Here is a 288,358-nt window from a genome sequence, read left to right on the forward strand (position 1 = left end):
AACATAGCACACACACACAAACGTGCTACACACTCACTCCCTTTTTTCCCTGTGTGACTTTGAGAGGTGGGTAAATTTGCTGAGTATCTTTGTCAGAGAGTAGTGCAGCTAACTTCAATCACTGCCATTAGCTTAGCGCACTGTGCTAAAATCACATAATGGCTCTTGAGAAGGCACTGAAAGGCAGGACTCTTCATTAAGACTCCCATTGGCACACTTTTTTCTTGAGCGGATGGTCAGGGGGCCAAAACATGATTACAAATAATTTGTAGACTGCAAACTGACCGCAAGAAGCCCAAACAGATATAATATTTGACTAAAACATAATTATTTGAAACCTTGGTTAAATTTGTATACGTTCATGTATACTGTATCTCTCTATTATGCCTGGGAATACTATTATGCATGGGAATACTTTGGAACAAGCTGCCAGTTGGGGAACCCTGGTATAAGATGTGTGTGTATAGAGTAAGGTATAAGATGTGTGTGTGTGTTTCATCAGTACCTCGGTTGGCAGGATATGAGGTAACTGCAGGCTGAACCCTGGTATAAGATGTGTGTGTACGGTGCATTGGGAAAGTATTCAAACCCCTTTACTTTTTCAGCATTTTGCTACGTTACAGCCTTATTTTAAAATGGATTAAATTGTTTTTTCCCTCTCATCAATCTACACACAATAACCCATAATTAATAAGCAAAAACAAGTTTTTAGAAAGATAAAACTGAAAATATCACATTTAAATAAGTATTCAGACCCTTCACTCAGAAATTTGTTGAAGCACCTTTGGCAGCGATTACAGCCTTGAGTCTTCTTGGGTATGATGCTACAAGCTTGGCACAACTGTATTTTGGGAGTTTCTCCCATTCTTCTCTGCAGATCCTCTCAAGCTCTGTCAGGTTGGATGGGGAGCATCGCTACACAGCTATTTTCAGATATCTCTAGAGATGTTCGATCGGGTTCAAGTCCGGGCTCTGGCTGAGCCACTCAAGGACATTCAGAGACTTGTCCCGAAGCCACTCCTGCGTTGTCTTGGCTGTGTGCTTGGGTTTGTTGTCCAGTTGGAAGGTGAACCTTCACCCCAGTCTGAGGGCCTGAGCGATCTGGAGCAGGTTTTCATCAAGGATCTCTCTGTGCTTTGCTCTGTTAATCTTTCCCTCGATCTTGACTAGTCTCCCAGTCCCTGCCGCTGAAAAACATTCCTATAGCATGATGACGCCACCACCATGCTTCACCGTAAGGATGGTGCCAGGTTTCCTCCAGACGTGACGCTTGGTATTCAGGCCAAAGAGTTTAATCTTGGTTTCATCAGACCAGAGAATCTTGTTTCTTATGGTCTTAGAGTCCTTTAGGTGCCTTTTGGCAAACTCCAAGCGGGCTGTAATGTGCCTTTTACTGAGGAGTGGCTTATGTCTGGCCACTCTACCATAAAGGCCTGATTGGTGGAGTGCTGCAGAGATGGTTGTCCTTCTGGAAGGTCCCATCTCCATAGAGGAACTCTGGAGCTCTGTCAGAGTGATTGGTCACCTCCCTGACCAAGGCCCTCCTCCACTGATTGCTCAGTTTGGCCGGGCGGCCAGCTCTAGGAAGAGTCTTGGTGGTTCCAAACTTCTTCCATTCAAGAATGATGGAGGCCACTGTGTTCTTGCGGACCTTCAATGCTGCAGGAATATTTTGGTACCCATCCCCAGATCTGTGCCTAGACACAATCCTGTCTTGGAGCTCTACGGACAATCTCTTCGACCTCATGGTTTGGTTTCTGTTTTTTATTTGTAATACATTAGCAAAAATAAAAATTAAACTGTTTTCGCTTTGTCATTATGGGGTATCGTGTGTAGATTGATGAGGACAATTTTTTATTGAATCCATTTTAGAATAAGGCTGTAACATAAGAAAATGTGGAAAAAGTCAAGGGGTCTGAATACTTTCCGAATGCACTGTATCTATATAAGGGACTATGCATACTACGCATGTGTGCCAATGTGTTTAGGTGATAAACTAAAGCTGTCTATTGTTATTCTATATGTATGTGAACGTGTCAGTTTTTCTCTATATGCATGTCTATGTCTCAAATGGCACCCTATTCCCTGCATAGTGCACTAGTTTTGATTGGTCCTGGTCAAAAGTACTGCACTATATAGGGAATATGGTGCCGTGTTACCACAGTGTTACTACAGTTTATGTTGGCATGGTTGGCACGGTTTCCTAAGGATTACAGAGGAAGCTAGCATTATACAGGCTTTTTACAAACGTTCAACTCTACATTACCGGTCAAAAGTTTTAGAACACCCACTCATTCAAGGGTTTTTCTTTATTTGTACTATTTTCTACATTGTAGAATAATAGTGAAGACGTCAAAACTATGAAATAACACATATCGAAGCAAAGCGACCCTTTGCCTTGATGACAGCTTTGCACACTCTTGGCATTCTCTCAACCAGCTTCAACTGGAATGCTTTTCCAACAGTCTTCAAGGAGTTCCCACATATGCTGAGCACTAGTTGGCTGCTTTTCCTTCAGTCTGCGGTCCGACTCATCCCAAACCATCTCAATTTGGTTGAGGTTGGGGGATTGTGGAGGCCAGGTCATCTGATGCAGCACTCCACCACTCTCCTTGGTAAAATAGCCCTTACACAGCCTAGAGGTGTGTTGGGTCATTGTCCTGTTGAAAAACAAATGATAGTCCCACTAAGCCCAAACCAGATGGGATGGCGTATCGCTGCAGAATGCTGTGGTAGCCATGCTGGTTAAGTGTGCCTTGAATTCTAAATAAAAGTCACAGACCATGTCACCAGCAAAGCACCCCCACACCATAACACCTCCTCCTCCATGCTTTACGGTGGGAAATATACATGCGGAGATCATCCGTTCACCCACACTGTATCTCACAAAGACATGGCGGTTGGAACCAAAAATCTCAAATTTGTCCATTGCTCGTGTTTCTTGGCCCAAGCAAGTCTCTTCTTATTATTGGTGTCCTTTTTTAGTGGTTTCTTTGCAGCAATTCGACCATGAAGGCCTGATTCACACAGTCTCCTCTGAACAGTTGATGTTGAGATGTGTCTGTTACTTGAACTCTGTGAAGCACTTATTTGGGCTGCAATTTCTGAGGCTGATAACTCTAATGAACTTATCCTCTGCAGCAGAGATAACTCTGGGTCTTCCATTCTTGTAGCGGTCCTCATTAGAGCCTGTTTCATCGTAGTCGCGATTCATGGTTTTTGCGACTGCACTTGAAGAAATGTTCCGTATTGACTGACCTTCATGTCTTAAAGTAATGATGGACTGTCATTTCTCTTTGCTTATTTGAGCTGTTCTAGCCATAATATGGACTTGGTCTTTTACCAAATAGGGCTATCTTCTGTATACACCCCATCCCTTGTCACAACACAACTGATTGGCTCAAAAGCATTAAGAAGGAAAGAAATTCCACAAATTAACTTTTAAGAAGGCACACCTATTAATTGAAATGCATTCCAGGTGACTACCTCATGAAGCTGGTTGAGAGAATGCCAAGAGTGAGAATTCCCGTTTCCCTCCCTCTACACCCCTCTCTCCATCTATAATTGAAAGTCGTGGAGGTAGCCTTCGGCCTCTGTGTTTTGGCCTCTGTGTTTCTCTCTCTCTCACACACACACAGGGCTGAGAGGAGGCGATGCACTCGTTCCTTCAGATCTGTACAGATTAAGGGCTCTATTCAATCCACATTGTGGAAATGCAGTTGCTTTAGAGCGTGATTGACATTTAAAGGCAATGTTCCTGCTTTAGCGGGGACTGCATTCACGGTAAACGTTGCATATGTCGGCTCAATTGGAAATTACCTTTACATTTCTATTGCGGAATCTGTAACACTACAGCTTTACAGATTGAATAGAGCCCTTAGTGCTATACTAATCTTTAACACACAGTCCCCTCTCCTTCCCCCTCCTCCCCTCTCCTTCCCCCTCCTTCTCTCTCCTTCCCCCTCCTTCCCTCATCTTCCTTCTACCCTCTCCTTTCCCCTCCTTCCCTCATCTTCCTTCTCCTTCCCTCTCCTTTCCCCTCCTTCCCTCATCTTCCTTCTCCTTCCCTCTCCTTCCCCCTCCGTCCCTCTCCTTCCCTCTCCTTCCCTCTTCTTCCTTCTCTTTCCCTCTCCTATGGAGGGTTCTGAGATTAACTGTTCATGTCAAATGTCAGAACTAGTTCACTGCTATGCTCCCCCCTTTCACAGCACAAGTAAGAGACTAGATAAACCCATTTGACTTCCCCGAAGTGATCCTGAACCGAATACACATTTACATGTAACTAATCAAAGGATGTTTCTGTGTGAGAGAAGATTATTCTCTCTGGGGAGAGTGTGTGCAAGTGTGTGTAGAGCACTTTGTGTGTTTGTGTGTGGTGATGATGAACTTCAGGGTGTCCCCCCCCCACTGTGTGTCTAAATAGGATTTCCTCTGGAGAGGTCTCTGTGGTCTCAGACTACTAATCTCTCACACAGACACTGTCTGTCTGGACTCCAAATCCCACAATCCCCTCTGCTTGAACCCCCTCCTAGTCTGATGAGATGTGATATTCGGGGACTAAAGAGAGTGTTTTAGTGCTAATCTGTGTGCTCATATAAAACATGTGTTTGGGATTTTGTCCTTGACAGATTAAAAGAGGAAGTGGACTTCATAAGCGGAGCCATGGACAGCAGCACGATGATGTTACATCATCTGACCAACGTTGGGACGTTATCTCTCTATCCCAGTGAACAACTGAAAGCACAGTACTCTAGTACTACATGTGGTTGATGATTGAGGACCGGACTGACAGTGACATGTTCTCAGTCGAGATGTTTTCTCTAATAACTAGAGACTTCCTGGACACCTCAGTGTGACTTGATAGAATGATGGAAGGATGAGGGATTGAGGGATGCAATGATGGAATTACGGTGTTCATATTAGGTCAGCCAAAAATAACAACCAAACCACACCATCCCTCTATCCCTCCATCCTTACATAATGAGGTGGAGGATTAGAGAGAGAGGGGTTGGGGAGGGAAGAGATGGAGGAGAGGTGGAATGTAGGAACAGAGGGAGGGGAGAGAAGTGTGACATGATCAATTTGGGCACCTATGCATAAATGATCAGATATATTTTTAAGCGTTTTGGAAAATAACATATACTTAGTTTTTTACCTGCATTAAGTACCAATTTCAGTTCAACAAAGGGTTTCTGCAAAGCAATATAGGCAGATTGTAGCTCCGAAAGAGCCTTGTCAACAGAAGGGGCAACGGAATGCACAACAGTATCGTCCCCACACAAATGGAGTTTACAATTACTTACAGACAAACCAATATTGTTTATATAGATAGTAAAAAGTACAGGGCCCAACATTGACCCTTGTGGGACACCTTTAGTAATATCAAGGAACCCTGACTAAACACCATCAGAAGATACACATTGTGTCCTGTCTGTCAGATAGTTTTCAAACCAATTGCATGCCGCCTGATCCAGGCCAATTTCAGATAACCTACGAATTAATAATGACTGGTCAACATTATCAAAAGCCTTCGACAGGTCAATGAAAAGGGCAACACAATGCTACCTTTTGTCCAGTTTTGTCCAGTTTACTATATCATTTATAACCAATGAAGCAGCAGATATATGCTATGACCTGGCCTGAAACCCAATTGATAAGCACTTAGAATACATCTTCTAGTTAGGAAAGATCTAAGCTGAGTGTTGATTAAAGATCCTAAGATTTTCGCTAGGCAAAACAGTTTTTGAGATCGGGCAATAATTATTCATGTCAGAGGGGTCACCTCGTTTGTGGAGAGGGAGCACATGGGCAGCATTCCAAACCCTAGGGATAGCAACTGAGATAGTACAATCAGAGGAGCAGAAATCTGCACCAAGAAAGGATAAAGCATATCAGCCCAGTGGATTGTTTTTACATCAATCTTAAGCAATGTGTCTAGCACATCACAAGTAGAAAGTTGAAAAGAAAGATTCACTAGAAGTTGACGGATCTTCCATCATGCCAACTAGAGGCTGGGAGAGGGAAAAGCAGTCGACTGACTGACCAGGGTCAACCACTATTTATTTTAAATAAAAAGCCTGCCAAGATAAAATGCTGATTAAAAGCATCACTTACAGTGGGGGAAAAAAGTATTTAGTCAGCCACCAATTGTGCAAGTTCTCCCACTTAAAAAGATGAGAGAGGCCTGTAATTTTCATCATAGGTACACGTCAACTATGACAGACAAAATGAGATTTTTTTCTCCAGAAAATCACATTGTAGGATTTTTTATGAATTTATTTGCAAATTATGGTGGAAAATAAGTATTTGGTCAATAACAAAAGTTTCTCAAAACTTTGTTATATATCCTTTGTTGGCAATGACACAGGTCAAACGTTTTCTGTAAGTCTTCACAAGGTTTTCACACACTGTTGCTGGTATTTTGGCCCATTCCTCCATGCAGATCTCCTCTAGAGCAGTGATGTTTTGGGGCTGTCGCTGGGCAACACGGACTTTCAACTCCCCTCCAAAGATTTTCTATGGGGTTGAGATCTGGAGACTGGCTAGGCCACTCCAGGACCTTGAAATGCTTCTTACGAAGCCACTCCTTCGTTGCCCGGGTGGTGTGTTTGGGATCATTGTCATGCTGAAAGACCCAGCCACGTTTCATCTTCAATGCCCTTGCTGATGGAAGGAGGTTTTCACTCAAAATCTCACGATACATGGCCCCATTCATTCTTTCCTTTACACGGATCAGTCGTCCTGGTCCCTTTGCAGAAAAACAGCCCCAAAGCATGATGTTTTCACCCCCATGCTTCACAGTAGGTATGGTGTTCTTTGGATGCAACTCAGCATTCTTTGTCCTCCAAACACGACGAGTTGAGTTTTTACCAAAAAGTTCTATTTTGGTTTCATCTGACCATATGACATTCTCCCAATCCTCTTCTGGATCATCCAAATGCACTCTAGCAAACTTCAGATGGGCCTGAACATGTACTGGCTTAAGCAGGGGGACACGTCTGGCACTGCAGGATTTGAGTCCCTGGCGGCGTAGTGTGTTACGTGGTCCTCTGTAGCTCAGCTGGAAGAGCACGGCGCTTGTAACGCCAAGGTAGTGGGTTCGATCCCCGGGACCACCCATACACAAAAATGTATGCACGCATGACTGTAAGTCGCTTTGGATAAAAGCGTCTAATAAATGGCATATTATTATTATTATTATTATTACTGATGGTAGGGTTTGTTACTTTGGTCCCAGCTCTCTGCAGGTCATTCACTAGGTCCCCCCGTGTGGTTCTGGGATTTTTGCTCACCATTCTTGTGATCATTTTGACCCCACGGGGTGAGATCTTGCGTGGAGCCCCAGATCGAGGGAGATTATCAGTGGTCTTGTATGTCTTCCATTTCCTAATAATTGCTCCCACAGTTGATTTCTTCAAACCAAGCTGCTTACCTATTGCAGATTCAGTCTTCCCAGCCTGGTGCAGGTCTACAATTTTGTTTCTGGTGTCCTTTGACAGCTCTTTGGTCTTGGCCATAGTGGAGTTTGGAGTGTGACTGTTTGAGGTTGTGGACAGGTGTCTTTTATACTGATAGCAAGTTCAAACAGGTTCCATTAATACAGGTAACGAGTGGAGGACAGAGGAGCCTCTTAAAGAAGAAGTTACAGGTCTGTGAGAGCCAGAAATCTTGCTTGTTTGTAGGTGACCAAATACTTATTTTCCACCATAATTTGCAAACAAATTCATTAAAAATCCTACAATGTGATTTTCTGGATTTTTTTCCCTCAATTTGTCTGTCATAGTTGACGTGTACCTATGATGAAAATTACAGGCCTCTCTCATCTTTTTAAGTGGGAGAACTTGCACAATTGGTGGCTGACTAAATACTTTTTTTCCCCACTGTATCTCATTTTTCTCTGTAATTATGCTAGAGTCTGACACAACTTAACTTGCTTAGGCAGGGAAAGAGATTAATTACCATACATCAGTGCATTAACTGTTTCCCAAAATGTTGACGGATCACCAGCAGAGTCTGAGATAGAACTTAGAACGTAGCTTGATTTGGCCTTCTTACTGAGGAAGTGCATCTATTTCTCAATTGGCTGAAAAGCTGCCAATCAGAGTCCGTTTTTCTAGCCTTGGCCCAGGCCTGATTTCTCATCATAATGAGATCTGAAAGTTCTATAGAGAATGAAGGATTTGTTATATTTTTTACTCTAAGACGTTTAAAGGGGGCGTGTTTGTCTGCCAGAGAGATAAAAATAGATGACAAATGTTCTACAGCCAATTCAGGGTCAGGTATACAGCTAATAAAGGAAAGCTCAGTAATACATTTCATGAAGAAACCCAGGAAAAAAAAAAAAAAAATAGATACAGTATATCTTCATAATTATACGAGGATCAGTGTCTTTCTGTTTGGTATCTCTAATACACGCAATAGGACAGTGATCGCTGAGATCATTTGCCAAGACACCACTAGACAAATACTTGTGGGGGCTATTAGTCATAATTAAGTCAATCAGTGAGGAGTTAGCAGGGTTTTCCACATTGAGCTGTGTAGGCTTTGAAATCAGTTGAGTCAGATTAAAATCAAGACAAATATTCTTAAATTGTTCTGAGGCGGAGGTAAGCCAATCTATATTGAACAAAAATATAAACACATGTAAAGTGTTGGTTCCATGTTTCATGAGCTGAAATAAAAGATCCCAGAAATGTTCCATACGCACAAAAAGGTTATTTCTCTCCAATTTTGTGCACAAATTTGATTACATCCCTGTTAGTGAGCATTTCTTCTTTGCCAAGATAATCCATCCACCTGACAGGTGTGGCATATCAAGAAGCTGATTAAACAGCATGATCATTACACAGGTGCACCTTGTGCTGGGGACAATAAAAGACCACTCTAATATATGCGGTTTTGTCACACAACACAATGACACAGATGTCTCAAGTTTTGAGGGAACGTGCAATTGGCATGCTGACTGCAGGAATGTCCACCAGAGCTGTTGACAGTGAATTGAATTTTAATTTATCCAACATCGTTTTAGAGAATTTGGCAGTAGGTCCAACCGGCCTCACAACCACAGACCACGTGTAACCCCGCAAGCCCAGGACCTTCACATCCGGCTTTTTTACCTGCGGGATCGTTTGAGACCAGCCACCCGGACAGCTGATGAAACTGAGATGTATTTCTGTCTGTAATAAAGTCCTTTTGTGGGGAAAAACTCATTCTGATTGGCTGGGACTGGCTCCCCAGTGGGTGGGCCTGGCTCACAAGTGGGTGGGCCTATGCCCTCCTAGGCCCACCCATGGCTGCTCCCCTGCCCAGTCGTTAAAACCATAGATTAGGGCCTAATTAATTATTATTTCAATTGATTGATTTCCTTATATGAACTGTAACTCAGTAAAATCAATGAAATTGTTGCGTTGATATTTTTGTCTAGTATAGGTTAAAATCCCCTAAAACGACCAGTTCAGATGACAGAAAAGGTATTAAATACTCCAACAGTAAATAGTACCAACAGGCAGCAGGGGGTCGGTAAATCCCAGCAGCAAATAATTGCGTATTTTGACATCTAAAATGTCTCGGGGATAGTGATATTTAGAGAACATGATGCCACAAGAGTTAATTTCAAATACAGTGCATTTGGAAAGTATTCAGAACACTATACTTTTTCCACATTTTGTTACATTACAGCCTTTTTCTAAAATGGATTAAATCGTTTTTTTTCCCCTCATCAATCTACACACAATACCCCATAATGACAAAGCAAAAAACATTTATATTTTTTTTGCTAACGCTGAAAAACATCCCCACAGCATGATGCTGCCACCACCATGCTTCACCGTAGGGATGGTGGCAGGTTTCCTCCAGATGTGACGCTTGGCATTCAGGCCAAATAGTTCAATCTTGGTTTCATCAGACCAGAGAATCTTGTTTCTCATGGTCAGAGTCCTTTAGGTGCCTTTTGGCAAACTCCAAGCGGGCTGTCATGTGCCTTTTACTGAGGAGTGGCTTCCGTCTTGCCACTCTACCAAGGCCTGATTGGTGGAGTGTTGCAGAGATGGTTGTCCTTCTGGAAGGTTCTCCCATCTCCACAGAGGAACTCTGGAGCTCTGTCAGAGTGACCATCGGGTTCTTGGTCACCATCGGGTTCTCCCCCGATTGCTCAGTTTGGCCAGGCAGCCAACTCTAGGAAGAGTCTTTGTAGTTCCAAACTTCTATTTAAGAGTGATGGAGGCCACTGTGTTCTTGGGGACCGTCAATGCTGCAGAAATGTTTTGGTATCCTTCCCCAGATCTGTGCCTCAACACAATCCTGTCTCGGCGCTGTATGGACAATTCCTTTGACCTCATGGCTTGTTTTTTTCTCTGACATGCACTGTCAACTGTGGGACCTTATACAGACAAGTGTGTGCCTTTCCAAATCATGTCCAGTCAATTGAATTTACCACAGGGGGACTCCAATCAAGTTTTAGAAACATCTCAAGGATGATCAATGGCAATAGGATGCACCTAAGCTCATTTTCGAGTCTCATAGCAAAGGGTCTGAATTGTCATGACTCTCCTGGGTGAGGATCAAAGCCCTCAGATCAGCTTGGCAAATTGCTGACAACAAACCTCTCACCCACAGACGAGAAGAAGGGGGTCTGGGCCGGTTTTGACACCTCGTAAATCTAAGAGGACAATCTCTCTGGCCCTCTAGTATGGTGATCGGAATGTGCTTTGTCCCCCAGAAGACTTTTGCCGCCAAAACTATAACGTCCAAAAAGTAAACACTGGAACAATATTTCTAACATCCACATGTTTGGAATGGTCAGTGGGGATCTAAAGACTAATCATGTCATATTGTTTATTATTTTGTGATGTCATTAAAAATGTTATAACGAAAATACAGTAATTTGGAAAGTATACACACACTATCTGTCAAGTTTACATCCAATATGTTGTGTATATAATATGAAGAATTATGAGAGTATTTTTGTTAAGATAGGAATGTGATTTTAGTTTTCTAACGAGATCATACATTTTCATATAAGCTATGCACAGTGACTAGCCACACCCCGGGTGAGCTCAGAGACCGTGTCAGCAAGTAGGAACGCCCCTTTTACCAGAGGGCATAAAGGTTTGACAGACAAATTCACATCAGACCAGAAAGCGTGGAGCTGTGGCTACATGGCTTGAAATGTGTTACGAACCCCGTGGCTTTAAAAGTCTAGGGTGGATGGTAAAGAGACCCGTAACATAACTCATGCAAATTAGAATTGTTACGAACCCCGTGGCTCTAAACGTCTTGGGTGGATGGACATGAGACCCGTAACATAAATTATGCAAATTAGGAGTGTGGCATGGAGCAGTGAGAACAAATGTGACACAACAACCATGAACTACCGTCAAACACAAATGGTTTATTTCAGAACACACGGTAAGGGTTTGGGAAAAAGGGCTGAGCAGGACCCAAGAAATGAAACAATAGTGTAAAACCCCCTAAACTGATCTAGCCTGCCTGAAGAACCGCTAGGCTACTGCTAGTCATACAAAAGTACAGTGGGTGGTCCGCTCAGGTCTAACTAGTGTTTTTAGACAGATTTCTTCCTACGGGTAATGTACGCCCAAGGGCAACTAGCTTAAACTCCCCTTTTCCCAGAAACACACAAAGCTACCAAACAGGGTAATCAGCAATTAAGTAGTACACAATACACAGGACACCACAGTATCCGCACTCACATAACAAAACAGTAGTCTACCAGAATTACCAATCATAATAAACAGCAACTTAGTGAGTAACCAAAAACAGGACACCACCGTGTCCATACTCACAAACGGAAATATTCTCTCTCTGTCTCAACAAACACAAGACTGGTTTTTATACAATGGGATGTGTGATTGAACAAACGAGTAACAGGTGGTGCAATGCACAGGAATGTTCACTGATTGGTCCAATCAGCAGACACCTCAACAACCACCAATCAGGAACATACAGGACACCTGTGATTAGGGCAGAAGGAGAGAAACACACAAAAACACAGGATACCTGTATCCGTAACACTCCCACCCTTAAAAGAGCAAACCACAATGGTTTGCGACACACGATACTATCACAACACCCAAATTCACAAATCATCCTATCGGGTTAACAAAAAAAAACCTAGATCATTACACACGAGACAAAGCATCTGCCAACACATTATCCAACCCCTTTTTGTGGCGGATCTCCAAATTATAATTTTGCACGACAAGTGCCCAACGCATAAGGCGTTGGTTCTGGTTGTACATCCGGTGGAGAAAAACTAAGGGGTTATGATCAGTATACACTATCACTGGTAATGCACTGGAACCAACATAAACTTCAAAGTACTGCAGAGCTAACAACAAAGCTAGAGCTTCTTGTTCAATGGTGGAATAGTTTGTCTGACATTTGTTAAATTTCCGTGAAAAATAACAGACAGGATGGTCCACTCCACTCTGGTCTTGCTGCAGTAGAACAGCACCAGCACCTCTGGCACTTGCATCTACCTCCAGTTTAAACGGCCGTTCAAAATCTGGCGCAGCAAGAACAGGAGTACTACACAAGAGTGCTTTAGCAGTGTTGAAAGCAGTACGACAATCTTCAGACCATACAAATTTTCTCGCCGGACTGAGCAAATCCGTTAATGGAGCAACTACAGCAGAGAAATTTTTACAGAAACTACGGTAGTAGCCAACCATCCCTAAAAAACGGCGTAGCTCTCTTCTGGTGGTAGGTGCGGGAAATGCGTTTATAGCCGAGACCTTGGCATCTACAGGGCGCACCTGACCATGGCCGACCTGTTTACCAAGATAAGTAACAGTGGCCTTTCCAAACTCGCACTTTGCTAAGTTCAGGGTTAGAGAAGCGGTTGCTAGACGTTCACACACTACCCTTAGAGTGTTAACATGATCAGACCACTCAGTTGAATAAATTACCAGATCATCAAGGTAAGCACTACAATTAGGAACTCCAGCCAATACTGTGTTAACCAGGCGTTGGAAAGTGGCTGGTGCGTTCCGCATCCCAAATGCCATAACAGCATATTGTAGGAAGTGATCTGGGGTCACAAAGGCAGAGATGTCGGAGGCACGTGGGGTTAACGGCACCTGCCAGTAACCTTTAGAAGATCTAGTTTGGTTACATAAGTAGCAGCACCAACAGTATCAATACAGTCATCCAGTCTGGGTAACGGGAACGAGTCGGGCACTGTGACAGCATTGACCTTCCGATAGTCCGTACATAATCTGGATGTCCCATCAGGTTTAGGAACCAGAATGCACGGAGAACTCCAAGGACTTGAACTTGGCATAGCCAGGTTATTCTCCAGCAAATGACCGACCTCACCCCTCATTATCTTTCTCTTAGAGACGTTGACACGATAAGGATGTTGCTTGATAGGTGCAGCGTTTCCAACATTAATGTCATGTTCTAACACATTTGTACATGTAGGAACATCATTAAAAAGACACGGAAAGCTGTGTAATAGTCTCACAATATCATCTGACTGTCTGTCCGTTAAATGAATCAGGCTTGACGGGAGAGACAGCAGCATCTCTGAATTGGGCAATCTAGCACACTGCTGCTGAGTATTGCGCAACTCCAAACCATCTCCGTCCACATCATCAACATGACCTCCCACTACAGCCGTAGCAGCAATAGAGACAGCCGACTCGGCCAGTTTCTCTGGACTGTCTACCTGAGTGACGGGTCTGGTGTGGTATGTCTTCAACATGTTAACGTGGCACACACGAGATTGGCGTTTTCTATCAGGAGTCTGTATCACGTAGTCAGTTTCAGTTAGTTTCTTTTCAATGACATAAGGACCAGAGAAACGTGCTGACAATGACGCTCCTGGCACAGGCAACAATACAAGAACTCGGTCACCTGGCTGCAGTGAACGAGAAACAGCCTGTGTGTCATAGTGTCGTTTCATCCGTTTCTGTGAGGAAGACAGCGCTTCCTTTGCTAGAGCACAGGCAGCATGTAGGCACTCACGAAAGCGACTAACGTAGTCCAACACATTTTCTTTCACACACAACTCTTGTGACAAAAACTGATCCTTAAGGACTTTCATAGGTCCTCTCATGGTGTGTCCAAACACCAGTTCAGCTGGGCTGAACCCTAGGGATTCCTGTACTGTCTCACGGACAGCAAACAACACTAGAGGAACTCCCTCATCCCACTCTTTCTCAGATTCCAAGCAATATTTACGGAGCATAGACTTCAGGGTCTGATGCCATCGTTCAAGCGCACCCTGAGACTCTGGGTGATACGCGCTTGACACACGGTGTGTAACTGACAAGGACTTTAACACTTGTTTGAAAAGTTTAGAAAGGAAATTCGTACCCTGATCAGTTTGTATCACCTTAGGTAACCCAAAAGTTGAGAAGAATTTGATCAACGCTTTACTCACCACCGGAGCAGTAATCCTTCGCAGAGGAATGGCCTCTGGGTACCTGGTGGCCACACACATAATTGTCAACATAAACTGGTTACCAGATTTTGTTTTTGGTAATGGTCCAACACAATCAACCATCACATGTTCGAATGGTTCACCTATGGCCGGTATGGGACAAAGAGGCGCGGGGAAATAACCTGGTTCGGTTTCCCAACTACTTGACAGGTGTGGCAAGTCCGACAGAACTGAGCCACATCTTGTTTTAAGCCAGGCCAAAAGAAATGTCGCAAAACACGATCATAAGTCTTGGTGACGCCCAGATGTCCGGACCACTGGTGATCATGAGCGAGGATAAAACATTTTGTCGAAAGGCTGTAGGAATCACTATTTGGTAAACAGCATTCCAATCTTCGCCAGCGTCAACATGGGATGTCCATTTACGCATGAGGAGATTACCATCAATGAAGTATGCCATGTTTTTCTTCTTTAGCTCCTCCTCTGAGACAACACTAGAAAAACATTTAGCCAGGCTAATGTCAACCTGTTGGTTAGCGATCAGCTGCTCACGAGTAACTGGTAACTGTATGGCCTCAGCAACAAGTTCCACATCCTTCTTCCTTTCTCTGGGCTGTTGGTCAGACTGCACCAGCTTACCAGAGGTAGCACCCGAACTATCCTCTGGGTCACACTCTCTGAATAGAATCGTGTTCGACAAATCTATCACTTCACCCACTTGTCGTGCTTGAGCACGTGTGACAGCACAAGCGGGGAACACATCTGGATAACCCTGTGCCAGCTCCTCGGAGAGAGACTGGTCACTTTTATCCAATACCTCCAATATGGGTATTACCTTTCCTCCGGCAATATCGTTGCCCATTATAAATGTCACACCTTTTACTGGCAACATAGGGACGTACGCCCACTCTGAACAATCCACTGACTAACTCAGAGTGTACGTTCACAAAGTGCAATGGCACTGGGACAAATCCCATTTCAATTCCTTGTACTAACACATTGGAACCACAATATGTATTATTAGACAAGGGCAACACATCAGATAGTATGAACGACTGCGCCGCACCAGTATCTCTGAGGATTCTAACTGGACGCTGAGACGCTTCGTCATCTGATATAGAAACAAACCCCTCAAAAATGAACGGTTCATAACTGTGATCTGGGACAGGGACTTTCAAACCACATTCACTATGAGGCTTCTGTCTTGATTCCGGCCTTACAACCGCATCGAATCAGCCCAACACCCGTTGGCGGCCTGGCGTGCTGAGGCATCCCCGGTTTGCGTTTTAGCAGAAAGCAATCATTAACCATATGTCCCACCTTATGACAATAGAAACAGTGACGCACATCTTTTGGGCGTGCTGGATGTACTGCTGGTCGACTAGGATTAAAAGTTAGCAACTCCGCAACCCTGCCCTCCGGCCGAGCCGAAAACACGCTCTTATGCGTCAATACAAACTCGTCTGCCAATACAGACGCTTCCGACAGTGAGGATACTTTCTGTTCGTTCAGATAAACTACAATGCGTTCGGGCAAGCAATTTTTAAACTCTTCTAACAAGATTAACTCCCGTAGAGAGTTAAAATCAGTTACCTTACTAGCACTGTGCCATTTGTCAAACAGATTTCCTTTGTCTCTAGCAAACTCCACATAAGTCTGAGTAGGATACTTTTTATGAGACCTAAATCTCTGTCGATATGCCTCAGGAACAAGCTCATAGGCACGAAGAACAGTAGCTTTGACCACTTCATAATTCAAACTGTCTTCAAGAGGTAGCGCTGCCAGAACCTCTTGGGCTTTACCTGTTAGTTTACACTGAAGTAATAGGCACCATACCTCTTCGGGCCATTTCAATGCTACCGCTATACGTTCAAACACACTGAAATAGGAATCAACCTCTGACTCCCTAAACACAGGTACCAAGGTGATCTGCCTACTAATATCAAACGTAGCAGATGACACAGCTGGTGAGGATGGCTCACTAGCAGGCATAGTATTAGCAGAGACTAACCTCGCTGTTTCTGCCTCTAGTTCCATTTTACGCACCTCCAGTTCCATCTTACGCATCTCCAGTTCCATCTTACGCGTCTCCTGTTCTGCCTCTAGCTTACGCGTCTCCTGTTCTGCCTCTAGCTTACGCGTCTCCTGTTCTGCCTCTAGCTTACGCGTCTCCTGTTCTGCCTCTAGCTCCATTTTACGCATCTCCAGCTTGTCTTGCCTGATTTGTGCCCGCTCTTCCGCCTCCATTTGGAGCCGTGTCGAGCGGACATCCATCCTGGCATCACTGTCAGTCAGTGGGGAGAGTGGGTCATAACGGGGCAATGTGGCTGGAGCCTTAGTCTCGTCCTCAGACACTGATGGGCTTACAGGCGTAGCAACCACATCCCCTACAGGAGCAGCAGACTCAGGCGGCGGTAACTCAAGCACTCGCTCGTTTAACAATATCGCTAGCACTACTTCCCTAACTTCTGCTTTCACTAAACCCCTCGGTATGGGTACAGAAAAGTGGTCAGCCAAAGCCTGTAGATCCACTCTACGGCAATTATCAAAAACCTCCCACGTAGGGTTTTCCAAAATTGCCTCCAACTCAAAAGTAGCCATCCTACTAGCAACACGAGCCGTCGACTACTGAACACACAACAAAAAAAAAAGGTAGTACAGCTGCCAAGCTCAACACTGAACCAGACACTTACTAATTTGCATGAGTAGCACGGGATGGATCCCGGACGAGCCCCCACTTTATGTTACGAACCCCGTGGCTCTAAACGTCTAGGGTGGATGGACATGAGACCCGTAACATAAATTATGCAAATTAGGAGTGTGGCATGGAGCAGTGAGAACAAATGTGACACAACAACCATGAACTACCGTCAAACACAAATTGTTTATTTCAGAACACACGGTAAGGGTTTGGGAAAAAGGGCTGAGCAGGACCCAAGAAATGAAACAATAGTGTAAAACCCCCTAAACTGATCTAGCCTGCCTGAAGAACCGCTAGGCTACTGCTAGTCATACAAAAGTACAGTGGGTGGTCCGCTCCAGGTCTAACTAGTGTTTTTAGACAGATTTCTTCCTACGGGTAATGTACGCCCAAGGGCAACTAGCTTAAACTCCCCTTTTCCCAGAAACACACAAAGCTACCAAACAGGGTAATCAGCAATTAAGTAGTACACAATACACAGGACACCACAGTATCCGCACTCACATAACAAAACAGTAGTCTACCAGAATTACCAATCATAATAAACAGCAACTTAGTGAGTAACCAAAAACAGGACACCACCGTGTCCATACTCACAAACGGAAATATTCTCTCTCTGTCTCAACAAACACAAGACTGGTTTTTATACAATGGGATGTGTGATTGAACAAACGAGTAACAGGTGGTGCAATGCACAGGAATGTTCACTGATTGGTCCAATCAGCAGACACCTCAACGACCACCAATCAGGAACATACAGGACACCTGTGATTAGGGCAGAAGGAGAGAAACACACAAAAACACAGGATACCTGTATCCGTAACAAGAATAATGAAAAGGAACGGTGAGAACAAAATACACTGACAACCAATCCTACCGTCAAACACAAAACGTTTATTTTAAAACACACGGTAAACGCTTTGGGGAAAGGGGCTGAGCTGGACCAAAATAATGAAATAATAAATTCAAAAACCCCTAAACTGATCCTGCCTGCCTCAAGAATCGCTTAGCTTGCTACTAACTATACAAAAATGCAGTGGGTGGTCCGCTCATGTCTAACTAGTGTTTTTAGACAACGTTTTTCTACGGGTAAGGGCGACTTGCTAAAAATCCCCTTTTCCCAGGCACAAACAAACATGGGTAAAATAGGGACTAAACAGCAAACGAGTGACTAGACCATAGCAAACAAGACACCACAGTAATACATACTCACATGGAACAGGACAAAGTGAGATGTATGGGCTATGACTATGTGGTGTATGAAGGAACAAAGGTAGTCTGTCTATCAAAAAGGTATGTGACAAGAAGTTTGTGTAACCTAATGTGTGAGAAAGCAAAAAAAAGTATTGGTGAGAAACACAACTGACTGGGTTTTTAAACCAGGGGATGTGTGATGTGATTGGGTAATGAAAACCAGAAACAGGTGGTGCAATCAGGAGGAGTGTCCACTGATTGGTCCACCTCAGCAATCAGCAGATTAACTGATGGCTGACAGGTGGGACACACCAACGACCACCAATTAGGAACATAAGGGACACCTGTGATTAGGGCAGAAGGAGAGGAAAAACACAAATACACATACAGGATACCTGTATCCGTCACAAAATGGTTAGACCAGAAAGCGTGGAGACGGTAGTCCACACGTTTGAAATGGTTAGAACTTTGAATCTCAACACGAGGAGAAGAAAATAAACTCACTAGACCAGAACATTGCCAGTCTGGAGCTGTGCGTGAAAAGTGATCTAGAACTTTGACCAACCACACGAGGTGGGAAGAAGAAAATCCCATCTCAGACAATCATTAGAATGCATCTGAGTGTCTGTTCTATATGAACACTCCACTCCGAGCCAGGACAACTAAGAGTGGCGCAGTGGTCTAAGGCACTGCATCGCAGTGCTAGCTGTGCCACTAAAGATCCTGGTTCGAATCCAGGCTCTGTTGTAGCCGGCCGCGACCGGGAGACCCATGGGGCGGCGCACAATTGGTCCAGGGTAGGGGAGGGAATGGCCGGCAGGGATGTAGCTCAGTTGGTAGAGCATGGCGTTTGCAACGCCAGGGTTGTGGGTTCGATTCTCACGGGGGGCCAGTATGAAAAATAATGTATGCACTCACTAACTGTAAGTCGCTCTGGATAAGAGCGTCTGCTAAATGACTAAAATGTAAAATGTTAATTCCAGAGATGGTAACTCTATAAACAACTTCTTACGTGGTGCCCCAAATCCTAATGAGTTAATTGTTACATTATTAATTTAATCGAGTAACAATTAAACATAGTTGATTCGATAAATAACAGTCATCATTAATGAAAGCCAAGTCACGACAGAATACTTATTTAAATAAGGTATTTATTTTTGCACAAAAAAATATTTAATCCATTTTAGAATAAGGCTGTAATGTAACAAAATGTGGAAAAAGGGAAGGGGTCTGAATACTTTCCGAATGCACTGTGTGTGTTTGTTATATATATATATATATATATATATATATATATATATAGACATACAGTGGGGAAAACAAGTATTTGATTCACTGCCGATTTTGCAGGTTTTCCTACTTACAAAGCATATAGAGGTCTGTAATTTTTTATCATAGGTACACTTCAACTGTGAGAGACGGAATCTAAAACAAAAATCCAGAAAATCACATTGTATGATTTTTAAGTAATTAATTTGCATTTTATTGCATGACATAAGTATTTGATACATCAGAAAAGCAGAACTTAATATTTGGTACAGAAACCTTTGTTTGCAATTACAGAGATCATATGTTTCCTGTAGGTCTTGACCAGGTTTGCAGACACTGCATCAGGGATTTTGGCCCACTCCTCCATACAGACCTTCTCCAGATCCTTCAGGTTTCGGGGCTGTCGCTGGGCAATACGGACTTTCAGCTCCCTCCAAAGATTTTCTATTGGGTTCAGGTCTGGAGACTGGCAAGGCCACTCCAGGACCTTGAGATGCTTCTTACGGAGCCACTCCTTAGTTGCCCTGGCTGTGTGTTTCGGTCGTTGTCATGCTGGAAGACCCAGCCACGACCCATCTTCAATGCTCTTACTGAGGGAAGGAGGTTGTTGGCCAAGATCTCGCGATACATGGCCCCATCCATCCTCCCCTCAATACGGTGCAGTCGTCCTGTCCCCTTTGCAGAAAAGCATCCCCAAAGAATGATGTTTCCACCTCCATGCTTCACGGTTGGGATGGTGTTCTTGGGGTTGTACTCATCCTTCTTCTTCCTCCAAACACGGCGAGTGGAGTTTAGACCAAAAAGCTCTATTTTTGTCTCATCAGACCACACGATCTTCTCCCATTCCTCTTCTGGATCATCCAGATGGTCATTGGCAAACTTCAGATGGGCCTGGACATGCGCTGGCTTGAGCAGTGGAACCTTGTGTGCGCTGCAGGATTTTAATCCATGACGGCGTAGTGTGTTACTAATGGTTTTCTTTGAGACTGTGGTCCCAGCTTTCTTCAGGTCATTGACCAGGTCCTGCCATGTAGTTCTGGGCTGATCCCTCACCTTCCTCATGATCATTGATGCCCCACGAGGTGAGATCTTGCATGGAGCCCCAGACCGAGGATGATTGACCGTCATCTTGAACTTCTTCCATTTTCTAATAATTGCGCCAACAGTTGTTGCCTTCTCACCAAGCTGCTTGCCTATTGTCCTGTTGCCCATCCCAGCCTTGTGCAGGTCTACAATTTTATCCCTGATGTCCTTACACAGCTCTCTGGTCTTGGCCATTGTGGAGAGGTTGGAGTCTGTTTGATTGAGTGTGTGGACAGGTGTCTTTTATACAGGTAACGAGTTCAAACAGGTGCAGTTAATACAGGTAATGAGTGGAGAACAGGAGGGCTTCTTAAAGAAAAACTAACAGGTCTGTGAGAGCCGGAGACATTGGCTCGAAGGGGCGAAACACCCTTTCCTCGTCTGGACAGACCACCGTAACCTGGAGTATATTCGGGCAGCGAGGAGGCTGAATCCTCGCCAGGCCAGGTGGTGCCCTCTTCTTCACCCGGTTTGATTTCCCACTCTCATACATTCTGGGTACGAAGAACGTGAAGGCAGACTTACTGTCTCGGCTGTATGACACAGAGGAGAGGCCCAGAGACAACACCCCCATACTCCCGGCCTCATGCATTGTGGCGCCGGTAGTATGGGCGATGGACGCAGATATAGCGCAGGCATTATGCACAGATCCATCTCCACCGCAGTGTCCAGCTGGGCTGCAGTACGTGCCTGCGCTTATCCGTGATCGTCTGATCTACTGGGCACACACGTCACCCTCCTCTGGTCATCCAGGTATCGGTCGTACAATGCGCTGCCTGACCGAGAAGTACTGGTGGCCTACCTTGGCTAAGGACGTGAGGGTATATGTTTCCTCATCCTCAGTGTTCGCCCAGAGTAAGGCACCTAGACACCTCCCAGCGGATAAGCTACAACCTTTACCAGTTCCACAACGACCATGGTCTAACCTGAGTATTGATTTTCTCACTGATCTTCCCCCCTCCCAAGGTAACACTACGATCCTGGTCGTTGTAGACCGCTTTTCAAAGTCCTGCCGCCTCCTTCCTCTGCCCGGTCTCCCCACAGCCCTACAAACTGCGGAGGCTCTGTTTACTCACGTCTTCCGGCACTACGGGGTACCAGAAGATATAGTGTCTGACCGAGGTCCCCAGTTCACATCTAGAGTCTGGAAGGCGTTCATGGAACATCTGGGGGTCTCGGTCAGCCTGACCTCTGGTTTTCACCCCGAGAGCAATGGGCAGGTGGAAAGGGTGAATCAAGATGTGGGTAGGTTCCTGCAGACCTCCTGTCAGGACCGGCCGGGGGAGTGGTCGGTGTTGCTGCCATGGGCAGAATATGCTCAGAACTCTCTCCGCCAATGACTGGTTTCGGCGCGCGGAGGAGACTTGGGCCGCTGCCCACGTTCGCCTCCAGCACGCCGTGCGTCGTCAGAAGGCCAACGCTGACCGCCACCGCAGGGAGGCCCCGGTGTTCTCGACCCGGAATCTGCCCCTCCGTCTGCCCTGCCGGAAGCTGAGCCCGCGGTTTGTGGGGCCGTTTAAAGTCCTGAGGAGAATAAATGAGGTGACATACAGGTTGTTACTCCCCCCTGATTACCGTATTAACCCCTCGTTTCATGTCTCTCATCAGGCCAGTGGTAGCTGGTCCGCTCCAGGAGTGGGAGGGTTACGGTCCGGAGGAACGTTGCTGGGTCCCAAGGCGGGACATCCTCGATCCCTCCCTGTTGAGGGATTTCCATCATCGCCATCCGACTCGCCCTGCTCCTCGTCCTCCTGGCCGTCCCCGAGGCCGGGGTCGACACAATGCTGGAGCCGCATTGTGGGGGGGGACTGTCACGACTTCCGCCGAGGCTTCGGCGTTCGTCGTCACCGGAGTACTAGCTACTGCCGATCCAATTCTTATCACTCCACTTGTCATGTCTTGTCAATCACACACACCTGGTGCTCATTCCCCTAATTAGTATGTGTATAAGTGTTCCCTCTGTTCCCCTTGTCTTTGTGAGTGATTGTTTTTGTTGTGAGAGCGTGTAGCTCGGTTGAGCTACATTTCACTGTGTTATTGCCAAGGTGGCTGTTTTCCCTTGTACAGTTTTGTTTGACGCTTGGGGCGTTTGATTTATGTAAACGGATTAAACTCTGGACATCGGTATTTTACCTCCTGCGCCTGACTGCTTCTTTCACACCTCGTCACAATATAATGTATGTATATATGTGTATATGTATATATATGTGTGTGTGTGTGTGTGTGTGTGTGTGTGTGTGTGTGTATATATATATATATATATACACATACATATACATATATGTGTGTATGTGTGTATATATATATTTACACTTACAAAAAAATATATGGAGGATTGGAAATGATGCAGACAATTACATTGATGGAAGCTACAATTTATCTGCAATATTAATACTGATCTACCCCCTAAAAAATAAAATACAAAATAAATAAATACAGAAATGTTTTGGTACCCTTCCCCAGATCTGTGCCTCGACACAATCCTGTGTCCGAGCTCTACGGACAATTCCTTCGACCTCATGGCTTGGTTTTTGCTCTGACATGCACTGTCAACTGTGGGACCTTATATAGACAAGTGTGTGTCTTTCCAAATCATGTCTAATCAACTGAATTTACCACAGGTGGACTCCAATCAAGTTGTAGAAACATCTCTAGGATGATCAATGGAAACAGGAAGCACCTGAGCTCAATTTCGAGTCTCATAGCAAAGGGTCTGAATACTTATGTAAATAAGGTTTTTCAGTTTTTTATTTTTAATACATTTGCAAACATTTCTAAAAACCTGTTTTGGCTTTGTCATTATGGGGTATTTTTGTGTAGATTGATGAGGAAATAAATCAATTAAATCAATTTTAGAATAAGGCTGTAACATAACAAAATGTGTAAAAAGGGAAGGGGTCTGAATACTTTCCAAATGAACTGTATATAGCCACCACTCGCCCTTTTTTCAGTCTGTCACATCTGAAGATGTTGTAATCAATCAAGTCAATGTCCTTATCCGGGATTGAACCATTTAGCCAAGTCTCTGTGAGAACCAGAATATCAGGGCTCATGTCATGCACCCAGATATCAAGAAGGTCCATCTTTGACATCAAGCTTAGCACTTTATATGTAACAGCCCAAGCCCTCTACCCGATTTGAAAACAGCGGGGATATCTATATTTATGGTATTTGAAATAATAGCACTGGACGAGCTGACCACAGAGCTGACCACAGTATTTAGCATTTTATTAGGATCACCATTAGCTACAGCCAAAGCTGCAGCTACTCTTCCTGGAGTCCACACAAAACATAAAACGTGACATAATACAGAACATTAATAGACAATTACAGCTGAAGGACAGAGCTACATAAAATGGCTTAATAAATAGCATTAATAGACAGGTACATAACTACATACATTTCAAGTAAGAATACACTTTCAAAATCATAATAACGGCAACACTGCAGTCATCCATTTTGTTTTAGTTGTTTACTGTTACAATTGCAGATCCTAATCTCTCAGAACCAGTTGTTCTGTAAACACTAGTGAGAATCTCACAGCATTGGGAACCACCCGTGTCCTTGGTTCTCCCGTTTGACGTCAATACTATTCATAATAATAATAATAATGTGATTCATAGATGCTACTGAATGCTAGTGCAATGAAAACGGATGAAAATGGAAATGCAACAGTTCCCCAGCTAAGGCTTCAATCACAGTTTTCACCCTAGCGACTGTGCCATTCAGCTCATAAATGAGCTACAGATGGAGTTTCCTCCCCGCTAAGGCTTCAATTTAATCCTTCAATTGAAATTTCCCATTTGGGCTAACAGTAACAGAGCTAACAGTGGATTGTGGGGGTTTGCAGTTGATAAACATTTTCAAATGTTGGATATCCCCACTCTGGCTGGATTCCAATAGGAATTACACATCCCTTGCAAGCCAGCATAATGTGACTTGCAGGCCTGAATTTCAGGCCACCTGCACTAGGGTAAAACTAGGCCTTAATAAATAAGGTCTTATGAAATATTTATTGTTTTTTCTTAAATAATACAATTTACAACATATTTGCTTAGGATCTTACTTGGTGAAGGCCAGAGGACTGAAAATGAATGCAACAACCATGTCACTAACAAATACAGTCATGGGTAGTAACTCTTTACGATTCACTCAAAAAGACAAGGCACACTGGGAAATATGCAAATAAGGCTTTACACTGAGCAACGCGTTAATTCAAAATTGAAAAGTGTGGACCCATATAGACACTGGAGAGGAGATCATCTGATGTGTAATATCTGGTCAGAACGACCTGGTTGTGTCACGTTCAGGGATTTGACAGTAATGAAACCAACACACACAAAAACACATGGACTCATTATCTCCTGATATTCTCATCTCTCCCTCCTCTCTTTTTCTCTCACCCTTCTTCTCTCGCTCTCTCTACCATTCTCTTCCACTTCTCTATCTCTCCCTCTCCCCCTCTCTCTCACAAACACTTTTTCTCCTTTGTAGTGTTATCTTTCCTTGGCCTCCCTCCTTCCTATTTTCTCTTCCTACTGGCACTCTGTAGCAAGTCTTGGCTTGTCTGGACTGAGTGATGTCTTCATCACAGATCTCCTGTGTCTGTGGCTCTTTCCAGTTTCAAGTGTCTCCCTCCCCTCATTGTGGAGCTGTGAGAAACTGTGTCCTTTTGATCCGCTGGAGTTCTGTGGTGTGAGGAGAGCTAAGCTAGCTCCAGAGCCAAAAGGAGGGTGAGAGGGATAATAAGAGGGTGGGAGGGAGAGAGAGGGAGAAGAAGAGGGTAGGAGAGAGAGAGAGGGAGAAGAAGAGGGTAGGAGAGAGAGAGAGGGAGAAGAAGAGGGTGGGAGAGAGAGAGGGAGAAGAAGAGGGTGGGATAGAGAGAGAGGGATAATAAGAGGGTGGGAGGGAGAGAGAGGTAGAATAAGAGGGTGGGAGGGAGAGAGAGGGAGAAGAAGAGGGTAGGAGAGAGAGAGAGGGAGAAGAAGAGGGTGGGAGAGAGAGAGAGGGAGAAGAAGAGGGTGGGAGAGAGAGAGGGAGAAGATGAGGGTGGGATAGAGAGAGAGGGATAATAAGAGGGTGGGAGGGAGAGAGAGGTAGAATAAGAGGGTGGGAGGGAGAGAGAGGGAGAAGAAGAGGGTGGGAGAGAGAGAGAGAGAATAAGAGGGTAAGAGGATGGGAGAGAGAGCGAGAGAGGGGTGCAGTAGGGAGATGCAGGAAAGTGGTAATTACCTTGTTTAACAGCAGAGAACTGGAATACGTGTGTGTGCGTGCGCATGTTTGTGTAAGCTCCCAGGAGAGGGAGAATCTTATAAAGAGAGAGAACCCAGCAGGTGAGAATGAGTCCATTCCCATTGAACAACTCTGGGGAATCCAACCCAGGGCTTAAATCCATATAATATAGGCACTGTTAAACTGCTATTGCTATACTGAACAAAAATATAAACGCAACATGCAACAATTTCAAAGATTTTATTGAGTTACAGTTCATAGAAGGAAATCAGTCAATTGAAATGAATTCATTAAAACCTAATCTATGGATTTCATATGACTGGGCAGGGGTGCAGCAATGGATTAGCCTTGCAGGGCATGGGCCAACCCACTAGGCAGCCACACCTGTCAGGTGGATGGATTATCTTGGCAAAGGAGAAATGCTCACTAACAGGGATGTAAACAAATGTGTGCACAAAATTTGAGCAAAATAATTTTGTGCATATGGAAAAATTCTGGGATTGTTTATTTCAGCTCATGAAACATGGGACCAACACTTTACATGTTGCGTTTATATTTTTGTACAGTGTATGTAACAAAACACAGAAGAGCTGCATTTTGATTGGAGACATACCATCAGAGAGAGTTTCCTTTCAATACCATGTGACCAAGGTGAAAAAGTTACAGTTTGATCCCCCTAATGATTTGAATAGATGTTGTGGAAGAGGAGAGTTGACACCATGTGTGCCTTCTTCTCCCCCAGGCAAATTGCCTCAAAATGCTTGTTTTGGACGATGAAAGACCGAAATGACCATAAATACTTAAAAAGTTGAAAAGGGCACAAATATTCAATCAATGACATTTATTTTATAAAGCCCTTTTTACATCAGCAGTTGTACGATTTTCACCTGAAAATGCATACTGTGTGAACGCGTAGTGAAGTAAATACCAAAGGTATGTGGACACCTGCTCGTTGAACATCTCATTCCAAAATCATGGGCATTAATATGGAGTTGGTCCCCCTTTTGCTGCTATAACAGCCTCCACTCTTCTGGGAAGGCTTTCCACTAGATGTTGGAACATTGCTGCGGGGACTTGTTTCCATTCAGCCACAAGAGCATTAGTGAGGTCGGGCACTGATGTTGGGCGATTAGGCTCGCAGTTGGCGTTCCAATTCATCCCAAAGGTGTTCGATGGGGTTGAGGTCAGGGCTCTGTGCAGGCCAGTCAAGTTCTTCCACACCAATCTCGACAAACCATTTCTGTATGGAACTTGCTTTGTGCACGGGGGCATTGTCATGCTGAAACAGGAAAGGGCCTTCACCAAACTGTTACCACAAAGTTGAAAGCACAGAATCGTCTAGAACGTCATTGTATGCTTAGTATTAAGAGTTCCCTTCACTGGAACTAAGGGTCCTAGCCCGAACCATGAAAAACATCCCCAGAACATTATTCTTCCTCCACCAAACTTTACAGTTGGCACTGTCCATTCGGGCCGGTAGCGTTCTCCTGGCATCCGTCAAACCCAGATTTGTCCGTCGGACTGCCAGATGGTTTAGCGTGATTCATCACTCCAGAGAACGCGATTCCACTGCTCGAGAGTCCAATGGCGGCGAGCTTTACACCACTCCAGCCAACGTTTGGAATTATGCATGGTGATCTTAGGCTTGTGTGCGGCTGCTCGGCCAATTTAAACCCATTTCATGAAGCTCCCGATCAACAATTATTGTGCTGACGTTGCTTCCAGAGACAGTTTGGAACTCGTTAGTGAGTGTTGCAACCGAGGACAGACAATTTTTACGCGCTTCAGCACTTGACGGTCCCATTCTGTGAGCTTGTGTGGCCTACCACTTCGAGGCTGAGCCGTTGTTGCTCCTAGACGTTTCCACTTCACAATAACAGCACTTACAGTTGACCAGGGCAGCTCTAGCAGGGCAGAAATTTGACGAACTGACTTGTTGGAAAGTTGGCATCCTATGATGGTGCCAGTAAGGCCATTCTACTGCCAATGTTTGTCTATGGAGATTGCATGACTGTGTGCTCGAATTTATACACCTGTCAGCAACATGTGTGTCTGAAATAGCCAAATCCACTAATTTGAAGGGGTTTTCACATACTTTTGGCCATGTAGTGTATATTGTTTAATAATCTACATTGATAATACTTAAACAATGTGCAATCAAGTATGTTGGGATTAGCTGACTAAGATCAAGAAATGGTAATGAGAAGCGAATAATAAAGCAAGTATTTAATTAACATAGTAGCGTTAACAAGTTCCATAATACAAGGAGAAATCATAAGTTCCAAAGCATTACTGACATTAAACAGGCATTATTCTAGGCATAAAGATCTTTGAGTTACAAGACTAAGCATGAACAAAACATGTCTACTCAGTCCGAAGGCCGAGCAGCCTAAAGAAGAGCGTTTTCATTCAAACCGTTTCCGTAGGGCAAGAGATCGAACAAAATACCTTTCGTTACATTTATACCATTTGAAGGTATACCTTTTCAAACCAAAACCATTTACCATTGACCAATCAGACCCAACAAATTACAGTAACATGATCAACCTGACCCAATCTCCACAGGATGTCACAGCATCCAAAGGCTTGTGTGTGTGGGGGGGATGAGGCCAATGCAGATAAGGCAGAATAAAACCTTTTGCATACAGTAGTTTAGAGTTCACCCTGTACAGATACAAGTTACCACAGAGATCATACATCAATATAGATGGCATCAAAGTTCTCCTCAGAGGACAAGTTTCAGACGAATACCAAACATGGCTGCAATAGCATTAATCTAACAGACCTTTCAATAGAGGCATGTCCTCTTAACAGGGAAGGGCTGACTGGCCCTTGAGCATCGTCTTGGTCCATTTGCCACGCGGCCCCGGGTAATTTGGGGCAGGGCCTACATACGTCTCTTTATGACGTTTTATAAGTGACGTTGTATTGCTGACGCTGTCCTGTCTGACTCAGTGTCTGTCTGACTGTCTGTCTCTATGTCCTTGTCATATTGAGCAGTGTAGAGAGAGACTACAGCCACTGACATCCACTCTCTGTTTGTCTCTTTACGCCAACATCACAGAGAGGGCGTGTGTGTGTGTGCGTGTGTGTGTGTGTGTGTGTGTGTGTGTGTGTGTGTGTGTGTGTGGTGGGGGGCGATAGAGAGAGAATAGGAAAGGGGGAGGGAGAGGAAGGGAGAGAGACGAGGAGTGAAGGAGGGATTTTGAATCACAGAGAAGGGAGGAAAAAGGAGAGCAAAGGGGAGGGCTTAGGGAAATAGGGAGAGAGAGAGTGCGAGGGCGAGAGAGAGGGAGCGATAGAGAGCGAGGGTGAGAGAGGGAGCGAGAGGGAGAGAAGGAGCAAGAGCGTGTAAAGCATGTTGCTGTTGCTGGCTCTGTAATGCACTGTGAGCAAAGGAGGAGAAAGAAAGAGAGAGAGGGAGAGAGAGAGAGGGAGTCACACACACACACACTGTCTCTCCACGCACGCACACACACACACACACACACACAGAAACGGAGAACTGTCTTCCTCGGGAGATTGAGACAAATGCACACATTCTCTCTCTCACTCACACACACACACACACACATGCTCTCTCTCTCGCACACTCACACAGAGGGAGTGGTGAAGGCAGGCATGAAGACAGGCTCCGGTGCGTTTTGAAGCAGGAGAGTAAGAGCGAGGACTAGCCAGCACAGAGGACAGACGAATCTTAAGCTTGAACGGACCACTGTCAACTACCTACCAGCCCCCAGCCGATGAGCGACAGCTACAGCCACAGCACCGTAAGAGACTAGTTACCTGTCACCTCCATCCCTCCATCCCTCTTTCCCCCTCTCCTCATTGGTGTCTGTGTGAAGGGCACTCGACTGTAGTGGTTCTGTAGTTAGCGCGCCTTGCAGAGTTGGAGATCTGAGGGGAGGATAGGCAGCAGGCGCACTGCATGTGTTCCCCCTCTCTCTCTGCTCTCCTTCTTCATCTCTCTCTCGTTCTCGCGCCTTCGTTCATGAATGTCACCTCTGTGTGTGGGAACTGCTGGGATTTACAAATGTTTCTTTCTCTCTCCCTCTTCCTCTCTCTGTCTCTGTCGCTCTCAGGGGGTAGGTGATAAAAGGGGTTATGCCAGGAGAGCTTGAAAGGAAGGGAAGATCCAGCTCTCCGTCCATCCCTCCGTCCGTCCGTCCGTCCGCCTCTCCTCCTCCTCATCCCTCTTTTTTCGGAGCCGATATCTCAGGTCGGACTGTCCCATGTTGAATTCTTTCCTTTTCACTCGTCATTCTCTTTTTTTCATGGAGGGATGTTAAAGATCAGGTGAAGAAAGGAGGAGCTACATTGTGAACGTCTGTCCGGTCGTGTCATTTATTCATTTTTTTGTTGTTATTTCAACGATCCCTCGTTTCTCCTCCTGACTGAATTGAAGAGTGTGTGTGAGACGCAGGACTGGAGCCTATGAGGACTTTGAGACTGATCTGTTTTGACATGATTCGGTCGTCAGGCAAATTCTCTCCTATCCTGACGGAGCTGTGTCAAAGTTAGCTGAAGCTTCAGGGAGAGGAGGGGGCCGTGGGGAGGGCCTGTGGCCCACGACAGAGCACCCACACTGGGACGCACACAGAGAGGGACACTGGCATAGTGGTTCTTCTCACCCACTGTTTTCTGTGTACAGGAAAATGACATGAGTTTTCTATTGTCCTGTTGCCACAGTGACGGAGGGACAGTGACATACCAGGGCAACACCTGAACAACAACAACGTGAACAACAGCAAGGACAGGCAACAGCCATATCTAAAGGACAACAACAGTTAAACCACCAGTGACAGCAACAACGCACTGCATCTAACCAAACCTCAACCAGCCAACACCTGATAACTTTGGGTGGGCCTTTGACAAGGACTCCACCCTCCATCTCTCCATCCCCCTTTCTCCACCTCTCTCTCTGCCGTGGTGTTCTTCTCCCTCCATCCTCCAGTGAAAAATCCCCTAGTGACCCCCACTCTTCTATTATATTTCTCCAGATATTGTTGACATTATATTGACATTTATATGTCAATCTAGGCAAGTTTGCTCAAAGGATTCTGGGTAATCACCCCGGGCGGTGCTCCATCGCCCTGGGTGAAAGGGCAGGGGGGCGGCCCACGGTTCCCCCCGACCACAACCGGGTGAAGAGCGGGTGCGGGCAGCAAGATGGCGGCTCTCGCCAGCTCGTTGATCCGCCAGCGGCGGGAGGTGAAGGACCCCCAGGCCAACCGGCAGGTGGCCAACAAGAGGAAGCCGTGCCCCAAGGCCAACAAGTCCCTGTGCCAGAAACAGATATTATTACTCATATCAAAAGTCCGACTATGTGGCAATCGAGGGCGAAAGTTAGAAAAAAGACCGGGTGAGTCAACACTTAAATATACTTGTCCATCTATCTTTCCCTTTTTCTTTCAAGTTTTTTTTTCTTTCCTTCTTATCTTTCTTTCTTGTCTTTCTTTCATTCCCGCTGAGATTCAGGTTTGTATCTTTTTTATTTTTTATTTTATTTATTTTTTATCCTTTACCTCCCCTGTTACTGAACACACATGCAGAGGATGAGTTGAGTCTGTGCTCCCGGTAGGAAGGTGTTCTGTTCAGCCAGTCTGTAGAGAATCAAAAAATCTCCAGACGTATATGTACTCACTTTCTGACATTACAATAAAATTACATTTTGTTTCTCTAACACAATTGAACCATCTAAACACCTCCTTTCCCCTGTTACAATCCACCTCAATGGTCAAACAAGTGTCCTAGTATACATGATAGAGAATGAACCAGAAAACGGACCGCTTCTCCGTCTGTAATGGCTCTGATTATTGTGTTACATGTCAACAAGGCGGACCGACCAGCAGACAGGTCCTGGTCATTTGCGGCAGTCGAATGAACTTGACATGTGGCGTAGTGATTTAGCGCTGTATAAAAATGTCACTACCCTCATTTACGATTCTGAGGGCTGTTCACTGAGGGGCCCCCAAGGTAACTGGCTTGGGACTATTTCTACAGTAGGTGTTGTGTAAAATAAAGCGTGTGTGTGCATGTGAATGTGTGTGTGTGTGTGTGAGTGTGTTTGTGTAATAAACCCATAGACACATTTAGCCTGTCAGAGTAAATCTATCACAATACATTTCTGGTTACCGGAATTAAACTAGACGTGAGGAGGCATATTCCCAGACTGCTTTGGGGTCTTCGTCGTTTTATCTGGTGGTGTTTTATGACCTCCTATTTAAATGGACCAAAATGAGGTTTAATGGTGGCAACAGTAATTCTATGAGGTAGTGTGAGACACTTGGTTCGGTATGACATCTGAGAAGACAAACAGTTCTTAAAGGGATATTCTGGCAATTAGGATGAACTCGTGGACACCATTTTTATGTCTATGCCAATGTTAACTAGAAAATGGCTTAACTTTCTACTATAAACGGCTTAATTGCCTAATCTGAATATTATTCTCAACATTGTGATGCTTGGAAATAAAGAGCACATCCTGATTTTGTGATATTCACACACATCTCTGTGACAGATGTACACATCTCTATGCTCTTGACATTTGGAACTGGTCGTTTGAAGTAGTTAGTGTGCTGGGTGTCAATGAATTGGATTGACTTAGGACTGTGACGTCACCTTTAGCATATATTAGCCTTTTCTCTCTCAGTATAAAGTCTTCTATTTAATATTATATTTCAAAGTATGATTTCAGGCATATTGCTTTAAGAAATTGAAGGCTCAATTACTGTTTGATGCTGTTTGAGGTTTCTTGCTATTGTGGTTGGAATGTTGTGTGAATGTTCTATAAATATTGTGTGAACGTTCTATAAATGTTATGTGAACTTTCTATAAATCAGTGGTTCTCAACTGGTTTTGCCTCAGGACCCACATTAAACCAATCTGGAAAATAATTTGTAATGCTATATTGATAGTAATTGTAGCAATTATATGACAAAGGAAATAATTCAATGTTGCCCATATTCTTGATGAAGAATGTTAATAAGCTCACTGGTTTGAGACCACAAAATCAACCAAATGTCCTAAATAGCGCTGCTAATAGCTCTAAATAAAAAAATACTGTGATTGAAGAAAAGAATATCAGAGGTGAAATTATTTAATCACTCTCCCTGGTTTTAGTCGTTTAGTCATTTCAGTTCAGACCAGTTGAGAATCGCTGCTATAAATGTTGTGTGAACGTTCTATAAATGTTGTGTGAACATTCTATAAATGCTGTGTGAACATTCTATGAATGCTATGTGAACGTTCTATGAATGTCGACCCACTATATTTCATCAGGATAATCACCATGGAAACCTTGCCCCTGAACACAGCATCTGCCGTTGCAGCGACCGCACTGTAATTACAGGTGTAAAATATGGCGGGACACACGCACGCACACACAATCACACCGACCGAGGCCACGGTGAAAACAGATATAAGGCCAGGTCCTAATGGCCTGCCATTGTTTGAGACCCATTCCTTTTCTCTAAAATCTCATTGTTTTATTATGGCAATACAAGCCCCTTTGCTTTCTATGGGTTCTCCACAATGGTGGCATTCACTAGAAGATATAGCTGGCCCCTGTCATTGTGGGAATATTGCAGAGAGAGAGAGAGAGAGAAGAGAGTATGTGTTTTGTTTGTGTTGGTGAGGGTAGTGGTGCGGGTGATATGTGTCAATATGTTTTAGTGTGTTTGTGTGTCACTGTGAGTGCTCCAAGTGTTCATGCGTGTGTGGCAATGCAATCCCTTACAGAAAAACCACATGAGATGTCCATTAGAGAATGAGGATAGTGGTGAATATGTTAGAGGGGGAATAATTAGCTACACACACGTCCTAGCCATTGACATGTGAAAAAAAAAACGTGTTTTTGGAACACTTCACACTTGATCTGAGGATCTGATGTGTGTCCCTAACTGACCCTCCCCTCCTCCCCCCACCCGGCGGGTACTAACCCACACTAATGACAGCCCACCCTCCACCGTCCACTACAGCCCAGTCAGCTGTTAAGAAGGTCAGCCTGCCCCACTGCAACCAACACTACAGGGAGGAGGAATCACCACATGGGAATCAGTGAAGGTGCGTGAGTGCGTGTGTGCGTGTGTGTGTGTGTGTGTGTGTGTGTGAGAAGGAATGGGATGATGTATAGGACATATAAATGCTGTTAACCAAACAGAATACAGTAACACCTATACCACACATCAGTTTAGAGGCACGCTCGTCTATTGTGTGTGTGTGTCTGCATGCGTGTATGTCTGCATGAGGATGTGTCTGTGTGTCTGTGTTTGCATAGAGACAAACGATGTGGTGACAACACACACACTCTGGCTGGCTGCTGGTGTGTATAAAGGAAGTGTTTGTGTGTGTGTGTGTGTGTGTGTAGAGGCAGCATGTGAGCGGTTCATTGTTGCAGTGTGATTCATCAGGCCCCGTCAGCACTGCTCATTAACACACTGATTTATCAATAACACACACACACACAGATTTGATCAACAACACCGTGCTCAGTTTAGAGAGCAGCCATTCAGCCCTGCACACACACAGTGGTATTGGCCTGTCCGGAGGTTACCCCAACATCCCCCCCACACCCCCTCCCCCAGAGTTCAAACCCTTATCTTCTCAAGGACATCTGCTTTCTTACCCTCTCTTTCGTTCTCTCTCTCTTTCTATCCCTCCCTCTCCCCCCTCTCTCCCTCCATCCCTCCCCCCACCCCTCGTCCCTCCCCCTCTAAGTGTATCTTCTCTCCCTGGCTAAAGTAACCATGGCAGTGTTGTCAGTGAGCCAGGGAGTTAGTCAGGGACAATGGGGAGCTGGGGCATTGTGTATATGCTACAGTACATAGAACCAGGAACCAGTCTATTGTGAAGCTGATATGTGCATCTAGAATGTACAGTAACTCTAATTATTACAGGGGAGTGGCTGCTATTGGGGATGAGATGACAGGCATTCACTGTTGTGCGAGGATTGTGTATGCATGATGCTTGATGCAAGTAACTACATTTACATTACATTTTAGTCATTTAGCAGACGCTCTTATCCAGAGCGACTTACAGGAGCAATTAGGGTTAAGTGCCTTGCTCAAGGGCACATTAACGTCATTTAGCAGACGCTAGTGGGATAACCAGTGGGATAACCACTTTACAATTGGGGGGTAGAAGGATTCCTTTATCCTATCCCAGGTATTCCTTAAAGAGGTGGGGTTTCAAATGTCTCCGGAAGGTGGTGAGTGACTCCGCTGTCCTGGCGTCGTGAGGGAGCTTGTTCCACCATTGGGGTGCCAGGGCAGCGAACAGTTTTGACTGGGCTGAGCGGGAACTATGCTTCCGCAGAGGAAGGGGAGCCAGCAGGCCAGAGGTGGATGAGCGCAATGCCCTCGTTTGGGTGTAGGGACTGATCAGAGCCTGAAGGTACAGAGGTGCCGTTCCCCTCACTGCTCCATAGGCAAGCACCATGGTCTTGTAGCGGATGCGAGCTTCAACTGGAAGCCAGTGGAGTGTGCGGAGGAGGGGGGTGACGTGAGAGAACTTGGGAAGGTTGAACACCAGACGGGCTGCGGCATTCTGGATGAGTTGTAGGGGTTTAATGGCACAGGCAGGGAGGCCAGCCAACAGCGAGTTGCAGTAGTCCAGACGGGAGATGACAAGTGCCTGGATTAGGACCTGTGCCGCTTCCTGTGTAAGGCAGGGTCGTACTCTCCGAATGTTGTAGAGCATGAACCTGCAGGAGCGGGTCACCGCCTTGATGTTGGCGGAGAACGACAGGGTGTTGTCCAGGGTCACGCCTAGGCTCTTCGCACTCTGGGAGGAGGACACAGCGGAGTTGTCAACCGTGATGGCGAGATCATGGAACGGGCAGTCCTTCCCCGGGAGGAAGAGCAGCTCCGTCTTGCCAGGGTTCAGCTTGAGGTGGTGATCCGTCATCCATACTGATATGTCTGCCAGACATGCAGAGATGCGATTCGCCACCTGGTTATCAGAAGGGGGAAAGGAGAAGATTAGTTGTGTATCGTCAGCGTAGCAATGATAGGAGAGACCATGTGAGGATATGACAGAGCCAAGTGACTTGGTGTATAGGGAGAAAAGGAGAGGGCCTAGAACTGAGCCTTGGGGGACACCAGTGGTGAGAGCACGTGGTGCGGAGACAGCTTCTCGCCACGCCACTTGGCAGGAGCGACCGGTCAGGTAGGACGCAATCCAGGAGTGAGCCGCGCCGGAGATGCCCAGCTCGGAGAGGGTGGAGAGGAGGATCCGATGGTTCACAGTGTCAAAGGCAGCAGACAGGTCTAGAAGGACAAGAGCAGAGGAGAGAGAGTTAGCTTTAGCAGTGCGGAGAGCCTCCGTGACACAGAGAAGAGCAGTCTCAGTTGAATGACCAGTCCTGAAACCTGATTGGTTTGGATCAAGAAGGTCATTCTGAGAGAGATAGCAAGAGAGTTGGCTAAAGACGGCACGCTCAATAGTTTTGGAAAGAAAAGAAAGAAGGGATACTGGTCTGTAGTTGTTGACATCAGTGGGGTCGAGTGTTGGTTTTTTGAGAAGGGGAGCAACTCTCGCTCTCTTGAAGACGGAAGGGACATGGCCAGCGGTCAAGGATGAGTTGATCAGCGAGGTGAGGTAGGGGAGAAGGTCACCGGAGATGGTCTGGAGAAGGGGAGGAGGGGATGGGGTCAAGCGGGCAGGTTGTTGGGCGGCCTGCAGTCACATGTCGCAGGATTTTATCTGGAGAGAGAGGGGAGAAAGAAGTCAAAGCATAGGGTAGGGCAGTGTGAGCAGGACCAGCAGTGTCATTAGACGTAACAAACGAGGATCGGATGTCGTCAACCTTCTTTTCAAAGTGGTTGACGAAGTCATCCACAGAGAGAGAGGAGGGGGGGGGATTCAGGAGGGAGGAAAATGTGGCAAAAGAGCTTCCTAGGGTTAGAGGCAGATGCTTGGAATTTAGAGTGGTAGAAGGTGGCCTTAGCAGCAGAAACAGATGAAGAAAATGTAGAGAGGAGGGAGTGAAAAGATGCCAGGTCGGCAGGGGAGTTTAGTTTTCTTCCATTTCCGCTCCGCTGCCCGGAGCTCTGTTCTGTGAGCTCGCAGTGAGTCATCAAGCCACGGAGCTGGAGGGGAGGACCGAGCCGGCCGGGAGGATAGGGGGACACAGAGAGTCAAAGGATGCAGAAAGGGAGGAGAGGAGGGTTGAGGAGGCAGAATCAGGAGATTGGAGGGAGAAGGATTGAGCAGAGGGAAGAGATGATAGGATGGAAGAGGAGAGAGTAGTGGGAGAGAGAGAGCGAAGGTTGCGGCGGCGCATTACCATCTGTGTAGGGGCAGAGTGAGTAGTGTGGGAGGAGAGCGAGAGAGAAAAGGAAACAAAGTAGTGGTCGGAGACATGGAGGGGAGTTGCAGTGAGATTAGTAGAGGAGCAGCATCTAGTGAAGATGAGGTCAAGCGTATTGCCTGCCTTGTGAGTAGGGGGGACGGTGAGAGGGTGAGGTCAAAAGAGGAGAGGAGTGGAAAGAAGGAGGCAGAGAGAAATGAGTCAAATGTGGACATAGGGAGGTTGAAATCCCCCAAAACTGTGAGGGGTGAGCCATCCTCAGGAAAGGAACTTATCAAGGCGTCAAGCTCATTGATGAACTCTCCAAGGGAACCTGGAGGGCGATAGATGACAAGGATATTAAGCTTAAATGGGCTAGTGACTGTGACAGCATGGAATTCAAATGAGGAGATAGACAGATGGGTTAGGGGAAAAATTGAGAATGTCCACTTGGGAGAGATGAGGATTCCTGTACCACCACCCCTCTGACCAGATGCTCTCGGGGTATGCGAGAACACATGGTCAGACGAGGAGAGAGCAGTAGGAGTAGCAGTGTTTTCAGTGGTGATCCATGTTTCCGTCAGCGCCAGGAAGTCGAGGGACTGGAGGTTGGCATAGGCTGGGATGAAGTCAGCTTTGTTGGCAGCAGAACGGCAGTTCCAGAGGCTGCCTGCGACCTGGAACTCCAGGTGAGGGGTGCGTGCAGGGACCACCAGGTTAGAGAGGCAGCAGCCGCGCGGTGTGGTGCGTTTGTGTAGCCTGTGCAGAGAGGAGAGAACAGGGATAGGCAGAGGCATAGTTGACAGGCTGTAGCAAATGGCTACAAAAATGCAGAGGAGATCGGAATGAAATGAGCTAAGCATCTGGGAGAGGAGAGAGCAGGGCCTCCCTCACCAAAAACTTCTACCTCAGAAACTAAAATTGTTTCACTGAACCACCCGAACAAAAACTCTCCCAACTTCCACCTTTAGAAATCAGAATTGTTGTGAACCACAGCGGTTCAATGTTTAAAGGAATAGACTCAACCCACTTTATTCAGCTAGCTAACTATGACACCATAGCTAACTAGCATGCTAGCATCCAATAACACACAGTTTAACACACAGTTTAGCACCAACACTTGGTCACAACAAACCACCAATAGTGTGTTAACTAGCTAACTAGCATGCTAGCATCCAGTAACACACAGTTTAGCACAAACACTTGGTCACAACAAACCACCAATAGTGTGATAACACACTAAACAGATCATTCGTGTCTGTGTCAAGTTCCTTTCATGACGCAGCAATGATTAAACGTTGGCTAGCTAGGACAAGTATATTGTATTTAGCTACTACAGTACAGTTAGCTGGACGTGTTGGGTAGCTAGCAATGGCCACTGTGTTGACTTTGTTTGAAGAACGGCTAGCTAGCCAGCTTCGTGCTACACCCGGCACACAATGGCTACTGTGTTGACTCTGACTGTTCGAAAAAACGGCTAGTTAGCTCGCTTCGTGCTACAGCCGGCACGGCCGAAGACACTGCCAAGACACACCAATAGTATGATAACACACTAAACAGATCATTCGTGTCTGTGTCAAGTTCCTTTCATGACGCAGCAATGATTCAACGTTGGCTAGCTAGGACAAGTATATTGTATTTAGCTACTACAGTACAGTTAGCTGGTCGTGTTGGGTAGCTAGCTATGGCCACTGTGTTGACTTTGTTTGAAGAACGGCTAGCTAGCTAGCTTCGTGCTACACCCGGCACACAATGGCTACTGTGTTGACTCTGACTCTGTTCGAAAAACGGCTAGTTAGCTCGCCCGTGCTACAGCCGGCACGGCCGAAGACACTGCCAACCTGCAGTAACTACCCACAACAACCCACGATACCTAGCTATGACGCCGTAGCTAACTAGCAAGCTAGCATCCATTAACACACAATTTAGCACCAATACTTGGTTACAACAAACTGCCAAGAGTGTGTTAGCACACTAAACCTGCAGTAACTACATACAGTAGACAGTATTTTACACACACACACACACACACACACACACACACACACACACAGCAAGTTTGTCAATAAGGATATGGGTTCATCAATAAGGATATTGCTTTCCGATTAATGTTGTAGCGTATGAAATACACAAATAAAACTCCTGCAATAAACCATAGAAAATTAAACTATTTGATCCCCTGCTGATTTTGTACGTTTGCCCACTGACAAAGACATGATCAGTCTATAATTTTAATGGTAGGTTTATTTGAACAGTGAGAGACAGAATAACAACAAAAAAATCCAGAAAAACGCATGTCAAAAATGTTATAAATTGATTTGCATTTTAATGAGGGAAATAAGTATTTGACCCCTCTGCAAAACACATTACATTTACATTTTAGTCATTTAGCAGACGCTCTTATCCAGAGCGACTTACAGTTAGTGCATACATTTTTTTTATTTTTTTTATACTGTCCCCCCGTGGGAATCGAACCCACAACCCTGGCGTTGCAAACGCCATGCTCTACCAACTGAGCTACATCCCTGCCGGCCATTCCCTCCCCTACCCTGGACGACGCTGGGCCAATTGTGCGCCGCCCCATGGGTCTCCCGGTCGCGGCCGGCTACGACAGAGCCTGGATTACTTAGTACTTGGTGGCAAAACCCTTGTTGGCAATCACAGAGGTCAGACTTTTCTTGTAGTTGGCCACCAGGTTTGCACACATCTCAGGAGGGATTTTGTTCCACTCCTCTTTGCAGATCTTCTCCAAGTCATTAAGGTTTCGAGGCTGATGTTTGGCAACTCAAACCTTCAGCTCCCTCCACAGATTTTCTATGGGATTAAGGTCTGGAGACTGGCTAGGCCACTCCAGGACCTTAATGTGCTTCTTCTTGAGCCACTCCTTTGTTGCCTTGTCCGTGTGTTTTGGGTCATTGTCATGCTGGAATACCCATCCACGACCCATTTTCAATGCCCTGGCTGAGGGAAGGAGGTTCTCACCCAAGATTTGACGGTACATGGCCCCGTCCATCGTCCCTTTGATGCGGTGAAGTTGTCCTTTCCCCTTAGCAGAAAAAACACCCCAAAGCATAATGTTTCCACCTCCATGTTTGACGGTGGGGATGGTGTTCTTGGGGTCATAGACAGCATTCCTCCTCCTCCAAACACGGCGAGTTGAGTTGATGCCAAAGAGCTCGATTTTGGTCTCATCTGACCACAACACTTTCACCCAGTTCTCCTCTGAATCATTCAGATGTTCATTGGCAAACTTCAGACGGCCCTGTATATGTGCTTTCTTGAGCAGGGGGACCTTGCGGGTGCTGCAGGATTTCAGTCCTTCACGGCGTAGTGTGTTACCAATTGTTTTCTTGGTGACTATGGTCCCAGCTGCCTTGAGATCATTGACAAGATCCTCCCGTGTAGTTCTGGGCTGATTCCTCACCGTTCTCATGATCATTGCAACTCCACGAGGTGAGATCTTGCATGGAGCCCCAGGCCGAGGGAGATTGACAGTTATTTTGTGTTTCTTCCATTTGCGAATAATCGCACCAACTGTTGTCACCTTCTCACCAAGCTGCTTGGCGATGGTCTTGTAGCCCATTCCAGCCTTGTGTAGGGTCTACAATCTTGTCCCTGACATCCTTGGAGAGCTCTTTGGTCTTGGCCATGGTGGAGAGTTTGGAATCTGATTGATTGATTGCTTCTGTGGACAGGTGTCTTTTATACAGGTAACAAGCTGAGATTAGGAGCATTCCCTTTAAGAGTGTGCTCCTAATCTCAGCTCGTTACCTGTATAAAAGACACCTGGGAGCCAGAAATCTTTCTGATTGAGAGGGGGTCAAATACTTATTTCCCTCATTAAAATGCAAATCAATTTATAACATTTTTGACAATGTGTTTTTCTGGATTTTTTGGTTGTTATTCTGTCTCTCACTGTTCAAATAAACTTACCATTAAAATTATAGACTGATCATTTCTTTGTCAGTGGGCAAACGTACAAAATCAGCAGGGGATCAAATACTTTTTTCCCTCACTGTACATACCACTGAACATTTTGAATTATTTCATTACATTATTGTTTCCAAATATGGTCGCAGATCTATAAAAGGCTATGAGCTGTGAGCTTATGACAGCAATTTGTATTCCGCCATTCACACCACCGCCATTCATAAGAATTAAGTCTGATTCTACCATTCTAAGATGGCCGTAAATTTCCACTCTTCAGTTCCATTGTTTTCACTACTCACCTCCTGTTTAATGCCAATGGGACAGATGTTGTGTGTGAAATGGTGCCCTCAATAATGATCAATGAGTCTAAATGCTCAAGGTCCTACCTGACTGATTTATGGTTTAATGTGGAAAGTCTATTTGTTGTCTGTGGTTTTGGGATGGACGTCAATCACCGTCCACGGGCATCTAGTGCCTGGTGAAAGCATTATTGGCATGGATTGGTGCGAGTGCCATGGTACCAAAGTGGGACAGAGAGAGAGGGGCAGTCGATTTGGGATCGGAACAACTGTGCTTCAGATGACCTTCAAAGTAAGAACATAGAGGGACAATACACACTTACAGACACACAGACACGCACACACAATCTGTGACAGGTGTGCCACTGGTATCAGTATGTCGAACACCTCAGGGGTCATCAATGCATAATTAACCTGTAACAACATCTGTAACTGTACTGGTGACACACACACACACACATAGTGGCCAATTAGTGCCCGGTGAGAGCATCGGCATGGATACAGTGCCATGGTACCAAAGTGGGACAGAGATTGAAGCAGTTGATTTTGGATCAGAACAACTGCGCTTCAGATGACCTTCAAAGTAGGAGAAAACACAGGGTCAACACACCCATTCAAAAACTGCACTACAACAAGAGGGCTCGCAATTTGAACAAATCACCACACTTTTACAGCATAGAATGGCGCAATCAAGCAACACGTCAACAAACGTATTTGTGACAAATTGGCCAAAATCATCACAAATTGTGACCCGCAGCTATCACAAAGAAAATCACACACACAAAATAAATATCTGTAGGGACTGACTGATCCTGTCTTGTCATGTATGTAGTGGGTAGCCTTCTCTCAGTGTGAATATGTGACTTAACCCTCCCGTTGTCCTAGGGTCAAAATGACCCGCCACTGTGTTGAACCAACTTTATTTAATTTTTATATATACTTTCTTTAAAGTCTCACTGCCTCCTTCTCACAAATGATCCCAAAAATATAAAAATTAAATAAAGTTGGTTCAACACAGTGGCGGGTCATTTTGACCCTAGGACAATGGGAGGGTTAAGCACATGCAGGTAACAGATTTTGTGTTTCTGCTGAGGCAGCATCTTCCTCTCTCCCCCCTGCTTGACTCAATGTCAAAACTTAGCAAGTGGCGAGAAGACTTGAATGAAGCATTGTCCCTTTAATCAATGGCCACACAGTATTAACATGCATGGAGACAGGAAAGCATACATTAGCATTTTCTATGCAATCAATTTTCCTGATGGTGTGCACACACAGATGTACATACAGTGCATTCGGAAAGTATTCAGACCCCTTGACTTTTTCCACATTGTTACGTTACAGCCTTATTCTAAAATGGGTAAAAAATTAAAATAAATCCTCATCAATCTACACACAATACCCCATAATGAAAAGGCAAAAACTGGTTTTTAGAAATTTTTGCAACTCTATTTAAAATAAAAACTGAAATATTACATTTACATAAGTATTCAGACCCTTTACTCAGTACTTTGTTGAAGCAACTTTGGCAGTGATTACAGCCTCTAGTCTTCTTGGGTACAAGCTTGGCACACCTGTATTTGGGGAGTTTCTCCCATTCTTCTCTCAAGCTCTGTCAGGTTGGATGGGGAGCGTCGCTGCACAGCTATTTTCAGGTCTCTCCAGAGATGTTCAATCGGGTTCAAGTCCGGGCTCTGGCTGGGCCACTCAAGGACATTCAGAGACTTGTCCCGAAGCCACTCCTGCGTTGTCTTGGCTGTGTGCTTAGGGTCGTTGTCCTGTTGGAAGGTGAACCGTCGCCCCAGTCTGAGGTCCTGAGCGCTCTGGAGCAGGTTTTCATCAAGGATCTCCATACATTGCTCTGTTCATCTTTCCCTCAATCCTGACTAGTCTCCCAGTCACTGCCACTGAAAAACATCCCCACAGCATGATGCTGCCACCACCATGCTTCACCGTAGGGATGGTGCCAGGTTTCCTCCAGACGTAACGGTTGGCATTCAGGCCAAAGCATTCAATCTTGGTTGCAACAGACCAGAGAAGCTTGTTTCTCATGGTCTGAGAGTCCTTTAGGTGCCTTTTGGCAAACTCCAAGCAGGCTGTCGTGTGCCTTTTACTGAGGAGTGGCTTCCGTCTGGCCACTAAAGGTCTGATAGGTGGTGCTGCAGAGATGGTTGTCCTTCTGGAAGGTTCTCCAATCGCCACAGAGGAACTAGACCTCTGTCAGAGTGACCATCGGGTTTTTGATCACCTCTCTGACCAAGGCCCTTCTCATCCGATTGCTCAGTTTGGCCAGGCGGCCAACTCTAGGAAGAGTCTTGGTGGTTCCAAACTTCTTCCATTTAAGAATGATGAAGGCCACTGTGTTTCTTGGTACCCTTCCCCAGATCTGTGCCTCGACACAATCCTGTCTGAGGAGTGAATTATATAGACAGGTGTGTGCCTTTCCAAATCATGTCCAATCAATTGAATTTACCACAGGTGGACTACAATCAAGTAGAAACATCTCAAGGATGATCAATGGAAACAGGATGCACCTGAGCTCAATTTCGAGGGTATGGGTATGTATACTTATCGCTTTGTCATTATGGGGTATTGTGTGTAGATTGATGAGTAAATATTTTCCTTGAATCCATTTTAGAATAAGGCTGTAACGTAGCAAAATGTGGAAAAAGTCAAGTGGTCTGAATACTTTCGGAATGCACTGTAGATAACATGGAGATGTCAATTAGAGAATGAGGTTAGTGGTGAATATGTTAGAGGGGGAATAATTAGCTACACACACCTCCTAGTCATTCTCTCTCTCTCTCACACATACATGATACATGCAGAGAAAAACACAAATGCGCATGCAGAGTGTGATATCTCTGTCGGCCCTGTCAACAGTGTCCCTGACCGCTGTCACACCGGCCTCACACACCCTCATTAAATAACCCTTCTCTCTATCCCCCTCTTTCCTATCCTCCGTCTCCTCCCCCTCTCCTCTCCCAACAGCCAGTGTATGTGTGTGGTGTGTGTCAGAGCTGGGTGCGTGTTAATTTGCTTTGATCATGGCGGGATTATGGGGCGACAACAGGTGTGAAAGACAAAATAGTTAATGGCATGCCCCTGGCAACACTCTCTCTCTCTACCCCCCACCCCACTCTCCCCCTTCCCCTACCCCTTCCCACACACGCACACATATACACACGCTACACTAAAACATGTATACTAATGGCCACTTAAAGCAATCTTTTGACATGAGTACATGAAACACAGTTAAAGTAACTGCCCAGTGAAATCTCACTTTCAAAAGTTCATATTCTGTTAACTCATACCCAAATAATGTTGTTGACTCATCCTATACTCGTATTTGTGGCCAAAGCATAAAATGGAGAACAAACACTTCAAAAACCCCACCTCAAACTGTATCTCAAACAGACCGTTAAAAAATGCTTGCTATTTCCTCATAGAACATGATGTCATCTCCCTGAGGAGGATAATCTGGGCAATCAGCAGTCTACTTGCATTAATAATTTTAATGACCGGTATACGCCCACACCATTCTTTTGTTGGGGTACACCCAGACCATTCCAACACAGAAAAGCTGCTTTTTAACATACTTAATTTTATTTTAATTGGAAGGAAAACTATATATAGGTAATACTTCATAGAATCCGGAAACACTGGGCAGTTACTTTAAATATTCAACACCTTCCATGTAGTAAGTACATGAACTGCATTAAAACATTCACGATCTACTGCCATGCAGCCAGCCACCACACCACTCATTATCAAAATGACATCCGGAAGAGCAGTACTGTGTGTGTGGTGTCTGTGTGCATGTGTATGCATACGTGCCTGAGCTTTCGCATCTGTCTGTGTGACTGTTCTTGTCTGTGTGCGTGTGTCTGCTCATGCATGCGTGGTTCCGTGTGTGTGTGCCCGTCTGTGTGCGTCTGTGTGTGTGTCAACCATCCCATAAGAGGTAGCTAGAGTAGAGCGTAGAGTGCTAGTATTTAGAATAACAAGGAGTACATTATGGCAGTAAAGAGGCTCCCTGGTGATGTCCTGCTAAGGCACGGTAGTGTTGTGATGGTGATGGTAGGGCTGATGATGCAACAGGACATCCTGCATTACAGGAGCAATTTCATTTGACATTTTAGTCATTTAGCAGACGCTCTTATCCAGAGCGACTTACAGGAGCAATTAGGGTTAAGTGCCTTGCTTAAGGGCACATCGACAGATTTTTCACCTAGTCGGCTCGGGGATTAGAACCAGCGACCTTTCGGTTACTGGCACAACGCTCTTACCCACTAAGCTACCTGCCGCCCCAATGAGTGTAGATGTGTGTGTGTGTGTGTGTGTGTGTGTGTGTGTGTGTGTGTGTGTGTGTGTGTGTGTGTGTGTGTGTGTGTGTGTGTGTGTGTGTGTGTGTGTGTGTGTGTGTGTGTGTGTGTGTGTGTGTGTGTGTGTGTGTGTGTGTGTGTGTGTGTGTGTGTGTGTGTGTGTGTGTACACTGCATGACCAAATGTATGTGGACATCTGCTCGTCAAACATCTCATTCCAAAATCATGGGCATTAACATGGAGTTGGTCCCCCATTTGCTGCTATAACAGCCTCCACTCTTCAGGGAAGGCTTTCCACTAGATGTTGGAACATTGCTGTGGTGACTTGCTTCCATTCAGCCACGAGCATTAGTGAGGTCGGTCACTGATGTTGGGCGATTAGGCCTGGCTCGCAGTCGGTGTTCCAATTCATCCCAAAGGTGTTAGATGGGGTTGAGTTCAGGGCTCTGTGCAGGGCAGTCAAGTTCTTCCACACAGATCTCGACAAACCATTTCTGTATGGACTTCGCTTTGTGCAAGGGGTCATTGTCATACTGAAACAGGAAAGGGCCTTCCCCAAACTGTTGCCACAAAGTTGGAAGCACAGAATCGTCTAGAATGTCATTGTATACTGTAGCATTAAGATTTCCCTTCACTGGAACTAAGGAGCCTGAACCATGAAAAACAGGCCCAGACCATTATTCCTCCTCCACCAAACTTTACAGTTGGCACTATGCATTGGGGCAGGTAGCGTTCTCCTGGCATCCGCCAAACCCATATTCGTCTGTTGGACTGTCAGATGGTGAAGCGTGATTCATCACTCCAGAGAACGCGTTTACACCACTCCAGCAAACACTTGGCATTGCGCATGGGGATCGTAGGCTTGTGTGCGGCTGCTGGGCCATGGAAACCCTTCCATGAAGCTCCCGGCGAACAGTTATTGTGATGACGTTGCTTCCAGAGGCAGTTTGGAACTCGGTAGTGCGTGTTGCAACCGAGGACAGACGATTTTTACGCACTACGCACTTCAGCACTTGGCGGTCCCGTTCTGTGAGCTTGTGTGGCCTACCACTTCGTGGCTGAGCCGTTGTTGCTCCTAGACGTTTCCACTTCACAATAACAGCACTTACAGTTGACCGGGGCAACTCTAGCAGGGCAGAAATTTGACGAACTGACTTGTTGGAAAGGTGGCATCCTATGACGGTGCCATGTTGAAAGTCACTGAGCTCTTCAGTAAAGCCATTATACTGCCAATGTTTGTCTATGGAGATTGCATGGCTGTCTGTTCGATTTTATACACCTGTCAGCAACGGGTGTGACTGAAATAGCCAAATCCACTATTTTGAAGGGGTGTCCACATACTTTTGCATATATAGTGTGTGTGTGTGTGTGAAGGTGACCTTTGTGGATGTCTGCGTGTGTGAATGTGTGTGATTTTTGTGTGGGTTAGCCACCTTTGAGAGATGAGAGAACAAGTGTGTGGACTTGTGTGTGTGTGTGTGTCTTAAAGTGTATTGGAAACACTTTAGGAAGTAAAGCTATAAGCACAGATATGTATTTTTGTAGGAACTAACTCCGCCATGGTTCGTTTAACAAAGCCTATGGGAAAATGAATGGAGTTTTTGTAGGGTTTTTGGACAAACAACGAAAATAAGGTCTGTGGTTACACAGGCTTAGGACATCTTATATGTTTTGTTCTATGAGATAATCTTCATCAGCTACCGTCACTTTTTGTCAATTTTGAAGCATTTATGTAATAAAAACACAATACACAAAGGCTTCATAATTCATAAAGGTCATGTCAACTGACTGATATTATCTCATAGAGCAAAATGTATAAGATCTCATAAGTCTGTATTAACCTCAGACCTTCTGTGTTTATTCCAAAACCCTTTTCTTTCCCCATTTATTTTGCCCATAGGAATGGCTGAATGAACCAGAGGTAAATCATTTCAGTTTTTTGAGTTTTGGCAGGGGACTGAAAATTAATGAATGCTGCCACCGGCCTCGCCTCCACTGGACCTGAAAGGTTTCTCACAACTTTGACAGCTTTGTCATTTAAGATCAGGACAACAATATTAAGGTAAAAAACGGTATACAAATAGTGTATCCTCCTCATGTTTCAGAAGATGCATGACACAACCTTCATCTCTCCTGAGCCTGTTGGGAGTTGCAGCGATGAGACAAGATTGTAACTACCAATTGGTAGAAGAAAAAAAAAAAATATATATATATATATATATATATATATATATATATATATACAGTTGAAGTCAGAAGTTTGCATACACTTAGGTTGGAGTCATTAAAACTCGTTTTTCAACCACTCCACAAATTTCTTGTTAACAAACTATAGTTTTGGCAAGTCGGTTAGGACATCTACTTTGTGCATGACACAAGTAATTTTTCCAACAATTGTTTACAGACAGATTATTTATCTTATAATTCACTGTATCACAATTCCAGTGAGTTTACATACACTAAGTTGACTGTGCCTTTAAACAGCTTGGAAAATTCCAGAAAATGATGTCATGGCTTTAGAAGCTTCTGATAGGCTAATTGACATCATTTGAGTCAATTGGAGGTGTACCTGTGGATGTATGTCAAGGCCTACCTTCAAACTCAGTGCCTCTTTGCTTGACATCATGGGAAAATCAAAAGAAATCAGCCAAGACCTCCACAAGTCTGGTTCATCCTTGGGAGCAATTTCCAAATGCCTAAAGGTACCACGTTCATCTGTACAAACAATAGTACGCAAGTATAAACACCATGGGACACGCAGCCGTCATACCGCTCAGGAAGGAGACGCGTTCTGTCTCCTAGAGATGAACATACTTTGGTGCGAAAAGTGCAAATAAATCCCAGAACAACAGCAAAGGACCTTGTGAAGATGCTGGAGGAAACAGGTACAAAATTATCTATATCCACAGTAAAACAAGTCCTATATCGACATAACCTGAAAGGCCACTCAGCAAGGAAGAAGCCACTGTTCCAAAACCGCCATGAATAGCCAGACTACGGTTTGCAACTACACATGGGGACAAAGATCGTAGTTTTTGGAGAAATGTCCTCTGGTCTGATGAAACAAAAATAGAACTGTTTGGCCATAATGACCATCGTTATGTTTGGAGGAAAAAGGAGAAGGCTTGCAAGCCGAAGAACACCATCCCAACCGTGAAGCACGGGTGTGGCAGCATCATGCTGTGGGGGTGCTTTACTGCAGGAGGGACTGGTGCACTTCCCAAAATAGATGGCATCATGAGGAAGGAAAATTGTGAATATATTGAAGCAACAGAGAGGCTGGAGGAGAGAGGCTGGACTTGGTAGCAGAGGAGCGAGAGTCTGGCGAGAGCCATGGAGGCCTGGCCCACGGGGAGGAGAGACGCCCAGAAATTTTTTAGGGGGGGGGCTCACGCCGTGGACGACGGGGCAGCAGGAGGCCGGGATAGAGTGGTTCAGCGGGTTGGCAAAGGAGGCCGCCAGGTTACGGGAGTCACTGGTCACCAGGGGGAAGGAGAATGTAGAGGCACGGCGAGAGGTACTGGGGTGTGTTGCCAGTCCGGTCCGGCCCGTTCCTGATCCCCGCGTAGGGCCAGTGGTGTGTGTCCCCAGTACGGTCCGGCTTGTTCCTGTCCCTCGCACCGAGCCTGTGGTGCGTGTCGCCAGCCCGGTCCGGCATGTTCCTGCCCCTCGTACCAAGCCTGTGGTGCGCGTCGTCAGCCCGGTCCGGCCTGTTCCTGCTCCCCGCACCAAGCCTGTGGTGCGCGTCGTCAGCCCGGTCCGGCCTGTTCCTGCTCCCGCACCAAGCCAGTGGTGCGCTCGTCCAGCCCGGTCCGGCCTGTTCCTGCTCCCCGCACCAAGCCAGTGGTGCGCTTCGTCAACCGGTTCAGCCCGTCCCTGCTCCCGCACCAAGCCAATGGTGCGCGTCGTCAGCCCGGTCCGGCCTGTTCCTGCTCCCCGCACCAAGCCAGTGGTGCGCTTCGTCAGCCCGGTTCGGCCCGTCCCTGCTCCCCGCACCAAGCCAATGGTGCGCGTCGTCAGCCCGGTCCGGCCCGTCCCTGCTCCCGCGCACCAAGCCTGTGGTGCTGCGTCGTCAGTCCGGCACAGCCCGTGCCTGTTCCACCGGTGCCTGGTCCGGCACCGGTCAGCTGCTCCACTCCGGAGCTAGAGCAATTAGCTCCACCAGTGTTCAGTCCAGCTCCGGCCAGCAGGGCCAGACCGGACCAGGGGCGCTTTGGGGGGTTTGTTGGAGGGTGGGGGTCAAGCCCGGAGCCGGAACCGCCTCCGAGGAGGAATGCCCACCCGGCCCTCCCCTGTTCGGTTTATGTTTGGCGCGGTCGCAGTCCGTGCCTTTGGGGGGGGGGTACTGTCACGCCCTGTCTCTGGGACTCTGTTATGTTGAGCCAGGGTGTGTGATTTCTATGTGTTTTGTGTGCTAGGGTGTTTATCTAGTTTATTTGGTTCTATGTTGGCCGGTGTGGTTCTCAATCAGAGGCAACGTGAATCAGCTGTTGCTTGTTGTCTCTGATTGGGAACCATACTTAGGTAGCCTGTTTTGCCACAGTGTTTGTGGGATCTTGTTCCGGAAGGTTTGTGTATTTAACCTAGGACTTCACGTATCGTTTATTGTTTTGTTCGTGTGGTGTACTTAATAAATAGAATGTACGCATATCACGCTGCGCCTTGGTCCGTTGTGTATGACGAGTGTGACACTTGGTCGCAAATGGGTCTTCCAAATGGACAATGACCCCAAGCATACTTCCAAAGTTGTGGCAAAATGGCTTAAGGACAACAAAGTCAAGGTATTGGTGTGGCCATCACAAAGCCCTGACCTCAATCCTATAGAAAATGTGTGGGCAGAACTGAAAAGGCGTGTGCGAGCAAGGAGGCCTACAAACCTGACTCAGTTACACCAGCTCTGTCAGGAGGAATGGGCCAAAATTCACCCAACTTATTGTGGGAAGCTTGTGGAAGGCTACCCGAAATGTTTGACCCAAGTTAAACAATTTAAAGGCAATGCTACCAAATACTAATTGAGTGTATGTAAACTTCTGACCCACTGGGAATGTGATGAAAGAAATAAAAGCTGAAATAAATAATTCTCTCTACTATTATTCTGACATTTCACATTCTTAAAATAAAGTGGTGATCCTAACTGACCTAAGACAGGGAATTTTTACCAGGATTAAATGTCAGAAATTATGAAAGACTGAGTTTAAATGTATTTGGCTAAGGTGTATGTAAACTTCCGACTTCAACTGTGTATGTATATATATATATTTAATAAAAAAACTAATAGTTTTTATGTTGGTAATTATAATATTTACATTTTACTATTTTTTCCGATTGATAATATTAGTCTGTGAAATGAACTTTTGATAACAAGCTGAATAGCTGGCTAGCCTACTTGATTTAGCTCTTCTCTTGTCTTGTCTCTTTGACACCTAATGAGATATCTAGCTATGTTTTCATTGATAGATGTACAAAATACAATGCTCATATTGACAATTTAAAGAGCATTTGTCATTGGTATTAGCTAAGAGCTAAAATGAACTGGCTAGCGTCTGATTCGATTCGTAGCTAGCTAGCTAGTATCTAGCCAGCCATAAGAGAGAGCTGCTGCAGGATTGCTATTTTACAAGTTAAATGTATGACACCCATATAATTATCAGCTAGCTAAATAACTAGCTACATAGCTAGATATCTCATTAGGCGTCTTTATCTGTGATATGATTCCTAAAAGTAGTAAGCCTGCTGACTGTTGATTGCAATAATGAATGTAGCCAAAGCCTGAAGCTAGCTAATAGCTAAGACTTTTGAAAGCTCAGGCTGGTGATCCGCTCGGTAACTACGTCATCCTGGTCTAGCTGGTACTCTAATTGTCAGTGATGTATTATTGTTGTGTACTATTAGGCCTATATACAATGCATTCGGAAAGTATTCAGACACCTTGACCTTTTCCACATATTGTTACATTACAGCCTTATTCCAAAATTGATTAAATCATTGTTTTACTCATCAATCTACACACAATACCCCATAATGACAAAGCAAAAACAGGGTTTTATAAATTTGAGCACATTTATAAAATAAAAAACAGAAATATCACATTTATGTAAGTATTCAGACCCTTTACTCAGTACTTTGTTGAAGCACCTTTGGCAGCGATTACAGCTTCAAGTCTTCTTGGGTATAACGCTACGAGCTTGGCACACCTGTATTTGGGGAGTTTCTACCATTCTACTCTGCAGATCCTCTCAAGCTCTGTCAGGTTCGGTGGGGAGCGTCACTGCATAGCTATTTTCAGGTCTCTCCAGAGATGTTCAATCGGGTTCAAGTCCAGGCTCTGGCTGGGCCACTCAAGGACATTCAGGGACTTGTCCCGAAGCCACTCTTGCATTGTCTTGGCTGTGTGCTTAGGGTCGTTGTTCTGTTGGAAGCTGAACCTTCGCCTCGTACACACGCTCTGGAGCAGGTTTTCATCAAGGAGCTCTCTGTACTTTGCTCTGTTCATCTTTCCCTCAATCCTGACTTGTCTCCCAGTCCCTGCTGCTGAAAAACATCCCCACAGCATGATGCTGCCACCACCATGCTTCACCGTAGGGATGCTGCCAGGTTTCCTTGGCATTCAGGCCAAAGAGTTCAATCTTGGTTTCATCAGACCAGTGAATCTTGTTTCTCATGGTCTGAGAGTCCTTTAGGTGACTTTTGGCAAACTCCAAGCAGGCTGTCATGTGCCTTTTACTCAGGAGTGGCTTCCATCTGGCCACTCTACCATAAAGGCCTGATTGGTGGAGTGCTGCAGAGATTGTTGTCCTTCTGGAAGGTTCTCCCATCTCCACAGAGGAACTAGACCTCTGTCAGAGTGACCATCGGGTTCTTGGTCACCTCCCTGACCAAGGCCCTTCCCCTCCGATTGCTCAGTTTGGCTGGGCGGCCAGCTCTAGGAAGAGTTTTGTTGGTTCCAAACTTCTTCCATTTAAGAATGATGGAGGCCACTATGTTCTTGGGAACCTTCAATGCTGGAGACATTTTTTGGTACCCTTCACCAGACCAGTGCCTCGATACAATCCTGTCTCGGAGCTACAATTCCTTCGACCTCATGGCTTGATTTTTGCTCTGACATGCACTGTCAACTGTGGGACCCTATATAGACAGGTGTGTTCCTTTTCCAAATCATGAGTTTACCACAGGTGGATTCCAATTAAGTTGTAGAAACATCTCAAGGATGATCAATGGAAATAGGATGCAACTGAGCTCAATTTCGAGTCTCATAGCAAAGGGTCTGAATACTTATGTAAATAAGGTATTTCTGTTTTTTATGTTTTTATAAATTTGCAAAACTTTCTAAAAACCTGTTTTGCTTTGTCATTATGGGGTATTGTGTGTAGATTGATGAGGGGAAAAACAATTTAACCAATTTTAGAATACGGCTGTAACGTAACAAAATGTGGAAAAAGTCAAGGGGTCTGAATGCTTTCCGAATGCACTTTTTGCCTTATTCTTATCATATTTTGTAATTCAAATTTTCGATGTAACTTGAACTTTGTTTTCAGGTTTGAGTGAGATGATGTATTCCCCTCAATAAAGTACTTTCAATAAAGTTATTGATTTATTAATATTATATTACTTGTGTATGTCTTTCCTTATCATATTTAAGACTAAATGCCATTTGTAATATGTTTTGGTGCAGATATGTGTTTAATATACAGTCCAGATAAGAAAGTGTCCGATAATGGAACATTCCATAGAATTCTAGAAAATACCACCATTCAATAAAGTGTCTGTAACTCATTCACAGTAAAAGTTATTACTATTCTGATTTCAGATTTTCAATCTTTACAAAATAATGAAAAAAGAAAAAAAAAGTTGTGTAAATGGCAGTTGTTTGGGGAAATAATGTAGATTTTCGTGTAAGATACACATTTTCACAGGAGTTTTTTCTTGACTGATTACCATTTAATTGATGTGGTGCTATTGTATGTTATTTCATTTGAATGGGCTGTTTCTCAGCTTTCAAAATACAGTATGTATTGTGTATTCATATATGGTTTGACACCAGCAAATTTGGCTTATTAATGCACACAGAGTTCATGGTCTTTCAGACAGGTTTGGGGTTCAGCCATTTTTGGGAAATCCTGCCAGTGATGCAACAATGCCAATATGGCGAGTAACAGTTACAGTTAGCTGCTGTTCTAAAGCCTAGTGTTTCCATTCCCCTTTGAAGTCTGTATGCGTCTGTTTGTGTTTGTGTCTGGGGTACCTTGCTAATTACAGCACCATGTCTACCTGTGTGCTGGTCCTGTGCTACAGGAGCACAGGTGCATGACGTGTCCTTCACTTTAATGTGCCATCAATCTCTCACACTGGAGACATGCCAGAGAACACACACACGCACACACACACATGGTACACACTTCAAGGATGTATACTTGCAGGATACACCTAAAGGTACATAGACATTCACACACTTGCACTGTAAAGGGGTTGGTGTGAATTGAACAGTAACTTAAAGGCAGCTCAGTGTCAAGTAAAATAATGTATTACATATTGCAGTAAACCTACTGTAATATAAATACAGTATCAAAGCAAGTACTGTGCAATGACACAATACCGTAAAATTGACTGCTACCGTAATTGGAACAAATGAATGGATGCATGGATGAGGGGAGTGGTTTGTATTTCACAGTATTTTACTGTAATTACAAGGGATTGATGCAAGGAGGTTGGCTGCTTGGTAAAGTGTTTACACTTAATGAATATTTGGTGTTTTATATCACTTACACTTCTAGAGGCCTTAACAAAGGCTTCCAAACTGGCAGTGACTACAGGGCAAAACAGACCAAAAGGACATGGCAAAATGCTCAACTATTTATTGTTTAAGACTGCATAACCACATAGGAGTTAAATTGTTACAGCATACTCACATGTGCAACAAATATAGCCTCTTACAAGACACGCCTCAAAATATGTTATTGAGTCAGAAACCATGCACCCACTGGTGGTCAAAAGGTTTTTGGCGCTTCAAAGATACAGTACGGCACTGTATTCTGTGGGGTGGAATTACAGTACAACAGCAATTCTTTCCCCGCCCACAACATTTTCCCACAATGCACCATCATTTACAGCATGCTGCAGTAAAATGTTTCAGAGTATTTTACAGTTGATAATACCCCAAATTACCATATAAATTACAGTTTTCCGTTACAGTGTAGCTAAGTATTGGGTGGGGGATGAGAGGAAAGCTTATTGGAAGAGAAGAGCCAGGGTTTACCTTTGAGTTGATGTAAAATATGAATAATCAACTTGGCTTTACCTCAGCAGAAACAGGAGAGATGGAGAGAATGAGAGGAGGAAGAGGAGAAGGGAAAGATGACAGTGAATCATCAGTTAATGTATGAATAAATTCTGTAGCCACACAGAGAAAAATAGGACAATTATTTTTTAGCTTTGGTTAATGTTGGATTTATACATTAGGCCTATACAATGCTGATTTTAAATTTAGCATTTTCTCTGGCACTCATTTTTAACCCATAAAATTATTTAATGTATTTCATATTTAAAAAAGTATGTTTTGACATCAATCAGACAAAGTCCTCTCTAAATCCTGTTCATAAACATAATAACAAACCTCAGGAAAAGTATCAAAGAAAATGCCATCCAACAACATGGAGTTAAATCTTCCACACCACTCCAGTAAAAAAAAAAACTGAATTAATCCTTTAACAACAAGTAGCAATGAAAAGGAGACACTGCAGCGACCAGCTCTAATCCAATAGAAATGGAAGCGTTTCAGCTTACTGGTCATTCACTCTCCAAATCAAATCACAAAATGGAGGCTTCTCTGCCAAGTGCTGTTCACAGCTCCTGTAAGGAACAAGGATTGTGTGGCAATGCTCCATCTGGGGAGAGGGGAGAACAGAGGGAGTACGGCCCCGCTCCAGTCCAAATCACAGCAGAGCAGAGACTATGTACTCCAGTCCAAACCAGATTAAAGCCATACTATGGAAGGGTTCTATCTAAGCCAAGCGAGGCTAAACAGACCCCTATTGAAGTCAGAAAGGGGTAGAAATAGCCTGGTTCAAAATGGATGGACTGGAGTGTAGTGAAGTGAGCCAAAACTGAGATTCAACAGAAGGGATATGATCTGAACATACAGCTGGTCCTATTACACGTGGGCAATGCCTACTCACAAACATCATGGTGACACATAAAAGCTTGCACAATCACAGTCATATTCTGTTGGACATTGACACTGACTAAGCCAGGGCCATGGGCCTGTAAGAGAGCTCAGTAGATGAGAGAGAATGAGTGTGTGTCTTAGGAGGTAAAGTTGTGCTTTAAATGGGAGGGCTGTGTGTGTCCATAATGAAGGGCCTATCAACACCCCTCTCTGTCTCTACCTCTCTATCCCTCATTCAGCTGAGAGGGAATCAGTAGATGGTCTGATTAAAGCAGACAAGGACAGATTGAGCCTGACATCTACTGAGAGGTAACCACAGAGACAGAAAGGGAGGGAGAGAGGGTGGGAGGGAGGGAATGGGGACAGGGAGAGAGAGGGGTGTGGGTTTGTTTTGGAGAAAGGGGCAGTAGATGGAGGGAGAGAATGAGGGATGGGAGAGAGATCAAGAGAGGGGGTAGATAAGAGAGAGAGGGAGGTGTTGGGAGAAGGGATGATGTGGGTTGGGGCGAGGGGTGGTAGAGGAAGAGAGGAAGAGGAGGATGGGAAAAAAGAAAGAAAGTGGGGGGCATGAGAACTCTCCTCTCCTGTAGTTATACCTTCTGTAAAACACATGTATTAGTTGTGTCTACCAGAGTTGATAAATAGTATAGATGGCTCATTTTGAGTCTGAGAGACTGTCTCCAGTTGAGAGTCTGGGTCTGTGTTTGGTCTTTGCCAGTGTGTTATTGTCATCCTTTCCCCCTGCTTCCTTCAGCTTTAACTTCCAACGTCACTTTCACCTGCGCTGTTACTTTCAATGTCTCTATTTAAAGCTCTATTTGGGGAAAGTAGTTGGGGGGGACGCATACTGCATCAGGATGGGAGAGCGCACACACACACACATGCACACACACACACAAACGTTCATATCTGTGAGAGATACTGTAGGAGCCTGGGAGCCTTTGGTACAGCCCCCATCCATTTAGCAGGAAGCTGCTGTGCGTTTGCTAATTTATTTTCATCCCCATGTCAGGCCCTGTTTTATATGAGGGGAGTGTGAGAGAGAAAAAGGTCTGCCTGGGGACCCAGCCTGCAGTTTGATTACAGGAGGAGGAGAGGATGGAGGGATGGGAGAAGAAGAATGGAGGATAATGTGGCCCACAGCACCGGAAACACCTATCTGGGTTTTTGAGTTAGGCCCCTTGTGATGTGTGAAGTGTGTGAAGTGTGTGTGTGTGTGTGTCCATTTATGTAGTTGAAGTGGGACTAGACTGTACTCTCCTCAGTTCTGCGGGCAGCTCCAGTGCTTCAGACAGAGATAAGCAGGCATAATTAAGAGGCCATTAATAAATCTGTTAATGAGCACTCCATTAAAGAGCGGAAAAGGCCTGGCACATCAAACCCAGTCTACTGTACTATAGGTCTGGGGGAAGTGTGTGTACCGTGTGTGTGTGTGTGTGTGTGTATGCGTGTGACTGAAGACAGTATCTTCTCTACATCTTAGACTTGTTTATGTAGAGATGACCCTTTGTGAGATTCTGTTCAAGACAGTATGAAAGCATCAGCACACACATGCTACACTATAGAGAATACAACATGCTACAGTTATGGAACAGGTATATATCATTATTATAATTAATGTAGAATTAGATGTTTGCTTCTCATCTCTGTAATAGGTATGTTACTCTATACTCTTCAGTGTTAGTGAAGGGGGCCTGGTCAAAAGTAGTGCACTATATAGGGAATACGGTACCATTTGGGATGCCACCCTGCATCCCACTGCTGGCTGGCCCCTGAAGCTAAGTAGGGTTGGTCCTGGTTGGTCCCTGAATGGGAGACCAAATGCTGCTGGAAGTGGTGTTGGAGGGCCAGTAGGAAGCACTCTTTCCTCTGGTCCCAAAAATTATCCCAGTGGCCCAGGGCAGTGATTGGGGACAATGCCCTGTGTAGGGTGCCATCTTTCAGATGGGATGTGAAACGTGTGTCCTGACTCTCTGTGGTCACTAAAGATCCCATGGCACTTATCATAAGAGTAGGGGTGTTAATCCCGGTGTCCTGGCTAAATTCTCAATCTGGCCCTCATACCATCATGGCCACCTAATCATCCCCAGCTTCCAATTGGCTCATTCATCCCCCCTCCTCTCCCCTATAACTATTCCCCAGGTCGTTGCTGTAAATGAGAATGTGTTCTCAGTCAACTTATCTGGTAAATAAAAGTGAAAAGACTATCTTCTTTCTTGTTTAGTGTAGCTGGAGCAGAACACCCCCCACCACCCTCAAAGTAAGCTTTACAGTTACATGTGTATCCTGAGTATCCCCCCACCCCCGCAAAGTTTTACAGGAAGAAATGAGACATTACTATAGCAGAGTAAGAGCTCTTTGCGTATCTGCAGTATGTACTGTAGTTCCGGTACGAAGGGTGGTGTTGTGTTTGTGGTGACGCTGGGAAGCTTTCATGCCGTCTTATGTCACATGGCGGGTGTTATAAATGTTATATGGCAATCAAGAGGATGGGGAGGGATGATCTGAGAGAGGGGCTGAGTGGGACGTGAGTGGGGTGGGGTGGGGGACTTTGTGTGTGAGAGAGAGGGTGTGTGTCAGAGAGAGAGGGGGAGAGTTTGTGTATGTATCGGGCTAGTGTGTGTGTGCAACTGGGCTTCCTTGCTTGCGTGCGTCTGTCACATGCATTAGTTTGCAGAGTGAGTGAAGCGTGTATGGGGACCGACAGCACAGTAAGTTGTGTGATGTAAGTTCCTTATGGCCCAGACATATGGCTGGTGATGAAAATACCTTCTGAGAGTGACCGTGGCCTCCTGAAAACTTTGTTGTTGTAGTATTAAGTGAATGTTATTGTAGTAGGAACAGGCTGTGGCCTCGGCAACATATGGGCTGTTTGTGTTTATTGTTTTTGTTGACAGGATTTCATGATAATGGATGATAAATCATGATAATGGATGATAAATCATGATAATGGATGATAAATCATGATAATGGATGGTATTTTCATGATTTAAAATGTGGTTCTTCTTTTCCTTTCCTCTACCTCCCTGTCTTTCTCACTCGCTCTCTCTCGCTATGTCTCTCTCTCTCTCTCAATCACTCTTTTTACCTCCCCGTCTCTCTCTCTCTCTCTCTCAATCGCTCTCTTTACCGCTCTCTATCTCTTTACCTCTCTCTCTCTCGCAAAGTAAATTAAGCTTTTACTCAGTTAAAACCGTCCAACTCCTCTCTCCTTATCCAATAGAGTACGGGGATAAAGAGAGAAGAGAGACAGAGAGAGTGCAGGGATAGAGCGAGAGAAGAGAGACAGAGAGAGTGCGGGGATAGAGAGAGAGAAGAGAGACAGAGAAAGTGTGGGGATAGAAATAGAGAAGAGAGACAGAGAGAGTGTGGGGATAGAGAGAGAGAGAAGAGAGACAGAGAGAGTGCGGGGATAGAGGGAGTGAAGAGAGACAGAGAGAGTGCGGGGATAGAGGGAGTGAAGAGAGACAGAGAGAGTGCGGGGAAAGAGAGAGAGAAGAGCGACAGAGAGAGTGCGGGGATAGAGAGAGAGAAGAGCGACAGAGAGAGTGCGGGGATAGAGAGAGAGAAGAGAGACAGAGAGAGTGCGGGGATAGAGGGAGTGAAGAGAGACAGAGAGAGTGCGGGGAAAGAGAGAGAGAAGAGCGACAGAGAGAGTGCGGGGATAGAGAGAGAAGAGAGACAGAGAGTGCAGGGATAGAGAGAGAAGAGAGACAGAGAGTGTGGGGATAGAGAGAGAGAGAAGAGAGATAGAGAGAGAGAAGAGAGACAGAGAGAGTGTGGGGATAGAGAAGAGAGAAGAGAGACCGAGAGAGTGCGGGGATAGAGAGAGAGAAGAGAGACAGAGAGAGTGAGGGGATAGTGAGAGAGAGACAGAGAGAGTGTGGGGATAGAGAGAGAGAAGAGAGACAGAGAGAGTTCGGGGATAGAGAGAGAGAGACAGAGAGAGTGTGAGGAGAGAGAAGAGAGACAGAGAGAGTTTGGGGATAGAGAGAGAGAAGAGAGACAGAGAGAGTGTGGGGATAGAGAGAGAAGAGAGACAGAGAGAGTGTTGGGGATAGAGGTAGTGAAGAGAGACAGAGAGAGTGTGGGGATAGAGAGAGAGAGTTTTTTTTTTTTTTAGTTTTTATAAAAACCTTTATTTTATAGTCAAGTTTAAGTGTAAACATAAATAATGGCACACTGCCTTTTCAGAAATGAAAACAAATGTAATTCCTAAATAAAATAAATAAAATAAAAATACAAAAGAACATATACATTCAACTCATTTCATCAACAAAAAATAGTTTCCCCTCCTCCACAAAACAAACCGCTCTTTCGTAAGCCCACTTCTCCTCAAACAATGGGAGATCTTTTACAGCTGAGAAGAACTCAAAATCCACTTTTATTCTTGCTTTCACTAATCCTTTAAAAACACATCTTACATCCTGCCCATATCCCGTTTCTGTCTTATGTTTCCTACTCAGAAAAATGGACATCTTAGCTTGTCCCAAAATAAAATTTAACAGTTGACATTTTCTTTTCTGATGCTTACTATATTGAAACCCCAAAATAAAAACAGTGTTATTGAAAATCTCCCCTACAGCTGTAAACAAAGACTCCAGCATTTCCAAGAGAGGTTTTATCCTCTCACACTCCATAAAACAGTGAAATCTTTTAAATCTTATATTACAAAAAGGGCATCCATCTCCAACATCTGAGTTAATAACAGATACAAAAGCATTAACTGCAATGATGCCATGCAAAACCCTCCATTGCATATCCCCAGTACCCTTTTGTAACGGTGGCTTGTACAGTGCTCTCCATGCTGGCTTTACCTTGTCATCAATGCCCAATTTTACCCTCCATGGAGTGTCTTTTCTATTTTTCAATGTATCTTTATTCAAAACCTTGACACACCCCCTATATAAGTCTTTCCCATTCACCTCATCCAAACCCACCTCTTCCAACCCTCTCAAATCCAGTAATAACGCCTTTCTTTCTGACTCTGGGATATTGGGTGTAATGCCTAGTCTTGGAAATGAGACGTTTTCATCTTGTACCTTCTTCTTGTGACTATTCAGCATACCCCACTCTTCTGCTGACAGAGCCTTCCTGCAGCTTCCCAGCAGTTGTCCGACAATCCTTTCCGACCTCACCCCCAAATGTTCAGCCACCCGTCTTCCATCCATTAAGGCCATCCCAGCCATGGCCATTAACTGTTTTAAGGTGATGATTTTGCCCTTCACCAGAATCTTGGAGAAATATGGAACAGCTGCAGTTGTACAATCCAGTCTTGCCCCATACACCAGAGGTTCCTCCAACAGCCAATGCGCTGACTCCGCTGACGTTCGTCTGGACACCTTCATAATGCTCCACACCCTAAGAAGGCCTCTGTAAAACGGAGGTACTCCCTCCCTAGAAATCTGGCTACTATCAACCAAAAATAAAGCTTTCTTTAAACCTAATCCCCCAACCTGCTGTAATACAAGACCTGCCACCCCTCTCCAAACCACATTTTCCGGTCCATAAAGCAACCTTTGAATAAACTGAAACCGGAAAGCAGCAGCTTGTACAAGACCTTGTCCCCCCTCCTCTTTTGACAAATACAAAACACTTTGTGGAACCCAGGGATATTTATCCCAAAAACAATCCACAATAATTGCCTGTATCTTAGCCAGAAGGCCAGATGGTGGCTCTAAAACTGACAACTGATGCCACAGTGCAGAGGCAATCACATTGTTAACTATAATAGTGTGCCCCCTATATGACATACGCGATAACAACCAACGCCATCTCCTCATCCTCCCTTCCACCATTTCAACCACCCCAATCCAATTTTTTTCCATTGTCCCTCATCTCCTAGGTACACTCCAAGATACTTAAAACCTCACTTACACCATTCCAGCCCCCCTGGCAAAGCCATGATCCCTCCAGACCATTCTCCAATCTGTAAAGCACAACTTTTTTCCCAATTTACCTTTGCAGAGGATATTCCCCTAAAACGATCAACCATTAGACTCAAACTATCCACTTCCGCTTGATTTTTCACTAAAACAACTACATCATCAGCATAGGCTGAGAGACGAATAGGAGGAATATCCTCTGAAAGGTACACCCCTTCAATGCGACTTCTAATGCTATTTAGTAGTGGCTCTATAGCCATGGCATACAACATTCCCGACAAAGAACATCCCTGCCTAATACCTCTACACACTTTAAAAGGAGCACTCAAACCACCGTTAACTTTCAATACACTTTCAATGTCACCATATATCACCTTTATCATGGCAATAAAACCAGAGCTGAACCCAAACGCCTCAAAAGTGTGCCATAAGTATTGATGTTCAACTCGGTCAAATGCCTTTTCCTGATCAATTGAAATTTGAACCAGCATCCAACCCAATAGCCCTAGAGACGTCCAAAAAATCACGAATCAGAGAAATGTTATCCCCTATCTGCCTGCCGGGAACACAGTAGGACTGGTCCGTATGATTTGCCACATCACCTCCCTCAGCCTGTTGGACAAAGCCTTTCACAGGATCTTATAATCAGTGCACAATAGAGCCACCGGCCTCCAGTTCTTCACCTCCCTAGGGTCACCCTTTTTGGGCAGTAGGGTGAGGACAGCCCTTCTGCAGCTTATTGGTAGTAACCCTCCGGTTAAACTATCATTAACTACTGCTAGCCAATCCTCTCCCAACATAGCCCAAAAAGACTTTAAAAAGTCAACGGGAAGCCCATCAATGCCTGGTGCCCTTCCATTTTCCATGCCTTTTAATGCAGTGTATAGCTCCTGCAAAGACAATGGTTGCTCTAGCTCAACCTGAGCTTCTGCAGCCACCTGTAGGGAGCCCATCAAGGAACTGCTGTGTCACTGTTTTATCCTCTTTGTACTCACACTTGTAGAGCTCAGCATAGAACTCTACTGCCCTCTTTCTAATTTCACTAGGGCTAGTGAGCTCCTGTCCAACAGCTGATTTGAGACAATTAATAATTTTCCTTTGTCCATTCTTTTTCTCTAAACCAAAGAAAAATTTGGATGAGGCATCCATTTCAGAGATTCCCTGAAACTTACTTCTCACCAATGCCCCCTGTGCTCTGATACCTAGCAGGTCTGCCAATGCAGCTTTTTTCCTCTTGAGGGCCTGAGTATGGCCTCGATCTCCTGTGGTCTCAACCAACGTCATGAGTTCCACTATTTCAGTCTCTAGGGCTTTCATTGATCTGGTCTCTAGGGCTTTCATTGATCTGGTGATATCCTTGGTGACATTCCTCGTGTATTGATTACATAATTGTTGAATCTGGATTTTCCCTATATCCCACCACTGTTGAAGGGATACAAAACTGGCCTTTTGAGACCTCCACCATTTCCTGAAGTGAGCATCACTCAATAAAGTTATATTAAAATGCCAATATGCGCTTTTGGGTTTTACATCGTTAATGAACACCACCTCTGTTATTAAACAATGATCAGAAAATCCCACTGGGGTTATCACACTTGATTTACAGACCTGAGATTGATGCTCAAAACAATAAAACCTATCTAACCTGGCCATAGAGATGGTGTTCTCTCTCACATGCGCCCAGGTGTACTGTCTCGTGCCTCCATGTTGACTCCGCCAAATATCACACAGTTCATGTGTTACAATGAGGCGTTTTAAAAAAGTCCTTGAGGCTATATGAGGTTCTTTATGATTTCTATCTAAATCACTGACTGTGCAGTTAAAATCCCCAGCAATAAATACATAATCTTCATTATTACATTTCTCAATGGTATTTGATAATGTCTCAAAAAAACATACCCTCTCAACTGCCACCACTGGGGCATATACATTTATCAGACACATAGTGATGTTTTCATACCTTGCTCTAACTTTTAATAACCTCCCCTCAACTACCTCTTCAACCTCATATGACAAAGGCAAAAACCCTTTTGAGAACAAGATGGCCACACCCCCCACTTTTGAGTTTTTATGACTACACACCACTGTCCCCCCCACTCCTGTTGCCACATAACTTCATTTTCCAAATTACTATGCGTTTCTTGTAGAAAATGTATGTCACTTCCCTTTCCCCTAATTAACTCATACACTATGGCTCTTTTTTTAACGCCTCTTGCCCCATTTACGTTTAAAGAAGAAATCTTAAAACTGCTCATGGATGAAAAAAAAAATACAGAGGAAGACACAGAAACCACATCTCTTTACAGAGTTAAGGCTGCGACATAACTCTTTCATTTTCTTTAGAATTTACATCACGTATTACTCTCGTGACCACTTTCTTGATTCTAGCAATTTCAGAGCTTGTCAAACCTCCCCCTGTTGTTTTTGACATCAGAAACTTTGCTGATTCAATAAACAATTCACTTTCAGGGAAAAAATCTGTTACATTATAATCCTGCATATATTTCTTCCCTTTTGTCAACTTCAGAAACTGACGTACTTTCTCAATCCCATACCTCCCTTCCACCCCATTTATCTCACTATTTTGTTGTGACGCATCAGATGACTCACTCTCGCTATCCTCCCCAGAAGAAAACTCCACCATCTCTACAACCTGTTTATCTTTAACTGATTTATCAATCTCTACCTTCCTCTTGGAATTAGATCCTTCACCACCCCTTACATTCTTCCTCTTACTCCTCGGTACTTTGAAAACAGCTGCTTCCTTTTCCATTATTTCAATCTCCTCTTGACCTCCAATTTCATTTTCCAGCACCACCTCAGCAATGGCAGTCGCAATCTCACCGACTTTTTCCCCTCCTTCTTTGTTCTGATCTACCACCATTGCCCCCGTATCCACACTGCCTTCCTCTCCTACTTTTCCTACCACATCTGCCCACCTCCTCCCTTCCCCAGCACCCGCACCCTTAGCATGTTCATCCCTTCGCGGTGGTGCATTAGCTGCACCAGCACTAGAGCTGCTACCAGAATCTGCGCGCTCATTCTCGGGACAATTACGCACCAAATGCCCCCTCTCTTCCACAGCCAAAGCATTTCATTGATTCAGTAGAAGCGTAGAAGACATAATCAAATCCATCAATCTTAAAACTGAATGCTAAATTCAGTTCATCAATGTCCTTTTTTAAAACCATATGCACTTGTCTCCTATGAGACACGACATGTTTCAGCAACGGAGATTTGCATCCAAAAAGAACCTTCTTTATTGTAGATACAATTTGACCATGACGAGATAACTCTCGCTCCAACACTTCATCTCTAAAAAATGGTGGCACGTTAGAAAGTATAACTTTCTTCGCCGGATTCATAAGCGGAAATACCGGCGTCTGCGTCTCCCTCAACACAACACCACTCTCAACTATCAAATTCACCTTTTCAATGGAATCTAAAAATATCACTACAGCGCTATTCATCCTTGAGGCTGATTTGATGCTATCATACCCAATGATAGCACCCACTGCCAAGCTACATTCTTCCACTGAACACCCGGCTGCAGCAGGAATCTTTACTCCATGTCGCCGACTAAGTTTTTCAAACTCCAAACTTCCGCGAGTGGCCATTGCAACCAGCCTCACCCGCTGGTTGTGCCCTCGCGAAAAACAACCTCAACAATCCCACCACCCCTATACATGCTTAGTGATAGTTAGACAAGATAACCTTAAAACAACTAAACTAATCAATATAAATATATACACACCAAAACCCAATAGAGTGAAAAAAATTCCAGTCGCTCTCACAATCACTCCTGCTTCACGACTCACTCCCAGCATGCACTCCAACAGAGAGAGAGAGAGAGAGAGAGACAGAGAGAGTGTGGGGATAGAGAGAGAGAGACAGAGAGTGCGAGGATAGAGAGAGAGAGACAGAGAGAGTGCGGGAATAGAGAGAGAGAAGAGAGACAGAGAGAGTTTGGGGATAGAGAGAGAGAAGAGAGTCAGAGAGAGTGTGGAGATAGAGAGAGTGAAGAGAGACAGAGAGAGTGTGGAGAGAGAGAGTGAAGAGAGACAGAGAGAGTGCGGGGATAGAGAGAGAGAAGAGAGACAGAGAGAGTGTGGGGATAGAGAGAGAAGAGAGACAGAGAGAGTGTGGGGATAGAGAGAGAGAAGAGAGACAGAGAGAGTATGGAGATAGAGGGAGTGAAGAGAGACAGAGAGAGTGTGGGGATAGAGAGAGAGAAGAGAGACAGAGAGAGTGTGGAGATAGAGGGAGTGAAGAGAGACAGAGAGAGTGTGGGGATAGAGAGAGAGAGACAGAGAGAGTGTGGGGATAGAGAGAGAGAAGAGAGACAGAGAGAGTGCGGGATAGAGAGAGAGAAGAGAGACAGAGAGAGTGCAGGGATAGAGAAAGAAGAGAGAGAGTGAGTGTGGGGATAGAGAGAGAGAGACAGAGAAAGTGTGGGGATAGAGAGAGTGAAGAGAGACAGAGAGAGTGTGGGGATAGAGAGAGAGAGACAGAGAGAGTGTGGGGATAGAGAGAGAGAAGAGAGACAGAGAGAGTGTGGGGATAGAGAGAGAGAAGAGAGACAGAGAGAGTGAGGGGATAGAGAGAGAGAGACAGAGAGAGTGTGGGGATAGAGAGAGAGAAGAGAGACAGAGAGAGTTCGGGGATAGAGAGAGAGAGAGACAGAGAGAGTGTGAGGAGAGAGAAGAGAGACAGAGAGAGTTTGGGGATAGAGAGAGAGAAGAGAGACAGAGAGAGTGTGGGGATAGAGGTAGTGAAGAGAGACAGAGAGAGTGTGGGGATAGAGAGAGACAGAGAGAGTGTGGGGATAGAAGAGAGAGAAGAGAGACAGAGAGAGTGCGGGATAGAGAGAGAGAAGAGAGATAGAGAGAGTGGGGGATAGAGAGAGAAGAGAGACAGAGAGAGTGTGGGATAGAGAGAGAGAGAAGAGAGACAGAGAGAGTGTGGGGATAGAGAGAAAGAAGAGAGACAGAGAGAGTGTGGGGATAGAGAGAGACAGAGAGAGTGTGGGGATAGAGACAGAGAAGAGAGACAGAGAGAGTGCGGGGATAGAGAGAGAGAAGAGAGAGAGAGAGTGTGGGGATAGAGAGAGAGAGAAGAGAGACAGAGAGAGTGTGGGGATAGAGAGAGAGAGAGAGAGAGAGAGAGAGAGAGAGAGAGAGTGTGGGGATAGAGGGAGTGAAGAGAGACAGAGAGAGTGTGGGGATAGAGAGAGAGAGAGACAGAGAGAGTGTGGGATAGAGAGGGAGAGACAGAGAGAGTGTGAGGATAGAGAGATAGAGACAGAGATAGTGTGGGGATAGATAGAGAGAGAGAAGAGAGACAGAGAGTGCGGGGATAAAGAGAGAGAGACAGAGAGAGTGCGGGGATAGAGAGAGAGAAGAGAGACAGAGAAACTGTGGGGATCGAGAGAGAAGAGAGACAGAGAGAGTGTGGGGATAGAGAGAGAGAGACAGAGAGAGTGTGTGGAGAGAGAGAGAGACAGATAGAGTGTGGGGATAGAGAGAGAGAAGAGAGACAGAGAGAGTGTGGGGATAGAGAGAGAGAGAGAGACAGAGAGAGTGTGAGGATAGAGAGAGAGAGACAGAGAGAGTGCGGGGATAGAGAGAGTGAAGAGAGACAGAGAGATTGCGGGGAGAGAGAAGAGAGACAGAGAGAGTGTGGGGATAGAGAAGAGAGACAGAGAGAGTGCGGGGATAGAGAGAGTGAAGAGAGACAGAGAGTGTGGGGATACAGAGAGAGAAGAGAGACAGAGAGAGTGAAGAGAGACAGAGAGAGAGAAGAGAGACAGAGAGAGTGTGGAGATAGAGAGAGTGAAAAGAGACAGAGAGAGTGCGGGGATAGAGAGAGAGGAGGGAAACATAGAGAGTGTGGGAATAAAGAGAGAGAAGAGAGACAGAGAGAGTGCGTGGATAGAGTAGAGAGAGGCAGACAGAGTGCGTGGATAGAGAAGAGAGAGACAGAGAGAGTGCGAGGATAGAGAGAGAGAGACAGAGAGAGTGCGGGAATAGAGAGAGAGAAGAGAGTCAGAGAGAGTGTGGAGATAGAGAGAGTGAAGAGAGACAGAGAGAGTGCGGGGATCGAGAGAGAGAAGAGAGACAGAGAGAGTGTGGGGATAGAGAGAGATGAGAGACAGAGAGAGTGTGGGGATAGAGAGAGAGAGAGAGAGAGAGAGAGAGAGTGTGGGGATAGAGAGAGAGAAGAGAGACAGAGAGAGTGAGGGGATAGAGAGAGAGACAGAGAGAGTGTGGGGATAGAGAGAGAGAAGAGAGACAGAGAGAGTTCGGGGATAGAGAGAGAGAGAGACAGAGAGAGTGTGAGGAGAGAGAAGAGAGACAGAGAGAGTTTGGGGATAGAGAGAGAGAAGAGAGACAGAGAGAGTGTGGGGATAGAGGTAGTGAAGAGAGACAGAGAGAGTGTGGGGATAGAGAGAGACAGAGAGAGTGTGGGGATAGAGAGAGAGAAGAGAGACAGAGAGAGTGCGGGGATAGAGAGAGAGAAGAGAGATAGAGAGAGTGCGGAGATAGAGAGAGAGAAGAGAGACAGAGAGAGTGTGGGGATAGAGAGAAAGAAGAGAGACAGAGAGAGTGTGGGGATAGAGAGAGACAGAGAGAGTGTGGGGATAGAGACAGAGAAGAGAGACAGAGAGAGTGCGGGGATAGAGAGAGAGAAGAGAGAGAGAGAGTGTGGGGATAGAGAGAGAGAGAAGAGAGACAGAGAGAGTGTGGGGATAGAGAGAGAGAGAGAGAGAGAGAGAGATGTGGGGATAGAGGGAGTGAAGAGAGACAGAGAGAGTGTGGGTATAGAGAGAGAGAGACAGAGAGAGTGTGGGGATAGAGAGGGAGAGACAGAGAGAGTGTGAGGATAGAGAGATAGAGACAGAGATAGTGTGGGGATAGATAGAGAGAGAGAAGAGAGACAGAGAGTGCGGGGATAAAGAGAGAGAGACAGAGAGAGTGCGGGGATAGAGAGAGAGAAGAGAGACAGAGAAACTGTGGGGATCGAGAGAGAAGAGAGACAGAGAGAGTGTGGGATAGAGAGAGAGAGACAGAGAGAGTGTGGGAGAGAGAGAGACAGATAGAGTGTGGGGATAGAGAGAGAGAAGAGAGACAGAGAGTGGGGATAGAGAGAGAGAGAGAGAGACAGAGAGAGTGTGAGGATAGAGAGAGAGAGACAGAGAGAGTGCGGGGATAGAGAGAGTGAAGAGAGACAGAGAGATTGCGGGGAGAGAGAAGAGAGACAGAGAGAGTGTGGGGATAGAGAAGAGAGACAGAGAGAGTGCAGGGATAGAGAGAGTGAAGAGAGACAGAGAGTGTGGGGATACAGAGAGAGAAGAGAGACAGAGAGAGTGAAGAGAGACAGAGAGAGAGAAGAGAGACAGAGAGAGTGTGGAGATAGAGAGAGTGAAAAGAGACAAAGAGAGTGCGGGGATATAGAGAGAGGAGGGAAACATAGAGAGTGTGGGAATAAAGAGAGAGAAGAGAGACAGAGAGAGTGCGTGGATAGAGTAGAGAGAGGCAGACAGAGTGCGTGGATAGAGAAGAGAAAGACAGAGAGAGTGCGAGGATAGAGAGAGAGACAGAGAGAGTGCGGGAATAGAGAGAGAGAAGAGAGTCAGAGAGAGTGTGGAGATAGAGAGAGTGAAGAGAGACAGAGAGAGTGCGGGGATCGAGAGAGAGAAGAGAGACAGAGAGAGTGTGGGGATAGAGAGAGATGAGAGACAGAGAGAGTGTGGGGATAGAGAGAGAGAGAGAGAGAGAGAGAGAGAGAGAGAGTGGGGATAGAGGGAGTGAAGAGAAACAGAGAGAGTGTGGGTATAGAGAGAGAGAGACAGAGAGAGTGTGGGGATAGAGAGAGAGAGACAGAGAGAGTGTGGGGATAGAGAGAGAGAGACAGAGATAGTGTGGGGATAGAGAGAGAGAAGAGAGACAGAGAGTGCGGGGATAGAGAGAGAGAGACAGAGAGAGTGCGGGGATAGAGAGAGAGAAGAGAGACAGAGAGACTGTGGGGATCGAGAGAGAAGAGAGACAGAGAGTGTGGGGATAGAGAGAGAGAAGAGAGAGAGAGTTTGGAGATATAGGGAGTGAAGAGAGACAGAGAGAGTGTGGGTATAGAGAGAGAGAGACAGAGATAGTGTGGGGATAGAGAGAGAGAAGAGAGACAGAGAGTGCGGGGATAGAGAGAGAGAGACAGAGAGAGTGTGGGGATAGAGAGAGATGAGAGACAGAGAGAGTGTGGGGATAGAGAGAGAGAGAGAGAGAGAGAGAGTGTGGGGATAGAGAGAGAGAAGAGAGACAGAGAGAGTGAGGGGATAGAGAGAGAGAGACAGAGAGAGTGTGGGGATAGATAGAGAGAAGAGAGACAGAGAGAGTTCGGGGATAGAGAGAGAGAGAGACAGAGAGAGTGTGAGGAGAGAGAAGAGAGACAGAGAGTGTGGGGATAGAGAGAGAGAAGAGAGAGAGAGTTTGGAGATATAGGGAGTGAAGAGAGACAGAGAGAGTGTGGGTATAGAGAGGGAGAGACAGAGAGAGTGTGGGGATAGAGAGAGAGAGACAGAGAGAGTGTGGGGATAGAGAGAGAGAGACAGAGAGTGTGGGGATAGAGAGAGAGAAGAGAGAGAGAGTTTGGAGATATAGGGAGTGAAGAGAGACAGAGAGAGTGTGGGTATAGAGAGAGAGAGACAGAGAGAGTGTGGGGATAGAGAGAGTGAAGAGAGAGAGAGAGTGTGGGGATAGAGAGAGAGAGAAGAGAGACAGAGAGAGTGTGGGGATAGAGAGAGAGAGAGAGAGTGTGGGGATAGAGGGAGTGAAGAGAGACAGAGAGAGTGTGGGTATAGAGAGAGAGAGACAGAGAGAGTGTGGGGATAGAGAGAGATAGACAGAGATAGTGTGGGGATAGAGAGAGAGAAGAGAGACACAGAGTGCGGGGAGAGAGAGAGAGAGACAGAGAGAGTGACAGAGAGAGAGAAGAGAGACAGAGAGACTGTGGGGATCGAGAGAGAAGAGAGACAGAGCGTGTGGGGATAGAGAGAGAGAAGAGAGAGAGAGTTTGGAGATAGAGGGAGTGAAGAGAGACAGAGAGAGTGTGGGTATAGAGAGAGAGAGACAGAGAGAGTGTGGGGATAGAGAGAGAGAAGAGAGACAGAGAGAGCGGGGAAAGAGAGAGAGAAGAGAGACAGAGAGAGTGTGGGGATAGTGAGAGTGAAGAGAGACAGAGAGAGTGTGGGGATAGAGAGAGAGGAGAGAAACAGAGAGAGTGTGGGAATAAAGAGAGAGAAGAGAGACAGAGAGAGTGCGTGGATAGAGTAGAGAGAGACAGAGAGAGTGCGAGGATAGAGAGAGAGAGACAGAGAGAGTGCGGGAATAGAGAGAGAGAAGAGAGACAGAGAGAGTGTGGAGATAGAGAGAGTGAAGAGAGACAGAGAGATTGCGGGGATAGAGAGAGAGAAGAGAGACAGAGAGAGTGTGGGGATAGAGAGTGAAGAGAGACAGAGAGAGTGCGGGAATAGAGAGAGAGAGACAGAGAGAGTGTGGGGATAGAGAGAGAGAAGAGAGACAGAGAGAGGGCGGGGATAGAGAGAGTGAGAGAGAGAGAGAGTGGGGATAGAGAGAGAGAGAAGAGAGACAGAGAGAGTGTGGGGATAGAGAGAGAGAGAGAGAGTGTGGGGATAGAGGGAGTGAAGAGAGACAGAGAGAGTGTGGGTATAGAGAGAGAGAGACGAGAGAGTGTGGGGATAGAGAGAGAGAGACAGAGATAGTGTGGGGATGAGAGAGAGAAGAGAGACAGAGAGTGCGGGGATAGAGAGAGAGAGACAGAGAGAGTGCGGGATAGAGAGAGAGAGAGAGAGACATAGAGAGTGTGGGGACTAGAGAGAAGAGAGACATAGAGAGTGTGGGGATAGAGGGAGAGAAGAGAGACAGAGAGTGTGGGAGCATAGAGAGAGAGACAGAGAGAGTGATGAGAGAGAGAAGAGAGACAGAGAGATGCGGGGAGAGAGAGAGAGAAGAGAGACAGAGAGAGAGTGAGGGATAGTGAGAGAGAAGAGAGACAGAGAGAGTGTAGGGGATAGAGAGAGAGAAGAGAGACAGAGAGAGTGTGGGGATAGAGAGAGAGAGAGACAGAGAGAGTGAGAATAGAGAGAGAGAGAGACAGAGAGAGTGTGGGGATAGAGAGAGAAAAAGAGACAGAGAGAGTGCGGGATAGAGAGAGAGAAGAGAAACAGTAGAGAGTGTGGGAGATAGAGAGAGAGAAGAGAGAGAGAGAGAGAGTGTAGGGATAGAGGGAAAGAGAGAGACAGAGAGTGTAGGGTATAGGGAGTGAAGAGAGACAGAGAGAGTGTGAGATAGAGAGAGAGACAGAGATAGTGTGGGATAGAGAGAGAGAAGAGAGACAGAGATGTGGATAGAGAGAGAGAGACAGAGAGAGTGCGGGGATAGAGAGAGAGAAGAGAGACATAGAGACTGTGGGGATCGAGAGAGAAGAGAGACATAGAGAGTGTGGGGATAGAGGGAGTGAAGAGAGACAGAGAGAGTGAGGTATAGAGAGAGAGAGACAGAGAGTGTGGGGATAGAGAGAGAGAAGAGAGACAAGAGAGTAGGGAAGAAGAGAGACAGAGAGAGTGGGGATAGTGAGAGAAGAGAGACAGAGAGAGTGTGGGGATAGAGAGAGAGACAGAGAGAGTGGGGATAGAGAGGAGAGAGACAGAGAGAGTAGACAGAGAGAGAGGGGATGGAGACATAGAGACAGGGAAGTGTAGAGATAAGAGAAGAGAGAGACGAGAGAGTGGATAGAGTAGAGAGAGAAGACAGAGGCGGAGAGAGAGAAGAGAGACAGAGAGAGTAGGATAGAGAGAGAGAGAGAGACAGAGAGAGTGTGGGGATAGAGAGAAGAGAGACAGAGAGAGTGTGGGGATAGAGAGAGAGAGAGAGAGAGAGAGAGAGGGAGTAGAGGGAGTGAAGAGAAACAGAGAGAGTGTGGGGTATAGAGAGAGAGAGACAGAGAGAGTGTGGGATAAATAGAGAGAGAGAGACAGAGAGAGTGTGGGTAGAGAGAGAGAGACAGAGATAGTGTGGGATAGAGAGAGAGAAGAGAGACAGAGAGTGCGGGAATAGAGAGAGAGAGACAGAGAGAGGTGCTGAGAGAGAGAAAGAGAGACAGAGAGACTGTGATGAGAGAGAAGAAGAGAGACAGAGAGTGTAGAGAGAGAGAGAGAGAGAGAGTTTGGGGATAGAGGGAGTGAAGAGAGACAGAGAGAGTGTGGGTATAGAGAGAGAGAGACAGAGAGTGGGGATAGAGAGAGAGAGAGACAGAGAGTGTTCGGGAAAGAGAGAGAGAAGAGAGACAGAGAGAGTTGGGGATAGTGAGAGTGAAGAGAGACAGAGAGAGTGTGGGGATAGAGAGAGAGAGAACATAGAGAGTGTGGGAATAGAGAGAGAAGAGAGACAGAGAGAGTGCTGGATAGAGAGAGAGAGAGACAGAGAGAGAGAGTGAGATAGAGAGAGACAGAGAGAGTAGAGAGAGAGAAGAGAGACAGAGAGAGATACGAGAGATAGAGAAGAGAGAGACAGAGAAGAGTGCGAGAGAGAGAGAGAAGAGAGACAGAGAGAGTGTGAGATAGAGAGAGTGAAGAGAGACAGAGAGAGTCATGGATAGAGAGAGAGAAGACAGACAGAGTATAGAGGGATAGAGAGATGTAGAGACAGAGAGAGGTTTTGGGGATAGAGAGACAGAGAGAGAGTGGGGATAGAGAGAGAGAAGAGAGACAGAGAGAGTACGGGGATAAAGAGAGAAGAGAGACAGAGAGAGTGGACAGAGAGAGAGAGACAGAGAAGCAGTGAGATAGAGAGAGAGAGACAGAGAGGGTGCGGGGATAGAGAGGAAGAGAGACAGAGAGAGTGTGGGGACAGAGAGAGAAAGAGAGACAGAGAGTGTAGGGGATAGAGAGAGAGAGAGAGAGAGAGGAGATGAGGGAAGAGAGAGACAGAGAGAGAGAGAGAGAGAGTAGAGAGACAGAGAGAGGTAGGGGATAGAGTGAGATGAGAGACAGAGAGAGTGTGGGGATATAGAGAGAGACAGAGAGAGTGTAGGAGAGAGGACAGAGAGAGAGAAAGAGAGAGAGTGGGGGATAGGAGAGAGAAGAGAGACAGAGAGAAACAGAGAAGTAGAGAGAGAGATAGTGAGAGAGAGACAGAGAGAGTGTGGGGATAGAGAGAGAGAAGAGAGACAGAGAGAGTGCGGGGATAGAGAGAGAGAAGAGAGATAGAGAGTGTGTGGGGATAGAGAGAGAGAAGAGAGACCGAGAGAGTGCGGGGATAGAGATAATGAAGAGAGACAGAGAGAGTACGGGGATAGAGAGAGTGAAGAGAGACAGAGAGAGTGCAGGGATAGAGAGAGAGAAGAGAGACAGAGAGAGTACAGGGATAGAGAGAGTGAAGGGAGACAGAGAAATTGTGGGGATAGAGAGAGTGAAGAGAGACAGAGAGAGTGCGGGGATAGAGAGAGTGAAGAGAGACAGAGAGTGTGGGGATAGAGAGAGAGAGAAGAGAGACAGAGAGAGTGTGGGTATAGAGAGAGAGAGAGAGAGTGTGTGGGGATAGAGAAGAGAGAGACAGAGAGAGTAGGGGGATAGTGAAGAGAGAGACAGAGAGAGTGCAGGGATAGAGAGAGTGAAGAGAGAGAGAGAGAGTGTGGGGATAGAGAGAGAGAGAAGAGAGACAGAGAGAGTGTGGGGATAGAGAGAGAGAGAGAGAGAGAGAGGGATAGAGAGAGAGACGGAGAGAGTGTGGGGATAGAGAGAGAGAAGAGACACAGAGAGAGTGTGGGGAGAGAGAGAGTGTGGGGATAGAGAGAGAGAAGAGAGACAGAGAGAGTGCGGGGATAGAGAAGAGAGAAGAGAGACAGAGAGATTGTGGGGATAGAGAGAGAGAAGAGAGACAGAGAGAGTGTGGGGATAGAGAGAGAGAAGAGAGACAGAGAGAGTGCGGGGATAGAGAGAGAGAAGAGAGACAGAGAGAGTGCATGGATAGAGAAGAGAGAGACAGAGAGAGTGCAAGGATAGAGAGAGAGAGACAGAGAGAGTGTGGGAATAGAGAGAGAGAAGAGAGACAGAGAGAGTTTGGGGATAGAGAGAGAAAGAGAGACAGAGAGTGTGGGAGATGGAGAGGGAGTGAAAGAGACAGAGAGAGTGTGGGTATGAGAGAGAGAGACAGAGAGAGTGTGGGGATAGAGAGAGAGAGAGACAGAGAGAGTGGATGAGAGAGAAGAGAGACAGAGAGAGTGCGGGGAAAGAAAGAGAGAGAAGAGAGACAGAGAGAGTGTGGGGATAGTGAGAGTGAAGAGAGACAGAGAGAGTGTGGGGATAGAGAGAGAGAGACAGAGAGAGTGCGGGCATAGAGAGAGAGAAGAGAGACAGAGAGAGTGTGGAGATAGAGAGAGTGAAAAGAGACAGAGAGAGTGCGGGGATAGAGAGAGAGGAGAGAAACAGAGAGAGTGTGGGAATAAAGAGAGAGAAGAGAGACAGAGAGAGTGCGTGGATAGAGAAGAGAGAGACAGAGAGAGTGTGAGGATAGAGAGAGAGAGAGACAGAGAGAGTGCAGGAATAGAGAGAGAAGAGAGACAGAGAGTTTGGGGATAGAGAGAGAGAAGACAGAGAGAGTGAAAAATAGAGAGAGAGAGAGACAGAGAGAGTGTGGGATAGAGAGATAGAGAGAGAGGCAGAGAGTGTAGGGATAGAGAGTGAAGAGAGACAGAGAGAGTGCGGGCTAGAGAGAGAGAGACAGAGAGAGTGCGGGGATAGAGAGAGAGAAGAGAGAGACAGAGAGAGTGTAGGGGATAGAGAGAGAGAGAGAGACAGAGAGAGTCACGGGGATAGAGAGAGAGAAGAGACAGAGGTGTGGGGATAGAGAGAGAGAAGAGAGACAGAGAGTGTGGGGATAGAGAGTGAAGAGACAGAGAGAGTGCGGAAGAGAGAGAGAGACAGAGAGATGTAGGGATAGAGAGAGTGAGAGAGAGACAGAGAGAGTGTGGGGATAGAGAGAGAAGAGAGACAGAGAGTGTGGGGATAGAGAGAGAGAAGAGAGACCAAGAGAGTGTGGGGATAGAGAAGAGAGAGACAGAGAGAGTGCGGGGATAGAGAGAGTGAAGAGACAGAGAGAGTGTGGGATAGAGAGAGAGAGAGAGACAGAGAGAGTGGGGATAGAGAGAGAGAGAAGAGAGACAGAGAGATTGTGGGGATAGAGAGAGTGAAAGAGACAGAGAGATGGGATAGAGAGAGAGAGACAGAGAGATTGTGGGGATAGAGAGAGTGAAGAGAGACAGAGAGAGTGCGGGGATAGAGAAGAGAGAGACAGAGAGAGTGTGGGGATAGAGAGAGAAGAGACAGAGAGTTTGGGGATAGAGAGAGAGAAGAGAGTCAGAGAGAGTGTGAGATAGGTGAGAGAGTGAAGAGAGACAGAGAGAGTACGAGGATAGAGAAGAGAGAAGAGAGACAGAGAGAGTGTGATAGAGAGAGATGAGAGACAGAGAGAGTTTAGGGGATAGAGAGACGGAGAGAGATGTGGGGATAGAGAGAGAGAAGAGAGACAGAGAGAGTCAGGGATAGAGAGAAAGAAAGAGATAGAGAGTGTGTGGGGATAGAGAGAGAGAAGAGAGACCGAGAGAGGGGATAGAGATAATGAAGAGAGACAGAGAGAGTGTTGGGATAGAGAGAGAGAAGAGAGACAGAGAGAGTACTGGGATAGAGAGAGTGAAGAGAGACAGAGAGAGTGCAGAGGGATAGAGAGAGAGAAGAGACAGAGAGAGTACAGGGATAGAGAGTGGAAGGAGAGCAGAGAAATTGTAGGGATAGAGAGAGAAGAGAGACAGAGAGGAGTCACGAGAGAGAGAGTGAAGAGAGACAGAGAGGTGGGGATAGAGAGAGAGAGAAGAGAGACAGAGAGAGTGTGAGATAGAGAGAGAGAGAGAGTGTGGGATAGAGAAGAGAGAGACAGAGAGAGTAGGGGATAGGAGAAGAGAGAGACAGAGAGAGTGCAGGATAGAGAGAGAAATGAGAGAAGAGAGAGTGTGGGGATAGAAGAGAGAGAGAAGAGAGACAGAGAGAGTGTGGGGATAGAGAGAGACGAGAGAGAGGGTGACAGAGAGAGATGTAGGATAGAGAAGAGAGAGAAGAGACACAGAGAGAGTGTGGAGAGAGAGAGTGTGGGGATAGAGAGAGAGAGACAGAGAGAGTGCGGGATAGAGAAGAGAGAGACAGAGAGTGTAGGGGATGAGAGAGAAGAGAGACAGAGAGAGTGTGGGATAGAGAGAGAGAAGAGAGACAGAGAGACTGTGGGGAGTAGAGATAGTGAAGAGAGACAGAGAGAGCGTAGAGAGAGAGAGAGAGACAGAGAGATCTGTGGGATAGAGAGAGTGAAGATAGACAGAGAGTGAAGGGGATAGAGAGAGAGAGAGACAGAGAGTTGTGGGGATATGAGAGATGACAAAGAGAGGCAGAGAGAGAGAGACAGAGAGAGTTTTGTGGATGAGAGAGAGAAGAGAGACTAGAGAGATGGAAGAGAGAAGAGAGACAGAGAGAGTTTGGGGATAGAGAGAGAGACAGAGAGAGTGCGGGGATAGAGAGAGAGAAGAGAGACAGAGAGAGTGTGGGGATAGAGTAGAGAGAGACAGAGAGAGTGCGAGGATAGAGAGAGAGAGACAGAGAGAGTGCGGGAATAGAGAGAGAGAAGAGAGACAGAGAGAGTGCGGGGATAGAGAGAGAGAAGAGAGACAGAGAGAGTGTGGAGATAGAGAGAGTGAAGAGAGACAGAGAGATTGCGGGGATAGAGAGAGAGAAGAGAGTCAGAGAGAGTGTGGAGATAGAGAGAGTGAAGAGAGACAGAGAGTTACGGGGATAGAGAAGGAAGAGAGACAGAGAATGTGGGGATAGAGAGAGATAGAGACAGAGATGGAGACAGGAGAGAGTCGATAGAGTGTGACAGAGAGATAGAAAGAGAGACAGAGAAGTGGGGGAAAGAGAGAGTGTGGGGATAGAGAGAGAAGAAGATAGAGATAGTACAAAGAGAGAAGAGAGAGAGTGTTGGGATAGAGAGAGACAGAGAGAGAGTGTGGGGATAGAGAGAGAGAAGAGAGACAGAGAGAGTGCGGGGATGAGAGAGAAGAAAAGAGATAGAGAGTGTGTGGGGGATAGAGAGAGAGAAGAGAGAAGAGTGCGGGGATAGAGATAATGAAGAGAGACAGAGAAGAGTACCGGGGATGAGAGAGTGAAAAGAGAGACAGAGAGAGTGCAGGGATGAGAGAGAAGAGAGACAGAAGAGTACAGGGATAGAGAGTGAAGGGAGACAGAGAAATTGTGGGGATAGAGAGAGTGAAGAGAGACAGAGAGAGTGCAGGGATAGAGAGAGTGAAGAGAGACAGAGAGAGTGTGGGGATAGAGAGAGAGAGAAGAGAGACAGAGAGAGTGTGGGTATAGAGAGAGAAGAGGAGAGAGAGTGTGGGGATAGAGAAGAGAGAGACAGAGAGAGTAGGGGGATAGTGAAGAGAGAGACAGAGAGAGTGCAGGGATAGAGAGAGTGAAGAGAGAGAGAGAGAGTGTGGGGATAGAGAGAGAGAGAAGAGAGACAGAGAGAGTGTGGGGATAGAGAGAGAGAGAGAGAGAGTGTGTGGGGATAGAGAGAGAGACGGAGAGAGTTGGGGATAGAGAGAGAGAAGACACAGAGAGAGTGTGGAGAGAGAGAGAAGTGTGGGATAGAGAGAGAGAGAGAGACAGAGAGTGGGATAGAGAAGAGAGAAGAGAGACAGAGAGATTGTGGGGATAGAGAGAGAGAAGAGAGACAGAGAGAGTGTGGGGATAGAGAGAGAGAAGAGAGACAGAGAGAGTGCGGGGATAGAGAGAGAGAAGAGAGACAGAGAGAGTGCATGGATAGAGAAGAGAGAGACAGAGAGAGTGCAAGGATAGAGAGAGAGAGACAGAGAGAGTGTGGGAATAGAGAGAGAGAAGAGAGACAGAGAGAGTTTGGGGATAGAGAGAGAGAAGAGAGTCAGAGAGAGTGTGGAGATAGAGGGAGTGAAGAGAGACAGAGAGAGTGTGGGTATAGAGAGAGAGAGACAGAGAGAGTGTGGGGATAGAGAGAGAGAAGAGAGACAGAGAGAGTGCGGGGATAGAGAGAGAGAAGAGAGACAGAGAGATGTGGGGATAGAGAGAGTGGAAGAGAGACAGAGAGAGTGTAGGGTATAGAGAGACAGAAGAGGGACAGAGACAGAAGAGTGTGAGATAGAGAGAGAGAAGAGAGACAGAGAGAGTGCGGGGATAGAGAGAGAGAAGAGAGACAGAGAGAGTGCGGGGAAAGAAAGAGAGAGAAGAGAGACAGAGAGAGTGGGTAGGGAGAGTGAAGAGAGACAGAGAGTGGGATAGAGAGAGAGAGACAGAGAGAGTCGCGGGCATAGAGAGAGAGAAGAGACGAGAGAGTGTGGAGATAGAGAGGTGAAAAGAGACAGAGAGAGTGTGGGATAGAGAGAGAGGAGAGAACAGAGAGAGTGTGGGAATAAAGAGAGAGAAGAGAGACAGAGATGTGGGGATAGAGAAGAAGAGACAGAGAGAGGATAGGAGAGAGAGAGAGACAGAGAGAGAATGTAGGAGAGAGAAGAGAGACAGAGAGAGTTTGGGGATAGAGAGAGAAGAGAGTCAGAGAGAGGTGAAAATAGAGAGTGAAGAGAGACAGAGAGATGCAGATAGAGATAGAAGAGAGACAGAGAGAGTGTGGGATAGAGATGAAGAGAGACAGAGAGAGTGCGGGGCCAATAGAGAGAGACAGAGGAGATGATAGAGAGAGAGAAGAGAGACAGAGAGTGTGGGGATAGAGAGGAGAGAAGAGAGACAGAGAGAGTGGTAGAGAGGAGAGAAGAGAGACAGAGAGAGTGTGGGGATAGAGAGAGAGAAGAGAGACAGAGAGATTGTGGGGGATAGAGAGGAAGAGAGACAGAAAGAGAGGTGATAGAGGAGAGAGAGACAGAGAGATTGTGGGGATAGAGAGAGTGAAGAGAGACAGAGAGAGTGTGGGGATAGAGAGAGAGAAGAGAGACAGAGAGAGTGTGGGGATAGAGAGAGAGAAGAGAGACCAAGAGAGTGTGGGGATAGAGAAGAGAGAGACAGAGAGAGTGCGGGGATAGAGAGAGAGAGAAGAGAGACAGAGAGAGTGTGGGATAGAGAGAGAGAAGAGAGACAGAGAGAGTGTGGGGATAGAGAGAGAGAAGAGAGACAGAGAGATTGTGGGGATAGAGAGAGTGAAGAGAGACAGAGAGAGTGCGGGGATAGAGAGAGAGAGACAGAGAGATTGTGGGGATAGAGAGAGTGAAGAGAGACAGAGAGAGTGCGGGGATAGAGAAGAGAGAGACAGAGAGAGTGTGGGGATAGAGAGAGAGAAGAGAGACAGAGAGAGTTTGGGGATAGAGAGAGAGAAGAGAGTCAGAGAGAGAGTGTGGAGATAGAAAGTGAAGAGAGACAGAGAGGTGGGGATAGAGGAGAGAAGAGAGACAGAGAGAGTGTGGGGATAGAGAGAGATGAGAGACAGAGAGAGTTTGGGGATAAGAGAGAGACGGAGAGAGTGTGGGGATAGAGAGAGAGAAGAGAGACAGAGAGAGTGCGGGGATAGAGAGAGAAGAGAGATAGAGAGTGTGTGGGATAGAGAGAGAGAAGAGAGACCGAGAGAGTGCGGGGATAGAGATAATGAAGAGAGACAGAGAGAGTGTTGGGATAGAGAGAGAGAAGAGAGACAGAGAGAGTGTGGAGATAGAGAGAGTGAAAAGAGACAGAGAGAGTGCGGGGATAGAGAGAGAGGAGAGAAACAGAGAGAGTGTGGGAATAAAGAGAGAGAAGAGAGACAGAGAGAGTGCGTGGATAGAGAAGAGAGAGACAGAGAGAGTGCGAGGATAGAGAGAGAGAGAGACAGAGAGAGTGCAGGAATAGAGAGAGAGAAGAGAGACAGAGAGAGTTTGGGGATAGAGAGAGAGAAGAGAGTCAGAGAGAGTGTGAAAATAGAGAGAGTGAAGAGAGACAGAGAGAGTGCGGGGATAGAGAGATAGAAGAGAGACAGAGAGAGTGTGGGGATAGAGAGTGAAGAGAGACAGAGAGAGTGCGGGGCTAGAGAGAGAGAGACAGAGAGAGTGTGGGGATAGAGAGAGAGAAGAGAGACAGAGAGAGTGTGGGGATAGAGAGAGAGAAGAGAGACAGAGAGAGTGCGGGGATAGAGAGAGAGAAGAGAGACAGAGAGAGTGTGGGGATAGAGAGAGAGAAGAGAGACAGAGAGATTGTGGGGATAGAGAGAGTGAAGAGAGACAGAAAGAGTGCGGGGATAGAGAGAGAGAGAGACAGAGAGATTGTGGGGATAGAGAGAGTGAAGAGAGACAGAGAGAGTGTGGGGATAGAGAGAGAGAAGAGAGACAGAGAGAGTGTGGGGATAGAGAGAGAGAAGAGAGACCAAGAGAGTGTGGGGATAGAGAAGAGAGAGACAGAGAGAGTGCGGGGATAGAGAGAGAGAAGAGAGACAGAGAGAGTGTGGGGATAGAGAGAGAGAAGAGAGACAGAGAGAGTGTGGGGATAGAGAGAGAGAAGAGAGACAGAGAGATTGTGGGGATAGAGAGAGTGAAGAGAGACAGAGAGAGTGCGGGATAGAGAGAGACAGAGAGATTGTGGGGATAGAGAGAGTGAAGAGAGACAGAGAGAGTGCGGGGATAGAGAAGAGAGAGACAGAGAGAGTGTGGGGATAGAGAGAGAGAAGAGAGACAGAGAGAGTTTGGGGATAGAGAGAGAGAAGAGAGTCAGAGAGAGTGTGGAGATAGAGAGAGTGAAGAGAGACAGAGAGAGTGCGGGGATAGAGAGAGAGAAGAGAGACAGAGAGAGTGTGGGGATAGAGAGAGATGAGAGACAGAGAGAGTTTGGGGATAAAGAGAGAGACGGAGAGAGTGTGGGGATAGAGAGAGAGAAGAGAGACAGAGAGAGTGCGGGGATAGAGAGAGAGAAGAGAGATAGAGAGTGTGTGGGGATAGAGAGAGAGAAGAGAGACCGAGAGAGTGCGGGGATAGAGATAATGAAGAGAGACAGAGAGAGTGTTGGGATAGAGAGAGAGAAGAGAGACAGAGAGAGTACGGGGATAGAGAGAGTGAAGAGAGACAGAGAGAGTGCAGGGATAGAGAGAGAGAAGAGAGACAGAGAGAGTACAGGGATAGAGAGTGTGAAGAGAGACAGAGAAATTGTGGGGATAGAGAGAGTGAAGAGAGACAGAGAGAGTGCGGGGATAGAGAGAGTGAAGAGAGACAGAGAGTGTGGGGATAGAGAGAGAGAGAAGAGAGACAGAGAGAGTGTGGGGATAGAGAGAGAGAGAAGAGAGACAGAGAGAGTGTGGGGATAGAGAGAGAGAGAGAGAGTGTGGGGATAGAGAAGAGAGAGACAGAGAGAGTAGGGGGATAGAGAAGAGAGAGACAGAGAGAGTGCAGGGATAGAGAGAGTGAAGAGAGAGAGAGTGTGGGGATAGAGAGAGAAGAGAGACAGAGAGAGTGTGGGGATAGAGAGAGAGAGAGAGATATGTGGGGACAGAAGACGAGAGATGTGGGGTAGAGAGAGAGAGAGAGAGAGAGAGATTGTGGGGATAGGAGAGAGTGAAGAGAGACAGAGAGGAGTGGGTAGAGAGAGAGAGAGAGAGAGAGATGTGGGATAGAGAGAGTGAAGAGAGACAGAGAGTGTGGATAGAGAGAGAGAAGAGAGACAGAGAGAGTGTGGGGAGAGAGAGAGAAGAGAGACCGAGAGAGTGGGGATAGAGAAGAGAGAGCAGAGAGTAGGGATAGAGATAGAGAAGAGAGACAGAGAGAAGTGTGGGGATAGAGAGAGAGAAGAGAGACAGAGAGAGTGTGGGGATAGAGAGAGAGAAGAGAGACAGAGAGAGTGCGGGGATAGAGAGAATGAAGAGAGACAGAGAGAGTGTGTGGATAGAGAGAGAGAAGAGAGACAGAGAGATTGCGGGGAAAGAGAGAGAGAAGAGAGACAGAGAGAGTGTGGGGATAGAGAGAGTGAAAAGAGACAGAGAGAGTGTGGGGATAGAGAAGAGAGAGACAGAGAGTGCGGGGATAGAGAGAGAGAAGAGAGACAGAGAGATTGCGGGGAAAGAGAGAGAGAAGAGAGACAGAGAGAGTGTGGGGATATAGAGAGAGAAGAGAGACAGAGAGAGTGTGGGGATAGAGAGAGAGAAGAGAGACATAGAGAGTGTGGGGATAGAGAAGAGAGAGACAGAGAGAGTGCGGGATAGAGAAGAGAGAGACAGAGAGAGTGTGGGGATAGAGGAGAGAGACAGAGAGAGTGCGGGGATAGAGAGAGAGAAGAGAGACAGAGAGAGTGTGGGGTTAGAGAGAGAGAAGAGAGACAGAGAGATTGTGGGGATGAGAGAGTGAAGAGAGACAGAGAGAGTGCGGGGATAGAGAGAGAGAGAGACAGAGAGATTGTGGGGATAGAGAGAGTGAAGAGAGACAGAGAGAGTGTGGGGATAGAGAGAGAGAAGAGAGACAGAGAGAGTGTGGAGATAGAGGGAGTGAAGAGAGACAGAGAGAGTGTGGGGATAGAGAGAGAGAAGAGAGACAGAGAGAGTGCGGGGATAGAGAGAATGAAGAGAGACAGAGAGAGTGTGGGGATAGAGAGAGAGAGAAGAGAGACAGAGAGATTGCGGGGAAAGAGAGAGAGAAGAGAGACAGAGAGAGTGTGGGGATAGAGAGAGTGAAGAGAGACAGAGAGAGTGTGGGGATAGAGAAGAGAGAGACAGAGAGAGTGTGGGGATAGAGAAGAGAGAGACAGAGAGAGTGTGGGGATATAGAGAGAGAAGAGAGACAGAGAGAGTGTGGGGATAGAGAGAGCGAAGAGAGACATAGAGAGTGTGGGGATAGAGAAGAGAGAGACAGAGAGAGTGCGGGGATAGAGAAGAGAGAGACAGAGAGAGTGTGGGGATAGAGAGAGAGAGAAGTGAGATAGAGAGAGTGTGGTGATAAAGAGAGAGACAGAGAGAGTGCGGGGATAGTGTAGAGAGAGACAGAGAGAGTGTGGGGATAGAGAGAGAGAAAAGAGACAGAGAGAGTGTGGGGATAGAGAAGAGAGAGACAGAGGGAGTGCGGGGATAGTGTAGAGAGAGACAGAGAGAGTGTGGGGATAGAGAGAGAGAAGAGAGACAGAGAGAGTGTGGGGATAGAGAAGAGAGAGACAGAGAGAGTGTGGGGATAGAGAAGAGAGCGACAGAGAGAGTGCGGGGATAGAGAGAGAGAAGAGAGACAGAGCGAGTATGGGGATAGAGAGAGAGAAGAGAGACAGAGAGAGTGTGGGGATAGAGAGAGACAGAGAGTGGGGATAGAGAGAGAAAGAGAGACAGAGAGAGTGCGGGATAGAGAGAGAAAGAGACCGAGAGAGTGCGGGGATAGAGAGAATGAAGAGAGACAGAGAGAGAAGAGAGACAGAGAGAGTACGGGGATAGAGAGAGTGAAGCGAGACAGAGAGAGTGTGGGGATAGAGAGAGAGAAGAGAGACAGAGAGAGTGCGGGGATAGAGAGAGTGAAGAGAGACAGAGAGAGTATGGGGATAGAGAAAGAGAAGAGAGACAGAGAAATGTGGAGGATAGAGAGAGTGAAGAGAGACAGAGAGAGTTCGGGATAGAGAGAGAGAGACAGAGAGAGTGTGGGGATAGAGAGAGAGAAGAGAGACAGAGATAGTGTGGGGATAGAGAGAGAGAAGAGAGAGAGAGAGTGTGGGGATAGAGAGAAGAGAGACAGAGAAATTGTGCGGATAGAGAGAGAAGAGAGACAGAGAGTACGGGGAGAGAGAGTGAGAGAGACAGAGAGAGTGTGGGGACAGAGAGAGAGAAGAGAGACAGAGAGAGAGGGGAGAGAGTGAAGAGAGACAAGAGAGAGTATGGGGATAGAGAGAGAGAAGAGAGACAAGAGAAATTGTGCGGATAGAGAGTTGAAGAGAGACAGAGAGTGTGGGGATAGAAGAGAGAGACGAGAGATTAGGGGATAGAGAAGAGAGTGACAGAGAGGGATAGAGAGAGAGAAGAGAGACAGAGGGAGTACGGGGATAGAGAGAGTGAAGAGAGACAGAGAGAGTGCGGGGATAAAGAGAGTGAAGAGAGACAGAGAGAGTGTGGGGATAGAGAGAGAGAGAAGAGAGACAGAGATAGTGTGGGGATAGAGAGAGAGAGAAAAGAGACAGAGAAATTTTCCGGATAGAGAGTGGAAGAGAGACAGAGAGAGTCGGGGATAGAGAAGAGAGAGAGAGAGAGTAGGGGGATAGAGAAGAGAGTGACAGAGAGAGTGCGGGGATAGAGAGAGAGAAGAGAGACAGAGAGAGTGCAGGGATAGAGAGAGAGAAGAGAGACAGAGAGAGTACGGGGATAGAGACATTGAAGAGAGACAGAGAGAGAGTGTAGGGGATAGAGAGAGAGAAGAGAGACAGAGAGAGTACGGGGATAGAGAGAGTGAAGAGAGACAGAGAGAGTGCGGGGATAAAGAGAGTGAAGAGAGACAGAGAGAGTGTGGGGATAGAGAGAGAGAAGAGAGACCGAGAGAGTGCGGGGATAGAGAGAATGAAGAGAGACAGAGAGAGAAGAGAGACAGAGAGAGTACGGGGATAGAGAGAGTGAAGCGAGACAGAGAGAGTGTGGGGATAGAGAGAGAGAAGAGAGACAGAGAGAGTGCGGGGATAGAGAGAGTGAAGAGAGACAGAGAGAGTATGGGGATAGAGAAAGAGAAGAGAGACAGAGAAATTGTGCGGATAGAGAGAGTGAAGAGAGACAGAGAGAGTTCGGGGATAGAGAAGAGAGAGACAGAGAGAGTGTGGGGATAGAGAGAGAGAGAAGAGAGACAGAGATAGTGTGGGGATAGAGAGAGAGAAGAGAGAGAGAGAGTGTGGGGATAGAGAGAGAGAAGAGAGACAGAGAAATTGTGCGGATAGAGAGAGAGAAGAGAGACAGAGAGAGTACGGGGATAGAGAGAGTGAAGAGAGACAGAGAGAGTGTGGGGACAGAGAGAGAGAAGAGAGACAGAGAGAGTGTGGGGATAGAGAGAGAGAAGAGAGACAGAGAAATTTTCCGGATAGAGAGAGTGAAGAGAGACAGAGAGAGTGCGGGGATAGAGAAGAGAGAGACAGAGAGAGTAGGGGGATAGAGAAGAGAGTGACAGAGAGAGTGCGGGGATAGAGAGAGAGAAGAGAGACAGAGGGAGTACGGGGATAGAGAGAGTGAAGAGAGACAGAGAGAGTGCGGGGATAAAGAGAGTGAAGAGAGACAGAGAGAGTGTGGGGATAGAGAGAGAGAGAAGAGAGACAGAGATAGTGTGGGGATAGAGAGAGAGAAGAGAGACAGAGAAATTTTCCGGATAGAGAGAGTGAAGAGAGACAGAGAGAGTGCGGGGATAGAGAAGAGAGAGACAGAGAGAGTAGGGGGATAGAGAAGAGAGTGACAGGAGAGAGTGCGGGGATAGAGAGAGAGAAGAGAGACAGAGAGAGTGCAGGGATAGAGAGAGAGAAGAGAGACAGAGAGAGTCGGGATAGAGACATTGAAGAGAGACGAGAGAGTGTAGGGATAGAGAGAGAAGAGAGACAGAGAGAGTACGGGGATAGAGAGTGAAGAGAGACAGAGAGAGTGCGGGGATAAAGAGAGTGAAGAGAGACAGAGAGAGTGTGGGGAGAGAGAGAGAAGAGAGACCGAGAGAGGGTGGGGATAGAGAGAGGAAGAGAGAGAGAGTGTGGGGATAGAAGAGAGAGAGAAGAGAGACAGAGAGAGTGTGGGGATAGAGAGAGAGAGACAGAGAGTGCAGGGATGTGGAGAGAGAGAGAGAGAGTGAGGGGATGAGAGAGAGAGGAGAGAGAGTGCAGAGATAGAGAGGAGAGAGAGAGAGAGTGCGGGGATAAAGAGAGTGAAGAGAGACAGAGAGTGTGGGGTAGAGAGAAGAGAGACCGAGAGAGTGCGGGATAGAGAGAAGAAGAGAGACAGAGAGAGAAGAGAGACAGAGAGAGTACGGGGATAGAGAGAGTGAAGAGAGACAGAGAGAGTGTGGGGACAGAGAGAGAGAAGAGAGACAGAGAGAGTGCGGGGATAGAGAGAGTGAAGAGAGACAGAGAGAGTATGGGGATAGAGAGAGAGAAGAGAGACAGAGAAATTGTGCGGATAGAGAGAGTGAAGAGAGACAGAGAGAGTGCGGGGATAGAGAAGAGAGAGAGCAGAGAGTGTGGGGATAGAGAGAGAGAGAAGAGAGACAGAGATAGTGTGGGGATAGAGAGAGAGAAGAGAGAGAGAGAGTGTGGGGATAGAGAGAGAGAAGAGAGACAGAGAAATTGTGCGGATAGAGAGAGAGAAGAGAGACAGAGAGAGGGATAGAGAGAGTGAAGAGAGACAGAGAGAGGTGGGGACAGAGAGAGAAAGAAGAGACAGAGAGAGTGCGGGGATAGAGAGAGTGAAGAGAGACAGAGAGAGTATAGGGATAGAGAGAGAGAGAGACAGAGAAATTGTGCGGATAGAGAAGTGAAAGAGAGACAGAGAGAGTGCGGGGATAGAGAAGAGAGAGACAGAGAGATTAGGGGATAGAAGAGAGTGACAGAGAGAGTGCAGGGGAGAGAGAGAGAAGAGAGACAGAGGGAGTCACGGGGATAGAGAGAGTGAAGAGAGACAGAGAGTCGCGAGGGATAAGAGAGAGTGAAGAGAGACAGAGAGAGTGTGGGGATAGAGAGAGAGAAGAGAGACAGAGATAGTGTGGGGATAGAGAGAGAGAAGAGAGACAGAGAAATTTTCCGGATAGAGAGAGTGAAGAGAGACAGAGAGAGTGCGGGGATAGAGAAGAGAGAGACAGAGAGAGTAGGGGGATAGAGAAGAGAGTGACAGAGAGAGTGCGGGGATAGAGAGAGAGAAGAGAGACAGAGAGAGTGCAGGGATAGAGAGAGAGAAGAGAGACAGAGAGAGTACGGGGATAGAGACATTGAAGAGAGACAGAGAGAGTGTAGGGATAGAGAGAGAGAAGAGAGACAGAGAGAGTACGGGGATAGAGAGAGTGAAGAGAGACAGAGAGAGTGCGGGGATAAAGAGAGTGAAGAGAGACAGAGAGAGTGTGGGGATAGAGAGAGAGAAGAGAGACCGAGAGAGGGTGGGGATAGAGAGAGTGAAGAGAGAGAGAGAGTGTGGGGATAGAGAGAGAGAGAAGAGAGACAGAGAGAGTGTGGGGATAGAGAGAGAGAGACAGAGAGAGTGCAGGGATGTGGAGAGAGAGAGAGAGTGAGGGGATAGAGAGAGAGAGGAGAGAGAGAGTGCGGGGATAGAGAGAGAGGAGAGAGAGAGAGAGTGCGGGGATAAAGAGAGTGAAGAGAGACAGAGAGAGTGTGGGGATAGAGAGAGAGAAGACAGACAGAGATAGTGTGGGGATAGAGAGAGAGAAGAGAGACCGAGAGAGGGTGGGGATAGAGAGAGTGAAGAGAGAGAGAGAGTGTGGGGATAGAGAGGAGAGAGAGAGAGTGTGGGGATAGAGAGAGAGAAGAGAGACAGAGAGAGTGTGGAGATAGAGAGAGAGAAGAGAGACAGAGAGTGTGGGGATAGAGAGAGAGAAGAGAGACAGAGAGAGTGTGGAGATAGAGAGAGACAGAGAGAGTGTGGGGATAGAGAGAGAGAAGAGAGACAGAGAGAGTGTGGAGATAGAGAGAGAGAAGAGAGACAGAGAGAGTGTGGGGATAGAGAGAGTGAAGAGAGACAGAGAGAGTTTGGGGATAGAGAGAGAAGAGAGACAGAGAGAGAATAATAAGAAGTCGATCACCTTATTGAAAATCCCCCCCATCCCCCTCTCTTCTCCTCTCCTCTCCTCTAAAACCCATCTTTTAAACTAAACTCTAGGGACCGGAGGGTGGAAGTAATTACTAATGTTTCCCCTCGTATTGCATGATGGTAATGATTAGACTGATGATGAACCATTGGGGTTGCCAGATGCTTGGAAAAACTCTTTAACTGACCACTTTTTTTTATCCGGTGGCCTTTCTCCAGGAAAGAGCCAAATAGACTTGATGAGACTGCACAAGCCTGTGTGAGTGGAGGGTTGTGTGATACAGTATTCAACCTGACAGCCCCTGACTCAGACTTTGCTGCAGGGAAACTAAAGACATGATGATAATGAGTGAGTCACTAGCTAGGTTTCCATTCAATTGGTGACTAAAACCAATATGTGCATTTTCCCTCCAGAGATGTGTTTCTATCAAATTGACTAGTTGCGTGATGACGTAGTGCACATAAAAAAACCTTTGCAGTTAAATTCCAATGTACCGAATAAGAAATACAAGTTAAATGCGTTTCCATCGCATTTTCAACTCTACTGGTGGTTTTGTCCCCCCAAAAAATGATATTGCGAATGTGCCCACTCTGGTCTTGGCACGTGCACTCTAGCCAACAGCGATTAAGTGCGGGTAAGCTTGCCTACATGATGAGATTGTATTTGTCAAACGGCAGCCAAGCATCAATCAATCATCATAATTGAATAAATTTGACAGACACAAAAAGATCCCAGCTTCTCTAGCGTATTTTGTTTTGTCGACATTTGGAAAGTTTACCGACAAATTTGCTGTTTCCATCAGGCCTGTCGTGACATTTTTTATCTGACATAAAAAGGTTGGATGGAGGTTTGGGTAGGTTACTGTCACGTCTCCTCCCGTTGCTCCCCTCCGGTGCTCTGATTCACCGGTCTACTGAGCCACCGGTCTGAGCGCACCACCTCGGCAAACACAGGAATAGAAACCCAATGCACCCTAATCACCTCCAGCGCACCTGCACCTCATCATCTCATCACCACCACTATATAGCCCTGGACTGTTAGTTCATTGTTGTGTGTAATTGTTAGCGTCGTGTTGTTTAATTGCGCTTTGTTATTCTCTTTATCATTGTTAAGTAAATCTTTACCTTGTTAATTCCTGCGTCTGCGTCCTGCCTCTTCGTATACCCAGTACTCGTCACAGTTACTTTCTAAATGTAATCTGTTAGTTACTAGTTACCTGTCCAAAATTGTGATCAGTCAGCGACGTAACTTTTGGATTACCCAAACTCAGTAACGTAATCCGATTACTTTCAGTTACTTTTGGATTCGTTTTCCCTTAAGAGGCATTAGAAGAAGAAAAAAAGGATCCATCAAACGCATTTGGTGTGTCACGATAGTCGTCTCTGATTGGTGGTCATCATTTGGTGTGTCACGATAGTGGTCTCTGATTGGTGGTCATCATTTGGTGTGTCATCATAGTGGTCTCTGACTTGTTGTCAGACTCGCTCAGGTGGAACAAACTTAAATGTACGCCTTTTTTCAATGCTGAATTGAATGTCATTGAGAAAACAGAAACATGTCATAATGTATTATTTTTCGCAAACATCCTTTCTGAATTTAAAAGCAATCTCAGAAGTAATCATCTAGTTTTTCAAAAGTATCTGTAATCTGATTACAATATGTTTACTGGTAACATAAATGATTAGTTTTTTTGTAACATTACATTTAATCAGTTACTTTCTGTCTACATATAAATCAGTTACTCCCCAACCCTGAGAGAGAGAGAATAAAAGGGGATGAACAGATGGAGCAGGAAGCACCTGCTGCAACTGTAAACCATGGGGGTAGCCTTGCTGGTTGGTGGAGAGAGAGAAAGAGACCACACCACTGCTCTCCCTGTCTCCCTTTGTGGTAGACTCACTACAGACCACACTAGGACATGGCAGTCTGTCTGTCTGTAGTTGTTTTTGTCTGGGTGCTACTGTTGATTAGAGCAGTTTGAGATGATTATGCAGGAGGTGGAAACAGCAGTGGTACAAATGAATGGGGGAAATGATTAAGACTAACATTTCACCGTGTGGCATTTCAGGTGATTGCAGAGCAAGGGGGAATGGTTGGTGTGTGGGTGCATGCACTGACTGTGTGTGCTTGTGTAGTGGGGGCACGAATAAATTTAGGACAGAATCAGAGAGAGAGAGAGAGCAACTCCCAGCAAATCAGATTAATTAAAGAGTATTGATGCATGAGATTAGATTGGGAGCCTATGGTGTAAAGGATATGATTACACGAGAGAGAGATACTGTGAGAGAAAAGTAGAAAGAGAGAGATACTGAGAGAGAGAGAGATAAATACTGAGAGAGAAAGGGAGAGAAAGACAAGAAAAACAGAAGAGTTCCCACCAACTCTCTCAGATGCTGGTCGCCCACGGAGACTAAACAGCGTGCCTTCGCTAGGTTGCCAAGGCACCTAAGGTGTTTCCTGTTGTTGCGGCGACGCCGGCTGACGTGGGTGACGGTGACATTTACGGCCGTGTGCGCCGCGGCCTGTCACACACACACTGTCCTCCAGTCCCTAATTAGGAATGTCACCCAGAAGAAGGTGACGAGACAGGGCCTGCCAGAGAGAGAGCGAGCTTAATCACACACACAATATGTCAGAACACCCATAGCATTTCTTTGTCAACACACAGTGTCACATGTCACCGAATATGACAGTGAGAATACTAAATATGTCAGGTCTTTCATTTGTTTGTATCTGTATGGGGAACAGCTGTGAAACAGGGTGTGTGTGTGTGTGTGTGAGAGATCATTAAGTTACTTGCCCCGTGGGAATTGACAGGGACGTATATAGAGATAGATTATGGAAAAAGGGAATGTGAGACAGTGTTTTTGAGAAAGCCGATTAGCATTGTGGTCCATGTCCCACTGCAGAGAGAGAGAGAGAGAGAGAGAGAGAGAGAGAGAGAGAGAGAGAGAGAGAGAGAGAGAGAGAGAGAGAGAGAGAGAGAGAGAGAGACTTCACCCTCATACAGGATAATTGACACTTTTCTCTCTTCCCTCTGTTCTCAGTGTCTGTGCTGCCTCATTGAACTGTGGTAATAAAACAACTAGGTACTGTCAGGCAAAAACCTGCTTCCTCTGCTCTCCTTCTTTTTCTCCTTCTGTCAGGCCTCCTGTAGCTCAGTTGGTAGAGCATGGCGGTTGCAACGCCAGGGTTGTGGGTTCGATTCCCACGGGGGGCAAGTATGAAAAATGTATGCACTCACTAACTGTAAGTCGCTCTGGTTAAGAGCGTCTGCTAAATGACTATCCTCTGTTGATGTTCTCTTCTCTCATCCTGTGCATTGCTGCTGACGTGGTAAAATACTCTGCTCCATACAAATGTTTAAGGAGACAGCACATAGACTGTACACCTCACACACTGGTGCTCGACGGGCGGACGGTACAGCGGTCATTAACTAATGGACTGTGGGAGAGCGTGCCCACCGCTGCCCACCACACAGGGTTCAGGGGGCACTGACGCAAGAGAACACCAGTCCCTCGCAGGGTCACTCCACCCCATCCATCTCTGTCACACTGCCGTGCCAACAACACACACACTCGCTGATAAACACATACACACACTCAATATCACACACTCATTGATAAACACACACACACAAACACACACGCACTGATAAACACTCACTTGCTGATAAACACACAGATGAATGGAGCTGTCTTCAAAAACTGCTGAGAGAGATGTGTGTGTGTGTAAGCGCTTGCACGTGCATGTGTAAGGCATTGGCAGCCACACACTGTCTCTCCTCGGCTAAGTGTACTCCTGAGTGGCGCAGTGGTCTAAGGCACTGCATCGCAGTGCTAACTGTGCCACTAGAGATCCTGGTTCGAATCCAGGCTCTGTCGCAGCCGGCCGCGACCGGGAGACTCATGGGCGGCGCACAATTGGCCCAGTGTCGTCCAGGGTAGGGGAGGGAATGGCCTGCAGGGATGTAGCTCAGTTGATAGAGCATGGCGTTTGCAACGCCAGGGTTGTGGGTTCGATTCCCACGGGGGGCCAGTATATAAAAAAAATGTATTCACTAACTGTAAGTCGCTCTGGATAAGAGCGTCGACTAAAATGTAAATGTAAGTGAGTCAGACACAGAACAGTAGCACTGCAGTGGGAGTACAGAGTTTCAATTCACAATAGGAATTTGCAGGTGATATGAATAGCTGCCTGTTGACTGTGAAAATATACAGAGTTGTATGGAATAGTGAGTCACAATGTAGAATGATGCCAAGCAGTAACTGTCATCCTAAGAGCGATGGGACAGAGATTTCAGAGGCAGATTATTGGCTTGTATCTGCCTCTAATGGCACTTCAGGGAATATACAGAATTGATCTGTCCATAGGTCACACCACTTTAACATTACCACATTGGATCATTTTCCTGTTAAAAAGCAGAAAATATGTTGGGTATTAAACCATTTAAACAGCTGAAAGAGAAGTAGGGTTCCTCGTTTGATTCGCAGCCATCCACCAACTTCGCTGCCCTTTAACGATGCAAGTTGTAACACCAGAGCTCAAGCTAGATTGATTTTCTGGCTCCACACCTTTTTCTTTCTTCTCACCCCCTCCCTTCCTCCCTCTTTCTTCTCTACCCCTCCCTTCCTCCCTCTTTCTTCTCTCCCCCTCCCTTCCTCCCTCTTTTCTCTCTCCCCCTCCTTCCACCACTCTCTTTTCCCACGTTCTCTCTCCTTCCCTCTCCACTCCCTCTCATTCTCTCTCTCTCTCCCTCCCTCCCTCCGCACCTCTCTCTTTTCTTTATCTTGTCCCCTCCTCCCTGTCCTATCAGGTGCTGGGTGGAGGCCAGACACCAGAGCATTGTGGGTCTGATCGTTAACGTCATTAACATCACTAACTGCTCGGCATGGGAAACCTCCGCAATGGCTCTCTCCTTCATGTTTCTCCCCCCCCCCTCTCTCTCTCCCTTCTCTCTCTATCTCTCTGTCTGTCAGCTTGCCTGTCACTCTATCCGTCTGTCTGTCCATTTGTCACTGTCTGTCAGTCTGTCTTTCTCACTCTTCCTCTTTCGAACACGACAGCCCCCAAGGGAAACTTCCCTCTTCTCTCTTCTAAAGCATTGTCATCCCTCCCTTCTACTTCCTCTCTCCCTCCCTCCACTCTCCTTTCTTCCTCTCTCCCTCCCTCCCCTCTCTTTTCTTCCTCTCTCCCTCCCTCCCCTCCCTTCCCTCCCTTCTACTTCCTCTCTCCCTCCCTCCCCTCTCCTTTCTTCCTCTCTCCCACCCTCCCCTCCCTTCTACTTCCTCTTCCCCTCCCTCCCCTCTCCTTTCTTCCTCTCTCCCTCCCTCCCCTCCCTTCTACTTCCTCTCTCCCTCCCTCCCACCTTCTACTTCCTCTCACTCCCTCCCCTCTCTTTTCTTCCTCTCTCCCTCCCTCCCCTCTCTTTCCTCTCTCTCTCCCTCCCCCCTCCCTTCTACTTCCTCTCTCCCTCCCTCCACTCTCTTTTCTTCCTCTCTCCCTCCTTCCCCCCTTCTACTTCCTCTCTCCCTCCCTCCCTCCCTTCTACTTCCTCTCTCCCTCCCTCCCCCTTCTACTTCATCTCTCCCTCCCTCCCTCTCTTTTCTTCCTCTCTCCCTCCCTCCCCTCCCTTCTACTCCCTCTCTCCCTCCCTCCCCCTCTTTTCTTCCTCTCCCTCCCTCCCTCCCTTCTCTTCCTCTCTCCCTCCCTCCCCTCTTTCTTCCTCTCTCCCTCCCTCCCCTCCCTTCTACTTCCTCTCTCCCTCCCTCCCCTCTTTTCTTCCTCTCTCCCTCCCTCCCTCTCTTTTCTTCCTCTCTCCCCCTCTCTCTCTCCCTTCCCTCTCTATCTCTCTGTCTGTCTGTCAGCTTGCCTGTCACTCTATCCGCCTGTCTGTCCATTTGTCACTGTCTGTCAGTCTGTCTTTCTCACTCTTCCTCTTTCGAACACGACAGCCCCCAAGGGAAACTTCCCTCTTCTCTCTTCTAAAGCATTGTCATCCCTCCCTTCTACTTCCTCTCTCCCTCCCTCCCCTCTCTTCTACTTCCTCTCTCCCTCCCTCCCCTCTCTTTTCTTCCTCTCTCCCTCCCCTCTCTGTTCTTCCTCTCTAACTCCCTCCCCTCTCTTTTCTTCCTCTCTCCCTCCCTCCCCTCCCTTCTACTTCCTCTCTCCCTCCCTCCCCTCTCTTTTCTTCCTCTCTCCCTCCCTCCCCTCTCTTTTCTTCCTCTCTCCCTCCCTCCCCCCTTCTACTTCCTCTCTCCTTCCCTCCCCTCTCTTTTCTTCCTCTCTCCCTCCCTCCCCTCCCTTCTACTTCCTCTCTCCCTCCCCCTCTCTTTCTCTTTCCTCTCTCCCTCCCTCCCCTCCCTTCTACTTCCTCTCTCCCCATCCTTCTCCTCTCTCTCTCTCTTCTTCCTCTCTCCCTCCCTCCCCCTCCCTTCTACTTCCTCTCTCCCTCCCTCCCTCCCTTTCTTCCTCTCTCCCTCCCTCCCCTCCTCTACTTCCTCTCTCCCTCCCTCTCTTTTCTTCCTCTCTCCTCCCTCCCTTCTACTTCCCTCTCTCCCTTCCCCCTCCCTTCTACTTCCTCTCTCCCTCCCCTCCCTTCTACTTCCTCTCTCCCTCCCTCCCCTCTATTTTCTTCCTCTCTCCCTCCTTCCCCTCCCTTCTACTTCCTCTCTCCCTCCTCTCTCTTTTCTTCCTCTCTCCCTCCCCTCCCTTCTACTTCCTCTCTCCCTCCCTCCCCTCCCTTCTGCTTCCTCTCTCCCTCCCTCCCCTCTCTTTTCTTCCTCTCTCTCTCCCTCCCCCGTTCTAATTCCCCTCTCCCTCCCTCCCCTCCCTTCTACTTCCTCTCTCCCTCCCCCCAGTCTCTTTTCTTCCTCTCTCCCCTCTCTTTTCTTCCTCTCTCCCTCCCTCCCCCCTTCTACTTCCTCTTTCCCTCCCTCCCCTCTCTTTTCTCCCTCTCTCTCTCCCTCCCTCCCCTCTCTTTTCTTCCTCTCTCTCTCCCCCCTCTCTTTTCTTCCTCTCTCCCTCCCCTCTCCTTTCTTCCTCTCTCCCTCCCTCCCCTCTCTTTTCTTCCTCTCTCCCTCCCTCCCCTCCCTTCTACTTCCTTTCTCCCTCCCTCCCCTCTCTTTTCTTCCTCCCCCTCCCCCTTCTACTTCCTCTCTCCCTCCCTCCCCTCTCTTTTCTTCCTCTCTCCCTCCCTCCCCTCTCTTTTCTTCCTCTCTCCCTCCCTCCCCCTTCTACTTCCTCTCTCCCTCCCTCTCCCTCCCTCCCTCCCTTCTACTTCCTCTCTCCGTCCCTCCCTCTCTTTTCTTTCTCTCTCCCTCCCTCCCCTCCCTACTACTTCCTCTCTCCCTCCCCTCTCTTTTCTTCCTCTCTCTCCCTCCCTCCCCTCTCTTTTCTTCCTCTCTCCTCCCCTCTCTTTTCTTCCTCTCTCCCTCCCTCCCTCCCTTCTACTTCCTCTCTCCCTCCCTCCCCTCTCCTTTCTTCCTCTCTCCCTCCCTCCCCTCCCTTCTACTTCCTCTCTCCCTCCCTCCCCTCTATTTTCTTCCTCTCTCCCTCCCCTCTCTTTTCTTCCTCTCTCCCTCCCTTCCCTCCCTTCTACTTCCTCTCTCCCTCCCTCCCCTCTCCTTTCTTTCTCCCTCCCTCCCCTCCCTTCTACTTCCTCTTTCCTCCCTCCCCTCTCCTTTCTTCCTCTCTCCCTCCCTCCCCTCCCTTCTACTTCCTCTCTCCCTCCCTCCCCTTTCTTCCTCTCTCCCTCCCCTATCTTTTCTTCCTCTCTCCCCCCTCCCTTCTACTTCCTCTCTCCCTCCCTCCCCTCCCTTCTACTTCCTCTTTCCCTCCCTCCCCTCTCTTCCTCTCTCCATCCCTCCCCTCCCTTCTACTTCCTCTCTCCCTCCCTCCCCTCTCTTTTCTTCCTCTCTCACTACCTCCCCTCTCTTTTCTTCCTCTCTCTCTCCCTCCCTCCCTCTCTTTCCTCTCTCTCTCCCTCCCCTCTCTTTTCTTCCTCTCTCCCTCCCCCTCTCTTTTCTTCCTCTCTCCCTCCCTCCCCCCTTCTACTTCCTCTCTCCTTCCCTCCCCTCTCTTTTCTGCCTCTCTCCCTCCCTCCCCTCCCTTCTACTTCCTCTCTCCCTCCCCTCTCTTTTCTTCCTCTCTCCCTCCCTCCTCCCTTCTACTTCCTCTCTCCCTCCCCCCTCCCTTCTACTTCCTCTCTCCCTCCCTCCCTTCTACTTCCTCTCTCCCTCCCTCCCCCTCTATTTTCTTCCTCTCTCCCTCCTTTCCCCCCCTTCTACTTCCTCTCTCCCTCCTCTCTCTTTTCTTCCTCTCTCCCTCCCCTCCCTTCTACTTCCTCTCTCCCTCCCTCCCCTCCCTTCTGCTTCCTCTCTCCCTCCCTCCCCTCTCTTTTCTTTCTCTCTCCCTCCCTCCCCTCCCTTCTACTTCCTCTCTCCCTCCCTCCCCTCTCTTTTCTTCCTCTCTCCCTCCCTTATCAATCTTCCCCTTCATCCTCCCTCTTATCTCTTCCTCTTTAGTCTGTGTGTGTGCATCTGTGCGGGCGTATTTGTATGAGTGAATATATGTGTGTCCGTGTGTGTTCTGCGCATAAGTGTCCTGTGTGTGTGTGTGTGTGTGTGTGTGTGTGTGTGTTCGACTGCATTTCAGGAAGTAGATGGAGATAAATGTGATGTATGGCTTTGTGTCTTAGCCTCTCTGCCTTCATTGTATGTATCTCTGGATATAGAGACAGACATTATGGAATTAGACAGATAGCTGACTAATGTCCACTTCATCTTCTACTCACATACTTTTCCATCGTTTTCTGTCCATTTTTGCCCATTTCTCAGGCTGCCATAGGCCAAGGCTGCGTCCAAAATGTCCCCTATCTATGTCCTATGGCACCCTATTTCCTAGTGCACTATAAGTGATTATGGTGCCATTTAGGGCATATCCCAAGAGACGTATACTGTGTTCATTGGCTAGCTGTCATCTCTCTTCAGCCAATGCAATGTCAGTAGAGAAATACTGTCCCAGTTGGTGAGCCATTGTAACTTACTTAGTGGTCTAAGTGACAGCAAGAGTTGGAGCTGTTGTACGTAGTGACAGGGCTCCATTTCATTGGACCTGGTTGCTTTTTCCTCTTCTTATTACTAACCATTCATAACACATTAATATATGTCTAATAAGCTACAGACCATTAATTTATCAACACCAAATAAATCAGTTTCATTCATTAGCATTATCGATTTCCTTAAAAGCAGGCGTTGGGCGGGCTCCGGAGTCGGAGCTGCGGTGAGAAAATAGTTTGTTTTAAAGAGTGTCACCACGCCCATCTCTATATGAATGATGAGGAAGTCTTTCACAGCCAGATATGATTGATGGTCCCGCTAAATATGTCCATTAGTGAGTGGGCTCTCCCTGCCTCCCTCCCCATTACTCTTACTCACACAGGGCCACCAAGAGCAGACATGGTCATTTGATGCAATTTAAATGCAGACCTATCGTGAATATGTGAAAATGTGATGGAAGATACACATGGAGCTTTTTATGCCTCCCGTGTGTGTGTGTGTGTGTGTGTGTGTGTGTATTTCTCTTGAACGCTCTAACTGCTCTGTAGATGTTTGTTATTTGGCGTGATAGGAACAGCGAAGGGAGATGTTGCAGCTTAACAGACATCCGCTTCTGGTACAGTAAAGATACCGACTACATCCCAAATGGCACCCTATTCCCTACGTAGTGCATTACCTTTGACCAGGGCTCATAGGGCTCTGGTCAAAAGTAGTGCAACATATAGGGCATAGTGTGCCATTTGGGACACAACGAAAGTTGTGTGGAGGTAAGAAGAGGTAACTTGTTATTACTAGTATTATTATTATTATTATATTAGTGGTATTATTATTATAATATTAGTGGTATTATTATATTAGTATTATTTTAATTTTATTAGTGTTATTAATTAGGTACCTTCTGTCTGGGTGTTTGCCATGGATGCAATAAATGTTGCAGTGTGAAATATTAACGCTACACTCTTAGAAAAAAACCTGCTATCTAGAACCTTAAAGGGTCCTTCGGTTGTCCCCATAGGATAACCTTTTTGGTTCCGGGTAAAACCCTTTTGGGTTCCATGTAGAACCAAAAAGGGAAAGCCGAAGAACCCTTTTTTTCTAAGAGTGTAGTAATATCCTCTGTGGGTGGGTGTGTTAATAGCCGTAGGTTGGAGCAAAGACAATATTAGCTGCAGTAGGTGGAAACACGATGACTGGATTAACTAGAGAGGAGAATGAATCCGGAATCTAAGCCAAACTATTGCAATTTGAGTTATTTGAGCTATTTGACCAGAGTGTCTCAGCAGACAGACAGGCTTATTTTCTTAAGAACTGTCTCACCTCAGCGCTTCATTGACGTTTGGCGTGACGCGTGCTCCTCTTTTGTTGTTAGTGTGAATCTCTCCTAATGAAATAACCGTGTCATTCCACGCTACCCCGCCACCACCACGCTATTCCCACAATCCCTCCCTCCTTCTCTCTACCTCTTACTCTCTCTCTCCCTTTTGCATCTCTATCTCTCACTTCCTTCTCTTCTCTCTCTCTTGATCTTTTGTCTCTTGCTACATTACGTGACCAAAGGTATGTGGACACCTGCTCGTCGAACATCTCATTCCAAAATCATGGGCATTAATATGGAGTTGGTCCCCCCCTTTGCTGCAATAACATCCTCCACTCTTTTGGGAAGGCTTTCCACTAGATGTTGGAACATTGCTGCTGGGACTTGCTTCCATTCAGCCACAAGAGCATTAGTGAGGTCGGGCACAGATGTTGGGCGATTAGGCCTGGCTCGCAGTCGGCATTCCAATTCATCCCAAAGATATTTTGATGGGGTTGAGGAAGGGCTCTGTGCAGGCCAGTCAAGTTCTTCCACACCAATCTCGACAAGCCATTTTTGTATGGATCTCGCTTTGTGCCTGGGGGCATTGTCATACTGAAACAGGAAAGGGCCTTCCCCAAACTGTTGCCACAAAGTTGGAAGCACAGAATGGTCTAGAATGTCATTGTATGCTGTAGCGTTAAGATTTCCCTTCACTGGAACTTAGGGGCCTAGCCGAACCATGAAAAACAGCCCCAGACCATTATTCCTCCCGCACCAAACTTTACAGTTGGCACTATGCATTGGGGCAGGTAATGTTCTCCTGGCATCCGCCAAACCCAGATTTGTCCTTCAGACTGCCAGATGGTGAAGCATGATTCATCACTCCAGAGAACGCGTTTCCACTGCTCCAGAGTCCAATGGCGGCGAACTTTACACCACTCCAGGTGACGCTTGGCATTGCGCATTGTGATCTTAGGCTTGTGTCCAGCTGCTCGGCCACGGAAACCCCTTTCATGAAGCTCCCAACGAACAGTTATTGTGCTGACGTTGCTTCCAGAGGCAGTTTGGAACTCGGTAGTGAGTGTTACAACTGAGGACACACGATTCTTACGCACTTCAGCACTCGGTGGTCCCGTTCTGTGAGCTTGTGTGGCCTATCACTTGTTGATCCTAGACGTTTCCACTTCACAATAACAGCACTTACAGCAGGGCAGAAATTTGACGAACTGACTTGTTGGAAAGGTGGCATCCTATGACGGTGCCACGTTGAATGTCACTGAGCTCTTTAGTAAGGCCATTCTACTGCCAATGTTTGTCTATGGAGATTGCATGGCTGTGTGCTCGATTTTATACACCTGTCAGCAACGGGTGTGGCTGAAATAACCGAATCCACTAATATGAAGTGGTGTTCACATACATCTCTCTCTTTCCTCTCACTTTTTTTTTTTTTTAAATCTCCCTCTATCTTGCTCTTTCCCTCTTTCTTTTTTCACTCTCTCTTTCAGCAGAAAAAAGTAATGACTTGGTATCCCCTGCTGATTGTTTGATGTATATGGCATTATTGAGTATGATCTAAACCACATAACTCACTAAGCCTCCACTGACTGACTGGGGAGGAAGAGAGGGAGAGAGGGAGAGAGGGAGAGAGAGATTATTATCTACTTCACTTGCTTTGGCAATGTTAACATATGTTTCCCATGCCAATAAAGCCCTTACATTTAATTGAGAGAGGGAGAGAGAGAGAAGAGAGAGAGAGAGAGAGAGAGAGAGAAAGACTGCTAGAGAAGAGACTAGAAGGAAGAGATGGAGAGTAGAGAGAAAGAGTTAGAGGGAGAAACATTGCAAGTGAGGTCCCGTGTGGCTCAGTTGATAGAGCATGGTGCTTGCAATGCCAGGGTTGTGGGTTCGATTCCTACGGGGGACCAGTACGAAAAAGTACACACATGTATGCACTCACTACTGTAAGTCGCTATGGGTAACAGTGTCTGCTAAATGACTGACTAAAATGTAAATGTAAAAAATGCCCCACGTAGAGTGAGGTCCCACTGTGGGCATCTGTCTGTGTGTGATGACAGATGTGTGTGTGTGATGGCTCCAGTCTTTGGCATGTCTGCCTCACCCCTCTGCCCCCTGCCAACCCCATTCCTTAAGATGTGTCCCTCACTGCCATTCTCTGGGATGAGGCCTGCCAGCACTCATATGTCCATCTCAGACCTCTCAGTTCCTACACACAGTCCTCAGACATGAAAATAAACCAATGGGAATGGGTCAAGATGTCATTAGGTGGGAGTCACTGGGGAATATTGGGACTTAAATAGGTGAGTTTAATTAATATATTTGGTACAGTCTCTCACAAGGAGTTGTTTTAGAAAAGATTAGGGGCTAAACATAACCCTGACTCTCTGTCCCCTCCACTCCTCTCATTCTCTCACTCCTCCTCCCCTATTTTGTGTGATTGTGGGTGGCTTCTCATCCGCTCACGACTCTAGTGTCCGCTTGGCTTGTCTTGTTCCCCCTTGCTTCACATCCAGAATATTAAAAAGTCCTGTCCAGCCCTGAGGGCCCTAACCCTGGATCGATGGCTCTCTCTATCAGGCTCCGGTGATGGCTGGGGCTTGGGATGGGCTGGGTGGGACTGTCTGTGTGTGCATGTGAGATGGTGTGTGTGCTGGTGGTGGAATTATAGAGTGTTAGTGCCACTGCAGTGTTTAGCATACGGAACCAGGGAGGGTCAGTCTGACAGCTCGTCCAGCCCAGGCAGGAGGCACTCAGGAGGGGGAAGCTCTCCTCGGCTCGCCCATGCCCTCTCCAGAACCCCCAGACGTCCTGATGAACACAGCCCAGTCTAATTGACATGATCCCCCGGCTCCACAGCAGATACTGCTGCGGATACTGCTGCTTTTAACCTTGACTGGAGGGCGAGTGTGTGTGTGTTTTTGTGTCTGTGTATGCGTGTGTGATGTTACTATAAAAAAAAATGTGAAGTGTGAAGAATACTCCAGTCCAGAATGGAGATTACAGATTACAACCAAATTGTTGAACTCTAACCCTGTATGTCTGATATTTGACCACCCCCATTATCTATTTGTCGTTACTGGGAACCAAAAAGGGTTGTCCTATGGGGACAGCCGAAGAACCCTTTTTCCTAAGAGTGTATCCTCATGGATATTTGATGTTGCTCCTTATATCTTGATTGTGGCGCTTAACTATTCTGACATTCCCTGTCATACAGTATTTCCCTGCTCTTTGTAGGTCTAAAGTAAAGGATTATCTCTGTTGTGTATAATATTGAGTTGCACCCCCCACAGAGATGCTGGCCCAAGTTGACTCCAATGGTTCCCACTGTTGTTTCAAGTTGTATGGACGTCCTTTGGGTGGTGATCCATTCTTGATACACACGGGAAACTGTTGAGCGTGAAAAACCCAGCTGCGCCTGGCACCTACTACCATGCCCCGTTCAAAGGCACTTAAATATTTTGTCTTGCCAATTCACGCTCTGAATGGCACACATACACAATCCATGTCTCAAAATTCCTTCTTTAACCTGTCTCTTCCCCTTCATCTATATTGATTGAAGTGGATTTAACAAGTGACATCAATAAGGGGTCATAGCTTTCACCTGGATTCACCTGTCAGCTTTTCTTAATGTTTTGTACACTCAGTGTATATCTCAGTGTTAGCTAGCTGGGATGCTACATAAGATGCAACACACTTCTTGTCATACAGTATTTCCCTGCTCTTTGGAGGTCTAAATTGTAATACTCTGTTGTGTGGAGGCAGAAAACAGAAAACAACAACTGCTGTCCTATAGCATTAGCTAGCACGCTAGCTCTCAACAGGTTACATAATTCTCTCTAAATAGCACATCTGTCCCGTAGCATTAGCTAGCACGCTAGCTGTCAACAGGAAGCTACACAAGATGTTACATATTGTTTCCCTGCTCATATTAGGTCTTAAGTGAAGGATTATCTCTGTTGTGGGCAGGGCCGTACCCAGGGTTTGAGTTTTAGTGAGGTCTGGAATAACTTTTTGAAAGTTTACTGGATTTCTATACAATTAAAACACTTAAAAATGCTATTTGGAGAACAGCAAAAACAAGCAACAATGACCCTAGCCATTATCACATTGGCTGCTGTAGGTTCATTCAGTCATTCTACAAACACAAAACCTATTAGATATACAGTAAAATTGTAATGTTATACCCCTGAAAGGGGGGAAATATGAGAAATGATTCACACTGACATGTAGCATCAGCGACAGTTCAGTCAGTCAGTTGTAATGATGAATTGCATAAAATCCTCAACTCTACATAGATGCAGTGCATTCGGAAATCTGAAATATCACATTTACATAAGTATTCAGACCCTTTACTGAGTACTTTGTTGAAGCAACTTTGGCAGCAATTACAGCCTCAAGTCTTCTTGGGTATGACGCTACAAGCATGGCACACCTGTATTTGGGGAGTTTCTCCCATTCTTCTCTGCAGATCCTCTCAAGCTCTGTCAGGTTGGTTGGGGAGCGTAGCTATTTTCAGGTTTCTCCAGAGATGTTCGATCGGGTTCAAGTCCGAGCTCTGGCTAGGCCACTCAAGGACATTCAGAGACTTGTCCCGAAGGCACTCCTGCGTGGTCTTGGCTGTGTGCTTAGGTTCATTGTCCTGTTGGAAGGTGAACCTTCGCCCCAGTCTGAGGTGCTGAGCGCTCTGGAGCAGGTTTTCATCAATGATCTCTCTGTACTTTGCTCCGTTCATCTTTCGCTCGATCCAGACTATTCTCCCAGTCCCTGCTGCTGAAAAACATACCCACAGCATGATGCTGCCACCACTATGCTTCAACATAGGGATGGTATTGGCCAGGTGATGAGCGGTGCCTGGTTTCCTCCAGACGTGATGCTTGGCATTCAGGCCAAAGAGTTAAATCTTGGTTTCATCAGACCAGATAATCTTGTTTCTCATTGTCTGAGAGTCCTTTAGGTGCCTTTTGGCAAACTCCAAGTGGGCTGTCATGTGGTTCCAAACTACTTGGTGGTTCCAAACTACTTCCATTTAAGAATGATGGAGGCCAATGTGTTCTTGGGGATCTGGTACCCTTCCCCAGATCTGTGCCTCGACACAATCCTGTCTCGGAGCTCTACGGACAATTCCTTTGACCTCATGGCATGGTTTTTGCTCTGACATGCACTGTCAACTGTGGGACCATTTATAGACAGGTGTGTCCCTTTCCAATCAATTGAATTTACCACAGGTGGACTCCAATCAAGTTGTAGAAACATGTCAAGGATGATCAATGGAACAGGATGCACCTGAGCTCAATTTTGAGTCTCATAGCAAAGGGTCTGAATACTTATGTATGTAAATACATTTGCAAAAAATATATAAAACCTGTTTTCGCTTTGTCATTATGGGGTATTGTGTGTAGATTGCTAAGGATTTTTTATTTATTTAATCCATTTTAGAATAAGGCTGTAACGTAACAAAATGTGGAAAAAGTGAAGGGGTCTGAATACTTTCCGAATGCACTGTATCTCTTTTCTCAAATTACATAGCGTTCACGTTTGTATTCCTAGGCATTACTAATCAAGCTCCACACAAACAGACATCAGTGGAACACAGATGATCCTATTACCACGTTCAAATGAATTATTCGAATATAACTTACGATTCTGTATTAATATCAGTGATGTAGTGGTAAAAAAGGTGGGTAATGGATAAGACGAACAACCACCGATATAAACGAAATATATTTTGCATTTTGATGCAGGCCTAGGCCTACGAGGAAGATTGACCATCTTGAGATGTTCATATTGAAACATATTTCTTTTTTTGTTCCTAACTTGTTTGATAAGGTTAGTGCAGATTTTCTCAGGGGACCCCACACAGTTTTTTTTTGTTTGGGGGATGTCTGTAGACACGCAGGAGTCGTGGGATGGTTTAAAAATTGGCTTTTGTCTGGCATCTCGAAAACAACCTGTCAGCAGTGTCTCTAGTTTTTCATGCTTCTCTAGTGAGCCGACTCTGAGCTGGTGGTTCGTTTCACGTCTCAGGCCCTCGGCCTGTGCTGCCACGAGAGGGCGGAGTTAGCCGTTTGAGAGAGTGGTGAATGTGCTGCTAAAAAGGCAAATCCGGGAGGCAAATCCAGGGGACGCACGCGAATAGAACAAACAAACCACAGTTCATGATTCTAGAAGCAGGCGCGATTAGAACTCAGATCAAGAATATAAGCGTTCTGAGCTTTGATCAACGCTGGGAGCAATATTTAGACGTTGACCCATAGTTGATTTTCTTTACTGTGTACAAAATATATATTTTTTATATTTCAAATTTTTTTCTAATTAGAAAATATTACAGAGGTCCGGACCTCAGTGTCCTCATATGTAGTCACGGCCATGGTTGTGGGGAAGGGTAAAGAACTGCTGTTGTCCCGTAGCGTTAGCTAGCACGCTAGCTGTCAACCAGAAGCTACTACACACAACAAGAGCCTGCAAATGTAGCAGATAAACTCTGTTCACCTGGAGATAAAAATCCCAGCTAGCTCTACAAACAACTTTTCTGCCTCAGAACATACTCTGTAAACAACAAAACAGAGTGCCACAGTAGATGGAAGACGGGGTCCAGTGTCATAAAATGTTTAGTACCTCAGCAAAGTTGTTCTTGTTTGTGTTTTTGTCTTTCGCTCTCCTCCTATCTCTCTCTCACTCCTCTGCCTTATCGCAAACAGAGCAGCACGGTCTCACATGCTATTAATTTTTAATGAAGTGTTTCCCGTGCTAGGCAGTAGGCAGACACACACCCTACCTCCCTCACCGTAGACAGTGTCCCTTTTTAAGCAGGCACCAAGGTCCCATCAATAGAGAAGGCCACTGTGGACACAGACGCTGCCTTTCAGTGTAAATAGCAGGGCTCTCATGCATTAGGAACACATGCGTTCTCACCCTCAGTAACTGTTTGCTCACCAGTAAAAAGGGAGGACCATACACTGTGATAGACATGCAGTCTGTTCCAAAATGTGTCCATGATTTAAAAAAAAAACACCTTTAGGTCTTCAAAGACCTGATGTTATAATATATTTGGGAGAAAATACATTGCAGTGAGTAGATTCTTCCTTTACTGCTGAACATCAACCTTGATATCCACCACCTGCTCAAAGCCATGGCACACACACACAGACACACAGACGTTTGTTCCCAGATGCTGAGTTTGAGTGCAAACACCACTGCCTATATGAGGACACAAATGAACCCTGTCCTGTCCCCCCGCAGATCCCCAACTGAAAGGCATCGTCACCAGACTCTACAACCGGCATGGCTTCTACCTCCAGATGCTTCCGGATGGCACCATGGACGGCACAAAGGACGAAAGCAGCTCCTTCTGTAAGTATGTCTGTCTGTCTGGCTCACACCTGTCTGTATGTACAGTGCCTTGCAAATGTATTCATCCCCCTTGGCGTTTTTCCTTTTTTGTTGCGTTACAACCTGTAATTTAAATGGATTTCTATTTGGATTTCATGTAATGGACATACACAAAATAGTGGAATGAAAAAATTAACTTGTTTCAAAAAATTCTACAAAATAAATAACGGAAAAGTGGTGCGTGCATATGTATTCACGCCCTTTGCTATGAAGCCCCTAAATAAGATCCGGTGCAACCAATTACCTTCAGAAGTCACATGATTAGTTAAATAAAGTCCACCTGTGTGAAATCTAAGTGTCACATGATCTGTCACATGATCTCAGTATACAGTGAGGGAAAAAAGTATTTGATCCCCTGCTGATTTTGTACATTTGCCCACTGACAAAGAATTGATCAGTCTATAATTTTAATGGTAGGTTTATTTTAACAGTGAGAGACGGAATAACAACAAAAAAATCCAGAAAAACGCATGTCAAAAATGTTATAAATTGATTTGTATTTTAATGAGGGAAATAAGTATTTGACCCCCTCTCAATAAGAAAGATTTCTGGCTCCCAGGTGTCTTTTATACAGGTAACGAGCTGAGATTAGGAGTGCTCCTAATCTCAGCTTGTTACCTGTATAAAAACACCTGTCCACATAAGCAATCAATCAATCAGATTCCAAACTCTCCACCATGGCCAAGACCAAAGAGCTCTCCAAGGATGTCAGGGACAAGATTGTAGACCTACACAAGGCTGGAATGGGCTACAAGACCATCGCCAAGCAGCTTGGTGAGAAGGTGACAACAGTTGGTGCGATTATTCGCAAATAGAAGAAACACAAAATAACTGTCAATCTCCCTCTGCCTGGGGCTCCATGCAAGATCTCACCTCGTGGAGTTGCAATGATCATGAGAACGGTGAGGAATCAGCCCAGAACTACACGGGAGGATCTTGTCAATGTTCTCAAGGCAGCTGGGACCATAGTCACCAAGAAAATTGGTAACACACTACGCCGTGAAGGACTGAAATCCTGCAGCGCCCGCAAGGTCCCCCTGCTCAAGAAGGCACATATACAGACCCGTCTGAAGTTTGCCAATGAACATCTGAATGATTCAGAGGAGAACTGGGTGAAAGTGTTGTGGTCAGATGAGACCAAAATCGAGCTCTTTGGCATCAACTCAACTCGCCGTGTTTGGAGGAGGAGGAATGCTGCCTATGACCCCAAGAACACCATCCCCACCGTCAAACATGGAGGTGGAAACATTATGCTTTGGGGGTGTTTTTCTGCTAAGGGGACAGGACAACTTCACTGCATCAAAGGGACGATGGACGGGGCCATGTACCGTCAAATCTTGGATGAAAACCTCCTTCCCTCAGCCAGGGCATTGAAAATGGGTCGTGGATGGGTATTCCAGCATGACAACGACCCAAAACACACGGCCAAGGCAACAAAGGAGTGGCTCAAGAAGAAGCACATTAATGTCCTGGAGTGGCCTAGCCAGTCTCCAGACCTTAATCCCATAGAAAATCTGTGGAGGGAGCTGAAGGATTGAGTTGCCAAACGTCAGCCTCGAAACCTTAATGACTAAAACCATCTCAGGAGGGAACAAAATCCCTCCCGAGATGTGTGCAAACCTGGTGGCCAACTACAAGAAACGTCTAACCTCTGTGATTGCCAACAAGGGTTTTGCCACCAAGTACTAAGTCATGTTTTGCAGAGGGGTCAAATACTTATTTCAATCATTCAAATGCAAATCAATTTATAACATTTTTGACATGCATTTTTCTGGATTTTTTTGTTGTTATTCTGTCTCTCACTGTTCAAATAAACCTACCATTAAAATTATAGACTGATCATGTCTTTGTCAGTGGGCAAACGTACAAAATCAGCAGGGGATCAAATACTTTTTTTCCCCTCACTGTATATGCACCTGTTCTGAAAGGCCCCAGAGTCTGCAACACCACTAAGCAAGGGGCACCACCAAGCAAGCGGCACCATGAAGACCAAGGAGCTCTCCAAACAGTTCAGGGAAAAAGTTGTGGAGAAGTACAGATCAGGGTTGGGTTATAAAAAAATATCAGAAACTTTGAACATCCCACGGAGCACCATTAAATCCATTATTAAAAAATGGAAAGAATATGGCACCACAACAAACCTGCCAAGAGAGGGCCGTTCACCAAAACTCACGGACCAGGCAAGGAGGGCATTAATCAGACAGGCAACAAAGACACCAAAGATTACCCTGAAGGAGCTGCAAAGCTCCACTGTGGAGATTGGAGTATCTGTCCATAGGACCACTTTAAGCCGTACACTCCACAGAGCTGGGCTTTACAGAAGAGTGGCCAGAAAAAAGCCATTGCTTAAAGAAAAAAATAAGCAAACATGTTTGGTGTTCGCCAAAAGTCATGTGGGAGACTCCCCAAACATATGGAAGAAGGTACTCTGGTCAGATGAGACAAAAATTGAGCTTTTTGGCCATCAAGGAAAACGCTACGTCTGGCGCAAACCCAACCCCTCTCATCACCCTGAGAACACCATCTTTTTCATCGCCAGGGACTGGGAAACTGGTCAGAAATGAAGGAATGATGGATGGTGTTAAATACAGGGAAAACCTGTTTCAGTCTTCCATAGATTTGAGACTGGGACGGAGGTTGACCTTCCAGCAGGACAATGACCCTAAGCATACTGCTAAAGCAACACTTGAGTGGTTTAAGGGGAAACATTTAAATGTCTTGGAATGGCCTAGTCAAAGCCCAGACCTCAATCCAATTGAGAATCTGTCGTATGACTTAAAGATTGCTGTACACCAGCAGAACCTATCCAACTTGAAGGAGCTGGAGCAGTTTTGCCTTGAAGAATGGGCAAAAATCCCAGTGGCTAGATGTGCCAAGCTTATAGAGACATACCCCAAGAGACTTGCAGATGTAATTGCTGCAAAAGGTGGCTCTACAAAGTATTGACTTTGGGGGGGTGAATAGTTATGCACGCTCAAGTTTTCAGTTTTTTGGTTTGTTTCATAATAAAACATAATTTGCATCTTCAAAGTGGTAGGCATTTTGTGTAAATCAAATGATATAAACCCCCCAAAAATCAATTTTAATTCCAGGTTGTAAGGCAACAAAATAGGAAAAATGCCAAGGGGGTGAATACTTTCGCAAGCCACTCTATGTCTGTCTCTATAACCCTGCTGTCCTTCTGTAAGTCTCACACCTGTCTGTCTGTCTGTATAACCCTACTGTCCTTCTGTAAGTCTCACACCTGTCTGTCTGTTTGTTTGTCTGTGTTCGCTGTCCCTACAACCTTTCAGTAAGTCTCACACCTGTCTTTCTGTGTCTGACTGTCTGCTGTCCCCCTGTCTGCCCATCTGGTGTGTCATAAAAAAATACACTTTCTCCCTGTTAGCCACATGGCTCTGGTTCCTCACAGATCTTCTCCAAGAGCACGGTAGTCAGACCCAGAGAATAGTCTTCCTGCTGGGTCAATTATCCAGGTGTAGGTTGAACACGCTGATCTTGGGTCGGTTTAGCATTTTCCTCACTAATGGTTAAGGTTAGGATTGGGGGAGGGGAAGCAGATCCTAGATTTGTAAGTAGGGGAAACTTCACTCCCCGGGTAGCATTTTAGTCAGCCCCAGCTCAGTAGTTTTCCTGCTGTGTTAATTACCCACCTCTCCTCCCCAAGTCAGGGCTTTCACCTGGAGGATCACTGACCAGAACATACAGTACCTCCTTCCTCTAGGGCCCTAAATGGGCCCACTGGGCTCTCCTGTACCAGATCATTATAATGTGACATTTGATTATGTTAGGACTTTTATTTTGAAGGAGGATAGGGTTTTCAACCTGGGTGATCACTGAGCATAACATACTCTGGGACCACTGGGCTCTCATACAACAGATCAATAGAACATTATGGGATATCCCCTATGTGTTGATGCCGCACGATACACTACTTTACAGTGAAATACCTTATCGTAAAATACTTTACAGAAAAATGCCTTATCTTAAAATACCTTGCAGTGAAACACCTCACTAAAAAAGGTGTAATGATAGCAGAATTTGTAATGAGGAAAGTCATGGTTACTGTAGATCCCAAGGCACTGTGATTATCTAGTGTTATGCAGCACATGCTGTTCGTTTCTCAAAGGGGGGATGTAATGTTGGGGGCCATTACGTAATGCCATGTAACTCTCCAGAGTTTGTACTGAAATATGGAAATATAAAACTCTATAGGCACAGTGGGAATTTTTCGACAGTACGTCTTTTTAGACAGGTATAGTTATTGCATAAAAGTTTGTGAATGTAAAATATATTGTACAACTCCCTTTAGCCAGTGTGGATGCTTTTTAGGTAGGTACAGTATACACAGTAAATCACTGCATACCATAACAGGTCCCGGTTGGGGTATTAAGTTTATTCAGAGACTAGAGGACAACTGTGAAGTGTTTGTGAGTTACGGTATATTTGATAACAACTATAATTCTATCAATCCTTACATCAGGCCTACTGTTACTGTGAGGAGAGAGAGAGAGAGAGAGAGAGAGAGAGAGAGAGAGAGAGAGAGAGAGAGAGAGAGAGAGAGAGAGAGAGAGAGAGAGAGAGAGAGAGAGAGAGAGAGAGAGAGAGAGAGAGAGAGAGAGAGAGAGAGAGAGAGAGAGATCGTTCACTTTTCATTCAAGGCAGATTATTTATTCATTCCCACAGCACGGTAGAATTGTTGAGTGATTGACATCACAATGGCATAATCATCTACCCCACTGCACAGAATACCAAATATGCTAAATTAGTGTTTTGTGTGTGTGTGCATCTGTTTGTGTATGTGTTTGAGCATGTATGTTCGAGGTCTGGAATAGCTCCTTTGTATTTACTGTAGCCCAGAACAGAATTACAGGCCTTCTCCCTATGGAGGGAGCAGAGATTCCACTCATACACAACACAACTATGGTTCTGAGTGGCTGAGGGACCTGCCTAGCTTTCTCTGTCTCGCTACAGTGTACCCTCCTCACCCTCTCTCCCCTTCTCTTTCTCTCTCCATCTGCCTCTCTCTCTCCCATCAGTCCCAGGGTGGGACCCCAACTTGTTCCCTGACCTCTACTAAAAAAGTGTGTGTGGGCACGTGTGTTTACATGCATGCGTGTGTGTGTGTGTGCCTGCGTGCATGTCCATGTGTTTTGTTTGTGTGTGTGTTTGCATGCGTGTGTGTGTGTGTGTGTGTGTAATTATGCACCTCACTGCGGAGTATGCTGAAGCCAGTCAGTAAAGGGCCAAATCAGCAGCAAATTGAGATAAATAATTAAGGAGGACAAGCTGCCTCCCAAATGGCACCATATTCCCATTACTGTACACTACTTTTGACCAGGTTCCATAAGACATAGTGCAGTATGTAGGGAACAGGGTGCCATTATGGACACACCCACCAGAGTCTGGAGTGTTCTGATGGACCAGGCCTACCCAGGCTTCCCCTGCCCTCCCCTCCAGTCTCTACTAACAGGACACACACGTTTCTTTCACACACATACGCATGCATGCACGTACGCACACACACACTAGACATAACACATTCATTCAATATACACACTCCCACAAACAAATACACAGACAGATCTAGACGTAACATATGTTCAACGAACACACACATACACACACACACAGAAACATTTGACCGTTGGAAGTTGTCAAAGGACACTGGGATGGGATGCATCCCTCCCTCCCTCCCTCACTCTGACAATTAAGTAGAGAGGCTGTTGTTGGCGGAGGCCCCTGGGTGTTTGGCCCCTGGCCAGGCGTATTACACACTGAGGCTGCACCGCCCTGCCAGTTAATTGCTAATTTTACTAACGCCGTCCTGTCAGATCGATCAATGCGGCCCCCGGCATTCAGTCCCCGCCCTGGGAACTTCCACCCCCAGCCCCCTGACACAAGGCCCCAGTCCTGGGCACATAGACCCAGCCCCCAGCCCTGGGCACAAAGCCCCAGCCCTCAGCACATAGACCCAGCCCACAGCCCTAGGCATATAGACCCAGCCCCCAGCCCTGGGCACATAGACCCAGCCCCCAGCCCTGGGCACATAGACCCAGCCCCCGGCCTCAGCCATGGGAACTTTCCCCCAAAGCCCCCTTACGGGTCGGGCCACAGGGACCAGCACACACCCAGGAGGGAAAGGGGGGATGGGGGTATACATCCACCCCCATCACCTATGTCTTGATTCAACCCCTCTGCTCTCATCTGGGGGAGAACGCTTATTTTCTTTCTCTATGACTGTAGAGGTCTGGGGGAAAGGAGGGAACCGAGCAGAGGAACAGAGAGAACAGGGAGAGAGGGGAGGGATGAGAGATGAGAGAAATAGGAGAGAAAGAGAGGCGAGAGAGGAGGGACTGAGCTGCCAAAGAAGCAGCTGGCGAGCCACTGATGGCCGTTCAATCACTGTCTCCTCCCTCTGGTGGGAGGTACGAGGCTGGCTGCCCCCCCCCCCCTCCCCCTCCCCCTCTCTCCCCTCTCTCTTTCAGATGGTTATGTAATAGGGGTAATGAGGGAAAAGGGAGGGAGAGATGGATGGAGGGAGGGAGAGTTTGGACTCCTCTTCTCTGTCCAGCTGGACTGACCAGTGGGTTGTCACGGTGACATGAATGTGTGTGTAAGAGAGCCAGACCTCCCACCTGATGGACATGGATGAGGGGTGGAGACTGGGGGAGAGGGGAGAAGAGGGAGACAGGGGGAGAGGAGAAAAGAGCAGGAGAGGGGGGAGAGGGGAGAAGAGCAGGAGAGGGGGGAGACAGGGGGAGAGGGGAGAAGGTGGGGGAGATGGGATAGAGGGGGGGAGACAGGTGGAGTGGGGAGGAGGGGTGAGAGGTTGCGAGATAAGTTTACAAGAGGGTGGCTGAGAGAGAAAAACAGATCCAGAGAGTTGCAGAGGAAGACAAGAAAGTGAGATATTGGGTTTGAAAGGGTGGTGTCAATGGATTTTGCCTGCTTTGGAGATCTCCATCCATCCGGAGGAGCAGGGGGAATGGAAATCTCATCAGAAAGCCATAAGGTCCTGTCAGCTTGATTCCCTGAAATGTTATCCCCTCTAATTCCTGCTGCGAAAAACATGTATTAATCTCTCTCAGTTTAGGGATTGGTCCAGGCTGACATCCTCTTTTCAGTTTCAGCAGAGAGACAAGAGAGAGAGAGAGAGAGAGAGAGAGAGAGAGAGAGAGAGAGAGAGAGAGAGAGAGAGAGGAGTAAAAAAATGAGATATTAGCTTCGCAGGAGGGAGAATGAAAGACAAGGAGAAGAGGGGATTGAATGAGAGAACTAGAGAGAGGGAAACAACAGCACTAAAGGAATAGTCAGGTTAAATACATACAGAGTGACAGACAGACAGACAGACAGACAGACAGACAGACAGACAGACAGACAGACAGACAGACAGAGGCAGGTACAGTGGGGAGAACAAATATTTGATACACTGCCGATTTTGCAGGTTTTCCTACTTACAAAGCATGTAGAGGTCTGTAATTTTTATCATAGGTACACTTCAACTGTGAGAGACGGAATCTAAAACCAAAATCCAGAAAATCACATTGTATGATTTTTAAGTAATTAATTTGCATTTTATTGCATGACATAAGTATTTGATCACCTACCAACCAGTAAGAATTCTGGCTCTCACAGACCTGTTAGTTTTTCTTTAAGAAGCCCTCCTGTTCTCCACTCATTACCTGTATTAACTGCACCTGTTTGAACTCGTTACCTGTATAAAAGACACCTGTCCACACACTCAATCAAACAGACTCCAACCTCTCCACAATGGCCAAGACCAGAGAGCTGTGTAAGGACATCAGGGATAAAATTGTAGACCTGCACAAGGCTGGGATGGGCTACAGTACAATAGGCAAGCAGCTTGGTGAGAAGGCAACAATTTTTGGCGCAATTATTAGAAAATGGAAGAAGTTCAAGATGACGGTCAATCACCCTCGGTCTGGGGCTCCATGCAAGATCTCACCTCGTGGGGCATCAATGATCATGAGGAAGGTGAGGGATCAGCCCAGAACGACACGGCAGGACCTGGTCAATGACCTGAAGAGAGCTGGGACCACAGTCTCAAAGAAAACCATTAGTAACACACTACGCCGTCATGGATTAAAATCCTGCAGCGCACGCAAGGTCCCCCTGCTCAAGCCAGCGCATGTCCAGGCCCGTCTGAAGTTTGCCAATGACCATCTGGATGATCCAGAGGAGGAATGGGAGAAGGTCATGTGGTCTGATGAGATAAAAACTGAGCTTTTTGGTCTAAACTCCACTCGCTGTGTTTGGAGAAAGAGGAAGGATGAGTACAACCCCAAGAACACCATCCCAACCGTGAAGCATGGAGGTGGAAACATCATTCTTTGGGGATGCTTTTCTGCAAAGGGGACAGGACAACTGCACCGTATTGAGGGGAGGATGGATGGGGCCATGTATTGCGAGATCTTGGCCAACAACCTCCTTCCCTCAGTAAGAGCATTGAAGATGGGTCGTGGCTGGGTCTTCCAGCATGACAACGACCCGAAACACACAGCCAGGGCAACTAAGGAGTGGCTCCGTAAGAAGCATCTCAAGGTCCTGGAGTGGCCTAGCCAGTCTCAGACCTGAACCCAATAGAAAATCTTTGGAGGGGAGCTGAAAGTCCGTATTGCCCAGCGACAGCCCCGAAACCTGAAGGATCTGGGAAGTTCTGTATGGAGGAGTGGGCCAAAATCCCTGCTGCAGTGTGTGCAAACCTGGTCAAGACCTACAGGAAACGTATGATCTCTGTAATTGCAAACAAAGGTTTCTGTACCAAATATTAAGTTCTGCTTTTCTGATGTATCAAATACTTATGTCATGCAATAAAATGTAAATTAATTACTTAAAAATCATACAATGTGATTTTCTGGATTTTTGTTTTAGATTCCGTCTCTCACAGTTGAAGTGTACCTATGATAAAAATTACAGACCTCTACATGCTTTGTAAGTAGGAAAACCTGCAAAATCGGCAGTGTATCAAATACTTGTTCTCCACACTGTATATAGAGTTTAAAGGTAGTGTGAGTTGGTGGGGAGCGAGAGGGAGAGTAGATGGATGGACATAGAGAGAAATTGAGAAGATAATACAAATATATTTGTTATTATATGTTCTAAAAAGAGAGGTATGGGTAGATGGCTTGTGGTCTCAATAGTATTTGACCTCTCGTGACCCCTATCCTCTTCCTGTTGATCTGATCTGATGGTGGAGTGAGCCATCCAGCTAACTCTAATCCCTTACAGTAGTATTGCCATGGCGATGAGAGATGAGTGACAACCAGATAGGGTTGAACATCAGAAGAGTATGACACTGTACTTCAATAACATGTTTATCACCCAAGCCCTTAACAGTGATTTACAGGCTATGTCCGAATACCCATACTAGCCCTTAACAGTGATTTACAGGCTATGTCCGAATACCCATACTAGCCCTTAACAGTGATTTACTGGCTATGTCCGAATACCCATACTAGCCCTTAACAGTGATTTACTGGCTATGTCCGAATACCCATACTAGCGGCCTACATACTTAAACTGCATACTTTCTAGTACATACCGTTTAGTAAAAATGATGCAGTATGCCACAGCTGCAACGCAGTAGCGGCTCCTGACTGGCCGAGTTCAGGTGGAATTTTCCAAATTCAACAGACACGCATCGCATTAACCAGCTTGATAATAGCTCATTTCCAATTCGATTAATTTCTCTAAACTCTGAATAGACAGATAATTTGGTCCATTTCAACATATTTACTAGTGAAACCAAAGTGCTGTAACATATATAAATTAAATAACATAGCCTAGTACACACCAAAACTTTTCAAATGTTCAAATCAAAAGGCTATTGCACAAAAAAAACTGACAGTCGGGTGCATCGCAAATTCAGAACCGCTGGACAGCAACATAATAATCTAAAGCACTGATCATTGGGAACGAGATCAGAATGACTGCTAAGGCTTGATCCATACATTTAATAATTAAATAGGTAGCCTACAAAACTTTGCTCAAATCAAAAGGCCTGATTAACCATCAATAATGCAGCCACATCCCGAATACCCGGTGCCGACACATTCAGAAATCAAAAGATGGTTTAGTATTTAGTTTAAAAGCTCTGTCGAAGGAACACTTTTCAATGAAAAAACTGAAATCCACTTTAAAAAATAAATAAGAAACTTCAGTTTTCAAAGATGTAGCCTACCATGCAATACTCGTGTTCATTTTAAGGAGAACAAAAACTACTTAGCCTACATTTGAACACCACCACAGAAGCTTCGCTATTCGGCATCTTCCCAATTAAGTAACCTAATTTTGTTGTTTGGCTACTTGAAGAGAACTAGGCACTATCACTCGCAGCCCACCTCTTCCAATGCACTGTGGAAAAGTGTGAATTGAATTCTACTAGATGAAGAGCCGAAATAACTATAACATCCTGGCATTTAAACCATACTTGATTTAAGAACATTCACATACTATAACTCATTTTATTTTCACATACTGAGAATGCGTCATGCGTGATAGCGTTGTTTTCCGCTATTCGTTGATTTCTGTAGTACATCCCCATATCTAGCTAATCAGCTGTTGTCAAATGAGTATGACATCCAGGCATTTAAAGTATACTCGATTTTCGAAACGTCACATACTATTAAAATCCGTTTTTTCGCATACTCAAATGGCCTACTATTTAGGACGCAAGTATGGGTATTAGGATACGGCCACTACGTCTGCTTCCCAAATGGCAGCCTATTCCCTACATAGTGCACTACTTTTGACCAGCAGGGCCCATAGGGAATAGGGAGCCATTTGGGACTCAGTTTATATGTAAAACATGGAGAAACTCACTGCTATAGAAATGGGAGAACGTCTCACTCGTATCATAGGAACTCAAAAGTAATACATTTTACGTTACTCAAGTAATCCGTAAATCCTTACATTCATTGATTCCTGAGTGCTCGGGCCAAACATAATACACTACATGAGGTAAAAGGGTGTCATTTTAGATGCGGATGCCCATGTCTCTCTCACCCGTCCTGCCAAACAGGAAGTTGAGAACGAGCAATACTTCCTCTATTTCATCTACTTGTAGTCCCTCTACTTCCTGTCCATGTGTTGAACTCTCTCCATGACATAGGCAGCTAATCCTCCTGTTCTCAGGCTCAATACAGCACAACATATTCAGTAAGACCACTGACGGCCTCTCCTCTCCTCCATGCCTTCCATCCATCGCCCCTTCCTCCCTCTCTTCCATGCCTTCCATCCATCTCCCCTTCCTCCCTCTCCTCCATGCCTTCCATCCATCTGCCCTTCCTCCCTCTCCTCCATGCCTTCCATCCATCGCCACTTCCTCCCTCTCCTCCATGCCTTCCATCCATCGCCCCTTCCTCCCTCTCCTCCATGCCTTCCATCCATCGCCCCTTCCTCCCTCTCCTCCATGCCTTCCATCCATCGCCACTTCCTCCGTCACCTCCATGCCTTCCATCCATCGCCCCTTCCTCCCTCTCCTCCATGCCTTCCATCCATCGCCCCTTCCTCCCTCTCCTCCATGCCTTCCATCCATCGCCCCTTCCTCCCTCTCCTCCATGCCTTCCATCCATCGCCCCTTCTTCCCTCTCCTCCATGCCTTCCATCCATCACCCCTTCCTCCCTCTCCTCCATGCCTTCCATCCATCGCCCCTTCCTCCCTCTCCTCCATGCCTTCCATCCATCGCCCCTTCCTCCCTCTCCTCCATGCCTTCCATCCATCACCCCTTCCTCCCTCTCCTCCATGCCTTCCATCCATCACCCCTTCCTCCCTCTCCTCCATGCCTTCCATCCATCTCCCCTTCCTCCGTCACCTCCATGTCTTCCATGCTGGGGTTGATTCGGCAAAGCCCCCTCTCCCCATCTCTCTCCCCCTCCGTCTCTATCTCTCTCTCTTTCTCTCCCTCCCTCCCTCCGTCTCTTACTCTAACAACTTTAATTAATCTAGCAGTCTCCCCAGCGCCACACCGAGCGTCTTGAGAAAGAAAGAGGGGAGAGGGGAAAAAAGAGAAGAGAAGAGGAAGGGGAAGAGAGATGGCAGGCTGACCTATTATCTGCTGTAATCCATATGATTAGAAAGAGAGACACCTTTCATGGAGAGAGAAAGGAGGACTAACTCTCACTCTCATAGAGGGATAGGGGGATGGACTGACGCACCTCTCTGCCTGATGCCTGGAAGAGCGGAACAGAACATAATTAGGAGAAAGTAAGGAGAGGGTAAGGAGCGAGGGAGGCAGGGAGTAATAGGAAAGTGGGAGATAGATACAGTATCTTCAGAAAGTATTCACACCCCTAGACTTTTTCCACATTTTGTTGTTACAGCCTGCATTTAAAATGGGTTACATTTAGATTTTTTTTGTCACTGGCCTACACACAATACCTCAGTATGTGAAATTTGGCAGTCCAACGGACTAATCTGGGTTTGGCGGATGCCAGGAGAACGCTACCTGCCCCAATGCATCGTGCCAACTGTAAGGTTTGTTGGAGGAGGAATAGGTCTGGGGCTAGGCCCCTTAGTTCCAGTGAAGGGAAGTCTTAACGCTACAACATACAATAACATTCTAGACGATTCTGTGCTTCCAACTTTGTGGCAAAAGTTTGGGGAAGGCCCTTTCCTGTTTCAGCATGACAATGCCCCCAGGCACAAAGCGAGGTCCATACAGAAATGGTTTGTCGAGAACGGTGTGGAAAAACTTGACTGGCCTGCACAGAGCCCTGACCTCAACCCCATCGAACACCTTTGGGATGAATTGGAACGCAGACTGCGAGCCAGGACTAATCGGCCAACATCAGTGCCCGACCTCACTAATGCTCGTGGCTGAATGGAAGCAAGTCCCCGCAGCAATGTTCCAACATCTAGTGGAAAGCCTTCCCAGAAGAGTGGAGGCTGTTATAGCAGCAAAGGGGAACCAACTCCATATTAATGCCCATGATTTTGGAATGATATGTTCGGCAAGCAGGTGTCCACATACTTTTGGTCATGTAGTGTATCTTGTTTTATTTTTCATAACTTTTTTTAAACCGATTTTAACACTTTGACATTAGAGTATTTTGTCTAGATCGTTGACAAATAAATGACAATTAAATCTATTCTAATCCCACTTTGTAACACAACAAAATGTGGAGGGGTCTGAATACTTAGAGAGAGAGAGAGAGAGAGAGAGAGAGAGAGAGAGAGAGAGAGAGAGAGAGAGAGAGAGAGAGAGAGAGAGAGAGAGAGAGAGAGAGAGAGAGAGAGAGAGAGAGAGAGAGAGAGAGCAAATGGTTAAAGAGAGGAGATTGGAGAAAAGCGAGGGAAGGGGAGAGCGAAAGAAAGATACAGGTGAGAGAATGGTCAAAATGAGAGAGAAAGGAAGAGAGAGCGAGCGAGAGAAAGGATTGTGTGTGCTGTCTGTCGCAGTGGCCAGGGTTACAGAGGGTCATAGACTCCATGGAGAGGAGGGGGTACTATATATTCTATGTGTGAGTGAGTGAGAGAGAGAAAGAGGGACTGTGTGTGCTCTTCTATTTGTCACCTTCTCTGTGGTCTTCAGTGACACCATGTTCATTTGCGAAACGGCCTGGTTGAGATTCAGGGATCGATAGAACAAATAAAAGCAGGGCCTAGAGAGAGAGGGAGAGGGAGAGGGAGGGGGAGTGAGAGCAGCCTGCACACTTTCACCACCCATTCCATTATCACTCTCTTTCTTTCAGCGAGAAAACTCTATTAGACGAAAGCAGTTGGTGGCTGATACTTGTGCTTGCCGTTGTTTTTCCATTTCTAAACTGACTATTGAACGGCCTATTTAAAGCTGCTATTCCTGGCTGGTTGTTGTTTTTTCATTTCTAAACTGACTAATTGAACGGCCTATTCAAAGCTACTATTCCTGGCTGTTTTTTGGGGACCTTTTAGGACCTTCGAGGGCAGTCATTGAGGTCTTTGGCTGTCATGGCAGCGGTCGCCGCAATGCTTTCAAGCGTCAGTTTAAAATCTGCATGGCTCCCGCAGTGTTGTGTAGCCGAGGGGCATTTTGTCAATATCACTCAAGTTAACATGTTACTTAGTGTATCCCCCCCCCCCACATTAAAAACCCAAGGTTCAAAATAGAGGAGATGCACTGAACTGCACTAAAAATAATGAAAATATGGTGTTTACAGTGTTGTTAAAGATTAATTATGCACATTTTTAAGAGGTGTCCTCAGTAATGTATTCCAGAGGCATAAAGCCTTCTGTTCTCTCTCCCCCTCTCATTCTCCTCTCTCTCGTTCCCTCTGTCTCCTCTCTCTTTCCCTCTCCGTCTCCTCTCTCTCTCTCCCCTCTTTCTATCTCCTTCTCTCTCTCTCTCCTTCTCGCTCTCTCTCCTATTTCTCCCTCTCTCCTTCCTCAAACAGAAGAAAATATGTTTTATTGTCACATACACCGGATAGGTGCAATGAAATGTGTTGTTTTACAGGGTCAACCATAGTAGTAGGGCGACCCTGGAGCCAATTGTGGTTTAGTGCCTTGCTCAAGGGTACATCAACAGATTTTTCACCTGAATAAGCGACCTTTTGGTTACTGGCCCAAAGGTCTAACCACTAGGCTACCTGTTAATCGGGGGGGATTTAGTTATTTGTGCCAGAAGGGCACGCTGAAGGCTGCGGCTCTAAAAGCTAGACTCTGCCTCTCTTCCTCTCTGCCCCTCTGACGGATGGAGGGAGGAATGAAACGAGAGGAGGCTATAATTGTATTTTTCAAACACTGAGTTCACTGAGAATGTTTTAGAAAGAAACAACAGGGGCAGATTGCTCTAACACCTCTCTCCCTCTCCACCCCTCCCTCCCTCCCTCCCTCTATTTCTTGTCCTTGTGTCTGTTTTGCAGTGCAGTTCAACTTGATTCCTGTGGGCCTGAGGATAGTAGCCATCCAGAGCACTAAGACAGGTCTCTACATTGGGATGAACAGCGATGGATACCTCTACACTTCGGTACGGCAACCAATTATTAATAACGTTATAACACTATAGATACCACTTATACTATAGTTATAACATCTCTACACTTCGGTACGGCAACCTCTTATGAAGTTATAGCAGAATATACCTCAATAACAGTCTACACATTATCACCTGTACTGTTGTTATAGCAGTGTGTACAACCGTCTCAGTATACCTACACAACACTTATTTCCCATTGCTTACTGTACTATACTATCATGTTAGTGATTCATTCCCAATCTGGCCCTCATACCATCATGGCCACCTAATCATCCCCAGCTTCCAATTGGCTCATTCATCCCCCCTCCTCTCCCCTGTAACTATTCCCAGGTTGTTGATGTAAATGAGAACGTGTTCTCAGTCAACTTACCTGGTAAAATAAAAAAAATTGTCAGACACAGAGATGATGCAGTACTTGATCAGAGAAAAATAGTTCATTTAATGTTATTATCTCTATTATCTGAACAGTCATTGATAGTTTTCAGTGTCACTACAAATCTGACAATCTAATGCACAGTACTGTATACGTCCTAAATGGCACCCTATTCCCTCTAAATGGCACCCTATTCCCTCTAAATGTCACCCTATTCCCTCTAAATGGCACCCTATTCCCTCTAAATGGCAACCTATTCCCTCTAAATGGCACCCTATTCCCTATCTAATGCACTACTTTTGACCAGGGCCTATAAGGCACTATATAGGGAATATGGTGCCATTTGGGCTGATCAACTGGGTACTGGTACACAGCTCTTTAAGAGGGGTATTTCACCGGTCAGCAGCTGGGGACCACGTGAACGGAACCTTGGGAGAGGTGAGTGCAGACAGGGGGGAGCCAGGGTGCTGTAACCGTGGATAAAGCAGCGATTGGTAAGGCCAAATGGCATGACCAGATATTCGTAGTGACCGCTGGCTGTGTTGAAGGCAGTCTTCCACTCGTCCTCTTCCCTTATCCGCACCAGGTGGTAGGCGTTCCGCAGGTCCAGCTTGGAGAAAATGGTGGCCCCCTGGAGCGTCTCGAAGGCCGACGCGATGAGTGGTAGCGGGTAGCAGTTCTTCACCGTGATGTCGTTGAGGCCCCGGTAGTCGATGCACGGGCTTTGAAGGTTTTGTCCCTCTTCTCCACAAAGAAGAAACCTGCGCCGGCGGGGGAGGCAGAAGGACGGATACACCCTGCAGCTAGTGGGTCCTTGATGTAGGTCACCATAGCCTTGGTCTCTGGACCCGACAGAGAGTACAGTCGTCCCCGGGGTGGTGTGGTGCCTGGGAGAAGGTCGATCCCGCAGTCATAGGGTCGGTGCGGAGGAAGTGAAGTGGCCCGGGCCTTACTGAAAACCTCCCGGAGGTCCTGGTACTCCGCGGGAATGGCGGAGAGGTACGGAGCAACTTCCGAGCCTCCAGGAAGCCTCTTCCACGCCCATTGCGCTGACTTCAGGCAATGGGTGTGGCAGAACGGGCTCCAGCCCATGATGGCACCAGCAGTCTAGTTAATGAGGGGATTGTGTTGCTGGTGCCAAGAGAATCCCAATACCACGGGAACCTGAGGAGACTTGATTAGCATGAATTAGATAGCCTCGCTGTGGTTCCCTGACACTCGTAGGTTGATGGGGGTGGTATTGTGGGTGACCCGGCCTATAGAGCGCCCGTCCATCGCTATAACGTCCATGGAAATGGAGAGGGGCTGAGTGGGGATGCCACTCAGAAGCCAGGGTACCGTCCATAAAGCTCTCATCGGCCCCAGAGTCGATGAGTTCCCAGAGAGATTTCGATTGGTTCCCCCACAGTAGGATGGCATGGAAAGGGGTGCGAGTAAGGGGATAGGAAAAGTTATTCGTATGGCCCACCAGAGTACTCGCCCCCTACTGGTGAGCCTGGTCTTTTAGTGGACAGGTGGACACAAAATGACCAGTAGTCCCGCAATACAGGCAACTCTTCGTGTGAAGCCTGTGTAGACGGTCGTCTGGGGACAGCCTAGCTCTGCCTATTTGCGTCGGCTCGGGAAGAGGTGAATTGGCAGACTTTGGAGACTCTCGGGGGAACTCGGGTAGCCTTGGGTTCTCTCAGCAACGGAGACGTTGGGGACTTCCGGGATGCCTCAGAGGCGAGGTGGAATCCTTGGGTGGGCGAGTGGAATTGGACCTCCTCTACTTCCTACGTTCCCGTAGCCGCCCATCGATCCAGATGGTCAATGCGATGAGCGAGTGGAGATCCGTCGGGAGTTCCCGGGCTGCTAGCTCGTCCTTAACTTCCTCCGCTAATCCATGCAGGAACGTGTCGAACAGCGATTCCGGGTTCCAGGCACTCTCAGCTGCCAACGTGCAGAGAGCCACCGCATAGTCTGCCACACTGCGGGAGTCTTGCCAAAGCTGGAGTAACTTCCGGGCAGCCTCTCTCACGGACAATAGATCATTGAAAACCTTCACCTCCGCCACAAACTCCACCAGACTGAAGCATACGGCTGACTGTTGTTCCCACACTGCCGTAGCCCAGGCGAGAGCCCTCCCAGACATCAGCGTTATGAGGTACGCTATCTTTGAGCAGTCCGAGGGGAAGGAGGAGGGCTGCAAGTCGATGATGAGAGAACACTGAGCGAGAAATGCCCGACAGGTTCCCGACTCTCCAGCGAAGCGTTCCGGGGGAGGTAAGCGGGGTTCTCGGGAAACCGGGGTGGCCACGCTGCTAACAGTCAGGTTACTGTGGGGCTGGGAGGTTACCGTCGTGGTAGGCTGCCTGACAGACAACCCACGGAATTGCTCCAGCAATGTGTTCAACGCTCGGTCATGGCGTTCGGCCAAGGTCTGGAACCCTTCCATAAGACCACGAAGCAACTCCTTGTGCCTTCCAATTGTGGCTTCTTGGGAGGAGATGGCGTTGCGGAGCTGGTCCGAGTCTGCTGGGTCCGTGATGCCCAGTTCGTACTATCACGGCTCAGGAAAAGACCCAGATGCAGACAGTTCCAAAGTTAAAAGTTTATTACAAAAACAGGGGGGCAGGCAAACGACAGGTCAAGGGCAAAAGGTACAGAATGGCAGGCAGGCTCAGGGTCAGGGCAGGCAGAATGGTCAAATCCTGGAAAACTAGAAAACAGAAACTAGAGAAAAACAGGAGCAAGGGGAAAACTGCTGGTAGGCTTGACGAAACAAAACGAACTGGCAACAGACAAACAGAGAACACAGGTATAAATACACTGGGGATAATGGGGAAGATGGGCAACACCTGGAGGGGGGTGGAGACAAGCACAAAGACCGGTGAAACAGATCAGGGTGTGACACTGGGAGAGTGGAGAGGTAAGGTAGAAAGAGAGATGCTCCTATCTAGTATGTAAAGAAGTAAATAAAGTGTGTGAGTTTCTATTTGAAGTAGATCTGTACGTTCACTTCAAAGTCGACATACTGCCTACATACTGCAGGAGCTGGGGTATAGAGAGGATTGGCGTGGAGTTTTTAAACACCTTGCCTTTTTCCGGTGGATCAATCTACACACACACTTTGATACACACGAAGATGCACACCCCCCCCACACACACACACACAAACACAGATACGAACAAACATACCCACGCACGCACGCACGCACACACACTCACACACAACTGTAGAGGATATACTACCCAGGCATTCTCCAGACAGAAGAAAGGTGACCTATTTTCACAGGGGAAAGAAGCACAGAAGAGAGAGAGAGAAAATCCCTTTGAAGAGAGGGAGCTGTTTTTCCCAGTCTTTTTTCCCAGTGTGAAGGAAGGCTCACTTCAAGTTACCTGAACACTAGCTGCTGCTGTGGCAGTTTCTCACACAAAACCCACACACGTTCACATCAGTGGAGACTGGTGACTTAAAAAATGGAGGCGGATGGGAGACCCACGGTATAGGCGCGGAACGCACAGAGACGACAAATTGTTTCCAACATCGTCAAAGACTAATTATTTTAACCTAAAGCATTTAATAAAGACATTTATAGTACAATATTATGGGGAATGGGAATGAGAGGGCTACTTATACAGTGTTGGGAAGGGATCACAGCAGGGTATGAGGCATGAGTTGAGGTGTTCAGAGGCTTGACTTCAGTGCAGGACAGGATTTGACTGGGAAGACAAAAACCAATAACAACACACTACACAGTTTGACAAAAGAGCTAAGAATGAGTTAGTTCAAGCATGGAGTAAAATCATTGATGTGTAATAATGTGATTGTGTTTGTGTATGTGTATGTTATTGACTCTACATACAGTAATAAGAGAAAATTGATAGGGGTACTCACAGTGCTTGGAGAGGAAACATTCAATGTGCCAGTGGATGAGGGGGCACATGAGACGTGGCTTCAGTTCATGTCAGGAGAGAGTTGACAATGGTAGTGGAGTGGAGTGGTCATCACCTCTTAATCAGGGAACAGGAGGGGACTTAGCTGTAAATACAAATAGCAGATACATTCCATTACAGCTGCGCCATCGTAGGTTTGAACAACAAGTTTCTCCATGAAGTTAAAGTCAGACATCTCAAAATTCACAAAGTTAAAACACAGACTGCGCATCTCGCCCACTTGACACATCAAAGAAACATGCCTGAATAAAGCCCTGATCATCCACATACCTGACGATAACTGACAACTGCAAGCAGACTGGTGGCACCATAGGTCCCAGAGTGGTGGAGCAATTTTCACCCCCTGGGGCCCAGAGTTTTTCCTTATCTGTTAACCTAACCAGGAAAACTCTGGACCCTATAAGGTATGACAGTGATTAATCAGTTGTAAAAAGGTTTTATAAGGGCTATGATGGGACCAGTTTTTCAAGGTCACATGTTTTTTTTTAAACTCCTGAAAACAACTCCTGGCCCTGGGGGGGTTGAAAACCCTGTCAAACTGCAGCAACCTTATACTTGTTCATTACATTTGGGCTCCCGAGTGGCGCAGCGGTCTAAGGCACTGCAGCTCTGTGCTTGAGGCGTCACTACAGACTCCCTGGTTCGATTCCAGGCTGTATCACAACCGGCCGTGATTGGGAGTCCCATAGGGCGGCGCACAATTGGCCCAGCGTCGTCCGGGTTTGGCCGGTGTAGGCTGTCATTGTAAATAAGAATTTGTTCTTAACTGACTTGCCTAGTAAAAAAAACAAAAAACATGACATTTTAGTCATTTAGCAGACGCTCTTATCCTGAGCGACTTACAGTTAGTGCATACATTTTCATACTGGCCCCCCTGGCCCCCTGTGGGAATCGAACCCACAACCCTGGCGTTGTAAGCGCCATGCTCTACCAACTGAGCTACACAGGGCCTATATATATATATATGCATGTTTGCATCATGCAGGCCTATGCAACAGTAGGCTTTATAAAAAACATTTGTCATCACTATTATGTTGATTGATTAATTCCATTTAATAATTTGGGATTGAAAACGTATAGGCAGCCTAGCCAGCCCAATTTTGAAAATAAACAAAATTTGATCACAATCATATTTTATCCCGACACACAAATGGACTGTAAATACATAACGTTACCAATTAGTTTAACCTGACCAAATGGACAGGGCACATAGGCTGTATGTGTCACGATCGTCAACATATGAAGCGGACCAAGGCGCAGCGTGATAAGCGTACATTCTTTATTTGTGTACACACACGAACCAAAACAATATACCAAACGATACGTGAAGTCCTAGGTTATACACAAAACCCTACAGAACAAGATCCCACAATAAACTAGTGAAAACAGGCTGCCTAAGTATGGTCCCCAATCAGAGACAACGAGCTACAGCTGCCTCTGTTTGGGAACCACCCTGGCCAACATAGATCTAAACGATCTAGAACGAAAACATAGAAAATGTAACAGAAATTCCACACCCTGGCTCAACATTTAAGAGTTCCCCGAGCCAGGGCGTGACAGTATGCAGCTGCTCTTATTAGTAGCCTACAATTGATCAGACTGAAAAATCGTCTCGTTTTCATCCCATGCAGCATGTCAGATCTCTAATGTTTAGGTGTGGCCTAGGCTGCTGCAACATTAATGTAATGATTTTTTGCTTGTGTCTGTCCTGAGTGATTATGTGTTATCATTTTTGCTAAATAAATACCGGAGGAAAGTGGAAATCCTACTTGAGCGCGCGCGAAAAAAATGCGCTGCGTCAACCTCTCTCTATAATCTAACTTTTAAAGGATGATGAGATGGAAGCTATCAAATAATTCTGAATTGATTTCGACATCCCAGAAAAGACAGTCGAAAGTTCCATATGTTCAGCAAGTAAAGCATCATAACGTGCAATTACCGCTGCAAGCTCCTTGTAGTTGCCCTTGTCAGCGGAACTTTCTCTCTCGTCATGTCCTCTAAAAGCCAATTCTTGCATGACCCAAAACGCAGTGGTTTCTTCTTACTTTCTCGTTGTGTTGCGCAGTTTGAATACGCAGACCATCGTCATGATCGATGAAGCTTTTTCCCAGAAGCTTGAATCTGATGTTTTTCAGGTCACTGTACCCCCCTTTCGCCCAAGGCTCAGACTTTCCAAAAAGCAGGCAAGGCCAGCAGTACAGGCGGCTTGATGAAAGGCTCCCTGATGAAAGGCTCCCTGTTAACCAGCTATACTTTTGATACCAATTGGTATTGAACGTCCTCACCTTTTCATCCTTCTTCATGAAACTGATCTCAGGCAGAGGTCGACCCTCGGTTTTAATTCGCACCTTTTCCGCATACCCCAGAGAATGAAAGGGGTTCTTCAACAAAATGTCAACAACATTTTTGGTAGCCTTTGCAGCGAAAACTACACACTCGAGCTGGTAGACAATAGAACTACTGCTACTAAAGTTAGCAAGACAAATTGAAATAAATTGTGTCACGATCGTTTATGAACGAGAAGGACCAAGGCGCAGCGTGATAAGCATACATGTTTATTTAAACGAATAAACACACGACAAAACAACAAATGAAACGTGAAGTCCAAGGTAGCATACAAAACATACCTCACACGGAACAAGATCCCACAACTAACAGGTGCCAAAAGGCTGCCTAAGTATGGTCCCCAATCAGAGACAACAAGCTACAGCTGCCTCTGATTGGGAACCACCCCGGCCAACATAGATCTACACATTCTAGATCAACCATAGACAATCAACATAGCACAACACGACACAGAAAATACACACCCTGACTCAACAAATACAAGTCCTCAGAGTCAGGGCGTGACAGTACCCCCCCCCAAAGGTGCGGACTCCGACCGCGCCACATAAACATAACAGGGTAGGGGCCGGGCGTGACCACCACTTACTCTCCACCTCCCTGTTGCGCCCCTGGTCTGGTCTGGACCTCGGCGCGCTGCTTCCCCTCTCCTTCCTCCCAGGACGTACCAAGCCCTGTCTGGACCCTGGTGTGGGAGACTCCGAACCTGGAGAGGAGCTGACGTCTGGGTCTGGACTGGAACCGCTGACTGGAGCTGGACCTGACGACGGTGGATCGAACTGCTCTGGCTCCGGAATGGAACCGCTGACCGGAGCTGGATCAGGCACCGGTGGAGCGGACTGCTCTGGCTCCGGAGTGGAGCGGCTGACCGGAGCTGGACTGGACCCCGGTGGAGCGGATTGCTCTGGCTCCGGAGGGGATCCACTGACCGGAGTTGGACCGGACCCCGGTGGAGCGGATTGCTCTGGCTCCGGAGTGGAGCCGCTGACCGGAGCAGGACTGGACCCCGGTGGAGCGGATTGCTCTGGCTCCGGAGTGGAGCAGCTGACCGGTGCCGGACCAGGCACCTGTGGAACAGGCACGGGCCGTGCCGGACTGGACACACGCACCACTGACTTGGTGCGGGGAGCAGGAACGGGCTGGACCGGGCTGACGACGCGCACCACTGGCTTGGTGCGAGGGGCAGGAACAGGCCGGACCGGGCTGGCGACGCGCACCACTGGCTTGGTGCGAGGGGCAGGAACAGGCCGGACCGGGCTGGCGACGCGCACCACTGACTTGGTGCGAGGGGCAGGAACAGGCCGGACCGGGCTGGCGACGCGCACCACTGGCTTGGTGCGAGGGACAGGAACAGGCCGGAACGGGCTGGCGACGCGCACCACTGGCTTGGTGCGAGGAGCAGGAACAGGCCGGGCCGGGCTGGCGACGCGCACCACTGGCTTGGTGCGAAGGGCAGGAACAGGCCGGACCGGGCTGGCGACGCGCACCACCGGTTTGGTGCGAGGGGCAGGAACAGGCCGGACCGGGCTGGCAACACGCACCACTGGCTTGGTGCGGGGAGCAGGAACAGGCCGGACCGGGCTGGCGACGCGCACCACCGGTTTGGTGCGAGGGACAGGAACAGGCCGGACCGGGCTGGCGACGCGCACCACTGGCTTAGTGCGGGGAGCAGGAACGGGTCGGACCGTACTGGGAACACGCACCACTGGCTTAGTGCGGGGTTCAGGAACGGGCCGGACCGGACTGGCGACACGCACCACTTCCTTGGTGCGAGGACCAGGAACAGGCCGGGCCGGGCTGGCGACGCGCACCACTGGCTTGGTGCGCGGGGCAGGAACGGGCCGGACCGTACTGGGAACACACACCACTGGCTTAGTGCGGGGAGCAGGAACGGGTCGGGCCGTACTGGGAACACGCACCACTGGCTTAGTGCGGGGTTCAGGAACGGGCCGGACCAGACTGGCGACACGCACCACTTGCTTGGTGCGAGGAGCAGGAACAGGCCGGGCCGGGCTGGCGACGCGCACCACTGGCTTGGTGCGAGGGGCAGGAACGGGCCGGACCGTACTGGGAACACACACCACTGGCTTAGTGCGGGGAGCAGGAACGGGGCGGGCCGTACTGGGAACACGCACCACTGGCTTAGTGCGGGGAGCAGGAACGGGCCGGACCGTACTGGGAACACACACCACTGGCCTTGTGCGGGAAACAGGAATGGGTCGGGCCGTACTGGGAACACGCACCACTGGCTTAGTGCGGGGATCAGGAACGGGCCGGACCGGACTGGCGACACGCACCACTTGCTTGGTGCGAGGAGCGGGACTGGGTTCCCTTATAAACCCCCGCTCCTTCTGCTGCCTACCAGCTCCTCTCGCCGTGCCTCTACACTCTCCTTCTCCCTTATAGCCTCCTGTAGCTCCTCCCTCTGACCAAATAACTCCTGCTCCCTCTGGACCAATAGCCCCCGTAACCTGGTGGCCTCCTCTCCTAACCTGCAGAATCGCCCTGTCGCTGCCTCCTGCTGCCTCGTCGTCCACACCGTGTGCCCCCCCCAAAAAAATGTATTGGGGTTGCCTCTCGGGTCTCCGTCGTCGGCACTGTTGGCGCCGTTTCTCCTCTCCTACCTGGGCATCCTCATTCATCGCCCTCCGGTAGCGGATGGCCTCCTCCTTCGTAATTCTCCCCCAACCGAGGAGGACATCTACTAACGTAACCTCCTGTTTAGTTCCCGGCGTTTGCTCCTGAACACGCTGCTTGGTCCTATTTTGGTGGGATCTTCTGTCACGATCGTTTATGAAAGAGAAGGACCAAGGTGCAGCGTGATAAGCATACATGTTTATTTAAACGAATAAACACACGACAAAACAACAAACGAAACGTGAAGTCCAAGGTAGCATACAAAACATACCTCACACGGAACAAGATCCCACAACTAACAGGTGCCAAAAGGCTGCCTAAGTATGGTCCCCAATCAGAGACAACGAGCTACAGCTGCCTCTGATTGGGAACCACCCCGGCCAACATAGATCTACACATTCTAGATCAACCATAGACAATCAACATAGCACAACACGACACAGAAAATACACACCCTGACTCAACAAATACAAGTCCTCAGAGTCAGGGCGTGACAAATTGCACTAACTGGACACAAAATAAAGTTCTAAAACCAAGAAAACTATTTATAATCTACCTCCTCCGTCTCCTATAATTTGAATAAACTAATTTGAATTGAATAAGATAAAGAAAAATCTCCACTATCACGTTTCAATCTCTATCCAATAATGTCACCAACTCACCAAGCTTCTCAACACATAGAACCCCCCATAATGCTCTGCGGCACAACCCCAATACAACACACTAGGTTAATTCTCTGATCCTAATCCTATGATTGGATGGACAACATGTCAGTTCATACTGCAAAAGCTTTGATTGGATGGAGGTCGTCCTCCGGAAGTGGTCATAATTACCATGTACGTCTATGGAATGGTGTGAGGCCTAAGAGCCTCCAAGATTTTGTATTGAAGTCAATGTACCCAGAGGACAGAAGCTAGTTGCTCTCTGGCTACACCATGGTGCTACCTCAGAGAGTGCTGTTGATGTTATTATAGACCTTCATTGCAAAACAGTGTGTTTTAATCAATTATTTGGTGACATATGAATATATTTAGTATAGTTTTATCTAAAAAGGATAACTTTTTTAGTGTTTCACAATTTTTTTTAAATATGAAATTTATCTGAGGAGGATAGTCCTCCCCTTCCTCCTCTGAGGAGCCTCCACTGATTCACATACACTACACACACACACACAACCACACACGCGCACACAACCACACACACACACACACGCACACACCTCCGATTGACTCAGAGGACTGAAAGCATCAGAACAAGGGGAGTTGGTAGGGACTATAGTGCTTTAACACACACACAAAAAAAACTATCCCAATGCCCCAGGGCAGTGATTGGGGACATTGTCCTGAGTAGGGTGCTGTCTTTCGGATGGGTTGTTCATTGTGTGTCCTGATTCTCTGTTGTCGCTAAAGATCCAATGGCACTTATTGTAACAGTTGGGTGTCCTGGCTAAATTCCCAATCTGGCCCTCATACCATATAAAACTGTCACCATGTTGTCATGGTAACGATATGATATCACGCGGTGACACTTTAGAACTTTAACTCTTCTTCATAAGGCCAATATACACTGAGTGTACAAAACAATAGGAACACCTGCTCTTTCCATGACATAGACTGACCAGGTGAAAGCTATGATCCCTTATTGATGTCACCTGTTAAATCCACTTCAATCAGTGTATATGAAGGGGAGGAGACAGGATACAGAAGGATTTTCGAGCCTTGAGACAATTGAGACATGGATTGTGTATGTGTGCCATTCAGAGGGTGTATCTGCTGGGTTTTTCACGCTACTCAGTTTCCCGTGTGTATCAAGAAAGGTCCAACACCCAAAGGACATCCAGTAAACTTGACACAACTGTGGGAAGCATTGGTGTCAACATCGGCCAGCATCCCTGTGGAAAACTTTTGACACCAAGTTGTAGAGTCCATGCCCCGATGAATTGAGGCTGTTCTGAGGGCAAAAAGGGGTGCAACTTAATATTAGGAAGGTGTTCCTAATGTTTTGTACACTCAGTATAAATACTATTGTAAGCTTAAAGCTGGAATCCTTAATGGTGAAACTGCCACGTCCGTTTGCGATATTACAACAACAAAGAAGATACTGCAAACAATGAACACAGTTTTTTCCCTCAGACATCATTGCACGTGCGATAGAACAGCAGCATATGTAATACAGTAATTTTATTTCCTGATGCGCGACGCTCCCCCAGCGCTCCTTCTGCTTCATCAACAAGACAAAAACAACAACAGCCGTGGGGCGAACAGTGGAGCTGTTTCCCCTTACTGAAGATTCCATCTTTAAACATCATAAATACCATAAACTATTAGAACAAGCATTTCACTAACCAACTAACACTATGTTGCAAGGCCCCGTGCAGCAATATTAGCCTCAAAAAGACTGTTTGCCTACAAATTTTAGCATTGTAATGGAAAGCTCCACTAGCCTGTTGAGGAGAAGTAGTGTACAGTGCCGTATCTTAATTTGATCATCCTGTTGTTGCAGGAGTTTGCAAACTTGTAGGTTTAAAAAGGCTTCTAAAGTTTTTAATTTCCACTTCAACATTTCAGACTTGATTTGCCTTAATGAAAAATGTATCAACCCTTACAAAAAATGTAAATTATAATCCACATAATAATTCACATTTCCTGTTGCTGCAGGATTATTTCCTGTTGCTGTGTGAAACTGGGTCAAATTAAGATATGGCATCTGTAACATGTCTTACATCAGAAAGGTGTACAGTCGTGGTCAAAAGTTTTGAGAATGACACAAATACTAATTTTCACAAAGTCTGCTGCCTCAGTTTTGAAGATGGCAATTTGCATATACTCCAGAATGTCATGAAGAGTGATCAGATGAATTGCAATTAATTGCAAAGTCCCTCTTTGCCATGAAAATGAACTTAATCCCCCAAAAACATTTCCACTGTATTTCAGCCCTGCCACAAAAGGACCAGCTGACATCATGTCAGTGATTCTCTCGTTAACACAGGTGAGAGTGTTGACGAGGACCGGGCTGGAAGCTTTAAAAGGAGGGTGGTGCTTGAAATCATAGTTCTTCCTCTGTTAACCATGGTTACCTGCAAGGAAACACGTGCCGTCATCATTGCTTTGCACAAAAAGGGCTTCACAGGCAAGGATATTGCTGCTAGTAAGATTGCACCTAAATCAACCATTTTTCGGATCATCAAGAACTTAAAGGAGAGAGGTTCAATTGTTGTGAAGAAAGCGTCAGGGCGACCAAGAAAGTCCAGCAAGCGCCAGGACCGTCTCCTAAAGTTGATTCAGCGCGGGATCGGGGTACCACCAGTGCAGAGCTTGCTCAGGAATGGCAGCAGGCAGGTGTGAGTGCATCTGCACACACAGTGAGGCGAAGACTTTTGGAGGGTGGCCTGGTGTCAAGAAGGGCAGCAAAGAAGCCACTTCTCTCCAGGAAAAACATCAGGGACAGACTGATATTCTGCAAAAGGTACAGGGATTGGACTGCTGAGGACTGGGGTAAAGTCATTTTCTCTGATGAATCCCCTTTCCGATTGTTTGGGGCATCCGGAAAACACCTTGTCTGGAGAAGACAAGGTGAGTGCTACCATCAGTCCTGTGTTATGCCAACAGTAAAGCATCCTGAGACCATTCATGTGTGGGGTTGCTTCTCAGCCAAGGGAGTGGGCTCACTCACAATTTTGCCTAAGAACACAGCCATGAATAAAGAATGGTACCAACACATCCTCCGAGAGCAACTTCTCCCAACCATCCAAGAACAGTTTGGTGATGACCAATGCCTTTTCCAGCATGATGGAGCACCTTGCCATAAGGCAAAAGTGATAACTAAGTGGCTCGGGGAACAAAACATCGACATTTTGGGTCCATGGCCAGGAAACTCCCCAGACCTTAATCAATCAATCAATCAATTTTATTTTATATAGCCCTTCTTACATCAGCTAATATCTCGAAGTGCTGTACAGAAACCCAGCCTAAAACCCCAAACAGCTAGTAATGCAGGTGTAGAGGCACGGTGGCTAGGAAAAACTCCCTAGAAAGGCAAAACCTAGGAAGAAACCTGAGAGGAACCAGGCTATGAGGGGTGGCCAGTCCTCTTCTGGCTGTGCCGGGTGGAGATTATAACAGAACCATGCCAAGATGTTCAAAAATGTTCATAAGTGACAAGCATGGTCAAATAATAATCAGGAATAAATCTCAGTTGGCTTTTCATAGCCGATCATTTAGAGTTGAAAACAGCAGGTCTGGGACAGGTAGGGGTTTCGTAGCCGCAGGCAGAACAGTTGAAACTGGAATAGCAGCAAGGCCAGGCGGACTGGGGACAGCAAGGTGTCATCATGCCCGGTAGTCCTGACGTATGGTCCTAGGGCTCAGGTTCTCAGAGAGAAAGAGAGAACGAGAGAATTAGAGAGAGCATACTTAAATTCACACAGGACACTGGATAAGACAGGAGAAGTACTCCAGGTATAACCAACTAACCCCAGCCCCCGACACATAAACTACTGCAGCATAAATACTGGAGGCTGAGACAGGAGCGGTCCGGAGACACTGTGGCCCCATCCGAAGAAACCCCGGACAGGGCCAAACAGGAAGGATATAACCCCACCCACTCCGCCAAAGCACAGCCCCCGCACCACTAGAGGGATATCCCCAACCACCAACTTACAATCCTGAGACAAGGCCGAGTATAGCCCACAGAGGTCTCCACCACAGCACAAACCAAGGGGGGCGCCAACGAGACAGGAAGATCACGTCAGTAACTCAACCCACTCAAGTGACGCACCCCCCAGGGACGGCATGAAAGAGCACCAGCAAGCCAGTGACTCAGCCCCTGCAACAGGGTTAGAGGCAGAGAACCCCAGTGGAGAGGGGAACCGGCCCGGCAGAGACAGCAAGGGCTGTTCGTTGCTCCAGCCTTTCCGTTCACCTTCACACTCCTGGGCCAGACTACACTCAATCATATGACCTACTGAAGAGATAAGTCTTCAGTAAAGACTTAAAGGTTGAGACCGAGTCTGCGTCTCTCACATGGGTAGGCAGACTGTTCCATAAAAATGGAGATCTATAGGAGAAAGCCCTGCCTCCCGCTGTTTGCTTAGAAATTCTAGGGACAATTAGGAGGCCTGCGTCTTGTGACCGTAGCGTGCGTATTGGTATGTACGGCAGGACCAACTCGGAAAGATAGGTAGGAGCAAGCCCATGTAACGCTTTATAGGTTAACAGTAAAACCTTGAAATCAGCCCTTGCCTTAACAGGAAGCCAGTGTAGGGAAGCTAGCACTGGAGTAATATGATCAAATTTCTTGGTTCTAGTCAGGATTCTAGCAGCCGTATTTAGCACTAACTGAAGTTTATTTAGTGCTTTATCCGGGTAGCCGGAAAATAGAGCATTGCAGTAGTCTAATCTAGAAGTAACAAATGCATGGATTAATTTTTCTGCATCATTTTTGGACAGAAAATTTCTGATTTTTGCAATGTTACGTAGATGGAAAAAAGCTGTCCTTGAAACAGTCTTGATATGTTCGTCAAAAGAGAGATCAGGGTCAAGAGTAACGCCTAGGTCCTTTTATTTGAGACGACTTTACAACCATCAAGATGAATTGTCAGATTTAACAGAAGATCTCTTTGTTTCTTGGGACCTAGAACAAGCATCTCTGTTTTGTCCGAGTTTAAAAGTAAAAAGTTTTCAGCCATCCACTTCCTTATGTCTGAAACACAGGCTTCTAGCGAGGGCAATTTTTGGGGGCTTCACCATGCTTCATTGAAATGTACAGCTGTGTGTCATCCGCATAGCAGTGAAAGTTAACATTATGTTTTCGAATAACATCCCCAAGAGGTAAAATATATAGTGAAAACAATAGTGGTCCTAAAACGGAACCTTGAGGAACACCCGAAATGTACAGTTGATTTGTCGGAGGACAGACCATTCACAGAGACAAACTGATATCTTTCCGACAGGTAGGATCTAAACCAGGCCAGAACTTGTCCGTGTAGACCAATTTGGGTTTCCAGTCTCTCCAAAAGAATGTGGTGATCGATGGTGTCAAAGGCAGCACTAAGGTCTAGTAGCACGAGGACAGATGCAGAGCCTCGGTCTGACGCCATTAAAAGGTCATTTACCACCTTCACAAGTGCAGTCTCAGTGCTATGATGGGGTCTAAACCAGACTGAAGCATTTCGTATACATTGTTTGTCTTCAGAAAGGCAGTGAGTTGCTGCGCAACAGCTTTTTCTAAAATTTTTGAGAGGAATGGAAGATTCGATATAGGCCGATAGTTTTTATATTTTTCGGGTCAAGGTTTGGCTTTTTCAAGAGAGGCTTTATCACTGCCACTTTTAGTGAGTTTGGTACACATCCGGTGGATAGAGAGCTGTTTATTATGTTCAACATAGGAGGGCCAAGCACAGGAAGCAGCTCCTTCAGCAGTTTAGTAGGAATAGGATCCAGTATGCAGCTTGAAGGTTTAGAGGCCATGATTATTTTCATCATTGTGTCAAGAGATATAGTACTAAAACACTTAAGTGTCTCTCCCGATCCCAGGCCCTCGCAAATCTGTGCAGATCCAGGACAGCTAAGCCCTGGAGGAATACGCAGATTCAAAGAGGAGTCCGTAATTTGCTTTCTAATGGTCATGATCTTTTCCTCAAAGAAGTTCATGAATTTATCACTGCTGAAGTGAAAACCATCCTCTCTTGGGGAATGCTGCTTTTTAGTTAGCTTTGCAACAGTATCAAAAAGAAATTTTGGATTGTTCTTATTTTCCTCGATTAATTTGGAAAAGTAGGATGATCGAGCAGCAGTGAGGGCTCTTCTGTACTGCACGGTACTGTCTTTCCAAGCTAGTCGGAAGACTTCCAGTTTGTGTGTGGCGCCATTTCCGTTCCAATTTCCTGGAAGCTTGCTTCAAAGCTCGGGTATTTTCTGTATACCAGGGAGCTAGTTTCTTATGACAAATGTTTTTCGTTTTTAGGGGTGCAACTGCATCTAGGGTATTGCGCAAGGTTAAATTGAGTTCCTCAGTTAAGTGGTTAACTGATTTTTGTCCTCTGACGTCCTTGGGTAGGCAGAAGGAGTCTGGAAGGGCATCAATGAATTTTTGTGTTGTCTGAGAATTTATAGCACGACTTTTGATGCTCCTTGGTTGGGGTCTGAGCAGATTATTTGTTGCGATTGCAAACGTAATAAAATGGTGGTCCGATAGTCCAGGATTTTGTGGAAAAACATTAAGATCTACAACATTTATTCCATGGGACAAAACTAGGTCCAGAGTATGACTGTGGCAGTGAGTAGGTCCAGAGACATGTTGGACAAAACCCACTGAGTCGATAATGGCTCCGAAAGACTTTTGGAGTGGGTCTGTGGACTTCTCCATGTGAATATTAAAATCACCAAAAATTAGAATATGATCTGCTATGACTACAAGGTCTGATAGGAATTCAGGAAACTCAGAGAGGAACGCTGTATATGGCCCAGGAGGCCTGTAAACAGTAGCTATAAAAAGTGATTGAGTAGGCTGCATAGATTTCATGACTAGAAGCTCGAAAGATGAAAACGTCATTTTTTTTTTTGTAAATTGAAATTTGCTATCGTAAATGTTAGCAACACCTCCGCCTTTGCGGGATGCACGGGGAATATGGTCACTAGTGTAACCAGGAGGTGAGGCCTCATTTAACACAGCAAATTCATCAGGCTTAAGCCATGTTTCAGTCAGGCCAATCACATCAAGATTATGATCAGTGATTAGTTCATTGACTATGACTGCCTTTGAAGTGAGGGATCTAACATTAAGTAACCCTATTTTGAGATGTGAGGTATCACGATCTCTTTCAATAATGGCAGGAATGGAGGAGGTCTTTATCCTAATAAGATTGCTAGGGTGAACACCACCATGTTTAGTTTTGCCCAACCTAGGTCGAGGCACAGACACAGTCTCAATGGGTATGGCTGAGCTGACTACACTGACTATGCTATTGGCAGACTCCACTAAGCTGGCAGGTTGGCTAACAGCCTGCTGCCTGGCCTGCACCCTATTTCACTGTGGGGCTAGAGGAGTTAGAGCCCTATCTATGTTGGTAGATAAGAGGAGAGCACCCCTCCAGTTAGGATGGAGTCCGTCACTCCTCAGCAGGTCAGGCTTGATCCTGTTTGTGGGTGAGTCCCAGAAAGAGGGCCAATTATCCACAAATGTTATCTTTTGGGAGGGGCAGAAAACAGTTTTCAACCAGCGATTGAGTGCTGAGACTCTGCTGTAGAGCTCGTCACTTCCCCTAACTGGGAGGGGGCCAGAGACAATTACTCGATGCCGACACATCTTTCTAGCTGATTTACACGCTGAAGCTATGTTGCACTTGGTGACCTCTGACTGTTTCATCCTAACATCGTTGGTGCCGACGTGGATAACAATATCTCTATACTCTCTACACTCGCCAGTTTTAGCTTTAGCCAGCACCATCTTTAGATTAGCCTTAACGTCGGTAGCCCTGCCCCCTGGTAAACAGTGTATGATCGCTGGGTGATTCGTTTTAAGTCTAATACTGCGGGTAATGGAGTCGCCAATGACTAGGGTTTTCAATTTGTCAGAGCTAATGGTGGGAGCCTTCGGAGTCTCAGACCCCGTAACGGGAGGAGTAGAGACTAGAGAAGACTCAGACTCAGACTCCGACTCGCTACATAATGGGGAAAACCGGTTGAAGGTTTCTGTCGGCTGAATGAGCGACACCGGTTGAGCATTCCAACAGTATTTCCCTCCAGAAGCCATGAGAAAGTTGTCCGGCTGCGGGGGACTGTGCGGGGGATTTATACTAACATTACTATCTGTACTTACTGGTGGCACAGACGCTGTTTCTTCCTTTCCTACACTGATATTACCCTTGCCTAACGATTGCGTCTGAAGCTGGGCTTGTAGCACAGCTATTCTCGCCGTAAGGCGAGAATTCTCCTGTATATTATGAGTACAGCGAGTACAGCGACTGCAATTAGAAGACATCATGTTAATGTTACTACTTAGCTTCGGCTGTTGAAGATGTTGATGAACCATGTCCAGGTAAAGCGTCCGGAGTGAAAAAGTTGAATAAGGGAAAAAAAGTTGCGATGGAAAAAAGGAAAATAACGTAAAGTTGGCAGCTAAAACGCACAGGAAAATGACTCTTCTGTCTCGGGATAAACGTCCGGGGTGAAAAAGTTTAACGAAAAAAGATGAGTGAGGACAAAACTAAAAAGTTGGTAAATTTGTTGAACACAGAGATTGATTAAACGTTTATTAAAAGTAAAACGTGAATAGTTTGTTAGGTAGCCAAGTAGCAACAAACAGCAGAGCAGCACGGAGACAATGCGGAAGCGAGACGGAAGTCACGTGGCGAGTCAACAGCTGATGAGCTTGATGCTGATCCCATTGAGAACTTGTGGTCGATCTTCAAGAGGCGGGTGGACAAACAAAATCCCACAAATTCGGACAAACTCCAAGCATTGATTATGCAAGAATGGGCTGCCATCAGTCAGGATGTGGCCCAGAAGGTAATTGACAGCATGCCAGGGCGGATTGCAGAGGTCTTGAAAAAGAAGGGTCAACACTGCAAATATTGACTCATTGCCTAAACTTAATGTAATTGTCAATAAAAGCCTTTGACACTTATGGAATGCTTGTAATTATACTTCAGTATACCATAGTAACATCTGACAAAAATATCTCATAACACTGAAGCAGCGAACTTTGTGAAGACCAATACTTGTCATTCTCAAAAGGTTTGACCACGACTGTACAGGTTCAAAGTGAGTTAGGAGGCTTTGCTACCCCTAACTTTGGCAAGGAATATAGAAGGTAGTAGGCTGCAAACTATTGAGTACAGAGCATGCATACCTAGCACATAACATCAATCATTTACTGATCAACACTACGCACTGGGGTTGCATGTGTGGTTTTAAACAATCTATGTACAGTCGTGGGGTTTATTTAAGATACTCACTAACACACACACCTGATCCAGTAGTCTCTCAGCATTAATCATTCATGTGTCCTTTTGGGCCCCAACACACTGTCATTGTGTTCTCCTCCGAGGCCACACACACACACACACACACACACACACAAACACACCTCTCCTCCACTCTTGTCTCATTTAGCTAAAGAACACACTCTCTCTGCAGGAGGGCAAGTCAGGATCTGTGGATGTAAACAAGGATATAATTGAAAGAAGAGAGCTTTCTGAGTGTAGAGTCTCTCTCAGCAGATCAGGGAGATGTTAAATCATCCCACTTCAGACCTACTGCTGGTATTTTAGGATTACTCAACTAGCACGAGAGAGAGAGAGAGAGAGAGAGAGAGAGAGAGAGAGAGAGAGAGAGAGAGAGAGAGAGAGAGAGAGAGAGAGAGAGAGAGAGATGGAGAGAGAGAAGACACAGAGAGAGAGAGAAGACACAGAGAGAGAGAGAGAGAGAGATGGAGAGAGAGAAGACACAGAGAGACAGAGAGAGAGAGAGAGAGAGAGAGAGAGAGAGAGCACAGAGAGAGAGAGAGAGATGAGAGAGAGAAGACACAGAGAGAGAGAGAGAGAGAGAGAGAGAGAGAGAGAGAGAGAGAGAGAGAGAGAAGACACAGAGAGAGAGAGAGAGATGGAGAGAGAGAGAGAGAAGACACAGAGAGAGAGAGAGAGAGAGAGAGAGAGAGAGAGAGAGAGAGAGAGAGAGAGAGAGAGAGAGAGAGACAGAGACTAAAGCAGTGTCTTGCAAAAGTTAGAGTATAAGAATACACTGTGGATCACTTTCCTGCAAAGAACTAAAGCACCTCCACAAGGCCACAGACAAACCACATCACAGAATGTGTGATGTAAGAACGATGTCACAAAATCAACAGAGACTTGACATGGAAACAATTGAAAGATTGAATCCTTGACTTTTTAGCATTAAAGTTTGTGTGTGTGTAACGGTATTGCTTCCGTCCCTCTCCTCGCCCCAACCTGGGCTTGAATCAGGGACCCTCTGCACACATCGACAACAGTCAACCTCGAAGCATCGTTACCTATCGCTCCACAAAAGCTGTGGCCTTTGCAGAGCAAAGGAAAAAAGTGTGTGTGTGTGTGTGCCTGGGGGCATGGTATAGTACAGGACTGGTTCCCTGGGGGCATGGTATAGTACAGGACTGGTTCCCTGGGGGCATGGTATAGTACAGGACTGGTTCCCTGGGGGCATGGTATAGCACAGGACTGGTTCCCTGGGGGCATGGTATAGCACAGGACTGGTTCCCTGGGGCCATGGTATAGTACAGGACTGGTTCCCTTGGGGCATGGTATAGTACAGGACTGGTTCCCTGGGGGCGTGGTATAGTACAGGACTGGTTCCCTAGGGCCATGGTATAGTACAGGACTGGTTCCCTTGGGGCATGGTATAGTACAGGACTGGTTCCCTGGGGGCGTGGTATAGCACATGACTGGTTCCCTAGGGCCATGGTATAGTACAGGACTGGTTCCCTTGGGGCATGGTATAGTACAGGACTGGTTCCCTGGGGGCATGGTATAGTACAGGACTGGTTCCCTGGGGGCATGGTATAGCACAGTACTGGTTCCCTGGGGGCATGGTATAGTACAGGACTGGTTCCCTTGGGGAATGGTATAGTACAGGACTGGTTCCCTGGGGGCATGGTATAGTACAGGACTGGTTCCCTGGGGGCATGGTATAGCACAGGACTGGTTCCCTGGGGGCATGGTATAGCACAGGACTGGTTCCCTGGGGGCATGGTATAGCACAGGACTGGTTCCCTGGGGCCATGGTATAGTACAGGACTGGTTCCCTTGGGGCATGGTATAGTACAGGACTGGTTCCCTAGGGCCATGGTATAGTACAGGACTGGTTCCCTTGGGGCATGGTATAGTACAGGACTGGTTCCCTGTGGGCATGGTATAGCACAGGACTGGTTCCCTGGGGGCATGGTATAGTACAGGACTGGTTCCCTAGGGCCATGGTATAGTACAGGACTGGTTCCCTGGGGGCATGGTATAGTACAGGACTGGTTCCCTGGGGCCATGGTATAGCACAGGACTGGTTCCCTGGGGGCAGGTTGTGAGTGGCAGTGCCAGCCAGATCTTACAGCAGTAACAAACAGCAGTAACAAACAGCAGTAACAAACAGCAGTAACAAACAGCAGTAACAAACAGCCACATCATCGTCACTGTGTGTCTGGGACAGGAGCAGAGTAGGAGGGATGGCCTGACAGTGGACCAGGACGTGCGCACGCACTGCCTGTAGGGAGACACCGCCCCGAGGCACACAAAGTAAAGTCTGTGTCTGTGTGTGTCTGTCTGTGTCTGTGTCTGTGTGTGTGTGTGTGTGTGTGTGTGTGTGTGTGTGTGTGTGTGTGTGTGTGTGTGTGTGTGTGTATGTAGAAGAATGGCCTGACAGGGCCAGATACACTCAGTACTGCCTGTAGGGAGAAGAAAGCACTCTCCAGCTCCCTCCTCTATCTCTCACTCCCTCCATCTGTCCTTATCACATCTCTCTCCCTTTTCTTGCTTATCATTCCTTTTCACTCTGTCCAGCCATCTATACTGAACAAAAATATAAATGCAACATGCAACAATTCATTTAATTGATTTTACTGTGTTACAGTTCATATGAGGAAATCAGTCAATTGAAATAAATTCATTAGGCCCTAATCTATGGATTGCACATGACTGGGAATGCAGACATGCAGATACAGTGGGGAAAAAAAGTATTTAGTCAGCCACCAATTGTGCAAGTTCTCCCACTTAAAAAGATGAGAGAGGGCTGTAATTTTCATCATAGGTACACGTCAACTATGACAGACAAATTGAGAAAAAAAATCCTGAAAATCACATTGTAGGATTTTTTATGAATTTATTTGCAAATTATGGTGTAAAATAAGTATTTGGTCACCTACAAACAAGCAAGATTTCTGGCTCTCACAGACCTGTAACTTCTTCTTTAAGAGGCTCCTCTGTCCTCCACTCGTTACCTCTATTAATGTCACCTGTTTGAACTTGTTATCAGTATAAAAGACACCTGTCCACAACCTCAAACAGTCACACTCCAAACCCCACTATGGCCAAGACCAAAGAGCTGTCAAAGGACACCAGAAACAAAATTGTAGACCTGCACCAGGCTGTGAAGACTGAATCTGCAATAGGTAAGTAGCTTGGTTTGAAGAAATCAACTGTGAGAGCAATTATTAGGAAATGGAAGACATACAAGACCACTGATAATCTCCCTCGATCTGGGGCTCCACGCAAGATCTCACCCCGTGGGGTCAAAATGATCACAAGAACGGTGAGCAAAAATCCCAGAACCACATGGGGGGGGGCCTAGTGAATGAGCTGCAGAGAGCTGGGACCAAAGTAACAAAGCCTACCATCAGTAACACACTACGCCGCCAGGGACTCAAATTCTGCAGTGCCAGACGTGTCCCCCTGCTTAAGCCAGTACATGTCCAGGCCCGTCTGGAGTTTGCTAGAGTGCATTTGGATGATCCAGAAGAGGATTGGGAGAATGTCATATGGTCAGATGAAACCAAAATAGAACTTTTTGGTAAAAACTCAACTCGTCGTGTTTGGAGGACAAAGAATGCTGAGTTGCATCCAAAGAACACCATACCTACTGTGAAGCATGGGGTGGAAACATCATGCTTTGGGGCTGTTTTTCTGCAACGGGACCAGGACCGACTGATCCGTGTAAAGGAAAGAATGAATGGGGCCATGTATCGTGAGATTTTGAGTGAAAACCTCCTTCCATCAGCAAGGGCATTGAAGATGAAACGTGGCTGGGTCTTTCAGCATGACAATGATCCCAAACACACCGCCGGGCAACGAAGGAGTGGCTTCGTAAGAAGCATTTCAAGGTCCTGGAGTGGCCTAGCCAGTCTCCAGATCTCAACCCCATAGAAAATCTTTGGAGGGAGTTGAAAGTCCGTGTTGCCCATCGACAGCCCCCAAAACATCACTGCTCTAGAGGACATCTGCATGGAGGAATGGGCCAAAATACCAGCAACAGTGTGTGAAAACCTTGTGAAGACTTACAGAAAACGTTTGACCTGTGTCATTGCCAACAAAGGGTATATAACAAAGTATTGAGAAACTTTTGTTATTGACCAAATACTTATTTTCCACCATAATTTGCAAATAAATTCATAAAAAATCCTACAATGTGATTTTCTGGAGAAAAAAAATCTCATTTTGTCTGTCATAGTTGATGTGTACCTATGATGAAAATTACAGGCCTCTCTCATCTTTTTAAGTGGGAGAACTTGCACAATTGGTGGCTGACTAAATACTTTTTTCCCCCACTGTATGCATCTATTGGTCACAGATACCTTGAAATAAATGGGCCTCACAATGGGCCTCAGCATCTCGTTATGGTATTTTTGTGCATTCAAATTGCCATCGATAAAATGCAATTGTGTTCGTTGTCCGTAGCTTATGCCTGCCCATACCATAACCCCACTGCCACCATGGGGCACTCTGTTCACAATGTTGACATCAGCAAACCACTCGCCCACACGACGCCATACACATGGTCTGTGGTTGTGAGGCCGGTTGGACGTACTGCCAAATTTTCTAAAACGACATTGGAGGCGGCTTATGGTAGAGAAATGAACATTCCATTCCCTGGCAACAGCTCTGGTGGACATTCCTGCAGTCAACATGCCAATTGCACGCTCCCTCAAAACTTGAGACATCTGTAGCCTTGTGTTGTGTGACAAAACTGCACATTTTCGAGTGGCCTTTTATTGGCCCCAGCACAAGGTGCACCTGTGTAATGATCATGCTGTTTAATCAGCTTCTTGATATGCCACACCTGTCAGGTGGATGGATTATCTTGGCAAAGGAAAAAATGTTCACTAAAAGGGACGTAAACAAATTTGTGCACTAAATTTGAGAGAAATTGGGCTCTTTTATTTCAGCTCATGAAACGTGGGACAAACGTTTAGTGTATATCCGTCGTGCTATTCGCCTTTCTCTCAGACTCGTGATTTCTCTCTTTCTCTTCTTTATTTCTTCCTCCCATCTCTAGTTTTGTCCTGATATGTACCTATCTTTGTATATCCTCATTTATTGTCCTTGACCTCCCTTCTTACCCCTCCCCTTTTCCCTCTCTCTGTCCTCTACCTCTGCACTCCCTCTCTCTCTTCCTCTCTTTCAACTTCTCTCATCCAACTCTCCACCCTGCACTCTCCACATCTCTCTCCTCCCCCACCCTCTTTCACTCCATCCCTCCTCTCTGCCCCTTCATTTCCCCTCTGTTCCTACTATTCCCCACCCTCTCTCTATATCCCTCCCTCCTCTCTGCCCCCTCCCTCCCTCCCTCCCTCCCTCCCTCCCTCCCTCCCTCCCTCCCTCCCTCCCTCCTCTCTCTTCCTTTCCACTAGAGGAGGGGCCATGCGGTGCAGCCCTTGCCTTGCCTCAGCTCCTGGGGGAGCAGTAGGGACTAGAGAGAGGTTAATGTTGGAGGGAAACTCCTTGTCATTGGTCTATTGTCTGAGATGCGGCTTGCCTGGGCCCAGCTACAGCTACCTGTGGGGCGACGGGTGGAAATTGCCTCTGATAAAAATAGCGCTCAGCCTGGGTCTGGCCCACTTTATTAGCTGTGTATTCTGGAAAACCCTTCTGGGTAGAGCGAGGGAGGGATGGAGGGAGGGATGGATGGATGGGAGGAGGGAGGGTGGGTGGGAGATGAAGTTGCACACACACACGGACTAACAGGGGTCCTCACACACACACACACACACACACACACACACATACACACACACTGGACAAACTGACAGAGGGAGGTAGACATAAGTAGGACAGTAGGCTCTGATCAGGCAGCAGAACTGACAGGCTTTCTTTCTCTAACAGGCTGGGGGAAAGAAAGTTGGCCGGAAAGTTTACACGGAGGGATGACAATGTGGGATTATTCAATGAAGATGAACTAACACTTTAATAATGTCGTAAAACTGAGTGTGAGAAAGAGAGAGAGACTACACATTTTTTATACAAACTGCAGGCATATTTGTGTGCTTAAAGGGGCCATCAGAAGGTGAAACAATAACAAAGCGTTTCAGGGGAAAAGAGCGATGGGCCTGGAGAAGTGTAACCACTCTCAAATTCATAGACAGAGCTATGGATGCAAGGACTGACCATCCATGATATCAATGGTATAGTTTTAACCATGTTTTGAGGCTATACAGTGTTTCTTTACATTTACTTTGTTTATAAACATTGGAGTAAAACAAGCTCATATTTTGGGTTCTGATGGGGTAGGACAGTTATATTCTTCAACTCCAAAAATGGATGTAGCAACTGCTACCTCTCTCTCTCTCTCTCTGTCTCTCTCTCTCTCTCTCTCTCTGTCTCTCTCTCTCTCTGTCTATCTCTCTCTCTGTCTCTCTCTCTCTCTGTCTCTCTCTCTGTCTCTCTCTCTTTCTCTCTCTCTCTCTCTCTGTTTCTCTCTCTCTGTCTCTCTCTCTCTCTCTCTCTGCCTCTCTCTTTCTCTCTGTCTCTCTCTCTCTCTGTCTCTCTCTCTCTCTGTCTCTCTCTCTCTGTCTCTCTCTCTCTCTCTCTCTCTCTCTCTCTCTGTCTCTCTCTCTCTGTCTCTCTCTCTCTGTCTCTCTCTCTGTCTCTCTCTCTCTATCTATCTCTCTCTCTCTCTCTCTCTCTCTCTCTCTCTCTCTCTCTCTCTCTCTGTCTCTCTCTCTCTCTCTCTGTCTCTCTCTCTCTCTCTGTCTCTCTCTCTGTCTCTCTCTCTCTGTCTCTCTCTCTCTGTCTCTCTCTCTGTCTCTCTCTCTGTCTCTCTCTCTGTCTCTCTCTCTCTCTCTCTGTCTCTCTCTCTCTCTCTGTCTCTCGTCCCTCCTCTCTTATCCTCTCCCCCACTACTTCCCCTCTCTATCAGTTTACTTCTCCCTCTCTCTGTTTTCCTTCTCCCCTGCTATCCTCCTTGAGTAGCACATTCCATCTCTTTAGGGCCTTATTGAGATGCAGCAAGGCACTGCCCGCAAGATAGGGATCACCTCCCTCTGACACGTGACTCACACAGCCACGGACGGGAGGGAGAGAATGAGGGAGGAGTGGGGGTGGAGAGGGAGGAGTGGAGGAGAGGGAACAAGGGGAAGAAGGAAGAAGAGGAGGAAACATAGGGACACAAGAGGAAGGAGAAGGGAGGAGGATTCCACCTCCACCTAAATATAGTAGCTATAGTGAACACAATAAAATGCCTGCAATCTGACAGAGTTATGGGCCCAATGAGTGGGTCAAGCACTGAATGGGCCCTGTTCTGTATTCTGATCACCACTAACAATCCATTAACACACACAATACAGAGTAATGTACAGTAGCACACACACACACACAGAAATGTACAGTGCACACACTTACGTTTGCACACACACACACACACACACACACACTATTTTCCAATATTTATTATCTCATCCTGTGTCATTTAATGGCTGTCATCCAAAACACGCTAATTGGGATAGATTATATTTTGGGGTTTCTCAGCTCCCAATTCTAGCAATTTGTAATAGTTAGATGTTCCCATCACTTCCCTGTGTGCATGGGTGTGTGTGTATGTGTGTGTGTGTATGCATGTATGTGTGTGTGTGTGTATGTAACGATCCCGGCAGTCTGAGTCGGGTCCTGTCTGTGGACTAGTTTTTCTGCTCGTGATCTCCAGTTTCCCGAGGGTTCTGGAACGCTCCGGGGAGCTCTCTTGATTTCCGCACCTGCATCCCATCAGCAATCTGCACACCTGGTCCTGATCATCACCCTTCTTAGGCTCTGGCCTAACATCCATTCCCTGCCGGATCGTTAGCCATGAACAGTAGGTTTACCAGAGTATCAGTCTTAGAGCTTCTAGCGTTAGTTTTGTTGTTTTGCACCTTGTTGGTTTGTTGTTTACTTACCTCCGTTTTGTTCCATCTGCAGTCACTCGTCCGGAACCTTCATCCAACCTCTGCCTGGTGGTCGGCGGCTGCCGAGCCATGATTGGATCAACCACTGCACCCCCAACAACTAATCAACGCCCGCCCGCTCTGTTCCCTGGATTATTCAGCATCACTCTTGAATTTGTAAATAAACACTCACCTTCGTTTCAACTTACCTTGTCCTGGTCTGCTTCTGGGTTCTGGCTTTGTAACTCGTGACAGAACGATCCGCCAGTAATGAACCCAGCGGACCTGGACTCTGTTCGCCATGCCATTACCCATCAGGAGAAGATGTTGGGCCATCATAGCACGGAGCTACAGGAGATCGCGTTGGCAGTTCGGAACCTTTCTACCGGTCTGACGGAGGTCCAGAACCAGCGCAAGTTTCCGGTGGAGGATCCACTACCGGTTTCACCCATCTCGCCTGCCGCGTCTGGAGCGGTGTCCTTCCGTGAGCCCAAGGTTCCGACGCCGGATAAATATGAGGGGGAGCTGGGAAGATGCCGTTCTTTCCTTATGCAGTGTGGGTTAGTGTTCGATCTACAGCCCTACTCTTATGCCACAGACAAGGCTAGGATAGCCTTTGTGATTGAGTTGCTGCGTGGTCGAGCGCTGGAGTGGGCTTCAGCCGTTTGGGAACGACAAGACCCCTGCATGGCTTCATACCAGGGGTTCACGGCCGAGCTGAGGAAGCTTTTCGACCATTCCGTCCGAGGGAGGGACGCAGCTAGGCGCCTGTTTTCGCTTCACCAAGGAACTCGCAGCGTGGCCGACTTCGTGATCGAGTTCAAGACGTTGGCTGTGGAGAGTGGGTGGAATGAGGAGTCTCTGCAAGCGGCCTTTTACCAGGGTCTGTCGGAGCAGCTCAAGGATGAGTTGATCTCCTATCCGGAGCCTAGTGACCTGGACAGCTTGGTAGCCTTGTCTATTCGGGTGGATAATCGAGTCCGAGAGCGAAGGAGGGAGAAGCAATGGGGTCCGTCCAATCGATCAGCTTCTCAGGTTCCAGTCGGGTCGGGGTTGGACCAGAATACGTCGATCATCGTCCACCACACAGGATTAGTGGAGAGGTCCTGTCTCCCGATTCGGAACCAATGCAAGTAGGGCGGCACGGGTTAACCAAGGAGGAACGCCAACTCAGACGTAGGACTAACTGTTGCCTCTACTGTGGTGGTTCGGGACATTACCTCGCCACCTGTTCCCGGCGGTCGTCCAAACTGCGCGGCTCGCTAAAGTTGGGAGGACTTTTAGCGAGCCAGTTTCGATCCTCTCAATACCTCTGTCAGACCCCGTTTCCCGGCTACCCTTGTGAACAGGAATCAGAGCTTAGCGATTAACGCTTTTCTCGATTCAGGTGCCGATGGAAGCTTTCTTGATGCCGAGTTGGTGGAACAGCTGGGGCTTTCCAAGGAGCAATTGCCGGAAGCCATTGAAGCGACCACTCTGAACGGCAGTAGTCTGGCACGTATCACGATGAGGACTGAACCGGTTAAGATGCTGTTGTCGGGGAATCATTCGGAGATGATTTCATTCTTCATTCTGCCGTCTTCCCATGTTCCTCTGGTCCTTGGATACCCCTGGCTGAAGGAACACAATCCCACGTTCGATTGGGTGACGGGCAAGGTAACGAGTTGGAGCCTTGATTGTCATGCTAACTGTCTCAAGACTGCCTGTCCCCATTCGGTTCCCAGTCAGGTGATTGAGGCTGAACCCCCAGATTTGTCCCTGGTTCCCGAGACATATCACGATTTGGGGAAGTGTTCAGTAAGCAGAAGGCTCTGTCACTCCCTCCCCACCGACCATATGATTGTGCCATCAACCTGTTCCCTGGAGCTGTCTACCCCAAGGGAAGGTTATACAGTATCTCCCGCCCTGAACGTGAGGCTTTGGAGACCTACATCAAGGAGTCCCTAGCTGCTGGTCTCGTTCGCCCTCGTCATCACCCCTGGGGGCAGGATTCTTCTTTGTGGGTAAGAAGGATGGCTCTCTTCGACCGTGTATTGATTATCGGGGGTTGAATGACATCACGGTCAAGAACAAGTATCCCCTGCCCTTGATGAGTTCTGCCTTCGACTCCTTACAGGGTGCTACGGTGTTCACCAAGCTAGACCTACGCAATGCGTATCACATGGTCCGGATCAGAGAGGGAGACGAGTGGTTGACGGGTTTCAATACACCGATGGGTCACTTCGAGTATCAGGTGATGCCGTTTGGACTGACCAATGCTCCAGCGGTATTCCAGAGTATGGTGAACGACGTCCTGAGAGATATGATCGGTCTCTTTGTGTTTGTTTATCTGGATGACATTCTGATCTTCTCGAAGGAACCTTCCGACCACGTCCAGCATGTCCGGCAGGTTCTGCAGCGATTGTTGGAGAATCGCCTGTTCGTGAAGGCCGAGAAGTGCGAGTTTCACGCCCACACGACATCCTTTCTCGGGTACATCATCTCCAGGGGAGAGATTAGGATGGACCAGGAGAAGGTTAGAGCGGTTCTGGAATGGGCCCAGCCCGGTACGAGATTGCAGCTCCAGAGATTTTTGGGGTTTGCGAATTTCTACCGCAGATTCATCCGGGATTACAGCCGTGTGGCCGCTCCGTTAACTGCCTTGACTTCCAGTATCAGGAGCTTCAAGTGGAATCCGGAGGCGGATCGAGCGTTTCTGGATTTGAAGAGGCGATTCACCAACGCACCGATTCTCTCTCAACCGGACACGGCCCGTCAGTTCGTCGTTGAAGTGGACGCGTCTGATGTGGGAGTTGGCGCCATCCTGTCGCAGCGATGCTCCACGGACAGTAAACTCCATCCCTGCGCCTACTACTCTCGTCGCCTTTCGCCTGCGGAGAGGAATTACGATGTGGGTAACCGGGAGCTTCTCGCGGTGAAACTTGCCTTGGAGGAGTGGCGCCACTGGTTGGAGGGGGCGGAGCAACCGTTTATTGTCTGGACTGACCACAAGAATCTTGCTTACGTGCAATCGGCTAGACGTCTCAACTCCCGTCAGGCCAGGTGGTCGTTGTTTTTCGGACGATTCAATTTTTTCCCTGACGTTCCGACCTGGATCTAAGAACGGCAAGGCGGACGCCTTGTCTCGGATGTTCTCCAAGACGGAGGAGAGTGGGTCCAAGACCGAGACAATTCTCCCCCGGAACTGCGTCGTGGGAGCTGTTAGGTGGAAGATTGAGGAGGAGGTGATGGCGGCCCTTCGGACGCAGCCCGGTCCCGGTAACGGTCCACCCGGTCGGTTGTTTGTGCCTGAGTCGGTTCGTCCCCGCGGTCCTCGGATGGTCCCACGCCAGCAAGATGGCTTGTCACCCTGGCGTGGCTCGGACGATGGCGTTTCTTCGCAGAGCGTTTTTGGTGGCCTGCCATGGCCGAGGATGCTCGGGGTTATGTTGCTGCCTGTCCAGTGTGTGCGCAGAATAAGAGTACCAATCGGCCCAGCTCTGGACTACTTCACCCCCCTTCCTATTCCCCGGCGACCATGGTCGCATCTGGCCCTGGACTTTGTCACTGGGTTGCCCGCTTCTGAGGGGAACACGGTCGTTCTGACTATCGTGGACAGATTCAGCAAGTTCGCCCACTTTGTGCCAATTGCCAAGCTTCCCTCTGCCTCGGAGACGTCCGAGATCCTGGTTAGGAGGTTTTCAGGGTCCACGGTTTGCCCAGTGATATCGTTTCCGACCGTGGCCCTCAGTTTACCTCTGCTGTCTGGAAGTCCTTCTGTTTGGCCATTGGAGCTACAGTCAGTCTCACATCTGGTTTTCACCCCCAATCTAATGGTCAGGCGGAGAGAGCCAACCAGAAGATGGAATCCACGCTACGCTGCCTGGCCTCTTCCAACCCCACCTCCTGGGTCTCTCAGTTGCCTTGGGTTGAGTATGCCCACAATACTCTCCCTACATCTGCCACTGGGATGTCTCCCTTCCAGTGCCTGTATGGCTACCAACCTCCCTTGTTCCCTTCTCAGGAGAAGGAGCTCTCAGTGCCTTCTGTTCAGGCCCATATTCATCGTTGCCACCGGACCTGGCATCGGGCCAGAAAGGCACTCCTTAGAGTTTCGGACCGGTATCAGCTCCAGGCGAATCGTCGCCGGATCCCCGCTCCCACCTATACCATCGGAGATAGGGTCTGGTTGGCCACACGGGATCTTCCTTTACGGACTGAGTCTAGGAAGTTGTTACCGAAGTTCATTGGTCCGTTTGTGGTGGAGAAGGTGATCAATCCGGTGGCAGTTCGACTCAAACTCCCGAGGACGCTCAGAGTCCATCCCACCTTTCATGTCTCCTGCCTCAAGCCTGTTTTCCTCAGTCCTCTGTTGCCTCCTCCGCCTCCTCCTCCTCCTCCTCGGATGATCGGAGGTGGTCCTGCCTACACGGTGCGACGCATCATGGATTCCAGACGGCGGGGCCGGGGTTTCCAGTATCTCGTGGACTGGGAGGGGTATGGTCCTGAGGAGAGGAGTTGGATTCCGCGGCGACAGATCCTAGATGCTGACCTCATCCGTGACTTCTACCGCCTCCATCCTGGCGCTCCGGGAGTCCGCCCGGTGGCGTTCGTCGGAGGGGGGGTACTGTAACGATCCCGGCAGTCTGAGTCGGGTCCTGTCTGTGGACTAGTTTTTCTGCTCGTGATCTCCAGTTTCCCGAGGGTTCTGGAACGCTCCGGGGAGCTCTCTTGATTTCCGCACCTGCATCCCATCAGCAATCTGCACACCTGGTCCTGATCATCACCCTTCTTAGGCTCTGGCCTAACATCCATTCCCTGCCGGATCGTTAGCCATGAACAGTAGGTTTACCAGAGTATCAGTCTTAGAGCTTCTAGCGTTAGTTTTGTTGTTTTGCACCTTGTTGGTTTGTTGTTTACTTACCTCCGTTTTGTTCCATCTGCAGTCACTCGTCCGGAACCTTCATCCAACCTCTGCCTGGTGGTCGGCGGCTGCCGAGCCATGATTGGATCAACCACTGCACCCCCAACAACTAATCAACGCCGCCCGCTCTGTTCCCTGGATTATTCAGCATCACTCTTGAATTTGTAAATAAACACTCACCTTCGTTTCAACTTACCTTGTCCTGGTCTGCTTCTGGGTTCTGGCTTTGTAACTCGTGACAGTGTATTTATGTATATGTGTGTGTGTGTGTGTATGTGTGTGTGTTGTTGAAATGATGCCAAAGTGAGAGTGCTCCCATAGATAGCTAATTTATTAGGATGTTGTATTGATATTAATGGTCTGTTGTAGTGGCGAGTGGCGCAGTGGTCTAAGACACTGCATCGCAGTGCTAGTTGTGCCACTAGAGATCCTGGTTCGAATCCAGGCTCTGTCGTAGCCGGCCGCAACCGGGAGACCCATGGGGCGGCGCACAATTGGCCCAGGGTAGGGGAGGGAATGGCCGGCAGGGATGTAGCTCAGTTGGTAGAGCATGGCGTTTGCAACGCCAGGGTTGTGGGTTCGATTCCCACGGGGGGCCAGTATTAAATAATTGTTTTATAATGTATGCACTCACTAACTGTAAGTCGCTCTGGATAAGAGCGTCTGCTAAATGTCTAAAATGTAAATGTAAAATGTAAATGTTGTAGGGGGTGTGGATACAGTGACACACACACAGTGTATACAGGACAGTACAGTATATAGGTCTTTACAGCAAACTGTTGTAAGTGGACACCCACACACACACACACACACAGTATATATAAAGTACATTGTTGTGTGTGTTTGTCCACCTTCCCCAGGTACCAGGGTGATTCCTCACACTGGTCATGTCTGGTTTGGGAGGGGGGTTGAAGGGGGTGAGGGGTAGGGGTTGGTTCCCTCTGGCCCCCCTCACCCCTGGCCCTCCTTGGCCCTCAGCCCCTGGCCCTGACGGATGAGCTAATTAGTCAATATCACTAGAACCTGCAAGGATCCACACTGACCTCAGAGGACCACCCTGCACTGTGCAACACACACGCAGGCACACACGCGCACGCACACACTCACAAGCAAACACACACTCACACTGATCACCCCTCCATCCCTCTCTTCTGACCTTCCACACCTTTCATCGAATCAGAAAACGCTTGTCTCTTTTGTTGTTGAGTCAGCACTCTCTCCTCTCACTCTCTCTCCCCCCTTCCCTTTATCCAACCTCTTCTCAGTGTTTTTCTCATTCTGTTTATCCTCTCCTACTCCCCTCTTCTCCCCCTCCCTTCCCTGAAACTGACCGAGCAGTAAAGGCATGCAGACACACATGGCCCTCAGGTATGGGGGGAGATAGAGAGGTAGGAGAGATAGGGGTCGATAGCGAGAGAGAGAGAGAGAGAGAGAGAGAGAGAGAGAGAGAGAGAGAGAGAGAGAGAGAGAGAGAGAGAGAGAGGGAGAGCAAGAGAGAGCAAGGGAGCGAGGGAGAAAAAGAGAGGTAGAGGGAGAAAAATAATGAGAGGTAGAGAGATGGGGGTAGAGAGAGAGCGAGAACGAGGGAAAGAGAGTGTGAGAGAGAGAACGAGCGAGGGGGTAGGTTAGTTCTAGTTCCCTCTGGAAAATCCCCAAACGCGGGTCTGGCAGACAAGGTGAGATGCAGAGGACACCCCCTCCCCCTCCTCCTCTCCAGCTGTTCTGAACATGGTGTGTGTGTGTGTGTGTGTGTGCTTGTGCATGTGCGTGTGTTTCTGTGTGTGTCTGTGTGTGAATGCATATGTTTGTGTGGCAGTGGGGTCAGTGACTGTGAAGGCTCCAGCAGCTCAGGGGTCCTGGTAATGATCCAAGGCGTCCATCTAGCTGCCAGTTTATTGGCTTAGGACCCCTCCATGCACCTGGGCTATGGCATTACTACTGTACTATAACCTCCCACCGTGTGTGTGTGTGTGTGTGTGTGTGTGTGTGTGTGTGTGTGTGTGTAAGACACCCTACTACAACCATGCAATACAGACAGTTATGTCCTGATTTCCGTCCATTATAAAGACATGGACTGATGAAGGATGTTATGACTTCTAGGATATCTTGTTACACACACACACACACACACACACACACACACACACACACACACACACACACGTCCTGTCCTATCGACGGTGTGAAATACAACTGTCCTCGGGGAGACATTCGATAAGTGTCAGGATGGTTAAACCCAGGATTAACTTCTAGTTGGCCGATACGGAGCTTGTAATGTAAGTGCTTCTATCTTCTCCATGCTTGGGTGCATGCATGCGTGGCGTGGCCTTCCAAATGCCTATTGACTTTTCATTGATGTCCTACATGAAATCATTTCTCCAGTTGACTGCATTGAGAGCTCAATGGTTAATGCCAACCCAGCAAGTACTGGCAGGGGAGAAGGGGGGAGAGGGGGAGTGGCGCAGTGGTCAAAGGCACTGCATCGCAGTGCTAACTGTGCCACTAGAGATCCTGGTTCGAATCCAGGCTCTGTCGCAGCCGGCCGCAACCGGGAGACTCATGGGCGGCGCACAATTGGCCCAGCGTCGTCCAAGGTAGGGGAGGGAATGGCCGGCAGGGATGTAGCTCAGTTGATAGAGCATGGCGTTTGCAACGCCAGGGTTGTGGGTTCGATTCCCACGGGGGGCCAGTATAAAAATATATATATGTATTCACTAACTGTAAGTCGCTCTGGATAACAGCGTCTGCTAAATGACGTAAATGTAGAGGAGGGGGGTTTCTGGTAGTCAATGTATGGAAATCAACTTGCTTCCTCAGACCTGTGCATGTTCAGACTTGAGCAATAGGATGTAAATTGGCTCCATCCCTTTAAGCTTACAATAGTATTTATATTGGCCTTATGAAGAAGCGTTAAAGTTCTACAGTGTCACTGCATGATATCATATCGTTGCCATGACACCCTGGTGAAGGTGGTGACAGTACCTTGGTAAACCTTTTCAACTCTGCTGTTCCCCTCTCTCTCTCCCTCTAGTGTCGTTGAGTATTATGTAAGATGTATTAAACCACCTACCACATCTCCTTGCTCTCTCTCTCTCTCTCTCTCTCTCTCCCCATCCCTCTCTCTCTCTTTTTCTCTCTCCTCCCTCTCTTCCCAATTTCCCTCTCTATCCATATCTTTCTACATCTCTCTCTCCATCTCTCGCTGTCTATCTCTCTGCGTGGGAGTGAGTGATGAGTGAGGGAACTGGTCCATCCGTTACTAATGTCAGTGAGGATTGGATGGCTCACCTCCCTCCCGCCCTACCTCCATCCCGCTGCCTGGCGAAGGAGAGGAAGGATCTGTCATATCTGGCTGTCACAACAAGACTGGGCCCACACGCAGACATGGAGACACACACCTACAGTATACCTTCGTCCCTCTGTCTGTCTGTCTCGCTCTGTGTCTCTGCCCTGTCCATGAGTCTCTGTACCTCTCCCTCTCCTCCATGGCACCTTTACATCTCACTCCTTCTTTCCCTCGGTTTCTTTCCCTCTCTCCCCCTATCCCCATCTCCTCTGTTCCTGATTAACTTACGTAATGTGGAGTGAGAGGATGTGCTCATGACAAATCTGACTAAATCCCTCAACATGCAACAGGAGAGATTCAGTCAGCGAAACATTTGTAACGTGGGTCTGAACTTAAATGGGTTTTAGCCTGTTTTAAGAGGGCCCATGCGGTGGTAGGTCTGAGGTTTGGTTTGGGTAAGTTGTGAGAGAGATGTCTTTGTGTTACTATTGTGTGTATTTGAGCAGCCCCTGCTGGAGAGAAGCGGATTTGCATTAGTGCTTATTGTACAGGGCCCATATTCATTAAAGGTCCAATGCCAGCAAGCTCTCACAATCTCACGTCAGCATCAAACGTCAAATTTCAAAGTTGTTCCAAATGTCAAATTTCAAAGTGTTTGGTTACTTCTCTGTATCGTTTCAAGGTTAAGTTTAGCCATTAACTCCAACATCTTAAGGTTAGGCATTTACTCCAAATGGTTAAGATAAGGGTTAAGGTTTGGGATAGGCTTAAAACCAAAATCAAAAACATCTTTCTATCGCTGGATCCGAACATGCAACCTTTGGAACCAGAGGCAGATGCTTACAAACAACCCACCATCCCCATCACCCTAGCAAAACCAAAGCCTACTTGAAGGTAACAGTGCTCACTGTTGCCCCTAGTGGCCGGTTTCGACGTCATCTCCTGACGTCCTCAGGCATGGATGGACCTTGAATACTGACTTGTATCATGGGTGACCTGCCTGCCAATGCAGACGTAAAAAAATACAAAATATGTTTCTCAATATCAAATCATTTCTGGGTAACAATTAACCCCCTAGAGTCAGTGTCCGCGCCCCTGCATAGATCAAATTGGCATAATAAAAAAATCCACATAAAAATCTGTTGAAGTTCTTTTTTTGTATGGGCTGCGTCTCAATCCACCACTTCCGCCAATGGCAGCCTTCTGCATCTGTGGTGGAAGGTGGCTGAGCTACAGCGGTGTTTGTCAGACCATGAGAGATCCCAAAAATCGGTCTTCTCACAAAAACAATCTGCCAACTTCTGTCCGTAGCGTCCGAAAAGTTTAGGCTACACACTAATATGACCCCTCTATGGAAAGGTGAGACTATTTTGCGGTTTTTCTCTAGGACGCCCACAAGCCTCACAAGACTCATCTGAAGGTAGCCAGGTAACGGTTAAAAAAAGGAATGGAAGTATATATGGAAGTATATCTCTCAGATATACAGTAGGACATACACTTTAAAACAAACTTCCTTCTGATTTACTTGTTCTGTTTTTCCATGTATGACTCTGTTATCCCCCCCGGCTTAGATTAGCAATTTCTTAACGAATCATTTTGCTAGGACTATCTGGGAGTGGTCTGAGTGAGGGGCCTAATTGGAGTAACCTGAAAACCTACTGTTATTGGCAGAGATGTGGGCAAACTCTCTTTGTTATTGGTCTATTAACTAATACTGCCTGGTGATGTCGCCAGGCGATCTGGAATCACCCCGCGCCCCCCTGCCGATCCCTTACACCTCCCTAGGAGGCGCGCCCCACAGTTTGGGAACCACTGCTCTGACTGACCTCCCGATAAAGACAGCACCCATTAATATGTCCGTATGAAATCAATCTGAACCTGGAATAAACACCATAGCAAAAACCCGTAGACAGAGTGGAGGACAGAGGACCAAAACAAAGAGAAGTATTAGAGGGGGCTACCAAGGAGAATAGCTTACAGCAGAGGAAAGAAAGAAAGAGAGAACGAGAGGGATGAGAAGGATGTCTATGATAAATTGGTGTGTAGTTGTGTCCTGTGGTTGGTGTGTTGGTGTGTTGGGTGGCTCAGCCTCCTGTTTAAATGACCGTTCTGTTTAAGTGACCGTTATCGCATTAAGAAACATTGCTGATGTCCTGCAGAGTTGATATAATCAGTTCAGGAGGAGTCATTGTTTGTGTGTGTGTGCGTGTGTGTATGCATGTAAGCGTGCCTGTCTGCGTGAGTGCGTGCGTGGTTGTGTGTGTGTTCGTGCGTGCGTACGTGCTCATGCCTGCCTGTGTTAATATGTCTGTGTGTGTTTGGGCCGGGCGCGGCTCATGATAAATGTCTCCCCCCTCCTAGTCCTAGCCTAAGGGATACGGCTTTGGTTTCATTCATTTCAACACAATCATTCCTTTTAGGAGTGAAGGGTACTTTATAAGATTCTTTCTTTCCTTCATTCCCTTTATTTTAGGTCTTCGGGTACCGAAGGGTGCCGGACACTTTTTAACATTCTCTGTTTTAGTCCCCCCCCCCCTCCCTCCCTCCCTCCTTTCTGTATTAATTCATTCCCCACCGACAGCTCAGAGGGCAGTGTGGTTCTTATTGTCCCCCACAATGAAATCAGGGAGGGGACTGTGGATCTCTCTCCATCTGTTAGTACGTTCATTCGTAGGTTAGCCACATGCGATCTCAGACAGCACTGGCCCGATTTTCACGAAACTTGGGTGAATGATGTGTCTTGCTGTAGAGATCCGGCATTTACTAAATTACACTGATTGGCGCTATAACAGGAGATTGAAAATGCAAAATTGTAAAGGTCCCGCCCCGCACCCAGTTTGACCTAGTCATGAAATCCGGTTCATAGGTCACTCTCCTCACAAGGAAAAAAATAGCATCAGGGACCCATAAGGTCCACCATGATGGATCTTCCGCCATTTTGAATTTTGTGAAAAACACGCTATTCTTCTGGCACCGAATGACCGATCTGCATGAAACTTGATATGTGGCATCTATGGACAAAGGTCTCTCAACGCAATATTTTCTAGACCAATAAACATTCACATGGGCGTGGTCTGGTACATACAGTGCATTCGGAAAGTATTCAGACCCCTTGACTGTTTCCACATTTTGTTACGTTACAGCCTTATTCTAAAATGTATTAAATAAAAAAAGTAAAAATATTTTTTTGCACGTTTATATGTATTATTTTACAGAAATACCTTATTTACATAAGTATTCAGACCCTTTGCTATGAGACTCGAAATTGAGCTCAGGTGCATCCTGTTTCCATTGAGCATCCTTGAGATGTTTCTACAACTTGATTGGAGTCCACCTGTGGTAAATTCAATTGATTGGACACGATTTGGTAAGGCACACACCTGTCTATATAAGGTCCCACAGTTGACAGTGCATGTCAGAGCAAAAACCAAGCCATGAGGTCGAAGGAATTGTCTGCAGAGCTCCGAGACATGATTGTGTCGAGGCACAGATCTGGGGAAGGGTACCAAAACATTTCTGAACCACTGAAGGTCCCCAAGAACACAGTGGCCTCCATCATTCTTAAATGGAAGAAGTTTGGAACCACCAAGACTTTTCCTAGAGCTGGCCGCCTGGCCAAACTGAGCAATCGGGGGAGAAGAGCCTTGGTCAGGGAGGTGACTAAGAACCTGATGGTCACGCTGAGCTCCAGAGTTCCTCTGTGGAGATGGCAGCACTCCACCAATCAGGCCTTTATGGTAGAGTGGCCAGATGGAAGCCACTCCTCAGTAAAAGGCACATGACAGCCCACTTGGAGTTTGCCAAAAGGCACCTAAAGACTCTCACACCATGAGAAACAAGATTCTCTGGTCTGATGAAACCAAGATGGAACTCTTTGGCCTGAATGCCAAGCGTCACATCTGGAGGAAACCTGGCACCATCCCTAAGTTGAAGCATGGTGGTGGCAGCATCATGCTGTGGGGATGTTTTTCAGCGGCAGGGACTGGGAGACTAGTCAGGATCAAGGGAAAGATGAACGGAGCAAAGTACAGAGAGATCCTTGATGAAAACCTTCTCCAGAGCGCTCAGGACCTCAGACTGGGGCGAAGGTTCACCTTCCAACATGAAAACGACCCTAAGCACACAGCCAAGACAACGCAGGAGTGGCTTCGGGACAAGTCTCTGAATGTCCTTGAGTGGCCCAGCCAGAGCCCAGACCTGAACCCGATCGATCATCTCTGGAGAGACCTGAAAATAGCTGTGCAGCAACGCTCCCCATCCAACCTGACAAAGCTTGAGAGGATCTTCAGAGAAGACATGGAAGAAACTCCCCAAATACAGGTGTGCCAAGCTTGTAGCGTCATACCCAAGAAGACTTGAGGCTGTAATCGCTGCCAAAGGTGCTTCAACAAAGTACTGAGTAAAGGGTCTGAATGCTTATGTAAATCTGATATCAGTTTTTTATTTTTAACAAATTTGCAAACATTTCTAAAAACCTGTTTTTGCTTTGTCATTATGGGGTATTGTGATAAAGATAAAAACAATTTAACGTAACAAAATGTGGAAAAAGTCAAGGGGTCTGAATACTTTCCGAATGCACTGTAAATGCATATGAATCAGTCAAGGATATTTGTATTGTAACAACATTTGGTACACATATTGCAAACACTGTCAAGACTCAACATATGCAAGAACACTCAAATCAACCACACGGTGTTGCTATAACGGGCACATGTTTAAATCTCTTGATCTGTTTGACTCAGAGTGATGAATTTTGGCACACATGATCAGGGATATGTCTAGTTGACACACACGATATCTGACACCACTGGCCAAATGTTGATGAAACTTGGGTGAATGATGCGTCTTGCCATAGAGATCCGTCATTTACAAAATAACACTGATTGGCCCAAGGGGGGTGCTGCATCATTCGTGGGGGACAACATATTTACTGTTGCCTTGTTTATTGATGACCCTGGTGGGGAAAGGGACTGACTGGCTGTGTTTAGGAGCTGCAACAGACTCCTGCTTATTTAATGAGGAGAGGTGGCATGGGCCCTGCCATGTCTGGGGCCATCAGGGGCCTCACAGTGTTTGTGTTGGGTCCTCCCAGGGGCCACACATCAGCTCTTTCTCAATTCATCTGTCCTCGATTCCTTGCATCCTCTCTCCTCGCCTCCGCCTCAACTGTATTGGAGGAGAGGGTCTAAGGTCCTTCCTTTCTGACCTTCTCCTCCAATGAGATTTGAGAAGGAGGCGAGGAGCTAGGATGTGATGAATCGAGGAAAGGTGCCACTACATTGTGTAAAGAAGGATTTTTAAGCCTTGAGACAATTGAGAAATGGATTATGTATGTGTGCCATTCAGAGGGTGAATGGGCAAGACAAGATATTGAAGTGCCTTTGACCGGGGTATGGCAGTAGGTGCCAGGCACACTGGTTTGAGTGTGTCAAGAACTGCAACGCTGCTGGGTTTTTCACGCTCAACAATTTCCCGTGTGTATGAAGAATGTTCCACCACCCAAAGGACATTCAGCAAACTTGACACAACTGTGGGAAGCATTGGAGTCAACATGGCCCAGCATCTTTGTGGAATGCTTTGAACACCTTTCAGTGTCCATGCCCCGAAAAAAATGAGGCTGTTTTGAGGGCAAAAGATGGTGCAACTCAATAGTAGGAAGGTATTCCTAATGTTTTGTACACTCAATGTATTTCTGAGAGTGTATGGGGACCTGATGTGCTTTGTCCCTCGTGGCTTCACACTGTTAGCTCAGGGAGATATCTCTATGAAGGTTTGTGTGTGTGTGTGTGTGTGTGTGCGGGTGGCATTAACTCCCTCAAAAAATCCACCACATTTTAAGGATGATTGCATGGGCTGGATATTATAGTGCAAATAGAATGTAATGAACTAATGATAGTAGATTAGATCACATCTTCTAAAGACAAAGACCTCTGAATCCCACTCTTTGCTATTAACAGTAAGTTAATGAGTGAATGCGTTAATTGGATGTGATTTATCATTTTGGGTAATTCAGAGTGTATGTCATATAATTTTTCACACAGGGCGCCTTTCCTTCACTGGGAGGGCCGTTTGGGAAATGTTCTTCTCCAGGCTGAGCGAGAAGAGAGAGAGAGCGAGAGAGAGAACTATAGATGGGACAGTTGAACTGGGGACGGGGTGAAGGACTTCTGTTGATTGCTGGTTGTTACTGGAAACAGAATGTCATCCAAGAGTTAAAATGTGTTTTTTTTTTCTCCCTTGTGTGTTTGCGTGTGTGAGAGCGAGCGTGTGCTTGTTATGACACAAGAGAGAGAGAAGACAGATAGCCTCCGTGTGTGTGGTTGTGGTTATGTGTTCATTTTCCGCGCGGCAGAAACAGATGCTCTCCTAACCCTGTCACAATTAAATGTGGCCTCCATTTCCCAGCTGAGCCTTTGGAATTGGAAAATAAATATATAAATAAATATATAAATAATGGAGTAAATAAAAAATTGTCAGCACTTCCAATCTGTTATTCTTCTCCACTGACCCGGAGTGTGTGTGTTTGTGTATATGTACACTCTTAGAAAAAAGGTGCTATCTGCTATGACGCAGATATAATAATGAAGATTTTGTATCTGTGGTTCCTGTCGTTTTCTGTCTAAGCGCTGCAGAGATTCCTTCTGTGTGACCAAAATTGTCGGTTTTAGGAACAAACTAAATTAATCGACAATAAACTGAGAACGGGATACATCTCTCTGAATATAAATATATCTTAACACATTTCTATATTGTATGAAGGGTGAAAATGTGCTATCGAGCAGAGCCAGTTGTTACAGTCTCAAGAGTCTGCTGTTAGTGACGGTGTCTGTGTAGGAGACTCAGTTGAGCGGATCTCTGTGTGTGTGTGTGTGTTGCTATTCTTCCCCAGGACCACGATCTGCTCAACATCCTTTAGGAGTCTGGAATGCTGGCTGTAAATTCATTTGTTCTGATCCCGACTGGAATTCTTACCCTCCCATAAGCTTTACATTAGCATGGGTGTATTTCTTGGTTATTTCTTCTTAATCATTTGATCGATATTGGCATTTGTCGCACATCAGTATGAAAAATGTATGCACTCACTAACTGTAAGTCGCTCTGGATAAGAGTGTCTGCTAAATGACTAAAATGTAAAATGTAATCATGTTCAAATCAATTTGAGATACATTTGGACATGATGTAGTCCCCTGTAGCTCAGTTGGTAGAGCATGGTGCTTGCAATGCCAGGGTTGTGGGTTCGTTTCCCATGGGGGGCCAGTATGAAAATGTATGCACTCACTAACTGTAAGTCGCTCTGGATAAGAGCGTCTGCTAGAAGAACCCTTTTGGTTCCAGGTAGAACCCTTTACACAGAGGGTTCTACATGAAACCCAAAAGAGTTCTACCTGGAACCAAAAAGGATTCTATCTGGAACCAAAAAGGGTTCTCCTATGGGGACAGCCGAAAAACCCTTTTGGGTTTTTTTTAAGTGTGTGTGTGTGTATGCACACATGTGCTTGAATTTGCTATGTGTTCACCTATGCTTATCTGTGTGTGTCTGTGTCCTCTAATCTACAGGAACACTTCACCCCAGAGTGCAAGTTCAAAGAGAGTGTGTTTGAGAACTACTACGTGACGTACTCGTCCATCCTGTACCGGCAGACCCAGTCGGGCAGGGCCTGGTACATCGGCATCAACCGGGATGGACAGGTCATGAAGGGCAACAGGGTCAAGAAGACTAAGGGGGCCGCCCACTTCCTACCCAAACTCATCGAAGGTACAGTACAGTACAATACAATACAGTAGGAAGTTAATTATGCTCATTATTTGTATCTGTCATTTTGTCACGTTTGCTTTATATGACGTACTCCGGTCTCATTAAAAAAAATGTATTTGTTCAGTTCAATATTATTCTGTCTCTCTCTTTCTTTTTCTCACACCCCTTCCCCTCCCCCCTCCCCCTACAGTGGCTATGTACAGGGAGCCCTCGCTACATGAAGTGGTGGTGGTCGCGGAGTTGAGTTCGCCCAGGAAAATGGCCAAGGCCTCCGATTCACCTGTGCTGCAGAACGGCAAGAAAGACCCGCCCTCGAAAACCAAAACCTCCTAGCGCACAGAGGACACAGGGCCGGACATACAGGCACTGGGCACTGGCATGGGCACCTAAAGGAACTACAGGGATGATATATAGAAGCAATGGAGTTACATGATGGTAGCATTAGAAGAACTCAATCTCCCATAATGCAATAGTGAAGGGGTGGGGAAAGAAAGGCCAATGGAACCCTTCTTTAAAGACAAAGTCCCGGCCCCCCCACCCCACCCACCCACCCACTGCAGCCCCCTCCCCTTCTCTTACCCAACACCGTCCCTGTATGAGTCTGGGATTTCAGAGCAATACAACATGAGGAATGAGGCTGGGTGCGTCACAACTATGTACACATCCACTACCAGAAATGACCGGAAAGAAGACCGACACCTATCATCAGCATCGCTGTTTCTATCTACTTCACAACGAACAAAGTCTTCCTGTTTTTATTACAAAGGGTTGTCACAGTCAAATGTTTCCCCTCTGCCCCACCGAGCAGCAGGGGGGGCCTATTGTTCTATATTCCCAAAGGTTCCATCCATACTAATGTAAGGTTGATCCAGGATGCGTCTGCACCCTATTTCCAATATAGTGCACTACTTTGTTCCTCTCTAGGGCTGTTAACAGCAGCTTTCACTGATCAAAATCTCCCCACCTCTTGAAAGAGAGAGAGAAACCTCCCTGCTGCACTGAACTACACACACAATTGTATTCACACACACACACACACAGGCTGGGCAGCAGAGGGAGAGTGTTGATTGTGTGCGGGTCAGGGCTTGAGGAATGATGATGATATAATCAGTGAGATGGTGTAGATGGTCTCTGGGAGTCTGTTTGTCCATGTAGGATATTATTACACTGACTGCTTTACCCTCTCTGTGCCCAGCCATGCATTACACCATCCTATAACTACACTACAATAGATCATTTCTCTAGCTCATGCCCTAAGCCAGGGAGATACAGTATACAGGCCTACTGTGGGGTCTGGTTGAGTATTTGATATTGCAGGACAGTTGTGGTTCTTTTCGGAGAGCTACAACCTCCTAGCCTGGGTGCCAGTCTGTTTCCACTGTCAAAATCCTTATGGGATTGTCATGGCAAGCAGACTAGCACCCAGGCTAACGACCTCCTAGTTCCATGTTGATTTCTTCTTGTTAATCTCTACTTTATATGTAATAAGCAACTAGTATGCACTGAACCTCTCCAACACTGGGTCAAGTGTGTTAGTTATTATGCAAAGGAAACAAGCCTTCTTTAATGCACATCTCACCATCATGTCTCATAGGGTGTGTCCAAAATGGCACCCTATCCCCTATATAGTGCACTCCTTTTTACCAGAGCCCTGGTCAAAAGTAGTGCACTACAGGGGATAGGGTGTCTTGTCAGATGCCACCATAGACTATTATCAGCCTGTAATTTGTGCTGTCAATGTCACATCCCATACTGCACAAGAATGATGTTGCTAGGGTAAAGACCAGAAACTAAAGTCACAGATATAATAATAAGATGACTGTGGTTTAGTAATAAGGATGTGACTGTATAGCTATAAGAAGCTACCTGTGCTTCCTCCTCCATTAAAAGAAAAGAAGAAGATTGTTCATGGCTAATCTTTCTGCCAATCTATAATTCTATGATGAGTGTTTTTTTTAGTTTATGTTGATGTGTTTACTGGAGGGATATGAGCTCTGTATGCATCCCATCCCAAATGGCACCCTATTCCCTACATAGTCCACTACTTTTGCCCAGAGCCCTATGGGGACTGGTCAAAAGTAGTGCATTATGTAGGGAATAGGGTGTAATTTGGGAGATGGGCAGAGTGGTAGATAGAGTAGGGGGTCCCTATTTTAGAGTGAGCATGCTTGTTTTGTTGAGCCAGATGAGAGAAAGGATGGAAGGAGGGTTCAGAGAGAATTATGATGGCTTCTCCCAGTGGCAGACCCGGTAATCCCAAATAAGGTGTTGACACCAGGCATCTCACACAAACACACACACTCCGCATGCGGACACACACAACCCTCCAGGACCCATGTTGTACAGTCCACCTTCATAAGCAGCAGAAGATAGAGGCCTCCAGGGTGTCTGTCTGTCTGCCTACTACTGCGATTAACACTTCCTCACTGGTTCAGATGAATCACTTAAATTAAGCAATTAAATAGCTTCAGTTTGATGTATTCGGCCAGCCCCCCCGGGTGCTGAGCCTACAGGCCCACGTTAACACACACACACACGCGCACACACATACAAACACACATTGACACACCACGCCTGACCCACTGATTCCACAAGCTAATTCCAAACATGTCCAATTATAGAAAGGTTCTGAGAACATTAGTCTCTGGGAAGAACTAAATGGTGTGAGGGGGAGGAAGAGGAGGATATGGGGGGAGAGGGGAGGAAAGGAGAGGCGAGGGGGAGATGGGTTTGGAGGGAAGGAGAGGGGGAGGGGGAGGGGAGGAGAGAAGGGGAGGGGAGCAGAGTAGAGAGAATAAGAGAATACATTAAGCGAGGGCTTCTGCTGGTGAATCAAACCAGTCAATGTTGAATAAGGTCAGTGAACCCATAAATGGGATATTTGGGAAATGGCCATGAATCCTATGATTTTACTGTTTTCTTTAAGGGCTGGGAAAATCTATGTTGCAATATATTATTATATGTCCCCCCAATGTCTTTCCCTTACATTGTTTTCAATCACAACTCTCCAAACGCAACTTGATACGCGTTAGTTACTATTAGCTATGAGATAAGAGTGTACTGTAAGTAAGTTAAGAGCTAATGCTGAGTAAATTACCTGACTAGCAGCAGATAAGTATGAAGATAATGTTGTTGTGATAGTACAACACTGATACCCACTAGTCCCTTAGCAATGCAATAGAGTACTGTCCTCTTCAGCTGGTTGAGGTCATAGTACATTAGGTAATGAATGTGAGTGTGTATGTGTGTGTTGTCGTCTGTGTGTGTTTATGTGTGTGTTGTCATCTGTGTGTGTACGTCATTGTTAATACACATCACATCTGATTGGTGTGTGTTCATAAGGGTATGTTTGTGTTACTGTAGGGATAGGCGAAACTTTAAACCAAATTCAATCCCATTTGTTCTAACCCCTCAAAAAACGTTTGTATGTGTGTATACATGCATGTACAGTATATCTATGGACGCACAAGGTGTGAGTACCTGTATGTACATTTATGTAGCCACAGGGTACTGCTATGCTAGTGTATGTAGGTAGGTTATGGAGTGTAGGGTTGAAGTGTGTGACATATCAATGCAGGGGTATAATGGAGTGTGGACTGTGAAGTACATATGGCTCTAATCTGACGTAGCAGTGAGATTCCTCCTCTTCTTGTGTTAATCTGACATCAAAGCCAGCAGGGTAGATGCTTCCATCTTAAATGCACACACATGCGCACGCACGCACACACACAGAAAAAAACTAATCAAGTCTCTTATTATAATTACCCTGACTGTATTCAAAGTTTATTTATTTACGTCTGCGTGTAAGTTGCAATAATGAAGATGGGATAGCATCCCAATATTACTGTACAGTAAAGGAGGATAATGTTGTTATTCAGATGGACTGTGGTTTTATATAGTCCCGCAGATGTTGGGTTTGCAGTGTTTTTGACCTTCTTTCATTAGATGCAGAGAGGGGAGACTATAAAGATGTTTATAGAGTGGAAATTGTGTGTGTGTGTGTGAGTGTGTGTGTGTGTGTGTGTGTGAGTGAGTTCATTGATTTCTGTGCTCGCATTCATAAGTGTGGGGTGTGCTGTGTTTCTGCCGTGTTCAAAGTGTTCCTTGGAACGTTGAAGTGTTGAATACATCTAAGAACAGATGCACTCCTCCTCATCTCTTTTCCACATCTCTTCATATCCTACGCCTTCCTCCGGGCAATCAGATAACACTTCAAGTCATTCAGCATGAATTACTGTGTCTAAAGACCGCCATTCATCTCATTTTTTATTGGCCCATCCACCACTCCTCTTCGGAGGAAAAAGTAACTTTGTTACAAATACATTTTTGTTACAAATACATTTTTACATAATATAATATAACATACACTGAGTGTATAAAACATTAAGGACACCTGCCTAACTTTTCGCCCTTAGAACAGCCTGAATTCATCGGGGCATGGACTCTACAAGGTGTCGAAAGCGTTCCACAGGGATGCTGACCCATGTTGACTCCAATGCTTCCCACTGTTGTGTCAAGTTGGCTGGATGTTCTTTGGGTGGTGGACCGTTCTTGATACACATGGGAAACTGTTGAGCGTGAAAAACCCAGCAGCGTTGCAGTTCTTGACACAAACCGGTGCGCCTGGCACCTACTACCATACCCCAGTCAAAGGCACTTAAATCTTTAGTCTTGCGATTCACCCTCTGAATTTTTATTTTATATACACATTTGGATTCATTGGATTTTTTAAACATTTGGATTCATAGTGCTCAGACATGTCCAGTACACATGATATATATTATTTTCAGTCACAACTTTTACAGATGAATAACTATTACAGATTAAATCCACACCTCAGCTTCTCTCAGCCCATCCCACCTATCTCCATAGACCGTCCTCTCTTGATTTCCTTGTGCCATATATTTTTCAACTGTGATGTCTTTCATAGATTCTGAACCTTTCTAACCACATATTATCAACAGATTGTGATTTTAAAATGAATATTTTTGCTAGGAGTATTATTATGCTGTTGATTGATTGACTATGGCTTTCCAGATCCCCCAACAGTGCTATTTGTAGGGTTAATTTTAGAACAATGTTATGACTTTTTAGCCACTCCTGAACCTGTGACCAGAATCAAGCTACATAGGGGAAATACCAGAATTAGTGATCTAATGATTCTGTCTCTTCACAGCAAAATCTGCATAGCTGACATGGGTATTTGCCCTATATACTATACACAACATTCTGTTGGTGGCAGAATTTTTTATAATTTAAATTGAAAAACTAATTTTTGAATCAAGCGTCATTTTGTGTATCAGTTCATAAACCATGTGCCATGGAATCGGCACACTGAAAATCTCTTCCAAACTATTTTGCAACCTGTATGGCGCCACCATTCATCTCTTGTCTATCTAATTTATCTCTCCATCCCAGGTTTTACCTGACCACATACTTTGATCAGAAAGACGAAGAGCTGGATTTACAGCTGCTAAGCGCCCCATAAATTGCTCCAGGATTTCAAATATATATTTTTAGAACGCGTATTACATTATATTGATACATTCATTCTGACCGTGTAAGTTGGATAGAGTATGTGGATGCTTGTGCATGCTTAAGTATGTGTGTGTAAGGGCGTTCGAATATGTGCGTGTATGTGTTGTGAGAGATATGGTTATTAAACGAGGTTAAGCGTTAGAGGTTCTGTGCAGGAGTACACTTCACACACTCCATTTGTCCTTGGTTCCCTGGGGGCCTTCTCTCCCTCCTTCTCACCCTCCATTTCTCCCCAGTCAGGACTCCTGCGTGCTGAGAGACAGAGATCTGCAGTTTAGATCTTCTGGAGTCCTGGAGGACTCAGGGCAGAGGGATGGAGAGAGAAAGACAAAGAGAGAGGGAGAGAGGCGTGCATCCTGCATCATGTAACTAACTCATGCCCCCTCTGCCACACTTTGAAGTTTCACTTCCTCTTCTGATCCGTCTCCCAAACACAACTTCCCTTCAACCTGAAGGCAGAGGCTGTGTTTGTGTGCGCGCATCTTCTCTGCATAGCATCTGTCTGTCTGTGTCTATCTCTGTGTATGGCCTGTCTACAGTACATGTATTTTATGTGTGAAAATGTGTCTGTTCACTCTGTGTGCACTCCTGACAGCATAAGAGTGAGTGACTGAGGAGAGGAATACAATAAGAAGCCAAATCAATGAGCGCTAGTCCTCGGGCAGAAAGCAATGAACTTCATTAAAAGATGCAACACAGAGGATCTATCTAGGAGAGTGTTTAACAACTTAGCAAATATAAAGCAAAATGTGTTGTTTTATCAGATTTTTTTTTTTTTTCGAATGTTTTGTTTGTGAGTGAGTGGGGTTGCTGTTACATGTGTCTATGTGTGTTACTTTGGGGTGTAGTCCTTCTCCCCACATCTGCAATGCAGTAGAAAATAGACAAAAAAACGAGAGAAGATCACGTGCTTTGAAAAAAAAAATGAACCAACGGCCCCGTTCTCAGATATATATATTCATTTTTTAAAGCCCCGACCCAACACAGCCCTGAGTTTAACGCGGAAATACCACTGGCCCGTAGCTATCTCCAATCCCCACCCTGTTAGACCTCAGAGTAATGCTGCATTTTAAAGGTATAGTTCTCTCCTGAAGCACATCTGCAATGCACACACAGCACTTCTGCATGGAGTCGGGCTGGGCTGGCGTAGATGTAAATTGCAGAGGTCACCTTTAAAATAAGAGCTAAGCTGGGGAGCTGCCCAGAGGTACTGTATACCAGACCTGGGTTCAAATACTATTTAAAATCATTTAAAATACTTTATCTGGGCTTGATTGAGCTTGCCCGGCATAATGGAACCAATAGAATAGTGACATGAGTGCAAACCCTGGCCATTGGGCACTTCAGGAAGACTAGGGCAAACAAACGCTGAAAGTGTTTGAAAGATTTAGAATAGTATTTGAACCCAGGCCTATTATGGTATGATGGTGGCTTTGCATAGTGACTGTATGTCGACTATGCTGAAGTGAAGATGTATTACAGTTTTTAAAGGTGGGATCTTGTTGGTGAAGACCACGATTGAATAATTGTCATTTGATTGTCATTGGGGGTATGTTGTTGGGGTTATTGTGACTGTTGTAAAGAATGTTCTTTTTGGGGATTCTGTCGATGGAATTTGAGTTTTGTAATGGATATGTCACAGTTGGTCCGTCCATATACTGTTTGTCTCTCTATTCAATCTGTTTATTTTCATGTTTGAATACACATTCATGACTTGTTTCGAATCAGACTCTGACATGCGCCACCCACCCAACACTGAACCTCAACCCAAAAATGCAAACTAAAAGACAAACAGAAAAGTAAAATATTAGTGAGTGACAGAGTGCAAAGAAGGAAGGATATTCACCTTTTGGCTACTATGTCTTCCGGAGCCCCAGAATCCCTCACCACGGTTACAAACATGTCAATCAAACTGGATGACCTCTGACCTATGAACCTTGAGATGAATCTAACTAGCTCTCCAGCCACATGCACACTGCTCACTCACCATCTCTCTCTCACACACACACACACACACACTGTATAACCCACGTGTGTGATTTTGCGATCGATAAAAGTGGTCTGCTTTGTACATTGGAGCCCCTAGAGTTTTGTATTGCATGGATGATCCAAGTTATTGTGATGATGATGATGAAAATAATGATGAAGTCTTCCAAAAAAGGATTTGAAGAAAATGTCCATATACCTTTTTTTCTCGTCTTCCAATGCAAAAACAGTGCTTCAGTCTTCCAGCTAACTAAAAAGCCACAATGACACTATTTTTGTAACAAAACAATGGGAGTATAATAAACATGGATTAATGGCATGGGAGTCTGGACAATAAAGTTCTATCTATCCAAGGTTGTTTTGAGCACTATAGCCTACGGCAGCAGAGAGAGTCACAGACAGACCGTACTACAAGCATGCATGCGCCCAACATTTACTGGACACATCAAAAAAGAAAGTCAAGGAGTCCTTCCTTTTCCCCCATAAACACTCTATTCCTCCTTGACCCATTGTATTCTCTGCATTTGCAATATGATCTGTATTCATTTCTATAATAACTTACACCAAGTCAAGGGAGGCATATTATTGGATATAATTGAATAAAAACTAATATATTTGTATGATTGTAAAAAAACTGGTCTCATGGATTTGCTTCTTTAAATTGTGTACTGTGCTTTCTTTCATACTTGTTACAACTCTGCAAATAACCAAGGCTATACTCTGTTCAACAAATCACTAATGTCTGGTCATTCACTTGTGCATATGACTACTTAATTACGATATCATTGCTGACCATATCTGATAGATCAATAATCTGATTCCCATTCCCTATTGAATATCTTCAGATTTGTATTAATTTTTTATTTAACCTTTATTTAACTAGGCAAGTCAGTTATTTACAATGACGGCCTACACCGGCCAAACCCGGACGACGCTGGGCCAATTGTGCGCTGCCCTATGGGACTCCCAATCATGGCCGGTTGTGATACAGCCTGGAATCGAACCAGGGGGTCTGTAGTGACGCCTTAAGCACTGAGATGCAGTGCCTTAGACCGCTGCGCCACTCGGGAGCAACCTATCCATTTGATATTCTTCGAGGGATAAGAAAGATAGGTGTGAAAAGATGGTTCAAATGAATCCCTGTCTTTGAGTTAGTACCAAAAAGGAAGCTTAATAAACTGACTATCGAATAGCGTGGGTGTTGAGTTGACACCAGTTGCGAGTTGTTAATAGTTAGCTTCTATGCTAATGAAATTGTTGGGGTTCCAGATGCTACTGACAGTGCATCATAAAATACCGGGACATCACGACGGGTGCTGGTGCAGTGCAGATCGGCGGTGGTGTTGTAGGTGCCTTTGGGGCTTTGTCTCAGCATTATGCCAGGCCCGGTGCGACCGCAGCCGGCCAAAATTGACCCAGCACAGCGGGCTTTATTTTAAAGAGAAGCAGGACCTGTCAATATCTCCAGATGTGCCAATGACTCTCTGTGATGACAGCCCATCTACTTAATTGAATCTTTATCCAGACAGTGACAGGCAGCTAATGCGCGTTGCCTAACTGTAGGCTATTTGAGTCACCCATTCTCGGCCTTTCACATCAGAAGTCCTCTGTTGATTTCAACTGTAACACCAGTGTTACACTAGTGTATACACCTGTCGTAGTAAATATAATTTGTCGTAGTAAATATAAAATGTTATAACGTGAAGAGGGGGATTTGTCATGTGTCTGGTATTAACAGTGGGCTGTTGTGTTGGTTGTCAAACAAAGGACAGTAGAAGAGCAGCCATATCTTGTCACCAGATGGCCTAGTCAGGAGTGTAATAACAGGACAACACCCACGCCCAAGGCCACAATCACCAGATCCTCCTCACCAGTTCCCTGGACACACACAAATATTTCATTTGCACGCACACTCATTCTCATGCCTCACGAGTTCTTTGACACACACAGACATCTCACTGTGGACGCACACTCATTCTCAAACCCCCCCCCCCTTCTACTGGTCGGGTGCCAAGGGCAGAGGACTCTGCCGTGCACCAATGGGGCTTCTACTCTGGACAGAGCAGACCCGCCTCCTACGCCTCGGGAACCAATCAAGGGACTAGAAGAAGGACCCCTTCCTTTATGTTACATTGTATAAAATAATGCTGTAAACTCTGTTTATCCATCCTTCTCAACTGTCTCCATAAGAGGCAATTGATTGGGTCCATGCATTGGGCCCATGCATGTAGCTTGAGCAGTACCAGCTATCTCTGTTTTAATAAACTGCCTTTTGCTTAAAGCAAATTCCTCTCTGTCTAGCGTCGTTGGTTTTGTACTTCCTCTCCAATTATGTGTTCACCAACACACCCTTATGTTATACTAGTGAAATGTTGTTTCCATAGCTAGGGCTGACTGTAAATACTTGTAAAGAGCAGAATCAACAACCTCTGCATAATCAAAACAGCTGCTTTGTGAGAAGGTGTTACATTTCACAGTTAGCAATTGTAAATGCCAGCTGAAAAGTACCAGTGGCCTGGCTTTGGCCCAAGTGAGAGCAGGTCCACCGGAGCCATGGCCCAGTGAGACACAGGTGCAGGCCTGAGTAGACGGAAAAAGAAAAGTCTGAGCCTTATGGGTAAAACACTAGGGTAAATCCTCTATGGAAATGCGCCATTAAGTATCCATGGGCTTCAACAGCATAATTAATCTCGCTATTAAAATCTCTGTATCATATTTTAGTTTAATAGCAGAGATAGGCGTGAGTAATTCGTATTAATAACTTTCACTAATGACCTAAAAGTACATCGCATTATTAACTAGGCCTATGAGGACTCTACTCTTCCGGTCAAAACACGTCAGAAACGACATAGGCTAATTATGCTGGCAGCGATTCAAATACATCTTCAAATGATATTCTCCCATAAAAATACAAATAAAATTCTCATCCCTGGTTATTTCTTTAATATTTAATTTGAGCATGTTATGCATTCCCAACCTCGAACATAACCGTCCTCATTATTTAAAACAGTTAAGGGATCAAATTGATTAGTTAGTTTGAATGTATCCCTTATTAAATTGAAAACGTTTTGATATAACCTCATCTAGCACAGTCATGGCCTGAATATGGAGGTGTAGGCTAAAGAAGTCTATCATTATCTAGGAGAATCTGAATCAAATCCCTGCGTCTCCAATGCAAGTCGTCGGCGGTCTCTCGCGGTGGACACAGTGCCCCCTCCCACGTGAAGGTAATTTGAGCAGACAGCCGTTAGCTCGAGCTGCCTGATTGACAGACAGCAACACTGGATTTACACGGAAACCGAGGAACTACACCGCACAAACGGCAAAATAACAGATATTTGTCGTGTAAAAGAGTATAAATACTTACTGTTTTGAAGGCCTGTCGGTTTGTGGGTCGCCATGAGGGCCCTTGACTTGATCCTGCTGTCATGTTGCTTGTGTGGCCTGTACGCGGTGGGAGGTAAGTGGGACTTAAGAAACAGAGTTGTGGAGACATGGTAACGCATGGTCGATATAGTTTGAAAATACCAACTTATTTCCATTGTTCTCAAGCGTTGATGTGCCCGCTATTTTATGCGCATTCTCCTAAAACATGCACTCTACTATGTGCAGTTTTGCGCAACTCTATCAACCGGTGAGTGAATCATAAAATAAGTCTGACGTGATGACATCATATAGATATTGATTTAAATTACAAGATATACCAATAGGAGAAGTACGTGGAACAAAAAAAAAATGATTTAGGCCTAGGCTACTTAGTACATTTGAGCCACATCCTAAATTCCAATGTGAATGTAGGGTAATCATGTCTTCAGCTCAGCTGTCTGTAGTTCGTTTGAGGGGAGGTGTGTGTGTGGCATCTATACAGAAGGCCTCATTACTGCCCCTAATCTATCTATCTATCTATCTATTGAGTTAAAAGGCCACTGAATAACAAGTGACAGTGGCATTTGTCGTGAACTCACATAAAATCTCGTCTATACTTTAAACATTTAATCCAATTAAGTTCTACTCACACATCCTACCTGATTTCGAGACCAACTTAGTGTAGCCTAAATGGGAGAGGAAAAGGAGCTAAACACTTAACAACCGTCTGTGAGCCCCTCCCGGCTCTCCAGCTCCCCGTCTGACCCTTCCTGTGCTTGGCTAATGGAGGTGCCTGGTTGTGTGATGGTTGTAATTTGTCCCTGTCAGAGGCGGTCTTGCTGGGGCACTGGTTTGTAGGGCCACATGATGAATGCTGCTGCCTCCAAAGCTGGCCATTATAAATGCTGTGAAACCTTCAGGGGAAAACAGGAGTTATGCATGGAAGTGCTACTCTGCGTCAATATTGGACAGTTTGGCGGGGCTAAGGGTTGGAGGCCACCGGCTGGTTATACAGGGGCATGCACTCTCACCAGACCTGGGTTCAATTCATATTTGAAATCATTTCAAATACTTTAGCTGTGCTTGATTGAGCTTGTCTGTTGCAATGGCAAGGATTTCAAATAGTATTTGAACCCAGTTCTGACTCTCTCTGTTTTGGTAGACAATTGTATAGGAATATTTCAGAGCATTGAGGTGCAGTAGGTTAAGGATGCACCGTTCCACAAAATGCTTTATGCCAGGGGTGGCTGGTCCTGAAGAGCCACAGTCAGTATAGGCTTTTGTTCCAGCCCAGCACAAACAATCAATTAACCAACCCAGAAATCGTATTGTCCCATTCATAAGAGAAATGTTATATTCTAGCGTTTTCTGTAATTCTATGGTCACATCCCTGACCCCCCCATCCTCCCTCCATCCCCCTTCAGGTGCGTCGGAGGGGGAGAAGCAGCTGATGAAAGACCTGTTCAAAAACTACAACCTGAAGGTTCGCCCTGCGGCCTCACCTGGCGCCAAGGTGGTGGTCCGGATTGGCATGATCCTCTCCTCCTTTGTCAGCCTGGTAAGGGGTGCCGCAACACACACACGCACTTACACACAAACACCTAACCACTACGTTACTGGCAACATTCCATCAGCATACCCGTTAGCATGACACATCCAAAGTGTTACAGGAAGTGAATGAGTAAGTGATAGGGCTATGTAGAGATCTGGTGATAGATAGAGGGAGAGTTACACGGTTCACCCCTCCTTCCCATCCCCCTTTCCTCTTCTTCTCTCCTCTCTCTGCTAGGTCAGGACAGCTGTCTAGCTAGACCCCCCCCCTCTCATCTCATCTCCTCTCTCTGCTAGGTCAGGACAGCTGTCTAGCTAGCTGACATTCCTCTGCAGGTTTTAAATAGCAGCGCCTGGCCGGTCAGTTATCTGTGCTCAGTGCAGCTATATACCCTTGGTCAGAGAGGCTTTTCACCACAGATCTAAGATCAGATTACCCAACCGAAATTCTACCCTTAATCATTAGGGGGATAAAAAAGATCTGACCTTGAATCAGTTGTTAGAGGTGACTTCTACCTACTCTACCACCAAACCCCAACAACTCACCCCTTTTATCCCTACAGTACATCTGTTCCCAAACAGTAACCCTCTCTGGTTTCAGGTATAGAGAGAGAAGGAGTGCAGACATCCACACTGTTCTCAGATATCCTGTAGTGTAGGGCCTTCCCATAACGCACCACGACCTTACTGTGTGCTCTTTCTCCCTAGAACATGAAAGCAGAAGAGATGAGCACAATCGTTATCATGAACCTGGTAAGTTTGTATACAAACTGTACACACACACTCTCTCTCTCGCTCTTTCTCGCTTGCTCTCTCTCTCTCTCTCTCTCTCTCTCTGGTCACTCTCACTTTAAAGTCTACCTTGACTCAGGCTCCAATTCAATAACTTTATTTGCATGTAAAACATTTCTCCATGCATCAGCAGAGCTTTATAAATCTAAAATGTCAACACACACAACACCGCAATACAAATCATGCACCCAGTAAGAACACTTGAAATGATAGTACACAGTTTATGCAAAATGAAAATGTATGCAAATGTTATTGATATTATTCATGGCCAAATGCACTGCAATATTGTGCTCCTTATAGTTAATGACACTAGCCGGAAAATGTGAAATAAATTGATCAAATGATGAAGTGGTTAGATTTCAAATCTGAAAGTTATCCCCTGTTTCACATGCACCTTTTTCCCTCCTCTTTTTCTGTCTCCCGTCTTTCTCTCTGGATATTTCCATCTGTTTTAAATCATTAACACTTAAACCCAACTCCCAACACACACATGAACACACATGGACAATTCCTCTCTCTGTCTCTGTCTCTCTCACACACACACACACACACACGTCGCTGTGATATCAGGAGTGGACAGACTACCGTCTCTCCTGGAATCCTAAAGACCATGATAGGATCGACGTGATGCGACTTCCTGCTGGGAAGGTCTGGCTGCCTGACATCGTCCTCATCAACAAGTAATTATTCCTCCTGTGTAGAGCATTGCACTAGCAACAACAGGGTCATGGGTTTGATTCTCGCTGGGGCCACCCATACGAAAGTCACTTTGGATAAAAGCATATTTTAAATGGTATATATTGTTACCTGGGTTGGGTTAAAGTCCATTTCAATTCAGTCAATTCAGGAAGTAAAATGACATTCCAATTCCAAAATGAATAAGAGAATGTGAGTGGTCACAGTAATTTAGATACTAAAAAGCTAAGGGTTGTGTCCAAAAGGTTTTTGGGGAATATTGGCTATTTTTAAGGCTTCTGCTCCTGGCCATGTCTTTTAAGTTAACTGAAAGTGTTTTGGCAGTAGCTGGATGGGTCAGTCAGTACAGAGTATATGTACACACACACCCTTCTACACACTCGCTCAGTCAGTGTGGAGGCTCCCATTAACTGTGCTGTAAATATCCCCTCTGCTCCATTCATTCATCACTGCTTTATAGGCAATTAGGCAGCATGGCTCCCCAATAACAGAGCCAGTGTCACCACACCGCTCAGACAACTCTCCAGTTGGGAACCCACTCACACAGAACCACACAGCTCAGAGGAGTGGGGAGTGGAGCTGGATTCACATACCTACAAGCAAGCATGCACACTTGCACACACTCGCCAACACTCTTATTAAAAAAAGGTGCTATCAATGAAGAACCTAAAAACGTTATTCTGTTGTCCCCATAGCAGAACCCTTTGAAGAGCCCTATTTGGTTCCAGGTAGAACCCTTTTGGTACCAGGTAGAACTCCTTTGGGTTCCACGTAGAACCCTTTCCAAAGAGGTTCTACCTGGAACCAAAAAGGGTTCTACTTGGAACCAAAAAGGGCTCTATGGGGACAGCTAAAGAACCCTTTTGGAACTATTTTTTTATAAGAGTGTAGCGCCACGTGTGTGTGTGTGCGCGCGCAAGCATGTGCACTCGTCTGTGTGTGTGAGAGAGGGTGATCAATGTTTCTCCTTTTATCTCTGAGAACACCTTCACAGGGACAGGGTTTTAGAGGGGCCCTAGCCATAAGGACGAGCTTTCACCAGCCTATTGCCAAGCCTATAAAATGCAGTGAAGACTACAATACTGGGTGCTCAATCTGCCTGTCTAATTGTGGTGATGTCTCTGTTATGTCTTGCATTATGAGTTTAATAGGAACTACAAGCTTATTTCTTACAGCCCTTTAGACAGGATACCTCATCTACAGTGAGAATGGTATTTTTCTCTCTCTCTCTCTCTCTCTCTCCATCGCTCTCTCGGCACTCTCTCTCACTCGCTCTGCAGTAATGATGGTGTGTTTGATGTGGCCCTCCATGTCGCTGTCCAGGCCTATAGTAGTGGGAGGGTGACCTGGTCTCCCCCTGCCCTCTTCTGCAGCTCCTGTGGGGTCAAGGTGACACACACACACATGCGCACGGACGTACACACACACACACCGAATGCAGGTGCGCAGACATTCACACACCAGTGTTTCCTTAAAAATGTGTAGCAGTGGGGGTAAAAGGTCACGGTGATTGAGGGGGGCGGGTCCGAGGTACCCCCGGATAATTATTATGTAGAAGGACAAAGAAACTCAGTTCTGGTGACTTTTTTAAAAGGACATTCTACACCACCAGATATGATTATTTTTTACAATTATTTTAACATATTGGACCATGCATACAGCCAATGCATTGGTCCATATTATCAGGTATAAGCATTATCACCTGTAGCCCAACTGATGCAGCTTAGTGGCTGTAAATAAATTGGCTGAAGCATGGGGTTGCCTATCTGCATTTGCCCTATTGGGCTAATCATTAGCTCGATCCCAAATGTGATCTTTTAACTAGTTAGCATCCTATTGATGAATTTTATGTCCCATAAAACTTGCATAAGCACAGTGAATATAATGTAGGCCTACTTGGGGTAAAGCTGCCAAAGGGGTAACACCTGCCTGTACTTCTGTACCCCCCCAGAGGCAGTTTACCCTAAGTTAGGCCTACATTATACATTATATTCACTGTGCTTATGCAAGTTTAAGTCACTCCAGAAAAATGATCTTGAGGTTGGGTGGCGTTAAGTTAACCTACAATTGACCCGTGTTAGGTTTAGCCCCACTCTTCCCTTTGCACTCACTGCAATTGCAGAGCAGTAAGGTGCTTGACTATGCCGCAGCTAAAACCTCTGTGTTGAAAACGGTGCAATTCGCGCTTATTTAGGATTTGAGAGAGAAATAAATAAAGTAGGAATGGAAAGCCCCACTAATTTAACAAAGGCATTAAAACTGCAAGAATAGTTGTGCATTGACTGACGTTAATTTTACAAAGCTGGATCCCTTCTAGCCATGACCCTAACACCCCCTCCTCTTCCTGTTTCCTGTGTCCAGGTGACATACTTCCCATTTGACTGGCAGAACTGCACCATGGTGTTCAAGTCTTATACCTACGACTCATCAGAGGTTGACCTGCAGTACGCTCTAGATGACCAGGGCAACGAGATCAAAGAGATCCAATACGACGGGGGCTTCAGTGGTGAGGACACGAGAAGACGCACGCACACACAAACTTGCAAATACTGGAGTTGTCTGCTGGCACAATGGAAACAATGGAATAGTCCCAAAAGTTGCAAACCTCGTGAATATGACACTCCAGGCAGGGCAGGCTCAATCAAATGTGTGTTTTGTAAAGAACACAAATACTACTTGAACCCAGCACTGGGGAAGAGATGAGAACACTAATGATTAAAACAATCTGTGTATGTTCACTGAAAAGTCTTTGGTTTGGTTATATTTTCAATATGTTACCAAACACACACTGTCCCCAGAGAGTGGTGAGTGGTACATCCGCCACCAGCCCAGCAGGAAGAATGAGATCCGTGAGGACCTGTATGAAGACATCACCTTCTACCTGATCATCGAGAGGAAGCCTCTCTACTATGTCTTCAACATCATCATCCCCTGTATCCTCCTCACCTGCATCGCCATCTTCAACTTCTACCTGCCGCCCGACGCTGGTGAGATAGCACAGATCTAGGATCAGTGTAATGATCTTGGATTTATGTACCAGAACGCTCACCACACATAGGCACAGATCTAAGATCAGTTTAGCCTCATCAAACCTAACCATAATCACCCCTTGACGATGGTGAGGCAAAGATTTAGGATCAGTTTAGCCTCCTCTAATACTAACCTTAACCATTAGGGGTGTAATGCAAGACGGACATTAGGTGTATCTACTTCTAATACAGCAGAGAGAACAGTGTGTTATAGAATGAGTGAAATTAATTCATTCAAGGAGTTTATGGATAGCTATGTTGATATTGCCCTGTTCATCATGATATGCATCCTAAAACAGGATTACCGGTACTTAATAGTAGTTTGAACAGATTAATGTATTTATATAGTGTTCATTTATAGAACCATATAGATCAGTAATACATGTTTTAAAAATAACCTGCTGTTTTACTGTGTGTCATGTTTACATTTTAGTCATTTAGCAGACGCTCTTATCCAGAGCCACTTACAGTTAGTGAGTGCATACATTTTTCATACTGGCCCCCCTGTGAGAATGGTCCTTTGTAGCTCAGTTGTAATGCTTGTTACACCAGGGTAGTGGGTTTGATTCCCGGGACCACCCGTAAGTAAAATGTATGCATGCATGACTGTAAGTCGCTTTGGATAAAAGCGTCTGCTAAATGGCATATATTATGACACAGTGGAAGACCAGGCTAAATATCACAGAGTCTCTCATAGTGCAGAAATGGTGTGTTTCTCCTATGACCTTCGTCTTCCTACACACAGCCTCTCATGGGTGACCACGAGCACAGAATGTTCCTTCAGGCTCCAAGACACACGCAAGCACACACACTCTCCCCGACACACACACTTCAACACTAAAAAAAGCTTGTTAAAACCCACCTGCCTGTGAACATGTTTCTCTTTAGGACCCAAGGCTTGTGTAGGAGGGGAGTTGGAGAGAGAGGGGGGTGTTCTTTGGTCACATAGTGACTGCACTGTAGCGTAGCAGCATAACACACAGAGAGTACAAGGACACATTTAAGCCCGGGTCCCTGGGGCTCTGTATGTAAAGATACAGCCTCTCTCTCTGTCTCTGTTCAGCTCTGTGCTTATCTATGGGCCTCTGGAAGCCCCCCAGAGACGACAAAGTCCACAAACATACTCCTTACAGTGTGAAAACAGTGTATGTGTCCTTTAAGCACCTTTGTTACGTCACTTGGTTATATCACCTTTAGTAGGGACGTTAAACATTCAGCCTGCTGCACTGACCCTGTGGACACTAGTCTAGAGCGCCTGCTTTTGAAAACAAGTGAGAAATATTTGTGACTTAGAACTATATAATTTTATTTCTCAAATGGCACCGATAATTTGGGGTCGGTCTCTCTATAAAAGTCACTGACCACGTACCAATACACTGATTTGACAGTCAAACTATCACTTAAATAAAAAATGTATGCACTCACTAACTGTAAGTCGCTCTGGATAAGAGCGTCTGCTAAATTACTAAAATGTTAAATGTTAAATGGCAGCCAAACGTTGACACTGTTGATATTCTATGGCGGGTCGTGATTCGTTGAAGTTAACTAACATAAAAAGTGTTTTAGTCCCTGTTCTGTGATGGTAGCCTCCCGAAATCAACACCCGTCATTCCAAAATCTAGATATAAGCCTTCTACAAGTTCTCATCTAACCAGCCATGTATAGGTTATTCCAAGTTTTCGTGTGGCCTTTGAATACTTTAACCTTAGTTTAAACAGCGCTACACCCCAATCGTTTGCTCCCTGTTCTATTGACTTCAGCGTGATATCGATGGAAGTGATTAACAAAAAAAGTATTGCGTTACACTTACCGCGAATCAACATGCAACACTTCAAAATGTAGCTAGCTGTCTTCTACGAAGTGTCCTCTAACCAGTGATGTACACATTATTCCCAGATTCCGTGTGGTTTTTGAGCTGTGTTAGTCTTAACAGGATGTGCAACCTCATCTCCCCCCTCTTGCGTTATTGATTTCAATGTGATAATCTTTGAGTGATTGACAAAGCAGTGTTGTGCCTCTCTTTCTGTTTTGGTGACCCCTGTATCATAATGCAACATTCCCAATATGTAGGTGATTGGGGTATACAGGTTGTCCTCTAACCAGTAATGTAAAAATATATCCTGTTTCCATGTGGTTTTTGAGTTGAGAGAAAGGGAACGTGCGATGAATCCCCCATTACAGGTCATTAACTGATGAATTACACGATGGGCCAGCTACTGTTAAAACACAATCCTTTTATCTTCTCCCTTCTGCTAACTAACTAACTACACACACGCACGTTCGTTTGCACACACACCCTCAACCACACGCACACACACACGCTCAGTAGGCCTGACTAAGGACACGTTACAAATGATTTAAGGGCTTAATTCCTATTAGGCTCTATAGAGCCGCTCTGCACCACATTAACCTGACCACGGGTCTCACGCTGGGTGTCCTCTGTGTAGGTAGCAACTGGGGGGGGAGGAGGAGGAGGGTGGAGGAGATGGGGTGTGTGTGGGGGAGAGAAAGTGTGTGTGTGTATATCCATGTCTAAATTGTATATTGTCAATGTATATATAGATCTATCTATATGTGTCCTCTCTAACCTATGTGTATAATATCTGTTCTGTATGTTGTTAATCTATGTATCTCTCTGTGTGTCCTCCTTTCCCTCTCCACCTCTCTGTCCAGGTGAGAAGATGGGTCTGTCCATCAACGTGCTGCTCACCCTGACTGTGTTCCTGCTGCTGCTGGCTGACAAGGTCCCTGAGACCTCCCTGGGTGTCCCCATCATTGTCAACTACCTCATGTTCACCATGATCCTGGTCACGGTCTCAGTCATCCTCAGTGTGGTGGTCCTCAACCTGCACCACCGGTCCCCCTCCACACACCACATGCCCATGTGGGTCCGCAAGGTGAGATTGGGCGGCCCTGTTGGAATACCATATCTTTTTTTTTTTCCCTTCCTCTCTCCCTTCCTTTCCGTGACTCGTAGTAAACGAGACTCTGAAAACGCTAAAGCTCATGAATATTTATGACGGTTGGAGGAGGAATGCAGAAGAAAACAATAGAAGGGAAGAAAGGTTTTAGTATTGGGAGTCTCAGGCAGGCGGGTAGGAAGGTGTGTATGTGCGTGCGCGTGTTGAACGTGCGCGTACATGCTCGTGTGTGTGTGTGTACGTGCGTCCGTCCGGACGTGCACCTGCATGCATATTAAACACCAATGGCTCTGGCCTCTACATTATTTAAAGCTAATTACATCGCCTCGGTACTGCTCCACCACCACCGCCCGCCAATCATTGAATGGCTGAACAATCACCATGGCTATGCCGGAAAATGTGCATGTTTTAATAGAAGGAAATGGCACGGAAATGGATGATAGAAGAGAGAGAGAGAGAGACCCTATATAGTATTTTCTCCTCCTTTTCCCTCTGTTTCTCCTCTGCCTTTTCTCCTCCTCTAAAAGTGAGTGTGTGTCAACAACTAGAAGATATTAACCTGAGGAGTTCTCATTCCGGAGCAGAGAGACCCATTGACAGGAATATGGTGCTGAAGTATTCGTTAGCTGGTTAGCATATTACATTTGACATTTTAGTCATTTAGCAGACGCTCTTATCCAGAGCGACTTACAGTTAGTGAGTGCATACATTTTCATACTGGCCCCCCGTGGGAATCGAACCCACAACCCTGGCGTTGCAAACGCCATGCTCTACCAACTGAGTGAATGGGGAATGCCACATAGGACAGAGTGACATGCTATATCCAGGGTTTTGGTCAATTCCATTTCAATTCAGTCAATACAGGAAGTAAACTGAAATTCCAAATCCAATAAAGAAAATAAAAAACTCATTTGAAAAGCATTGAGCAAAAGCAGTGAGATGTCACAGTGAGTAGCAAGCATTTAGAAAAAATGTAATTGGAATGTCAGTTTACTTCCTAAGCTGACTGTATTTAAATGAAATTGACCCAACCCTGGATATAGCAGAGATCAATGTTCACTAACACATATGCTTGCTACTCACTGTGACATCACACATTAGATCAAGGATGACAGTTAGTCTTAATTGGTTAGGAGCATTGTGGGTTAGTGCACAGTTCATAGTCTGTTTATGTGAATAAGAGAGCGAGAGAGAGAAAGAGAGGGATTTAAACAGCATATTGTAAAATTCAGGAATGCACTTAGTTTCAATGTGACATCCACCGAATCAGTTAACCCTCAAATACGGTGTTCCTATCACATAGGAAAGAGCAGGGAGCCACTGAAGATGGTATGTTTATTGAAATCATCATAGAGTCTGCAGCCTGAGTCAAGGTGTATGGAGACCACATATGCTTTCTCCAGCAACAGAATCACTGCATTGGATACATACTGATTGTGTCCATTGTAGTCATTTGCCGCTTTTATATGCTGACCATTCTTAAGCAATACTACATTGGCCTTTGCTGAGATACGGTTGACCATACCAATGAATCTAATGTAGTAGAGCCCTCTCACTGGTGCTGTGAAGGCCCCTGTAACAGGGGTGTAGGCGTTACCAATGTTAGTGATGACATTGGTGTAGACCAGAAAGGTGTCAGCATTGAAGGGTCCCACTGGACTGCCTAAAGCAGCAGAGAAGGCCACCTTTGGCCTTTCTGCATTCTCTCTCTTCAGCTCCTCCACCTCTCCTGTCAGTTGATCCACTGTGTTCTTGTGGCTCTGCAGTTCAGTCTGACGCTCAGCTCCACTCCTTGCTCGACCACCTTGTTCACTAAAACGGCATTCTCGCTCTTCAGTTCCTCCACCTCTCCCTCACTGGCTGTAACTCTGGCCTCCATGTACCTCAGCTCCACTCTCTGTTCCAAAACCATGTCTCTCAGCGCTCTCAGCTCAGCTGTCAGGTTGGGTTGTCTCTGTAGCTTCGGTCCTGTGACCTTGTTGAGTGATGTCATTCTCTTGGACCCCTCCACTATGTCCCTGAGCCCACCAGACAGACAGAACAGCAACACCAGCAGAGCTACAGCACCCCTCATTCTGAAACAGTGGATCTTTCCAGAAAGTATGTTATCTGAGCCCCGTTCTTTATATACACATCAGAGGTGGCTGGTGGGAGGTGATTCTGGAGGACAGGCTCATTGTAATGGCTGGAATACCTGGAATGGTATCAAACACATGGAAATAATGTGTTTAATTCCTTTCCATTCATCAATCTCAGGTGTTACAGTGTGCCTGTCCTCCGATATCTCCTCCCAGCAGTCACCACTGATAAACACTGGCCACGGTGGACTAATACATGGGAACTTTAACGGTTGACCTCAGTGGAACATTTGGGGAACATAGCCAAGGACTGTGCGTGATGTAACAGAACACTGGTAAAGATGAATAAAATCTGGGGTTGTTTAAGGCCATGGGTGGAGAAAGACAAGAGACCCCCTAACGGTACATACTCCTCCTCCTCCTGTTGAAGTATGTTATCTCGAGCTGGGAGAGAGTTGTCTGCGTGCATTCGTATGTACTCGTGTGTGCTGGCAGGCCCTTCTTGTCTGATAGTTCTTTCTCCAGGACGCTCTCTGATGTCGGCGCTTGGCAGCTTTGGCGAAAAACTGCCTCTTGCCAGTCTAACCAACCAGGGATCCAATCCCCACACACACCTCCTTAGCCGTGTTGTTGGAGAGCACCACATCAATCGTCTAAAAAAACAAACAAATGTTCCTATTCTATCAGAGCGTAAGAGAAAACACGAGTGGCCGTGTCCGAAATCTGTTTTGCCTGCTACTTACTAAAACGACATACTGTGTACTTATCGTACTACATACTATTTAGCACGTACTGTTTAGTAAAAACGAATGCAGTAAGCAACACATATCAGCATACTAGTCTCATCCTACTGAGAATGTGTCATCTAATGCACAGTTGTGTTGATTCTCGCCATTCCTTCATTTTAGTGCAGCGAGTCCCTCAGCTGATTATCAGCTGTTGTCAAACACACATGGGTCTGGAAAGACGATTCTCTTCCTCAATAGTGTGCAGTGAATTCTACTAGATAAAAAGCCAAAATGAGTATGACATCCTGGCATTTAAAGTATACTACATTTTAGAAATGTCATATACTATAAAAGGTTCTATTTCCGCATACCCAAAATGCGTACGCAAGTACGGGTATTCGGACACGGCCAATCTCTCTCTAGGCTTATCTGAGTCCCATTATCTGCAAACAGAGACACATATAGACACTCCCAGTCCGCTGCACCAATAGCTTTTCTACTGGCACCTGATTGAATTTTCCTCCCTGAGACGACTACTTTTGAGAGTGAGAGGGCTGATGCATTGAGACTCAGTCATGCAAAAAATAGTTTTCTACGGTGTGTCCACTCATTCACACACACATGCAAGCGCACGCTTATGTTTGTATGTGTGCGCTTGCGTGTGTGTGTCTGAGTGATTTGAGTGGACACACAAGTACGCACATGCGAACACACACACACACACAGAAATGCAAGCACACATTCACACACACACACACACACACACAGAACGAGAAGGTCGGCTTTAGTGCAAACTCAATGATAGTGTATATCTGAGTCTGACACTGGAGTAGTGCACAGTAGACTGGACACTGCCTTCCAACAATATATGGTGTATTTGTAAGAAAATATTATCAGTTTATTATTGTTATTTATATACAAAAGTATGTGGACACCCCTTCAAATTAGTGGATTCGGCTATTTCAGCCACACCCATTGCTGACAGGTGTATAAAAAAATCGATCACACGGCCATGCAATCTCCATAGTTAAACATTGGCAGTAGAATGGCCTTACTGAAGAGCTCAGTGACTTTCAACGTGGCACCGTCATAGGATGCCACCTTCCCAACAAGTCAGTTTGTCAAATTTCTGCCCTGCTAGAGCTGCCCCGGTCAACTGTAAGTGATGTTACTGTGAAGTGGAAACGTCAAGGAGCAACAACGGCTCAGCCGTGAAGTGGTAGGCCACACAAGCTCACAGAACGGGACCGCTGAAGCACGTAGCGTGTAAAAGTAATCGTCAGTCCTCAGTTGCAACACTTGCTACCGAGTTCCAAACTGCCTCTGGAAGCAACGTCAGCACAATAGGCGATATGTTACAGGCGAGCATTACGTATTTCCGGTTAAATCTCAGGATGGATGTAAACTTCCGGTTATCGTAGAATGCTGTGCTACCGTATGCTAGCATTGAATGCTTGTCATCAAAAACATCCGAAGCGGTACATTTTCGTTGTTGTTGTTGTTTATCTTAATGTTTATGTTCATGTTTTTACTTGTAATACTTTGTCTTGACTTATAACACGATGACGTGTAAACGTACAAAAGTGTCCTTTCAAAAACAGGATGACAGCTCTTCCAGCCATCACTGCTGTGTGCCGCAATGTACAGTGTCTGCCAGATGCAATTCGTCTTAGTTTTTTTCCTCTTGAAAAGTAGAAACATCAAGTACAAAAGCAAGGAAGTTGGGCCATATGTTTATAAAGAAAGAAGTAAAGATGAAAGGACAGTTTTGAGTTTGAAGAACAGCAGTTTGAAGAATAGCTGAGTGGAATATGTTACTGTCATTGCAGTTATCAAGTCAGGAAAAAGTAGCAATCTCATTATTGTTTACATTTCAAACCAAACTCCAATTTGTTTACAACAGACCCAACAACAAAGCATGGCAATTCCCACTCAGCTACCCTGGTCTGTATTAGGCTACCACTGTTCAGCTATCGTGAAAACCACTAAAGTTCTAAAGTGTTCTCTTAGCAATGGCAATCAAAGCTGTGGTAACATTAAACGAGTAAAACATGTGTTGAACGGAACCTTGAACAAGTTCAACAGAACTTTGAACGTGTCACTTAATCTAGTCCTACTCTCAGCTGGTGTGGTGGCTTTAGTTTCTTCATTGAGCGGTAGCAGTGGGCTCTCACAGAGATTACATTTACATTTACATTTACATTACATTTAAGTCATTTAGCAGACGCTCTTATCCAGAGCGACTTACAGTTTTAGTCACATTATTATTATACTTTTTTTTTGTTCTTTTTTTCTTTTTTTATACCCCCTGTGGGAATCGAACCCACAACCCTGGCGTTGCAAACGCCATGCTCTATCAACTGAGCTACATCCCTGCCGGCCATTCCCTCCCCTACCCTGGACGACGCTGGGCCAATTGCGCGCCGCCCCATGGGTCTCCCGGTCGCGGCCGGCTACGACAGAGCCTGGATTTGAACCAGGATCTCTAGTGGCACAGCTAGCATTGCGATGCAGTGCCTTAGACCACTGCGCCACTCAGGAGATCTCATTTGTAGCCCTGTTTTTACCTGATACTTTCATAAAAGTACAAACACATGAAGTGAGAGGTATATACACATGAGTAAACTTTATTTAAAGCATGATTAACCTGAAGCAGGTCATGAGTCATGACTTAAAACACCAAAGCAAGGCTTCTAGCTCAGGCTAGCTAGCGTTAGCATATTACCTTCAAAGTTGCAAAGAAAAGAAGAAACGTAAAATTTGAAGCCTTTATCCAGTTTGCTACGTGGTGTCATACTGGATGTCCGGACGACCCTCCGTATATTATTAACAGATACTTTAGGCAACTCCAGCAAACACCTTCATCTCTGCCATCATAACGGTCTACTGTCACTGTCTAATGTTTTTTTTCCGGTAACTGGAAATGCCCAATCATCCTTACGCCAATGCGGAAGTGATGCGTGCATAGAGCCCATAACTGTTCGACGGGAGCTTCATGCCTAAGATCACCATGCGCAATGCCAAGCGTCGGCTGGAGTAGTGTAAAGCTCGCCGCCATTGGATTCTGGAGCAGAGGAAACGAATTCTCTGTAGTGATGAATCACACTTCACCATCTGTCAGTCCGACAGACAAATCTGGGTTTAGAGGATGCCAGGAGAACGCTACCTGCCCGAATGCATAGTGCCAACTGTAAAGTTTGGTGGAGGAGGAATAATGGCCTGGGGCTGTTTTTCATGGTTCGGGCTTGGCCCCTTAGTTCCAGTGAAGGGAAATCTTAACGCTACAGGATACAATGAAATTCTAGACGTTTCTGTGCTTCCAACTTTGTGGCAACAGTTTGGGGAAGGCCCTTTTCCTGTTTCAGCATGACAATGCCCCCGTGCACAAAGCGAAGTCCATACAAAAATGGTTTGTTTCATCAGACGAGAGGACATTTCTCCAAAAAGTACGATCTTTGTCCCCATGTGCAGTTGCAAACTGGCTTTTTTGGAGGTTTTATGGCGGTTTTGGAGCAGTGGCTTCTTCCTTGCTGAGCGGCCTTTCAGGTTATGTCGATATAGGACTAGTTTTACTGTGGATATAGATACTTTTGTATCTGTTTCCTCCAGTATCTTCACAAGGTTCTTTGCTGCTGTTCTGGGATTGATTGCACTTTTCGCACCAAAGTACGTTCATTTCTAGGAGACAGAACGCGTCTCCTTCCTGAGCGGTATGACGGCTGCGTGGTCCCATGGTGTTTATACTTGCTTACTATTGTTTGTACAGATGAACGTGGTACCTTCAGACGTTTGGAAATTGCTCCCAAGGATGAACCAGACTTGTGGAGGTCTACAATGTATTTTCTGAGGTCTTGGCTGATTTCTTTTGATTTTCCCATGATGTCAAGCAAAGAGGCACTGAGTTTGAAGGTAGGCCTTGAAATAGATCCACAGGTACACCTCCAATTGACTCAAATTATGTCAATTAGCCTATCAGAACCTTCTAAAGCCATGACATAATTTTCTGGAATTTTCCAAGCTGTTTAAAGGCACAGTCAACTTAGTGTATGTAAACTTCTGACCCACTGGAATTGTGATACAGTGAATTATAAGTGAAATAATCTGTCTGTAAACAATTGTTGGAAAAGTTACTTGTCATGCACAAAGTAGATGTCCTAACCGACTTGCCAAAACTATAGTTTGTTAACAAGAAATTTGTGGAGTGGTTGAAAAACTAGTTTTAATGACTCCAACCTAAGTGTATGTAAACTTCCGACTTCAACTGTATATACTGCATTCTATTCTATAATATTCTACTGCATCTTAGTCGATGCCGCTCTGTCATTGCTTGTCCATATATGTATATTTTCTTATGTTGTGAAATTGTTAGATATTACTTGTTAGATATTACTGCACTGTCGGAGCTAGAAGCACACGCATTTCACTACACCCGCTATAACATCTGCTAAACACGTGTATGTGACAAATAAAATTTGATTTGATTTAACAGGTGACATAAATAAGGGATCATAGCTTTCACCTGGATAGTCACCAGGTGTTCCTAATGTTTTGTACACTCAGTGTATATAGATGTTTTATTGTCACATACACTGGATAGGTGCAGTGAAATGTTGTTTTAGACCAGGGCTGTTGAACTCATTCCGTGGAGGGCCTAGTGTCTCCTGGCTTTAGGTTTTTCCTTTCAATTAACACCTAGACAACCAGGTGAGGGGAGTTCCTTACTAATCAGTGACCTAAATTCATCAATCGAGTACAAGGGAGGAGCGAAAACCCGCAGGTACTTGGCCCTCCGTGGAATGAGTTTGACACGCGTTTTACAGGGTCAGCCATAGTAGTACGGTGCCCCTTGGAGCAATTTAGGGTTAAGTGCCTTGCTCAAGGGCACATGAACATATTTTTCACCTTGTCAGCTCGGTTATTTGAACCAGCTACCTGCTGCCATTCAGAGAGAGAGAGAGAGAGACACACACACGAGATAGAAGTAGAGTTAGCGGAAGCAACAGCTGGTCAACAGCCTTGCTGATAATAACATGCTGATTCATGGTATTTCTGAAGGTATTTATACAGACATATCCAATGAAACATTCATTACTGATAGTAGGTCTATGGAAAGCCATGAAGGTTGTTCAAATCCATGAATATCACTGAATATTACTTTGACTGATTACCCCCATGCAGTAAAAAAAAATAAAGGTATTTTTCTGTAGTTCAATGAATTTTATGCTGCCTGCCTGCCGTGCTAATCTCCCTCTCTCTCTCTCTCTCTCTCTCTCTCCCCTCCTTCCAGATCTTCATCCACATGCTGCCCCCCTACCTGGGCATGCTGCGGCCCAAGGTGGAGATGCCCCTCTCCCTGGATCAGCCCCCCAGGAGGGAGAAGAACAACATGGCCATCAGCCGCGCCGCTGACGAGTACTTCATACGCAAGCCCAACACCTGCTTCCTCTTCCCCAAACCCAACAGGTGAGAGGTCAGGGGTTACAGCTCACTGGGGGGTCAAATGTTAGCCCAACACCATAGAGATGGAAAGAGGTCTCATCTTTGTATCTGTGCCATCATGGCGTCTGTAACAGCATGGGCAGCGCCATCGAGGCAATCTCCATTTTAAAGTAGTCAATTTTCTTATTTTTGTTTGAAAAAAGCGTAATGCTAATATTGGTGATTGGTGTCGGTAAATCCAATAGCAGTCCCAAATCACACTTGTAGGCTATGTCATGGCGACGTTGGCTAGCTAAGCTCATGCGTAGAAACACATCATTGGGTCTAACGGTCGTTTTGTGCCAAACTGCGCATGTGCAGTGCCGTCAAATCAAGGCACTCCCTCTAGATAAAGTTTTGACTAAATTGAAAATGTGTCAGTTTTTCACTTTCTCAAGGTTGGAGTAATAACATGTTCAACTAACTTAAAGCTGCAATATGTCACTTTTTGGGCGACCCGACCAAATTCACATAGAAATGTGAGTTATAGATCTGTCATTCTCATTGAAAGCAAGTCTAAGAAGCGGTAGATCTCTTCTATGCACTATTTCTATGGTTCCCGTTCTTAAGTTTCATTTTTGTGTCTTTTACTTTCGGTTTTGTACAGCAGCTTCAAACAGCTGAAAATACAATAGTGTTGGTAATGGAAAATATATTTCACAGCGGTTTAGAGGGTACAATGAATTATTCTCTACACCAGTGGTCACCAACCTTTTCTGAGTCAAGATCACTTTGAGTCAAAATGCAAGCCGAAATCTACCGCTCAGATTTTTTATTTAGACATGACTTAAGAAAGTAAGCATATGCAACATTAACTAATTAAAAACAGTTCTGTAGCAATGAGGTTTGTGCAGTAGGCTATAGGCCCAATACATAATAACTGCATATTGGCTACGCTTGAATTGCCCTGCCAAAGTTATTCTCAGACCATTTTTATATGATATTTTTAAAATGTAGGTTTATGATCACACTGTCAATATAACATTTGTTGTATTACTTGTGAGGCACAATTGAGTGAGCATAATAATTAGCTTTTTTTTTTTTTTACTGGACCGATGGCCTGCATATGATGGTCAGTGTGAGGGGAGGGAGGGTAGTGAGTCTTTTCGGTGAGCTGGCTGATTTGGCTCCCAAACGGCTCTTCGTTCAAAATGCTTAAAATCAATCTAGAACCATGAAAAAATTGCACATCTCCAATGTAAATCCCAAAAGGTAGGCGACCATTATGTCTGATTGTGAAATGCCCGTTGAAATACATTTTCAATCTAGCCAAATTTTACGCACTGGAAAAAAATCACTGTGGACCAGATTGACATGCTCTCCTCCCTCCCTCCGCTGAGAAAAGGGGACACAGTCTTCCAGCTGATGGCGAAACTCAAGTTGCACTGCATTATTTCAGCCTCATGCACCAATTCATGTTGTTACTCCTATGACCAGAGAAAGTGAAATATTCCTCTATTAAAATAGACCCAAGCCGCTAAAAATAATGCAAGCCTATCGATTCACTTTCCTACTCATTCATTGCAGCTGCAGTGCTGGTTGTAGCGCGAGTGGAAGTAGGAAGAACAAGGATTTTATGGCTTTAACAGAGTGTTGACAGTGCTGAATAACAACCTAAATATTAACTTACTTATAAACAGCAACTATTTGCTGTATTCAGTGAGTCTCTCTCTAGTCATGTTTTTAAAAGTTTTGAAATCTCACAGTATCAACTTTGCTGTGCATTCAAGGTTTTCTTTTTAAAGTATATGGCTCTAGGAAACTGCAGACACTGTGTTCTGAGCTATCTGATTGGCCAGCGGTAGGCCTATAGGTGCACTTGATTTGCTCTCATGAAATGGTTAAAAATGGGAACACTTTGCCTTCCCGGCGCTAGGGCTGCTGAATGAAGTGCACCTACTGCCAACAGTGCCCCCCCAAAATAGGCTTTATCTTAGTTTTTTTACCGAAATGTTTGGTGATCAACTAGGAATGATCAGCCGATCGCGATCGACCGTTTGGTGACCACTGCTCTATAATATACATGCTCGTTTTGTCACATAAACTGAAATTAGGCTAACTATTAGAATTTTAACAACCAGGAAATGGCGGAGCGATTTCTGCATAGTGCATCTTTAAGACATTGGCACAAATCTAGGTTGTGCCTTTTTTAGATTTCGAAAAAATTAACAACTAAGGAATAATTTTTAATTATTCTCAAACCCCAAATCCCGGCCTGGTCTGCTTGGTCTGTTTCGTAAGCATTCCTGGAAGTCTCACGATGTTGCGCCTCTGGGTTTAGAAACTCTTTGATAGCACCCTATTTAAAGAAGAAGACCATGCTCTGATCCTTGGGAGATCACTCCCAACCCAACCCCACCCAGTTGACTACTTCAAACTGGTGGAACCCTCAATGGCAATGTCCATGCTAAAGTGGGTTATATCCAAGTTGAATCCTCTAACTATCTCTATGGTAATTTGAAGGTTATTGGAAGGTCATTGCATTGGTATAGAATTTAAAATCCTAGAACATACATTCCCATTCGAATTCCATTCCTGTGTCTGTGATGTGATGGATTGGACCTGCGGCCATATTAAGTGTACCCATTCTCCCCATCATGGATGTAACAATGGTGAAAACTCCCTCCAGCCAATGCTTGCAGCAATTCAATGATTTTAAATCATTCTAATTGTGATTCTGATGGTAAAGATGGCTGTGAGATAGAAGTTGCACCCCTATCACAGATCTCAGATTACTTGGTGAAAGTAGTGACCTAGGTTGAGTCCCAAATGGCACCCTATTCCCTACATAGTGCCCTACATTTGACCAGAGCGGGTAGTGCACTATGTAGTGAATAGGGTGCCATTTGGGACATAGCCACAGCCTCTTCTCATGAATCTGTTGGGGAAGACTCACCTCTGGTGACATTGTCTGTCCCTAGTGTACCCTAAGGTGAACTGTTACTGTTAACTCATTCAGTTCTGAAGAAGAGCAGCCCCCCAGGTATTCATAACATGAGGACCTAATGAATAGCTTAGTGTCTGAGAACATGTTTTAACCCTCCCTGGAGGCCATTTATACATACATACAGTGGGGAGAACAAGTATTTGATACACTGCCGATTTTGCAGGTTTTCCTACTTACAAAGCATGTAGAGGTCTGTAATTTTTATCATAGGTACACTTCAACTGTGAGAGACGGAATCTAAAACAAAAATCCAGAAAATCACATTGTATGATTTTTAAGTAATTAATTTGCATTTTATTGCATGACATAAGTATTTGATCACCTACCAACCAGTAAGAATTCTGGCTCTCACAGACCTGTTAGTTTTTCTTTAAGAAGCCCTCCTGTTCTCCACTCATTACCTGTATTAACTGCACCTGTTTGAACTCGTTACCTGTATAAAAGACACCTGCCACACACTCAATCAAACAGACTCCAACCTCTCCACAATGGCCAAGACCAGAGAGCTGTGTAAGGACATCAGGGATAAAATTGTAGACCTGCACAAGGCTGGGATGGGCTACAGGACAATAGGCAAGCAGCTTGGTGAGAAGGCAACAACTGTTGGCGCAATTATTAGAAAATGGAAGAAGTTCAAGATGACGGTCAATCACCCTCGGTCTGGGGCTCCATGCAAGATCTCACCTCGTGGGGCATCAATGATCATGAGGAAGGTGAGGGATCAGCCCAGAACTACATGGCAGGACCTGGTCAATGACCTGAAGAGAGCTGGGACCACAGTCTCAAAGAAAACCATTAGTAACACACTACGCCGTCATGGATTAAAATCCTGCAGCGCACGCAAGGTCCCCCTGCTCAAGCCAGCGCATGTCCAGGCCCGTCTGAAGTTTGCCAATGACCATCTGGATGATCCAGAGGAGGAATGGGAGAAGGTCATGTGGTCTGATGAGACAAAAATAGAGCTTTTGGTCTAAACTCCACTCGCCGTGTTTGGAGGAAGAAGAAGGATGAGTACAACCCCAAGAACACCATCCCAACCGTGAAGCATGGAGGTGGAAACATCATTCTTTGGGGATGCTTTTCTGCAAAGGGGACAGGAGGACTGCACCGTATTGAGGGGAGGATGGATGGGGCCATGTATCGCGAGATCTTGGCCAACAACCTCCTTCCCTCAGTAAGAGCATTGAAGATGGGTCGTGGCTGGGTCTTCCAGCATGACAACGACCCGAAACACACAGCCAGGGCAACTAAGGAGTGGCTCCGTAAGAAGCATCTCAAGGTCCTGGAGTGGCCTAGCCAGTCTCCAGACCTGAACCCAATAGAACATCTTTGGAGGGAGCTGAAAGTCCGTATTGCCCAGCGACAGCCCCGAAACCTGAAGGATCTGGAGAAGGTCTGTATGGAGGAGTGGGCCAAAATCCCTGCTGCAGTGTGTGCAAACCTGGTCAAGACCTACAGAAAACGTATGATCTCTGTAATTGCAAACAAAGGTTTCTGTACCAAATATTAAGTTCTGCTTTTCTGATGTATCAAATACTTACAGTGGGGAAAAAACGTATTTAGTCAGCCACCAATTGTTCAAGTTCTCCCACTTAAAAAGATGAGAGAGGCCTGTAATTTTCATCATAGGTACACGTCAACTATGACAGACAAATTGAGAATTTTTTTTCCAGAAAATCACATTGTAGGATTTTTTATGAATTTATTTGCAAATTATGGTGGAAAATAAGTATTTGGTCACCTACAAACAAGCAAGATTTCTGGCTCTCACAGACCTGTAACTTCTTCTTTAAGAGGCTCCTCTGTCTGAGTTGCATCCAAAGAACACCATACCTACTGTGAAGCATGGGGGTGGAAACATCATGCTTTGGGGCTGTTTTTCTGCAAAGGGACCAGGACGACTGATCCGTGTAAAGGAAAGAATGAATGGGGCCATGTATCGTGAGATTTTGAGTGAAAACCTCCTTCCATCAGCAAGGGCATTGAAGATGAAACGTGGCTGGGTCTTTCAGCATGACAATGACCCAAACACACCGCCCGGGCAACGAAGGAGTGGCTTCGTAAGAAGCATTTCAAGGTCCTGGAGTGGCCTAGCCAGTCTCCAGATCTCAACCCCATAGAAAATCTTTGGAGGGAGTTGAAAGTCTGTGTTGCCCAGTGACAGCCCCAAAACATCACTGCTCTAGAGGAGATCTGCATGGAGGAATGGGCCAAAATACCAGCAACAGTGTGTGAAAACCTTGTGAAGACATACAGAAAACGTTTGACCTGTGTCATTGCCAACAAAGGGTATATAACAAAGTATTGAGAAACTTTTGTTATTGACCAAATACTTATTGTCCACCATAATTTGCAAATAAATTCATTAAAAATCCTACAATGTGATTTTCTGGATTTTTTTCCCTCATTTTGTCTGTCATAGTTGACGTGTACCTATGATGAAAATTACAGGCCACTCTCATCTTTTTAAGTGGGAGAACTTGCACAATTGGTGGCTGACTAAATACTTTTTTCCCCCACTGTATGTCATGCAATAAAATGCAAATTAATTACTTAAAAATCATACAATGTGATTTTCTGGATTTCTTTTTAAAATTCAGTCTCTCACAGTTGAAGTGTACCCTGAATAAAAACTACAGACCTCTACATGCTTTGTAAGTAGGAAAACCTGCAAAATCGGCAGTGTATCAAATACTTGTTCTCCCCACTGTACATACATACAGTGAGGGGAAAAAAGTATTTGATCCCCTGCTGATTTTGTACGTTTGCCCACTGACAGAGAAATTATCAGTCTATAATTTTAATGGTAGGTTTATTTGAACAGTGAGAGACAGAATAACAACAAAGAAATCCAGAAAAATGCATGTCAAAAATGTTATAAATTGATTCGCATTTTAATGAGGGAAATAAGTATTTGACCCCTCTCAATCAGAAAGATTTCTGGCTCTCAGGTGTCTTTTATACAGGTAACGAGCTGAGATTAGGAGCACACTCTTAAAAGGAGTGCTCCTAATCTCAGTTTGTTACCTGTATAAAAGACCCCTGTCCACAGAAGCAATCAATCAATCAGATTCCAAACTCTCCACCATGGCCAAGACCAAAGAGCTCTCCAAGGATGTCAGGGACAAGATTGTAGACCTACACAAGGCTGGAATGGGCTACAAGACCATCGCCAAGCAGCTTGGTGAGAAGGTGACAACAGTTGGTGCGATTATTCGCAAATGGAAGAAACTCAAAATAACTGTTAATCTCCCTAGGCCTGGGGCTCCATGCAAGATCTCACCTCGTGGAGTTGCAATGATCATGAGAACTGTGAGGAATCAGCCCAGAACTACACGGGAGGATCTTGTCAATGATCTCAAGGCAGCTGGGACCATAGTCACCAAGAAAACAATTGGTAACACACTACGCCGTGAAGGACTGAAATCCTGCAGCGCCCGCAAGGTCCCCCTGCTCAAGAAAGCACATATACAGGCCCGTCTGAAGTTTGCCAATGAACATCTGAATGATTCAGAGGAGAACTGGGTGAAAGTGTTGTGGTCAGATGAGACCAAAATCGAGCTCTTTGGCATCAACTCAACTCGCCGTGTTTGGAGGAGGAGGAATGCTGCCTATGACCCCCAAGAACACCATCCCCACCGTCAAACATGGAGGTGGAAACATTATGCTTTGGGGGTGTTTTTCTGCTAAGGGGACAGGACAACTTCACCGCATCAAAGGGACGATGGACGGGGCCATGTACCGTCAAATCATGGGTGAGAACCTCCTTCCCTCAGCCAGGGCATTGAAAATGGGTCGTGGATGGGTATTCCAGCATGACAATGACCCAAAACACACGGCCAAGGCAACAAAGGAGTGGCTCAAGAAGAAGCACATTAAGGTCCTGGAGTGGCCTAGCCAGTCTCCAGACCTTAATCCCATAGAAAATCTGTGGAGGGAGCTGAAGGTTCAAGTTGCCAAACGTCAGCCTTGAAACCTTAATGACTTGGAGAAGATCTGCAAAGAGGAGTAGGACAACATCCCTCCTGAGATGTGTGCAAACCTGGTGGCCAACTACAAGAAACATCTGACCTCTGTGATTGCCAACAAGGGTTTTGCCACCAAGTACTAAGTCATGTTTTGCAGAGGGGTCAAATACTTATTTCCCTCATTAAAATGCAACTCAATTTATAACATTTTTGACATGCGTTTTTCTGGATTTTTTTGTTGTTATTCTGTCTCGCACTGTTCAAATAAACCATTAAAATTATAGACTGATCATGTCTTTGTCAGTGGGCAAACGTACAAAATCAGCAGGGGGTCAAATACTTTTTTCCCTCACTGTACATACATACATACACATACACACACACACACACACACACACGCACACAGACACATACACACACAGAGTCATGCACGCAAGCGCACACACACTCACACATAGAAAACCAGGCAGGCGTCTACAGGTTTATTAACCACAGGCACGGTCTCCCGCCTCTCTAAATCGACTCACAGGGAATTGAAGTTCGAGGCCGAGAGGGAGAGTGAGAAAATCATTGCTAAAATAATGATGATCAGCGCAAATCTCCTCTGACACATTAGACCTGGTGTGCATGTGTGGGGGGGACTCTGCGATTCAGAGATGGAGGTGACTATTAAGAGCGATTCGATGAGGCAGCAATATCTCTCTGCCCACGCCCCCCTACACCCCTTGCGCTCCCCCCCCCCGGCCTTCTTAATTGGTTTTAGTGTGTGTCTTGTCACCGTTGGTGGCCGGTTTTAGTTTAATTAGTCTCGCTGATTACTCGTCTACATCTCCCTGATGAAGTGACGCTGTGAGAGGGGGACCAAGAGGAGGAGGAGAGCTAGGGAGGAGAAGAGAGGAGTCTTTCCCCTTCAGTCAGGTAGCTCATCCCAGAACCATGCCTCCGCATCAATCTCTCTGAGAAAACAGAGAGAGAGGAGCTGCTGAGGTCAGTGGCGATTTGCTCGCCTCGCCGGCCCAGGAGACACACACACACACAGACACACACACACACACACACACGCACCGCTGCATTGTAAAGCCAGGCTTTGCCTGGAATACCAAGCAGAGAGAATACAGAGAACGATAGAAGACCTGCCTGTTTGCCAGGGAGATGCTTTAGGACCACACCATAGCCAGGCTGAAGACACAGCACCATGCTGACTCCTGGTGGTAGCTACAGAGAACTGCAACACTAACAGCTTCCAGTCTCCAAAGGGCTACAGCAACAGAGAGGGCTGTTTCAGAACAAAACAGATGCTAGGATACAGCCACTTGAGAGAAGAGACCACACCTGGTCCATTAGTAGAATAATCTCAATATGTCCAGGATTAGGGGTTTAAAATGGCACCCTATTCACAAGATAGTGCACTACTTTTGACCAGGGCTCTCTTTGCTCAAGGCAACTCACAGTAAAGCTGTGTCGACCCATCGTTATAGCTAGTAACCTTCCATAACCCACGACAAGCCATCATAACAAATGGCAACCCAACTTCTTCAGAACAGCTTTGTCAGCAGAAAAAGGCTCAGGTCTAGCTAAAGAGCTGAGGGAGAATATGAGAGGAGAGGGAGTTTCTCTCTCTCGCTCTCTCTCTCTCAACATACAGGGGAAGGAAGTGCAGACTGTCGTTAGCAGGCTGGTATTTCACAGCTTTTAATTAGTGATGAGCTATGTGGAGTTTGTTCCTGTCTGCACATCTCTGCCTGCTTGCTCTGTGGGGTGATGACATTTGGACTAGTTTTAACCCCTTCCTTCTCCTTGCCCTTCCCTTCTCTCAAATCAACCCCTGTACCCACTATGCAGTTCTGTAGATATGAAAAGATAAGAAGATTGAAGTTTTAGCAATATGGTCATAGGTCCACCTTGCAATCCCTGATACAGTAGTGAGGCAGAAATGTACCCCATTTTGCCTACTCCTACCATTGCCTTCAGGGCCCGTATTCATGAAGCGTATCGGAGTAGGGGTGCTGATCTAGGATCGGAAAGGCAAACTGGTCCTAGATCAGTACGGAGACGCTATGAATACAGGCCCAGAGCCACAAAACGGCATAGGCATGTAGGGAATCGGGGGTAGTAGTTTATTCGGAATTGGACATTAGTATCTTTTGCCTCAGCCTCTTGTTTATGTCTAGGTACCAGTCTGAGGGCATGTGTACTGACCTGAGGAAGTTCATCGACGGGCCCAGCCACTACCTCACTCTGCCTCCGGAGCTCAAGACTGCCATCGAGGCCATCACCTACATCGCTGAGCAACTACAAGCTGATAAGGACTTTGCTGCTGTGAGTGCTGTGTGTGGGACCTGCCTGGGTTGGGCTTTCTAATTTGAAGTCTTTAGTTTCCCCTACAATTTCTCCATCTTCTGGAGAATATTGAAGATCTATATAGGGTCGGGGAATGGGCTGAGTGGATGGAGGGAAAGTCTAGATATCTATAGCTTCTAGCCTGTACATTTCCTATAGCTCAGTCTATTTCTCCTTCACTGATATCTATCTATTCCTGTTATTCATTCCTTTTCTATTTTCTTTCTCTATCCCTTTACTTTGTCTCTTCTTTGTTTCTCTTCTTTCCCTTTTCTTTCCCTCTCCACCCACATCTCGCCCTCCCCCTCTTCCCTCCCCCTCCAGCTGAGGGAGGACTGGCAGTACGTAGCCATGGTAGTGGATCGCATGTTCCTGTGGATCTTTGTGGTCTTCACTACTGTGGGAACCCTGGGCATCTTCGCTGACGCCAGCTTCAACCACACCCCCAGCGACCCCTTCAAGTACCCCTAACGTGGGGGACACACTCCACGTATGCGTGATCACATGCATACATACACACACACAAGATCCCAAACTTTACCTCACTGAAACCCAAGAAGCCTTGACAGTTGCCCCAGCCACCAAAACACAGACATGCGTAGCGAGATCGTCTACTCCACTCTACACTTTTCTTACCAGCGATGCCTTGGACATAGCTACTGTATACTGTACATGGAAGGGTTTCTTTTTCTAGATCTGCTGTGCTGAAGTGTGACATTGCTGTAGTTCTGGGGCGGAATGTATCAAGTGTCTCAGTGTAGGAGTGCTGATCTAGGATCAGGTCCCCCCCAGTCGCTGGAATCTTATTCATTATGTTCTAAAAGGCAAAACTGATCCTAGATCAGCACTTCTACTGTGAGACGCTTTCTGAATACGGGCCCTGGATTTACTACTATATATTTATTGATTGCTATATGTTTGGTGAGAGGATAAAGACCGTGAAAACCAGATACTATAAAATACCAAGTGTATGCATTTAATTTACCAGAGTGAGAATGTGTGTTTGCCATATATACTGTATGTACCTCTGGTCATCCGTTGTGTATTTTAGTGTGTGTGAAGTCTATTATTGTATTCAGGAGTAGAATAGCACATACAAACACACATACAAACACACACACACACACAGTATTCACCAGCTATACCAACAGCCTGTGGAATTCCCATTGCTGTAGAACTCTGTACCACAGGCGCACACACACACCTATCTCAGTCACTCACTCTCTGTTTCTCTCTCTCTCTCTCTTTCCATCTCCATATCTCCCATACACACACACACACCTGTCTGTTGAGCTTGTCGTGCTTTTGGTTAGTTTTTTAAAATAAAGATCTGAGAAGAATCAAATCAAAGGCTCCAACTGTTGTCAGAATGTGATCCCCGTGCCGTGCGAAATAATGGAGAATCACACACACATACACACACAGACAGAGAGAGAGAGAGAGAGAGGCCTCGTCAACTGCTGGACCTTAGTTCCGTTAATGACACTGGTCAGTCCTCTGGGACCACTGGACTGGACACTACTGTCTGTACTGGCCTGGCCTCCACTTTTAAAATAAAGACAGTGAGATGTTTAGGTTATATGTTAGATACTTTCTGTTATTTAGAGAAAGTATATGAATGAGAATCATGAGAGACACCCTCCCAGCATACACAAGTGACAGCAGTGGACATGAGAACTGTCTTCTTTGTATCTTGCAATGGGCAATTTGTGTATGTTTTCAGTTCTTCATTCACCTCTGTGGTCAATGCCACCTGACTAAACAATGTGAACTGTGTCATTGTCAACATACACAGATGAAACAACAGGGATGTGTCCCAAATGGCACCCTATACAGTGCACTACTTCTGGCCAGAGCCTTATGGGCCCTGGCCCTACATAGGGAATAGGGTGTAGTTTGGGACTTACTCAGGGTGTCCAACACAGTGGCATTATGGGACAGTGGACGAATAACTGACTGACACACACACACACACACACCCTCCACTGTGTTTATATTGGGAGTAGTGCAGGCAGGAGGGCAGGTTCCAGCTATGTCCGCTCAACTCAGAGGTCTGAACCTGTTTCAGATTTATGACCTGTTTGTGTTCTCTGGCAACACCCCCACCAGGCTCGCTATCTTACCTCCACAGGAGCAGGGTCAAACGAGTAAGAAATAATGAGCGAGAGAGAGTTGGAGTAAGGGAGAGAGAGTTGGAGTAAGGGGGAGAGAGGGAGAGTTGGAGTAAGGGGGGAGAGAGAGTGAGAGAGAGTAAGAGGGAGAGAGAGTTGGAGTAAGGGAGAGGAAGTTGGAGAGAGGGAGAGAGTTGTGAGGGGAGAGAGGGAGAGAGAGTTGGAGTAAGGGAGAGAGAGGGAGAGTTGGAGGAAGGAGGAGAGAGGGATAGAGAGTTGAAGGAAGGGGGAGAGAGAGTTGGAATAAGGGAGAGAGAGGGAGAGAGAGTTGGAGTAAGGGGGAGAGAGGGAGATGGAGTAAGAGGGAGAGAGAGAGTTGGAGTAAGGGAGAGAGAGATGGAGAGTTGGAGTAAGGGGTTGAGAGTAGGAGTAAGGGGGAGAGAGGGAGAGTTGGAGGAAGGAGGAGAGAGGGAGAGAGTTGGAGGAAGGGGGAGAGAGGGAGAGAGTTGGAGGAAGGGGGAGAGAGGGAGAGTTGGAGGAAGGAGGAGAGAGGGATAGAGAGTTGAAGGAAGGGGATAGATAGTTGGAGTAAGGGGAGAGAGGGAGATGGAGTAAGTGGGAGAGAGAGAGTTGGAGTAAGGGAATAGGGAGAGAGAGTTGGAGTAAGGGAAGAGGGAGATGGAGAGAGTTGGAGTAAGGGGGAGAGAGGGAGAGTTGGAGTAAGGGAAGAGGGAGAGAGAGTTGGAGTAAGGGAAGAGGGAGAGATAGTTGGAGTAAGGGAGAGGGAGATGGAGAGAGTTGGAGTAAGGGGGAGAGAGTTGGAGTAAGGGGGAGAGAGTAGGAGTAAGGGGGAGAGAGGGAGAGTTGGAGGAAGGAGGAGAGAGGGATAGAGAGTTGAAGGAAGGGGGAGAGAGTTGGAATAAGGGAGAGAGAGGGAGAGAGAGTTGGAGTAAGGGAGAGAGAGTTGGAATAAGGGAGAGGGAGAGAGAGTTGGAGTAAGGGGGAGAGAGAGAGTTGGAGTAAGAGGGAGAGAGTTGGAGGAAGGGGGGGAGAGGGAGAGAGTTGGAGGAAGGAGGAGAGGGGGATAGAGAGTTGAAGGAAGGGGGAGAGAGAGTTGGAATAAGGGAGAGGGAGAGATAGTTGGAGTAAGGGAGAGGGAGATGGAGAGAGTTGGAGTAAGCGGGAGAGAGTTGGAGTAAGGGGGAGAGAGTAGGAGTAAGGGGGAGAGAGGGATAGTTGGAGGAAGGAGGAGAGAGGGATAGAGAGTTGAAGGAAGGGGGAGAGAGAGTTGGAATAAGGGAGAGGGAGAGAGAGTTGGAGTAAGGGGGAGAGAGGGAGATGGAGTAAGGGAGAGAGAGTTGGAGTAAGAGGGAGAGAGTTGGAGGAAGGGGGGGAGGGAGAGAGTTGGAGGAAGAGGGAGAGAGTTGGAGGAAGGGGGAGAGAGGGAGAGTTGGAGGAAGGGGGAGAGAGGGAGAGTTGGAGGAAGGAGGAGAGAGGGATAGAGAGTTGAAGGAAGGGGAGAGATAGTTGGAGTAAGGGGGAGAGAGGGAGATGGAGGAAGTGGGAGAGAGAGAGTTGGAGTAAGGGAAGAGGGAGAGACAGTTGGAGTAAGGAAGAGGGAGATGGAGAGAGTTGGAGTAAGGGGGAGAGAGGGAGAGAGAGTTGGGGTAAGGGGGAGAGAGAGTTGGTGTAAGGGGGAGAGAGTTGGAGTAAGGGGGAGAGAGTTGGAGGAAGGAGGAGAGAGTTGGAGGAAGGGGGAGAGATAGTTAAGGGAAGGGGGAGAGAGAGTTGGAGGAAGGGAGAGAGAGTTGGAGGAAGGGGGAGAGAGGGAGAGAGAGTTGTAGGAAGGGGGGAGAGAGGGAGAGAGAGTTGGAGGAAGGAGGAGAGAGTTGGAGGAAGGAGGAGAGAGAGAGAGTTGGAGGAGAGAGGGAGAGTTGGAGTAAGGGAGAGAGGGAGAGAGAGAGTTGGAGGAAGGAGGAGAGAGGGAGAGAGAGTTGGAGGAAGGGGGAGAGAGTTGGAGGAAGGAGGAGAGAGGGAGAGTTGGAGGAGAGAGGGAGAGTTGGAGTAAGGGAGAGAGGGAGAGAGAGAGTTGGAGGAAGGAGGAGAGGGAGAGAGAGTTGGAGGAAGGGGGAGAGAGTTGGAGGAAGGAGGAGAGAGGGAGAGTTGGAGTAAGGGAGAGAGGGAGAGAGAGAGTTGGAGTAAGGGGGAGAGATTTTGAGGAAGGGGGAGAGAGGGAGAGAGAGTTGGAGGAAGGGGGAGAGGAGGAGAGAGTAACGTCTCCATCTCTCTGGGCAGAATGAGACTCACCCCCAGTTGAATGTCCATCTCTCTGGGCAGAATGAGACTCACCCCCAGTCTGTCTCCATCTCTCTTGGCAGAATGAGACTCACCCCCAGACTAATGTCTATCGCTCTGGGCAGAATGAGACATACCCCCAGTCTAATGTCTCTGGGCAGAATGAGACTCACCCCCTGTCTAATGTCTATCGCTCTGGCAGAATGAGACCTACCCCCAGTCTAATGTCTCTGGGCAGAATGAGACTCACCCCCAGTCTATGGGCAGAATGAGACTCACCCCCAGTCAATGTCTCTATGTCTCTGGGCAGAATGAGACTCACTCTGTCTAATGTCTCCCGAGTGGCACAGTGGTCTAAGGCACTGCATCGCAGTGCTAGCTGTGCCACTAGAGTTCCTGGTTCGAATCCAGGCTCTGCTGTAGCCGGCCGCAACCGGGAGACCAATGGGGCGGCGCACAATTGGCCCAGCGTCGTCCAGGGTAGGGGAGGGAATGGCCGGCAGGGAGGTAGCTCAGTTGGTAGAGCATGGCGTTTGCAACGCCAGGGTTGTGGGTTTGTTTCCCATGGGGTATGAAAATTAAAAATAATAATGTATGCACTAACTGTAAGTCGCTCTGGATAAGAGCGTCTGCTAAATGACGTAAATGTAAATGTAAATGTCTCTGGGCAGAATGAGACTCACCCCCAGTCAATGTCTCTATGTCTCTGGGCAGAATGAGACTACCCCCAGTATAATGTCTCTATGTCTCTGGGCTGAATGAGACTCACCCCCAGTCTAATGTCTCTGTCTCTGGGCAGAATGAGACTCACCCCCAGTCTAATGTCTCTATGTCTCTGGGCAGAATGAGACTCACCCCCAGTCTAATGTCTCTGTCTCTGAGCAGAATGAATATCATCCCCAGTCTAATGTCTCTATGTCTCTGGGCAGAATGAGACTCACCCCCAGTCTAATGTCTATCGCTCTGGGCAGAATGAGACCTACCCCCAGTCTAATGTCTCTGGGCAGAATGAGACTCACCCAGTCTAATGTCTATTTCTCTGGGCAGAATGAGCCCTCCAGTCTAATGTCTCTATGTCTCTTGGTAGAATGAGAATCACCCCCAATCTAATGTCTCTATGTCTCTGGGCAGAATTGGAATCACCCCCAGTCTAATGTCTCTATGTCTCTGGGCAGAATGAGACTCACCCCCAGTCTAATGTCTTTATGTCTCTGGGCAGAATGAGACTCACCCCCAGTCTAATGTCTCTATGTCTCTGGGCAGAATGAGACTACCCCCAGTCTAATGTCTCTATGTCTCTGGGCAGAATGAGACCTACCCCCAGTCTAATGTCTCTGGGCAGAATGAGACTCACCCCCAGTCTAATGTCTATCGCTCTGGGCAGAATGAGACCTACCCCCAGTCTAATGTCTCTGGGCAGAATGAGACTCACCCAGTCTAATGTCTATGTCTCTGGTCAGAATGAGACTCACCCCCAGTCAATGTCTCTATGTCTCTGGGCAGAATGAGACTACCCCCAGTCTAATGTCTCTATGTCTCTGGGCAGAAGGAGAAGAACGAGGAGATGACAACCAACGTGTTCATGAATATGGTGAGCGTCAAACATTTATCTTCATCACCTCTCATCTAAGCCTCCCTCTCTTCTCATCTCTACGTTCCCCCTATCTCTTTTCAAAATATTAATTTCTGTATCTCTCTCGCATGCAGCCTGTCTCTTTCTTTCTTCTCACTTTTCGCCCGGCCTTTCTTCCCTCGCTCCCTTGGTCTGCGTTGTTAATTGGTATTGGAGAAGGCCTGAGTGTGTGTGGCAGTGTGTTTGTAAATGAGACCGCCACAGCAACGTTAGAAATTACAGCAGCACCAGAGAACTGTAGTAATGATTTCATCTGTCTGTTCCCATTCCATCATTTCTCTTTATCTCCTCCTCGTATCGTGACTTCATCTCTCTCTCTCTCTCTCTCTCTCTCTCTCTCTCTCTCTCTCTCTCTCTCTCTGTCTGTCTGCCTGTCTGCGTGGACAGACTACAGTTATCATGGAAACCAGAAGATTAGGATAATATAGAAGTCCTCAGGATTCCTCCCAACAAGGTGTGGCAGACTCCTGTCCTGCTCCGAAATAGAATAGCATAGAACGCCATCCATGTTCCATGACCAATAGTTTAGAATAGCATAGAACACCATCCATGTTCCATGACCAATAGTTTAGAATAGCATAGAACGCCATCCATGTTCCATGACCAAGTGTTTAGAATAGCATAGAACGCCATCCATGTTCCATGACCAAGAGTTTAGAATAGCATAGAACACCATCCATGTTCCATGACCAACAGTTTTTCATGACTATGTGACACTGAACAGGAAAAACTCTGCACTCCTTAGATGTCCCTAAAACTGGGGCCTTGCGGAACCGGAGGTAACCGCCCCGTCCCGTTCCTCTGTATCCCTTTTCCCCAGAGCTGAAGATTCAAATCACGTTCTGTGCATGTTTCTTTACATCTACTTCACCCTCCCTTCACATTTCTCACTGTCAATCGTGAATGATCATTCTGCAGGTTAGCGTTTTTGGAGGCAACTCTGCAGAGTGGTCACTAGCTGGCACAGCCACAAAATCATAAAATCTGATTTTAAACCTAACCCCAATCACACTGCTAACCCTAATGCCTAACACTAACCTTAAATTAAGACCAAAAAGCTTCTTTTTTTATGCATTTTTACAATATAGCCAATTCTAACTTTGCAGCTGGCCCATCTAGTGGAAATTGCTCAGTTCTGCCTCAAGGACAAGACTCATTCCAATAAGCGTCAATCTACAATAATTCTTCAAATTTTACCGGTGAAACATCCATGCAGCATCTGCATGCCAACCATTTGATCTCAATCAGTTTCATGGGGTTATGCATTTAGATGTTCTTGAGTTATGTAGGCTCTAGTGTTGTTTCGAAGTAGCCTACAGTGTTTTGATTAGCTAGCGAATTTTGATTAGTGAGCGAATTTTAGAGCAGATGGTGTTAACAAACTGTAGCATACCTGTGTTTTGTTTGAATCAAAGCACATGTTTTGCCTAGTGGCGCGCACCATAGAGTTTTGGCCGTATGAGAGAAAAATGCGACCATTCGCTCAATAATCCTAAAATCTCATGAAATTAGATAGTTTTTTTGTCTTACAGTAACATTATACTATGCTATTATATTCGGTTCTGTTAGCTCCAACGAGCACCATTCGCCAGAGTAGCCTGTTCTCTGAGCAGCTGAACAAGTAGAAGAGCTTTTTGAATAAACAGTTCAAAAACAACAGGCAAAACGTTTTGCAATGGAATCCAACTAATGAATACACCCCTGGTTTTCTGTTATACCTGATAATTACACCCACCTGGTGTCCCAGGTCTAACTCAGTCCTTGTTTAAAGGGGGAAGAATTAAAATCAGCAGTGGAACTGGGCTGGCTTCGAGGTCCAGATGTTAATTTATATTATATATTAGCATATACATGACATCAGTCAAAACACCTCAAAACAAGACATGGTATCAAGAACAAGAAAAACTTTCTGAAACGAGCCACTTATGATTCCGACATGGCAGTTTCTTGTCATTGTTGCTAGCTATCTGAACATCCAGAATCACAACAACACACAAACTTCTGCCCCATCGTTTTCGTGACGTTCTCAGCTAACCTGTCTATGACTCATTAGGATATTGCCTGTTTGACATTACTAGCAGGTGGAGTCTGTAACCTTTAATTGTGAATTTGGTTTGGGCATTGTGACATTTGTCACTATATGAAACACACACAGCATACTTGGCAGTGAAAGGGCTGGACTCTGTCATCACATTTTGATGACATTAAGTCGATTTTATAATTGTGTGTAGGGCGGTGTATGCCTACACTAGGGGCTCAATTCACTCATTGTCATACAGTAGCTGTCTTTTCTCATGGTCAGTTATAATCACAGAATGATTTTACAAGCCAGAATAATGTACCAGTGTAGTCTCCCCTCATCGGTTGATTTAGAATGTAGCCTACACCAACAGGATTAGCCAGTTCAGGTGACGGGTAGACACTTGGCAACAGGCACAGTCTAGATGACAAGGTCATAAAAATATATTCCACATACATTATGATTCAATAAAACAGATAAAGCTGTATTTGTGAACAAAGTCAGCTTGAGTAATTTGACATACAAAATAAAAACAATTCCACCAAATTAGTGCACTAGGCCTTTATTACTCCTGTATGAGCTGAGAAAAATACTCCCGTCGACAGCACACCTCCACAAATCATCTTCCCGCGGCCATGATTGTGGCTATAGGATATTCCATCTTATTCCCACACAATAGGCTTAATCTCTACTGAAAGATTCAAGTTGATGTAGCCTAGCCTTAGCAGTCATGTACCATTGAATTTGCATAACATTTTGGGTGAAGTCAGTATGAGTCAGTTAGTGTACATCGCAAAAAGGTAAAACAAGAAAAAACAGACCTAAAATAAAGTCTGTACCATTGTTCTAAAAAGAAAGGCATCAATACTCTAGTTTTTCTAAAGCATATTGAAAAACCATGTGTTGTGTGTACCTACCTACTGTTACAGAGAAACCTAACCCTGTACCTACCTACTGTTACAGAGAAACCTAACCCTGTACCTACCTACTGTTACAGAGAAACCTAACCCTGTACCAACCTACTGTTACAGAGAAACCTAACCCTGTACCAACCTACTGTTACAGAGAAACCTAACCCTGTACCAACCTACTGTTACAGAGAAACCTAACCCTGTACCAACCTACTGTTACAGAGAAACCTAACCCTGTACCAACCTACTGTTACAGAGAAACCTAACCCTGTACCTACCTACTGTTCCAGAGAAACATGAAACTCGGCGAGTTTATTGATCAAACATGGAAGAAGCGTGAAAAGTAGATTACATAAACTGTTGCATGTCCTTTTTATGCCCATGTCCTTGCATGTGTGGTAATAATGAAGTAGTCTAAACTAAGGGCTATGTCAAAGGCAATAACTATTGGCAATCACATAGGCTAGGCCTACTAACTCGGTTATCTGTAGAAGTCTAACAGAATAATTGCTTTCTTATCTCCCAGGAATCGTGTCCGCTTTTCATTTGGCCTGATTGGCTTGATTCAGACATGCAGGAGTTGGTTTCTGTCCCTGCCTGACAGGCTGAACACCGCCTTGGGATGTTTCTCAGAGTCTGTAACGTCTCCTCTACTTAAGTGTCAGTAAACCTGCCACTGGCAGATGTCGTCAGGGAGATCGCTGTACAGGCACAGCCAGTCGCTTTTGAGCCAGAACACCAGCCCCACCAATAAGCTGTTTGCGCACTCAAACCACAGGAGGTTGATGCCGACGTATGAGAGGATCCCAGGGTTCAAGAGCTCACAGGCGATACACATGGCCAGGTATGACACCGACGTATCGCTGAAGCCCAAAGTCAGGCTGAGGTAAAGGGGGGGCCTCTGCCAGTCCGCCTTCACTGCCAGTGCTTTCTCCTCGTCCTCGTCAGCCCCTGGCTGCCCCAACTTGGCATACCTGAAGCTCAAGTCGCTCTGCGCTGTTGGGTTGCCGTCGTCCCTCTGATCTGACAGCCGGTTGGCCTCCTTCAACCACGCGTACAACTGTTTGTAGTGGGGCAGCAGCACACAGGAGATGGCTACGCAGATCCCCACTGAGAAATGTACCACAAACACAGACTCCTGCACCGCGCACCCTAAAGCGTTCCTCCCTCGCTCGTATTCAACCTCTATGAGATTGGTGACAGCTGAGTAGCAGGAGCGCACGCCGGCCAGCACCCACACCAGCAGCGTCAGGGTGCAGTTCCACAGGGCCCTGCAGGCGACGGTGTGGCACGCGGCGTAGCGTGGCTTGGAGGCGTAGTCCAGCAGCCCCAGGCCTAGCACGGGCAGAGGCAATGTGTTGAACACGGCCACACATGGACACTGGGGAGCGAGCGGGTCCGTGGAACCACACAGTCGACACGGTGCACGCCAATGCCACGTCGACCAGGAAGACAGAGGCCACAGACACCGATGATGGTGTGCAGCCGCATGGTCCTGTACATCCGCAGGCACATGGACAGGACCAGGCAGTCCAGTACCACATTTAACAGAAAGATTAACAGAAACTGGCTGGTGTTGTCCTCGCGGCAGCTCCCGTCCTCTTCCCAGGACTCAATGATGGCCAGCATGCTGAAGCTTTTGCCGTTGAGACTGAGCCCAGCCCCAGAGGTCATATAATGGGTCTGTACGTTCAGATCGATGTCACCAGAAAAATCTGTTGAAGAGAGAGTGGAACAGTTAGCAGTAATCTACAAAGAGCTTCTAACAAGCAATTGCCTGGCCTCTTGTGACACGTATACAGAAACAAGACCTTAGGGAAGTCGCAAATCAGAAACTTCAACTCTCCCTTTCATTGGATGTAGCATCCCTTATTGTTTGGATTCCACCAACCACAAGTGTTTAAAAAATACAGTAGCCTCATACAGTTAACTAGTGACAGGCTGGAGCTAGTCAAAGGCTAACATTACCAGGTATGGCAATCCATTGACTATATTTTCAGCTATAGAAAACAAGTTTGCCCCAGTGTAGGAGGAAATGCATGCCTTCTTCTGAGACAATGCAATTGCCTAACCCAGATATTTTTCACATACAGTAACAGGAATCTTCAAAGATGAAAAGCTTCAAAACTATCATGCTGATCTCATGGACTGCTAGTCCTTGCATCCAGAGCTCCATCTATGAATATGAGCTTGATTGGATCTTTCAGCCCCATCCCTCAGCTTAATTGCAAACCAAGTGACAGGGCTGCCTTTGACTTAATTAGAAATTAAGAATTGTTTTACAACAACATGAAAAAGCTATTGATCCCTGTAATACTGTGATCATTTGAACACTTCACATTTAGGATCTACCTCTCAATTGTTGTGGGTAATTCTGGTGTAAACTGAATTTTCAGGTGAACCAAAAGAAGAGCAGTTGTTGATATCAATAAAAAATATATCCGGTCTATTACAAGAATTCAGGGAGAACACCTTCAGAGCAAAGAAAATGTCTAATGGGCCTCTTGGAGTCTCCTGAGTGGCGCAGTGGTCTAAGGCACTGCATCGCAGTGCTAACTGTGCCACTAGATCCTGGTTCGAATCCAGGCTCTGTCGCAGCCGGCCGTGACCGGGAGACTCATGGGCGGTGCACAATTGGCCCAGCGTCGTCCAGGGTAGGGGAGGGAATGGCCGGCAGGGATGTAGCTCAGTTGATAGAGCATGGCGTTTGCAATGCCAGGGTTGTGGGTTCGATTCCCACGGGGGGCCAGTATAAAAAAAAAAAAAAAAAGATGTATTCACTAACTGTAAGTGGCTCTGGATAAGAGCGTCTGCTAAATGACGTAAATGTAAAATGAGACAGGCCCTTTATATTCTAATCAGACAGTACCAAATGTTTTCTAAACATCAGCCCTAGAGGCTTGTATGAAGGCTACAGAATCACACAGTGTTCATAATGTCATCAATACAATGATAATTAATCAGTGTGTCCTTTTACCTTCAGTTACTCTGGCGTCAATCACTATCAAACGATATAGGAACAATCAAAGGCCACTGTGCCACCAGGATGGAGCTAGCATGCCATGATGTTTTTATACATACAAAGCTGTTCATTTTAGTCTATTCAAACAGACCCCATTTCAAAGGAAACAAGCACTCATTAAGATCATTAACGTTTTCTTGTGGTTTTTATGGAAAGTTTTCTTCCTTTACTGAGAGCGGAATTTAGAGTTTATCGGTGTTAATGTGTACAATGTATATTTTTTGGAACATTCCCAGAATATTACCAAGAACTGACATAAAAGAGAAACATACGTTCTCTGAACATTCTGAGAACATCGCTTAAGTCATACCATTTTTTTTTACGTTCCCTAAATGTAGTAAAAATATGACAATTAAATAGAATCACATGGGAACTTGTGTGGAAGGTTCTGTGGAAGTACTGAAATTCCAACAGAAGAACGTTGTTTCTTAACATTCTTGGAGCAATTTGAGAACATGACTTTAAATAGAACCATGAGTAAACATGTAGGAAACTTTATGCTGTAGTACTGAAATTCTAACAGAAGAACGTTGTTTCTTAATGTTCTCTGAACTATTTGAGAACATTCCCAATATCAAACCAGTTGGAGAACGTTCCTAGAACATTACCAACATTTTTATTAAATGTAACCATGTTTGAACTTTTAGGAAACGTTCTGTTAAAGTAATGAAAAATATAGTTGTTTTCAAGTTCCTTGGAATGTTCAAAAGCCAAGCAACTATCCTGCACCATTCCCAGAAAGTTGTGGGAAGGTTTTATGCAAAATAACCATAGGACAACCACGCACTCACCAAGCTCTAAGAAACATCTGGTTCTCAGAATGTTATGTGCTAGCTGGGAGACAAATGTTCAGTTTTACCTGTCAGGAAACGTATGGCTTTGTTCCCAGAACCAATGGGAAACCAAAAACGTATGTTCCCACAACTTCCAAGGAACCAAATGTTTGCTGGTTAAATAGATTTTTGTCAAATGTAACATTTAAAGAAGCTCATTAACACTCCATTGTCTGATCATTCTATTTGCAATCTATTTTTATCTCCGATTGTTCCACTATTCCAGAAATGATTGAATTCCTTCAGCCCCATCCCTCAGCTTAATTGCAAACCAAGTGACAGGACTGCCTTTGATTCAATTCAAAATTAAGAATTGTTTTACAATAACACGAAAAATCTAGCAATCCACTTAATACTGTGATCATTTGAACACTTCGCATAGGCTCTACCTCTCAATTGTTGTGAGTAATCCTGGTATAAAGGGAATTTTCAGGTGAACCAAAAGGAGAGCAGTTGTTGATATCAATTAAAAATCTATCCGGTCTATTACAAGAATTCAGGGAGAACACCTCCTGAGCAGAAGCAAAGAAAATGTCTAATGGGCCTCTTGGAGACAGGCCCTTTCTGACAGCTGCTACAGAATTACAGTGTTCATAATGTCGTGGTCCTCTGTAGCTCAACTGGTAGAGCACGGCGCTTGTAACGCCAAGGTAGTGGGTTCGATCCCCGGGACCACCCATACACAAAAATGTATGCACGCATGACTGTAAGTCGCTTTGGATAAAAGCGTCTGCTAAATGGCATATTATTATTATTATTATCAATACCATGCTAATCAGTGTGTCCTCAGTCCTTGTACCTTCAGTAGCTTATGGTGTCCATCACTATCGATATGAGAACAATCCATAACGTTCAGTAACAAGTATAGTGACCATCAACCCGTACACATGAGTCACACAAATAGAGCACAGGAAATCATGTGCATTATAGAAAGAGAAAACATATAAATATGCTAAGCATTGTGTTAATTACTCTTAACTGAATATTCATCGTCATCTTCCATTACAGTCCCCCGTTTTGGTCATTCGACATACACATCAAAAGTGGCATGCCAATGACCAATCATTATCTCAATACATTTTCAATTTTAAGATTACTAAAAGTTTCACAGTATTCAAATAAACAATTTTGGCCATCCCATATCAATTACAGGCAGGTCTTACTCCACCCTCCCTCTCTTAATTTCTTCAGTAGCCTGTTCTCTGAGCAGCCGAATGAGTAGAGCAGAGACCGTGAGTAAAGTAGAGAATCCTGCACATGGTCAGAAGCTTCGGACCTTTAGCTGTCGGGAGAGGGGTTCAGAGAAGTCGGATCCGCAGCCACTCCGTTTAAAGTCCAAATGGTCAGGAAAAAACGTTTGGCCCTAACATAATCTCTAGGTATTGTTCAAAGACTGATAGAGGCTGATTTACTAGGGCATTGTAGATTCAGTCATACTGGGTATGTAGTTCATGCAGGGCTCCCTTGAAGAGGAGACCTTGGTCTCAATGGGACTCCCCTGCCTAAATAAATGTAAAAAATTAAAAGTGCATCACATTATGTGTACCTCCTTATCCACACAATAATGATGGCCAGTTTGATGTGGCTCTGTATGTCAACGTGCTGGTCAACAGTGATGGGACAGTCAACTGGCTGCCTCCTGCTATCTACCGCAGCAGCTGCCCTATAAACCAGGACAGCATAGCCAGACCTGGGTTCAAATAATATTTAAGATCTTTCAAATACTTTGAGCGTTTGCGTTAGCCTGCCTGGAGTGCCAGATGGGCGGGGGGGTGCTGTAATAACTCCTCCTTGCCTATAGGTGGCGTACTTCCCGTTTGACTGGCAGAGCTGCATCATAGTGTTTCGCTCCTACACCTACGACTCATCAGAGGTGGACCTCCAATATGCCCTGAATGAGAACGGAGAGGATATACATGAGATTATCATAGATGAGAACTCCTTCGCTGGTCAGTGTCTTCTCTCATCTCGCCCGGCCTCTCTTTTGTCTCCTACTTTTGTCATCTTCTCTGCTCTGCTCTCCTAGCACCACAATGCACCTTTTTTTTTTTTTACGCCCCTGTTCCCTGTCACCTCCTTCCTCTCTCCCTCCACACTCTCCCCTCATCTCCCTCTCCACAGAGAACGGGGAGTGGGCGATCTGCCATAAGCCCAGCAGGAAGAACGTGAACCCTGGGGACCTGTATGAAGACATCACCTTCTATCTCATCATCCAGAGGAAGCCTCTCTTCTACGTCGTTAACATCTTCGCCTTCTGACTCATGTCAGTCGCATGCAGGCACAACATGCCACACATGCACATTGTCTCATTGGCATGTGTAACTTGCATTGAGATGGAAAGAGGGCACACTTGCCACCAAGCATGCTTTAGCATGGGCAGCACAAAGATAGGACGTGTGGCCTCTTATCTCTATGATAACTTGAGATGGGTAACTTGCCATAGTTTATTACAAAGCAAGGAAGTATCATTAAGAATATATGTTGTGCTCTGGGGAAGATGTTTATGTAGTCTATTTATTTATTTTTTAGAGCAGGGGTCTCAAACTGGCGGTCTGCGAGCCAGATGCGGCCCGTGAACCGATTTAACATGGCCCGCAGTTGTAAAATAAACAATATTTGTCTTTAGGTGGTTCATAATGTTTAAGCCCATTCTTTATTACTTCAATAGTCGGCATGTTTTAACCCTGTGTTTCCCTTTCTCTCCTAGGTGAGAAGAGGACCCTGTCCATCTCTGTGTTCATGCTGCTGCTGCCTGACAAGGTCCCTGAGACCTCCCTGGCTATCCCTCTTATAATTAACTATGTCATGTTCACCATGATCCTGGTAACCTTCTCAGTCATCCTCAGTGTGGTGGTCCTCAACCTGCACCACCGGACCCCCTCCACACACATTATGCCCCCCAGGGTGCGCAAGGTGAGCTGTAGCCTACATGACAGCGCTATGGAGTCTGTATGAGATATAGACTCTAGGATTCTGCTTCTGCTTTTTCTGCTTCTTCTTCTGCTTCTTCTGCTTCTTCTGCTTCTTCTTCAGCTACTTCTGCTTCTTTTTCTGCTACTTCTGCTTCTTCTTCTGCTTCTTCTATGCCAAGGGGCCATATGTTTGCTACTTTCTGCTAAAACCTTGACCTTTGACCCCTCATCCAGGTGTTCATCCACTTCCTGCCAAAGTACCTGGGCATGCAGAAGCCACACGCAGAGGAGCCCCTGGAGGAGGAGCCTAGTGATGACACGCCCCTCCAGAGCGTCGATGGAAGAAGGTCGGGGGGAGAGTACTTCTTCAGGAAGATTAACCCTGAACTGGTCCTACCCTGGAGAGGCAGGTAAGTTATCAACTACCAAGACATGCATGCACACACAAACACACACACACACACACACACACACAGAACAGGGATCCACCAGTAGATCACAGCTACTTTATTTTGGGTCGTGGTTTGAGACTACAGTCTGTCTTGGCTAGAAAGATTTTATGGTGAAGAGATTGTTATTCGAGTGAATACAACCTAGCCAAAGCAGGAATCTTCTCTACAGCACTATCCAAAGTATAAATGCCTTTTTATCCAGTGCCAGCCTTGCTATTACAATTAGGTCCACTGTGTGCCCAGTCTTGGCAGTAGTATAATCTTCACTAGACCAATAGATGTCTCATCTCAGGGATATACAGCCCCAGTAAAGTATAAGTCTGGCATTGTAGTTCTATTCCTCCTATCCCTATGGCCTTTATCCAGGGGTATTCAACTCTTACCAAATGAGGTCCGGAGCCTGCTGGTTTTCTGTTCTGCCTGATAATTAATTGCACCCACCTGGTGTCCCAGGTCTAAATCAGTCCCTGATTAGAGGAGAACAATGAAAATACGCAGTGGAACTGGCTTCGAGGTCCAGAGTTGAGTTGAGGGCTCTATACTAAACGATCAATAGATGACCTCTCCATATTCGCTCCACTATCCCAATAGTCTAGCACTGTAGCCCCTATTCTTCCTGTCTCCATCTCTTCCAACCCTCAATAGATGCCTCCTCTCCATAGCCTCTTCAATATACTCACCATAGCATCTATAATACTCTACTATACTATACTCTCCACAGTCCACTCAGTGATGATATTTAGTTGGCCCCCCAGTAATCTGTGAGTGTCATCCCAGTCTCACCATCCAGAGTGGGACGATGGCGCCAGTGTCAACTCAACTGTTCCTTGAGCGAGAGAGTAGTGATTCAACTCACTCTTTCTGTGGTCACAGAGCAAATTAGAGACCAGGGCCCAGATTCACAAAACCTTCTAAAGAAGAAAATTGTTCATAACTGCCATTTTTTCCTTAACTATAGACTTAAGAAGAAAGTTAATGCAAAGTTGCTATTCCTCAAAAAGGTTATTGACAATGTTCTTGCGTTCTTTTTTATGTTTCTCCTTAAGCAATGTTCTTAATTCCCAGGTACCTAAACCCTTGTCTTAAACTCAGGGCAGTGAGAGAATAAGCTCATGAAAGCAATAGAACATGTTTAATTCACTCATACACTTCATCTGAAAGTTTCAATATTGATTATTTTAAACCCAAGAACATGTTTTAGAACAGTAATCTCAGTATGAAATATGCTAACATGATTGTCATTGCTAGCTAGATAGCTAGCTAAATCGGTTGACTCACTCATTTGACGGCTACATGGAGCAGGCCTTTGCCGAGAAGCTGCTTAAATACCAGCCCCTCGTGGCATGCTTGGACAGCCTCGGGTGTAGGTGCAAGATGGTGGCGCTGATATTTGGCAGTCTCGGCCACGTACACAGGCTTGCAGTGCGTGGCCTCCAGATTGCGGGTCTGACAAAAACTTGGGCAAAGCAATTGGCTAGGTACTGCTCCATTGTAGCTGTCGTGGTCAGCTTATCTGTTTGGAGAAGGATGTGCTTTCTGTACCCTTGAGTGCCATGCATACAGGGACCTTTGAAATGTTTGGATCCTTTTTTTGTCATATTTGATTGGTGGATTCAAATAAAGTATTTAAAATGTGTGTGTCAAAATCAAATAGAATTTTATTGGTTGCGTACACATATAGTATTTTGCAGATGTTATCGCGGGTGTAGCGAAATGCTTATGTTCCTAGCTCCAACAATGCAGTAATACCTATAACAATACAAAACAATACACGCAAATCCTAACAATACAAATAAAAGAGTTGGCACAGATGGTGGTCACACACTACAAGATTCTTCACTTGGTCGTGAGGATTCCCGATACCACGCTGTCTCGCAAAAACACTGATGTGATTAGAATGTTAACGTAGCTAGAATGAGCTGTGCCTCAAAGCAGGCTCATAAACGTTTTCAGTCAGAAATTCACACTTGCCATACAGAGTTGAAATGTCTAGCCATCATTTTGAATTGAGTAACATTGCTGGTGAACTTCTCACATTAAACGAGCGCCTGTGTGTGTGTGTGTGTGTGTGTGTGTGTGTGTGTGTGTGTGAGTGAGATCTTTCCACCTCAGGGCCCAGCTATGCTCCGTCCTGCCTACTGCGTGTGTGTGTGTGTGTGTGTGTGTGTGTGTGTGTGTGTGTGTGTGTGTGTGTGTGTGTGTGTGTGTAGTGAGTGAGATCTTTCCACCTCAGGGCCCAGCTATGCTCCGTCCTGCCTACTGCGTGTGTGTGTGTGTGTGTGTGTGTGTGTGTGTGTGTGTGTGTGTGTGTGTGAGTGAGATCTTTCCCCCTAAGGGCCCAGCTATGCTCCGTCCTGCCTACTGCGTGTGTGTGTGTGTGTGTGTGTGTGTGTGTGTGTGTGTGTGTGTGTGTGTGTGTGTGAGTGAGATCTTTCCCCCTATGCTCCGTTGTACTGTGTGTGTGTGTGTGTGTGTGTGTGAGTGAGATCTTTCCACCTCAGGGCCCAGCTATGCTCCGTCCTGCCTACTGCGTGTGTGTGTGTGTGTGTGTGTGTGTGTGTGTGTGTGTGTGTGTGTGTGTGTGTGTGTGTGTGTGTGTGTGTGTGTGTGTGTGTGTGTGTGTGAGTGAGATCTTTCCCCCTCAGGGCCCAGCTATGCTCCGTCCTGTCTACTGCATGACAGCAGCAGTCCAGGGCTTCTATTCATGACCACAGACAGATGGAGCCTGCCTCGCTCTGTCTCTCTCTCATTCTCTATCTCACACACAGTCACATAAACAGACAGATATAGTTTACAAACACACACAGACACCCACACTTAGAGAGTAAACAAATAGAGGCACACATACTCATGAACACATACATAGCGCACCTACTCACATCCTCTTACACACACACACACACACACACACACACACGAACAGACAGAACAGAGACCCACCAGTATATAACTACTTTATTTTGGGTTGTGGTTTGAGACTACAGTCTGTCTTGGCTAAAAATATTTTATGGTGAAGAGATTGTTATTCGAGTGAATACAAGCAAGCCAAAGCAGGAATCTTCTCTACAGCACTATCCAAAGTATAAATGCCTTTTTCTCCAGTGCCAGCCTTGCTATTACAATTAGGTCCACTGTGTGCCCAGTCTTGGCAGTAGTATAATCTTCACTAGACCAATAGATGTCTCATCTCAGGGATATACAGCCCCAGTAAAGTATAAGTCTGGCATTGTAGTTCTATTCCTCCTATCCCTATGGCCTTTATCCCACACACAGACACACACACACACAGATACACACACATACACTTAATCCCCCTTTCTTTACCGGAACTGGTCTGGTTTCCTACTTCCCCAGTGTGAGGGGAGATATCCGGTGTCGCCCTGTGTCCCTGGTGACATATCATGCTCCCCTCAGTGACACCCTAGCACACACACACACACACACACACACACACACTCACTCCCTTGGCCTTTGTGTTGCCAGGAGGTTATGATGCCCACATGGTGGTGGAGGTGGTGGTTCCAGCCTAACAGGTGGGCCCTGGTGCCAGTCTGGCCTCCCTATAGAGGTGATAACTGATAGATACTGAATGTCCCTGGTGCCAGTCTGGCCTCCCTATAGAGGTGATAACTGATAGATACTGAATAGCCCTGGTGCCAGTCTGGCCTCCCTATAGAGGTGATAATTGATATATACTGAATAGCCCTGGTACCTGTCTGGCCTCCCTAAAGAGGTGATAACTGATAGATACTGAATGGCCCTGGTGCCAGTCTGGCCTCCCTATAGAGGTGATAACTGATCGATACTGAATGGCCCTGGTGCCAGTCTGGCCTCCCTATAGAGGTGATAACTGATACATTCTGAATAGCCCTGGTACCTGTCTGGCCTCCCTAAAGAGGTGATAACTGATAGATACTGAATAGCCCTGGTACCTGTCTGGCCTCCCTATAGAGGTGATAACTGATACATTCTGAATGGCCCTGGTGCCAGTCTGGCCTCCCTAAAGAGGTGATAACTGATACATTCTGAATAGCCCTGGTACCTGTCTGGCCTCCCTAAAGAGGTGATAACTGATAGATACTGAATAGCCCTGGTACCTGTCTGGCCTCCCTATAGAGGTGATAACTGATAGATACTGAATAGCCCTGGTACCTGTCTGGCCTCCCTATAGAGGTGATAACTGATAGATACTGAATAGCCCTGGTACCTGTCTGGCCTCCCTATAGAGGTGATAACTGATAGATACTGAATGGCCCTGGTGCCAGTCTGGCCTCCCTATAGAGGTGATAATTGATAGATACTGAATGGCCCTGGTGCCAGTCTGGCCTCCCTATAGAGGTGATAACTGATAGATACTGAATAGCCCTGGTGCCAGTCTGGCCTCCCTATAGAGGTGATAACGGATAGATACTGAATAGCCCTGGGCCTGGCTAATGAACACACACATCTCTCATCAGCTGTGTGACTATAAAACAGTGCCAAAGAAAGAATGTCATATGAAATAGTAAAATAGACATGATGTCCCTCAATTTTTTATTGTATCTCCATAAGACCAATTGTACATGTATGGTGTAATAATTATTCAAAATATTCGGTGAGCATCACTGAAAATATGTATATATTGATACGATATATTGATATTGATACTTCTATAGGGATATATTGATATAGGGATATATTGCTATTGATATTGATATTGATATAGTGATAGATTGATATTGATATAGTGATAGATTGATATTGATATAGTGATAGATTGATATAGTGATAGATTGATATTGATATAGTGATAGATTGATATAGTGATAGATTGATATTGATATAGTGATAGATTGATATAGTGATAGATTGATATTGATATAGTGATAGATTGATATTGATATAGTGATAGATTGATATTGATATAGTGATATATTGATAGACAACCCTGTTACTGTACATGGGTGTTACAGGCATATTGAGGGGACAGGGGTGCGTGGCAGGCACCCGTTAACACCATGTTTGTGGAGCAGGTTGACCCAACATTGTTGTGTTACTACGAGGGTGGCGGGTCTGTGGGGTGGTATGTATGGCTGTGCGTGAGGTAAGCTACAGTATATAAAGGACATTCAGTATATTGGGTATATATTATATTACCTCTGCTGTGTTGATGCCTCAGGTCACTGTGATGATCCTTATAGGAAACTAACGTCCTTGACAGAGAGTCTGTGTTTCCATTTCAATCAAACAATTGCTCACATCAAATCAAAATCAAATCAAAGTTTATTGGTTGCATACACAGGTTTGCAGATGTTATCACAGGTGCAGCAGAATGCTGTGTTTCTATCTCCAACAGTGCAGTACTAATACCTAGCAATACAAAACAATACGCACATAATCCAAAAAGTAAAAAGAAAGACATTTTGAAATATCAGAAGGATCAATGTCAAAGTCCGGAATATATATGATGAGGTGTATAGACATTATGGACAGTATATGACTAGAAAAGGTGTGTACAGCAGTAGTTATATAGGATGAGCCTTTACTAGAATACTGTATATACATATGAAGTGGGCAAAACAGCTTGTAAACATTAAAGTGACCAGGGTTCAAAGCAGTCTCTAAGGTTAAGGGCAGGGTACTGGGCGGAGGCCGGCTAGTGGTGACTGTTTAACAGTCCTTTGTTAACCAATGGATATACAGTAGTTCAACCTGGACTCAGGGGTAGACATAACATAGTAAATTTAAATCCGGGACACTCCAATTAGTATGAAATGTTACGTTTCGTAAGGTATGTATTAATTTGTGGATGTCGATCATCCATTTCGTATGATATGTTACGATTTATAATTTGTACGATATCTTACGAATTGCAATTCATACAATATCTTACGAATTTGCTAAACGTTACGAATTTGTTTTACGGTAGCTAACGGTGGCTAACACTAACATTAGCATTAGCTAGGTGGCTAACGTCAGCTGGGTTAGAGGTTATGGTTATGGTTAAATGCTAAGGTTAGGGTTAGGTTAAAGGGTTACGTTTTAGGGTTAGAGGAAGGTTTAGCTAACATGTTAAGTAGCTCAAAAGTAGTAAGTAGTTGCAAAGTTACTAATTAGCTAAAATGCTATAGTTGTCTGTGATGAGATTCGAACGCGCAACCTTTGGGTTGCTAGATGTTTGCATTATACGCCCACCCATCCACCCTGACCAACTACCCTACTTTCGTTTTTACCTTAAGTAACCATCTGTCTTATGTAACCTTACCAAACATAACATATCATACTAATTTCAGTGTCCCGGATTTACATTTACTATGTTATGTCTAGTTTATGAGACCAGGCTGAATAGTTTCACATGTTCTATAAGAAAATTGTCACATGTTCATTGTCTGTTCTCTATGTGAATTGGTGGATGTTCTGGTGTGGAGTGAGAGTGAGAGTACAGTGCAGCTCCAGGGGTTCTTTGACAGTGACGACTACTGTCTGATCCTCCCCCCGGACCTCAAGTCAGCCATAACTGACGTCACATACATGGCTGAGCACCTGAAGAAGCAGGACGGTACCGACTCAGTGGGCACCGCACACACACACACACACCACACACACACACACACACAACCTCCCCCTCGCTTCTCATTAAATTCATCTCCATTCTCTAGTCCCAGAGCACAGTCAGTGTTCCCAGCATGCTCTAGTGATGTCCATGTGTTACTGCAGACATACTGTTCTTCAATACTTCCATACTTACGTATGTCTCTATGTCTCTTTGTGCGTGTGCCTGTGTGTGTTCGCCCTACAGGAGACAGGAGACTGGCAGTACGTAGCCATCGTGGTGGACAGGCTGTTCCTGTGGCTGTTTGTCATCGTCTCTACTCTGGGGACGATCCCTTCCTCCTGAGGCCGTAGTCCATTCACACACCCCAGTACAGCTACTCTGTTGCCCACAAGGGATTACAAGAACTACACTTCCCATAATTCCATAACTGAGTGCCAACTTGTTTTGTATGAATAGGGCCAGAGGTATTCCCTGGTAAAACTCAGGGCCCTATGTATAATTGTCACTGTTGCATTGTTTGGGATGACACAGTACCATGTACTTTTATATGAATAGTCCCCTTCTCCAATTCTAATCTAATATATACGGTTTATAGATTAGCATCTATTTATACAAATAGTACTAATATAATATTTATATAAGTTATGAATTTAATATATTTCATCTTCTAAGGTTTGACCTCTTGTGATATTAAAGGACTGAATCCATGTACCAACCATTGTCGTAGAATTATTCTCTGTAGAGAGGTTAGCCTGGGTGCCAGTCTGTTTCTGCTCTCTTGCTAACTCCTTATGGAATTGTCGTGCCATGTTTGGCTCGGCAATGACAGAAAAGGAGTTGGCAAGAGCACAAACAGATCTGGAACCAGGCTATAGTAAAAGGCTATTGTAGTTTCTCTAGTCTGAGTGTAAAGTCCCATGCTTGTATTGGCAGATTGACTCCATTGTTGGCCTCATTACTTTCCTTATTCTCCCATGATTAAACTCAGCATCCTCTTATACCAAGCTATACTAATGACCCATTCAAATACAGTCTGCATCTGAAAAAGCACCTTATTCAGTATATAGTGATAGACTGTGGTCAAAAGTAGTGCACTATATAGGGAATAGGGTTCTGTTTAGGCTGCAACCCTAGAGTGATTTATAGAGGTTGAAATTCGAAAGAAACTGATGTTTTGGGAGAGCGAAATAATGGTGATTAACCTCTCACCACCTGCAGTTAGTCATTTAGACAGAGGGGGGCAGCAGACTGCAATGTATATTCACCTTCTACTGTTATTAGCTCCACTCCACTGAGTTTGTGAGCATGTGACTGCATTACCGTTGCTTTCACTTTGAGTTTGAGCTATTTCAAAAGTCTTGAGTAGATACACAACACCTCACAAAATGAGTTTTTGTAGAACACTTTTCTTTATTACTTACATCCTGTAGATAAATTGAATAAACAATTTGTATGTTTTCTTTTCATAATGATAATGGTGAAATATAAATGAATAGATGATTTATGAACTACTTCTATGTTTCACACTTCAACTATTTATGTAGGATTTCTTTGTTTTCATTTTTACATGTAATCTTCCACCTATTGTTAAGAATTCCAAAAAAGTTGTCCATGTTGAAGGTTAACTGTCCTCAACAACACTCTTAAACTGTTACATAACATTGTCTTTGCATTGAATGCTCCTCCTCCTTCTTTCCTCCCTCTCCTCATCTCTAACGTCGCCCCTTGATTACTTTCAAGTGCACTGCTACCTAGTAACCCCAGGACTACACTATGTGCTTTGTAACCCTGGGAGCAGCAGCAGGTAAATGCTTAGAGTTGTAAACAGGCTATTCACATATCAATGCACCATTCCAAGACCCATTGTTTTGGTCCAGAGATGTTTCTATGAGAACTCACATACCGTTGGCCTATAATTGGCCTCAGACTCAGTTTACTCTCTCCCAAATACTCTTTAAATGAAATTGTATTGGTCCTGTACACATATTTTGCAGATGTTATCACAGGTGCAGCGAAATGCTTATGTTTCTAGCTCCAATAGTGCATTATACCTAACAATACAAAACAATACACACAAATCCCAAAAATAAAGAAATAAAGAAATATCTTCATATAAATAAAGTGTAGTCCCGTGTAGCTCAGTTGGTAGAGCATGGCGTTTGCAACGCCAGGGTTGTGGGTTCGATTCCCACGGGGGGGGGCAGTATGAAAAATGTATACACTCACTAAATGTAAGTCGCTCTGGATAAGAGCGTCTGCTAAATGACAAAAATGTAAAAAGTGTAGTGCCTTCGGAAAGTATTCAGACCCCTTGACTTTTTCCACATTTTGTTAGGTTACTGCCTTATTCTAAAATGTATTCAATGACGCTACAAGCTTGGCACACCTGTATCTGGGGAGTTTCTCCCATTCTTCTCTGCAGATCCTCTCAAGCTCTGTCAGGTTGGATGGGGAGCATTGCTGCACAGCTATTTTGAGGTCTCTCCAGAGATCGGGTTCAAGTCCGGGCTATGGCTGGGCCACTCAAGGACATTCAAAGACTTGTCCCGAAGCCACTCCTGCGTTGTCTTGGCTGTGTGCTTAGGGTCGTTGTCCTGTTAGAAGGTGAACCTTCGCCCCAGTCTGAGGTCCTGAGCACTCTGGAGCAGGTTTTCATCAAGGATCTCTCTGTACTTTGCTCCGTTCATCTTTCCCTCGATCCTGACTAGTCTCCCAGTCCCTGCTGCTGAAAAACATCCCCACAGCATGATGCTGCCATCACCATGCTTCACCGTAGGGATGGTGCCAGGTTTCCTCCAGATGTGACGGTTGGCATTCAGGGCAAAGAGTTCAATCTTGGTTTCATCAGACCAGAGAATCTTGTTTCTCATGGTCTGAGAGTCTTTAGGTGCCTTTTGGCAAACTACAAGCGGGCTGTCATGTGTCTTTTACTGAGGAGTGGCTTCCGTCTGGCCACTCTACCATAAAGGCCTGATTGGTGGAGTGCTGCAGAGATGGTTGTACTTCTGGAAGGTTCTCCCATCTCCACAGAGGAACTCTAGAGCTCTGTCAGAGTGACCATCGGGTTCTTGGTCAGCTCCCCCGATTGCTCAGTTTGGCCAGGCAGTCAGCTCTAGGAAGAGTCTTGGTGGTTCCAAACTTCTTCCATTTAAGAATGATGGAGGCCACTGTGTTCTTGGGGACCTTCAAAGCTGCAGAAATGTTTTGGTACTCTTCCCCAGATCTGTGCCTCGACACAATCCTGTCTTGGGTTTTGCTCTGACATGCACTGTCAACTGTGGACCTTATATAAACAGGTGTGTGCCTTTCCAAATCATGTCCAATCAATTGAATTTTCCACAGGTGGACTCCAATCAAGTTGTAGAAACATCTCAAGGATGATCAATGGAAACAGGATGCACCTGAGCTCAATTTCAAGTCTCATAGCAAAGGGTCTGAATACTTACGTAAATAAGGTATTTCTGTTTTTGATTTTTAATAAATTTGCAAAAATGTATTACAATATGTTTTCGCTTTGTCATTATGGGGTATTGTGTGTATATTTGTTGTATTAAATCCATTTTAGAATAAGGTTGTAACGTATCAATGTGGATAGAAAAGGTGTGTACAGCAGTATTTATACAGTATAGGATGAGCCTTGAGTAAAATACAGTATAAACATATGAAGTGGGTAAAACAGTATGTAAACATTATTAAAGTGACCAGTGTTCAATGACTCTATGTACATAGGGCAGCAGTCTCTAAGGTGCAGGGTTGAGTACCGGGTGGTAGCCGGCTAGAACAGTGACAGAGTTCAGGGCAGGGTACTAGGCGGAGGCCGGCTAGTGGTGACTATTTAACAGTCTGATGGCCTGGCGATAGAAGCTGTTTTTCAGTCTCTCGGTCCCAGCTTTGATGCATCTGTACTGTCTCCGCCTTCTAGATGGTAGTGGGGTGAACACGGGCCTGGCTCGGGTGGCTGAGGTCCTTGATTATCTTCTTGGCCTTCCTGTGACACCGGGTGATGTAGATCAATTGGTGGTAATGTTTTCTCATTGCCAGGTCTCCTTTGAAAGAGAGGTATTTTGATCTCAATGGGACAACCTGGTAAAAGAAATGTTCAATTCAAACCACCAACTGAGGTATGAGTACAAACTACGATGACATACGCTACATACTGTAGTCTTTTGTTTAACCAGCCATCAAAACATGTTTTCGCTTCCATACAGGTTAGATGGTCAATGGGTCATAAAGTTGAGTACACACATGCTAAACGGAAAGAACATTACCTCTCTTATTACATCATAATGTAGTTTGACAGGAGAAATGAACCTAAAAGATCAAGACAATGTCCCCTGGACTATCCTGCTATCTATGGACTAAAGGCTGGCCTTGTTGCATAAAAGACTAAGGGAAAAATAGAGAAAGAAAGCAACAGAGCAATATACATAGAGAAAGAGAGAGTCAGGGGAGAGCGGGAGAAAAGAGGAGGGAGTCGGTCTCTCCCATTATCCTATTGTGGACTGTTGGCTTTTCAGGGAAAGCCGTAGGACTCAGCATGTTTTATTGCTAACGGTTCAGTGGCTTCCAAGGGAGCTTACAGAACTTGAATCACTGCTTTTCACTGGGCTCCACTCACTCCAAGACCAGAGGAGGGCAGGGGGCCTGCAGGAGAAAGGCAGAGAGATGCTAGCCTTGCCCTTCTTAAGGGCTGATTTAGCTGTTTTTGCTCTCCCATCAAGCAGTGCAACGGCAAAAAAAAAAGAAGACAAATGTGTGTTTACCGGGGGAAAAGGGTGGTAAAAGAGAACGGGAAGGAGAGAGAGAGGGAGGGAGAGAACAATTTATTTTGTGTGTCCTGGCGACTCTGGTGCCCCCGTTCCAATACCGGCCAATAGGACAATAGATAAATCACATACTGTAACCAGGAGCACCGGTGATCATCGCTGAGAGAGCTATAGGGGTTACCCTGAGGAGAAGTTACCCCCTCTCCTCTTCCTCCTCTCCTCATCTACCTCCATGTTTTCTCAGAGTCAAGCTATAGGACTAGAGGACATTCCTTAAGTTACAGGGACCATCTCCCCAGCGACAATGGGCCATTTGTTGGTCCTCTGAGCCCAGCATCGAGGCCCCAGGCCTGGCTAGGACGAGTCTGAACACTAGCCTCGTTTATACCTGGTGCTAACATGGGTCCTTTGTCCTGATCGTGTCCATATTCTGATTGTGCCCACATTTTCAGAAATATGTCAACACATGGTATTAAAATGTGTCTCATATCTGTCCACTGTGTGACCAGATTTCCTGGTGACTCCCTGTAGGCTATGCAAATGATTTGACTGCTATTCTTTCAAAATAATATTTATTTCTTAATTTTAAGTCACATATTGATGCCATAAATGGTGTAACCTGTCAATGACAGGATAATGAAGATGTAATGGTTTCACTGTCCATACAGTGAGAAAAACGCATGTAAAAATGTTATAAATTGATTTGCATTTTAATGAGGGAAATATGTATTTGACCCCCTCTCAATCAGAAAGATTTCTGGCTCCCAGGTGTCTTTTATACAGGTAACGAGCTGAGATTAGGAGCACACTCTTAAAGGGAGTGCTCCTAATCTCAGCTTGTTACCTGTATAAAAGACACCTGTCCACAGAAGCAATCAATCAATCAGATTCCAAACTCTCCACCATGGCCAAGACCAAAGAGCTCTCCAAGGATGTCAGGGACAAGACTGTAGACCTACACAAAGCTGGAATGGGCTACAAGACCATTGCCAAGCAGCTTGGTGAGAAGGTGACAACAGTTGGTGCGATTATTCGCAAATGGAAGAAACACAAAAGACTGTAAATCTCCCTCGGCCTGGGGCTCCATGCAAGATCTCACCTTGTGGAGTTGCAATGATCATGAGAATGGTGAGGAATCAGCCCAGAACTACACGGGAGGATCTTGTCAATGATCTCAAGGCAGCTGGGACCATAGTCACCAAGAAAACAATTGGTAACACACTACACCGTGAAGGACTGAAATCCTGCAGCGCCCGCAAGGTCCCCCTGCTCAAGAAAGCACATATACAGGGCCGTCACATATACAGGGCGGCAGGTAGCTTAGTGGGTAAGAGCGTTGTGCCAGTAACCGAAAGGTCGCTGGTTCTAATCCCCGAGCCGACTAGGTGAAAAATCTGTCGATGTGCCCTTAAGCAAGGCACTTAACCCTAATTGCTCCTGTAAGTCGCTCTGGATAAGAGCGTCTGCTAAATGACTAAAATGTAAATGTAAACATCTGAATGATTCAGAGGAGAACTGGGTGAAAGTGTTGTGGTCAGATGAGACCAAAATCGAGCTCTTTGGCATCAACTCAACTCGCCGTGTTTGGAGGAGGAGGAATGCCGCCTATGACCCCAAGAACACCATCCCCACCGTCAAACATGGAGGTGGAAACATTATGCTTTGGGAGTGTTTTTCTGCTAAGGGACAGGACAACTTCACCGCATCAAAGGGACGATGGACGGGGCCATGTACCGTCAAATCTTGGGTGAGAACCTCCATCACTCAGCCAGGGCATTAAAAATGGGTCGTGGATGGGTATTCCAGCATGACAATGACCCAAAACACACGGCCAAGGCAACAAAGGAGTGGCTCAAGAAGAAGCACATTAAGGTCCTGGAGTGGCCTAGCAAGTCTCCAGACCTTAATCCCATAGAAAATCTGTGGAGGGAGCTGAAGGTTCGAGTTGCCAAATGTCAGCCTCGAAACCTTAATGACTTGGAGAAGATCTGCAAAGAGGAGTGGAAAAAAATCCCTCCTGAGATGTGTGCAAACCTGGTGGCCAACTACAAGAAATGTCTGACCTCTGTGATTGCCAACAAGGGTTTTGCCACCAAGTACTAAGTCATGTTTTGCAGAGGGGTCAAATACTTATATACCTCATTAAAATGCAAATCAATTTATAACATTTTTGACATACGTTTTTCTGGATTTTGTTGTTGTTATTCTGTCTCTCACTGTTCAAATAAACCTACCATTAAAATGATAGACTGATCATGTCTTTGTCAGTGGGCAAACGTACAAAATCAGCAGGGGATCAAATACTTTTTTCCCTCATTGTATCTGTCTGCACTTGTAAGATATCCAGACACAATGGGTGCCTATTAGCTCAGGGAGGGGGTCGGGAAGATCACAATCAGATCACAATGCATCTTTTAGTCGTCTACACCTGTCTGAAAACAATCAGAATGTGGACAAGATCAGGTTAGAACCAGGTATAACCAGGGCTACTGGCTGCAGGGTGGGGAGATGAAGGGTGCTGGTGGAGGAGGGGAGGGAGGAGATTCAAGGGACGGATTGGGGGGGGCTCAGCCCTGCCCTTGGAACATCCTGTAGCCTACTGTGCTCTGTGAGAAACACCCAGTTGATTGAACTCACCAAGAAAACACCAATTTCTAACTATGTATTATAATACCTTTAATACACTGGTGGCTTGCAAAAATCCCAGTATTCTGGCACTGCAGATATGATTTCCTCCCAGAGCGTCTATGATCATAGCTTCCTCCCAGTGTCTGACTGTGGATCGTGGTTTCCTAGCTGTGCGAAGTCACACACACTGTGGCGCCAGTCATGTTGCTCTAGGGACAATGGCGGCCATTGTTTTCTGATAACTGCCCAATCCCAACCAGGAAGTGAAGTGCTCAATGGATGATTAATTGATTCAGTCAGCATGACAGATCTGGGAGTAGTCCTGTGTAGCTCAGTTGGTAGAGCATGGCACTTGCACCGCTAGGGTTGTGGGTTCGATTCCCACGGGGGACTAGTATGAAAATGTATGCACTGGATAAGAGTGTCTGCTAAATTATGTAAATTAAATACTGTAGGGAGGTAATTCCTTTACTGTGGCCCATGATAAAATATGAATTCAAATCAAGCCAAATTCGGCAAGCAAAGACGAAATGATTCTGTTTGAAAAAATGCTGAAAACCATCAGATTCCATCTGGCCCCACCAGGGTTGGAGTCACTTCCATTTCAATTGCAGTCAATTCAGAAAGTAAACCAAATTCCAATTCCAAATGTTCCTCATTGAAGAGAATTGGAACTGGAATTTCAGTGTACTTCCTGAATTGACTGGAATTTTGCATTTTTCCAACACCTGAAACAGCTTTTTCCTGCAATCTAGAGCCATAATTATTATGCCTAATTATATGTACAAAATATGTCCATTTGTCTGCTTAGGTTATCTAAGCATACCACTTTACCTGTTCAATTGTCATTTTAATGAGGGTGTCATTCTGACTGTTGTAACTCACACATCTCAGTAAGGTGCACTAACATGACTAGGATATTACATCCACATTACAACACAGTACATGGGATCATAACACACATCATCAATACAGGCACATATCATGGCATCATAATGAATACACAAATATAATGATATTATCATAAGGTGCCAGATTACATTTAAACCAAGTATTTTTCTGCATATCTAAGCATACCTCTTGAACTGTCTGTATCCTCCTGATTGAAGGTTTTTTTAAAGAAACTAAAAATGCTTCTCTGCATCTCTGCTACAATCTGGGTAAAAGATTGAAGGAATATGAGAGTTATTCAGTACATGTAGTAATTGCTTGCTTTTCTAAAGTCTAGACAACAAAAGTAAAATTATCCCCACAAGGATTTTATTAAAGATTGATAGTATTCTAATGAGGTGTATCCTGTTTTTAAATTACATAACAAACAAGGTTTATCTACTGACCTGAACAATGCGATATGATTCAACACAAGACTAAAGTATTATAAAGAATCAGGTGGATAATTTGGTAACACTTTACTTAAAGCATCCACATATACTGATGTCTATCTTGTTATAAGCACATATAAGCCTTTATAATGTTATTAACAAGGCCTATAATGTAATCTTTCTCTATACAAATGCATAACTATGACTACAAGGAGAGGCATCCCTAACTGGAAAACAAGCTCTACGAATAGGTACATTATCGTCAGTTGGACAACTGTTGAAGGTAAAAGATGAACCCACTGTGTCTCTTGGCAGTTCCAGGGACCAATGTACAAACCGTTTAATCTGTTCAATAATGTGTGTGTGGGAGGGGGATAAGGCCTGGGAAAGTACAACAGGTGTAGATAGCAACGTTGGCATTCTGACACTGAACAAATAGTTACGGTCAGCCCGATATGAACTGTACCGTTGTTTTTACAGTATCGACTACCGACCCGCTCGAGGAGTAGCCAAATCAATGGGCGTGACATAACGGTAACTGCCACGGGAGGAGTGGATGCGAGAAGAGACCTACGCATCACCGGGCATGGGACACCTCCCCTCGCGCGCCCACCATCCAGAATTTAACTCTTCCTTCCCGCACACTCACTACTACAGTATTCAAGGCGAGGCTCAAACTATAACAGACAACAGGTGGAAAGGAGATAGAGAAGCAAAACTTTTTCACAAACCTTGAGATTGTGTTTACTGACTCCGCTATTCTGCCGCGTAAAAGGAACATATGTAGGTAGACCTAACTTGAAAGGATAACGAAAGCAGGTGTAGTGAGAAAGGGGAGGCTGCAATAAGAGAACCTTCGCCTTTGGACACACGCACACAAAGGATTCTTCGTTTTTTTTCGCCAACAGAAACTTATTTATTTAGGAATTAAAATAATCCACATAATCAAATTTTTTCAAGATGGCAAACTCGGGAATTCAACTTTTAGGATTCGGCCTGTCACTCGTCGGTGTCATTGCACTCATCGTGGGGACCATTCTGCCACAGTGGAAGATGTCTGCGTACATAGGAGACAACATCATAACGGCGGTTGCCATGTACCAAGGACTATGGATGTCATGCGCTTTCCAGAGCACAGGGCAGCTCCAATGTAAAATATACGACTCGATCCTGCAGCTCGACAGTAAGTATAGATGATTTAAAGCGGCAATCAGAAGTTGAAACAATAAGAAATCGCCCCTGTTGGTAAAAAGCTGATGGATGTGCCTGGAGAAATACACCCACTCCCAAATTCATAGACAGAGCTATGGATACAAGGACTGACCATCCATGATATCAACATTATAGTTTTAACCATGTTTCAAGGCTATATAGTGTTTGTTTACATTTACTTTGTTTACAAACATTGGAGTAAAACAATCTTATATTTTCGGTTCTGATGGGGTAGGACAGTTGAAGTAAGCTCATGAGGCTTATGAGAAGTTATATTCTTCAATAATTAATGGGTACATATCATTAATTTATCAGTCAAAAAATGTATGTAGCAACTGCAGATTGCCCCTTTAAGCAAAATATTTATTTTATGACATGCTCATTTTTTCTTTCACTGTCTGTGACTGTATGTGCATCCTGTGCAGCACTTTACTGTATATCCACTATTATCTAATTATCAAAGGAGGATTTCCATGAAGATGGTGACTTCACTTGTGTCGGGAAGTCTCATGTTGTACCAGTAAGTGGTATTGATTGACGGGAGATACGGGTGAGCAGACACCTGAGACAGTCAGTTGAGGTTCCCCACACTCCCCTTTACGGAGCAGTGCTTCCTCAATACAGCACATTGGTGCCACTGATAAAGGTGTTGGCTCAGAGCTGTTAGTCATTAATTGCCCCTCTCATGGTTATTCTTTAGTAGCACCCTTCGTGTTAACATACAGTGGGATAGTGTTAACTTCTAGCAACCTCTCACCAACCTCCCCACCCACCTCCACCCCTCTGCTGTATATTCTCACACGGCTGGGTCGCTCCACCCCCTAAGTGGTAAGGCCCCTACTGGCAGGCCCCTGCCCATTCATCACCCACTGTACCTTGGCATAGAGTGGGGGCTGCCTGGGGCTCCAGATGCCAGAGACGACCTGGTCCTAACGACCTAACGGTAAACAACCAGAAGAATACAGAACACAGGAGTAGCCATGGCGACAGCAGCACAGTACCCTGTACAGGAATTTTACCCCCCTCCCTCCTCCTCCCACTTCGGTTCGCCTCAGACCCTTAGGGCACCACGATGACGAGAACCTGGGTGTAATTTGATATAACTCCCCATCTACTCCTATTGGTTTCTCTGGTCATAGTTGTTGTTGAGAGGGGTTCCATTGAACAGAGATGCTTGTTCAGATTCAGAACACTTAGGGGGGTCCCAATTTTAACTGGTTGTAACTGCACCTCCTGACAGCTAGCAGGTTTTTTTTATTTTTAGAAGGGTACAAGGGGGTCAGTGGTACAGGGGGCAGGGTACATAGGTGATGGGTTGATATTCAATGGTAGCCCCAATATGCATGCCTGGTGAAAGGACCCTCATTGTGTGTTTAGAGTACAGCAGAAGATTAGTATTTCTTCCTTCCTCTCTCCTCCTTATCACCCTCTCCCTCTATCCCCCTCTCTTCCCCACACTCAATTGCCCTCTCACCCACCCCCATCCTCAAATAAAATAAAATTGGTCACATACACATATTTAGCAGATGTTATTGCGGGTGTAGCGAAATGCTTGTGTTCCTAGCTCCAACAGTGCAGTAGTATCTAACAATTAACAGCAATACACACACATCTAAAAGTAAAAGAAAAGTACTCTCCCTCTCTCTCCTTCTCTCCATCCCTCCCTCCCTTTCTCAGGGATGAAGGGTTTTGTTTGTGAGCTCAGGGATGGCCTGGACTGGCACAGACTGGTTCAGGGTGGACTAAGGAGGTACTCTCCCTCTCTGTCTCCCTCCCTCTGTAAGTTTTATGAGGGAGGTGACAGATTAGGGTGTCCAGACAGTAGCTTTCACTGCCCCATTCCCCTCAACAAAAGCAGATGGAAGAGAGAGAGCGTGAAAGAGAGAGAGCGAGACAGAGAGAGAAGGGGAGAGAGAGGGAGACAGAGCAAGAGGGAGGGGGTATCTCAGGGTTTCTCGTCCAGGAAAAACACACATTAAAGTATCGTGTCAGCTTCATGTGAATGTATTTCACATCCATTAGACACGCACATTAAACCCCAGTGATGCATAGAGCTGTGTGTATACAGTCACTTTTTTAAATCCCATACTTTGTGAACATCATACTGTATATGATCCTCTGTTGGGGTTGGATTGTGTTGATAATGTATATTTTATATGTGTTCACACCTTTTGCTTACTTGCTGATAAAAAGCTAACGTTTTTTATTTGACATTTGCAATATATCCCCAATGCCTATAAATGAAAGCTTTCTATACAATATCCTTCTATAACTGTACCACATCTCTCTCGCTCTCTCTCTCCCGCTCTCTCTCTCTGTCTCTCTCTGTCTTTCTCTCTCTCACACACACACACACACACACACACACTACTTCATTCTCTCATTCTTTCACTATCTTGTTACTCCTTTCCCTCCTCTCCCTTATCCTGCTCTCTCCCCTCCCTGGTGTGTGTGTATGTGCGTGTTTGTGTGTGTGTGTTTGTGTTTGTGTGTGTCTCAGGCGCTCTCCAGGCCACCCGTGCCCTGATGATCGTTGGCATCATTGTATCCATCGCTGGGCTGGGCGTGGCCACCATGGGCATGAAGTGTACCACCTGCGGAGGGAACAACAAAGTGCGCAAGTCTCGCACCGCCATGACTGGAGGCATCATCCTACTGGTTGGAGGTGAGAGAGAGAGAGAGAGAGAGAGAGAGAGAGAGAGAGAGAGAGAGAGAGAGAGAGAGAGAGAGAGAGAGAGAGAGAGAGAGAGAGAGAGAGAGAGAGAGAGAGAGAGAGAGAGAGAGAGAGAGAGAGAGAGAGAGAGAGAGAGAGAGAGAGAGAGAGAGAGAGAGAGAGAGAGAGAGAGAGAGAGAGGAGAGAGAGAGAGAGAGAGAGAGAGAGAGAGAGAGAGAGAGAGAATCACCACAAACCTATTTATTTTCTTAGGGTACAGAGTTTTCCCTACATGATTAAATGACTTGGTTATGAAAATCTCAGGGCCCTACTTTTGTAACATTCTTTCTATGCTGGTCTAAGCTGGTCTCTCACTCATCTAAACCTGGCGAAGACCTTCGGGTCGAAACGTTGCACAATAAAAGTCACACTCATCTACCCAGGTTCCCCTGGAGATCACAGAGGGAGAGAATGGGCACGTTTTACTGACTGTGGCTATTAATTACTCTGACACTATTCCCTATTTAGTGCACTACTTTTCACTTGTCAAATGTCGCTGGTCAAATGTAGGGCACTATATAGGGAATAGGGTGTCATTTGGGACTCAGCTTGTTACTGTTATATAAGAGGTCATTAGAAACTCTCATAGATCGATGCCAGTAAAAAGCGAATGGGTCTCAGAGTAGACAAAATATGTATGTTTTATTGTCAAATATACCGGATAGGTGCAGTGAAATGTGTTGTTTTACATTTTAGTAGACGCTTTTATCGAGAGCGACTTACAGGAGCAATTAGGGTTAAGTGCCTTGCTCAAGGGCACATTGACAGGTTTTTCGCCTAGTCATCTCAGGGATTTGAACCAGCTACCTTTCGGTTATTGGCCCAATGCTCGGGAACCACTAGGCTACCTGTCATTTTACAGGGTCTAAAGTTTCTCAGAGTAGGAGTGCTGATCTAGGATCAGTTTTGCCTTTCAGATTATAATGAATGGACCGGGGGGACCTGATCTTAGATCACTTGAAGACTCTTATAGGACAATGGCAGTATGGTCGGGGGGGAGGGGTGACTTAATAGCTAGCCGCCCAATGACTTCATGATAAGTGTTTGGCTCCCCTCTCTCAAATACCTATTGATGATGCCTGGATGGACTGATCTGCCATTGTCTTACGTCAGATAGCGCTTCAATTCCGCCTGCACTGATCTGTCTCGTATCTCGCAAAGGGTAATGGGATAGCTTGAAAGTAGTCCGGCTACAATGGGCTATCATAACATTCAAAAATAGTACTTAGGGGACATCGTCTACCGAACCCCATTTATACCTCAAAACCTTCTCAATTAATCTAAGCTAAAACAATAAATCTGTCAATAATAGGGCTGTGGCGGTCATGACATTTAGTCAGACGGTGATTGGTCAAGCAAATAACTGCTGGTCTCATGGTAATTGACTGTAATTAACATAAACACCTTTAGCATCTCCTGGCTTCCACACATAGCCTCCAAGCCACTGATGCAGACCTTTGGAACGTCTACATTTTAAAAAGTATAATAAATCCATTTAATATAGCCTACACCATCACAATAAATCCATTATTTATTTTAGACAGGTCTAAAGAAACATGATATGAAGAAAATGTAGTCTATTTCAGATGAACAGAATAGCATGCTCTGACATTATGTTAGGCCCTGATCTGGCTATGCCATATGGCTGTGGGCTACACTAGTTCATTTAGCAGACAAGACTTGCTTAGAATTCCGTGGCATTATTTTATAGTATGAAGAATACAATTGAACATAGCTGAATAAAATAGAAAGGATACTTTCTCCAAATGATTTCAGAGGGAGTGCGCACATGTGGCTATTCTGTGTTGAGCGGTTAACAAAGAAACAGGTCCTCCTATATGCTTAATTTAGAGTTATTTATGCAACTTTAATTGTGATATAAACGTTGGGCTATGTTTTGCATGCATGATGCGACTCTAATGATGATTCGAAAAAAGTATCATGAAAGGTGTGAGCTCTGCTTTGTTTCTTGCGCAGGCTGCACACACTTCATCAGTCTCTCATTCACAATTTGACAAGCACTTGATAATATTCTCACCAGGCCTCAAATTTCCTGGCGGCATCCTCCTTGTGTGGCCGTTGTGCCCTTGGGCTGAATATAATAATTATAATTCCCTTCTCCTGGCTGCCAATCGCTGTGCTCCAAAGCACCTCTCACTCACATGGCTCTCTCAGATATCTCAATTCTTATCAGCCAATGCCCGTCACGTGATCGGGTCCTTCTCACAGGCATCTTAGCTCCGAAGTAGGCTAGAAGTGGAGACAGACACATCGGGGACGCAACTGCGCGTGTCCTTCTTATCGCATTCCGAGGCGCATATTGAAGATGTTAGAAGAACTGTCTACATTTACTTTTCATCAGCCAACAAGATGAGTAGGCCTAACGAACAGCAAAAGCACTAGCCTATGTCAATCTACTATCCCCCATAGTACAAACGTTGACCTATTCTATTCTGTGCGAGAAATAAATATTCCAAACATCGTCTGGGACAGTTGTGGGATGCGATAGAGGCCAAATTAATACAACCACTCGCATCAAAAAACCTTTTGATGCAACAGATCAGAACATTGAGTTAAAAAATGTTGATAAACTATTAGGCTATTTCTTCATATTATAATCGCAGCAATGCGCACACGGCAGTAGGCTACAAGTGCGAATGTTTCAAAATGCAATCAATTAGCGGGAAAACACAATTCTCAAAAGTGACCGCAAATGCGATTATGCATTTGCCTTTATCATACACCTGTCTCGGAACAGGGCAGGGTAAAAAATACATGTCATCTATGCACTTAAATAGCAAAAGGTGGACGCTTTTCCCATGGTTCATTTTCATGCCAGCCAGGTAGTCTATACTCCTGTTGTAAAGAGAAGCAATGTGCTTAATATAAGGAAAGTTGAGAAATAAATATAGTAGGCCTAGCCTATAGAAAGCTGATGGGATCCTCCTCTTTTTAATAGAGCCCATCAAAACTCTGTTTTCTCACGCAATTGCATAGCCTATAGAAATGTTGCACAACATGAGTACTCATGAAGTGTTTTAATTTGATTTTCGAAGACATTTGCATTGATGTCAGAGAGATTAGAGGGACAATAGAGTGCTGAGTACCAGGCAGTTAGCAAGTTTGGTAGGCTACTAATGACCATCAGCAGCATCAGAGCTTGGAGAAGCCAAGTTACCGTGAGTAAACGGTCAAGTGGAATTTAACTGCGGTCATGACAGCCGGTGTGGCGGTAATATGGCCACCGTAACAGCCCTAGTCAATAATTTGGAAGTTTTTTGGTGAGGAAGTCTTAGTTGCACCATTTTACATCTATCAAAGGTGTTTTGTGCTTTAACAAGCAGTATTTCTGAAGAATGACAATGTGCACGAAATCTAGCTTACATTTGTCCAACATTAACTTGCTAGCTGAGCCAGTCACTTCATATAAAAGGAATAATGGGATGCTGCTAATCAACCAGCTACCTTGTGCTGCACACACAATGCTGAATGCTTCCACCAAAAGCTAGCTGTTTTCATGAAGCAGATGCGCTGCCTGTTCTGCAGCAAGTCTGTGCCCCGAATCAGATAACATTCCCTCTTACTTTTGGGGCAGCATGTCTACAACTTGAGGGTAATTATACAAGCCAATCAATCTGTTTATGTCAGTAAGGTAGAGCTAGCTAGGTAGCTACACTACCGGTCAAAAGTTTTAGAACACCTACTCATTCAAGGTTTTTTCTTAATTTTTACTATTTTCTACATTGTAGAATAATAATGAAGACATCAAAACTATGAAATAACACATAGAATCATGTAGTAACCAAAAAAGTGTTAAACAAATATATTTTATATTTGAGATTCTTCAAATAGCCACCCTTTGCCTTGATGACAGCTTTGCACACTCTTGGCATTCTCTCAACCAGATTCATGAGGTAGTCACCTTGAATGCATTTCAATTAACAGGTGTGCCTTCTTAAACATTAATTTGTGGAATTTCTTTCCTTCTTAATGCATTTGAGCCAATCAGTTGTGTTGTGACAAGGTAGGGGGGGGGTATACAGAAGATAACCCTATTTGGTAAAAGTAACTTTTGACCAGTAGTGTATGTCAGTAAGCTAGCTACAAGTTAGCTAACGTTAAGCAGCTGATCAAGTCACTTGCGGCGGACGTGCTTGCACTGTCACGGATCCCCCCGGTACTGCTGCTCATTCCGTTCACCAGTTCCGGAGGTCTACGTCACCGGCCTTCTGATCTGGTTCACTACCACCAACCCCGGACTGTCTTGTCTCATTACGCACACCTGGTTCCCATTCCCCCTGATTATTATGTGTATATATGTGCCCTCTGTTCCCCATTGTCCTTGTCGATTATTGTCCTATGTCCGTTGGTCTCGTGAGTACCGTGTATTGTGCTCTTGTTATTACGGGTCTCGTCCCGTGTATTGTTTAGAGGTTTACACCTCGCTCTTTTGTTTGTGTTACATCCATGTGTTATATATATATCTCCCAATTGCAAATGATTAAATCACTGTCACAACGTGTGATAATGCACATAATTTTAGCAGGAGGTAGCCACCATTTTGTTTTTATTTTCTCCCAATTGCAAATGATGAAATCACTGTCACAACGTGTGATAATTTAGCTAGCTATTCTGCCTATTTCATAGAGGATCAATGAAAGTGCAGTGATATCATAAATTAGGAACAATGTTTTCATATTTGAATGGCGGATGCACTGGAATATTAAATTGTTAATATGAGTTCCACGTCCTACAAGACCGATCGGTTGAGGGACGAGCGTCGCTTAGGAGTGACGTTATCTGACGTAAGACAATGCTGATCCGTTTGATCCATCTTTTGTTGTACGTGTCTGTTTTTTTCTTTCTCATTCAGCTCTGTGTGCAGTGGTGGCCTGTTCGTGGTTCGCACACAATGTCATCCGGGCCTTCTATAACCCTTATACTCCTGTTAACACCAAGTAAGTATCCCTGCCTTGGCTGGCCACACAATTCCAGAATATTTTTTTAAGGTTACATTAACCTGTTAGCGCCCTTTTACTGCAGTAAAAGTGTAGTAACTGCAGTCGACTGTGGTATTTTGGACACAGTAATTGCAGAATAACTGCAGTGTACTGCAGTTGAAATGCAGTTATACTGCACTGTAACTGCAGTTACACTGCAAAATTACTGTAGTAAAAAAAACGGTGTTATTTTGGATGCAGTATTTGCAGCATATTGCACAGTAGTTATACAGTACTGCAGTTATACTGCACTCTGACTGCAATCTTTTTTCGTAAGGACGATAATGGACAAAATTATGTTTCATTATCTGTAAGGCTGCTCTAAAGAACACTTCTCTAAAACCATGTCTCACTCTTCTCTCCCTCTCCCCACTCACAGGTTTGAGTTTGGAGCAGCCATCTTTATCGCCTGGGGAGGTTCTTTCCTGGACGTGCTGGGGGGAGCCATGCTGGCATCTTCCTGTCCCAGGAGTAAAAAGCCGGTGCCCAAATACCCTGCCATGAGCGGCGTGAGCGCCCGCTCACCCCCCAGCAGCACCAAGGAGTATGTGTGAGTGCCCTCTACTGCCGATAACCGGAATAACAGAAGATTGAATATGAAGGAGTTTGTACATGGAGTCGAACATGACTAGTCTGTTGTACTTATGGGGCGAAATTTTCGTGGTGCAAAAGAACACAGATATGTATAGAAATACTGTAAACTTCATTATCTTCTGGCATCGTCATTTAATCTGAAACGTTTCTTCAACAATGTGTGTTAAGGAGGCGGTTATTTAACAACAGTTTAGTAAACTGAGCAATGCATAAAGAGTCAAGCATGAGTTTCAAATTAAATTACGCTGCCAGATTATAATGAGGTTTACGGTATTTTTTTGCACAGATCTGTGCTCTTTTGGACAACGTAAATGTCGCCCATGAAGTTTGCATTTGGGGGGCATATCGGGATTGTATGACAGAATGACAAAGAAAGAAAGAATTACTGGATGTGAATATAGTATTACAGAGCAGACAGCCCCCCCCCACGACCCCAGACCCCCACCCCAACAAGACTCTACATTTTTACATTTTAGTCATTTAGTAGACGCTCTTATCCAGAGCAACTTACAGTTAGTGAGTATATACATTTTTCATACTGGCCCCCCGTGGGAATCGAACCCACAACCCTGGCATTGCAAACGCCATGCTCTACCAACTGCAGTAGTTTGTTTTTGAGTGATGTCTCTCACCCCCTCCCAACATTCCACAATTCTTTATGAATTTATGAGTGGGCCTCACAAATACACTATAATTGGTTATTGGATGCGCCTTATATTATCAGACCGTGTCTTAGGGGGTATGTACTCGTATTACACACACACACACACACACACACACACACACATACACTTCTCGTATTACAGCCAAGTTCAGCCTCATGGCAAACACTCTCACCCCCCTGTAAGAAACACTGTATTTAATTTAACATTTCCATTGTAATTGAAGATAATCAATTAAACTCGGTGTGGTGCTAAGGGCATACTTTTGGCATACTCAGGGGATAGCTATGTATGTATAATAGCAAAAGGGACTAGCGCACCACCAATTATTTTACAATGGAGTTTTCTGTAGACATGACTGTCTCCAATGGCGTCCAATGTTCAAGCCAAGTGCGACTTCACACTAGTTGTGAGTGACTGTATACACTATGGTGAATCACCAAGCAATTCATAACTGCACTCCAAAAGGGAGAGGGCTTTTCATACAGGCCTGCAATATACTCTATCCCATTATGAAATATCTTTCAGCACAGTCATTCTTAACAGGTGCCTTGACTACTACTATTACAAGGAGTGTTTGTTTTTATTATTGTAATACACTATATACATTATCATCAAACAGGTTTTGATTTATGTGTTTGACCATTTGTTAATTACTCTGTATGAAGTCTTGCTCTGTTCTGATGTCCACACTAGCATTCTACTTAGGATGGAGCAATGTGTTTGGAATGCGTTCCATATGGAATGCTAGTGTTGAGTTCTGATTGTAGCCTCTGTGTTTTAAATGTAGCAGACTATGGTAGTACCATTCCCAAGTGCTAGTTTAGTCCAGTTCAGCCTTGTGGTTTTTGCTTTTAGCTTTAGATAATATTCTGTAGCCTATGTTTGATCTTTGTGCTGAACACTGAGAAAGCTCAACCATCCTGCCTTTGACTGAAAAGATGCTCAGCGGAATTTTAACCCTGGGTGCTTTTGTATTTGGTGATGTTGTATGCATAGAAATAAAATTACTAGATAGTAATAGTAACTAGATTACTAAATAGTAATTATATTTCTATGATTGTGAGATGTTCCGAAAGGTTTCTAGAAATGTTTATTTTAATAAATTGCCATGTAGCTTACTACATAATCCATGTTTTTGTACGATTTGTATATCTAGCACGTTTTTATTTTATTGAAAGTTGATCCAATAGTTCTTGTTTTCTCATAACAACAGTTAAAATGCAATGTCTTAACTGTCAATATCCCAATATGGAACATTTCTGATAGTAAAATACACAACAGGAATATTATACAAGCAGGTGATGTCTTCTTTGTCGTATTTGGTTCGACATGGGGGGCTCGTATTTGGCTGTTTAGAAGTACGACATGGGCGAGTGTAATTCTGGAGGTTGCGTTATAACTGATATAATAAATGTTCCATTAAAAAAGAAAATCTCTTCCCGCCTTTATTACCAATAATGCATTATTATGCAAAAATCATCAAATTTTCATGCAAACGCTCCCAATGCACATAGCAATTCCATCCATTTAAGCCATGTGATCATGACAGCCACTATTAGCTATGCTGTGAAATGCAATGCTTCACTGAAAGTAGTGACCAGTGTACAGGCATTAGTTAGGTCAACATTGTCCTTATAGTCCACATGACCATGAAACACTGGATGTGTCCCAAACGGCACCCTATTCCCTATATAGTGCACTACTTTTGACTAGGGCCCATCGGTCCTATGTAGGGAATTGGGTGCCATTTGGGACTCAACCTTTATGATAATAACATTTAAACACCAAAGAAGAAAGTAGCCCTTCTGGACAGGAAAACTGCCCTGACATGTTTTGATGCTTAAATAGAATCCGTGCATAGAAATATGTAAAGTTTCATCGTCACATATTTAACAGTCATTCCCACAAAGTGCACCATTACGCAATAACATAAGAAAAACAACATAAACCATATATTATATCAACTCCTTGAAAAAAAATGTTCTGGAAAATAATAGCCATCCATAATTGATTTAAAACAAGGTAATAAACCAAAACAATCATATTTTTTTGTCAATATCAATTATCAGTAGTAACCTTTTCCAACTGTCCCTGCATTCCAAAATAGTGATTATTCAGCAGTAACCTGATACTCCACAAGGTGAGAGAATCACAGATTTAGGTTAAATCACAACTGTCAGTAACTCAATGTTCCACCTGTGCGTTACACGTTAACAGGCTTCCTTCCTGCCTTCTACACAACATCCACCTTGTAAAATCAGTAACCAACAAGACAACTGTATTCATAGCCTCTCAGAGTGCTGATCTAGGATCAGACTTGCCTTTTAGATTATATTAAATAAGATTCTATAGACAAGTGGCGACCTGATCCTAGTTCAACACTCCTACCTGATTTCATTTGACTTTTTTCAAATGTAGCCCTTTAGAAGCTTTAAAGACAAGCCACACTGTACTTTTCCAAGTGCAGATAGTCCACTACAGAGGTAATAAGAGCAGAACAAGTTTCAGTACAATTCATTCACAGTATAACAACAGACAAGTTAACTGCAATATACAAGCTTTTGATGCAAAGGTCTATAGAATCCTACAATTCATGTCTAGAACTAATGTCTAGAATTCCGGCAATAGAACTGTCCCTCAATGTGCCACAATGACCTTTTCAGCTATGATACCCTAGGCCAAGCTTCAGGGGAGGTCACTTAAAAAGTTGATTGATCAAGGTCAAATTGATTCAGTTGAGTTTGGCTTCGAAAATCTTCATTGGCACATGTGGTGTGGTTTAGGAAATGGGTGAGTGGTTGAGGGACACGGGACATTATTATTGGCCATTATTATTCATGATGTCATCCACGTCCTCGTCCCCTAGGTCCACTGAAAAAGGGAAAGGTAACAATTAGTTGAATATCTACTCAAACAGTAGCTTAAGTGTTAATAAGGTAGAGAATAATCATATTTTATTACTATTTTGATAAGATTATATAGTGGTGGGGAGGCTGGAAAGATGACATATTCTGGTTTTAAATGTCTCTCTAATGCAAGATACCCTATCTTGGTCTATACTCATAAAACCTGACATAATCACAAAATCTCAATACAGTATATCTGTCTCAAAATATGTGGGTGTACAGGGAGAGGACTCTTTCCACTTTACTCACCTTTCTTGGAACGACCAATTTGTCCAAGCTTGGGCGCCCGCTGCCCTAGTCTCTGGGGGTTGGGCCTCTCATGCCCATTCTGTGTTACCTGCATATGTCCCGGGTTGAACTGGCCGGCCGGACCGGGCTGTCGCGGACCATTCGATGGAATCAGATCTGGCATTCCTGACGTTCCGTACATCTCTCCCATACAGAAGAACGCGCGCAGTACTTCTCCGTTGAGTCCACTTGGTGTCCTCCTAGATTCTCTCTTCTCACGTCGACGAGGTTGGGTTTACTTCCGCAATGGCTTTCAACAGTGTTCTGGAATTTTTGATAAGCGTAATCAGCAGAAATAGGGCTTTGACACACCTGCGGATGGGGAAATAGTTGCCATGAAAACAATTGCGTTCCTGCGTATTGGCCAAATAAAGTGCGCATGACGGGAGAAGCTCGTTTGCGGATGAAACAACAGGATGGACGAATTAAGTCTCGTAGCTACAAAATTACTCACAGCATTGAGCCTTCTGAATTGAGCCTATGAATTATATAGTGGCCTACCTGTACACATAAACATAGTGTTGCAATAGCCTATACAATATAGACTAATTTCTGGACTTAAGTGTAAAGTGTGTTGTCTGTCATGTCGATGTCCATATTTGCCATGCCGGCCTGGGCTATAAGAAAGCGTACCATATACCATTTCCCTTATAACTAGTAAAATAACACGTTTTGTGTATCATAGTCTAGCTATAAACAACACTCTTACCTTAAAGATCCGTCGTTTGTATGAACAAGATGAATCCCGTTAAACGGTCTATTCGATGTTATTCTAACCGCGGCGGTTGTTGTTTATCTGCTCCTTTCGTGTCGTGCTTGTCTTAGGAAGTCTTTACTTAAAGGAGCAGCACCTTCTGTCGTAACTCTCACTTGGGGATTTCCTAGTTGTTCTGACTCACACACACTGCTCTTTCTACGTCACTGCGAGGGACCGTTGCTTTGCTACAAACGAATTAACGATTGATAGGTATACTGTATGTGGGTGCAGTAGAACCTACCCGCGCCATCCACGCAATATATGCATAACCTATAACGCACCAACCACACAAAATAGGTGACTCATCTGCAGTTGCTGGTTTCTGCCAGATGCATTGAGGTCAAATGGCAGATAAAAACAAAATATATACAGTGCCTTCGGAAAGTATTCAGACCCCTTGACTTTTTCCACATTTTGTTAGGTTACAGCCTTATTCTAAAATTGATTAAATAGTTTTTCCCCCTCATCAATCTACACACAATACCCCATAATGACAAAGCAAAAACAGGTTTTTATAAATTTTCAGTATTCAATTATAAGTACTCAGACCCTTTACTCAGTACTTTGTTGAAGCACCTTTGGCAGCGATTACAGCCTTAAGTCTTCTTGGGTATGACACTACAAGCTTGGCACACCTGTATTTGCGGAGTTTCTACCATTCTTCTCTGCAGATCCTCTCAAGCTCTGTCAGGTTGGATGAGGAGCGCTGCTGCACAGCTATTGTCAGGTCTCTCCAGAGATGTTCGATCGGGTTCAAGTCCGGGCTCTGGCTGGGCCACTCAAGGACATTCAGAGACTTGTCCCGAAGCCACTCCTGCGTTGTCTTGGCTGTGTGCTTAGGGTCGTTGTCCTGTTGGAAGGTGAACCTTCGCCCCAGTCTGAGGTCCTGAGCGCTCTGGAGCAGGTTTTCACCAAGGATCTCTCTGTACTTTGCTCTGTTCATCTTTCCCTCGATCCTGACTAGTCTCCCAATCCCTGCCGTTGAAAAATATCCCCATAGTATGATGCTGCCACCACCATGCTTCACCATAGGGATAGTGCCAGGTTTCCTCCAGACGTGACGCTTGACATTCAGGCCAAAGAGTTCAATCTTGGTTTCATCAGATCAGAGAATCTTGTTTCTCATGGTCTGAGAGTCTTTAGGTGCCTTTTGGAAAACTCCAAGCGGGCTGTCATTTGCCTTTTACTGAGGAGTGGCTTCCGTCTGGCCACTCTACCATAAAGGCCTGATTGGTGGAGTGCTGCAGAAATGGTTGTCCTTCTGGAAGTTTCTCCCATCTCCACAGAGGAACTCTAGAGCTCTGTCAGAGTGACCATCAGGTTCTTGGTCAGCTCCCCCAATTCCTCAGTTTGGCCAGGCAGTCAGCTCTAGGAAGAGTCTTGGTGGTTCCAAACTTCTTCCATTTAAGAATGATGGAGGCCACTGTGTTCTTGGGGACCTTCAATGCTGCAGAAATGTTTTGGTACCCTTCCCGAGATCTGTGTCTCCACACAATCCTGTCTCGGAGCTCTACGGACAATTCCTTCCCCCTCATGGCTTGGTTTTTGCTCTGACATGCACTGTCAACTGTGAGACATTATATAGACAGGTGTGTGCCTTTCCAAATCATGTCCAATCAATTGAATTTACCACAGGTGGACTCCAATCAAGTTGTAAAAACATCTCAAGGATGATCAATGGAAACAGGATGCACCTGAGCTCAATTTTGAATCTCATAGCAACGGGTCTGAATACTTATGTAAATAAGGTATTTCAGTTTTTTATTTTGAATACATTTGCAAACATTTCTAAAAACCTGTTTTCGCATTGTCATTATGGGATATTGTGCGTAGATTGCTGAGGATTTCTATTTATTTAATCAATTTTAGAATAAGGCTGTAACGTAACAAAATGTGGAAAACGTCAAGGGGTCTGAATACTTTCCGAAGGCACTGTACACATGTAATATATTTTTTCCTCAATTGTTTTCATATTTCCCCCCCACTCCAGATACACATTTATACGAACAACAATTTACAGACACACACACAAACAATGACTACATCTCATCTACCCAGACCCGCATGCTCACACACCCTAGCGCCTGCATTATTGTTTGCCACTTAGTCTTAAATTGTACCAATTTGTTTTTCTCGGTCGCCCATTTCAAAAATAAATCATTTGATTTCCAAGTTTTTAGTATACGTTTTCTCAAGATGAGTGATAAAATGATAATCGTCCAGCCCATTGGGTATCTCACTACACCCCCATATGCCATGTCTTGAAATATGCAGACAGATGGTTTAAAAGTAAGTTTACATTGTAAAACTTCTGACAGCCAACTTTCTAGCTCCGCCCACAACTTCCGGACTTTATAGCGTTACCAGAAAGCATGGATTGTTGAGCCATTATTAGTTTTACACTTAAGACGTGACTCTGCCATTGTGCTGTAGAACTTGTATAATAAATGCTATAAATTAGTTTATACTGGACATTTTGGTTAACTGTAATTGTGTTAGTTATGCTCCAACATTCCCTCCATCTTGTGCCCATGTCAGTTCTTTTTAAATCTTGGTTCCAATAGTTTATGCAATAGTGCTATGAAAAAGTATTTACCCCTTTCTAATTTTCCCTACTTTTGCATATTTGTGATACTGAATGTTATCAGATCTTCCACCAAAACCTAATATTAGATAAAGGGAACATAAGTGAACAAATAACACAACAATTACATATTTATTTAATTCATTATCTTACTGTCAAATGCAGTGTTTGGTTTTCGCCAGGCATAATGGGACCCATCTCGTCCAAAAAGCTGACTCAAGTTTGCCAAAAAGCACCTGGATGATCATCAAGACTCTTGGAATAACGTTCTATGGACAGATTATTCAAAAGTATAACTTTTTGGACGACATGGTTCCAGTAATTCCTGGCAAAAACCAAACTCTGCATTCCACAGTAAGAACATCATACCAAAGGTCAAGCATGGTGGTGGTGGTGTGATGGTTTGGGGATGCTTTGCTGCCTCAGGACCTGGACGACTTGCCTTAATAGAAGGAACCATGAATTCTGCTCTGTATCAGAGAATTCTACAGGAGAATGTCAGACCATCCGTCTGTGAGCTGAAGCTGAAGCGCAGCTTGGTCATGCAGCAAGACAATGATCCAAAACACACAATCAAGTCTACATGAAAAATGCTAAAAAGCAACAAATTGGAAGTTTTGGAATGGCCTAGTAAAAGTCCAGACCTAATCCCAATTGAGATGTTGTGGCAGGACTTGAAACGAGCAATTAATGCTTGAAACCCCACACGTCACTGAGTTAAAGCAGTTCTGCATGGAAGAGTGGGCCAAAATTCCTCCACAGCGACGTGAGAGACTGATCAACAACTACAGGAAGCATTTGGTTGGAGTCATTGCAGCTAAAGGTGGCACAACCAGTTATTGAGTGTAAGGGGGCAATTACTTTTTCACACAGGGGAATTGGGTGTTGCATAACTTTGTTTATGAAATAAATATGTAATTGTTGTGTTATTTGTTCACTTATGTTCCCTTTTGTCTAATATTAGGTTTTGGTTGAAGATCTGATAACATTCAGTATCACAAATATGCAAAAGTAGAGAAAATTAGAAAGGGGGCAAATACTTTTTCACAGCACTGTATAATAAAATACAGTATATACATATGAGATGAGTAATGCAAAATATGTAGACATTATTAAAGTGACTAGTGTTCCATTATTAAAATGGCCTGTGATTTCAAGTCTATGTATATAGGGCAGCAGCCTCTAAGGTGCTAGTGATGGCTATTTAACAGTCTGATGGCCTTGAGATAGAAGCTGTTTATCAGTCTCTCGGTCCAAGCTTTGATGCACCTGTACTGACCTCGACTTCTGGATGATAGCGGGGTGAACAGGCAGTGGCTCGGGTGGTTGTTGTCCTTGATTATATTTTTGGCCTTCCTGTGACATCGGGTGCTGTAGGTGTCCTGGAGGGCATGTCGTTTGCCCCCGGTGATGCGTTGGGCAGAGCGCACCACCCTCTGGAGAGCCCTGCGGTTACGGGCGGTGCAGCTGCCATACCAGGCGGTGATACAGCCCGACAAGATGCTCTCAATTGTGCATCTGTAAAAGTTTGTGAGGGTTTTAGGTGCCAAGACAAATTTATTCAGCCTCCTGAGGTTGAAGAGGCGCTGTTGCGCCTTCTTCACCACACTGTCTGTGTGGGTGGACCATTTCAGTTTGTCAGTGATGTGTACGCCGAGGAACTTGAAGCTTTCCACCTTTTCCACTGCAGTCCCGTCGATGTGGATAGGTGGGTGCTCCCTCTGCTGTTTCCTGAAGTCCACGATCAGCTCCTTTGTTTTGTTGACATTGAGTGAGAGGTTATTTTCCTGCCACCACACTCCCAGGGCCTTCACCTCCTCCCTGTAGGCTGACTTATCATTGTTGGTAATCAGGCCTACTACTGTTGTTGAGAGGTGAGGGTTTGGTGATTATTGCCAGATATTATATAAAGGAGGTCTTAGGAGGAAATGTACTATTTCACTGAAACACTACTGAGACATTACCAAGAGAAAATACCCACTTTGTCTAGTGTCCACGGCTGCCATCATCATGTCCAAGATCATCTGTGTGTCTCTCCTACTGGTCGTCATGGTCTCCATTTGGTGCGACAGCACAGGTGACTAAACAGTATGCAGTATACTATATATGGGTTTACAATAGACTTTCTGCATTACATACTGTAGGTACTGTAAGTATTTCATGCCTGCATGTAGTCATTTCTGTAGATTTATGACACCTGAATATCACAAGGTCAATGACTAACCAATATTTTACATTGAATGTACTTCACACCTTTTGAATGGACTGTTGTGTTCTCAGGGGTTGATCAGTAACGCATTGTTGCAGCATTTCAACATTTATGACAAAATGGGAACAATGATTAAGTTAACTCTTCTCCGTTCTGTGTATAGTCTCTTCTGCCAAATGGTCTGTGAGGGACGTGCTCCGTAAGTGTCGGTGCAAAGGTGAGCATGCCTATTTAGTAAGTGCTGTAAATGATAAATGCCAATGATAACATATTCGTTGTATTCACTGTAAGTTAACACCACTCAAACTCCAACTTATTTCTGTACAGAGTGCCCTACAGGCCTGGGAAAGGTCATCGTCATCATCCAAACATAGCATAACTATGATTAATCTGTTATGTATATAAAGACAGTATTTGTATTTGAATGGCTCAGTGGATCTCATTCTCTCTCTCTTCAGTTCTTCCCACTGGGAGAGAGATCTGCTGTAAGCCACTCTTTCCCAAAACTGATGCAGAGAGGCACAAGTTAATGAAATGCCTTTGCTGCAAAATAACCTTTATCTCTATCATCTAACCCTGACTTAAGAGTCATCAGGAAATCTCAACGACAGATCACACACACACCGCTGGGCTTTGGCATCAGTTATATCATCAACCAACAACATGAAATCACAGTTTTCAAGTGATGGCGCAGTACTGTAAGGGATGTTCAGTTGTTTTATTGAACATGGAGATCTAAACCTAAATCTGTTTTTTAGCTTTACTTTATGTCAAAGTCCTACTTTATGTCAAAGTCCTTTGACATAAAGTATCACCAATTGAAAGGAGATACTACACAAACTACAGTCAGGTCAGCAAATCCTTGTAATCTTCCGTGGGAACGTGAGTCCACTACTGTTTACTCCATGTGGTTTTGTCTGTTTACACTATAAACCCCCGGTAAGGATGAGGAACAGACAGGTAAAACATGATAGTCCAGTAATCAGAGGGTAAGTGCTATCTGGGATACTTGGGATGTCCCTATCCTAAACCCTAACCTTATCCTCTACCCTTACCCTAATCCTAACCTTAACCATTTAAAAATGCAACTTCAATGGGGTAGGGTTGCCCCAAGGATCCCGGATAGCATGGTCTGTTATCTGAGAGTACTAAAATATGGGTAAACACTGATCAGGAGACTCCTATACGGGAGCCCAGTCTTCACACCAGGAACTAGCCATCAACACCCCTGTCTGTGAGTCTGACTTGGCAACAAGCTTCAAGCAGGTAAGCAACACATACAGTCATATTGTATGGTATTGTAACACGACAGTTTCCAATGAATTTAACTAATTTTAAAGACATCTGTAACTGGATGTCTCATTCTCCAATGGTCAGCGATGGAGAGTGATGGTTTACCCCGTCTGCCCCTGGTGATGCAGGCCCAGCCAGAGCATGGTACAGGGGGAGGGAGAGTGGAGCACTGGGCTGTGTGATTGGTGGTAGGACATGGGTCAACGATGTCTTCCTAGGATTATGTGTCATAATTTGCTTTACAGTGTCTTCGGAATATGTTCTATCATTTGACCCTGACACATTGACATATAGTGTATTTAGGTTGGGTCAACTCAAGTGAAAGATTCACCGATGGCATTTGTCCTGTGTCATTTCTTTAACTGATGGAAAACTACTGGTCGTAAACCAAAACAAGAACGTGTGTGTGTGTGTGTGTGTTTGCATGTGTATATGTGCATGAGTGCATACAGTACATATGTGAATGTCTGTCTCCAGGTTGCTCTGCCCTGTGGTGTCTGACTGTGTTTGCCTGTAAGACCACCAGTGTGATGGGGGCTTGCCCCCTGTCTTTCCCTGCTGGACTGTATCAGATGTGTGCCCCCTGCCTCCCTGACCATGAGAGCTTCTGTCAGGGACCATTATGGCATAGAGGTAAGGTCAAACTAAAGGGCCTTCTTAATTTATTCACGGTAATACATTAAAGGGCAATTCCGCCACTTTTCAACCTCATTTTCATTATCTCCAGCACCATACCAGTGTCTACATACGTGAAAACAGCACGTTTCTATGATTTGTGGTTTAAAAGATGAAAAAAAATAAATAAAAAAAATAAGATGAGAAGAAAGGTCCTAAAAAAAAGCTTCTCTGTGACATCACACGGTAGGATTAAAAGTAAGAAAAACAGTGATTTTCAAAACCTGCAATGAGTTTCTAGCCAGTGGGAGGGTATTTTATTGCGCCCCACGTCACCGCACATTTCATAGTGTTTGAAAATCACTGTTAAAAAAAAGAAATGTAACTTTTGATGATGTCATCGGGTAGAACATTTAAACTTTATATATTTTTCTACAAAATGTAGAAATGTGCCGTTTTCACATACAGTACCAGTCAAAAGTTTGGACACACCTACTCATTCAAGGATTTTTCATTATTTTTACTATTTTCTACATTGTAGAATAATAGTGAAGATATCAAAACTATGAAATAACACATATGGAATCATGTAGTAACCAAAAAAGTGTTCAACAAATGAAAATATATTTTATATTTGAGATTCTTCAAAGAAGCCACCCTTTGCCTTGATGACAGCTTTGTACACTCTTTGTATTCTCTCAACCAGCTTCATGAGGAATGCTTTTCCAACAGTCTTGAAGGAGTTCCCACATATGCTGAGCACTTGTTGGCTGCTTTTCCTTCACTCTGCGGTCCAACTCATCCCAAACCATCTAAATTGGGTTGAGGTTGGGTGATTGTGGATGCCAGGTCATCTGATGCAGCACTCCATCACTCTCCTTGGTCAAATAGCCATTACACAGCCTAGAGGTGTGATTTGGGTCATTGTCCTGTTGAAAAACAAATGATAGTCCCACTAAGCGCAAACCAGATGGGATGGCGTATCGCTGCAGAATGCTGTGGTAGCTATGCTGGTTAAGTGTGCCTTGAATTCTAAATAAATCACAGACAGTGTCACCAGCAAAGCACCCCCACACCATCACACCTCCTCCACGCTTCACAGTGGGAACCACACATGCAGAGATAATCCGTTCACCTACTCTGCGTCTCACAAAGACATGGAACCAAAAATCTCAAATTTGGATTCATCAGGCCAAAGGACAGATTTCCACCATTCTAATGTCCAATGCTCGTGTTTCTTGGCCAAGTCTCTTCTTCTTATTGGTGTCCTTTAGTAATGCTTTCTTTGCAGCAATTCGACCATGAAGGCCTGATTCACACAGTCTCCTCTGAAGAGTTGATGTTGAGATGTGTCTGTTACTTGAACTCTGTGAAGCATTTATTTGGGCTGCAATCTGAGCTGCAGTTAACTCTAATTAATTTATCCTCTGCAGCAGAGGTAACTCTGGGTCTTCCATTCCTGTGGCGGTCCTAATGAGAGCCAGTTTCATCATAGCGCTTGATGGTTTTTGCGACTGCACTTGAAGAAACTTTCAAAGTTCTTGACATTTTCCGTATTGACTGACCTTCATGTCTTAAAGTAATGATGGACTGTCGTTTCTCTTTGCTTATTTGAGCTGTTCTTGCCATAATATGGACTTGGTCTTTTGCCAAATAGGGCTACCTTGTCACAACACAACTGATTGGCTCAAATGCATTAAGAAGGAAAGAAATTCCACAAATTAACTTTTAACAAGGCACACCTGTTAATTGAAATGCATTCCTGGTGACTATCTCATGAAGCTGGTTGAGAGAATGCCGAGAGTGTGCAAAGCTGTCATCAAGGCAAAGGGTGGCTACTTTGAAGAATCTCAAATATATTTTGATTTGTTTAACACTTTATTGGTTACTACATGATTCCATATGTGTAATTTCATAGTTTTGATGTCTTCGCTATTATTCTACAATATAGAAAATAGTAAAAAATAAAGAAAAACCCTGGAATGAGTAGGTGTATCCAAGCTTTTGACTGGTACTGTATGTAGACTGCTATTGTGCTGGAGATAATGAAAATGAGGTTGAAGAGTGGTGGAATTTCCCTCTAATTTATAAAATGCTTTATTGATATATTATTATCAGGATGGTATATTATTATATTATTTTAATATGAATATATATCCTGCCAGGTCACCATGATAATGTAATGACAGTGTAAAAAGCATGCATCTGGACACAGACGCTACTAGCTGGTAGGTGTTGTTTGTCAACACAACACCCTGACATTGCGCCTGTTTGTCTCTAGGGCCTCTGAAACTGATGGTCATCAGCTCACACAGTTTCAGTCACTGACAGTGCGCTTGGCAGTAGGCAAATTTGGGCAACACAACACAGCAAAAAGAGCGTGGCCGGGCCAAGGGGCCTGTATGAACCAAAAAAACAGAACTGAAAGTCCCTGTTAGAGATGAAGACGAGAGAATCGAGATAAGAGAGGAACTGATGGGCAGTGGGCTGAGACCAGCTGTTGGAGTCAGGCCATAGAAACCGAATGGTTTTGGCCCACTGAGATAGAGTGGGCTGTTGCTGCTACAGCAGTATGTGAGCTATGGATACAGTACCTTCTGCTAAGCAGTATGTGCAGTTAGTATCTGAAGGTTCTCATATGGACTAGCATCTGATTTTTTTGTCATGTATTAAAATATCCTTAAATTCTGCTTTAATGAAGAAGCTTGTAGATCAATTAAAACCATTGCAACATACATTTTGGTGCAAGCCATTTTGCAGTGTGTTCTTCTTCTGGTTAGACACACAGATAAATGCTCACATCTGTGTTACCCTCACATCCTGCTTCTATTTTTCCATACACACTGGTATGATGTATTCACCTTTCACCAGCATCTGCAACAGAGCAGATCAAAACCACAGATTAAAGGTAGTTCCAAGTAGTTGAAGAATAGGGCTTCAACATTTCAGGACCTGTAAGACATTAAAGTCCCCATGCAGACTTTTTTATTATTTTAAATAAATTTTCACAATTTCAGAGTATTATTTCGGCCTTATAGTGTGGAAATATCATTTAAAAAATCACGTTTTTGACTGCTCTGCCCCTTTAAATATGGACATCTACTGTATGAATAGCTCATAGCTGGGTTTTGAATGTTCACTGGGTACCGCCCTGCTCTGCAGTACACCACCTATTTCTTTAGAGAGAACTCTTCCACACAAAACACAGGCTATTGGTCAATGCACTTGTCAGACTCACTATCAATCACTAATGATTAATAAAATAAAATAAAGGACAGGTATTGAAGACTAATAGCTGATCCACCACCTGTTTGAACACTCCTTTGCATGTGAATTGTTTATGTGGTATCAAGTACAGCAACACATAGATATTCAGTCAATACCTTGTTTATTGTTAGTTTATAACCACCTACACAGTTTGAGCTCTCTGCTACCCACTCGTTCCCTCACTCACAATCTCTCTCTCTTTCGCTCTCCCCTCCCCCTCTGTCTCTCGACCTCTCCTTCTGTCTCTCTCCCTCACTCTCTCCCCCTCTCTCTCCCCCTCTCTCTCCCACTCGCTCCCTCCCTCACTCTCTCTCTGGCTCTCCCTCCCCACTCTCTTTCTCTCTATCTCTCTCTTTCTCTCTCTCTCTCTCCTCCCCTCTCTCTCTTTCTTTCTCTCTCTATTTATCGCTCTCTCTCTCTCTCCCTCACTCTCTCTCGTCTCTCTCTCTCTCTCTCTCCCCCTCTCTCGCTCTCTTTCTCTCTCTATTTATCTCTCTCTCTCTCTCTCCCTCCCTCTCTCTCCCTCTCTCTCTTTCTCACTCTCCCACCCTCCCTCTCTTTGTCTCTCTCTCTCTCAGGGGGGTGTAGTGACTGACTGTTTTATGGCTGCTGCTGCTACCCTCTGTCCTGGCTACAGATCTCCCGTGAGTTCAAGAGACGGGCCGCCAACTCCAGACTCTCCTCCCTCTTTTTCTCCCCATCCCTCTCTCTCTCTCCCTCTCCTTCTGTCTCTCTCCCTCACTCTCTCCCCTTCTCACTCTCTCCCCTCTCTCTCTCTCTCTCTCTCTCTCTCTCTCTCTCTCTCTCTCTCTCTCTCTCTCTCTCTCTCTCTCTCTCTCTCTCTCTCTCTCTCTCTCTCTCTCTCTCTCTCTCTCTCTCTCTCTCTCTCTCTCTCTCTCTCTCTCTCTCTCTCTCTCTCTCTCTCTCTCCTTTACCTCTACCCACCCCTCCACCAGATACACCGCTCTCACTTCCCTGCAACTTCATATTATACTACCAAGAGACAAACCTATGACATCATTGACACTGACTACACCCTCAGGGCTTTTCACCCCATGCAGGCTCTGTCCTTCCTCATCTCTCCAGCTTCTGATGCATCATGCAGGCCAAAATATTGCATGAAGAATGAACAAAGCAGCTTGTTCTACATATTCATATATACGTTCATAAATAAACCTTTTTGTTGTGGTCTCCTCTGATAATTCATTTAAAGAAGGAAGATATTAGAAAAGCAAATGGTGATGTTGGTAGGAGAGCGGCGAACAAGGTGCAGTTACAAGGTGCAGGGGGATCGTATCTTCAATGCTACCAGATACAGGTAACTGCCAAAAGTTAATTAACTTCCCATCATGCTTAGGGTCATGTATAAAAATGCCCAGTTGCCCATTATTTTGGCTACCATGGCTAGAATAAGATATCTCAGTGAAGAGGGGTCTCAAAGGAGCATAGTGGGTTTAAAAGGTGTGTGTGTGTGAAACTTGGTCTACACCCAAACTATATTGAAACTAATTTCACACGTAATAATAATGTAGCCTAAAGACAAGACTACATTGACAATGGTCTGATGGGAGCTATTAGGCCTATCAGTTGTCAGATTGTGAATGAAGAGACTAATGAACAGCGCAGCATATGTAATTGACAAAGAACGAATGGAGCTTATTAAAAAGCGGCGTTTTCAAATCATCCTACAGAGGTTCATGCAGGTCAGACGTTCAGAAATAGCATATTCTAAAGTTTCTAAAACACCTATATTTGCCAAATAACTCTACAAATTGAGAGGAATAACTTCTATTCCATGCACTCCACACTTCAGCATGCGGCAGTATAGCCTAGGCTATAAGCACAGAGGAGTAACATAATAAAAACGTAAAATATGCTATTCTGTTCTTTTCAAATACGATAATTTGTCTTAAGACCTGCCAAAACTAAATTATAATGGATTTCTTTGTGATGGATTTAACACTTGCATTGTGCTGTTTTTAGTAGTTTTTCATTTTTACAGATAGCCTACAGTAACATAAAGAAATGAAAATGATATTGTAGTCTTTGATTTAAAAAATAAATAATATTCTAATGGTCACAACAAACACACTATTGGTGGTTTGTTGTGACCAAGTGTTGGTGCTAAACTGTGTGTTAAACTGTGTGTTATTGGATGCTAGCATGCTAGTTAGCTATGGTGTCATAGTTAGCTAGCTGAATAAAGTGGGTTGAGTCTATTCCTTTAAACATTGAACCGCTGTGGTTCACAACAATTCTGATTTCTAAAGGTGGAAGTTGGGAGAGTTTTTGTTCGGGTGGTTCAGTGAAACAATTTTAGTTTCTGAGGTAGAAGTTTTTGGTGAGGGAGGCCCTGCTCTCTCCTCTCCCAGATGCTTAGCTCATTTCATTCCGATCTCCTCTGCATTTTTGTAGCCATTTGCTACAGCCTGTCAACTATGCCTCTGCCTATCCCTGTTCTCTCCTCTCTGCACAGGCTACACAAACGCACCACACCGCGCGGCTGCTGCCTCTCTAACCTGGTGGTCCCTGCACGCACCCCACACCTGGAGTTCAGGTCGCAGGCAGCCTCTGGAACTGCCGTTCTGCTGCCAACAAAGCTGACTTCATCCCAGCCTATGCCAACCTCCAGTCCCTCGACTTCCTGGCGCTGACGGAAACATGGATCACCACTGAAAACACTGCTACTCCTACTGCTCTCTCCTCGTCTGACCATGTGTTCTCGCATACCCCGAGAGCATCTGGTCAGAGGGGTGGTGGTACAGGAATCCTCATCTCTCCCAAGTGGACATTCTCAATTTTTCCCCTAACCCATCTGTCTATCTCCTCATTTGAATTCCATGCTGTCACAGTCACTAGCCCATTTAAGCTTAATATCCTTGTCATCTATCGCCCTCCAGGTTCCCTTGGAGAGTTCATCAATGAGCTTGACGCCTTGATAAGTTCCTTTCCTGAGGATGGCTCACCCCTCACAGTTTTGGGGGGATTTCAACCTCCCTATGTCCACATTTGACTCATTTCTCTCTGCCTCCTTCTTTCCACTCCTCTCCTCTTTTGACCTCACCCTCTCACCGTCCCCCCTACTCACAAGGCAGGCAATACGCTTGACCTCATCTTCACTAGATGCTGCTCCTCTACTAATCTCACTGCAACTCCCCTCCATGTCTCCGACCACTACTTTGTTTCCTTTTCTCTCTCGCTCTCCTCCCACACTACTCACTCTGCCCCTACACAGATGGTAATGCGCCGCCGCAACCTTCGCTCTCTCTCTCCCACTACTCTCTCCTCTTCCATCCTATCATCTCTTCCCTCTGCTCAATCCTTCTCCCTCCAATCTCCTGATTCTGCCTCCTCAACCCTCCTCTCCTCCCTTTCTGCATCCTTTGACTCTCTGTGTCCCCTATCCTCCCGGCCGGCTCGGTCCTCCCCTCCAGCTCCGTGGCTTGATGACTCATTGCGAGCTCACAGAACAGAGCTCCGGGCAGCGGAGCGGAAATGGAAGAAAACTAAACTCCCCTGCCGACCTGGCATCTTTTCACTCCCTCCTCTCTACATTTTCTTCATCTGTTTCTGCTGCTAAGGCCACCTTCTACCACTCTAAATTCCAAGCATCTGCCTCTAACCCTAGGAAGCTCTTTGCCACATTTTCCTCCCTCCTGAATCCCCCCTCCTCTCTCTCTGTGGATGACTTCGTCAACCACTTTGAAAAGAAGGTTGACGACATCCGATCCTCGTTTGTTAAGTCTAATGACACTGCTGGTCCTGCTCACACTGCCCTACCCTATGCTTTGACTTCTTTCTCCCCTCTCTCTCCAGATAAAATCCTGCGACTTGTGACTGCAGGCCGCCCAACAACCTGCCCGCTTGACCCCATCCCCTCCTCCCTTCTCCAGACCATCTCCGGTGACCTTCTCCCCTACCTCACCTCGCTGATCAACTCATCCTTGACCGCTGGCCATGTCCCTTCCGTCTTCAAGAGAGCGAGAGTTGCTCCCCTTCTCAAAAAACCAACACTCGACCCCACTGATGTCAACAACTACAGACCAGTATCCCTTCTTTCTTTTCTTTCCAAAACTATTGAGCGTGCCGTCTTTAGCCAACTCTCTTGCTATCTCTCTCAGAATGACCTTCTTGATCCAAACCAATCAGGTTTCAGGACTGGTCATTCAACTGAGACTGCTCTTCTCTGTGTCACGGAGACTCTCCGCACTGCTAAAGCTAACTCTCTCTCCTCTGCTCTTGTCCTTCTAGACCTGTCTGCTGCCTTTGATACTGTGAACCATCAGATCCTCCTCTCCACCCTCTCCGAGCTGGGCATCTCCGGCGCGGCTCACTCCTGGATTGCGTCCCTACCTGACCGGTCGCTCCTACCAAGTGGCGTGGCGAGAAGCTGTCTCCGCACCACGTGCTCTCACCACTGGCGTCCCCCAGGGCTCAGTTCTAGGCCCTCTCCTTTTCTCCCTATACACCAAGTCACTTGGCTCTGTCATATCCTCACATGGTCTCTCCTATCATTGCTACGCTGACGATACACAACTAATCTTCTCCTTTCCCCCTTCTGATAACCAGGTGGCGAATCGCATCTCTGCATGTCTGGCAGACATATCAGTATGGATGACGGATCACCACCTCAAGCTGAACCCTGGCAAGACGGAGCTGCTCTTCCTCCCGGGGAAGGACTGCCCGTTCCATGATCTCGCCATCACGGTTGACAACTCCGCTGTGTCCTCCTCCCAGAGTGCGAAGAGCCTAGGCGTGACCCTGGACAACACCCTGTCGTTCTCCGCCAACATCAAGGCGGTGACCCGCTCCTGCAGGTTCATGCTCTACAACATTCGGAGAGTACGACCCTGCCTTACACAGGAAGCGGCACAGGTCCTAATCCAGGCACTCGTCATCTCCCGTCTGGACTACTGCAACTCGCTGTTGGCTGGCCTCCCTGCCTGTGCCATTAAACCCCTACAACTCATCCAGAATGCCGCAGCCCGTCTGGTGTTCAACCTTCCCAAGTTCTCTCACGTCACCCCCTCCTCCGCACACTCCACTGGCTTCCAGTTGAAGCTTGCATCCGCTACAAGACCATGGTGCTTGCCTATGGAGCAGTGAGGGGAACGGCACCTCTGTACCTTCAGGCTCTGATCAGTCCCTACACCCAAACGAGGGCATTGCGTTCATCCACCTCTGGCCTGCTGGCTCCCTTCCTCTGCGGAAGCATAGTTCCCGCTCAGCCCAGTCAAAACTGTTCGCTGCTCTGGCACCCCAATGGTGGAACAAGCTCCCTCACGACGCCAGGACAGCGGAGTCACTCACCACCTTCCGGAGACATTTGAAACCCCACCTCTTTAAGGAATACCTGGGATAGGATAAAGTAATCCTTCTACCCCCCCCCCCAAATTGTAAAGTGGTTATCCCACTGGCTATAGGGTGAACGCACCAATTTGTGAGTCGCTCTGGCTAAGAGCGTCTGCTAAATGACGTTAATGTGCCCTTGAGCAAGGCACTTAACCCTAATTGCTCCTGTAAGTCGCTCTGGATAAGAGCGTCTGCTAAATGACTAAAATGTAAATGTAAAATGTTAACTAAGACCTTCATAAACACAACCAAAAGGTTATTTTTGCGATACCATATATGAAATGCATTTCTTAGACAGTTAGAATGTTTGCAAATGACTAGTCATTGGCTCAGAATAGGATGGCTCGAGGCTTTGCTTTTCTAGTTTTATTTTTACTTGTTAAATACAATTATTTACATAGTTTATGCATAGTTTGCAGGGTTTATGACTTGATCACCGGCACTCTAAACTTGTTTGGACACCCAATAGCTTGATGGTAATAACTAGGGCCCTGCAGTTTTCCTGACCACATCACCTGACCAGGAGAAACGATATATACTGTATATAACAGTATATACACTGTTAAAATGAAGTGCTTTGAAACACCGAAACTAGTGGCAACTGAGGTGCCACTAAGTTAAAGGAGTCAAAACCTTGACTATGCTGGAGTATTGAAACACATGGTTGTGAGGGTATTGGGATAGATTGAAGGAGTACTGAAACATTCCTCCTGAGATGTTCTGAAACATGACATGGTGTGTAGCAACACCACTATATCAAGAGTTTTGCGACACCTTACCAGAGACTGGAAGCACTAACCCGGAAGAGGTTGAAAACACTATTTTTTGGGGGGGTCGTTTACTCTCTCTAAAGCCCCTGAACACTTTTGGGGTGTTTTGAGTCCTGTTTACTGCAGAATTGAAAGGCTTTATTTTGATGTTGTTTCCTCTCTAAAGCCCCTGAACACTATTAGAGTTCGAAGAGTTAGACAATTTTATTAAAGTGTCACTCCACAATGATACATCAATTGACAATACAAAATACAGAGAAAAAAAAACTATTGCAGACCACTCAAACAGAGTTCAGACACTAAAACCAAATCAGTCAAACATGGTACAGTATTTCCTTTGGCATAATCTATGATACATTATATCATCTATACATTATTGGTACATTACATCATCTATACACGTTTGCATAAACAAACAAAAAGTACAGTTGCAACTTCAACATGATAATATAAACATGCCCTAAAAAATATAAATCGGGAATGACAAAAAGTCTAATTAAACTTTATTCACAATATTTCTAAACATAAATGAACTGTGCTCCTGTAAGTCGCTCTGGATAAGAGCGTCTGCTAAATGACTAAAATGTAAATGTAAACTGCCTCCAGGCTGCCTAACTTTAAAACTCAAAATTATATTTAAAAATAAATAATAAATAAATAACTTCCCCAGAAGTAAAACAAATGATGTTCAATATTTATTTCAAATGTTTTTCTTTTAGGCATTTCTACATCTTATTCATACACGTGATGAACTTATTTTCTGACTGGCCTTTTCAGTATTTGCACCTGCATAAATGTGAAAGTACAGTCACACTTCCTTGGGTACTTTAGCCAAAATATGTAATATGAAAATGATAATGCTGCAATAGCATCCACAAAATCATGCAGCACAACTACTGCTTTGTTATCCACAACCAAGTAGAAACGTGTTGAGGAATGGACTGAGCCAATACTCACAACATAGGGATTTGGAGGTCCTGTGGTGACAGCAGATGGTGTGGAAGTCTCCTGAAATTAATCAAATTGAATATATTATAGAATTGAATAAAAAAGAATGTAGCATATGCCAATACATTAAATACTGTAAATAGTCACTTACTGAAAACTCCTTTACAAACAGTGATTGTCTTCCCCGAGGAGATGGGGAAGCATCAGGAGGCCAGCTATAAAACTCCTTTACGAACAGTGTACTGTCTTCCCCAAGGAGATGGGGAAGCATCAGGCCAGCTATAGTATGGTGTTGCGTTACCATCCAACTTGGGTCTTGTGCAGTTATGTTTTCCTCCAAGGTAATGTTCATTCTCTCCACAATGCATTGGAGGACTGCTCACTTTGAATTGTTCCTTTGCTGTGGGTTGCACTCCATATTTTCTATTTTGGCTTTACCCTTATCTAATAACTTAACCGCCTGAGTGGCAGCATGTCTCTGAAAGTCTCTGAGTACCTATGTTGTTAGTGAGTAGTTCAAAGTCTAAGCTAAATCCATCTTTGGTGAACAAAAAGGGATATTCCTCCATCTTTAATGTCATGTGTTTAGTAACTTTCTCCTTTGTGTGAATGTTTCCTCAAGAATACTTCTATCTTTCTCATTTCTTTGTCATTAGTGATACTGCATCTGAGTTCACACTGGTTGTAGAGTCTGTCCTCCATTTTGCTTTTGATGTCTGAGATGCTCCCTCACTGTCTGCTGCTCTTTCTAAAACCGCTGTTTATTCTTTAGTTTGTCCGTAATGCACGTAAGCCACACTGTAGTGGGTGAACCCCATTTGGCCTTCAGGTGTGGCCATTTCAAGATTATAGCATTTTTTGGTACTATTCAGGATATGTTGTGTACTGCAGCACTTCGTCAACAACTGCAGACTGCAACATACCCCTCAGGTGATGAAATTGAGACTTTGGGAGATCCACTTTGTTCCGAAACGCCTTTTTAATCTCAACTGACAAAGTGTCCTCACATGTAGTGAAATTGTCTGGCCAACCTTTTTCAGGGGCGTCAGCTCCAGATGTGCCTTCCAGGGGGAGACGCTTCAAGATTCAAGATAAACTCTGTATAAAAAACAAACACAAAACATTGGGAATTAAAATAGTAGGAATACCTTCCCCAAGTTCTCTATTGTGTGTATTTCAAGTTGTTTTATTCACTCACATGGCAGATAACAATTGATCTCTGAATTACAAAAACCTACAAAAACCTCAGACAGATATGGAAAATAATTATCCCTACCTTTATTTGAAGTGATAAAAATGACACTTTGCTGTATATAAAGTGCATTCGGAAAGTATTCAGACCCCTTGACGTTACAGCCTTATTCTAAAATTGATTTCTTTTAAAAACATCTCATCAATCTACACACAATACCCCATAATGACAAAGCAAAAACAGGTTTTTTGAAATTTCTGCTAATGTAATTAAAATAAAAAAGGGAAATATCACATTTACATAAGTATTCAGACACTTTAGTCAGTACTTTGTTGAAGCACCTTTGGCAGCGATTACAGCCTCGAGTCTTCTTGGGTATGACGCTACAAGCTTGGCAAACCTGTACTTCGGGAGTTTCTCCCATTCTTCTCTGCAGATCCTCTCAAGCTGTCAGGATGGATGGGGAGAGTCGCTGCACAGCTATTTTCAGGTCTCTCCAGAGAATCTTGTTTCTCATGGTCTGCGTCCTTTAGGTGCCTTTTGGCAAACTCCAAGCGTGCTGCCATGTGCCACTCTACCATAAAGGCCTGATTGGTGGAGTGCTGCAGAGATGGTTGTCCTTCTGGACGCTTCCCCCATCTCCATAGAGGAACTCTGAAGCTCTGTCAGAGTGACCATCGGGTTCTTGGTCACCTCCCTGACCAAGGCCCTTCTACCCCGATTGCTCAGTTTTGCCGGGCAGCCAGCTCTAGGAAGAGTCTTGGTGGTTCCAAACTTCTTCCATTTAAGAATTGGGGACCTTCAATGCTGCAGAAATGTTTTAGTACCCTTCCCCAGATCTGTGCCTTCACACAATCGTGTCTTGGAGCTCTACGGACAATTCCTTCAACCTCATGGCTTGGTTTTTGCTCTAACATTCACTGTCAACTGTGGGACCTTCTATAAACAGGTGTGTGCCTTTCCAAATCATGTCCAATCAATTGAATTTACCACAGGTGGACTCCAATCAAGTTGTAGAAACATCTCAAGGATGACCAATGGAAACAGGATGTCAATGAGCTCAATTTCGAGTCTCATAGCAAAGGGTCTGAATACTTACAGTACCAGTCAAAAGTTTGGACACACCTACTCATTCCAGGGTTTTTCTTTATTTTTACTATTTTCTACATTGTAGAATAATAGTGAAGACATCAGAACTATGAAATAACACATATGGAATCATGTAGTAACTAAAAAAGTGTTAAACAAATCAAAATATATTTTATATTTGAGATTCTTCAAATAGCCACTCTTTGCCTTGTTTACAGCTTTGCACACTCTTGACATTCTCTCAACCAGAGACTCTTATCTCCCTCACTGACTTTAAGCATCAGTTGTCAGAGCAGCTTACCGATCACTGCACCTGTACACTGCCCATCTGTAATTAGCCCACCCAACTACCTCATCCCCATTTTGTTATTTATTTTGCTCATTTGCACCCCAGTATCTCTTTTTGCACATCATCTTTTGCACATCTATCTCTCCAGTGTTAATGCTAAATTGTAATTATTTTGCACTATGGCCTATTTATTGCCTTACCTCCATAACTTACTACATTTGCACACACTGTATATAGATTTTCTATTGTGTTTTTGACTGTACGTTTTGTTTATCCCATATGTAACTCTGTGTTGTTGTTGTTTTTATCGCACTGCTTTGCTTTATCTTGGCCAGGTCGCAGTTGTAAATGAGAACTTATTCTCAACTGGCTTACCTGGTTAAATAAAGGTGAAATAAAAATAAATAACTAAAAAACCAGCTTCACCGGAAATGCTTTTCCAACAGTCTTGAAGGAGTTCCCACATATGCTGAGCACTTGTTGGCTGCTTTTCCTTCACTCTGCTGTCCGACTCATCCCAAACCATCTCAATTGGGTTGAGGTCAGGGGATTGTGGAGACCAGGTCATCTGATGCAGCACTCCATCACTCTCCTTGGTAAAATAGCCCTTACACAGCCTTACGTATCGCTGTAGAATGCTGTGGTGGCCATGCTGGTTAAGTGTGCCTTGAATTCTAAATAGATCACAGACAGTGTCACCAGCAAAGCACCCCCACACCATAACACCTCCTCCTCTGTGCTTTACGGTGGGAAATACACATGCAGTGAACATCAGTTCACCCATGCCGCATCTCACAAAGACACGGCGGTTGGAACCAAAAATCTCCAAGGACAACTTTCCACCAGTCTAATGTCTATTGCTCGTGTTTCTTGGCCCAATCAGGTCTCTTCTTCTTATTGGTGTCCTTTAGTAGTGGTTTCTTTGCAGCAATTCAACCATGAAGGCCTGATTCACGCAGTCCCCTCTGAACAGTTGATATCTTATATCAGTGATGTCCATTTCAGAATCCAGTTGATATCACTGTCTTATTGTTTGAAAGACAAAACAATATGCACTGTTATTTATTTTGCCAGTAAATATTTTAATCAAAATAATATACCATTACCAAAATATATTATATTTAAGATGATGATTCTAGGAAGAGTGTATGTGAATATTGTGAGTTTATTTTCATATGCATTTGATAAGTAGCAACACAACTTCAAACTCAATAATGTGCTTTGCACAAAACAGGTAAATAAACACTATCTCAGTTCCTCAATAAAATGAAAACATTAATGTGGTAAATTGTAAATGCCAATATTTGCCTTTACAGTGATCAAAGATAGGACATACCCATTTAAGACTATCCATGGAGACGGGCTCCTCACAGCAAATGAGCTTCGATGATTCACCAATCATTACCATCAATTTAATGGTAAGAAATGATTTTAAAGAAAATGACATTAAAAACTCAATGCACTTGTAAATGATTGCAAATGATACTTTTTTTCATGTAAGCAATACAATAATATACAACAAAATACATGACATACTGTACCTATAGCTTCCATTGATTACATCATATAAAGTATTCATAGCAAAAAAAATGTGGAGGTCTGCTTTAGTGGTCTGTTACACCATTGAATTAAAATGGCTATGAATTCACAAGACCTCTACAATGTAGATACCCCCTTTTGTCTTAAACTCCAAGATATGTAGGCACCTTTTTCCCTGTTTATTTTTATATACAATACATATTTCAATAAACTGAAGGGGAAGCATAGAAGTATAGTACATGGAACAGATCTGCCACTTGTCATACTGTCAATGAAAATGACAGATCTATAACCAGGGTTGGGGTGAATTCCATTTCAATTCCAGTCAGTTCAGAAAGTAAACCAAATTCCAATTCCAAATGTTCTTCATTGAAGAGCATTGAAGAGAATTGGAATTTCAGTGTACTTCCTGAATTGACTGGAATTGAAATGGAATTGAACCCAACCCTGTCTACAACTCATATTTGTATCAGCAAATATTTTGGGTCGCTACAAACCTAGATAGTGCAGCTTTAAATAAATGCTAAATTGAAAAAGTTACAGATTTCAATGCAGTTGTAAAGCTCAACCTTGACTCAGGATATACATCCAAATCACTCATCAAACAAGATATTCTTCAAAACAATGTATCATTTGCATCCAATAATGTAGGCGGTTATTGGATAGTAATCAAACACATCTGATGGCCTGCATACTGTAGAGTCCTTAGTTACCCTTAGACAATATGCTGATGTGTGATTGTCAAAAAGACTGAAACAGCTTCACATAGAAATATGGCTGCATGTTTTGTAAGAAGATGTTATCAATAATGGGTTGCATTGCACAGAGGATAGGCCAACATATTGCAAACAAGCTTGCATGGGCATCAGATGTTTGTCATTCACTGTGACTGTGAAGTAGTTATCCTCTCCGGTAGTTTGAATGCTGCCTTTTCTTTTCTTTCTGCTTTTGTGGTTGTTTTGTTGTCGTTTTTATTTATTAAGGATAAGGTTGTGGGAGACAAAAAGAAAGGGGCTAGTGTTACCTAGCAGTAGTTCTATAATGTGTGATCAGCATGCAGATTATGATATATTCTTACCTGGGTGTGTTAAATCAATCTTGAATATTGAGGAATCCATTTAGTTATTCAATGTCTAGGTAATTTCATTAGAAATGTTCCAGGAAATGCTGGTACCAGGAAGTATGCTATTTGTTTGTCACATGACATGCTGTGCATTAATTGAGATGGGCTGTATTCAGTGGGGGAAAACCATAGAGATGGGAAAAATGTCACATTGTTGCAGATAGAAGTAGGAGAAATAGAACTGACAATCATTTCAGGATCCTTTTATATAAACACTTTTACATCACAACCAAAGGATCAATGCGATCCACCAGTCATTTATTATGCTAATATCTGTCTCCTATCCAGGAAAATGCATGGTTTGTGTTGTCAAGTGGGTTAAGGTGTTTTCTTGTACAATAGGTTGCAGGTTCATTCCCTGTTTGGGGCAAGTATGGGACCAACTCTTATAGCGGCGCTACATGATCAGAGTTGGACAGGGTTGAATTCTCAATTGTGACTACCCTCTAAGTGTTAGACAAAATTTAAGGCAGCACAATGTTTGAAGTTGACATATTGGATTTAATCTAAATACAGTGCATTCGGAAAATATTCAGACCCCTTGACTTTTTCCACATTTTGTTACGTTACAGCCTTATTCTAAAATTGATTAAATAAAAAGTGTTCCTCATCAATCTACACACAATACCCCATAATGGCAAAGCAAAAAAAGGTTTTTAGAAATGTTTGCAAATGTATTAAAAATAAAACACAGAAATACCTTATTTACGTCAGTATTCAGACCCTTTGCTATGAGACTCGAAATTGAGCTCAGGTGCACCCTGTTTCCATTGATCATCCTTGAGATGTTTCTACATCTTGGTTGGAGTCCACCTGTGGTAAATTCAATTGATTGGACATGATTTGGAAAGGCACACACCTGTCTATATAAGGTCCCACAGTTGACAGTGCATGTCAGAGCAAAAACCAAGCCATGAGGTTGAAGGAATTGTCCGTAGAGCTCAGAGACAGGATTGTGTGGAGGCACAGATCTGGGGAAGGGTACCAAAAATGTTCTGCAGCATTGAAGGTCTCCAAGAACACAGTGGCCTCCATCATTCTTAAATGGAAGACGTTTGGAACCACCAAGACTCTTCCTAGAGCTGGCCGCCCGGCCAAACTGAGCAATCGGGGGAGAAGAGCCTTGGTCAGGGAGGTGACCAAGAACCCGATGGCCACTCTGACAGAGCTCCAGAGTTCCTCTGTGGAGATGGGAGAACCTTCCAGAAGGACAACCATCTCTGCAGCACTCCACCAATCAGGCCTTTATAGTAGAGTGGCCAGACGGAAGCCACTCCTCAGTAAAAGGCACATGACGGCCCGCTTGGAGTTTGCCAAAAGGCACCTAAAGGATTCTCATATCATGAGAAACAAGATTATCTGGTCTGATGAAACCAAGATTGAACTCTTTGGCTTGAATGCCACGTCTGGAGGAAACCTGGCACCATCCCTACGGTGAAGCATGGTGGTGGCAGCATCATGCTGTGGGGATGTTTTTCAGCGGCAGGGACTGGGAGACTAGTCAGGATCGAGGGAAAGATGAACAGAGCAAAGTACAGAGAGATCCTTGATGAAAACCTGCTCCAGAGCGCTCAGGAACTCAGACTGGGGCTAAGGTTCACCTTCCAACAGGACAACGACCCTAAGCACACAGCCAAGACAATGCAGGAGTGGTTTCGGGACAAGTCTCTGAATGTCCTTGAGTGGCCCAGCCAGAGTCCGGACTTGAACCCGATCGAACATCTCTGTGCAGCGACGCTCCCCATCCAACCTGACAGAGCTTGAGAGGATCTGCAGAGAAGAATGGGAGAAATACAGGTGTGCTCAGCTTGTAGAGTCATACCCAAGAAGAATCAAGGCTGTAATCGCTGCCAAAGATTCTTCAACAAAGTACTAAGTAAAGGGTCTGAATACTTATGTAAATGTGATATCAGTTTTTTATTTTTAATACATTTGCAAAAATGTCTAAAAAACAGTTTTTGCTTTGTCATTATGGGGTGTTGTGTGTAAATCGATGAGCGGAAAAAAACGATTAAATCAATTTTAGAATAAGGCTGTAATGTAACAAAATGTGGAAAAGGTCGAGGGGTCTGAATACTTTCTGAATGCACTATATGTCTTCTGACTTGGGGGCCTAGGCTTTACCTTAATGGGATTCACAAGTTCCTCACATTATACATGGTTGTGTGGTTGAGTGGGAAACATTCCCAAAGCAAATGTCATATTAATGTCCTGAGGTTCTATTCTTCTGACTGTCCTACATGGTCTCCTTCTCCTCCTGTTTCTAATGTCTAAATAAAGCATTTGAAAATAATGGTGGAATTTCACTTTAATAATGTGGGCGTTCCTGCATTCCATTGGTTCTAATAATAATAATAATATATGTGACTTATATAGCGCTTTTCAAGGACCCAAAGTCGCTTTACAATTACAGAAATGAAAAGGAAAAACAACAAAACAGGAGTCAAAACAAAACATGAATAAAGAGTGGGGTGTTCTGATTACGTCGAGAGAAGTACCTGGTTAGCTTAGAAAGATGTAGCTAGCTAGCTAGCTCGCGCCAGCACAGTAGATGGCGGCATGCACCGATTTCTTTGCAGACCACCATAATAACAACGTTAGCTGTGACACCGGTCCCGCCTGCCTGTAATTAAGAGTACTCTAGGACAATGATTTCGTTCCCAGTGTCTTCTTTAAAGTATTAACATATTTTGGAAAAATATAACAGATTTGTATCTAAATATTTTTTGGAATTTTTGTGTACAAAAAACATTATCAATCAATATTTATGCTATAAACTACAGTGAGGGAAAAAAGTATTTGATCCCCTGCTGATTTTGTACGTTTGCCCACTGACAAAGAAATGATCAGTCTATCATTTTAATGGTAGGTTTATTTGAACAGTGAGAGACAGAATAACAACAACAAAATCCAGAAAAACGCATGTCAAAAATGTTATAAATTGATTAGCATTTTAATGAGGGAAATAAGTATTTGACCCCTCTGCAAAACATGACTTAGTACATGGTGGCAAAACCCTTGTTGGCAATCACAGAGGTCAGACGTTTCTTGTAGTTGGCCACCAGGTTTGCACACATCTCAGGAGGGATTTTGTCCCACTCCTCTTTGCAGATCTTCTCCAAGTCATTAAGGTTTCGAGACTGACGTTTGGCAACTCGAACCTTCAGCTCCCTCCACAGATTTTCTATGGGATTAAGGTCTAGAGACTGGCTAGGCCACTCCAGGACCTTAATGTGCTTCTTCTTGAGCCACTCCTTTGTTGCCTTGGCCGTGTGTTTTGGGTCATTGTCATGCTGGAATACCCATCCACGACCCATTTTCAATGCCCTGGCTGAGGGAAGGAGGTTCTCACCCAAGATTTGACGGTACATGGCCCCGTCCATCGTCCCTTTGATGCGGTGAAGTTGTCCTGTCCCCTTAGCAGAAAAACACCCCCAAAGCATAGTTTCCACCTCAATGTTTGACGGTGGGGATGGTGTTCTTGGGGTCATAGGCAGCATTCCTCCTCCTCCAAACACGGCGAGTTGAGTTGATGGCAAAGAGCTCCATTTTGGTCTCATCTGACCACAACACTTTCACCCAGTTCTCCTCTGAATCATTCAGATGTTCATTGGCAAACTTCAGACAGGCATGTATATGTGCTTTCTTGAGCAGGGGGGCCTTGCGGGCGCTGCAGGATTTCAGTCCTTTACGGCGTAGTGTGTTACCAATTGTTTTCTTGGTGACTATGGTCCCAGCTGCCTTGAAATCCTCCTGTGTAGTTCTGGGCTGATTCCTCACCGTTCTCATGATCATTGCAACTCCACGAGGTGAGATCTTGCATGGAGCCCCAGGCCGAGGGAGATTGACAGTTATTTTGTGTTTCTTCCATTTGTGAATAATCGCACCAACTGTTGTCACCTTCTCACCAAGCTGCTTGGCGATGGTCTTGTAGCCCATTCCAGCCTTGTGTAGGTCTACAATCTTGTCCCTGACATCCTTGGAGAGCTCTTTGGTCTTGGCCATGGTGGAGAGTTTGGAATCTGATTGATTGATTGCTTCTGTGGACAGGTGTATTTTATACAGGTAACAAACTGAGATTAGGAGCACTCCCTTTAAGAGTGTGCTCCTAATCTCAGCTCGTTACCTGTATAAAAGACACCTGGGAGCCAGAAATCTTTCTGATTGAGAGGGGGTCAAATACTTATTTCCCTCATTAAAATGCAAATCAATTTATAACATTTTTGACATGCATTTTTCTGGATTATTTGTTATTATTCCGTCTCTCACTGTTCAAATAAACCTACCATTAAAATTATAAAATGATAATTTCTTTGTCAGTGGGCAAACGTACAAAATCAGCAGGGGATCAAATACTTTTTTCCCTCACTGTAGGCCTAAATAGTATTATTGATGATATATGCCTTATAAAGTATGGTTACATTTCATTTGCTCTGTTAAACCTATCCTTTTGAATGATTTCGATAGCAACAGTGAATATATTTAGTTATTAAGAGATCTCTAAACAATCATTCTTGTGATATCACATAGGTAGTAGTCAGTGACAAATATCAAAGCTAAGCAGAGCAGAGCTTAGTTAAAACCCTGGATGGAAGAACAAATAAATAGCTGTAGATTGATCAACTCTCCAGTAGGAGGTGCTGCCCAGCCTATTGTTTTTTTTTCTGATAGTGGATATAACGTTGAAGATCTGACTTTGCTTCAAAGGTACAAATTCAACATATTTTATACGTTGAAAATTAGTTACCATAATCCTGTGGTTAAAATTCCACCCTCAAAACAACAGTTTTTATGACTTTTTTCCAATCCAATGTATTTTCCACATCACAATACGTCACAATACGTCGACAAATTACGTTGAAACAACGTTGACTCAACCAGTTTTTCCCCAGTGGGATACTACTGTATGTAATCGTAATTTACAGTTTACCTCAGACTGTGATTGCTGCTGTATTCAAAGGAACAGTTATAAAACAAAGCTTAGCCTGGGGACAACTATACAGTAAGCACTGGACTTCTGTGTGTAACATACAGCACTATGAAGAATTTGAACTCAGTTTGACTTCACAAACTATCTTGAAAACTATATAGCACCATTATTGTGGAGCATGAAACATCTCCTTATATTGATTTGCCGGGGAGTGTCTGTGTCTGCCCCTGCTAGACAGTTTCGGTGTTATCCCCCCAGCCACCATGTCCATGAGGGTGGGCATGCGCCAACGCTATGGCATCGAGGTAGGGACACACAGAACCTCATGCACTAGAGTCTACACTCTGAAGCCTTGATGTTTGCTTTAGATTTTTTTTACTGACTTAGCTTGGCATGTCTTATGACTAGGGCCCTGAGTTGTTCCTGATCATGTGACAGGTTAAAGGACATTCATAGCCTGTTATACACTAAAAAGTATTAGTAAGTTCATGGTATGTAAGGATCTTAAAATATCTAAGGTTAAAAAGAGAATGCATCCAGTACTAGTTCATAGAGATTGATAAAATGCATAAATGTGTTTAAAATCCGTCAAGAGTCAAAGGGTTAATATTGTAAGAGGAATGTGTAAATGTTATATTGACTACTTTATTTTGTGGTGCCTAATTTAAGGGTAAAAGTGTTCATCTGTGATCTACTAAATGCTCTTAATCTATGAGCCTGAGATCGATTGCTCTGGTCTCCACCCAACTTCCTGGGGAATCGCGGTCTTTTTCTCATTACACTAAATTTGTCAGTGAGGAAACATAACTGCGTCACGTTCGTGATTATTTCTTCCCCTTTTTCAGGTACGTTATTGATATAAAACGAGTTAATTTGAATGTAATAACTTGCTAACATGTCAAGAGAGTTTAAGGTATGTGTTAGTAACATCTTGAGGAAGTTAGAGTTAAGTTGAAGAGAGTTATTAGGTGCGTGTGTGACTGTAATCTGCTTGGTTGCAGCGATAGCTTCGTACTGAGAGTAGCTGCCATTTTATGCTAATTGTGAATGAACATGTGCGTTGTTAATAATAATATTTGGGGTTATTTGTATAATGTGTTTCGAATACTTTGTTGACATGGTTGATAAATGTAGTTATGGGTTACTGAGCTAAAGCTACTTTGTGTTTGACAGTTATATTGAAACATTTGTATATGTTTTAGTGAATTACAGTTTATGCTGTTGTGACTTGAATAAGCTTTGTACCCTACAAAACTCTGGTTCCTGTAGATCTGTTGTTCTGTAAAATGTGGTATTTTTGTAAAATCATTACACTAAATTTGTCAGTGAGGAAACATAACTGCGTCACGTTCGTGATTATTTCTCCCCTTTTTCAGGGGTGTAACATTTTGGAGGCTCCGCTGAGATTGCTGCTCAGATGTCCGGCTTCCACATCCTGGTCGCTGAATTCCGAGCCAGCTAAATCCCTACATAACAACCCAGGCAGGCTGCAGTGAGGAAAGTGTTGCTGTTCGAGGGGAGCTGGAAGTTGGGGGTTAAGTACGTGTCAACTGAGGCCGTTGAGAGACCATCAGAGACAGTAAGGACCACCTAATTCAGAGTCAACTCCTGCACAGTAAAGGTTCCTCCTGTCCTGTCAACATGACAACCGCCTTGGAAGAACTACAGGAAGAGGTAGTAGGAGAATTGCACACCCTGACTAAAGACAAGTTACTAGACGTATGTGATTTCCTTGACATATCAGGCGAACAGAGAAGAGATGTTCAAGACAAATCCCGCATATCACTGATGACTCACATTATGATGTTCCTTGAAAGAGAGGAAGTTGCAGAGTTAGAAGATGGCGGCATGTCGGAATTATTGTTACTTAAAGACAAAATGACAGAGATGATCAGTGGCATAGATAGCAAGACAGGGCAAACTGACCATGATATTGAAACAGCCAGAACACATCACAGAATAGAGGGACTGAGAACTGTAACCCCACAACAAGGGGTGGGAACTGAGCAGAGTACTGCAGACCAAGCCAGTGATTCTCTGCGCCAGCCCCAACCCCCTGCCCATCTTCAGAGGAGCATGCAGCTCTCACCCAGTGCACAGCCCGGCTCATACTGGCGCAAAGAGTTAAAAATTTCTGGTCAGATAGGTGAACCGGGCCAGAAAGATAAACTGACTTTTTCCAGCCTTGCCCATCAGATTGAGAATGGACTTAACAGAGGCTATCCTGAGGTAGAAATAGTAGACGCAGTAATCAGGGCTATTTCTCCAGGCTCACAGCTACGCAGCTACTTGGAAGGTAAACCCCAGCTAACTCTTCCCACACTTAGATGCATCCTGCGTTCCCACTTCCAAGAGAAGAGTGCAACAGAGCTTTACAAACAGCTAGCTTCAGAAGCACAGCATAGCAAGGGAGACCCCTCAAAGCTTCCTGATGCGCGTCTTAGATTTGAGGCAGAAAGTACTATTTGCGTCCCAGGAGTCAGAATCAGGGCTTAAGTATGACCCTGCTCTAGTCCAGCGCATGTGTTTACACACAGTCCTTACAGGTCTCCAGAGTGACAGTATCAGGATAGACATGCAGCCTCTCCTGCTTGATAGCGAAACATCAGATGAGGTTTTGCTAGAGAAGCTTAACATTGCTTGTGCTAATGAGATAGAAAGACGAAACAAAAGCGTTTTAATGCCCCACAGCCTGCTACAACTGTAAGTGTAGTTCAGTTAGAAGATACGCCATCTGCAAAGTGTCCTGTGAAGGAAGCCAAAGCTAAGATACCCGCAGAACTGTTAACAGAGTTAGCTGAACTTAAGACAGGTGTAGCTTCCCTAAAAGGTCTCAGTGCAGAGATTGCTCAGATTAAGGAGACATTACAGCAGCCTATGTTTCAGTCATCGCCTTATGCCCATGCCCCACTTCCAGTTAGGAGGCCAGATAGGGACCCCCAGCCACCTGTTTCCCAGCAGCAGTATTACAGCAACTACAGTCAGCCCCAAGCACCTGACCCTGCGCAGTATCAATATGCACCTAACCTGTATACCAACCGCTCTGCTCAAGCTCCAAGGAGGTGTTTTGTCTGCCAGCAGGCCAGAACAGATGCACGCTGCACACACTGCTTCCGATGTGGGAGTGGGGAACATTTTCAAGCTGGATGTAAAATCCGGGGAGTCAGACCATCCAAAGAGGCCCCTTTAAACGGGGAAGGGTTACCGCTGAGGGACAAGTGTTAACCGTAGCTACCAAAAAGTCCCAGAAATGTGCAAATTGTGCCAGAGAAGATTCATTTGAGAACCTGAAACAATGTTCATCATGTAAAGAGACACTGTACTGTTCCAAAGGATGTCAAAACCAACATTGGACTAAACATAAGGAAAAATGCACTCACCTGAAAATGGACTCTACCTGTGAAAAGCTTTCCTGTACAGAAGAAAATGCCCACTCTTTACCATCCCTAGCTCAAGGTTGCCACCCCCCATAAGGTCACCTCGCTAGTCGGTAGACAGTGCCTTGTTGAGTGTCACCTGAATCGCCACCACCTCCAAGCTCTATGGGACACAGGCTCTCAGGTATCGGTCATTGATGAACGATGGAAAGCGGAATCTCTCCCAAACGCAAGGCTGAGGGATGTTTCAGAAATTCTGGACTCACCTGATGATCTAAGATTGACGGCAGCAAATGGGACTGAAATGCCGTACCTGGGATGGATTGAAACAACTTTTCGGCTAGCCTCTGAAACTGACCAAACGAAGGAACTGATCATCCCAGTGCTGGTAATGAAAGGCTGTCACCTATCTCATCCCATCATAGGTTTCAATGTTATTGAGCACATCCTGACAATGACCGAAAAGACTAAACGGTACAGTACAGTGAAAAAAGCTTTCCCAAGCCTCAAAAGAAATAAGGTGAGGGCTTTTATACAGGCTGTTAGCGCAGAACAGACAGATGAATACGCAGTGAAGACCAAGAAAGAGAAGGTTGCTGTACCAAAACACAGTAGCATTCAGATTGAGTGCCGGGTAGCTTCCCAGCCTTTCAAAGATGACATGACAATGCTTTTCCAGCCAGACCTGAACCCGCAGTGGCCAGATGAACTTGAGTTCTTTGACACACTAGTCAGAGTTAAGAAAGGTGTTTTTCCAGTTGTCATGCTTGATGTCTCTAACCCCACTGACCATGACATTGCCCTGCTAGGACGCACCATAATCGGTACAGTACAAACCATTATGACTGTGTTACCTGCCCAAGTCTTTGAAAAAGCTGTCACCCCAGCCACAGTGAATCACACTAGTGTTCAAACTCCATGTACTGCTACTGAACAGTGGGATCCACCAGTAGGTTTAAGTCACCTAACCGAAGAACAGAGAGAGGTTGTTAGGAAAATGCTTAGAGAAGAGTGTCACTCCTTCTCCAGATCAGACAATGACATTGGCTGCATTGAACGATTGAAAATGACTATTTCTCTAAAGGACTCTGAACCAGTCAAGCGCACATACATGTCAGTGCCCAGGCCACTGTATCAGGAGATGAAGGGTTACCTTCATGACCTCATAGCCCAGGGTTGGGTTAGGAAGTCAAACTCTTCATATTCTTCACCTGTCGTGTGCGTTAGGAAGAAGGACGGGACCCTCCGGTTGTGTATAGATTACAGAGACCTGAACAGAAAGACACATCCCGACCGCCAGCCCATCCCTCGGGTCCAGGACATCATGGACAGTTTAGGTGGTAATTCCTGGTTCTCCCTTTTAGATCAGGGAAAAGCATATCACCAAGGGTTCATCTCTGAAGAAAGCAGATCACTGACAGCATTTGTGACCCCATGGGGACTCTATGAGTGGATACGTATGCCATTCGGCCTCATGAACGCTCCTGCAGCTTTTCAGCGTTGTATGGAGGAATGTTTGGAAGGGCTCCGGGACAACATCTGCATTCCTTATCTGGACGACACGCTAGTTTTCAGTAAAACTTTCGACAGCCATGTGAATGATGTGCAAAAGGTTTTGCAGCGTCTCAGAGAGTATGGCATCAAACTCAAGCCAAGTAAGTGTGATCTCTTTAAACCCCAGGTCCGTTATTTGGGCAGAATAGTGTCTGCAGACGGCAGCAAAGTTGACCCAGCCGATTTTGAAGCAGTAAGAGCATTGAAAGAGATCAGACCACAGACTGTGGGCCAGCTCAGAAAAATGCTTGGTTTACTCACTTACTACAGACAGTACATCAAAGACTTTTCTAGGAGGGCCAGCTGTCTGTATGACCTCCTGAAAGCAGATTCAGAGAAATTACCTGACCACCCACGGAAAGCAAAAACAAAGAAAGTAAGTCATGTGGTGCCCTCAAACAAGCCAATCCTGTGGACTGACCAGCATCAACAGGCACTTGAACAGCTGATTGAGTGTCTGCTTCACCCACCAGTCTTAGGTTTCCCTGACTTCACTCAGCCATTTGTTGTACACACTGATGCGTCACACCAAGGCTTGGGAGCAGTTCTTTATCAAGAGCAAGATGGGAAGCTTAGGGTCATTGCTTATGGCTCTCGAACCTTAACAGCAGCTGAGAAGAACTATCACTACCACTCTGGCAAGCTAGAATTTCTAGCTCTAAAATGGGCAATCACTGATAAGTTCCATGATTATTTGTACTATGCTCCGACCTTCACTGTATACAGTGATAACAACCCGCTCAGCTACATTCTGTCTACTGCAAAACTGAACGCAACCACTTCCAGGTGGGTTGCAGAATTGGCTGATTTCCACTTTACAATAAAGTACAGGCCAGGCAGAGAGAACGGTGATGCAGATGCTTTGTCGAGGATGCCACTGGATGTAGAGTCACTGATGAGAGAATGTTCTGAGGAGCTTCCACCAGACACCATTGCCGCCACTATACAAGCAGTAGAGGTACAGAAAGAGCCTTTTGTGCCTTGGTCAATTTCAGCTGCATCTATGTCAGTATCAGCTGAAGGTGAGACAACTACAGCAACAATCAGCTCGATCCCAAAAGAGGGGATAAGAGAGGCACAAGAGTCTGATCCGGTCATCCGTCCTGTGCTCGATTTCAAGCTGTCTGGTTCCAAACCGCCAGTTAAAGAGCAAAAGGAATTCAGTCCAAAGACAAAATGCCTATTCAGAGAATGGGACAAATTGACAATCGACAGTGATGGTATTCTGTACAGAATCACTACAGCCCGCAAGCAGTTAGTTCTACCAGAGCAGTACAAAGGTAAAGTGATGGAAGAGTTGCACAATAACATGGGACACCAAGGTACTGACCGCACTGTATCACTAGTACGTGACCGCTTCTTCTGGCCTTATATGCAATCTGACATTGAGCACTATGTGACTAAAACTTGTAGCTGTGTCAAGCAGAAAAAGCCAGGCCATGAAACAAGAGCTCCTCTGACAAACATTGTGACAACACAGCCATTTGAACTGGTATGTATAGATTTCCTCCATCTCGACAGATGCAAAGGGGGATATGAGTACATCCTCGTGATTGTTGATCATTTTACACGTTACACTCAAGCCTACGCCACCACATCAAAGTCAGGAAAAACTGCTGCAAATCTCATCTTCAATGACTTTGCCCTGAAGTTTGGGTTCCCCTCCCGCATCCACCATGACCAAGGGGGAGAATTCGAAAATCAGTTGTTCCATCAGTTAAAGAAACTCAGTGGCATGGCCGGGTCCAGAACAACACCCTACCACCCGATGGGGAACGGTCAAGTGGAACGAATGAACAGAACATTGTTGCAAATGCTAAAGACACTAACTGAGACACAAAAGTCAAACTGGAAGGAGTCTCTAAACAAACTGGTTTATGCCTATAACTGCACCCGTTGCGAAGTGACTGGCTATTCACCATTTTATCTTCTGTTTGGGAGATCACCCAGGCTTCCAGTTGATATGTTCTTTGGATTGTGCACAGAGGCAGGTTCCAGTAACCAGCGAGACTACGTGGAGAACTGGAAACGAGGAATGGAAGAAGCATACGCCATTGCAAATGAAAATGCTCAGAAAGCTGCTGAAAGAAGTAAAAGTACTATGACACTAAAGTTAGGAGTTCAGTGCTACAGCCTGGCGAGCGAGTTCTGATTAAAAACCTGACACCAAGAGGAGGACCAGGCAAACTCCGTAACTATTGGGAAGATCAAATTCACACAGTAGTGAGACAAATGGGTTCAGACCTGCCGATTTATGAGTTGAGACCAGAAAAGGGTAGGGGACGCTCCCGGGTCCTGCACAGAAACCTGCTCATGTCCTGTGACCACTTACCTTTTGAGAGACAACCAGAAATGACTAAAGATGACAAAAGTAAGAAAAAGAGACATCAGCCTGGATCACAGCCTCTAGATTCTGATGAAGACAGCGGGGATGAATATGACCTTCATCATGAGCCGCTACAGGTCCCCACATCTCCTACAGTACCTGAGAGGTATGCTGAACCAGCGAGAGAGTCGGAAAACAGGCCCCCACCAGTGAAACAAACAGTTGCGGTGCCAGTTCCTGATACGCTACCAGCACAGCCTCTTGTTGAAAATCAGCTGGAGGAGAAAACAACAGTTAAAGAACTGCCTGCTGAGGAGATGAACTTGCCTGCTGAAAATGTGCTGGATGATCGTCCACTAAGTGCCTTTCCTTCATTAACTGCTGCTGCTGAACCTGAGGAACCAGCTTACCAGCTGCCACAAAGAGAGAGACACCCTCCAAGACGTATCACCTATGATCAGCTTGGTATCCCTTCCTGCTACAGTATCCAGCCACAGCCACAGTTGTTCCCTGTCTACCCTGCACCAGGACTGGTTCCATGGCTGCCATCACTACAGGGATATTACCTTCAGCCACCCTACATGTATGGACTTCAGCAAACTTGAGGCCACAGACAGAGTTGACATGTTTGACCATGGACTACTGACTGATTTCACAGACTTTCACAAGACAATTAGCAGACTATGCATATAGATCATTAAAACTGATGGACTGTTGACAATAGTATGAGAAAAGACTGCTTATGGACTGTTTATACAGCTGGTCAACAGATATGGACTGTGAATATAACTTCTTGGTTCTATTTGAACTGTGAACTTTGACCTCTGCTCAAGGACTATCTTACAGAAGAGGATTTTCTACGTCCAGTGCTTATAGACTGTTTAAGAAGATAATGTTGGTAATGTTGGGACAACATTTATTTTGTCGGGGAGAGTGTGACAGGTTAAAGGACATTCATAGCCTGTTATACACTAAAAAGTATTAGTAAGTTCATGGTATGTAAGGATCTTAAAATATCTAAGGTTAAAAAGAGAATGCATCCAGTACTAGTTCATAGAGATTGATAAAATGCATAAATGTGTTTAAAATCCGTCAAGAGTCAAAGGGTTAATATTGTAAGAGGAATGTGTAAATGTTATATTGACTACTTTATTTTGTGGTGCCTAATTTAAGGGTAAAAGTGTTCATCTGTGATCTACTAAATGCTCTTAATCTATGAGCCTGAGATCGATTGCTCTGGTCTCCACCCAACTTCCTGGGGGAATCGCGGTCTTTTTCTCATTACACTAAATTTGTCAGTGAGGAAACATAACTGCGTCACGTTCGTGATTATTTCTTCCCTTTTTCAGGTACGTTATTGATATAAAACGAGTTAATTTGAATGTAATAACTTGCTAACATGTCAAGAGAGTTTAAGGTATGTGTTAGTAACATCTTGAGGAAGTTAGAGTTAAGTTGAAGAGAGTTATTAGGTGCGTGTGTGACTGTAATCTGCTTGGTTGCAGCGATAGCTTCGTACTGAGAGTAGCTGCCATTTTATGCTAATTGTGAATGAACATGTGCGTTGTTAATAATAATATTTGGGGTTATTTGTATAATGTGTTTCGAATACTTTGTTGACATGGTTGATAAATGTAGTTATGGGTTACTGAGCTAAAGCTACTTTGTGTTTGACAGTTATATTGAAACATTTGTATATGTTTTAGTGAATTACAGTTTATGCTGTTGTGACTTGAATAAGCTTTGTACCCTACAAAACTCTGGTTCCTGTAGATCTGTTGTTCTGTAAAATGTGGTATTTTTGTAAAATCATTACACTAAATTTGTCAGTGAGGAAACATAACTGCGTCACGTTCGTGATTATTTCTCCCCTTTTTCAGGGGTGTAACAATCACATGATCTGACCAGGAAACACTCTGGGCCTAATAGTTATAGGCGATATGTACAGGTCTGACTATTGGTGTTGTGTCCATAGAAATTAGTTATATTTCCCAGTTCCTTTGATACTGTTTGTGTAAACGTGTGTAATGTCTCGTAGTAGTCTACAAATATCAGTCCCTCCATCTCTCCAGTAATTAATGATGTTTACCTCACCTTAGCCACCTTCTAATATGATCTCAGAACTGTCCTAACCAGTTTTCTGTACCTTCATACTAAGGGAGTAGCCTGGGTACCAGTCTATCTGCGCTAACATTCCACTCCTTGCCACTCCTAGTCATGCCAAACAAGGAGTTGGAATGATAACACAAACAGATCGGGGACCAGGCTACACGGGGAGTAATACATCATGTTCTGATGATGTTATAGCGCTGAACTCCGATCAGATATTCTACCCCCTCTTTGTAATTGATTGATGAATGTAGCCATTGTTAACTGATCTTAGATCAGTTGTAATGTGTAATGATGTATCTCTGTCTCCTCTCTAACAGGGCACCATGTGTAATGACTGTGTCTATTCGTTCTTCTGCGGGCCCTGCACCTGGTGTCAAATGTCACGAGAGATGAAGACCCGCTTCCAACCCGTCACGCTCATCAACGCACACACAAGATAAGGAAAGACCTCGCTCTTTCTCCTCCTCCTCTTCATCACGCACCATCATCATCATCATCATATATCCCTCTTCTTCATCATCTACCTCTTCCACCTTCATCATGGTCACTAGATTAATCATAATCAACATCATCACCATTAGACTCATGTTAATGGAATACCAACAACACCAAGCGTTATCGCGGACTACACATTCAATCCTCCTTTGACTCTCCTAAATCACCCACTGGCACCAAACCCGTCACCATGGAACATCCCTCAGGCACGTGTACTGTATGTGACCCACCCAACACTGATCTCCAATCTGTTTCAAGCTCGTCTGGGTGTAGTAGAATGTCTATTCTTCAATCTTTCACCATGCTGTATTGTCTCAGGTAGTTCACATTCACAACTTCCCCCCTGTTGACAGCTAAATACAGTATGTTTGGTCTGTAAAGGCCCTTTGATTGGTTTCGGATGAGTGAAAGTTGAATGAACATGCATGTATAAAAACATTTCCAAAACCCTTTTGATAACTGGACCTTTGTATTGCAGAAACGTACAATTGTATTACACGAGATAAATAGTTATGAAAGATTTCCAAAGAACAAAACAGACATTCATATATATCCTATGCAAATCACACACATGCAAATAGTCAATGTTCCCATAATTTAGTTCCTGATCCGGATGTAGGAATCACAAACCTTGATACAGGCAGAGTTGACCATTTCAGGTGAGTGTATATATATTTTTTAATAGTCACTATTCAAGAAAATAGGACTTAGATTGAACATTACCCACTACTAGAATTATACGCTGCCATGATTTGTGTTTGATGGGGAGATTTATATGATTTAACATCAGGTCAAAGGTGAATATCATGATAACGCACAGTATAGATTATAGTTCGGAAAGAAATAGTTCCAAACACTTTGAGGTTTTGCCGTTTAAAGAGTGCACAAAGTAGCCTATTGGCTGCAAAGTGATGACTGAATGATTTTGTAAGTGTTTGTAAGATGTGAATGAGAAATATTATTCAATAGGGACACCATGGAGAATGGTGTTATTTCTATCTGAAAAAGTAGATGCTTTTCCCACATTGAACCGGTTGGTTTCGCTAGACCTTATTCATGGTTTCCTCATGCATAAAGGTGGTAGACTTATTAGGGAATTAAGTCTCCTCCGCCACACCCTCATTTATTCGATCTCCACCTAAAACGAATAGCTGGTAAATAGCACGCTATTCTCAAGCTTAAGTTTAAGGTCAGAATATGCAGAGAGAAAAGTGCATCAAAAGGGAAGTACGTTCCATTTAGGCGCCACTTAACTAGGGTCGGAATCATGGCCCTAGAACAATAGAAGGAACTGCAGAGCCATTAAAAAGCAAGTTGCAGCCAGGTGAAGCATGTGGGGGTATTTCATATTTTATTTCAGCAAGTTGGCATTGGGGACACAGATAGAGCCAAAAGTTAAGAAAAAGTAACAGTCCATTGTTGTTTGTTGTCGCTTTTTGTTCAGGCTCTTCCTCCTTAGTTGAGCGGCTGGCCAGTCACCATGGCAACAAATGTGATAATCAACAACAACCAACAGTCTCAGCCTCCTCAGCCCCAGACACCAGCTATAATAGCCGTCCACTCTAACCAGTGGAGCACTGGCATCTGTGGCTGCTTCGACGACTTACAAGTCTGTGAGTCTGTCTGTCCATTTGTTTGTCTATTTATTCAGTATTCAGCAAAAAGTAGAATTCAGAGTTCAGTTTACATCTGTTTTTCATAATGTCTTATTAAAACATAGTTTAAAAAATGTATGTATGTTGTATGTTAAATGTATGTATGTTATACATTACATTGTTCCGTTTTTACTTACACCGTGTTTGGCATATTTTGAGACATCAACATTTTGAGACATCCATACTCTTTATACTCCATGCATACAAAATAACTTAAGAAAATAACAGTGCTACAAGCCACTAATCAAGGTGAGTTAGATACGTCTCCTATCAGTGCTAACATATCTTTTCCCTGTCCTGCACTCTCTCACCCCATCCTCAGGCTGTTTTGCCTACTGGTGCTTCCCCTGTTTCGCCTGCACTACCACCTCAGAGTTCGGAGAGTGTTTCTGTCTCCCTCTGCTGGACCTCTTATGGTTCTTCACCCAGCTGGTAGGGGTGTCTTCCTGTACCCCTCCTGTGTCCATGTCCATGAGGGTGGCGGTGCGCAACCGCTATGGGATTCAGGTAGGTTAACAAATGGAGAGTTGTACTGTCAGTCTGAACGCCTGAATGAAGACACTAAAGGGAGAGTATTAGACTAAGCCTATGGACTTTGCGTAAGCGTGAGGCAGTGCATACAACACATACACAACAGAACACATGAGGGCTTATGTGGGCTTGTGCCTAGTAATACAAATAATAATAATTTATTCAACTTATATAGCGCATTTCAAAGAATCTCAAAGCACCCCAAAGCACAAAAAAAGTCATTTAGAAAAACAACATCATCAGATGGACAGTCATCAGAAGGTTCATGGCTTGAGTGGTCATCTGAGGGAGATGGTCAAGCAGGAGAGAAAGTCCGGAGGCAGACAGGTGTCTCGCTGACTCTGGCTTTTCCATAGTAGAACTCAGTCAGATGAAGTTTGAGCTTAGTTTAAACAGCCCAGTAGTCGATGTAATCTTACAGTATTCCAGGTTTTGTACCTTTGCTGATACCTTATTGCAACTGTTTGTGACTAGAAACACTATAGAGTACTTCTAAACATCACGCCTACAAGATCAAACGATAATGACTGTATGAGATTATAGTATTGAAGTCATGTGTCACGTCTCTCTAAAGGGTGACATGATGGCGGACTGTGTGTACTCCACCTTCTGCAACATCTGCTCCTGGTGCCAGATGGCCCGGGAGATCAAGAGACGCAGACAGACCTTCACAGTCATCAACGCCCAGTCCGCCATGCTGCCCGGTCAGAACATGGTAATGGCCTTCCAGCCGGGGGTCATCACATCTCAGCCTATGATCAACTCCACCCCTCAGGCAGTCTTGACCACTGCTCATGTGATGTGATTGTAATCATCATTAAAGCTCACGTTTATTTTCCTTCTGCTGTGACCTCCCTCCCTCTCCATCCCTCCCCTCCCTCATTTTAGTCAGATTTACAATTAGTGCATTCTTCTTAACATATAGTGAGGGGAAAAAAGTATTTGATCCCCTGCTGATTTTGTACGTTTGCCCACTGACAAAGACATGATCAGTCTATAATTTTAATGGTAGGTTTATTTGAACAGTGAGAGACAGAATAACAACAAAAAAATCCAGAAAAACGCATATAAAAAATGTTATAAATTGATTTGCATTTTAATGAGGGAAATAAGTATTTGACCCCTCTGCAAAACATGACTTAGTACTTGGTGGAAAAACCCTTGTTGGCAATCACAGAGGTCAGATGTTTCTTGTAGTTGGCCACCAGATTTTCACACATCTCAGGAGGAATTTTGTCCCATTCCTCTTTGCAGATCTTCTCCATGTCATTAAGGTTTCGAGGCTGACGTTTGGCAACTCGAACCTTCAGCTTCCTCCACAGATTTTCTATGGGATTAAGGTCTAGAGACTTGCTAGGCCACTCCAGGACCTTAATGTGCTTCTTCTTGAGCCACTCCTTTGTTGCCTTGGCCGTGTGTTTTGGGTCATTGTCATGCTGGAATACCCATCCACGACCCATTTTCAATGCCCTGGCTGAGGGAAGGAGGTTCTCACCCAAGATTTGACGGTACATGGCCCCGTCCATCGTCCCTTTGATGCGGTGAAGTTGTCCTGTCCCCTTAGCAGAAAAACACCCCCAAAGCATAATGTTTCCACCTCCATGTTTGACGGTGGGGATGGTGTTTTTGGGGTCATAGGCAGCATTCCTCCTCCTCCAAA

General features: G+C 45.3%; 4 protein-coding genes, 1 long non-coding RNA gene, 1 other non-coding gene and 1 pseudogene across 7 annotated transcripts; 5 read left to right on the forward strand and 2 right to left on the reverse strand.

The window, feature by feature from the left end:
- The first annotated feature begins 29,200 nt into the window (after positions 1-29,200).
- Positions 29,201-164,927, forward strand: fgf11a (fibroblast growth factor 11a). 2 transcript variants are annotated; one of them, XM_045225856.1, is made up of 6 exons: positions 29,201-29,653; positions 29,966-31,245; positions 106,223-106,333; positions 121,238-121,341; positions 164,257-164,455; positions 164,646-164,927. In XM_045225856.1, the coding sequence occupies exons 2-6, from the start codon at positions 31,053-31,055 to the stop codon at positions 164,786-164,788; spliced, it is 750 nt and encodes a 249-aa protein (XP_045081791.1). In that variant the 5' UTR covers positions 29,201-29,653; positions 29,966-31,052; the 3' UTR covers positions 164,789-164,927. The 2 variants fall into 2 exon arrangements, with proteins under 2 accessions (XP_045081791.1, XP_045081792.1); XM_045225857.1 differs by lacking the exon at positions 29,201-29,653 and having other exon boundaries at positions 29,771-31,245.
- On the reverse strand, positions 126,538-126,613 carry trnav-uac. The gene has a single exon. It is a non-coding gene; the product is annotated as a tRNA-Val (tRNA).
- Positions 164,928-175,178: 10,251 nt separating the features above from the next.
- On the forward strand, positions 175,179-203,218 carry chrnb1 (cholinergic receptor, nicotinic, beta 1 (muscle)). The gene is made up of 11 exons (XM_041884092.2): positions 175,179-175,439; positions 176,770-176,903; positions 177,605-177,649; positions 178,259-178,368; positions 179,665-179,773; positions 180,746-180,890; positions 181,183-181,371; positions 184,087-184,310; positions 192,428-192,603; positions 201,705-201,852; positions 202,198-203,218. The coding sequence occupies exons 1-11, from the start codon at positions 175,379-175,381 to the stop codon at positions 202,342-202,344; spliced, it is 1,488 nt and encodes a 495-aa protein (XP_041740026.1). The 5' UTR covers positions 175,179-175,378; the 3' UTR covers positions 202,345-203,218.
- Positions 203,219-207,725: 4,507 nt separating this feature from the next.
- Positions 207,726-225,193, forward strand: LOC121572605 (annotated as a pseudogene).
- An 8,682-nt stretch (positions 225,194-233,875) lies between these two features.
- Positions 233,876-242,858, forward strand: cldn7a (claudin 7a). Its single transcript, XM_041884090.2, has 4 exons — positions 233,876-234,496; positions 237,026-237,190; positions 242,112-242,196; positions 242,618-242,858. Exons 1-4 carry the CDS (start codon positions 234,274-234,276, stop codon positions 242,790-242,792), a joined length of 648 nt encoding a protein of 215 aa, XP_041740024.1. The 5' UTR covers positions 233,876-234,273; the 3' UTR covers positions 242,793-242,858.
- A 2,068-nt stretch (positions 242,859-244,926) lies between these two features.
- Positions 244,927-247,692, reverse strand: LOC121572158. The gene is made up of 3 exons (XR_006001823.2): positions 247,401-247,692; positions 246,653-247,003; positions 244,927-246,368 (listed from the first exon to the last, which is right to left on the reverse strand). It is a non-coding gene; the product is annotated as an uncharacterized LOC121572158 (long non-coding RNA).
- A 38,178-nt stretch (positions 247,693-285,870) lies between these two features.
- LOC121572990 (placenta-specific gene 8 protein-like) lies at positions 285,871-287,536 on the forward strand. Its single transcript, XM_041885031.2, has 3 exons — positions 285,871-286,125; positions 286,490-286,674; positions 287,273-287,536. The coding sequence occupies exons 1-3, from the start codon at positions 285,993-285,995 to the stop codon at positions 287,501-287,503; spliced, it is 549 nt and encodes a 182-aa protein (XP_041740965.2). The 5' UTR covers positions 285,871-285,992; the 3' UTR covers positions 287,504-287,536.
- The last annotated feature ends 822 nt before the right edge of the window (positions 287,537-288,358 follow it).

The sequence above is a fragment of the Coregonus clupeaformis genome, chromosome 16 (assembly GCF_020615455.1).
Source record: "Coregonus clupeaformis isolate EN_2021a chromosome 16, ASM2061545v1, whole genome shotgun sequence".
In the NCBI taxonomy this organism is placed as follows: Eukaryota; Metazoa; Chordata; class Actinopteri; order Salmoniformes; family Salmonidae; genus Coregonus; species Coregonus clupeaformis.

What these genes read in the sequence shown, in the direction of transcription:
- fgf11a (XM_045225856.1), top strand. Translation starts at nt 31,053, where the DNA reads ATGGCGGCTCTCGCCAGCTCGTTGATCCGCCAGCGGCGGGAGGTGAAG. An exon ending in AAAGTTAGAAAAAAGACCGG is followed by an intron (nt 31,246 to 106,222) that starts GTGAGTCAACAC and finishes GTCCCCCCGCAG; the next exon opens with ATCCCCAACTGAAAGGCATC. An exon ending in CCTACCCAAACTCATCGAAG is followed by an intron (nt 164,456 to 164,645) that starts GTACAGTACAGT and finishes CTCCCCCTACAG; the next exon opens with TGGCTATGTACAGGGAGCCC.
- chrnb1 (XM_041884092.2), top strand. Translation starts at nt 175,379, where the DNA reads ATGAGGGCCCTTGACTTGATCCTGCTGTCATGTTGCTTGTGTGGCCTG. An exon ending in GCAGCTCCTGTGGGGTCAAG is followed by an intron (nt 179,774 to 180,745) that starts GTGACACACACA and finishes TCCTGTGTCCAG; the next exon opens with GTGACATACTTCCCATTTGA. An exon ending in CTGATAAGGACTTTGCTGCT is followed by an intron (nt 201,853 to 202,197) that starts GTGAGTGCTGTG and finishes CTCCCCCTCCAG; the next exon opens with CTGAGGGAGGACTGGCAGTA.
- cldn7a (XM_041884090.2), top strand. Translation starts at nt 234,274, where the DNA reads ATGGCAAACTCGGGAATTCAACTTTTAGGATTCGGCCTGTCACTCGTC. An exon ending in CTCGATCCTGCAGCTCGACA is followed by an intron (nt 234,497 to 237,025) that starts GTAAGTATAGAT and finishes TGTGTGTCTCAG; the next exon opens with GCGCTCTCCAGGCCACCCGT. An exon ending in CATCATCCTACTGGTTGGAG is followed by an intron (nt 237,191 to 242,111) that starts GTGAGAGAGAGA and finishes TTTCTCATTCAG; the next exon opens with CTCTGTGTGCAGTGGTGGCC.
- LOC121572990 (XM_041885031.2), top strand. Translation starts at nt 285,993, where the DNA reads ATGGCAACAAATGTGATAATCAACAACAACCAACAGTCTCAGCCTCCT. An exon ending in CTTCGACGACTTACAAGTCT is followed by an intron (nt 286,126 to 286,489) that starts GTGAGTCTGTCT and finishes CCCCATCCTCAG; the next exon opens with GCTGTTTTGCCTACTGGTGC. An exon ending in GCAACCGCTATGGGATTCAG is followed by an intron (nt 286,675 to 287,272) that starts GTAGGTTAACAA and finishes GTCTCTCTAAAG; the next exon opens with GGTGACATGATGGCGGACTG.